Source organism: Malaya genurostris, chromosome 3, assembly GCF_030247185.1.
Source record: "Malaya genurostris strain Urasoe2022 chromosome 3, Malgen_1.1, whole genome shotgun sequence".
Classification (NCBI taxonomy): Eukaryota; Metazoa; Arthropoda; class Insecta; order Diptera; family Culicidae; genus Malaya; species Malaya genurostris.
Window position 1 is genome coordinate 95,516,822 of NC_080572.1, and position 288,358 is coordinate 95,805,179.

Sequence of the window (288,358 nt, forward strand, 5' to 3'; positions counted from 1 at the left end):
ATTCGACCACAACTGTATGTAGATGAGGAGCTACAATTATTATTGGACTAAAATGATACAAAAATAAAATAAATTATGGCCGAACATTTCAATTTAATTTCTGATAGTCTAAAAGCCTTGGGAAAAATTTAAAATGGTTTGTAAATGGGTTTCACACAAACAGAATGAACATGCGAAAAACCCAGTGCGAATTGTAACTGTCGATGAAAAATAAGTATACTTGGGAACCCTAAACGCAGAAGTTAATCGTTTTTGAAAAACTCGATTATTTCTTGAAGAAAAAGACATTTTCAATTTCCGCAACTTAGTAATTAAATCAAATTTAGTTCTTTGGTTACGAAACTTTTATCTCATCTCTATTACTGAATCTTTAATTATGGCTTAGGCCAAATAAAAACTAAGAACTTTTTAAAAAATCTGCATAAATCTGTATTAAACATACGAAATCTGTACAAAATCTGTATTCTGTATAAAATCTGTATGTGCATGTAAAAATCTGTATAATACAGATAAATCTGTATAAATGGCATCTCTGATGGCAACCCTTGTAATGTCATTGTCATCTGATTAATGCCCGTCGTCATCATATTGGGAACCGAAAAATTGGAGTGTGTATTTCAAAACAATACTTTTTGAAAATTCCGTATTTTTCGACTTCCCTTTTCTGTTACATACCTACAATCATTCTATTAATAAAGTTTCATGTATCATCAAGTTTGTCGGAGAATCTCATGGAGCGTGCGTGAGAGAAGTTCATTCAATATATCTAGGTATGGAAATTGCAATGTAATATTTTCAATTCTTGCTTGGGGTCACGAAATTTGACTGTACATGCTCGAACTAAATGTGCCAAATATGCAATAAAAATTCTTACTTCGGTTACATGTTATCGACAAATATTATATCAATTATCAATTTCACCAGCTGTGTACATTTGCAAACTAAAAAGAATCAATATACTAGAACTTTTGGTACCTTGTAATAATTTAAATGTATATTTTCCTACAATTTCAGGAGCTCAATACTCATTCGACTATCAAATAGATTTGTGCATAGTTCTAGTGCTGGTAGAGCTAGTAGCAATCATAAATCCGCAAACGTCATGGAGACTGGATTAGCACTTAATGTACTGTTACCAAAGGTAGCCACATCAACGGTGTCGGTTGATGTTGGGAAGCTGACTCGGTTCGACAATATTACCAAATCACAACAGGACAATCGAAACTATCGTGGTTTGCAACTGGAAAATGGATTGAAGGTCCTGCTGATTTCGGATCCTATCACCGATAAATCTGCTGCTGCGTTATCGGTTGAAGTGGGACATTTAAGTGATCCGGACGAAATACCGGGATTGGCCCATTTCTGCGAGCACATGTTATTCCTTGGAACGAAAAAGTATACCAACGAAAATGATTACATGTCGTTCTTGTCCAACAACGGGGGCACATCGAACGCTGCCACTTACGCCGACACCACCAAGTATTATTTTGACGTTGTTCCGGAGAAATTACAGGAAGCTTTGGATCGATTTTCGCAATTTTTCATAGCTCCACTATTCACTGAGTCTGCCACGGAAAGAGAAATTAACGCTGTTCATTCCGAGCACGAGAAAAATCTCTCGATGGATGTATGGCGGATACGACAGGTAAACAAGTCATTGTGTGATCCAAAACATCCGTATAACAAATTTGGAACCGGTAATAAAAAAACCCTGCTCGAAGATCCCAAGCTGAGTAATATCAATATTAGAGAAGAGCTCATGAAATTTCATTCGAAGTGGTATTCGGCAAATATCATGAGTTTAGCGGTTTTTGGTAGGGAATCCTTGGACGAGCTAGAAGCCATGGTTGTCCAGATGTTCTCCGATATTGAGAATAAGAACGTGACCTCTCCCCGATGGAATGAGCTGCCGTTCGGTGAGGATCAACTAGCCACTAGAACACTAGTTGTGCCAGTTAAAGATTCTCGCTCTTTGACGATAACTTTTCAAACAGAAGACCTTGAACGGTTCTATAAATCTGGACCGGAACATTATGTTAGTCATTTAATTGGTCACGAGGGTGCTGGGAGCATCTTGTCTGAGTTGAAAGCTAAAGGTTGGTGTAATAATCTTGTCGGTGGGTACAGCACGATTGGACGAGGATTTGGATTTTTCGAAGTCATGGTTGATCTGACCCAGGATGGATTTGAGCACATCGATGATATAGTGAAGATTATTTTCCAATACATTAATATGCTGAAACAGGCCGGTCCGCAGAAGTGGATTTTCGAAGAATACTGCAATCTGTGTGAGATGCAATTCCGTTTCAAGGATAAGGAAAATCCTCTTACGCTGGTGTCTAATGTGGTACACTCGATGCAAAGCTATCCTTTGGAGGAAGTATTAGCGGCACCCTATCTGATCTCCGAGTGGAAACCAGAACTGATTGTCGATTTATGGAATAAGTTCTATCCACAAAATGCAAGGGTCACAATAGTCGGACAGAAATGTGAGGATGGAGCAAAGCAGGAGGAAGAGTGGTACGGTACCAAATATTCAACCGAAAAGTTATCCAAAAGTGTCATGGAGGTGAGTTTTCAAATCACGAAAGATTTGTTCTCAGTAGCTCGGACAAAAAATAATATGATTTTATTTTCAGAGCTGGGCAAAACCCGACCTTAACGATAACCTACATCTTCCAGAGCGCAATCCGTTCATTCCAACCGATTTCACATTGGTACCGGTGGACGACGATATTCAGAACATCCCGATAATAATTCACAACACACCGATGATTCGTGTTTGGTTTAAGCAGGACGTCGAGTTTTTGAAGCCGAAAACGTTGATGAATTTGGACTTTTGCAGCCCGATCGTTTATTCGGATCCGCTGAACTGCAATCTGACGCATATGTTTGTGCAGTTATTCAGAGATCACCTGAACGAGTATCTGTATGCGGCTGATCTGGCCGGATTGCGTTTAATGGTAGCTAACACCACTTACGGGATCAGTGTAAGGAAGCAGTTTGAACTGAAAACAATCAGTTGCTTTAAACATCTTTCTTTTTGTTTTGGTTTGGCAGGTGTCGATCGGAGGATATAATCATAAACAGCATATATTGGTGGAAAAGGTCTTGAATGATATGTACAATTTCAAAATCGACGAGAAGCGATTTGAAATTTTGAAAGAGCAGTACGTGCGCAACTTAAAGAACTACAATGCTGAGCAACCATACCAGCATGCTGTATACTATTTGGCTCTTCTACTAAGCGAACAAGCCTGGTCTAAGCAAGAGTTAATTGATGCTACGGAATGTATGATTCGGTGGTTTCATACTGAGATAAAGTTGTCTAAATTTTCCAGTTTGTTTCAGTGCTCACTGTGGATAAGCTCCGGTTATTCATCGACGAACTGCTTTCACGCATGCACGTTGAATGTTTCATACATGGAAATATTAACAAGGAAAAAGCACTGGAAATGGCCAAAAAGGTCGAGGATAAGTTGAAAAATACCAATGCCAGCGTGTTGCCACTGCTAGCACGGCAGTTGATGCACAAGCGGGAATATAAATTAAATAATGGTCGGTACTGTCGCGTATCTAAAGCATGAGTTGGATTGACTCCTTTCTAATTTTCTAGACGAAAAATGTTTGTTCGAAACTAACAACGACTACCACAAGAGTTCCTGCGCTGAACTCTATCTTCAGTGTGGCACACAGGATGACCAATCGAACGTTTACATCGATCTGGTGGCTCAAATTCTCAGCGAACCGTGTTACAATCAGCTTCGTACTAAAGAGCAACTGGGTTATATTGTGTTCTGCGGTGCTCGGAAGTCGAATGGTGTCCAAGGTATACGAGTGATTGTACAATCGGCAAAACATCCAGCGTTCGTCGAGGAAAGGATAGAGAACTTCTTGAATGGAATGATAGTATGTCCTTTCTTTTCTCATACTCATTGTTTTTAAAATTTAGACTACTGTTTCATTATCAGGATCAACTGGAAAATATGTCGGAAGACGAGTTTAAACGTCATAAAGATGCGTTGGCTGCTCAAAAACTTGAAAAGCCGAAGAAATTGTCGGCTCAATTCACACGGTTTTTGAACGAAATCTCTCTTCAGCAGTACCATTTCAATCGAGCACAGGTGGAGGTCGCGTTTTTGCAGACACTGACAAAACAACAGATAATCGAATATTATAAGGTAAGACAAAACCAAAGTAACGATATGAACTGCTTTAGGTACTGATGAGCCGAAGGCGAAACGCGAAGAAAATGAAAATAGATATGTGCTTTTCCAGAACCAGAAACTCCTACTTGTTCGGCGGTGACAAATCATTTGTCCTTTTTTTTCGTTCAAGCCATGGATTCCACGGTGCGATATCTGAAAAGTATTACATGAATAGTGTAAACTTTGCATCTGCTTAGCGGTTTAAATTTAACTGCTAGATGGCAATGACAGTTTTGAGCTGCTTTAAGCACTGATGAGTCAAAGGTAAAACGCAATGAGATTCAAAGTAATGCGTCGGTCAAAATGTCCCCAAAATGTGACAGAGAAATCAACACTTTTCTCCTAAATTTCGATTTTATTAATTGCAATTACAAATTTCTACACCACTTTTATACCGCGATTTCTCCTTATACTCGAAAAATGCTTCAGTCTCAGTGATGATCTAAGGACAACAAATCAAAGTCTAAGCATTACTTTCCTTTTATGGAATTTGGCCTTTCAGTGGCAACAGAATTTGCAGCCAATTAATAGCGTACAGAATCATGGCATTTCTGGTACTATGATCCTACTAACACTAAGGATGCTTCCAGGTCGGATGCACGAACATATGACAACTGTCTTGTTAGACCAGCCCCCTATGCATTGAACCGCCAACCTGGACACTAAGAACAGACGGGAACTAAAACGCGTCACTCATTTTGTAAACATTTTTTTTCATATTCAAGTGCTCATGCATAATTATGAATAAACTTCTTTTTGATATCTTCACGAGATAGCTGACAATCTCCTGCTACGTCTTTTTTCGATTTTCCATAACGATGGAATTAACTTTTTAGTAGATTTTCGTAACAACTACCTCATTTGGAACAACGCTGTCATTTCAAACGAACAGCTGTCGTCACTCTAGTGTATAGTGTGCATAATCTAGACAGAACCTTTTAAAATGTTAAAAATGAAAAGAGCCCCTTTTTTGTATCTGTAATAGTGGAGGTCATTTGATCAATGGGGTCATGCATAAGCCATGTAGAATGTCTGGATGGAGGGGGGAGTTTAATGAAAGTTTGCGGTTGTCTACGAGGGGGGAGGTGGGTGTTTTGTGCAAAGTCTACGTAGTCTCAGATTTTTTTTATTTTCAAATAAAAATAACTACGAAGTCAGTCAACCAAGCCAGAATAATGTTTCATCAGCTTAACTTTACCTGAAACAAGACAGATTCGAAAAAAGTAAGTGTCTAGCATTGCGGAAGTGCAAATTTCCGAAAAATACACCTCAGAGGCAGAACTAGAGCCTTTCTAGCAGTAAAACTGTTCCTTTAATTCTCTTCACAAAAAAAACCCATTTTGTTTCCTATTGTTCATCTCGTAAAGACGTTTGAGAATCATTGTATCTCATTGCCCCTTATGTATCTGTAATAACTGAGAATTGGTGACACCACCAGTGAACGACATTCGAAGTTAAAAACCATATAACTAAACTAACTTTCAAAAAAACAAAAAGTTCCAAATTTTGGTCTACGTGGTTTATGAAAGGTCCCAATAATGGATTCTGAGTGAATTGTCAATAAATGGCTTTGTATGCCCTAAATGAATCTTGTTCATTTTCCAAAATCGGCTGAAAAATGGCGGAGTTATTTTACATCTAAACAGGTCCTGTCCAGATGGCGCACCCTGTACATGAAGAAAAAGTTGTGTTGAGCTCCAATGGTTGCGTAATTTGTGTATAATAAAACTCAAGATTTCTCCAAATTACTATAATCATTCACGTTCTAAGCAGTTGTATAATCAATCCGAGAATTATTTAACCAACTGAAGTGAGATCTGTGATCTGTATTTGTACCCGAAACCCAACCCGATCCCGTACCCTACGGGTTTTTGATCGGGTACGGGTAAAATTTTTCATTTTTTTGCACCCGAGTTTGTGAAAATCGATGTGGCCATCTTGGAGGAAAGCGAGTGAGACCCTTTTGCAGTTTTTAATCACCATTTCCAATTCTTCCGAAACCGGATTCAGATGACCGGAATAGCCGAAGTTGGTTCGTTTGCCAGCAACAAATATGACCTACACATTGGAACCGTTTTGAACCTAATTAAATCTAGACTTACTATCTCATGTTCTATTGCGATTAAACCAATTAAACGAAATCTAACAAACGAATATTATTATTATTATTATTATTATTATTATTTTTATTACTATTATTAATATTATTATTATTCTTATTCTTATTATTATTATTATTGGCGGTATTACAGCACTACCGGCTGTGAAAGTCTATTTTTTCAAATAAACTTCAATTCATTCACTTATTTTTTCGGTCGCACTTATCATAAAATTGCTAAAAATTTTATGAACAGCAGCACCGTCTTTTATTAATTGCACACACTAGTAGCAGACATGCACGCATCGTTCGTTTTGTGTTTTCTTCTTCCACCGTTCCACCGCGTACCGATGTTGTACATATTGTCATTCTATATGGCGATTTGAAAATTTTGACACTCATCACCCTGTAACTGCGGAACCGGAGGTCGGATCTGGATAAAATTTGACAGTAGGTTTAGAGATAATATGCGCTTTAATTCAAATCAAGATTTGTGGAAATCTTGACATCGCAGAGAAATCGAAGTGAATTCTATTTTTGGAGTTTTTATTAACCACTTTTGGTGCTTCCGGGACAGGAAAAGGGGGGAAACAGTAGTGCCGAATTAAGTTTTCATACCCACAAACTAACAGTTTTATGGAATTTGTACCTATTTTTGACCATCGTTTGTGAAAAATACTAATGAAATTGGTAATTTTCCACTTATCACATTTTAGTTCCGGAGCCGGATGTCGGATCCGGATAAAATGTTTTAGAAAGTTTTAGGAAACAATAAGACCTTTCATTTGAATCTTAGTTCGTGAAAATCGGTTGAGCCGTTTCAGAGAAATTAAGTGCACACTTTTTATCTAATTTTCACATATTACCATGTAACTCCGGAAGTCGGATCCAAATGAAACTCAATAGCAGGTTATGGGACCATTAGACCTTTTATTTGAATCTTAACTTGTGAAAATCGGCTCAGCCATCTCTGAAAAAAATGAGAGCATATTTTTGTTACATACACATACACACACAGACATTTACTCAGATCGTCGACCTGAGTCGAATGGTATACGACATTTGGCCCTCCGGGGCTCGGTTAAAAAGTCGGGTTTCACAGTGATTGCATAGCCTTTCTATATGAGAAAGGCAAAAATGATCACATCATAGTTAGGGGCAGTCCATAAAAGACGTCACGCCGCAAGGGGGAGGGGGTGTTTCATAAAATGTGACCTTTTGTGACAGGGGGAAGGGGGGGGGGGAGGTTTTTGGAATGTGACGTCCAATATTTTCATTTAGCGCATTTTTGAAATACCTAATTATATAACTGATTTGCCCTATTTCCTGAAAAAATCTCCACAATAAACGATTACATTCTATAGGAAAACGTGTATTTGTTGAAGTAAAAGCTTCTTCTTGTAAATTCGGGAATGAATGATGCAGGAAATCATTTCTGTTGTGATCAGCAAAAGTGCACGGAGGAGCGAGTAAATTAGCGAAATCAATAAATTTAGCCTAATATGAGTAAAAAAGAAAAAGATGCCTTCAAATGATTTAACTTAAGTTATGCACTGACAATTTTTTCAGTAATTTAATTTTCTAGCATTGATAATAGTATATCATAAAAATTTCTCTTATCTGTTTCTGATGCAGTTTATTTAATTGTACTCCATTTGAAAAAGGGCGAGAGATCAACGATTTCAGACGTTGATCATGTCGTGTCTTATCTTGATCATATGTGATTTTCCTCCACCAACATCAATGCTTATTTAATCATCCAATGATTGAACTTACATAAATCAAGAATCATTTTGGCTCAAAATCACTACCCATTGTGTGACGGAAGATCAGTACCGATATTGATCGATGTGATTCAAAATTCACTGATCAACTGATCTTGAAAAGATTCTTCGGCAGTGATCTCGTTTTGATGAGGTTTTGGTCTTTATTTTCTCACCCCTGTACGCTACACTAAGGAAATATTATTCTTTACCTAAAACAACAATATATCTGTGTACCCCTAGGAGGAATAAAACAGATGATTTAAATGTTTCATCAATTCCAACCAAATACTTTTGTTAATTTATATAATTGATATTAATTAAATAATTCCGATGATTTTGTAGTTTTAGTTATATTTTTTAATCTAATGACAGCATGTAATAAATCGATTTTCCCTCATATTGGTATGGTTTGTCATACATATTGAGAATGTATTGAGATGAATTTTATTTATTTTGAATTCGTGACATGTGACATAGGGGGGGGGGATCTTTGCTTCTGTGACAATTTGTGACAAAGGGGGGATGGGGAGTCAAAAATCGTCAGAAAAAGCGTGACGTCTTTTATGGACAGCCCCTTATGTGAATATTTTCCATCCTACTATATTTTAAATAATATATTTAATACGGTACACAACCTTAGCTCTAAGATGTTGAAGTCAGACCCTATTTAATGCAACTGTTTAATGCATAATCCAGTAAAAGTTACGTGATTTATAGATAAAATGTAGTGCAGTACTCATATCACACTTAGACGCCAGAAAACTGTTATTTTAAATATTGGTTGGAGATTTTCTTAAACTTTAGGATTCTTACCATGAAAAAATGAATATTTATTTCAGAAAAAAATGCATAGAAGTTCAGTGGTTGTAAAAACCACCAGCTACCGATAACATCGTGGGTGTGGGTTTGTGAGGCTGATTGACTGACTGATGAATTTTTATTTGAGTGCAGTCAGTGTCAAGATAATTTCATTACTATTTCTGCTCGAAAGTGCAAAACCAGAGCAATCCACGCCACCAGTGTTTTTCAATGAAAAACGTCATTTATTTTCTCCATTCTGAATTTTGACTCAGTGATAGTTTTAAATTCCACATTTTTGACAACTGTTCTCAGTTGTTGGAGAAGAGTAGTTTTGGTTCACTCACTGAGTACCCGCTTTTAAACCTGTGTTCTAGTAAGCGTTATAGAAATGGTCGGGTTACGGGTATTTGTACCCGAAACTTGAACCGAACCCATACCCGACGGGTTTTGATTGGGTACGAGCTAAATTTTTACTGCTAATTCGATTTCAGGTCGGGTACAGATTTTCATTTTTCATCGGGAGTGGAGGTGCGGAAAGTTCCTGAATTTTCTTTTGTACTATGTTAGATCGGTGACACACTTTATTGACAATGAAGCGTAATGCGGCTTCAAGAACCTGCATCTGTTTATATAGCAGAGTTAGCAGCAGCTCATTATAGTTTGAGTGTAATCGTCACATTATCTCCAAACCATTATTTTCTCTTCACAGATAGTCTGAGTGCAATTGAAGCCATTCGCTCAAACGCTGCTCGCAAAAATGAACCGTTTTTCTTGGGCAAAATAGAACAATACCTGAGCGACATATTAAATAATCATCAAATCACAATAGCTTGGGTCCCGGCTCATTGTTCCATTCCAGGCAATGAAAGAGCCGATATTTTAGCCAAACGTGGTGCTATTGAGAGTGAAACTTATGAGAGACCGATTGCTTTCAACGAATTCTATAGCGCGTTTTGCCAAAGAACACTTGCCAGCTGGCAAACATCTGGGTCGGTGGATTCACTCAATTATTCCTAAAATATCGACAAAGGCATGGTTCAGGGGACTGGATGTGAGTATCGTGGGATGTCCAGACTCATGTCCAATCACTACACGTTAGATGCACATCTCCTTCGAATTGGACTTTCCGAGACTAATCATTGTGCTTGTGCTATCGCGACATTGATCATGTCGTTTGGAAATGCGCGGAGTATCGTGATGTCAGATCTCAACTAATAAATTCTTTGCGTACTCAAGGTAGACTATCCAATGTCCCAGTTCGCGACATTCTTGCTTGTCGCGACCTTCCTTACATGGAACTTCTTTATCATTTCATTAAGTCCATAGGAGTTCCAATTTAAATTTTATTTTATGTTAGGCTGTTTTCTCTTCCATGAGTTCAACCAATAGCCAGCTATATAATATTGAATAAAAGTGATGATCTGATACAAACAAACCTGAAATAGTTATAAGATCACAATCGCTTGATAAAAACAGTCAACTAATGAATACCAAAATACTAATATGATATTCGAAATGTATTAGGTTTAAAGTACTATGTATTGTGGATACCACGGCGAAGAAAAACTTATATATATATATTGCCTATGAAACAAACGTATTTATGAAAAAAAATGAAGCGTAAAGCATTATCTCAAATAAGGTTTCAATACTCAGAATGTATAGACGAATGGTTCATGAACATTTTACTCCGTCGATTTTTAATTAATGATCGGGCCAAACTATTTGAAGCACCATGAATTGTCCATTTTTTCGGTCTGCTCTAATTGGTTTGGACTTTGCGAAAATTTAAGGAAAAATTAAAATTACCTCACGTTTATGTTGGAAAATCCAATTTGGAAAGAATATTTAAGTAAAAGGAAATAAAAACTTTTTATTATTAATAATCGATGTAGTGACAATCACACCATCAGTAGTCAGTGTTAATTTTATTCAGTTTGTAGATACCAACTGATGTTATAATGTTTGTTTTTTTTTTTGCAGGAATTCATCATCATGGGAGCCCCATCGAGGCGATCGCTGTCTATTCATGTAGTGTCCACTGCCGAAGGTGGTGCCGGCCATAAAGATGCTCCGCCGGAGGTAACCGAGCGTAGTACAAACGATAACACAAGTTCCAAGGACTATGTGAAAGTGGGTGACTTAGCGAGCTTCAAATCGTCCCGAGCACTGTACCCAATGGTGCAACCGTACATCGACATCAAACCGAAGGGTAGTAAATGTAAGCTGTAATTATGATTTCTTATGGAAACTTTCGGTATTCGAATCATAATTACGCTTAAGCAATGTTTGGAATGAAGTTAACTCTCTTGCTGTAGATATTTTGTTGAGTATTTTTATTTTTTTGTGATGCTATTGTTTATTTACAAGAAATTTATCAGTACTTGGTCAACGAATAATATTCTAATTCACTATTTTCACACCAATGTGAAGTTTAACGATAAAATACAAACCAGAAAAAATGAATTGTATAGTGGTTTAGTCAAGTTATACCTAATAAAATAAAAGACGTACCAGTATAAGTTTTTATTTTTCAAGCGCACGTAAACGTAAAGAACAACCTCACACTTAAATTCACGACATTTTCGCAGGTCTAATGTTATTCAACCAGAAAACTCACAATGTTCTTACAGATAAATGACGACTTCAACAAGTATTTTGTCTTGCTTTAAGTAAGAATTCGTTAAGAGAGCCCGGTATGGGATGGTAAAGCCTGTGTTGGTATTCCAAAAATCACGAGAGTTGAGATCGCTGAATGGCACACCCTGGAATAATAAATCTTTAGAATATTCTAACTGATACTGTTTTGTAATAATCCGAAACGCGCCTGATTCAGAAGAACGATCTTATGCCGCAGGAATTTTTTGGTTTCTACACCTCCGTAGAGCGAACCCTCTTGTAGGATAACATTCGGTTTCTTCCGAAGTTCATCGTCCATCGCTGAGAGTTGCTCTAGCTGCATGTACACATTATCTTTTCCCTCGTGATTCAGGGTAGCCTTTAGTCGTAGATTGAGCCCTGATATCACAAACACAGGACTGGATAAGGTGCTCACATTTGATTGTAGACGTTCAGTAAAATGTTCAATTTTCCAAAAATATTTATACACTTTGGCGTCACCGCTGGAGACTACGGTGTTGTTGAATCTATACACCTCGTAATCGCGAAGTCCTCCTCTGAAATTAGAATGAATATAGTGTCATCAGTACTAGACTACCTATCCGATGTGTACTCACGTCAGGAATCTTGTCTGTATTGGCTTATCAATCGGTTTAAAGTCCAACACGTGTGAATTGGCTGATGACTGTTTAATTGAAACATCTTCCTGATCGTTTCCTACTCTAACAAGTGGAGATACCGGTTTACGATTTGACTGTGGCATTTCTTTAACCATGTCTCTGTTGAACTTTTGTCCGGAATCATCATGATCTTCGTCCGGGAAGTAAACATCACCGCCTGCTGACTTCGGTGTCGTGCTGGATGTTGTCGACAGTCGAGGTGCTTCGTGAGAACTTAATTTCGTGCCGGTGCTAGTACCAAGCTGGTTATTAACCCGTTTGATGGACTTATATTCGGAAGCCTGTAGCGGTGGTGGATTAAAATTTGGATCACGTATCATTACTCGGAGATTCGACAATTCCAGTAAAAGTTTTGCTTCTAAGGTGCGGAACGCAGTTAACATTTCATCCGTACCGCACACACCAACTAACGTTTTACTGATTGTTGCTTGAGCACTAGCTTCTACCTCTCCGGAAGTGATCGTACATTGAGCAGTTTGTGTTTCGTAAGGAGACTCTGGTGTTCCGTCATCTATCTTTGTTGCGTTGGTGACTGTGAAACAGTAGAGTTGGGGTCATTAGGTTTAGGTTAATGCAAGATCATCATTGAATTCACTATCGAAATGTATTTTTTTGTTTTTAAAAGGTTATAACCGCCCCCTCCCCCTCTTTCGATTAATCTAAGTGATGTAATTTTTTTCTCCAAGAGAATTGCTCTCCGGATACCTTAGAAATGGGTGGCATGTTTCTTTTCACTCGGGTGCACAGTGGTTTGAATCGACAAAAACGTGAACTTAATTCTCTAGCTGCTAAACCGTTGATCCGATATACATAGTTCCTTTGGAGAACTCATTCACAAAAATATACCTCGTGATTTGATCACAATAAAAAATGTGCAAAGCCTACTACGATGAAAGTTTGTTTCAACAACTTTATTCCCCTAAGAGATAGAAAAATGATGTCTTCTACAAAGTCTTAGAACTTCTAACGAGAAAAAACTTTGTCGAAGAAGCTAAAGGTCTAACGCATGTAGTTTCGGATATATGAAGCATTTTCTTTTGAAACCACTTAAAATCAATTTTTTGTACATAACTGTTTTCGCAATTACTTTCAGTGTCTACTATGTTCTAGACAATTACTAAAAACGTAAAATTACACATTTTTGTTGAAGACTGTGCACGGTTTGGCTTTTTCCCTAAAAAGTTATTTAACATTTAAACTTTTATATACACTAACTTTAACTACTAATAGAAAGCAGGGTCGCAGACCAAATGGCACATACATATACTTTTTGAAAAGTTTAAACCAAGTAATATAAAGTTACGAAGTGTGTAGTGTGGCCTTCTTAAATTGGGTGAATGAGAGAACAAAATATAGAGTGCTTTTTTGACCATTTTCTTAGGAAAAACCTACATTAATAAAATTGTTTATCTTCATATCACGCGTTATTGGTGATATCGACCGAGTTACCTTTATGCAAAAACTTTTGCAAGAAATTGCAGTTTAGGTGTAAACGAACTAAATGGGAGCTCGTAAATGGAGGTAGTTCGTAAAAAAAGTTTTGTGTAATGAATGTGGATAAGTGCAAGAAAATGATGTTTGGGGTCGGTCCAAGATGCCGACTTCCGGTTTGTCGATATTCCTTAAAAACCTTTACAATGTGGGTATTTTCGGGAAAGGATTGATGAGTAGATAACGGAAAAAGATGTTTGAAGTGGTTAGTTACGGTTGCAAATTTCAACATTCTAAAAATTAATATTGAGTTGAAAAGGTTCCTTTATCAGGAAGAAGAGATTTCCATAATAAAGAGGTGTACAATGTTTCATCCGATTCGGAGAAAGTCGATTCTGCCAGTTTATCTGCTATTTATTTCTGGAATTGCTCATAAATGTTGGAAATTCAGTGTCATGTGGTTGTCTAACTGACTCTTACCACTTGAGCCAAATAATATCTCTTTTTCTCGATGGCTTACAAAATGTTAAATCATATTCCGACGGGCCAGTTGACATGGGATTTTGACAAGTTTAAATAAAAACAAATATGTCGTGATGAGAGTAACAGTACTTTTTTCGAATTTATCACGTACACTAAAACAACTGAAATTATAAGTTTAACACTGATAATAAAAAAAATTGGAGAACACGGTCATTGATTTGAAACCAAATTTTAATGTATGTGGTTGCTTCCAAATATAAGAATAAGACTTCCAGTTGTTCAATAAAATATTGAAAGCATACAATATAACTAACAATATAAAATTATTATAGCTGTTCAGACGTGTATGGCTTAATTCATTAGAACGTATTTCGTAGAACGACATGATTTTACAAAATTTCAGCCTTTCAAGCAGGCTACACTTACACATTTCAACACACAAAAATTAATCTCAGAAGACTTAAATTTAAACGATGTTTTTGGGCGTACTGGTAATAGTGTAAGATGTCATCCTTTAAATAAATTGGATTGGAATTAAATGAACGGATAAGGAATATTCTATTTAAAGAATAAGTAAAACTTGTCGAAATTGAATGAGCACGTTAACATGCTTCTTTAGTTTGATCAATTGCATACAAGAATGCATCATGAAATTATATTCAATCATTACACCATTGCACCAAAGCTACACTAACGACCGATTCCAATGTTTTAACATTTCCTGCAAAGCTCTTTTTGATAAACCAAAAATAGTCGTTTTAGTAAAAAAAAGTGTTAAAACGAATGCTCTATTTTTTATACCTGAACTGCAATTTCTTGCAAAAGTTTTTGCATAAAGGTAACTCGGACGATATCACCAATAACGCGTGGTATGAAGATAAACAATTTTATTAATGTAGGTTTTTCCTAAGAAAATGGTCAAAAAAGTACTCTATATTTTGTTCTCTCATTCACAAAATTTTAAAAAGCCACGCTACACACTTCGTAACTTTATATTACTTGATTTAAACTTTCCAAAAAGTATATGTATGTGCCATTTGGTCTGCGACCCTGCTTCCTATTAGTAGTTAAAGTTAGTGTATATAAAAGTTTAAATGTTAAATAACTTTTTAGGGAAAAAGCCAAACCGTGCACAGTCTTCAACAAAAATGTGTAATTTTACGTTTTTAGTAATTGTCTAGAACATAGTAGACACTGAAAGTAATTGCGAAAACAGTTATGTACAAAAAATTGATTTTAAGTGGTTTCAAAAGAAAATGCTTCATATATCCGAAACTACATGCGTTAGACCTTTAGCTTCTTCGACAAAGTTTTTTCTCGTTAGAAGTTCTAAGACTTTGTAGAAGACATCATTTTTCTATCTCTTAGGGGAATAAAGTTGTTGAAATGAACTTTCATCGTAGAAGGCTTTGCATATTTTTTATTGTGATCAAATCACGAGGTATATTTTTGTGAATGAGTTCTCCAAAGGAACTATGTATATCGGATCAACGGTTTAGCAGCTAGAGAATTAAGTTCACGTTTTTTCGATTCAAACCACTGTGGGGTGCTGTCAGTTCAATCGAAGTTGTACGGTTTTACGAAATGCGTGGAAAAAAGTTTACGGCAGACCACTTTCGAGACGGAAACGTGCCCGTGAGTACAGTTCACCAGATCCTGGCATCCCTGAGCTAGGAGCGGAAGGCGAATAGCAGCCGTCCGGCGGAGATAATGACGAAGAAGCAGAAGAAGAATGACGCGTTGAAGAAGCTGTTCGATAACAAAGTCGGAACGAGTTTCTTGATTCATTGAACCCTCAAGATGGAGGACATCATTTGTCGGAAGAAGACTTGGTCCCCCCCGAATACAGGAACGAGCAGATAGCGACCGTGAAATCGCAGTGCCGGTGGATGACGAAGAACTACCGCGGGACATTGCTGGATGACTGAAGTTACTTTCCGGACGACTAAAGTTACTCGAAAAACCGACATTCCAGGAAATGACACCTACTATTTCTAGTGACAAGTTGTCAGTCAGTTCAACATAAACTGTTATCTACTGACGAGTCGAAGACGAAACATAAAGTTTACAAAACGGTTATGTGTCCTATGCACAAAAAAGGTTAGCCCCTAAATGACCAACACCTGAATCGGCCAGCATATGCCGAAGTACGTTTACGTTCGGCACGTCAGCTATTTGAGCATGTAAATAAAAGCTTATTGAGTGTGTAAATAAAATTGGTGACTTTTTAAATGTCCATTTCTTTAGTGCATAGATCATTCGTGAGTAGCACGCAAAGAATTAGTTTGAATTAGCTCCTATACTCCTATTCGTGGAGAACGGAAAACATCTTCTGAATTTGTAGGTCAGATTAGTTGATGGCCAAACAAACTTACTTTGGCTATACTGGTTTCGGTTTCAGGTTCCGGAAGTAGCGGTCTAAAATTCCAAAACGAAATTTTCATTGGATTCTCAGCGATGACTAAAGGTTTGGAAACATTCGATAGTTCGAAGAAGCCAAATCAAGAACAAAATAAAATAACTTAAGTAAAATTTACGTCCAACATGTTATTTTTTTAAATATGTACGTTTATTTCATAGGCAATCCACAATACATAGTACTTTAAACTTAATACATTCCGAATATCATATTAGTAGTTAATCTAAACATTATTTTTATCAAGCGATTCGCTATTAAAAATTATATTAAATAAAAAACCTTTATTTTGTACATGATCTTATAACTATTTTAGGTTTGTTTGTATTAGTTCAACACTATTATTCAATATTATATAGCTGGCTATTGGTTGAGCTCATGGAAGAGAAAGAAGTCTAACATAAAATAAAATTGAAATTGGAACTCCTATGGACTTAATTAAATAATAAAGAAGGTTCATGTAAGGAAGGTCACGACAAGCAAGAATGTCGCGAACTGGGACATTTAATAGTCTAGCTCGGATACGCAAGGAATTTATTAGTTGAGATCTGACATCACGATACTCCACGCATGTCCAAACGACATGATCAATAACCTCGCGATAACCTTCGACACAAGCACAATGATTAGTCTCGGAAAGTCCAATTCGAAGGATTTGATTGGACATGAGTCTGGACATCACACGAATGAAATCCATACTCACATTCAGTCCCATGAACCATACCTTTGTCGATATTTTAGGAATAATTGAGTGCATCCACCGACCCAGGTCATCTTTACCCCACGAAGCTTGCCAGCTGGCAAGTGTTCTTTGGCGAGACGCGCTATAGAATTCGTTGAAAGCAATCGATCTCTCAAAAATTTCACCCTCAATAGCACCATGATTGGCTAAAGTATCGGAAGCCAAACTGAGTTGAAGAATTCTAACAAACGTCTTTTTGCGACATCGGCTGATTCTTCACCAAGTTGAATTTAATTCTGTCCAACTCAGGAGCGTTATTGTTACAAGACAAGAGTGCTATGAAAAATTCCATCATTGAAAAGAGGCGTAGGAACATAATCTGGACAAATTTTCCTAGCAAATATCATCGGTTCGAGTATTCCTCACTCTCATTTCCTACGTTACGATTGCTCATTCGTCTGGCCGTGTTCCAAAGATTGCTCATTGAGGTTTCTCTTGACAAACCTTCGACAAAATGTCTCCAATAGCTGCATTTCTTGGCCCGAAGTATGTTCTTGTACTTGATTTCTAAAACCAAGAATTTTTCAAAATTCTGAGGAGTTCCTCCTCCTCGTTTTAAAAACGTCTTGAAAGCATTTTGTTTCGCGTGTTTAAAATCTGAGCACTATTTGTCCCTTCAAGGGTTTGGAGGCCTTCTGTTAGACGATGGACCAAGAAATCGTTTGGTTTGGGCTTGTTCTGCTGCCTCCAGAATCGAACAAACGAGGAAGTCAGATTCTTCAAGTGGGGGGAGCTCTTTCATTGAATTGAATATACTTGACATATTACTTTGGAATTTAATCCAGTCAATATTGTTTGTCAAATCATATGGAATATTAACTGAATTAGCAATGCCTTTGTTACTGCTAATTGAGACGATGATTGGTAAATCGCCACCGTGTAAATCAGGAAATACTTTCCAGGTGCAATCTAGTCGAATTGAAGTCGAGCAAAGAGATAAATCTAATGTACTTGGACTCGCAGGAGGTCTTGGAATCCGTGTCATGCTACCCATATTCAATACTGTCATGTTGAAATTGTCGCAAATATTATATATTAAGAATGATCTGTTATCATTGTAAACGGAATCCCACACCATTCCGTACGAATTGAAATCTCCCAAAATCAATCGTGGAGCAGGAAGAGCTTCGACCATTTCATTAAGCTGTTTTTGTCCAACCGAAGCAATGGAAATGTCCTCTTTACTAGAAATTGAAGTAATGTTTAATCTATAAAAGGAATAACATTTCTTAATTTCTAAAAACACTCCGCCGTACGGAGAGTCTCTATCGAGACGTATAATGTTAAAGTCATTAAAATTTAAGGCTATGTTTGATGTAAGCCATGTTTCGCACAAAGCAAATACATCACATTTTTGACTATGCAACAAAACTTTAAAAGAATCAAGTTTTGGCATGATGCTTCGATAATTCCACTGCAGGACAGTGATTGAATAATTTGCGGCGGATGATAAATTATCCATCAAATGATTTAAAACCTGAGGGAATTGGCCATTGAGCTGATAACTGCTTCAAAAAAACTCTAGCTATTGGGAGGAATGCCGTTATGATGGCCTTTAGAGGTTCAGAAATACTGAATGCTGCGAAAATCTATTCTACAATTTCTGAAAACTTCAGTAATCCTGTTGTGGAATGTGAAACGGAGCTCACTGGATTATTGTCTTTTCTTGTGCTAGTTCCTGGAATGGTTTGTGAATTTGACAAACCAGGAGGCAAAGTTTTTAGTTTTAAATTTGGCTTTTTAGATTTAGGATCTTTTTTTGAAGGTGTAATTTTAGGTGTCTCTTTTGGTAATTTGGAGGGGGACTTCTTCCTCATAACAGAGCCTTGAGGAATCACAAACGATGTACCTCCACTATTTTCATCAGAGTCAGATTCCTCTGGCTCTAGATTTGATGTTTCGATTGGGGGGCATCAAGATTTTCTGTTTCGATTGGGGGGCATCAAAAATTGTTTTAAGCATTTCTGCCGTGCTTTTAAAGAAATCTTAATTTTGTCTTTATGCAACTTAAATGCAGCGCAAATTGAGAGATTATGAGGACTCTCCCCACAATAAACACATTTTTCAATATCTTTATTGCAAAGATTATCTTTATGGGGACCTTGACATTTGATACATTTAGACTTACAATAAGTAACTGTATGCCCGATTTTTTTACAGTTGGTGCAATTCATAGCATGCGGTACAAAAAGCCAGGAAGACGAATTTTATCGATATAGACATGACTAGGCAACGGAGATCCGGCAAATGTTACTCGAAACGAATCTGAGGGACGATAAGACTTATTTCCACCAACAATAAATGCTGAGTACAATTGCTTGCACTCGAGTACCTTAACTCTCTCAAGCATGAAGTTTTTGAAACGATCAACTCCATTTTTAAGTAAATCATCGGCTGTCAGACTTGCTTCAGTGACCACACCGTAAATTTCCACTTCCTTCGATGGAATGTAAACTCGATATTCAATAACGAATAATTTACAGGTTACTATTTCGTTTGCCTGTTTCAAATCGTTAACTGCAACTCGAATTTAATGTCTATTGATTTTAGAGATTTCTACAACTTCAGAGAAATATGATGTCAAATCCTTTGTACTTTGCATCAAATTTAATGCCTTTTCTTTGGGTCGAAAATAGACTATCCATGGCCCAGTGGTACCCTCTGGATAATGTTTAGCCCTTGGAGTATTGAAGCTCTTACTAGTATCCAGAATCGGATTCGGATGATCTTCCATGAGATCATCCATTACATAACTGTTTGTTTTTGTAAATTAATAGCATCAAAATGAAAACTTATGTATAGTAAAATTTATAGTTATATGAGAAATAAAAAAATTAAATTAAATTAATTGTTGCTGTTGTCTCTGTTCCTCTGTCGTAAAGAACGACGTAAAGCTCACCCAACGATTTCCAATTGGCAGTCTTTTGGTATCGTTTTCTGCTATATCCGTTGCTCTGCTGTCGTTGTGTTCACCACAGAACTTGGTGTGCTGCCTGTACCTGACCCCAGGTACAGTGCTATTGCTCTTGGTGGCGATCAAATGTGATGCTTGCAGTGTAGTACCACGCGATATGTATCGTCTCTTTCGATCCTAAACTCAGAAAAATAAGATGGTAACAGCTACTATATGGGAGGTTAGTTGACCCATACGAGTATAGTGGTTTTCAGCACACAATAAAATCAGATGATGTTAACAATATGCAAGCTCACTTTTACTATGAATGGTTTTGGCTCTAGAATAGTAATATTGAACTGTATATGGTATGAATAACTACTACAATTGGAATGTTTAGCATAACCGTGAAAGCATCTTATTTTTACATTGTACTTATTGTTTGAACTAGTGCTATGGTATTTTTGACATATCACTTCTAGTTCGTTCGAAACACAAAATTATGGTTAATTTGACAATGGTGAAGATCATTCGACCATGCGAAAATGTTCAAAAGTTATATTAATGGAAATTACGATGCAAGAATTAAAAGAATACATTAAAACCTGCTTTATTTTCCTAATACATTTTTACACTGATTCAACATTATATAAAAACAGTTTCTCGCGCCAACTCTGCCTTATATGACACTAAAAAATCAGAATCGTTAATTGACAATTTATATAGTCGCACTAAGAAAATACATAGTCGGTTGAAAAACACCATACGACGATGATCTTTCTACATAAATTATGTTGATATGAACAATCTGTATAGTGCTTTCAAACTTGACTTTTTCATGGTAACATTATTATATTCTGAAGAAGAACTTACTCTTATGGTAGTCATAACTATATCACTTCTCAACGTTATGGTGACCGAAAGCTCAATTTCACCTTACTTGTAATTGTCATTGGGACTTTTTCGTTCCTATTTTAATGATTGTCAGAATTACCACGCCTGAAATGTCATAAAGACAAATAGTATAGTCAAGTAGTAGATTTTTTATTCTAGTGGTTATTACAATACAGATGGTAAATAATCTGATATCATGGTCATTACTATTATTTGAGTGCATAGTTGAATTGACTATGAGGAATAAGTTGCAGTTACTATAATATTTTTCTGAGTGTACGCAGCGTACAAATTCTGGTAATGGTAGATCAGCACTGGGTTGCCTTAGCACATTTGTCCCTTTGCACTCCTTCGTCTTTTCACCTTTATGCGATGGCATCTCTGTGACTCGACACTTCTATGCGTTCGCACCTCTGTGTCTCTACACCTCTGTGCGTATGAACGGGATGGCCTTCGTTGCTAGCTTTCCAGTTGGGCAACGCTCCGAATATTGCCTTTGCGAATAGCACCAGCAGTGAAATGTAAGAGTAAGTGCATGCAAGAACGGTAATAAAGGCCACCGTTTCAGCTCAGGACTAACGATCGACCAATATAAGAGATAGAAATTAGGTAAAGGTACCCCCATTAATTTCAAATCCATTAGTCATTTCATATACAAAAACCATTAGTGATAGATTAACTTCAAGAGTAACATGAAATTTTGAGCATTTTGCGTCGCTAAAACAGCAGTATTGAACAATTTCCGAACTACTTTTATGCTCTATTGTTTCTTAGAGACGAGGAAAAGATTTTGTATTCGATTTTATAGCAATTCATTTATCGAAAGTCGAGTAATCGGTAAAATAACATGGTGCCTCTGCTAATGAGATGACTATTGGCACACTAATTTTAGTTAGAAACTATTAGAATAGAAATGGTAACTCAATGTTATGATACTTGCTTGTGGAATATATGCAGGTGTATATGTATGTGTGTATGTATATGGGCCTGTGTGTATGCATGTACATGAAAATGACTGTGTATATGAAAAAGATATGCACTTGATTTTCTCGGAAATAGTAAAACCGGCTTTCACAAAGATTCAAATGAACGGCATCGTAATAACTTAGCCTGCTATTGAATGCTATCTTGAAATTTCAGGGTGATATTCGCAAAGAAACGTCATAAAAAGGTACACTTACTTTCCTCAGAGATGGCTACTTTCCCATAGCATTCTTCATAATTTTATTCAGGTTCAACTTCCGGTCCCGGAATCATAAGTTAGTTATTATCCATATCAAAATGAAAATTATTTGTACTTGATTAACCAATTTTCACAAACTTATATTCAAATGATAGATCTTATAGCATCATAGGCTGCTATTGAATTTTGTACGAATTTGACATCCGGCTCCGAAATTGTTGAGTAACGAGTGAAATAATATTCAATATTTAAGGGGCGTGTTTGTGTAAGTGTCGGTTTAAAATGGAGTTAATTCATTGGATTTAGTCATTAAATTCTCGTTTGCAGATCACAAAATTAATCAAACAATCTCACTTCGGCAGTACTGGTCCTGAGTTTTCATTTGTGGAAGCACCAAGAGTGGTAGTCAAAAACTTCAAGAAACTGCACAAAATTTTATGGTAGAAAAAAAGTCGAATCAGAAGAAAACTTAAAATGGATTTAAGTTTATTAAAATCGGTTCAGCTATCACCCTGTAATTCCGTAACAGATCGGCTGAAAAGTTCGTATCGTTTCTATGAGAGGGCGACACTAGAATTAAATCCATACCATTTTCAGTTAGTACCAACCTTCAAAAGATACGTGTATAATTTTGACAGCTGTCTGATTATTAGTTTGTGAGATATTGCATTTTGAGTGAAGCTACTTTTGTTATTGTGAAAAAAATGGAAAAAAGGAATTTCGTGTGTTGATGAAACACTACTTTTTGATGAAAAAAAGTGCCGCCGATACCAAAAAAATGGCTTGATGAGTGTTATCCAGACTCTGCATCGGGCGAAGCAACAATTTGGTTTGCAAAATTTCGTACTGGTCATATGAGCACCGAAGACGATGAACGCAGTGGACGTCCAAAAGAGGCTGTTACCGATGAAAACGTGAAAAAAATCCACAAAATGATTTTTAATGACCGTAAAGTGAAGTTGATCGAGATAGCTGACACCCTAAAGATATCAAAGGAACGTGTTGGACATATTATTCACGAATATTTGGATATGAGCTTTGTGCAAAATGGGTGCCGCGTGAGGTCACAATCGATCGAAAACAACAACGAATTGATGATTCTGAGCAGTGTTTGGAGCTGTTATATCGAAATAAAACCGATTTTTTTCGTTGATATATAACAATGGACAAAACATGGCTCCATCACTTCACTCCGGAGTCCAATCGACAGTCAGCTGAGTGGACTGCACGCGATGAATCGAACCCAAAGCGTGGAAAGACTCAACAATCGGCCGGTAAGGTTATGGCGTCTGTATTTTGGTATTCGCATGGTATAATTTTCATCGACTACCTTGAAAAGGGAAAAACCATCAACAGTGACTATTATATAGCGTTATTAGAGCGTTTGAAGAACGAAATTTAAAAAAAACGGCGTGATTTGAAGAAGAAAAAAGTTTTGTTTCATCCAGACAATGCACCGTGTCACAAGTCGATGAAAACCATGCTGAAATTGAACGAATTGGGCTTCGAATTGCTCCCTAATCCACCGTATTCTCCAGATTTGGCCCCCAGTGACTTTTTCCTGTTCTCAGACCTCAAGAGAATCCTCGCTGGTAAAAAATTTAGAAGCAATGAAGAGGTAATCGCTGAAACTGAGGCCTATTTTGAGGCAAAGGACAAATCGTACTACAAAAATGGTATCGAAAAGTTGGAAGATCGCTATAATCGCTGTATCGCCTCTGATGGCAATTATGTTGAATAATAAAAACGAATTTTGGCAAAAAAAATGTGCGTTTCTATTAAACGATACGAACTTTTCAGCCGAACTGTTAAAGTGCATCCGCATGAAATTCATTTCATTTGAGCCTATGTTTGTGAAAATCGGTTCAGCCATCTTCGAGATAATTGAGTGACATTTTTTGTCATTTACTCACATACATTTGCTCAGTTCATCGAGCTGAATCAAATGGTATATGTAACTCGGTTGGAAAGTTTTATTTCACAGTGATTGCATAGCCTTTCTATACGAGAAAGGCAAAAAGTCGGAATAAAATGTTTATCTTGTTTTGTTTTTCTTTTATTCGAAATTTGAATCGCGCGCCAAAACTCAGTGGAATAACTTCGTCCATTCAAAAGTACACTAAACAGCTTAGTTTGTTTCAGATTATCATATTCTGGGGTTTCATGTAAATCTAAGATGCACGGGTACACAATACTATGTCGACGATTAATGGACTAGCCCATTTATTTTGACAGAAATGTTTTTATCTTGACTTTTTGTTTTTTTTTGCAAATTTATTACAATATCAGAATTTCGAAATTTGTTCTACCAATAGTAAACTCAACCACAAATATTGCCATATGAAAAATTAATTAACACGCGCACTAAGTTCTATCGGTTTACTAATTGGATAAAAAATTTCAACGCGTTCGATATAAAAAATGATCAGTTCAAAACCATGAAGTGTGCATCAATTTCACTTTCCTTCTTCAATCTAAAAATATCAACGAGTAACTTGATACAAACATATGTTTACTAGTGGGGCCAATTCTAAGTGCCGACATCATATTTTTGCAATTCTCATAATAATCATTTATATTTCGGAGTCTTTATTGAATGCGGTTGCGCAATTAAATTACATACTCAATATAATAAACCGGTTTCATTTTCGCGGAATTATTCACGCGGTTCTTCCCTACCTTGAAGGTCTGCACCGGAAACACAGGTGAGTGCAAACAAAAACAGCAGAACAAATGACACTATTTGGGTTTTCACGATGGTCATGATCTTGACCCCTGCCTGGGTATGTGCGTTTGATTTGCGTTTTGAACAAGCTTTATGCAATTCTCCTGCTAATGGAGCTAGAAACACGATAAGTATTCAAATTACGAAATGACTTAAAGCTTTCTTCGTGAAGTGATTTACGTTGAACTTTGTAATTGAATGAAAACACGATTCTTTCTTTCCCGTTGTGTGCGATTTGAAACCGACCTCCTCACTGTTGGGTAGTAGAACTAGAACTGAGCTCAGAAATTTATTTTTGGGTTCAATTGTATCTTCAAGCGATGTCGATTGTTTCAAGCATGGTGTTAGTTTAGATTAAATTTCGACACTTGAAGTGTTCATAATTACAGCAAAAATTTCAATTTTATTCACTAGCGATACTAATTATTAAAAATTATAGAACAATTATTTAGTTTTTATTTTACTACATAAATCAATTAGTAATTCATATCCCATTAGAAAAAGTCAAATATGTTATATGACTTGAGCGTACTAGTTTTAACATAATTATAGTATAAATTCAAACTTTGAATAGATATATGAAATCAATCCATGAAGTACCATTTATTTGACCAAATGCGTCTTAGAAATCAATTCAAGGAATCGAAAAATTATGCGTTTGATGAATTCTAAGATTCCATATAATTATTATGAATAATATCACACAAATTTTATGTTATGTTTTGGTTGTTATGAACCTGAGGAAACTAAACTGTTTTCAATCAAATCGTAACATCAAATAAGTACTATAATAACATTATACGAGTATAGTTTTGTTTTAAATAGCACTAAATAATTATTTACTGGTAATTTTTGCACATTTTAAATAACTGCTATATAACTATATCAGGCTAACTATGATGCTACGTAACTGGAATGCTTTTATGCATTTAAATTCCAATTATGGAAGCATTTTTCATTTCATAGTTATATCAAATACAAATTATAATACGGAGTACTTCGACAAATTTTCAAGGACACATTTTGCATCGTGCGGTACACTGTCATGATACACTGTCAGAGTGACAATGTACTTTAACGAGTTTTCTATAAAACTAGCAACACTGAAGGGTAAGAACAAGTTCACCATAGTTACTGTTTATTGTAGAGAAAAATAAACTTGAACTATGTTGTTGTGTATGAGATATGGTTATTCCATATTGGATTTTGTTTTTTGTCCTCCTTGGCTTTTCAGAAATTTGCTCCTTGGCTTTTCGGAAATTGCTCGGTATTATATGTTAAAATGTCTCGGAACTGTTCACCGAATCGTTATGGTAGCCATCCGTTCTTCACATTGCAAATCACTCCCGTCAGAGGAGTAGGAATTTTTCCAACATCTGCTAAATGCGGGGAACCTTTACGTCATAATACTAATAGAAAATAATTCAATTAATAAGTTTATCCATCATGAAAGAAAAACTGTTGTGTCTGCCACCGTTCGGGCTATAATCAATTTGTCTGGGTCACGCATATACGAGTGACTATTGGGAAAACGCATACACAGCTTGCATTTGTTTCTCTTTTAACTTTTATTTTATCGTGTAGAGCGCTAATCGCTGTTTCCGTGGTACGTATACGAATCGTACCCATGTTCCACACCAAGGCCCGTCTATGAAATAAAGTCCCATCGCGGCCAAAAAATATCGCAATTCTTCATTCATCGATTAGCTGGAGTGTATCTTTGAATTTGTTGCAATACAACAACGGAAAACATAAACAAACAAACTTGTTTTGCGCCGTAGCAACTAGCATAAAGCGTTGCCAGAAACGATCTCCTTTCACATTTTCAAACTATCGCAACGAAAGGGAGTAATTTGCTGGGCTTACTTGTTCAGGCTGTGAACCAAACATTGGCGGTTCGTTTGTATGGGACTTAGGGGTATTATTATTTGTATTTGGTTATATTCGCCAATCTTTTTCTTTTAATCGATTTTTTTTTCTTCTTTAGATACTAATGAAAGCCTAAAATCTGCTCAAGGCTCTACGTCTTAAGACTAAAACAAATCGTCCAACATTAATTTTCGGTTCGTGACTTCCATCAGGTATAACTTCTTTTCAACAACAACAAAACGTGGCAAAGTTTTCAGCACTGCGGAAGAGAAAACTGAAAGCGGAAACATGGCGGCAACTTCCCGTTCCTGAGAAATAATACAACAAAGCGTATTTCTCTCTATCCGGACAATTCACTCGATGATAGCTCTTCCGATTCAGACTACCTTGGGCTCGTTTTCCCACTTGTACGCGGCGGGCAGATTTCCCCCAGACGGCTGGCTATGTCTGCCAGCCATTTTTGCCGGAATTATGCCAGAATTCCGGCAAAAGTCTGGCAACAATGCAACAACCGTTTCCGGCGGAGAATTTCGCCTAGCGGTTATTAACGGTTCTGTTTCTGTCAGATTCTTGCCATACAAGATTGGCAGAACCGTTTTGAATCGGTTCTACATTTTTAGCGTCTTGGTTTCATATTTTTATTAAAAAGTCATTTGAAAGGCAATAAATTATTGCCCTTCATAATAATAATTATGAAAAATATTATTGCCAATAACAGTGCTTTCTCACTACCAAACATACCAATATTCCAATCTCATTTAACTCGTCTCAAGATTCGTTTTTTGTATGCACATGCGGGATTGACGAATATCAAATGAAGTCGAATGAAAAAAAAAAAGAAAAAAGAAGGAAGAGAGAAATAAACAAGACACATACGGCGAGATAATAACGCAATTTCGCCTGTACAATTTTGACAGCTACCGGAACGCAGCCAGCCTTCTGAGGGTTGCCAGAATTCCTCACAAGCGGGTTTAAGCTACATTGTTGCCTTGGATTATGTTGTTGTTTATAGGGGAATGTCGTCTAGGCTGGACCATTTTTGAATTTGCCCTGTATCTTTTGTTTTTATTGGATTTGTATCAAAGATAAATAATGAAGACATGTACGTGCTTATAAATATTTTAAAAAAATGTGGTTCGTTCACGGTACCTTCTGAAATGACCGCACTCACCGCTTGGTGGAGCGCGAGAATAATTGCATTGTTATCATTTCAACCAAAGTGTGCCTCAAAATCTCAATGTATACAAATGAGCTACCGAATCGAAAGGGTTCTCACGGTTTGACATTTGCATTATGAATGTATGATGGGAACTCAGCAGTGCAACCAATTTATTACCATTGCTGCCCGTGTCACGGAGGACCGTACATGTGCGCCAAAAAAAGATCGTGACGTCTGGAAACTCGTTTGTGTTTGTATTCTCAATATTGATGTCTTAAGTAAAAGTTTGTATCGTCATAAGAAACTTCTAATTAGGGTGAATTGCTGCGCAATATATAAAAAAAATTATCACCAAAACGAAAAAATAAGTCTAGTCTACGTTGGGCCATTTCAGTCTAGGTTGGGCCACTAGTGATTACATATGAACGAAATATGTACTAAAATAAATTCAAATGAACAAACATGGAACTATTTATTGTTATTTTAATTGAACAACAATCAGTTTTAATATACTATCAATAAGAATTTTAAGATTATTTGTTCCAAACAAATGATACAGAAGTTTTGATCCTATTTCTCGGTTAATTTTTCTAAAGGGCGTATAAGCAAGTGACAGTTTCGCTTTGTTTACTTTCTCTTCTATTAATTACTAAGCGGTTTCAACGATTATCACTCAACTCTTTGCATGAAATAATACCCGAAACTTTCGACTTTCAAACAGAATAGTAATATCAAAGAAAATCTTTTTATTCACATCACAATAATCGAAAGAGAGAGTGATTAAAAAGAAACTGTCACTTGCTTATACGGCTTTTTGAAAAATTAACCGAGAAATATCATCAGAAGAGGTTTGTTTTTTTTCGGTATTCGTATCGGATTTTCTCTCGTCTGATATTCGATGTTTTTGATGCGTCTTCGAAGCGTCGCGCTTTTGTTGTTTTTCACGCAACTCTTCGCGGCTCTCTGGAGAAGTTAAAACAGTGCTTTCATTGGGCGGCGTCCCCGATTAGATTTAACCGTTGGCTCGGTCGCTTGCAAGGGTCCGACCAATGACATAATCGTAGAAAAAGGTACAATCATGAGACGAAGACTTCGAAGGCAGAGAAGAACCCACATTATCGAAATGACGGAATGCGCAATGAATTCTTACTCGACTGCATGATTTTTCAGTGCTCGATCGGTTCAGTGCTAGAATTTTTGCCTGAATTGGCTTTTCGATCAACCCGATTGACAGTGACATTATAAATGTCATTGAATATTCGCTCATTTTATGAATGTGTTAGTGTGAATTTTAGGCGACTTAAGCCATTTCACTACACTTCAGCTAGAGGAATGGATGATGCTGACTAAGGTAGGCCGTTTTATTAATTTCCAGCGAATTTCAACAGGTTATGTCTAAGAAGAACTGGTCACTTCTAGGAAGAACTGGTTATTTACTAGTTCTGTATATTCGAAAAACATGAAGATTTAAATGTGTATATTCAGTTATGTAATGTTTTCATTTAAAAATAAACTGAAAATCAGCACGAAAACATGCAAAATCGGGAAAGAAGAAGACAAATTGACAATTCAGTCCGCATCTTCTCGCTCAATTCTGACAGATTTCCGAATCAACCGGTTGTAGGCGAAATTCATTCGGAATCGGTTGTTGCACTGGAGTTGGAATTGATTCGGAATTCCACATGATTTCCACATGGAATTGCGAATGAAAATTTCTCGCCGATTCGGAATTGATTCGGGATCGATTCGAATCTTATAATGTGGGAACTTGCTACTTCTGCGCTCTCAGTTACCCGATAAGATTTTTTTTAGGTTGCCACATCATTAGGGCGTATAAGCAAGTGACAGTTTACCTTGTTTACTTTCTTTTCTATTAATTACCAAGCGGTTTCCACGTTTATCACTCAACTCTTTGCATAAAATTATACCCAAAACTTTCGATTTTCAAACAGAGTAGTGAACTCAAAGAAAATATTTTCAATCACATTACAGTAATCGAAAGAGAGAGTGATTAAAGTGAAACTGTCACTTGCTTATTAGGCTCTCTGACAGCTCACTTACAACCACAAATGCAAATGAGATTAGTTTGTTTTCATCAGGAAACGAATGCGTTAAACACAGTTCAGACGATCAATCAACTTCGGTCGACGTCCAGATTGGTTTATTAATTTTATTTAGCCGAATATTGCTCACGTATCCGACGTTGAAAAGTTCCGTGAGCTTGACGTAGTGTCCTTGCATATTAATTGCTTACAATTAATGTTGTTGTTCCGTAATCGTTCCATTCAGGTGATAGCCGCTTGATGCTGCGTGTGAATCGCTTTTACATATTGTTTTGTTTTCATCAGGAAACGTGTTGGCCACCAATTTTTCAGTAGGGCCACCGTTCATTTTTCACCGGGCATAGAAACCTCAATATGCCCTAATGAAAAATCAACCGAGATTTGTAAAAGTTACCCCGCATAGCGTTTTGGCTACCTGGGCAGCCATGGCCACCAGACGGCTACCAAAATTGATTCAGTGTCGGTTGTCAAATCCAATTTGACAAAACAAAGTCGCCTGTATCTAAGTTAGCCGAGCGTTTTCATCTTCTCACCTTTACTGAATATGTCAAATATTTCAATGTGGAAAAATCCTGGTGGATACGGTTGTATCGTTTGAGTTGTATATCTGGCAGCGGTGAGGCAGTCGGTCACCAGAATGTCTGCCAGCCATATTTTTCCAGCTGGCAGCGTTTAGTCAGCCATCTGGCAGCCATGCGTATGCGGGACGCTGTATTGAGTCAAAGACCTCATATTAACAAGATAGCCAGCTCTCACATTTCCCGAACAAATCATTGGCAACTTCCTTTTTTGCGAACTTGGTGCCCTCAGGCGAGTCCGCATCGAATCTCGTACATAGAAGCAGGGGAGAGGAATTTCAAATTCGTGCGCGCCAAAATAGCAGCACTGCGCACCCATACAATTGACATGATATATTGAATGTGATGCCGTGCGATGGCGTTGCTGAACTGAAGATTGATTTCGCTCCAAGTTGACAGGGTCCGATTGAGTAGAACTGCTATTGTACGTGTCCTCGATTTTGTATAATTTTCAAAAGGGAATTGAATTTGCAACAACAAGTTTGCATTATATTTTGCGGTTTCAATGGTGCGACGACAATGCAATTGTTAGAAGAGTGTTTCTGCAACGATACTCTGAAGAAAATAGCCGTTTATCAGTGGCACGAACGCTTCAGAAGTGGCCGAGAGTCTGTGAATGATGATAAGAGAAGCGGCCTCTTCTGTAACAGTTCGCTTATTTTTTCCACTATAAAGAGCTTCGATAAAGTCAGAATCCGTGAAAATATCAGGATTGTATGGGCAAATCCCCGTAGTAAGAAATCCTGATTTCGCATTGTACCGCCCGGTATGTGTTTATGTAACGTTTTTTTGCACTAACTTTTCTCGGAGATGGCTGAACCGATTTTCACAAACTTAGATTCAAATAAACGGTCTTGTGGTCCCATATAAAATTCATGAATATTATTTGGATCCGACTTCCGGTTCCGGAATTATGGGGTAAAATGTGCAAAAAATTATAAAAATAAGTGCACCAACTTTTTTCGGAGATGGCTGAATCGATTTTCACAAACTTAGGTTCAAATGAAAGGTTCTGTGGTTCCATACGTAATTCCTGAATTTCATATAGGGTAAAGTGTGTTAAAAATTTTATATATGATAGTATGACTGATATGAGAAAGGCATCATTACACCACTAGGTGGATTGAAACAGGTTTTTGAAATGTATAAACGGTTACGTTCCACTAGGACGATTTTAGAACCGAAGCATAGTGTTCGAAGCAAATTTCCCAAATAATACGGGAATGCAACTCAAGTTATGAAACTACCGTTTCGATGGACAGAATCTCTGTGACATAGTTTTGCGAATATAACCAACTGATGAACTTGAAAACGCGTGATCCCACGTAATTAGAAATGACAACTGGTATAATTTAAATTATATAAAAACCGCAAGTGTGTGGTAACCTCATTTGTTAGGGTATGTGTTTGACCAACGCTACGCAACGAACGGTCGTTGTTCAACTATTGTCTCTGCAGCACTATCCTGCAATTCGCTGGACAGTCCAGCGCAGCGACGATTCCGAGCGACGTCAGTTGAACTGTCATTTGCTATTCATCAACTGATAGAATCATGTTACATCATGTATATTTTGTTGTCTTGATTATGAACCACGTGCTTTAACATAAATGAATAAATTTTCTTGCCTCCACTAACGGAGCACATAACATAGAAGTATCACTTTCACAATGTTTAGGAATCAAATGGTTTGAGCGACGACACGACCAGGCACTCCGAATAAAAATTTGCATTAAAATTGTCTGTTAACGATTTACCGCCAGTTACCAAAAATATAGCGACCCCCTGATAAAGATATAATTAATTTTCTCGAGCAACACTGCTTAAGTTGCTATGAACTAGTTACCAAGGATCTCCAGGATAAATAAACAAACATTTTGAGAAAGTTGTGAAATCGTTCCATAAGTTTTTAATTTGGTTCCCTCTGCGTTCAGTGTATTCCTGAGAACAACTCGAGAATGTAGATCAATGAAATGATACAGCCATCATCAGTACGATTAAAGTGAGTGCCTCAATTTTGTTTCTGTATTTTGAGAACATTAATTCTTTTGTATGTAAACATACTATCATAACACTCCAAACATTATCTTGAACAACCTGTTTATTGCATATTTTTTTATTCAGATTAATTTCTATTCATTGCAGTGCTCCTGAAGTAGGACAGTAACAGTCATTACAGAGGCAAAGCTCAGGAGACGGATTTATAATATCAATATTTTTATGACAAAGAAAGTAAAATAAATAAAAAGGAAACATAAGCAACTTTTAAATTCCACGTTATGTTTTTTTTTCTATAAAAATCTTTCGTATTCAAAGCAACTGTACTAATCATCACCTAATTCGTTGTGTCACAATCGATGCATGGCTAAAAAACAAAACCAATACTTTTGATAGCACCTTCAATCACAAGATGAGAGTTACGTAAGAAAAATAGTATAATTAATAAAATTCGAAAAAGATAGTTCTTTTAAGTTACCAGATATTTTTTGTTTTATGCATATATTTGCTTGAAGAAAATGTTTCTCCCTCACTTGGTTTCTTCTGACAATAAATGCAATACACGGATTTTATAATAATAATGAGTAATTCTTATAAGTATAATTAGGAAATTCTTTTCGCTTCTCTATCAGCAATTGTTCGACTTTCAAGCTTTCTAAAGTTTTTTGCGTCGTCTTACGATCACTGATTATCGCTTGCAAATAGAAAGTACACTCACAGCTCACATTATTTTTAACCCAATTATTTTATCGATGGGCTGACTGTAAATGTTAGCATATCAATACAATTCATGAAAATAAATCCATAACTCAGACTTGAATGTAGGATTTTAAATCCGTAGAAAACTTCGATCGTTCAATTGCGAGTGTTTCACAACAGAAAAATTCTTTTATCAAATCCGAATGACTAGTCGATCCACTACTCTGACGCTGAAGCAGTTTCCACGGAAAAAGGATTTTCCACTCGGAAAATCCATTTTAATTATTCGCTTTAAAATATCCGATTTGCAGTTTGTTTTGTTTACATTTCTCACGTCTTCAAAACGCAGTAACCAAGGTTACGGTAACTGTTAATTAAAATCAATAATTTATCAACATGTGTTGCCAGTTTTAACATTTTTTCAACGGATTACGTTTTGACATTACCAGTTACTGAGGGGTAGTTAAATTTACGATACAGTTTTAATAGACGAGTGGCAGGTCGTGTCGTCGGTTTGAGACTGAATGTTACGAGGTAGTGAAATTTCGAACAAATATAAATGATTAATGTATTGCATGGCAGTCTACATAGCATTGGTGTACAGTGAACTTCGCTGGGGGGATATAATCAGGCGAGAGAGACGTCGCTTCTGATTTTTTTCTGCAAGCACAATACAAGGTATTGTACACAGATGATATGATTTGTTGTTGCAATACAGTATAGATAATTTTATGATATGATGTAGTAACAAAAAAAGGGGGCGGCCCGTTTGGCATAAGGTCGTTTGGCATAACGCCGTTTAGCATAATGGTTAATTCAACTGAATTATTCTAATCCATCTGTAGAGCAGCTCTATCTTTTATGCAATAAAACATCTATTTTCCTATCAAATATAGCAGCAAACGCAACAAAAACATTTACAATGTGGGAATATTTCACTTAGCGAGAGTAATGCTAAAATGAATTATAAACGAGCCATTTCTTTTGTCATTTTCGCTAAAAATTGTATGCGAAAATTGCCATTTTTTATGGTAACGTTTGTTAACAGCTTCTGCCGGTACACAGATAACAGATATACAGGCTCGAACAAAATTTTTCAAAATCCTGTGTAAATTTCAAATTTGCTATACGTTGGAAACACTTCTGCCACCTACTCGACTGTTCGCCGCGATCTTTCAAAACGTTCCACTACGTTCCGGAACGATAACAAAATCCTCCTGCCTGTTATAGGAATATTCCAACTACAACAATTTTTACACTCACCACACGATTTTTCTAAGTGTTAAAGACAACCTAATTTCCATAGCGCATAAATCGATCGGAATAAAACAAAAATAAACTTGTCATTTTAACCAACAGTAAAACAAAAATCTAGCGTGAGTGAATGTTGCACCAAAAAATTGTGGCTCATGTGAAAGCTGCACCCAAATCGTGGTTGCACCTTGTGTTGATCGTGGTGACATCTGTAAGTGTTCGCCACGTGCTTGAGCAAATTTTACACACAGTTCATATGCGAGCCTGTATATCTGTTTTCTGTGGCCGGTATATTGTAAAATCGAACCTGACCATAAAAGAATGAGGTCAATGAGATTAGTCGATATATCGTTTTCTAAACAATAAGAGAAAATGGAACGAAATTATAATTTATCCTCGAAAGATATGGTTTCGATTTATCTGGAATTTCATTTGAATTCAATGCGGTATTCACCTCGGGCGGATTTTGTGGGGTTTGCGTGTACTGCTACCACTCTTTGACAACTTCTGCGCTACCAATGTCTGGTGGTCGCAGCTCTTGGTAAGACCTTTCAATTTTGACACTTTGTCACAGTGGTTGTGTTATGTTTTTTGCCTCTTTCGTCCGTCAAGTTTCCAGCGCTTTGTGTGTGCGAGAACTGCCTGTATTTGAGATGCTGACGAGATTACCACGACGGGTTGCTGCTGCTTGCGGACGGACGGAACACACATTTCGGAACGTGAGGAGAATCGCAGTAACCTTGGTTTGTTCGGGTGTGCTCAAAATTCATTTTTTCGGTCGCATTTCCGCGTGCTGACAAACCGGAAGTTATTGCTTGTGTGCACAAATGATGCGGTAGTGTTTCTTTTTTGTTTACGACTGTTTGAGAAAGAATAATGTTATGAATTAGTACGGTGTCACGGATTTTTCATCGACGACGTTGTCACGATAGAGAAGCAACGATTAAGCAACATTTTTTTTCGTGGAGCAGAACAAGGGAAGGGGATCTAAACAAAGAAGAAGAAAGGTGGTTCAGCTCTGTGACGACGGATATTTTTTTTGCGAAAATTACGGTTCGAGTGCGACTACGTAATGAATGAAATCGAGGTGAAGCAGGAAAATGTGGACGTGGATATGCAGCATCAGGGCGGGACTGCTGTCAACGATGAAAATGGTGGTTCTGACCAGGAAATTGTGGTCGGAATCGATGAGGATCACATAAATTTTCTGACCAGCATGGCGTCCGATGATGATTCACTGGATTGCCCACCGGATATAGGTGGATGTGATAGAATGAGTTACGCAGATCCAGGTGAAGAAGAGGATGAAGATATTATGGCTGCTGCAGAGTCAATTTTATCAAGAACAGCAGAACGGACAAACCAGCCAATATATCACTGCGAGTACTGCAATAAAGCCTTTACTTGGCTCAAATCCCTCACGGTACATCTTCGCACTCATACAAACGTAAAGCCATATAAATGCGAACTGTGCGATAGGTCGTTCGTACGATCCGATTATCTTAAATACCATATTATAAAGTCCCATGAAACCAACGAACAAGTTTTCACCTGTACTGCATGTTCCGGAGTTTTTGCAACTAACCGAGGTTTACTGAGACACATTCGAACAGAGCATGATGGCCAAGCCGAACGGAGAGAAGTTAGTACTACGACTGCAGAATGTCCTTCGGATAATGAATCCTACGGTGAAGTCGATGAGCATGGAAAGTTTGCCTGTACTTACTGCGACGAATCATTTGATACTCGCGACGCATTGGTTAGTCACATGAAACGTCACTTGGGCGTTAAACCATTCCGCTGTGATCTTTGTTCCAAGTCTTTCATACGGCAAGATTTCTTACAATGTCACCGTTCTAATCATTTGAAAACAATGGACTTCAAACACAACGGATTTTCGACGGAATCCTCCAAACGACCACGAATCAGCCTGAAGAAAATGGAGGACCTGGTTCAATCCAATTCCGTTTCAAGGGCGGAGTCTAGTGAGGAGGAGGCGGACGATGCAGGTGCGAGTTCTTCCGATAGCGAGAACCGGAACACAGAAGTAAGCGAAGAACAGAGAAGTTTGCTAGCGGCGTTGTTGAAACAGGTCTCCAAAGCAGACAACGATCAGCTTCAGTGTCCGCGGTGCGAGCACACGTTTCCAGATATGTCGTCTTTGAAGATACATCTGCGAACGCATACCGGTAAGTAACAATCCTTTGAAGGATGTGTTGGCTGAATGATCAAAGTTATTACAGTTTAGAAATGCATCTAGCAACAGGTAGCAAGGTAAAGTACTACAGATACTAACTAGTTTTACTTTTGATGGAAAAATAAGCTATGTATTATTTTCAGTGGCACATTGAAGTGGTATTTATCCGCGTCACTGGTTTCGCAAGACCGTTTTGAATTGTTAGGGATAAACGTCTGCCGTCTGGGAACATTACTTCCCTGGATTCACTGGTAAATCAAAATGATCTAGGGGAAACGGACACGTTCACGGTTAGAAGGTCATGCTTGCTCTGTTTACTGCAGCGAACGATATTCAATCAATTTCATCGACAATTATGTTTTGAGGAGAAATGCTCAAGTATGCAGTCGGCACATTAGTAGGGAATTTTTGAATTTTTTTTTTTTGTTCCGACTGTCAGACTTCTTTAAAAACACTAGGTTCAAATGATTCGCGATCAATTGTAGTGATTGCATGTCAAACTCAAATCTAGTATTCGGAATTCTATTTAGCTAATTATAGATACTCAGCGATTGCTGGAAATGCGCTTATATTTTCATCAGATTTGAAACAAAAAAATTAGTTGCATGACTGAGGTATTCTTGCCAGAGCTTATTTATTCATTGTAAAATCGATTGCAATCACTTTTAGTTGTGCTGCGTATTATCTGAAACTTTATATCATCGAATATGCAGTGAACATACATTAATGCAACTGCGTCTCCAAGGTTTTGTTTAAATCTAATTAGAGATTATTCATACGCCGCGTAGGTTGGTTGGGAAAAGAAAAAAGTTTCTTGGAAGTCTGCTTGTTTCCTAGGGAAACGTCACTCTCAGCTCCGCTTGCAAATTATAAGAACGAGATCCATGTCCAGTCAACGATATAAGCGGAATAGTAGTTTCAAAATTGTGTTCTTTTTTTCCATTTACCCTTGCAGCACCCTGTCAGCTTGGAGCGAAATCAATCTTCAGTTCAGCAACGCCATCGCACGGCATCACATTCAACATATCATATCAATTGTATTGGTGCGCAGCCCTGCTATTTTGGCGCGCACGAATTTGACATTTCTTTTCTCTACTTGTATGTATGAGATTCGAAGCGGACTCGCCTGAGGGCGACATGCTCGCAAAAAGAATGTTGCCAATAATTTGTTCGGGAAATGTGAGAGCTGAATATCTTGCTAATATAATGTCTTTGCTTTCAGTCATTTTCGGTTTTCAGTGAAATCCATATACTGTGCAGTATCGATATTCAAACAAAGCTTAGAGAATCGTAAATGGCAGAAAACGATTCATAATGAATTTCTGTTGGTGCTCGAATCCTTAGTAGTTTTGGTTTTCAAAGAGGCTGCGTAAAATGCATCGACTAGCTCATAACGCTATAGCCGTTCCCCATAATAGAAGAAGTTTTAAAACACTATTTAAATAAACAAAATATTTCTCTTATTCAAATTCTGCTCTAACACTATGAGTTAACTTGATCAAAGAGCCATATCGAATACGAATTTTTGCGGGCGAATTCCACCAATGATAAATTTTTGTTAAAAACTGTAGATTTATGAATACTAACAATATCGGTGGAAATTTTGTAAATGTTCCGGACAGTTATACAATGCTTGTTTTGCTGTTATTATTATCATCAAAATAATACAAAGCCAAAAATAATAACATAAGATAAAAAAACTTTTTTAATCCACCTAGTGGTGTGATGAAGTTTTCCTTATATTACAGCTATTCTCAGAAATTTTATTGTGGCGTTCTTTAAAAAAACTGCGGAACAATAAGGTTCAACCGTAAACTACCAATTATTATTAATATCATTTATTTTACCTCGGCTTTAACCTTTAACTTTGAGCCAAAATTAGAAACATTTCTTCTGATAATTGCATTGGTCAAAATGGCGGTTTGAAATTTTAAACACACTTAACCCCGGAAGCTCCGGAATATCTCTTATTTATGCCTTTTGTTTGTGAAAACAGGTTGAGCCATCTCGGTGAAATGTGAGTGTGTTTCACTTAGAAGATTTCGATCCCCATTTCCGATATTTCACGAACCGCATTTCGAGGATAGGTATAGCCAAGGTCGATTTGTATAAACAGCAACTTACATAACCTATACAATATAACAGTTTTGAGCCCAATTTAGAAGAATTTCATCGCTCTCTACGACGGCTTGAAATCTTAATCACTCATCACTCTGAAATGTATTCGTTTGTAACAAAATTTAAACAATTCACATTACAATCAAAACTCGTCAGTTGATAGGTTCAATGTTTGCCATGGTTTTGTCAAAGTAATGTTTTGTGTGAATCGATTTCTATTTTAAGACTAATCTAGTATGGAAATAAGTAATACCAATCTTTTACACAGATGTTGCGTTTTCGGATGAGCAAGATTTCGGATCGTGGTCGAATGAAAGCTATTTAATATCAGCATGAATTTTACTCTACAATCTCTACAGGTTCAAGCAGCTTTTTGTCAGTTTTCTATTTACGTTTCCTCAAAATTTGGGTTTGGATGAAGAACCTTGCATATGGAAAAAATCACCATCGATTTCTCTTTTTCTTGTGTTTACCGGATCAGATTCAAGAACCATTTTCACTGGGTTTATAATGAAAAATGACAGCACTGTTCACGAATCAAGCTCACCCCATCCACTATACCAACGTTCGTTTTATAGCTGAAACTTGGTGCAATCAAACTATACCACAGTCGTATCGGTAGCTTTAAGCGAATCCTAGATCTCATATCTACTCAAATCTTCAATTCCGCGACACCTTTGGAAGAAAATGATGAGTCCTCGTCTTTCTGGAGAGTAGGTAATCTACCCCACGAGAGCGTTCTGAAAAGGTAGCCAAAACACCTTCTTTTGAAGCTGTAATTTTTTTACTTTTGACAAGTAGAAATTACGCCATTAATGAATCTTTACTAATAGGGCCCTTGAAAATAATCCGGAATCATATGAAATGATGAGGTCAATTTCCATCTTAGTGACTACGACAACAAGCGTAATTGTCGCATCTAGGGCTCAGGAAACCCAACATTTATCCTTCCTCAATGTGCAACCGTTTGGTGCGGCTTATGGTCCGACGGCGTCATAGGAGTTAACTTTTTCGAAAATGAGTCTGAAGCAATAGTTACGGTGAGGGATGATTCATAACTTTTTATGGCCGGAATTGGATGTGATTGATCTGAGCAATGCTTACTTTCAACAAGACGTGCCCCTCAAGCAATGGAACCACCGATCTTCTACTGGAAAAGTTTGCGGATCGTATTATCTCTCGAAGAGGTGATAACAATTCGCCATCGAGATTTTGTGATTCAACACCTTTTTTCTTTGGGGCCACGTTAAAGATAAAGTGTACGCCTAAACAATCCAGCGAATAATTAAACCATCCAATGACTAAGCTGGAGTGACACTTTTCTGATCTGTTTCCATGATGGGAAAGCCGGAGACTGTTCAACATCGTCATTTTCCATTTGCTTTTTTGTACCTCGAGGCATTCACTTTGAACCAATTATATTTTTATGTTATATCAACGATCTGGTAATTTTTTTTTCAAAGGTTATGTAAGATTTTGGGAATAGTTTTAAAATCTGTGTTGCCGTTATGAGTAGTATGAGTATGAGTCGTTGGACACTAGCCACTTATTGTTTGCGCCATGATATGAATGGCTACGAAATCCATTGAAACAGTCAAGGTCAAGGTCCGTTTTGTCATTCAGGGTAAAATGCTTAGTTGATTTTGAACGGCTCGGTGCTAGAGAGTAGAAGAAAAACCGAAGACGAAGTATAAAAGTGAAATAAGCTTACTCTTAATCTTTCAGTCGTTAAATACGCGGACCTCTACTGTATACAGGAAGCGTCTCCATTCAACTCGATTCACGACTATTCACCGCCAGCCTCGGGCCTCTTCTTCTTATACCGGTCGGATCATGGTCGAGTGTGGAAGTGGAATAAAATAATAATTACATAAGAAAAATGTTTAGTTCAAATCGATTCGCTGTTATCAAGTCCTGTTATTTTCATATAACAATTGGGCATTGAATTCTAATAAAATCTCCAAACAGATATCTGTAAATAAAATCGCCATTAATAAGATGTTTTCTATTGTTTTTTTTTTTTTTAGCAATCACTCCGTTCAAATGTCCGCTGTGCAGTTTAGCATTCATTCGATCCGACTATCTGAAGAATCACCTAAAAAAGCACATCGAAGACAACGGCGAAGATCCCGGAGCGCCCGGTGCTATTGATACCTCGACGTTAGCTTTCAGTATGTCTTCGTTCGCCAGCACGTCATCGATACCAGCCGCAACGTCATCGCAATCGTTGCTCAAACCGATCGGTGCTCGGCCACAGTCGACGGGAATATCACTGCTCAAACCGCCTGAGGAAAGAAAGCCTCCCGATCAGCAGGAATACTGCATTCGCACCGATGACGGCAAGTTCATGTGTACGGTATGCGAGCGGGTGTTCTCTCATCAGCAGACCGTACGTATCCATTTTCGGATACACACCAACGAAAAACCGTACAAATGTAGTCACTGTTCCGAATCGTTTATTCGATCAGACTATCTGGAGCGGCATATGAAGGTGCACTGGAAGGACGGTCCAGGAATACTTCCCGCGATAGTAGGGCGGAGTTCACTGGTTCCCTTTGGAACATCCGATAGTAGCGATTCAACGAGCCCCCAGAAACTAACCATCGGTCGAGCTGGTTTACTACCGGAGAACTATCACTTCGTCGAAGCTGGTGATGGTCAGTACGCGTGTAAAATTTGCGAACAAGTATTCACCCATAGTGATTCATTGCGGAAACATGCACTAACCCACACAGAAGAAAAACCCTTTTTCTGTGATATTTGTGATCGTTCTTTCAATAGAGTTGACTATCTGAAGGAACATTTCAAGTCAAAAAGACATCGACAAGCGCTGGCTGAAACAAACGGAGAAACGATAGAGGACGATGATGATTCCACTACCGATACGAGTCTTACAGGGCGAATGGCCAAAACGAAGTCTCCTATCAGCCCGATGACTAATGCTTTGGCAGAGCGAATAGAATTTCAGCGAACGGATGATGGTCGCTACAAGTGTTCGGAGTGTGACAAAACATTCGTGACTGCAGTGACACTTAAAATGCATTTGCGATTGCACACAGGTGAGAAACCGTACAAGTGCAGCATGTGCAGTATGGCATTCATTCGATCGGATTATTTGAAAACGCACGAAAAAATTCATCGACAGGAAGCATACATGAGTCACCGGCAGATGAGGGTTAAGGAGGATGATGACGATGACGATGACGATGGTGGCAATAGGAGCTCTGGCGATGAGTCAGGAGACGAGACACGGATGCGTCCTGTTCATACGACGGGAGATTATAATGGTAGGCTGGATATCAAGCAAGATGCAGGCATGCGAATAGATAATAATGCTACCGTGGACAACGAGGAAGAAGCCGAAGAAGAGGAAGAGGAGGACGACAGCGAAGATGAACAGGTGAGCGGTGGTGGTAATGTAAAATTCCCAGAAAGCCTCATTCAACAGCATTACTACTTGTTGCTAGTCCGACAGCATTATTAATATTATCGATCAATTACAGGTCATTGAAGTGATGGTTAAGGAGGAGGATTCCGATGATGACGAAACTGAAGAGGAAGACGATGAAGGGTATATTAATTATATCTGATTTTCTAATTATGGTCATTCGAAACGTCGTTTCGCAGGGAGGAAAACCAGGACCAACATCAAGAGGACGATGAGGAAAATGATAACAATAATAGCTATGAGAACGACGATAGCGCATCGAGGGCGAGTGGTGGTGCAGGTTCCGAACCAGCAGGACCCAAATTGAAACACCGCTGTCATGTTTGCAGAAAGGAGTTTGCCTGGCCGAAATCGTTGAAAATTCACCTTCGAACGCACACCGGAGAGCGACCGTACGAATGTGAAGTTTGCGGAAAAAGTTTTACCCGTTCTGACAGTTTGAAGGCACATCGCAATACGCATGGCGATGTGCGAGTGCTTCAGTGCCATTTGTGTGAAGCGAGCTTTACGAACGAGAGCGGTCTGATACGACATCAAAAATCGGAACATGGCATAGAACCGTTGGATGTGTGAGAGAAGATTCTAGCGTTAGCGTACTGTACCTCAAAACGAATTGTTGCCACCATGTTCGTCCATTCACTTTGTCACAAAGTTACAAACAAAGATGACAATACCATTGGGGAAGCACCACCACTTAAAATTTGAAACACGATATTTGTCAACACTGCACGTAATATTAACAAGTCGACTCATGGGCCTAGTCGCAAACACACATACCCTCCTCCCTTTTAGCAGTTAGTTACAAGCTCTGCGGTTTTAGAATCACATCTTGTTAATAGATTACGATATGTATGTATAGTAGTATATGAAGAAATTTGAATTTCTTACTTTTCATGGTTTTATGATTATTAATATGGACACTTGGTTGATAGTAACGCAGAGGCGTTGAAGTCGTTGGAGTGAAATCCTGCGTGAATGTTCAAATCAAATGCTGTGCACATTTCTCTGGTGTCCACAAGAAAGATTGAATTTTAATATACATAAAAAATTGTTTGTGTCAAGAAAAAATCACTAGCATTTGTTTTTCGTCTCTGACATTTTCCAGTGTATAATAAAATAGAATCGAAACAAAAAATGATTGCATAAATTTTATATGCAAATGATTCCGGAGAATGTTAGATTTTCCACGAAGTATGTATATTTGTATTAATTGAAAATTAAATTGTGTATTACCAAAATATCAAACCTATCGGTCTATCCATCATTCAGAGTGCAATCCGAACACTCCGAAAACTTGTTCTTGATAACACCATAAAAGGTATGTTCGCACTTGGTCGATCAGACCGTTGGCAAAGATATTTCCTCCTCGACTTTTTGCATCGTATCGACGGTTGCTTAATAATAGCGACAAAATTGCGTGGGAAGTCATTTCAAATAAATTTGCCAAAGGTATTGTTGCCGTAACTCAAGTAGAGTTCGTGGTATGAAGTATTTTCTGGAAAGGATCTAATACCATTTTTGATAAGAAAACTTATACTTTTTAATATCAATGATGTGTTCATTTTATACAAAGTTATTTATTATTCAAAACCAGGGCCGCCAAGAGAAAATACGGGCCCGGGAGGATTGCAATATTACGGGCTCGTAATCATGAGAATAAACTCTCCGTGTATTTCCCACACCAACTCTCGCACCTCTCGCATGAATTGCATCTTAGGACATATCCACACTCGGGTTGGTAAACGACTGGACAATGCGGAATTCAGGCCCCAATGTGGTTCATAGCCTCATGTCCAGTAACTCCTATCCCTACCTCCCCGCGGTGCTGGCTGGGGTGCGAGTAACCATAGGAAAGATCGGGTAACCAACCCCGGTGGGACCTTGGTCGTATGCTGGCAGGGAAGGGGGGCATGCTTTCTCTTCACAGAGAGCAAGCCTACCCGAGCGTCTGTTCCCCATGTTGGGGCGGCTCGAAACAGCGTCTGTTCTCCATGTTAGGAGCGGCTGATTACCGTCCTTGTGTCAGTGTGGGACTCTAAACAGTGCTGACACGATGGCCCTCCGGCGAGACAGCAGGCCTAACAAGCCGCCCGGAAAACACTTGTTACGAATAATCAGGATATAAATACGACTCGGAATAATCGGCAAAGACCTACGCGACGAAATAAGGACTACGATTAGAAGCTTGGCACATGGAACTGCAAATCGCTTGGCTTCCCAGGATACGACCTAATGCTGCATGATGAGCTTCTAATCCGCGGCTTCAATGTCGTAGCATTCAACCGTACTAGGTACGAGGTTATCAAATCGCGGAAATGACTGGTTTGTCGGCGAATGTCAGCAGTTGGTCGAAGAGAAGAATGCAGCAAGGGCGAGGATGCTGCAACACCGCACAGGAACGATACAGACAGGCACGGAACAGACAGAACACGGTTTTCCGGAGGAAAAAGCGCCACCAGGAAGACTAAGATCGCGAAGCGATGGAACTGCTGTACCGCGCAAATGATACACGGAAATTCTATGAGAAGTTGAACCGCTCACGTAGAGGCTTCACGCCACGGGCCGAAATGTGCAGAGACACCAGTGGTAACCTTCTCACGAACGAACGTGAGGTGATCGACAGGTGGAAGTAGTACTATGACGAGCATCTGAATGGCGAAGCACAGGATACAGAGAACGACACAGGAATCAATCTGGGTGCACGCTTAGCCGACGACAGATTCCTAGCACCTGATCTAACGGAGACAAGTGAGGAGATCGGCAGGCCAGCTGCTCAAACATGGAGGAGAGGCACTGGCTAGAGCGCTGCACTGGATGATTTCTAAGATTTGGGAGGAGGAGATTCTACCGCAGGCAGGGCCGGTGAAAAAGGTGGATACGGTGGGTAGTACTACCCACCCGAAAATTCTGAAGGTGGGTAATTACCTATCTGAAATTTCCAGCGAAAAATAATGATAATAATAGTATTATTTATACCAATAAGATTATTTTTATTGTAACTAGGAATAATAAATAAAATCAAAATTATAGACTGCTAGTACTCAAGGTAGAGTAAGGATGTGAAGATATGCAACAGTAAGGTGAGACGTGGCAAGGTTCATTTGAGCAAGTAGAAGTCTGAACATATCAGTATCTCAATATTCACCTTCTAGTAGAGAAGTCGAGCTTAAGTAACTGATTTTCGATATCGTTACATATACTGCATGGAAATGCATTGATATATCTAACTTGTAAAACAACATTTCTTGTGCAGAGGTTTTTTTATTCAACATAATCACCTGTAAATGCAACGCAACCGATCTAGCACTTTTCGATTCCTCACTTATTAGTTGAATTGTCTATGGCCTCAAAATAGACTTCAGTTGCGACGATGACACTCTCATTCGAGTGAGGTAACAGATCGGAACCCAATTTGATCTTGATTAAAGATATTTTTTTCTTCTTCATATGAGACTGTTTGTTCGATTTTGCTCTTCAAACGCATCAATAACTCAAGGTAATGATCACTTTTGATGGTACTATCCTTTTTAAATTAATTTAATTTAAATTAAGTTAATTATGCTTGACCATCTAAAATTTGACGCCATGATTGTTCCAGCTACCTGTTGTGATTTCGAATGGCTTTCTCCGTCTGAACACGGATATGACCCCGGAGAAAAATGGTGGATCCATGTTTCGTCCATTGTTTCATACCAACGCAAGAAATCTTTTTATAGCGACTAAACAGTGCCGAACAGCTGTCTGGATCGTTGATTCGTTGTTGCTTTTGTTTTATTGTAAATGAACATGGAAAAGACCATTTTCATGCCCAGATTTTCGCGTAAGATCGTAAAAGTATATCCAGTTGATGTGGTAACCATTCTCACGAGCTTTGATTTTGCGTTCATCCAACACGTTAATGGAAACTTGACTATTTTTCCGGATGACAGTATATCAACCGTTCACAATGTATTAATTATAAGACTTTATTTATAAATTTAATGTGTGATCTGTGCTGGTTCGACTGTGCAGGTTTTTTTAGGATTGTGGAGAACATTCCCGGGTAAGACGCTGGTCTTATAAGCCAGTTGTCATATGTTTGAGCCCCAACCTGGAAGAATTCTTAGTGTCAGTAAGATCGTAGCACCAGCCATGCAATGGTTCTGTGCGCTATGAGTCGGGTGCGAAGTTTGTTGCAAAAGAACGTCCAATTCTCCCAAAGGAATGTAATACCAAGGCATTGCTTTTCGATCATGGGGAACTGGATGAACATTTTCAGCACCTTCCACTCGTGATTTTGAAACCAATTAGTAGTGTTATGTCGTATTCGACCTTTAAATGTTCACACCTTGTTTTTATTCAATAATATAATTGGTTTTAAGGCACACTGCTTAAGTTATAAGATGCCAAGGGCATTTTCTAATTTTAATTAACGACTAACTTCAAACTAGGATAGTATCATTAGAACTGTGCACATTTGTTTCAAGACAAAATACCGAAAATGTTTCAGATTTCGAATTTACGCGTCCCATGCAAATATCGAAACAAAATTTTATTAAAAAATCGACCTTTCTCTTTTAAGGGATAAGTACCATTTCTACTTATACATTTATACTTCGAAATGGTGGGTCGTTCCCTTCGTACGAAAAATTACCCACCTGGGCTTAACATGTTTCTCCGGCCCTGACCGCAGGAATAGATGGATGGAGTGGTATGTCCCGTCTACAAAAAGGGCGATAAGCTAGATTGTTGCAATTACCGCGCACATTGCTCAACGCCGCCTACAAGGTACTCTCCCAAATCCTTTGCCGTCGTCTATCACCAATAGCTAAGGAATTCGTAGGGCCGTACCAAGCGGGATTTACTGGAGCCCACGCCACTACGGATCACATATTCGCGATGGGACAAGTACTCCAGAAGTGTCGTGAATACAACATACCTACGCCCTACTCATTGACTACAAATCGGCATACGACGCAATTTATCGAAAACAGCTATGCCAGATCATGCGGTTTTCCGGATAAACTGACGCGATTGGTCAAAGCAACGATGGATAGAGTGATGTGCTACGTCCGAGTATCTGAGACGCTCTCGAGTCCTTTCGAATCTCGGAGAGGGCTACGGCAAGGTGATGGACTTGTATCTTGTTCAATATTGCCTTGGAAGGTGTGATTCGAGGAGCGAGGATCGACACGAGTGGCACGATCTTCCAAAAGTCCGTACAACTTTTTGGCTTCGCTGACGATTTTGATATTGTAACACGTAACCTTGAGAAGATGACGGAAACTTACATAGGACTGAAAGCTGAAGCTAGGCGTATCGGACTGGCTATGAATGCGTCGAAAACAAAATACATGAGAGGAAGAGGCTCTAGAGAAGAAACACTACGCCTCTCATCACGAATATTGATAGACGGTGACGATATCGAGGTGGTTGACGAGTTTGTGTATTTGGGCTCACTGGTGACCGCCGACAATGACACCAGCAGAGAAATACAGAGACGTATTTTGGCAGGGAATCGTGCGTACTTTGGACTCAGAAAAACCCTTCGATCGAGAAAAAAACGCCACCGCACGAAATTGACCATCTACAAAACGCTTATTAGACCGGTTGTTCTCTATGGCCACGAGACCTGAACTATGTTGGAAGAGGACCAACGCGCCCTCAGTGTTTTCGAAAGAAAGGTACTGAGGACCATCTATGGCTTGTGTTGCTTGTGTATTGCTTACCTTGATTGAACCTTGTAGTATCCAAAGTGAAGACAAATATTGTTATACCGTGCTTACTGTTTGGTTTCCAAAGTAATAATAATCTATTCGTATTATTTATATCAAGGACTACTTGATCAGAAAACATTTAAGAATTGTATGCGGCTATGTGTTATATAATGATGTTACGATACTACATTATTTCCTTTTTTTATATATATATAGATATTTGTTTTTTTATTATTATTATTATTTTTTTTTATTTCAGTGAATCTTTATTTGTATCTCCGTCGACAGTTTGTACATAGTCCTGCATGTAGATTGGTTGTTGGACAGCTCGTTTTATTCTAGAATTCACAGTTGACTCTTCGACTGATTCTTTAACTTTTCTGTTTGTTGTATCATTGGAATTATCTGCTACTTGTAGTGATTTAGAAACATCCTGTAGATGAGTGATATGTCGACGATATTTTGCTCCCGATTCTGAAGCAATGACTACATCTCCGCCTTTCCTTTTGATAACTTTGCACGATTCGGAACCAAAAGTGGGAGTCAGCTTATTTGATTTTATCATATTCTTCACCAAAACGTTATCACCTTCCGACATATGATTCACTTTGGCATGGCGTCGTTTGTCTGCATATAGCTTTCCTTTTTCTTTCATTTCTTTGTCACGCTCGATGACCTCTTCATCTACTTCTTTGGGTTGGTAAATACATGGAAGCTTGTCTCTTATATAATATCCAAGTAACATTTCCGAAGGAGTCTTTTCCGTCGTTGAGTGAGGAGTTGAACGGTACATGAGCAAATACTTATTGAGATCTTCAATCCAATTAGAATTGATTCCTTGACTGATGGTCAATCTTTTCAAAATAGAACGATTCTGGCGTTCTACCTCACCATTTTGCTGTGGCCAGTAAGGAATGGTGTTGATCAACTTGATGTTATTTGATTCACAATACACTCGAAACTCCACACTTGAAAACTGAGGACCATTATCAGCTGTAATGGATAGCGGCAAACCAAACCGAGCAAAAATTATTTCCAATCTGTTGATGGTTTCTTTGGTATCAATCTTCGTCATTATCTCGATTTCTAAGTAGCGACTGAAGTAGTCAACCACCACGAATAGGTAGTGGCTCGATGGGAGGGGTCCCAGAAAGTCAACAGCCAAATGTTGCCATGGACCTGAAGGTAATTCTCTGCGCTTCATTGGTTCTGGTGCAGAGGGTGCTGCTACCAACATGCATCCTCGGCAGTTTTTAATGTGCTGCTCAACTTGCAAATCCATTTTCGGCCACCAAACCTTTGCTCTTAATCTTTGCTTCATAATTGTCATACCAGGGTGCCCTTCGTGAGCCAATTCTAATGTCTGCTTTCTCAGACTTTCTGGAATCACCATTCTATTACCTCGTAGTAGGATCTTGCCAGCAAAACAGAGTTCCGTAGCAAATAATTTGAAAGGCTGCGCTTCCTCTGACCAGATTCCTTGATCCAGAGCAACCCGAACTGATTGAATAGACTTGTCAATATTCGATGATTGTTCAATTTCTGTTAACTTCAAGGCTATTGGCATTGCATTAGAAGCTATCCAGTGTACATAATACTCAGAAAATTCGTCAAACGTTATTCCAGTAGTGTTTGATGTGATTGCCAGTCGTGAAAGAGGGTCAGCAACGTTTGATTTACCAGGCTTGTAGATAACTTTCGCTTTATATGCTTGTAAACGAACTACCCACCTTTCAATTCTTGCACACGGTTTAGATCGAGGACCAAATATCGTTTGTAAAGGCTTGTGATCTGTGATAAGCTCAAATGTCCGGCCATACAAATAAAAATGAAATCGTTCTACCGCCCATACTAGCGCTAAGGCCTCCTTTTCAATTTGTGCATACCGTTTTTCCACCTCGGAAAGGCTCTTGCTTGCGTAAGCAATAATTCTAGGCCCCTGATTATTTATTTGGATTAGCACTGCTCCTAGACCAACTGGACTAGCGTCAGCCACTAGTTGTGTACGATCTTCATCATTGAAATACCCCAGTGTTTTTGGATTCATCATGTGTTCCTTTAATTTGTCAAACGCAATTTGTTGCTCAAATCTCCAAACATATTTCTGTCCCAGGTTTGTGAGTCGCCTTAATGGAAACGTTAATGTAGCTAGATCAGGAATAAATCTTCCCACATAATTGACCAGGCCAAGAAAACTTCTGACTTCTTCAGTGGTTCTCGGTTCTCGGAAATTGCGAATAGATTCTAACTTATCTATACCAGGATTGATTCCATTTTTTGATAGCACGTGACCAAGAAAACCTATCTCAGAAACACCAAACATGCACTTACTTTTGTTCAGTAATACATTTCTGTTCTTTAATCTGACAAGAACCTTCTCTAACCGCAAGTCATGTTCATTTTGGTCTAATCCAAACACTAGAATATCATCAATAAAATTTATACATCCTTCACATCCGCTCAAAACTTGTTCCATTGACTTTTGAAATAGTTCTGGCGCACAATTTATTGCGAACATAAGCCGGGTATATCGAAATAATCCTTTCCGTGTAATAAATGTTGTAATTTCTCGTGATTTTTCAGATATTTCAACCTAAAACAAAATAATACTTATCTAGCGTTTCTCAGCAATTCTAATTTATTTATTAATTCTGTAAAGCATCTATTTTTATTTCATTTTATTTTTTTTTTATTCATTTTTTTTTCAATTAAACTTAATATCATCGTTCAAAGTAGTGGTAGTACTCAGATTCTGAATCATAATGAAGGATAATAGATAATAGAGTTTCACTCTACCTGATGAAAAGCAGATTTCACATCTAGCCGGGAGAAAACGCTTGCCTTTGTCAATTGTGGTAAAAAATCCTCAATAGTCGGTAGGGGATGATTCTCTCTTTCTACCGCTTCGTTAGCCCGCCTCATGTCGATACAAATACGAACATCGTCTCCTTTTGGTACAACAACCACTGGAGAAATCCACTTGGCTGGTTCGTTCACTGGTTCGATAACTCCTTGACTTAGCAACTCATCGATTTTCTTATCGACTTTCTTTTCCAATGCAACTGGTATACGCCGGTATGGTTGAACGACTGGTGCAATATCCGACTTGATCGGGATGTCAACTTTAATGCCTTTGATGGTTCCCAGTTTGCTGCCTTCCGTACTGACTTCGTTAACTGGAATGTCGATTTTTAGTACTCCCATAGACGTAGCTGTATCACGACCGATTAGGATTTTCCCATTTCCATTTATTACGTAAAATTCAGCCAATTCACTAACATTGCCGATCTTCACCTTTGCAGTAAATACACCAAGCAACGGCAAAGGTATTCCGCCGTAAGCTTTAAAAACTTTCGTTGATTCTTTTCTTTGGTTTGTTACGATCACCCTGCTACTTTTCAAATATTCCCAATCCGTTTTACCCAATAAGTTGTATTTAGAACCGGAATCAATTACTGCTGTTACGACGATTCCGCCAATTTCGCAGCATAGCTCGCTATTCCTGTCTGGTGTAGTTACGTGAAAAACATATTCTGTGTCTTCGTTGACAATATTTTTAACAGTATTTGAATCGGTATAGATAGTGTCGTGTTTTGAAGAGAAGTTTTCTCGATTGTCGATCCTTTGATTTTCAACCGATCGATTATTATTCGATCTTGTCACTTGTTTGTTTTTTCGACATTTCTTGGCAAAGTGGTCTTTTCCTCCACATTTATTACATGACTTGCCTTTCGCAGGACATATGGAATCTTTCGCCAAATGCCCGCTGTATCCGCAACGATGACATTCAAACTGTGTCATTTCGCCGTATCGCTTCCGTTTGGGTGCGTAAGAATTCGCATCAATTTTATTAACATCATTTATTGGTTTTGAAACCTCTCCGACGGCCGAACCTATGGTAAAAGATTTCTCTTGTTGAGCCACCGTTTCGAATATCTTCGCTACACTTAATATCTCCTCCAAACTCGCATCACCTCTTTTCAGTAAATCTCTTCGCAGTGCCGCTGATTGACAGTTTTGAATAATTTGATCCTTAATGTTCTCTTCCATACGATCTCCGAATCCGCATCGTTCTGCTTGGACTCGTAGTCTGATCGTGAAAGCATCAATGCTTTCGCTAACACGCTGCTTCATTTGGCGTAGTAAATGACGTTCATATGTAGAGTTTTCTTTTGGTAGGAAAAATTCGTTCAACCTAGCACAAGCCTCCTCATAGCTGGTCATGTTAGGAGTGTAATTGTCGACATTAAGTAACGGTCCGCGCATTTCAACTTTGGCTAATTCTGGAAGTGTGTCAAATAGTAGTTGAACACTTGGTCCGGCATAATGAAGCAACAAATCTTTTTTCCAATCTTCGTCATCAATTCGGCTAGCTCGAATCATTGTTTCGAATGATCTCAGCCACTTTCGCCATTCAACACCGACGTTATCTATATGGGTTGCATAATCGAATACCTGCAGTTGCAGTCCTAGCGACCGAATCATGTCTGCAAATAGTCAATTCACAAGAATTACTTCAGCCAACAAAATTTCAAATTATTTTCGAAGAAATTTTACAGGAAACTAGCTTGCAAAGTATCTTCCCAAGCTAATGCCATGCTGTTTTTTTTCTTCGAAAATGAAAAAAACTATATGTATACTTTTTTTTTTTCTAAATACGTTCCACGAGGTATTTTTTTTATAGGTTATCTTTTTCAAATAAATGCAGTAGCGTATCGAGAAAAACAGTCTCCATGAATACTTTACTATGCGCAGTTTTCTTTACGCTTCAAACTATTTGAATTAACATATTCTTATTCCGCATTGAAGCGAGTACAGCATTTTGATTTTTTCTCTTTTTCCTGCTCTTGCGCAGAATGGAATCAGACTTGTACAAACCGCATCCAAGCGACTGATCCATTTCAAAGCAATTTTCATCACCTGCTCTATGGCAGAGTGGTACCAGACTATATAATACAGCATTTAAGCGACTGATATCCACCTCTCATATAAATTGTTTTAGTAGTTTCCATCTTTAATACTGAATACTTACCGAACTGATTCGCCATTTTTCTTCTCGTCGCCAAAATGTAGTATCCAAAGTGAAGACACATATTGTTATACCGTGCTTACTGTTTGGTTTCCAAAGTAATAATAATCTATTCGTATTATTTATATCAAGGACTACTTGATCAGAAAACATTTAAGAATTGTATGCGGCTATGTGTTATATAATGATGTTACGATACTACAAACCTGAGGTTGTATTTCCATGGATAAAAACAACGTGTAACCATGGATACCACTTTATGTTATCCGTCGTGTTATATGGTAATTCCTAGTGCTACTGGCCGTTCTTAATGTCGTTTTCGCTTGATAACAAACCTAACCCAGTTTCCGCCCCAACTGCTGTCAAACCTTTTCTTTGAAGCAAGTTTCAACGTTATTGAACTGAAAATCTAGTCGGCTTCAAACCTTTTTTATTTTTATATCAAACCCCCGTTGCTAAGTGCGAAGCCAAGAGTTTCGTGAAAAGTGTTTGTTTGATGAAACTACCCTGGGGCAGTTAAAAGTTTTCTCAAGCGAATACGACATAAGATTGTCTAGATAAGTGGGGGCAGGTATTTATATGCATACGATCAGGGCCGCCGAGAGGGAAGGGGGAAAGGAAGAATCCCCCCGAGCCCGGATTTTTTCAGGGGGCCCGGAAATTCAAAATTGTTTTCTTCATTCTTCATAGTAAAACAAAATATCAAAAATCGAAACAAGTTCACCTTACGAATTATTGTGTTATAATAATGTATTTAAAAATCTCTTGATACGATGGTATTCTTATACTCAAAATGTTTTTTTTTTTAATTTTCAAGTTTAGGGGCCCGTAATATTGCAGTCCCCCCGGGCCCAAATTTTCTCTCGACGGCCCTTCATACGATAACAGCAAACTATGAATGAATAAGGTAGATCATGCGAAATAATTAAACATATTTTCCACATCTTCCTTCTTTTCTTTTATTTTGTATAACGCTTATAAAACATTCTTATCCATTACAAAAATCTCAGACATAATACGAAACATAAATAAATTTTTATTTTATTCATTTATTGTACATTATTATATTTGCATATCAGAAAAATCTTGTTTTCTTACATTTCCAAATGCCTAACTAAAATTTTTGAGATGCTGTGGTATTCTCTTTTCTTTTTCTGATCACCAAGTTTTCTCAGATACGTTATCCTCCCACCCAGTGCTGAAAACGATTCCTTCACGCGACAGTTTAAAATGAAATTCCTAAGTTAGTTCCTAGGGCTGTAGATGTTTGCTATGAATGTCGTGTTGATGAAAACTATCACGTTGTCTGCTATCCAGGCAGTCATATATGAATGTCGCGCGGTTCGCGCAGATGAAGGTCGCATGTGAATGTCAGCGCAACGTGAATGTAGTGGGAACAGTCTTACTCGTATTGGGCAATGAATGTAACGAAAGAATGATAGTCATCAATAGAATCGGCTGCATTTTGTTTTCGGTTCGAATTTCATAGCTGGTCATAAACATTCATGAAGAAATTCAGAATTGCGTCACTAGTGACGGTTTTCATGTCGAAACCTACTCTGATATTGTTTAGTACTTAAGAACTAATAACATTTGTCATTTTAGATTTTTTTAATTTGATAACATTTGTAACTACAACAGCCACCAAAAAAGCATGGAAATGGTCGAATACTCTGATTTGGAAGCCTTGACGTTGATGATCGATACAAGGTTGTCCAATTTCCCAATACATCAAATTTTAATCTGGATGTAAAAAAAGAGACTCATACATTTATTTGTCATTGAAGTCGACATGTAATTCTAGGCCCATCTAGATCACACTTCCAAGCGAATAGTGGAGACTAATCTGGAAAAACTGAAGATTAAGAGTTAAAGAATATTGTACTGACGGTGAAGTGGGGAATAGATGAATATACCGGAAACACCGAAAACAACCAGGTTTTTGAAAATGACAACGAAATCCTGACGAATGTTAGGGTATTTATTATGTCCATGGTATCAATAAAAGCAAGACCAAAGAAGAAAGTGTTTTTTTAATCCACAAAATTATGCACACTTATAAGTATTCAGTTTAATGCTATAATATCTGAATGTATCTTTCGGGAAAGATAGATTCCTTGAATATTTTCTTCATATTGCGTGCAGACTTGATTTTAAGAAGTGGCAAATCCGAGGAGAGCTCAAAATAAAAATTATCGATTGTAAAAAGGTGGGTGGGTAATATCAGAGACATAATTGCATGCCGTGAATACGTACAAAACTGAAATGATGTTGCCACACTTCCGAACATCGATAATCGTAAGTTCTAGTTGATTAATTCAATGCTTTACTTGCATGATTGTATGCGGTATAAGGCGTACCTCACGAGGGCAATAAATTACAGGGTTGCGTAGATGACAAGACCGATTACGATGACATTGAATATGCAATGTTAATATTCATTTAAATTAGAAAAATCCACAAAAAGTCGTTTGTGACAATCTAGGACTTTTAAATTTGGGTCAACATGACATTCATTTTAATAATCTACTCGGCAAACCCGCCTCGAAAATACAAACTATATAGCTATTTGAAAGAATATCCACAAACTGAAAGCCTCCAACTTGGATTTTAAGAATTTTACAACAGCAAATTATTGACATACACTCATCAAGCGTGAACAAAATGAAACAAATCAATAATATATTCCACCCCAGTTTTTCTAAACCATAAACCTTATCTCAAATTATTCTTTTTTGTTAATGTGTGTATGTATGTATGTGTGAAGCCACCATCAGTTCAAGGCATTACCAGTGTATGCGGGTAGACTTACAGTAGATCCGAATTTGATTATCAGATAGCTTTCATATAATTGCTGTTAAGAAGGCCAAAATGGGGTTTTAGGACCCGCCGCCTTCCAGCAAGAACATCCGGCCATATAATAAAGAATTTTGCTGCTCCAGCTTAAACCCGCCTGATGGTTTATTTGTTAGAAAGGTGCGTCTTACTCATTTCAGACCTTCAGGGAGAAACACAAAGCTTCCCCCACGTGACTCAGGTTGGCAATCCTGAATTAGAATCATTTTACTATTGCCGCTTATTCTAACTATGTGCATATAACCTTTGTATAAGTTGTGTCTATGAAAATGTCTGTGAATGCTCCACACAACGGTTTTGAAATATTGCAACCTAGTATGAGAATCATCAAGTTGAATCATCGATTCGATTTTCTGCGATAGTTGTCAACTTGCGATTCTCTCTTTTGGTAAATTCCACACAGCAACGATCATCTGATCTGATCATCATCAGACTGTATATTTTTTTAATGGCGTGAAATACTCAGAGTATGAAGTGGAGCGAAGAAATATAATAGCAAAATTCTCTCACGGTTCATGTATTGAGACACGAGTTCTTATAGCATCTTCTACCGGATTGAAAATGTTATATACAATATAGATAGCAATATAGCAGCTTCTGTCAAATTTTCGGCAATCACCAACACTGATAATATTTCAACAACAACAAATTTGGCTCTGTTCACCCAATGTTTTTTTGAAACATTTATTCAAAACAATCACGCTCTATTTTACAGTAAGAATGCTTTAGTCTAAGAATTTTCGGTCTAAACCAACTATTTTTATGGTTTGATAGACAACTGATCTTTTCGTTGGTTTAAACAATCGAGATTTATTTTGCATGTACACAAACTGCTTCGAAAAACGGTATATGTGCCCCCAAACGGTATATGTGAGTAGAGGTAAAAATTTGCACAAGCTTCTTGTTGTTTTGGCTTTGTACCAGGCTGATACCACAAAATATTTTTCTGGTGTAAACACCGCTAATTGCTAAAATTGATCTTTTTTCTCAGTGTGCAACTGCTTTCAATGCAGAGAAGCCAGATCTGCAGATTTGTCTGTAAATTTGCAGATTTCGTACATTAGGCTCTCTGACAGCTCACTTACAACCACAAATGCAAATGAGATTGGTTTGTTTTCATCAGGAAACGCATGCATTAAACACGATTCAGACGATCAATCAACTTCCGTTGACGTCCAGATTATTTTTATTAATTTTTTTAGTCGAATATTGCTCACGTATCCGACGTTAAAATTTTTCGAGAACTTGACGTAGTGTCCTTTCATATGAATTGCTTACAATTAATGTTGTTTTTCCTTAATCGTTCCATGCAGGCGATAGTCGCTTGATGCTGCGTGTGAATCGATTTTACATATTGTTTTGTTTTCATCAGGAAACGTGTAGGCCACCCATTTTTCAGTAGGCCCGCCGTTCATTTTTCACCGGGCATAGAAACCTTAATAGTGCTGCAGACATTTTTTGTTGTGCAGGCTTTTGCATACTTTAGAAATCTAGATTTTCGCAGACTTTCGTCAAAATTTACAGACTTTTGAAATTGTCGCGACCTTTCTTTTTTTTTTGATCGCCAAATCAGTTTAGCGTATCATAGGGTAACAGAGGTATTTTGGCCCACTTTAGGATTGATTTTATTTTGGCCCACTTTGTAAAAATATCCACCAAATGTAATATCTTTGAAAAACTCTTCCGCAATAGGTAGTTTAATGTGATAAGCTTCAAATTAATGCAACATGGGTTACTTAACATCGATAAAATCCGAGAAAACCGATAAAGTTTTTCAGGTGGGCCAAAATATATGAAGTGGCCAAAATACCTCTGTTACCCTACTCTATAAAGAAATGGCTACAAGCAAAACACAGTTGCTGACTGCCGATTTTTTTTCGGATATACAGACTTTTTAAACCTGAACTGTTTCAATGAAAGAGAGTCTTTCAAATTACGAGTAGAGTTGCCAGGATATTTTTTCAAAAACCCCTCAAAACTCAAAAATTTATCTGGATTTGTCTGGGTCTACTATATACAAGGAAATTTTTGTCGGGTTTCATTTTCAGTGAGCAAAAAATGAAAAAAAGGTCTTCCCACCAGAGGCCAAATCTGGCAAAAGATCTGGGTAGTTTGAGTATTCGGCGAAGCGATAAAAATCTGACATTTGCCAGACAAATCTGGCAACCTGGCATCGCTGATTACGAGTGCAATCTCTACACAGTAGGCGCATTTGAAAAACTCTCCAGATACAGCTGGGTTGTCAGTCACCAATGCGCGTTTCATTGTTATATTAGAAATTAACGACTTATAATTTTATATTTAAACTTAGTTAATAAATGAAGCAATTCAATTTCAAGATAATATATCTCTCTTGGGTGTATCGGCTTCCAATCAAGCTTTTTCAATTTGAAGACTGATAGAAGTTCTAACGTAAAATTACTGGTAAGTTGTGCGCTTCTCAATGTTTCAAGCATCTAGGATTTTATTCCTATTGTTTCAGTGATAACAATTCAACATCAGCGTGCCTTTTGTAATTGAATTCATCAAATCAAAATGGTTCGTACTAAACACTCTCGGAACGGTAACACCAAACGCAATAGGACCAGCTTCCAGGAAGAAAAATTAAATGCAAAACTTAGAGACTTCGATATTTATGGTGAATTTAATTGCAAAGATTGCAATTAATATTGCGTTCAAATCATTGTTAATGCTTTTTTGTTTTAAGCTAACAGCATGTTTGTTTCACTGGAATCTATTATGACGGAGGAACTCGATGAACTTAGCAGAATGTTCAAAACTGAGAAAAATCGAATGCCAAAAAGAATACTTCAGATGCGGATGAGTGATTTGAAGTTGATGGGTGTTCAAACATTCGCAGATCTCGATAAGCTGGCAGTAGATTCGTGTGACACGTTAAGTGCGATGAATTCCAACGAGCTTTTACATATTTCTCAGAACGGAGCTCAAGACAAAGGCGCGAAGCTGTCGAAATCTGATGAAGGTAAGATTTTTTACGTTGAATCCTTTCTGTAACGATTTATGCCATATGTCTGGTATCACTTCATTCTTATAATTCACACTATTGCATTCATTGTTCCATGTAGGTTACCTAACCGAGGACAGTGCCATCAGCAGTATCCCATCAGATGTCCTATCTTCTGCCAAAGCCCGTCCCTATGGGCCTCTTGCCTCGGCAATGCAAAACCGTCGCCGCAGCAAATCTGTGTCAAATCATACTACTCCTGCAAAAGGCCACTCGTCTCTACTTCTTGGTATTAAATCAAAGAAAACATTCGGCGGAAGTCAGTCGCTGTTTGGAGATAACGCACGCCATTCTCGGCCTAAGTTCCGCACACCTTGCGCCGGTAATCGGACACAGGCCGTGAGTGCAGACCGCGGAATGAGTTTAATTACCCCTAAAGTACAACCAAACACCCCGATGGCTCTCATGCGCCACGCTCGAATCGGTGAGTGTATTTATTCTGTCACTGGTAGCCCTGTTATTACGGCGGCGATGATGGAGGAAACGGCTAATGTTAATATTCCGGTTGCCAATGGGGTGCTTTCAATTCGTCCGACGGAAATGGATAGTTTCGATCCGGGCCTGTTGCAGAAGATTGATTCGGGTACGCTGGAAAATCTGAAGAAGTTGCAAATGAACCTGAACAAAATCATGCAAATCGCAGAAGAGCATAATTTTAAGAAATCGTGAGAAAAAGCGTCCTGTGTTCGTATCATTTGTATGGTTTAGGTATAGTTTAATTTAATTTCATTGATGTCATACTTTTTAATTTTTTTCAAATACAATGCATTTTTTCGTGATTGTCACGTTTTACGCTTTAATAGAGCTGCGACATTTTGCATCGTGTTGATATTCACCCCGATTCTGTATTTCGTTCGAACCGGATTGTTTTGATTGAATACGAAATTTACAAGGGTTTTTTGGTTTCATTAAACGCATAACTGCGCGATCTCAATAAAATGTTGCATTTTAACACTATTTTGTCCATATGTGACCTAAAAAGAAACTTGCTATCCATGGTCAGTCCTAGATAAACTGCCTCATTCAATCAGACGGGCAAATTCAGTAGTGTTCTAGTTCTAGATGCATAATTTATGTCAGTTTTAAAATTTAAATCTAGAAATTATAACAAAATAAACTGGCAGCCCCAGCAGCGTTTTATCTGTGTTTCAAATTCAGAAAAAATAACGGCAATGTATACCAGTTTTAAATTTGACAGTAGAACAGGTCGAATAAATAAAACTAAAACGGATTGCTTGGGATACGTTTGTTTCAGTTTCATTTACATTATAGACCACCCATATGAATCTTGCAGCTGCTGAATTTGCTCTTATCTAGCTTACTGGATAATAAACGAACCGAGCACTTGAATCTGCTCAATTTTTGTCTTGCAACCACGGAGCGCAGAGCTCATGTCGACGAAAATTTTCATCAACTCCACAGAGGTAAATAGCGGAGTACAGTTTACAGTTGGGCCATCATCAGTAGTTTTGAAACCAGGTGGCGGGAGCATTGGTTTCGGTAGATTATTCAGCCTGGGGAAATTCACTGGGTCCAATGGCGGTACAGGTGGTACAGGTGGAACCTTTTTCTTCGATGGTTGTCGTTGAGGTGTAGCTTGTTTCCTTATTTTCAGGAACTCAGCACGTTTCGGGTAAGCTCGTTCGGTTGCTTCGTGGGGCCCAGCACAGTTTGCATAGAGGAGGGTAGATTCTTCTTCCATTGCGCACTTGTTAGTACCCTCCCTCTCAGCAGGCGGTTCTTTTTTGTTGGTCGTTGAGCGTATATTGAACGGCATACTGCACGAAATATTCGTTCAGTTTGCTGGAACGGTTTGTTGTTGTTTTGCCTTTCTCATATAGAAAGGTTATGCAATCACTGTGAAAACCGACTTTTGAACCGAGGCCCGGAGGGCCGAGTGTCATATACCATTCGACTCAGTTCGTCGAGTACGCAAAATGTCTGTGTGTGTGTATGTGTGTGTATGTGTCTGTGTGTATGTGTGTATGTAACGTTTTTTTGCACTAACTTTTCTCGGAGATGGCTGAACCGATTTTCACAAACTTAGATTCAAAAGAAAGGTCTTGTGGTCCCATACAAAATTCCTGAATATTATTTCGATCCGACTTCCGGTTCCGGAATTATGGGGTAAAATGTGCAAAAAATTGTGAAAATAAGTGCACTAACTTTTCTCAGAGATGGCTGATCCGATTTTCACAAACTTAGATTCAAATGAAACGTCTTGAGGTCCCATACAAAATTCCTGAATATTATTTAGATCCGACTTCCGGTTCGAGAGTTATGGGGTAAAATGTGCAAAAAAAAGAAAATATGTGTTTTATCTTTTCTCATAGATGGCGCGACCGATTTTCACAAACTTAGATTCAAATGACAGGTCCTGTGGTCCCATGCGTTATTCCTGAATTTCATGCGGATCCGACTTCCGGATCCGGAAATATAGGGTAAAGTGTGTTAAAAATTGTACACCATCACTGAAAATGGGGAAAAACCTTAAAAAAATTTCTAAATCGACCTCAAATCTTTTCCAATTTGATGGTTTTTATCAGTAGACGGTCAAACAAACCGATTTCGGTTATTCTTTTAAGAATCGAAGAAAATTTTTTTTTCGCCTTTCTCATTTAGAAAGGTTATGCAATCACTGTGAAAACCGTTTGAACGTTTGAACCGAGGCCCGGAGGGCCGAGTGTCATATACCATTCGACTCAGTTCGTCGAGTACGCAAAATGTCTGTGTGTGTGTGTGTGTGTGTGTGTGTGTGTGTGTGTGTGTGTGTGTGTATGTGCGTATTTGTGTATGTAACGTTTTTTGCACTAGCTTTATGGGGTAAAATGTGCAAAAAAATGAAAATATGTGTTTTAACTTTTCTCATAGATGGCGCGACCGATTTCCACAAACTTAGGTTCAAATGAAAGGTCCTGTGGTCCCATACGTAATTCCTGAATTTCATCCGGATCCGACTTCCGGATCCGGAAATATAGGGTAAAGTGTGTTAAAAATTTTATACCATCACTGAAAAGAGCGAGAAACCGTAAAAAGTTTTCTAAATCGACCTCAAATCTTTTCCAATTGATAGTTTTTATCAGTAGACGGTCAAACAAATCTATTTCGATTATTCTTTTAAGAATCGAAGAAAAATAATTTTGAAGAATACCACAGTATTATATATGATAGTTTGATTGATATGAGAAAGGCATCATTACACCACTAGGTGGATTAAAACAGGTTTTTTTCTCTTGCATAAATAGTGTGAAATCTAGGTGTTACCTTCATATAGAGAGAAGATTAGTTGTTATTCTACGTAAAGTAGAGGTACTGTACAGGTATGTAGTATTAGTTTAAAAAACTAAGTGGAAAAAACCTCGGAAACTGTCCAGTAAAACTAGTTCAACGGGGCTTCTACTCCTCATATTAAAAATTGCTCAACAATGGACCTCTGTCGGCCAGGTTTGTTGAACGAAAAAAATTGCATTCGGTTCAATGGTCTGTTTCAAAATCGGCAAACGAAGGTTCCGCGTTGGCCTCCCGTTGAACGATTGATTGGACGTTCATTGGACCAATGATCCAACGTATTAGACCAATGAAGGACCACCGTTGAACGTTTTTTTCTAAGAGGGCTTATGTGTGCTCGGTCGTATCTTGCATACAACCTTGTAGTTTTTTACCCTTGAAATTATCAAAAACTGTACGGCTAGCTAGCCGAAACTTGCTTCGTTCGAGACGTCACTATAGACATTAAAGACTGTCCCAGAAAGTATGGACGCAACCAAAAACCGCTGCCATTTCGCAACGGCTTAGAATCTGTCAATTTTTATGGCTGCGTTTTGTTGTTTAGACTCTTCTCTAACCACTTGTGCAGTTGTTTAATTGTTTTCATTAGTTTGTTTCGAAATGCGTGGACTTTCAGCAGAACAACGTCGAAAAATTGTGTACAAATGGTGCACAGAACGCGGACTGTCACTGAGAAAGATAGCAAAAATGGAAGGAGTAAGTAAAAAAGCCGTGCGAAATGCAATCAGGAAGTTCGGTGAGGATAACACTTTTGAGGATAAACCGAAAACGGGTCGAAAAAAAGGTCCTGCTAACCCTCAGTTGGATGAACGTATACTGAAGGCGTTCGAGCAAAAGAAGTAGGTTTCAGTTCGAGATGTGACCTAAAAAGTGGGCACTTCGAAGTCAAATGTTCTTCGTGCTAAAGAACGTTTGAATCTTTGAACCTAGAAGAAGCAGAAACAACCAAAACGTAGTCCGAAACAAGAAGCATCGATCAGGCCGAGCTGAAAGGAAAGCTGTATAATACGATTCTTGCTGGAAATTTGAACTGCATAATCATGGACGAAGAAACCTACGTGAAACTCGATTACAAATCCTTGCTGGGACCACAATATTATACGGTGCGAGAAGGGCAAGTGTTAAACCAGTCCGAGACATCGATTGAAGTCGAAAAATTTGGTAAGAAAGCTCTGGTCTGGCAAGCAATTTGTAGCTGCGGTACGATTTCGAAACCCTTCATCACCACTGATTCAATGAACAGCGAAATATACATCAAGGAATGTTTACAAAAACGACTTCTACCCATGATTCAAAGCCCAAGGATCCTGTTGTATTCTGGCCAGATCTTGCTTCTTGCCACTACTCGAAATCAACGGTAAAATGGTATACTACCAAAAATGTCACTTTCGTCCCAAAAGACATGAATCCACCAAATTGCCAACAACTTCGACCAATTGAGGAATTTTCGGCATTAACCAAGGCACATCTTAGGAAACATGTCTCGGGGGCCGAAACCATTCAACAGTTCGAAAAAGCTTGGAAAAAAGTGTCAAAACTTGTCGCCAAGAAGTCTGTACGGGATTTAATGAGGAACGTTCGCACCAGCTAGTCTACAATGGCTAAGTAGCAAATGTTGAGAATAATATTCTGTAGTTTAATATTATCAGTATATCGAATAAAATTTGAATGTCTAACACTTGTGAATTATTTACAGCGAAATCAAAGTGCGTCCATACTTTCTGGGACAGTCTTTACACATCTGTGTGATAGCAAAAGTGTTTTGTAAATAGCATAACTTTACGTCTGCCTAGCGGTTTATGTTGAGCCGCCAGGTCGCACTAGCAATTCAACATAAACTGTAACTGCATTGTAACTGTTGTCTGTAGTCTATATTTGTTGGAGAAAAATTCCCTTTCCAGGTTTTTGAAATAGCCATCGGCCAAAGCGAAACTGTTATGTCCGCAAAGTTACGTACAGGGTCCGCCATCTAACATTTTTAACTAGCGGTTATTTCGACATTGGTAACCTTAATGTCACTTCTGATTTTACAGAAACTTAGTTTTATCCTTCCGCTGAACGAAAATGGTTGTGTATACGCTTGAGGAACGCGTGAACGCTTGCGATCAGCTTGAAGAAGACGCCGATTTTTGCCAAAAAATAACCCGCACGTTATCATGGACAAGCCGATGAATCCTCAGAGAGTGGCGGTTTGGTGCGGATTTTCTTCGAAAATGAGGCAGGAGCCGCCACGGTCGAGGGCGAGCGCTACCGCGCCATGATTAGTAATTGGTTCTTCCCGTTACTTGAAGAGGAAGACTTGGACACCATTTGGTTCCAACAAGACGGCGCTCCGTGCCATACAGCCAACGCTACGATCAATATTCTGCGCATAGTCCTCGAAGATCGAATTATCAGTCGAAATTCGGATGTCGTTGGGCCGCCTCGGAGCTGTGATTTGACGCCGTTAGACTATTATCTTTGGGGGGCTGTCAACGATAAGCGTTATGTGGACAAGCCAGAGACAATTCAAACCTTGAAGGACAACATTCGTGCAGCCATAGCTGAAATAAAGCTGCATATAATCGAAAATGTACTAAAAAACTGGACCGACCGTATGGCGTACTGCAAGGCCAGCCGAGGCAGTCGTTTGAGTGAAATTATATTCCAAAATTACCCGGAAGGATTGTACTTTAACATGAAAAAAAATTGAAATCGGATGAACCGTTTGTGTTTTTGTTGGCCACTAACATAGCAAGTGACGACAATTGCTGTTGTTAAGACAACCCTTGGAGTTACCATAGCTAACCCTAGCAACGGTAGCAAACAGGAGTTTAAAAATTTTCACTTTGTACTTTGAATTGAATGAATAAAGACCTATTTTTTGGTATACGAATTTTTCTTCATTTATAATAAAGTACAACATTTGGCGACGAGGAAATTAAGAATTCATCGCATTGAGAGAAAGTTCCCGTTATCGAATACAATGGCACACGGTGGCGAAGACAGTTTTTCGGACAATAATTTGATGCAGCAGATCGTTCGACAAAACCAGCAGATGGCAGAGGAGAACTCACGATTGATGATCCTCCTGGAGCGATTCGGCATTCAAGAAGGCTCCGAATCCGTTCGTTCGTCACGTAACCCGGAATTCATCATCGAATCACTGGCTTCCAACATCCATGAGTTCACGTACGATCCAGATAATGGATTAGTCTTCGACCGGTGGTATCGGAAATACGAAGATCTTTTTCTCAAGGACGGTGCAAAATTGGACGATGCAGCGAAAGTACGATTACTCCTGAGAAGTCTCAGTGTCAACGTTTTCGATCGATACGTCAATTTCGTGCTTCCACAACATCCCCGTGAGTTCTCCTTTGAAGAAACTGTGAAGAAACTCAAGGGTCTGTTCAGCATTCGCATTTCACTGTTCAGCAAACGCTATCATTGTTTTCAGTTGACAAAAAACGATGCTGATGACTTTGTGACATACGCTGGAACAGTTAACAAGCACTGTGAAGATTTTGAGTTGAACAAACTAACCGCCGATCAATTCAAAAGTTTGGTTTTCATCTGTGGACTTCGTTCATCGAAGGACGCGGATATTCGAACAAGACTATTGTCAAAGCTCGAAACGAACGCTGAAGAAGATTGTAAACTAGAATCGCTTATCACGGAATGTCAACGTCTTCACAATCTCAATCATGATACCGCTATGGTGGAACAGAAGCAGAAAACGGTAAGCTCTGTCTGTACAGTCAAGCAGAAGAAGACTCATCCGAATCCATCTGGCCCGAAAACCACCACAAACGTTAAATTAAGCACCCCGAAGACACCCTGTTGGCAATGCGGTGAAATGCATTTTGTTCGCGACTGTTCGTTTACAAAGCATTTGTGCAGAGACTGTAAGCAAACCGGACATAAGGAAGGTTACTGTGGCTGCTACACTGCGAAGACATCAAGCAAGAAAAAGCATCACAAGGTAAATGGAGTTTATGCTATCAATCAAACTAGCAGAGAGTGCAGACGAAAGTTCCTGACTGTAAAGATTAATGATGCAGAAGTGACTCTGCAGTTTGACACCGCTTCAGACATCACAATCATTTCTCGGAAGCAGTGGAGCAAAAACCTTGGATCACCTCCTTTACTCCCAACCACACGAGTAGCGACAACAGCATCTGGTAAGGCTCTCCAATTTCTTGGTGAACTTTCAAGTACAGTTACACTTGGAAGCATTACCAAAATCGGAAAACTCTACGTGGCCCATAACAATCTCAACCTGTTTGGGCTCGAGTGGATTGATTTGTTCGATCTATGGCACAAACCATTGTCAGCAATTTGCAACAAAGTACAAGCTGATATTCCCAGCGTAGTCGAACACTATAAATCAAGATTCCCCGATGTATTCCTGAAAGGTCTTGGGCACTGCAAGAAAACTCAGGTACGTCTATTTTTGAAACCAGGAGTGATTCCAGTATACAAACCAAAGCGTCCTGTTCCATTCACGGCTATCGGAAAAGTTGATGCTGAGTTGCAACGTCTTCCAAGAACTGGGTATTATCACTCCGGTTGATTTTTCGCAATGGGATGCACCAATTGTCGTGGTAAAAAAACCAGGATGGAAGATACGAATCTGTGCCGATTATTCAACAGGACTCAACGCCGCTCTGGAGTCAAACAATTATCCACTACCAGTTCCCGAAGACATTTTCAGCAAGCTCAACGGCTGTAATTATTTCAGCATAATCGATCTCAGCGACGCCTACCTGCAAGTAGAAGTGGATGACGACTCGAAAAATTTGCTGACCATAAACACCCATCGAGGACTGTTTCAACCGGCTCGCGCCTGGGGTGAAATCCGCACCTGGAGCTTTCCAACAGCTGATGAACACGATGATTGCAGATAGCGAGGGTGTCGAATCGTTCCTGGATGATTTAATGGTTTACAGTAAAACAGTTGAAGAACATCATGTGCAGCGCCCTTAGCAAATTTTCCTTCGAATTTGCTAGTATTGTAGAAAAAGTAGGAAAATGTGAAGGAAACTCTCATATCAGCGTAGCTGCAACCTTCAAGTATAAAATTTGTTATTGAAGCGTGCACATTTTTGAGCATTAGTCATCGCAACGATGTTTAAAAGATATTGTTATAAAACCATAGACAGTTCCGGGCATTAATCAGCGCAGCAATGTTGTAAAACAAAAGCTATTGTTATAGAATCATAGACAGTTCCGGGCATTAGTCAGCGCGGCAATGTTGTAAAAACAAAGTTATATTTTTTTACGGACACTGCCTCTGGCCTAGCGACAGTGGTTTCGGTTTTCGGTAGAACTTCGGGAGAAAATCGGATGAACTTCCTACTTGAAATCACAAGCTCGGCTTGTACTAAAATCTTCGGGTTTCACCCGAAAGAAAATGCTAGGAGCTTAAAAACCCATAGTTGGGAAGAGTCAGTTAGTCAGTTAAGTTTCAAAAAGTGCGCGATAAATAGCCGTTGGTCTCGGGCGTCGGCCCGTAGACAAATTAGCGAGTAGTTCAGTTTTACAGAGTGCGGTAACTAGGCGCTAGTCTCGGGAGTCGACCCGTAGACAAATTAAGTAGTTTTTGCTTCGAGTATTCGGGTTAGTTCAGTTCGGAGTATAATACAGTAGCTATAGGAACATGTGTACATGGTGAGGCTTGAGTATCAAGTGACCTCAAAATCAAGTAAGAAATATTGTTTATAATGGGATATAATATATTTCGGAAGGCACCTAAAGAATTGAGTGAAAGATTGCTGTAATGAATGAAGATTTAATAGTTTCATGTGCAGGTTTGATATTCACATCCAAAAGAAAAATAGTTAGACACAACCATTGCTCGTGTCAGGGTAGTGTTGATAATATACGACAGCAAAAGTATGTGTTGAAGAATAACTTCTTTTATTAATGTAAACAAGTAAATGTGAAGACATATATCCGACGAGTTCACCATGAAGTGTTGTGAATAGATTTACTAACTCAGGGAGTATACACTAGACTTACTGTAGTAGGGTGTACGTTCATATGTGCATACACCTAATGATATGCCGAGCTTAGTGAGACTGCGTGAAGTGTTAGCCTTATTAACAATCGTTAGTGACTTTTGTTAGATTGTGGGAAAGAATTCCCAAAAACAGCCTAATCCTTCACTATTGAGAATAAGTAGCTGTCAAGTGAAAAGCACAAAAGAACAAGTTGAAACTCAGAAAAGGTGAATTTCGTGATATTAAACTCAAATACGTGGATGAATCAATACAATGACATAAAAGAGAAACCGAATTGGAGAGTGTTACTCCGTATAGAACTGAAAGAAACATCCTCTTCGTTATTCCTCTCCCGCCACCGCTCGGCCGGGAGCTTGCACATGCAATTCTCACTGTTCTTTTTAACCGAATGCAGCAGTACGGTTTCAGCCTTCGTGAAGAAAAGTGTAGTCTTCTTCAGCAGCAAATCAAATACCTTGCACATATCGTTGATAAAACTGGTATACGACCAGATCCTTCGAAAATTGAAGCTATAGTTAATATGCCTCCTCCAACGGATATAACCAGTTTACGTTCATTTCTCGGTGCAGTAAACTTCTACGCCAAGTTTGTCGCGGAAATGCACCAGCTTCGGAAACCGCTTGATGCTCTTCTCAAGAAGGATGCCAAGTTCGTGTGGAACAACGATTGCCAGAGGTCTTTTAGAAGATTCAAGGAAATTCTGCAATCTGACCTCCTGCTAACCCATTACGACCCGGTTATGGAAATCATCGTTGCAGCAGATGCATCTCAATCGGAAATTGGTGCCTGCATAATGCATAAGTTTCCAGATGGTGCTATCAAAGTCGTTTCACATGCATCCCGCTCCCTCACCGCTGCTGAAAGAGGATACGGACAAGTAGAGAAGGAAGGTCTAGCTTTGGTGTTTGCTATCACGAAGTTTCACCGAATGCTACTTGGTCGCAAATTCATTCTTCAAACAGACCATCAGCCACTCTTGAGGATTTTTGGATCCAAAAAGGGAATTCCGCTCCACACAGCAAACCGTCTTCAACGATGGGCATTGACGCTATTGTGCTACGATTTCGACATTCAGTATGTATCTACCAGCCAGTTTGGAAATGCCGATGTATTATCTCGCCTGATCAGTCATCACTCAAAAACGGAAGAAGATTTTGTCATCGCTTCAATCCAACTGGAAAACGACATCGAGGTTTCACTTCAAGAAGCTGTTAGTATACTACCTGTGACATTCAACATGGTACGAGCTGCTACAGTCAAGTGCCCCATACTACAGCAAGTTATCAAATTCATCAATGAAGGATGGCCTTGTAACATTAAAGAAATAGTAAATTCCGATGTACAACCGTTTTACATTCATCGTGATGCCCTGGAAATAGTGAAAGGGTGCGTTATGTTTTCGAACCGTTTGGTGATTCCTGAGACATATCGCAAACCAATCCTTAAACAACTTCATAAGGGGCATCCTGGGATGGAAAGAATGAAAGCTCTTGCTAGAAGCCATGTATACTGGCCCCGAATCGATGATGATGTTGCCGATCACGTCAAGCGATGTGACAGCTGTGCTACTCACTCGAAGACACCTCCAAAGGTTCCTCTGCAATCATGGCCACTGTCACAGTTTCCTTGGGAACGCATCCACGTCGATTTTGCTGGACCTATCAACGGTCTTCACTTTTTAGTTGTTGATTCGTTTTCCAAATGGCCCGAAATTACCGTCGTACATGCTCCGACTACATCAACTGTCATCAAGTTTCTGGATGAATTATTCGCCCGTTTTGGAGTTCCGACCAATATCGTTTCGGACAATGGTTCACTGTTTTCATCGGCGCATTTCACAGCATTCTGTTACCAAAATTGGTGTTCAACATTTGCGGATTTCCCCGTATCACCCACAGTCAAACGGACAAGCGGAACGCTTCGTAGATACATTGAAGACAGCGTTACGCAAGATCAATGAGGGGGAAGGTATCTCAGAATCACTGCAAATCTTTCTGCAAGCTTACAGGTCAACTCCAAGTCGTGTACTGAATGGTAAAACACCATCTCAACTGATGATCGGAAGAAACATACGGACAGTTCTAAGTCTTCTCCGACCACGACAATCGATGCCGCTAGCTATCAACCAGCAACAGAACGACCAGTTTAACCGCAAGCATGGTGCTGTACTTCGGACCTTACAAGCAGGTCATAAAGTTTATGCGAAGGTCTACCAAAGTAACTCAAAATGGAAATGGGCTCCTGGAGTTATCATTGAAGCTATCGGTGAAGTAAACTTTAACGTTCTCCTGAATGACTGGCATGGGAGAAGGAAACTCATCAGATCACATGCAAATCAAGTCAAGTATCGCTATAGTGAGCAAGAAGATGAATCTAAAAAAAAACTCTCCACTCAACATTTTCGTCGATGAGTTTGGATTGCAAGTTACCCCGATTCCAGTACATCAAGAACCTGAAGAGAATCCTGAATCCAAAGACGAACCAAATCCTGATGATTCAGTTCAGCCTGAATTAGGAGCTTCTGGTTCCGATCTGATCGAAACACCACGGCCGCCACAGCCGATTTTTCAGTCGGATATTAATCAAGAACCACCTACAAGCCGGCCGAAACGTATGATCCAGATGCCATCAAGACTTGAACCTTTTTTGGTATTCTGGAAATAACAAAGGAGGAATGTTGGCCACTAACATAGCAAGTGACGACAATTGCTGTTGTTAAGACAACCCTTGGAGTTACCATAGCTAACCCTAGCAACGGTAGCAAACAGGAGTTTAAAAATTTTCACTTTGTACTTTGAATTGAATAAATAAAGACCTGTTTTTTGGTATACGAAGTTTTCTTCATTTATAATGAAGTACAACAGTTTTATTGCATTGCATTTAATTGCATTGTTTAAAAAAAGTTACATGGCGGACCCTGTATGCGTGGACTGAAAAATGACGCTAATCCCAGGGAACTGCAAAAATCTGATAATGTAACATAGTTGGGCTCCTAAATCTTTCGATGCTTTCACCTTTTCTCTATCGACATTGAAACCATGTACATCCAATTCGGGCCTAAGAAATTTTATATGTGTTTAATTGAATTAGCACCCCCCCCCCCCCCTTTGTATACGCGCCTGTTGCTGATAAATTTTTCATAAATTGCTGATCTTATTTCCTATGGCAACAGGTAAAAATGAAGCGGTTACGCTAATTTTTGAAAAGCGCCTAAGTTAAGGTAGATGTCAAAGAAGTTGAAAATGATTTGATATTTGTCCCAATGAGTATAGTTACTTATATTTCTGTTTATGCGTTACTCTATAGATTAGTCGACGTAGTATTAATGCTCATATGTTTAAATTCATATTGATTAGTTTCTATCAAGTAGGTTCAACTAGTACAACCGAACGGAATTTATCGAAGCTGTGCGAGCTCACAACAGCGATTGTGTTTCCAACAGAATAAAAAATTTCAAATGATCAGAATAGTAAGTGCTGCTGACATTTAGCGCAACGGAATGCAATGATTTCTACGCTGTAATATGGTAAATTTTTCGCTGGGGCACTTGTACCTATCCTCTAGTCTCCCACTTTATTTTGCTGGCTACTGGACTCAAATTAGCAAATTGCGATTAATTCCTTGCAAATAATAGTAATATATCACAAAAATCAGTATGAAACATGTTTGATAATTGTGCAATAACGATGCAAAGATTCGAAGCGCTTGCGAAAATTTGAGCAAATATTCTGCACCAATGCACTGAATTGAAATAGCAAGTATCATTCTAATGTCGTTTTCGCATGAGAAAACTGAAACTGACCCAGGGTAGTTTCATCAAACAAACACATTTCACGAAACTGTGTTGATTTCGTACTTAGCAACGGGGGTTAGAGCAAACCTGATATAACAACCAGGTTCGAAAATGACTCGATTTTCAGTTCAACAACGTTAAAACTAGGTTCGAAACTAGCTTCAAACAAACGGTTTGACAGCAGTTAGGGTGGAAACTGGGTTGGGTTTCAAGCGAAAACGACATAACAAATGGTTATAATAGATGAGATGAATAAAGGTACGGTTACCCTACGTGCAAGTCGAATGGATGCTTTGTAAATATTGACTAACTAGCGTTATTTGTCAGTTAGGTGATTTATTGTATTGTATTATGTATTATCAGACGTTCACTCGTGAAACTAATTATGTCAGGAAAATATAGTTATTTTTTACAGTCCTAAACATACATACCAACGAATTATTATTGCTTGGCATCAGTCTCTTGTTTGCTAAAACTCATTCTAATCATCGGTGGTCTTCTTTCCCGTGTACGCATGTTTATGTATCTTTCATTGCGATAGCAACATTCTTTTCTTTTTTGCTACCACATGGACAACGCGCTCTTCAACTTCTTGTTTGGCACTATTTTGATTTTAATGGCAGGTGGTTGGTAGCCGGCCGGTTTTTGCGGTTCGCTGCCAGCCGTAAGTGAATGACTGGCTGATATTCGCTGTATAGTTATACAAACCGCCTAAAATGGGCTCGCCTCATAAACCGTCCGTAAGTAGCTGTCATAACAACAACAATAACAATAACAAGAACTACAGGTGCCTGTCATGCAGTGATTGAAACCGGTGGAGATCTCGCGGATTCATTAGCTGCCAATCAGGAAGCCCCACAGGGAACTGTCGTCGTTGATTGTGGAGCGGAAAGGATGGAGAAGCCGCACAGTGTCTAATAAAGTATAGGTATGAAACGAAACTGAGGTCTCAAAGCCATCATTATCACATCGATAACAGCATAATCAATGAACGGATCGAGCAAAAGAAGTTTATGTTGTTCTACCTGTGCAGAGGTTTGCTGCTCACATTTTTCACCGGGATCATCGAAGTATTTTGTTTCATGCGCAAATTGATTCAAACATTTTGGAGCTTGGTGACGGGGTGAACGTTTTTTCTTATTGAGACATTTGCCTGCTGATGAACCGAAACCGTGGTCGGGTTTCGCGTATTCAAACGTAAAATAAAAAGCCAGACCATCCAAGCTAGTACATATTGTTTTGAAAAGGCTGTGTAAAGCGTACAAGAGTTACCATTTTATGCAAACTCTAACGCAATAGTCCGTAAGCAATGGCTTGGCTGCTTGAAACGCCTCTACAGGCAAATTGCTAGGGCTATTGTAGCAATAGAATAGTCATCTCATTAGTAGAGTCGCCATGCTGTTTCGCCGATTACTTGACATGCTATTTTGCCGATTACTCGATTAGTTTACCTAGTTTCCTTTGCTTCGTAGGACACAAGGAATGGCTGCGCTTTCGGAGACAATCTTCTTTATATATTAGGTCCTTGATGGCGAACTGAACTTGCCTCATCCAAAGATCGCCTGCCATATCAAGTACTTACATGATAAATTTTTCGACTTTTTTCTTCCGGAACTTTCCCGGAATATGCAGAGTGGCTTTACCGACGAAAATTCCACGCTTGGCGTTCACTAGACGTACGTACGTCTAGTCGCCCATTACAATGCCTTTAGTCTGTACCAGCCACTCGCGGTACAGCTTTCCGGCACCAAATTATATATTCGCTTTTTATGCGTATATAAGGCAGTTTTGCAACTCTATCATCCTAAGTCTGCTCTATATGCACAAACAAAGCATATATTAGAACTGGTGGTCACTTGAATGGTTACGTCCTGAATTATGATAAAAGGTTATTCGGTTTGTGGGACTGGCCTGGATTTTCCAAGACTTCGTCCATTATTTGTGGAAGCTTTTCTTGTTCGGAAGCCATCTCGATAACAATTGAATAGAATGATTGGAAACTTTGCTCATTCAAACATTACATTGTAAAATCATTCAAAATCACCGTTGCGCACGATTATGCAAGCTCGAACGCAAGTGTTCACAAGTGATTACTGGGCTGCTTAAAGTGCCTACATTGGTAAATAGTCACATTGAGTCGTTACTTGAATTTCTGTTCTCTGTGGTGGAACTAAGAATCGGGAGCTGCATTTGAAGGTGTTGGAAACAATTAGGGCAAATCCAGGGCTGTCGAATTACCGACAGAAAAATTCATCTGCGAGGAGTATCTCGTTTTTTTTCGGATCAATAAATTACAGGACACTTAAACATAATATAGACGGGCTCGTAAGTTGTGCAGTGAGATCTTTACGAAATACGAAGTATTCATCCTCATAGATGACGGAATTACGTGAAGATTGATTCTGGGCAGCTTCCCGGGCAAAAGCTTTGTATAGACATTGGGCGAGGTGGTGTCCCATGTTCAAATATGTTCTTGCCGAATAAACTCACAAGAGTGCTTAGGATCTGACAAGGTATTTGCAGCTACGGTAAAAAAAGCTAGAAGTATGGACAACGGGTCTATTGATCCCCCAACATGCACTCGAATTCCCAAATTTACAAAGAACGTATTTTTACGTAACAGTAGAGCTGTAAAGTTTCGGCCTGATTTTTTAAGCTGTCACTATAGTGGTATCGATACAACAAGGTGGTTTTACTGGAAAAGGACATTGATAGTAAGTTGAAGAATACTGGAAAGGTGACTTGAGATGCGACGACGAAGAAGAAGAAGAAGAAGAAGAAAGGGTGCCGTGTCCAAATTATTATGAGTATTCGTAAAAAGTTAGAGAAAACTAAATCGGAATAATTTTTATGTGATATTTTTCCTTCAAAGTACAATAAAGGACTTCCATTTTAGTACTCAAAGTTGTCATTGCATTAGCATTGTTTCAAGATAAAATAATTTTTGCTTCTAGATATCAAATAACACATCACTCGAAGAGTCGTGTGACTGACACATTGTCAAATACATATGACGTTTATGAAGTACCTACTACTACTTTTATCATTTTCAAAACAATGGATTCAGAACAGTTTCGTGTGTCAATTTATCATTGCTTCTTGATGGAAAAAAATACCGTGCAAGCTCAACTATGGTTTCTAAAGTGTTCTCCGAACTCTGCTCCGTCGAAAAGAACCATTTGTTATTCGCTTGCTGAACCGATGATGGTGAACGGTTGTCCAATTGGAGTGGTTACTGCTCAATTAAAAAAAATTAAAGGGTTGTATGCAAGACACGACCGAGCCCGATTACATGAAAAATGAAATATTTCTAAGGTATCCATAGTAAATACAAAAATAATGATGATGGTGGATGCACTAAACAGCGACAAATTACAAACATACTCTATTTTTACTGTTTAGATTTTTTGGGAATGATCAAATTGACAGTTAGATTCTTTCAAAACATTTGATTCTACTCTATTTTGATGCCTTTCACAAATTTTAACATTTCAATATTTTTGAAAAATATCCTTTAAATAAAAGTCAATTATGATGATTTCAAAGTTACTTAGAAGATCAAACTTGGATACGAACAACCTCTAGATATAAATCTGGACAAATAAAACGATTTCGTTATCATAATAACTTTCAAGACAGAGAACGTACAAACTCAATCATTTTATAAACAGCGATTAGAGAAGATTTTAAATATTTTGATCGAAAAATGTGAAAAACTTGAATAACCGTCAACCAATAAACTCAGTAATAGTGTAATTTTATTGATCCTTCGTTAAAAAGCGTCAATAATCTTTGGAAAGTGTCTGAAAATGGAATGGCAGCAATACAAGAAAGAAAATATGTGACACAGTCCACAGAACATTTTGATCCCGTCTATGATATTCTTAGAAGCAAGATTAGACCAAAATATTATGCTTTGTAAAACTAAATCAATTTCTAACTATTCGATTAGGTTACACGATTATTGTTTGGTTCAAAATTAGGGTCTGAGGGATTATGTTGAGAGATAGTTCTTTGCATTTAGCCACATTTAATAAAAAAGAAGTATCTATGATTATCATCATAACACAACTTTATATTGAATCTATTTGCACGTCACGAGACTTCAGTATGCACAGTACCCGTTGACAAATTAAACCAGTTTTTACTTTTTCGAATTAAGTTGAATGAGCAAAATCTATCTATAAATCACAGGTATACAAGCGCTTTAAATTAGCTTCGAAAAATCTATCGCCATAGTTCTAAATTGGTCTGCTAGTAACCGTAGAATCAAAATAAACAGCTAACTTGTATTCAATACCAGTAATTACGATATCAACGCACCGCACACATACAAAAGCAACTATCCAGCGAGCGAATGAATGCTTTGTCGTCCGCTCACCTTTCCTCAATGGCAACCATATTTAAACTAAAGCCGAAATGTATTAGGGCATATATTTATAGATTCCCTTTTTTGCTATATAATTCTAGTTCATACTGCACAAATCGGACGAGATTATGACATCATTCACTGCGACTGTCATTGGCTCGTAAAAACATAGGTCAATTCGAACCAATTTTTCAATGGTATGCAATTGAAATACTTGAACGACGTTACCTCATAAGTTTAAGTTAAATGTTTTCGAATCGATTGGTAGTTAAATTATATAAATCCATCAACAAATGGTTGAACTACAAGCGTTCAAAATTATGAGAGGAAAAAGGTTACGCGGTTAGTTTTACATTTTTTAAATTGACACCCAGCCTCGTACAGTGTAGAGTAAGCAAAAGCGACAATCCAACGAGCGAACGCATATACAATCCAGTCATCACCTCACTGGACGAGGTACTTGTTTCATTCACAGTCAAACATCAACTAGGCAAAGAAATATTTTGCAGCATAAATTTATAGATTCCTCTTCATACTACGCAGAACGATGCGGTGTTTTTATACATGACGCAAAGCGTCCTATGCCAAACAAGAAAATGAGGTCATTTTGTACAACTGGGATTGGTGGATGAAAACATAGGTCGTTTCTAACCATTTTTTAAATAGTATGCTATTGAAACACTAAAACGACGTTGTCATACATGTTTAGGTTAAAAGTTTCCGAATCGATTGGTTGTTAAATTAAATCAATCCATCAACAAATGACTAAGTTATTAACGTTCAAAATATGACACAAAAAGGTTACGCGGCTATTTTTGAAACTTATAGTTGATCCCCGGCCTCGTATAATGAAGAGTAAGGCATTTTTAATGCCAAAAGTTCACAACGTATTGATGATTGAGAGCAATGTTTGGCCAAATCCGGAATCAAAACGATCATCGTTTGAGTGGACTGTAGTTGGTGAATATCGCTCGAATAGTCCAAAGGCACATTAGCCAGATGGGAAGGTTATGGTTATAATTCATTGACTATCTTGAGAAAGGAGAAATAATAAGATTGTTTGAATGTCGAAATCAAGGAAAAACTAACGCATATACCGAAGGAAATCTACTAGTTTCATGTCAGCGATGATAAAATTGAACGTATTGTACTTTGAATTTCTTCCGTTATCCACTGTATAGTCTAGACCTGGCCCCCAGTGACTACTGGTTATTCGCTGATCTCAAAAAAGTACTTGCTGGCAAGAAGCTCAACTCAAATAAAGAAACAATTGTTGACCGTGAAGCCTATCTTGAGGAAAAAGACCAATCCTTCTACGAGCACTGCTTTGAGAAGCGTTGGAATTATTGAATTACTCAATGGTGTTAACTCAGGCTTCCGATTGTTTGTAGTTATCGTAACAATTGTTGACATTGCCTGTTTTGATTTTCTTCGAATATTTGTATAATGAATTATGGATAAGTCAAATAACGTAATTCTTTCAAGAGATACCACTATCATAAAGGCGTCCTGCGCTACCAACTTTAAGAAAATCTCTCCAAAATATGAGCTTGTAATGATTTCTTGAGGCTTTCGAGAGATCTATTATGGAACAATAAAAATAATTTTAAAGAATTTGCAAGAATACAAATAATTGGGTATGGCAAGCAATTTGCGAGTGAAGCCGTTTTCTACACTGAACATGAAAATCTTCGTGCTACCGAAAGGTTCGTCGCTTTTCTTTCGGCTCGATTCGATTCAGGCCATTAGGCCAGTCGATGATTGTTTAATATTGTCTCTACCGGGAAGCTCTAAGGCATGGTTTTTTTTATTCAAGTAATATTCCATACTAATTAATTTCTATTTGTCGTTTCAAAGGTTCTTATATTCTCAGTGACAATGAGATAACAACCAGAAAATACTTCTTGATTTTTGTTAAATTTCAGTCGTTTTTTCTACTAAAGCGTCCTTTGTTTGGATGAAACCAACTTCTGCGCAGCTTACTTTGTAATCATTACCCGAAGTGCAGCCGTTTTAAGCTTCCCGTAACAAATTTTACTTTTTATGTTGTGCCAAACTTCCCGAATGAGAAATTTTTCACTGTGGTCATTCTTCATATCTGTCCTCTTTACGTTCAGCTCAGGTCATTTTAATTGTCCATTTCCGATTCGCTTTCAATGCAAAACTTTATTTCATTAATTCTCTTTGATTAATTTGACACATTAAGGCCTTCGTTCAGCATTTTTGTAGCATTCGGCATGCTTTCTTCGGTTCCTGGAAGCGCACCGCCTGCTGAGTTTGACCTTCTTCCTATATTTCTCTTCGGTCATTCTCGAGAATTTGTTTTTCGATCAAGTGCATTGAATCGTAAATATTTCTTGCGACATCATCGTATATTTGGAAGTAACTGTAATTCGAACGATACGTTATGACGTATTGGGACAGTTTCAACGCCGCCAATGTTCACTCGTGATCTAGGCAACCTGTGCCCTTCCTCCTCGGTGCCACCCAAACTAGCAATCGTATTCGAACAGCGCACGTTTTTCTTTGTGTTTTTCTCTCATTCCATACCGAGTAATGATCTTGTCCGATTTCTCTGTTTTATGTTATATGCGCATCCAACACGCGCCAACAGCTGCGCAGTGGATGAGTTGGGGCTCCCCTGTTAAGGAAGAAGGCTCCAAAGATAGAACTTCACTTGCTGCTGCCTGTTCGGCCTTCGAGGCTTGGAGCTCAAGTTAACTTGAAGGTATGGTCATGGCCAGTGGTAGTGATGATGATAATGATCACTATCATCATCATCATCGGTGTGTTGTTAACCGCCGTCATCGCATCACATCAGATCGTTTGGTGGTTGTTGTTCCAGAGCCAAGATTTTAGTTCGTTTTGATCAGTTCTGGTGTGTGGAAGTGAAGTTCTCTAGTTTTGTTCGTTTGCAGTCCGGTAAATTGTGATTGAGTGATGTTGCATTACAAATGCCTAATTAGCTTAACTGAATTGTGCAATTAGTGGGAATCGTTTGTTGTTGTTCGTTGTATACTGAGGCCGGTCACAGTTTTGTGTTTCTCGTATTGAAACTATTGACTAATTTTGGTTACTCCTAATAAACGTTTAGTCTTTTCCATTGTTGATTTAGCAAAGTATAGCATATACCGGAATTACCGATTTTGAATACAATAATGCTTATATTACTGAATTAATTCAAAATATCAAACTTTATTTTTAAAATAGTATAATGTTTATACAATAATTTATTTTGCTTATAATAAAAGCTAATAAGACAACAATAAAAAAATCCTCAAAGAGAAATTTTGCTCAAACCGAAACAATGTTTCGTAATAAGTAACAGTTTTGTCAAAATTTCCCCGCAAAATGACAAGTTCCACAAGTTTTCATAGTTAGTACCTTAACTTTAACCAGTAATGCATTGCTAAAAGATATGATTGCCTGCTTAATAAATGATCCAAATATCTGAGTGCTTGTTTTCTATTTCTATTCTTTGTCTATAAGCCACAAGATTTGCACGATGGCTGAAGATGTCTTTCACGCTGTTTGCTAGCGTTCAGTTCCTCACTCAGAAGGTTTTTTTTGGAAAGTCGTAATATTTAATGAAAGAACTAAAAAATGTTCAGCTCGCTCGTAACTTTGGTCAAACATTTTTCCGTTTCAAAACTAAGCATATTAATAAAATCATTGCTTGATTTTATAACTTCAAGATTCATATGATTCTGAAATTATGGAAATAGTCGCTCAAATATAGTGTAGTAAACTGTAATGGATGATGGATAGTAGAAAATATGAATATAACTAAATACTGCTGTGTATGAAAAATACCCGGAGTTTAGTTACAAAATGTGACCCGTCTCACAAACCAGCTGTCGTATGTTCGAGTTCCAACCTGGAAGTATTCTAAGTGTCAATAGGATCGTAGTACATGCAATGCAATGGTTCTGTATGCTAAGAATCGGCTGCGAAGTCTGCTGAAACAGAAAGGCGAAGTAATCTCTTCACGAAAAAATGCACTTATGCCAACGTTTCATTCTGTCCTTGAAGCATGCCAAAGAGTCCTGCTCCGGCCTTCAGCACTTTCTACGATTTGGCACTTATCTCTTCAATCGACTCGAACCACGACTTCGAAGTGGCCTTTTGAGTTTGGAGAACAGCACGAAGTAACACGGAGCAAAATCAGGTGAATACGGTGGTTGTGGAACGATATTTGTTGAATTATTAAAATTATTATTATTCGCGTAGAAACAATGCAGTGTGAGATGCATGATCGTTGTTAGGGATGTCTGATTTTTTGTATTACTCGAACATTCGATAATGGAGTAAAATTTTCAAATCATTCGTTAAAATTTCTATTCGATTATCTGGGTTTTTAATCCATTACTTAATTATTTATTCAATATTTTTTTTAATTTTTTTAATAACTGTTTATTGGAATATGAGTTAAAGTTAAATTATTAAGATTTAAATTGGGTGTTCAGCCACAAGTGGTGACTTTTCAGCCCTATGATTATTTATTTTTTTAATTGAAAATTCGATCCCCATAACGATTTTCAGATGGTTCTAATAAGTCGGCAATTCAATTTCCCCTCTGTCAAAAACAAACTTTTTTTAATAATTATTTATTGAAATACCAGTTAAAATTAAATTATTAGGATTTATTCAATAATTGTTATAGAATTTTTCGAAGTATTCGATTAGCTTAATAATTGAATATTAGTTATTATCTGGGTTATTAATTGATTACTCGAAGATTCGATCGATATTACGACATCTCTAATTGTGGTTCAAAAACCAGTCGTTGGCTAACAATTCTGGCTTCTTGAGAGGTATAGACATGATGCCTGAGAGACACACTTTTTGCCTTTCTCTATAGAAAGGTATTAGAATTGCTGGGAAAACCGACTTTCGAACGGAGCCTCGGAGACCCATAGTGTTATATACCATTCGACTCAGCTCGACGAGATCGGAAAGTCTCTCTCTCTCTCTCTCTCTCTCTCTCTCTCTCTCTGTGTGTGTGTGCGTGTGTGTGTGCCGATTTTAACAAACTTAGGCTCGTTTGAAAGCTACTGTCGGGCCATTGATCATGTTCTAAATGCTGTGATTTTTGTTCCCGGAGATGTGATGGTATAAGGGACGTAACCGACAAAACACGTTGATTTTTTTATTTTTTCATATATATGGGTGCCAATATTTTGGGATCACCCTTAATTTCGTAAAGCGCTAGCACTCAAAAGTTTAAACACCTCGAAAAAAGTCCTCATGCAAAATTTGAGCTGAATCGGACATGGGTAGGGGGTGCTTCCCGGCGGTTAAGGTTTCAAAATTTTCGATCTTGAAAAAGCACCATAGGGGGAAGCAGAGATGGCATTTCACCAGAGTGATAAACGCTAGAGTCAGATTTCTGCCACACCGAGGATGAAAAAAACGAAGCACCGCACAAAGAGGAAAGCGCACTTCTTCTCAGTGTCGAATAGACAGCATTTGAGTGTGTGCTTGTGGTTAAAGCAACTGGCGCGAGTGAAACACATTCTCTTCGCATGAATCGCTCACACGCGCTCTCGTCTAAATACACCCAAGTGACCACTGGCGCGTGATTGTGAGCGAACACTTCTGTGAACTTCAATTAATAGAGAGTAGATCTGGCCTTGCTATGAAAAATTTGCAAGGAAAACCGAAAATTTTACGATAAATTGTTTTATTTTGCTGATTTTGCGTGTCCACGCTTCATCTACGAAAACCATACAGCAGAGTGCTCACCGGCGTGTACACCTCTGTGAAAGTATCTGCATCCACCTCAGAGAATTTATTAGCTAATGCTCTAGCACTTTGGTGCGATTCAGTGGAAGAGGTAAAAGGAAATAAACAAACGCACTCATGATGCGTGCACACTTACACAACGGTGGTGTATAAATGTGAAAGAGAAGAGCTCTCGTTGAAGTTGTCAGTGTGAGGGGAGAAATTTTGCTTGCTCTTCGTCACACAGAGGAGATAGACATCTCTGGGGGGAAGTACATGAAATTTACGAAATCCGAATCCGCCCAAACAGTACACTAGCATAACCTTTTCAATTTTTAATAGTTTTAACGCAAGTTGAAAAAAAAAATCGTCGTAGGCTCTAAATGGCAGTTTAAAATTTTAAACATCTCACTTTGTTGTTCCGGAACCGGAAGTTAGATCCGAACGAAAATCAACTAACTAATTATACGGCTATGTGGATGTATTTGGTTTGATTTTTCAGTCTTATGTATAAAAACCACACTTATCAGTCTGTAATTCCGAAACCGGAAGCCGTATCCGAATGAAATTTGGGCTATATGTGATTGTAAGACCTTTGAACCTTAGCTTGTGAAAACTGGACAAATGGTCTCTGAGAAAATCGAGTGCACTTTTTTAATTCATTTTGCACATTTTTCCCCGTAACTCCGAAACCGGAAGTCAGATCCAGATGAAATTCACTATAGGGCCTTTAATTTGACTCTGAGTGAAAGAAAATCGGTTAGGCGGTCTCTGAGAAAATCGAGTGCACTTTTTCGATTTGGAACACATTTTTATTTTCTATATAGGGGTGCAAATCAGAAATTCAAGGGTAAATACAAGTAAAAATGTGGTCAGCTTTTGAACACTTACAGCTAAGACAGTTTAGTTTTAATCAGTAATGTTCATAGCCATGTATTTTTAATTGTATATCATTGAAATGTTAATTAATAGCTGGCAGTGTCCTATATTCCTAAATCTCCGGTATACCAGATTTCCCTGCCATAGACGACGGCTTTAAAGGAGTAAGCGATATATCAATGGGAAAGCATCGCTTTGATTGGTCAATCGATGCAAAAGCGAAGCTGTAGGGTTGCACTCGAATCTATAAATATGAGCGAAACTGTAGCTAACGTTTCATTCCTACGTGTAGCATTTTAGAGGAAGGTTGTTGCTAGTCAGCAAGACATGAAACGATTTGAAGCTTCAATTGATATGCTCTGATCATGTGTCATGCGAGTTCAGATGATTTGTTAGGTCGATTTCGCCTGAAAAATTTGCAACCGCCCCACGGTAAATTTTGAGTGCTTAAGATTAATTTCTAATTTATATAAGACGAACTCGATTAATAATGCGAAAAAGTTTATCGTTCCAACCGAAATCGCAGAATGGTAGTAATGGCAGAGAAACTTAAGATGAAATGTAGCGGAAAGCGCGAATCACGTTTTTGATTAATTATTCAAAAACTGGACCGTCTTACGAAAAACCAAAAACACTTAAGTTTTCGAAATCAAATTTATCACAACTAAGTATTCTTAGAATTTTGAAATTTTGCTTTGCCGAGCCGTAATTGGTTTTTGAAATGTATAAACGGTTACTGTTTCGTTCCACGGGTATGGTTTTAGAACAGAAAAATAGTGTTTGTAGCAGAATTTCACAAAGAATCTGAAAATGCAACACAAAATTATAAAATTTTAGCCAAAACAACCGAAATGTGAAAAAGTTTACATAAACTTTTTCGCATTTTTTTAATTGTTTGCACGCTGCTGTTTCGTATTGAGGTGGTATGAGAAATGCACGGTGGACTCGGTGGCATTATATCGTGAGCAAAAATTACATATCAAATAATGACGAATTTATGCAGCATTGGGTTTTGTGTTGAAATGAAAACGGTTTGAATACAATAAGATGGGTATTGTATAAAATCGTTTATTTTCTAAGTAACTGTCATTTATATTGCTAAAAATGTCCAACTCTGTTGAGCTCAATGCATTGATGTTGCTGAAGCAATAATGCTTGGCTGTGTAATATCATATAATTGATATAATTTTAGATTTGAGCAATTTTTATAGTAAAACTAAAACTTTAACCTTGACAGGCTACTGAATGAAATGAATACAAGTCAAGTATTATCGTCCATGTAGAATATTTGAAAGTATAACTTTTGTATAACCTGTGATACAAACAATGTGGCCTGGTGAACTACTGGCAAATATATCGAAAATACTTGAATGTTCTCTTGTCTTAAATCGTTCTTTTGAAGAAAAATCCATGCTTGTTACTAAACTCAGGCATATACATGGTTAGCAAGTTAGTCAATAAATATATACATATGTTAGTCATTCATAATTACTCATGATTCATAGCTCTAGTGTAAGAGTAATCACTAACAATAACGATTGAACTAGCATATATTCAAAGTGTGAAGGATTTAAAAATCCATTACGTCCAGTCTTTTATACAAGCCAACATAATGAGAGGTAAGCCCACTGCGCTCAATCACAGAAAAAAGTTCTGGTTTCTATGTGTCGGTTTTTCTTGTTATGCTTTGTGCGACGGTTATGACGCTACATTCCACCTTAACGCTATAAAAATAATTGCGTGCAAACAAAACTTGAACATAAGCTTGGCGAAAAGAAGCTTAAATTTCGAAATCCGTATCGCAAGTATGTACAAAAATATAATTGCATACATTTGGGATATTGATGTAATTTCGTTGGCTACAAAACAAATACAAATCAAAACAAACAGAGTCCATATTCTGGGTTCGCGTGTTCGGTGTTAATTCCTAATATTGATTAATCTAAGTAGACTCTCCTGCAATTGCGGATTCAGAAGTGTGACGATTGATTGAACTGTTTGATTGTCGATCATTAGAAATTTTGGTTGCCTTGTTCCACATCAATGGTTCGAGTAACCCCATGGGGCTGATCCTTGTAGTTTTTTTTAATTATTTTGCACATTTTGTTCCGTTACTTCCGATGCTGAAGTTCGATTCGGATAAAATTCAATAGTGTGCTAGCTATGAGACCAAGATACCCTTCGTTTGAATTAAAGTTTGTGAAAATCAGTCCAGCCATCTCCAAACATACACACACAGCCATGCGTACTCGACTCGAGCTGATTCGAATTGAATATGACACTTCTGGGCCTCGGTTTAAAAGTCGGTTTTCACAGTGAGTGCATAGCGTTTCTATATCAACTGCAAATGAAAGCAATAACTAATTTTCCTAGTAAGCGAAACAAAGAGTAATGATTCTGCGAATTCTGGCGAATGTATTCATTGTATTCATTTTATAACCTTTGATAAAATCACTCTGTGTCATTACTATTCGCCACAGCAAAACATGTGAACATATTTTCAATCGAAGTTTTGCCTTTCTCATTTTGCAATCACCTAGTTTGGAAACCTATTTTTTAACCGAGACTCGGAGGGCCTGATTCAGCTCTACGAACTGAACGAATGTCTGCGTGTGTGAATGTGTGTGCATGTGACAAAAATATGCACTCAAAGTCCTTTACAATGTTTCTGAACTTGGTGTAAAATAGAGAAATATTCTTCTAAATTGAATTCAATACTATTTCAATGCTCTCCATACGAACCGGTTAGCTTTGGCATCGAGTGAAAACGACATGAGTAAGGTTGGGCATCAATATTGCATAACATTTCACACTACTGTGAACGTACACAAAATCGGCTACTTTTTTCCACCCAGTGCTTGATTGTTGCTCTAATTGGTTAAAATTTTAAATTGATACGTTTTGAAATAAATTAAAATATTATTTTTAACAACATTTAAAACGTGTTTCCGCATAACAGTCATTTCATATTCTAACATTCATTGCCTCACATTTGAAAAAAGTCGTTAACATACAAAATGTTTGTGACAATTTGCACTTGATATTTTGAATGATTTCTTTACGATCAAAATTCAAACGATTAAATGAGGCAATTGAATTTGCTCTCAACACGAACAAACAGGGCGCTAGATTCTAGATTCCCATTTTTGTGTCCTCCAATGAACTGATTTTTCATCAGCACTAGTTCCATGTTATCCTATTGCGCAATCAGTGTGATAATAAAGTTTAAAATCAACAAGCCAGTGAACGAGTGACAGCAGAACAAAAAAAACGGAAATCGCTTTCTCCATCAAGAATTCAAATGAGATGCAAATTTTACTAGTGATAATGCGATTATTAGTGATTTTAAGCGCTTCGTTGTTCGTCGTTCGCGCGTCGGGGACCTTTGTGAACTACTCCGTCGTTGCTGCAACGGTGATTCCTAGTGGTGCCACCATGACTACTGCTAACCGCACTGGACAGGACTCCGGTGGTGATACATTGCTGGTATTGAGCCATCCGAATAGTGGCTCGGTGCCGGTGGTCGCTTCCAACGGTGCTGTGCAGCCAAAGCAAAGGTCAATACAGAGCATAGATCTGCCGAGTGCCCAGTCCACGAACATCGGGCAGTCGGTGCTGCCAAAGAATGTCTATCGAACTAAGTTATCCAAATTGAAGCTGATTCTACTGGCCGATATGCTGAATGAAATGGTAAGTATGAGCATTATAATTCACATTATGCTTTCTAGTGCATAATTTTCAAGTTTCATAAGTGTAATAGAATGTCACTAATTGACAACTGAGGGATCGACAACGAAGCATAGCTGACTCCCAAACTCACTATTTCCTACTAACGACAGGAATCGAAAAATACATTGAACTTGTTAAAAGATAATTAAATTTCCTTGCGCTTAAGAACAAAACTACCGATGCTAATGATGTCATAAAGAACTGGAATTCAGTGACATAAAGTCTGCCTTGTCTCATCTTTTAACGGCAGTACTCGCGGTGCTTTGGGAAACTTGACTTCCTCAAAAATGTTCAGCGAAATAAAACTAAGCGGATTCGGATTCATGTCCAAATAAGTGCATCTAAATAAATATATATTTGGTGGTTTTGATTGCTAAAGCTGTTTGGGAGCCTTCATAAAAATTATGTTTTTTTTATTTTAAATTAAATTTTATATTCATTCATAAAAATTCTTCTCTTCTGAATCCTTAGCTATTTGACATGTTTTTCTTTATTTGAGTGATTAATGAACATGATAAATATGATCAGTAATACCTTCACGAGGTTCTTCATCTGAGCGTAGCAATGATCTGTTGTTCAATTGCTTTTAATCCTTCCACTATGTCGAGTGTACAGTCACAGAGATAGACATCTCGGAAACATACGGAAATTGTATCCGCTGTCGAATTGCCTTCGTGTGACTTATGGTGAGTATTGCTAGTTATTTCTTGTCGTTAAGTGACGTAAGTGCCGTCTAGCAAGTCACGCTCCGGTATATGTTTGGGAAATAATATTCAATAAATATCAAATCTATGACGACATCAGCTGATTTGATCTGCGTTTGTTCTATGTCCGAATATATTTACACTTTTTACCTGTAATCATAAATGAAATACATCTAGATTCTCCAGTGTAATACTAACGAAATTGAACATCCCGAAAATGTATGTGGGACATTCCATGCAAAATCAGCCACCTAAAATTTTTTTTCCATGAAACTAGTATTTTCGGTAAAGAACTCGAAAATATTCGAGATATGATTTTTTGAAACTTCGCGTTTACAAAAAAGAGCCTTAAACAAATAAAAACCTGTTTAAATCCACCTAGTGGTGTAATGATGCCTTTCTCATATACTCATTACATCATAAATATTACCGTGAAAATCGCAAAAACAATTGTTCATTGAAAAAAATAGGAAAATTTGTTCGGACCTAATCTACCCTGTAGTTCCGGAAATAGTATCCACAACAAATTTAGGAATTCCGTATGACACTGTAAGATTTTTTCTTTGAACATATAAGTTTGTAAAAATCGATTTGGCCTTCTTGAAGGAAATTTGGTACAGTTTTCAATCACCATTTCAAATTCTTTCGAAACTGGATTCAGTTGACCGGAATAGCCGAAGTTGATTCGTTTGCCAGCAAAAAATATGATCTTCAAATTGGAACAGTTTTGAACCTAGTTAAACCTAGACTTACTATCTCATGCTCTATTTCGATAGAATCAATTAAACGAAATCTAATCAACGAAGCGAACCTGCGTTTCTGTTACTTCTGCATAGGTAAGTCAAGTTAAACAGCATGAATCAACATTATTATTATTATTATTATTATTGTTATTATTATTATTATTATTATTATTATTATTATTATTATTATTATTATTATTATTATATTTTTATTATTATTATTTTTATTATTATTATTATTATTATTATTGTTATTGACATCACTACACCACCGGTAGTACTGCACTACCGGCTGTGAAAATTGCATTTTTTTTTCAAACGAACTTCAATTTATTGACATTCTTTTATATTTTTATACCATTTATTTTACCCCGGCTTTACAATCTTTTTTTTCTTTCGATTCCACTTATAAAAAAGCAAAATTTTTATCAACCGCAGCACCGTCTTTTACCAATATCACATACTGGTAGCAGACATCCGTAATCATTTCTTATGGCATCACCACTTTCGGTGCTTCAGGAGCTGGAAAAGGGGGGACCAGTAGTGCCGAATTAAGTTTTTATGCCCACAAAATAACAAGCTTTGCAAACCAGAAAAATTTATTAGACAGTTTCATGGGATTTGTACCTGTTTTTGACCATCGTTCGTGAAAAACAACTAATGAAATTGATAATTTTCCACTTATCAGATAAAATGTTCTACCAATTTTTAGGAATCTATAAGACATTTCATTTGAATCTTAGTTTGCGAAAATCGGTTGAGCGGTTCCAGAGATAATTGAGTACAAACTTTTTCTCAAATTTTCGCATATTACCATATAACTTCGGAACCGGAAGTCGGATCCAAATGAAATTCAATAGCAGACTATGGGACCACTTTCATTAGAGTCTTAGTTTGTGAAAATCGGTTCAGCCACCTCTGAAAAAGGTGAGTGCATATTTTTGTTACACACGCACACACACACATTTTCTCAGTTTGTCGAGCTGAGTCGAATGGTATATGACATTCGGCCCTTCGGGTCTCGGTTAAAAAGTCGGTTTTCACAGAGATTGCATAGCCTTTCTATATGAGAAAGGCGAAAAATTCAACCTTGGGCAAATTTTTTGTTTCTTTTGTTTAGATCAAAAAAGAAGGCTTAGGGGTTTAACTCAAACTTGGGAAAGTTTTAGAGTGGAAAGATTAATACTTTCGGAGCAGTGGATTTTTCAATCAAGTGTACCGCAGCGCAACTCGCTCGGATACAGGCTTAACTTGTCGACACATGTCGCCCCACTGCACAGTGGTTTGAATCGACAAAAACGTGAACTTAATTCTCTAGCTGCTAAACCGTTGATCCAATATGCATAGTTCCTTTGGAGAACTCATTCACACAAACATACCTCGTGATTTGATCGCAATAAAAAATGTACAAAGCCTACTACGATAAAAGTTCATTTCACCACCTTTTTTCCCTTAAGAGATAAAGAAACGATGTCTTCTACAAAGTTTTAGAGTTTCTAACGAGAAAAAACATTGCCGAAGAAGCTAACGGTCTAACGCATATAGTTTCTGATATATGAAGCATTTTCGTTTGAAACCACTTAAAATCAATTTTTTGTGCATAACTTTTTTCGCAATTATTTTCAGTGTCTACTATGTTCGAGACAATGACTAAAAACGTAAAATTACACATTTTTGTTGAAGACTGTGCACAGTTTGACTTTTTCCCTAAAAAGTTATTTAACATTTAAATTTTTATATACACTAACTTTAACTACTAATAGGAAGCAGGGTCGCAGACAAAAAAGCTCATACATATACTTTTTGGAAAGCTTAAATCAAGTAATATAAAGTTACGAAGTGCGTAGCGTGGCCTTTTTAAATTGTGTGAATGAGACTACAAAATATAGAGTGCTTTTTTGACCATTTTCTTAGAAAAAACGTACATTAACCGTTGTGCACTCGAAAAAAAAAACACCTTTAACCACCCGAATGGGTACCCGGGTACCCATTTTTTTAAATCGCTGTAAGTTGAGCATTTTTCAACCGATTGAAGTAATTTTAGCACTGTTGGATTCAGGAACTTAAGCTCTTTGGGATTGGTACCCATAAAGATGGACATGGTGCTCCTGGTTCCCAGGAACCCGGATATCCTAAATGAGTTCCGACATCGAGGCATTTATACACGGATTTCACGTATTTTTGTAATCTTATCTAAGAATTGCTATATGAAATCAAGTGCTATGCTGAGTTGTTATGTTTATATATTTCAGGGGGCATCCGTTATGTACGTAACATAAAATTTTGAATTTTTCTACCACTCCTTTCCCCCTTTGTCGAGCATTTCTCAATCTTTTCACCATGTATTGTCACGTATTTTTGAAACCTCTCCCCCCTAAACGCGTGACGTACTTTATGTATGTTCCCTTATATACTTCACTTTCTTATCTTCAGTTTGAAAATTATTATGTACTTCAGGCCTATTGCGAGGAGCACGCAATACCAAATTTTGTGTTATGTATGCAATGTAATTAAATGCAATCAAAATTAGTGAAAGCAGTAGTAAATTTCAGGTAATAAAAATATAAGGAGTGTAATGAAAATGTAACAAAAACAATAAATTTTGAAATTGAACATGTAATCAATTCGGTCTGCGTGCCCCTCGGCCTCAGGCGATGTAAATATGTATAAGTGAGATGTCCTGCAACAGTTGGCAGCGTTGTGTATTCTACATATGTTTCATTTTGGTACGGCCTTTCTCAAATAGCTGGTTTGGAAAAGTTTCAAATTAGTAAATGACATTTATGGTGGAAAACACAAGTGTCGGAACATTCTACGGAAATCCGGATTAACGGGAACCAGAAGAACCTACTACAGCAATATACACGGCCATCGAAAAGTGGATAAATTTCTGAATTTACCCGTACTGAAAAAATTCAAATCGGATGGAATTTGCCTTAGTTACAAGCATTTTTATTTGTGGGTACCCGGGTACCCATTCGGGTGTTTACGTAATAAAAAAAATTTGAGCCGCCCCGTTCGACCCCCCTTACTGTAAAATGAAAAGTCAAAGCATGAGAAGTTATGGTCCAACTAGTTCTTGGAATTGACCGAATTGCAGAATCTTAGTTTAAACCTAACTCAGAAATTTCTTATTTTGAAATTCGAAAAGGTACCCGGGTACCCATTCGAGTGCATAAGGGTTTAATAAAATTGTTTATCTTCATATCACGCGTTCTTTGTGATATCGACCGATAAGTTACCTCTAGGCAAAAACTTGTGCAAGAAATTGCAGTCGAAGTATAAAAAAATAGAGCATTAGTTTTAACACCAGACGAAAGAGAAGACTTTTCACTATAGGTTATTATTATGACTTACTCTCAGCGAGTACCGAGTCTGTCGGAATTCCTCTTCAAAGTGAATGTTGATAGGTGTCTTATTGAACGTTATCACAAAAAAATCGCGAGATATAACCGACTTCAGTAGAAAATGTAATAGAATTGCAGTGAGGCAACCGATTAGTTATAAATTTCCTAAAACCAAACAAACCTTTTTTTGGTAATTATTATTCTTTATTCTTAGTCTGTGCACGTTTTTATACTCGAGTTCAGGCATTTCTCTTTTAAAAAAATGTATAGACTCATAATTTACATAATTTGATTTGATACTTTACCGTGTACGCCTGTATGTAACGTTATATTATCATTGACCAAATGCTCCAGCATTTGTATTATCAACCAACTCTTTTGTGTTCTTAAAAATAATATGCAGTGCTGCTCTCACCAACACCAACAGTGCATATTTGGAGCAGGAAATTTAATATAAAGCTACTTCACTGTGCTTCATTTTTCAATATACTTTAAAAGTAAAACTATGCGTCAATATAAATAAACGGTCATATTCATTGAAATTAATGTATTCCAATTTAGTTTTACATCGAGGATGGTTTTGAATCGAATTTTTTATTCAACTGATGTCCGTTTCATAATACTATTTATTTAAAAATCGTGTGAATTTCATTTTTTTTCAGTGTATGGCTTAATTCATAAGAACATATTTCGTAGAATGATATGATTTTACAAAAAAGATTCAACCTTTCAAGCAGGCTACACTTACACATTTCAACACATAAAAATTAATCTCAGAAGACTTAAATTTAAAATATGTTTTTGGGCGTACTGGTAATGGTGTAAGATATCAAATTATATTCAATCATAACACCATTGCAACAAAGCTACACTAACGACCGATTTCAATTTTTGAACATTTCCTACAAAGCTCTTTTTAATAAACCTAAAACAGTCGTGTTAGTAAATGTTTTTGCTAAGAAAATGATCAAAAAAGCATTCTATGTTTCGTTGTCTTATTTACACAATTTAAAAAGGCCACGTTACTCACTTCGTATCTGTGTATTACTTGATTTAAGCTGTCCAAAAAGTATATGTATGTGCCTTTTTGTCTGCGACCCTGCTTCCTATTAGTAGTAAAAATTAGTGTATATAAAAGTTTTAATGTTAAATACCTTTTTAAGGAAATGTCTAAAACGTGCACAGTTTTCAACAAAAATGTGTAATTTTACGGTTTAAGTAATTGTCTTGAACATAGTAGAAACTGAAAATAATTGCGAAAAAAGTTATGTACAAAAAATTGATTTTAAGTGGTTTCAGACGAAAATGCTTCATATATCCGAAACTATATGCGTTAGACCTATAGCTTCTTCGGCAAAAATTTTTCTCGTTAGAAGTTCTAAAACTTCGTAGAAGACATTATTTTTTTATCTCTTAAGGGAAAAAAGTTGTTGAAATGAACTTTTATCGTAGTAGGCTTTGCACATTTTTTATTGTGATCAAATCACGAGGTATGTTTTTGTGAATGAGTTCTCCAAAGGACCTATGTATGTCGGATCAACGGTTTAGCAGCTAGAGAATTAAGTTCACGTTTTTGTCGATTCAAACCACTGTGCACTGATCGCATTCTAACTTTGACAGTTTATTGTTAGATACGTTTTAGTTAGGATTGCGGTGTAAAAATGAATTCAAAAATCAAAATCGTTGCTACAATCCATTTAACTTTGAGACAGTTAGCAAAAATCAAAAACATTCGTTTCGTCGGGTTTCTACTTTCCTTCTTTAGATATTCGATATTTTGCAAGCAAATGATGTTTTGTGTGTACCGTGTGTTTTCTGTAAAATGATGATTTCATTATACAGACATCAGAAGTTTGATAAAAATTAGTTTTTACTATTTTTTCCCTGAATCACAGTCCTTTTTTTCCACGAGAATCACTACTTTGGAACAAAATATTTTGATGTATATGTCTTACGAATACTCCAGTTTATTTTGCAAAACAGTGCAATTCGGTAAGATATCCGTAAGGCAAATAAGGTTCATTCTAGAAAGGCAATCGATATTTCAAAGTTTGAAAAATGCAATGTTACAATGTAAGTAAATGTAAAAATTACTTCTGTATAGACACATTGTCATCAGTCTCAGAGGATTCAGAATCTGTGATCACCATTGCATCAGCAGAATTTTCCCTCACAGTTGAATAGTGAAAATTGCATCATTTCGCAACTTTTCCAAAACTGTATCACTATTTTAACTATCGCCCCAATTTGACTCGCTTTCTGTCTACACGGTGCATACAAAACGTCATCTGCTTGTAAAAAAAATCGAATTTCTCAAGAAGGAAAGAAGAAACCCGACGAAACGAATGTTTTTGATATTTGCTAACATGAGTCTTAAACTAAAATGGATTGCAGCAGCGATTTTAATTTTTGAATTCATTTTTACACCGTGATCTTAACTGAAACGTTGCTAACAATAAACTGTCAAAGTTAGAATTCGATCAGTGGCGCGACATGTGTCGACAAGTTAAGCCCGTATCCGAGCGAGTTGCGCTGCGGCACACTCTGCGCGTGCGGATCTTGATTGAAAAATTCACTGCTCCGAAAGTATTCATCTTTCCGCTCTAAAACTTTGCCAAGTTTGAGTTAAACCCCTAAGGCTTCTTTTTTCAACTAAAAAGAGAAAAAAAATAGGCCCAAGTTTGAATTTTTTTTTATTTGTTTATTAATTTTTAACTTTTTTCATTAAATAATTTATATAGAGCTAAGCTAAGTAAAAGACGCATATTTCATGTCTTGGATGAATTTTTGTATCTTTATTAGATTTTACAGTAAAGCTGTTGAAAAAAGCCTTTTTTTTAAAAGCGAAATTTCAAAAAATCATATCTCGAAAATTTCATGTACCATATTGAAATAAAAAAAAACCCTTCTTAATCCACCTAGTGGTGTGATAATGCCTTTTTCTTCTTTCATAATAGTCTCATGAAAATGTATTTCATAATTTTATTAAATAATTTCGGATACTAATTTCGAAACTGATTGATCCAGATTGATTCGAGTAGTTCACAAAAGCATGCTTCAGTGTTTATGTCACACAGTCAGCATCATTTTTCCAAATTAGTGCTTGACATTTGCGTTGCCTATTTGTAATCAGTGATGCTAATCTAAAAAAAAGCCTTCTTAGTCCACTTAGTGGAATTTCCATATATCTTGAAAAATCACCATAGGGGGAAGCACATGAAATTTTCGAAATCGAAAAAAATTTTTGATGCTAAACGGCTTAGAATTGCATGAAACGTCGAGACTTAGTGTCATCTCGAAAAAAAATTTTTTTGAAAAAGTCAACTTTTTGGGACTTAGAAAAAATATGAAAATTTCATAAGAAAGTCCCAGAAAGTTGATTTTTTCATAAAATTTTTTTTGAGATGACACTAAATTTCGATGTTTCATGCAGTTTTAAGAGTTTCGGCATCAAAAAAAATTTTCGATTTTGGAAATTTCATGTACTCCCCCCTATGGTGCTTTTTCAAGGTCGAAAATTGTCAAACCTTTACCACCGGGCAGCACCCCTTACGCATGTCCGATTTAGGTCAAATTTTGCATGAAGACTTTTTCCGAGGTGCTTAAACTTTTGAGCACTAGAACTTAACGAAAATAGAGGTGATCCTAAAATTTTGGCACCCATATATATATATAAAAGCGGTAAAAATCAATGTGTTTTGTTGGTTACGTCACTTATACCATCATATATCTGGAACCAAAAGTCACAACCATTTGATCTTCGAACTTGATCAATGGTTCGACAGAAGCTTTCAAACGAGCCTAAGTTTGTTAAAATCGGTTTAGCCATCTCTGAGAAAATTGAGCGCGTTCAAATATCTTCTAAAAGTGCGCACACACACACACAGACATTTTCCGATCTCGTCGAACTGAGTCGAATGGTATATAACATTATGGGTCTCCGAGGCTCCGTTCGAAAGTCGGTTTTTCCAGCAATTCTAATACCTTTCTATAGAGAAAGGCAAAAACCCTTCTTAGTCCACTTAGTGGAATTTTCATATATCTTGAAAAATCACCATAGGGGGGAGTACATGAAATTTTCGAAATCGAAAAAAAATTTTTGATGCCAAAAGGCTTAGAATTGCATGAAACGTCGAGATTTAGTGTCATCTCAAAAAAAAAATTTTTGAAAAAGTCGACTTTTTGGGACTTAGAAAAAATATGAAAATTTTTCCAAGTCCCAGAAAGTTGATTTTTTCAAAAAAATTTTTTTTTGAGATGACACTAAATTTCGATGTTTCATGCAGTTTTAAGAGTTTCGGCATCAAAAAAAATTTCGATTTTGGAAATTTCATGTACTCCCCCCTATGGTGCTTTTTCAAGGTCGAAAATTGTCAAACCTTTACCACCGGGCAGCACCCCTTACGCATGTCCGATTTAGGTCAAATTTTGCATGAAGGCTTTTTTCGAGGTGCTTAAACTTTTGAGCACTAAAACTTAACGAAAATAGAGGTGATCCTAAAATTTTGGCACCCATATATATATATATATATATATATATATATATATATATATATATATATATATATATATATATATATATATATATATATATATATATATATATATATATATATATATATATATATATATATATATATATATATATATATATATATATATATATATATATATATATATATATATATATAAAAGCGGTAAAAATCAATGTGTTTTGTCGGTTACGTCACTTATACAATCATATCTCCGGAACCAAAAGTCACAGCCATTTGATCTTTGAACTTAATCAATGGCCCGATAGTACCTTTCAAACGAGCCCAAGTTTGTTAAAATCGGTTCAGCTATCTCTGAGACAACTGAGCGCGTTCAAATTCAACGCCTTTTGTTGGTTACGTCACTTATACAATCATATCTCCGAAACCAAAAGTCACAGCCATTTGATCTTCGAACTTGATCAATGGCCCGACAGTAGCTTTCAAACGAGCCCAAGTTTGTTAAAATCGGTTCAGCCATCTCTGAGAAAATTGAGCGCGTTCAAATATCTTCTAAAAGTGCACACACACACATACACACACACACATACACACAGACATTTTCCGATCTCGTCGAACTGAGTCGAATGGTATATAACACTATGGGTCTCCGAGGCTCCGTTCGAAAGTCGGTTTTTCCAGCAATTCTAATACCTTTCTATAGAGAAAGGCAAAAAGTGTCGAATATTTTCGAGTTCTTTACCGAAAAAAAGTTAGATGAAAAAAACAAATTTGGGTAGCTGATTTTGCGTGGAATGCCCATGTATAAAGTTACCTGCGCATTTCACACAATCAACCAGCAGTTATTGGAAAAAAGTACACCCGTTTCTCACTACAAGCGTTGTCAGTGTCTCCGTACATTGGGAAATCTAGGTTTACTTGATTTATGGTGTGATCCATTCAATAAATTAAAGCAAACGTTGGTGTACTAGTTTGAATTGGAAAGAAAAATTAAATCATATCAGAAATGATACGTTTTTCAAATATAAATCGTGAAGTTGTGGTTGTATGCTAAATTTGTTTTGTTCTGTTTAGCAAAAGTAAAGTACTACATTCCGATGCGGAACTCGACCGTCTAGTTCATTCGCAGTCGACTCGTAAGTGTACACGCCGTGATCCTACGAGCACTAGGAATCCTTACAAGTAGATCAGTTTATAGAATATTCTCGGCTCGCGCCTGATCATATTCAATATTTTCCTTTTAGTTTTTCAACATATTACACAAGCAGTAAAGTATATTTGTCTACATTATTAATATAGTAATTCTAATGGATTTTCGCGAGAGATGATTCAATTCATCAAATTGTAGTCTTGAAGATTAGAAACAATAGGAAAAAAGAAAACGAACATAGTCATATAAAACTACTCTTGAAAGCTAAAAGAAATTGATAAGCAAGAGTTCTCTTGCAAAATTAAGAATAAAAAGTTTCAAATATGTATGTAGAAAGAAGAGATAGAGATTATTAATAATATTAAAATGAGAAATAGCTGAAATTTTCGAAAAATTTTGACGAAAGCGAAGACGTTACGTTAGACGTGCAAGCTTACTGCGATCGTTCAATTTCGGAACATTTGGAATGATTTATTATTGAGTTTATCAGGTGGAACACGCGAAAATATGGTGGGTAATTTTTGTTGCTGAATCTCTAGTTTTTCCTGAAAAAGTGAAGTATTGAAGATCTTACTGTCTTATTCTAGTGAAATCGGTAGTAGAATATAAATCCAGCCTTAAATTTTCAAAGGTTACTAATTAATACGAGAATAACGGCAAGGTGTACTGTAAAGAGGAGTGATGTACGACGAGATTGCTTTGTTTCCATCGAAATGAAAACCGTAAATTTGCGCTCGGGTAGCTTGTTTGAAAATTAATCTACTTGTCAACCAACCTGTTTAGTGTTGTACTAATAATACTGCACAAGTCGTACATCTTGTCGCCTTCTTCTCTTTTTCATACACATTCAAAAGTCAGTGGCAGAGATAACTTGGAGAACTGCTACCTGGCGATGGCGTAAATGTCGCGGAATGCAATTCGCACAACGGTTCCGCATAAAGCACTACTTCACCGGTACGAATACGGTCATAGCGGCAGAGGGAAAATGCTGTTACTTGGTAATACGAATACCGTAAACCACAAAAGTTGAATTGAGTCGAAAAAAGTGCAAGACAACGGTTTGAGACTTGAGTGTTCCAATGGAAGAAGGAAGGATAGGACAAAGTTTTATTTCTTTTTAAAACTAAGTTATTGCTGATGACTTGTTTAATTCTCACTTCTTGCTGCCGCCACGGGGTATAGCATTTCGGTGCTGATTGTGATGTTGCTCTACGGTAAAAAAAGGGAAGGTGCGAAAATTGCAATTTCAAGTTGACAAGTTTTGCGTAAATTGAAAAAGATGGGTATGAATGCAGCCTATGGTTTGTCAATGTGTACCCGAATAATTGGACTGCGAAATAAAGGGTGATTTCTTGCTTGTATCTCTTTGGCAACACTGTTTTTGTCAGTGTCTTGTGTCATTGTCAAACTTGTTCAGTTTGGTCTATAATTTAATCAGGAATGGGCGTTAGCAAAATTGGAGGAAGATTCACTTTTTTATCAAAAAATTAATTAGCGAAATGCTGCATCTAGAGTGAAAACCAGCCAACAGCATCGCGAGAGCTACAAATGCATCCCAAAAAAGTCACTGTTTGGCCAATATTTGCATGAAATAATCTTCAAAAAATAAGTTATATTGATCGTTCTTTCGATTCCAATAAAGATTTAGTCAATATCCAAGGAAGAAAGTTGAATATACTTGAAGTTGAATATAATATAAATTGAGTTGAATATAATGTAAAATATACTCTGATTTAAATGAAACTTTGCACTCCTTTGTATTTTTTCGTTACCATTTTTGTTCACTTAACAATTTCCGAGCTACGATGATTAGAAGAAAGAATTCAACAAGAAAATTTATGTCCATATACCAATTTATTGTTTTTGACCTGTAAAATCATTTTCTAGTATTTGAGTGACTATTTTAACTAACAACTTGATTTTTTGAAAATAATCAAAACTGTAGCAACAACTACATATTTTTTTAATAGACCCGTCAATATATTTATTTTAATAACAGAGTTAATATGAAAATTATGAAAGCAAACTTAGAATTAGAGAAAATGGATAAACGTTTATTCAGTGTATAGATTTTTGAGAGTCGCCAATCGATTCCCTACATTTTTCTATCAATAACAGTTTGCGAGTTTCAGCGAAATCGATTAAACTTTTTTACCAAAAATTCAAACGTCAAATGTTATTTGCTACATACCACTCCTTGCCCTTTTTATCTTATGGCAAGATGCCAAATCTAGCAAAAAATTACCGGAACAATTGCGTTGCTTAAGGAACGGTAATAAACCTTTTCCCAGTCTCTTTGGAATATAAATTTTCGTAGTTAATGATTCCAGTTAGGATATAAAAACCACCCTTCAAGGTACAGGAAGAGATGACCTTCCACTCGAGATATTTTTTTTTGCGAACTTTGACTGTTTGAAATATTTGAGAAATCTCTGCTACCTCTCCTCCGTGTGCGTCGTCGGATAATAGTCACCATCATAAGTTGTCAGCTCGGTTCATTGATTAGCTCGAGGCATTTTTGAAAACGACATTCCTTGCTTCCCGATCGTCAAACCGTAACAAGTTTACAACAAAAAAACTGTTTTCGTAATTTACTTACTTACTTACTTACATTAATGGTGCAAATCCAGGCTCCGGAACATGACCGAACGAATTGTAGATTTCCAGGATACTCGATCTTGAGTCGCCGTTCTCGAGTCGCTCTGGACTCCCGCCGCTGCGCGTATCTTCTTCGATTGCGCACACCCAGCGAGAACGAGGTCGAACCCGCAGTCGACGACCTCTCCCAGGTTCTCTGCTGAGCATCGCGTAGGTCATTGTCTCTTCCGGCATTCTTGCTACATGTCCAGCTCACTGTATTCTGCCGTGTTTTATGAGCCTTCCAATGTCGGCATGTTTGTATACTTGGTACTTCATTCTCTTCTTTATCACCGAGTATTGAGCGCAGATTTTTTCTCTCAAAGACACCGAATGCTCAAATATCCGTTTTCTTCAACAAGCATGCCTCGTGACCGAATAGGGCAGCAGGTAGTATCAATGACTTGTGTAGAGCAAGTTTTGTGCGTGTCTGCAAGCTACGGGACTTCAGCTGGTTACGGAGTGCATAGAAAGCCTTATTAGCAGCTGCAGCACACCTTTTTACCTCGCGGCTAATATCATTATCGCATGTCACTAGTGTGCCAAGTCAACAGCTCTACGATCCAAACCAATAATATCAATGTCGTCCGCAGAACCAAAGAGCATGTGAGGCTTATTGATGATGATTCCGTTTCGCTGCACGCCGGATCTTCGTATCGCACTTTCGAGCGCTATATTGAACAACAAATTTGAGAGTGCGTTGCCCTGCTTCAATCCATCTAACGTCACGAAACCATCGAATGTCGTATCAGCTATCTTTCGATTTCGATTTCGATAACTAGCTTTGTCATGTTCCAACATTATCGGCCACATCACTGAGTCGTACGCTGCTTTGAAAACTACAAACAGATGATGAGTCTGCAAGTTATTTTCCCGAAACTTATCGAGAATTTGTGCTCTTTTGGTCCGTTGTAGAACGTCCTACTTGAAAACCGCATTAGTATTCGCCGACAAAGGATTCAGTCAATGGACGCAGTCTGCTGAACCAAACTCTACAATGTACCTTGTAACCGTATAGTCTTTATAAGTTCACAGTGGATAGTAACTGAATCGTTATTTTTTCAAACTTTGACTTGACCGTAAAAAAACCACGAGCCATGCCAAAGTAGCCATGACAACACTTTGGGCACTTTTACATTTACCTGAACATTGAGGTCATCGCTCGTTAGTCTGGTTTATATAAAAAATGCATCAAGTGAAAGTTCACTATGTTTTTACTGTCAGAAATCGTTAAAGGCAAAATATCGCTTCACGAAGCATGCTTTACTGGTGAAGTGTGAATTTGCCGCCCAAAATTAAATGACATCAACCGATCGAAGCGCCTTCTTCATATCAGTGTCAGTGTTATCAGATTTATATGAAATGTGTAAAAATTTAGATTATATTTCCTTAGAGATATTTCACATTCATAATCTTATTATGTTTTTCCTCACTAAAAATCGGGCTAGTCTCAACTCCCTCGATTATTCGGGGATCGTTTTATCTATTTTCTTTCGGGTTGAACGCAAAAGTTAAGACGCGCGCGTGAAGCTTATAAACTTGCAGATATTTTTTTGTGACCGTGTTTAACTAGGGCATATGTAAATATAGTTTAGACTGCAAGGAGGATCCGTTTACTATTTCATTATTTTGGTAGATAGATATCGACATTACTTCGTACCGCGTAGGTCGTTGTTGTTCGATTGATGATAATCGAGTGATATTTAACTCGATTGATGATAATCGAGTGATAATTGATATCGAAACTCCCAACAGCCTGCTGTCCGGAGTTTTACGAGTTTCGAAAAAAAAATTCGTATTTTAGTAGGAAGCAAATATTAATACAAAACGCGATAAACTTGTTGCTTATTCTCGGTGGCCGGCTAACTAGAGCAATAACTTACCTTACCTAACAGCTATAGTCCTGGGGTGTCCTTTGATGTACCAAGCTTACGTCTCCATATAACTCGGTACATGGCTGCTCGTCTCCAGCCACCCAAGGCAAGGATACTTCGTAGATCACCCTCCAGTTGATCTTGCTCGCTGCGCTCCTCTTCTTCTTGTCCCAGGCGGACTAGATTCAAGAACCATTTTTACTGGGCTCTCGTTCAACATACTTATGACATGATTTTAGCTGTCCGTACGATGGGTGATTCTCCTAGCAGCTGTTGCAATTCGTGATTCATACGCCGTCTCCACGTTCCAGCTGCACTCCGCCATAGATGGTCCTCAGCACATTTCTTTCGAAAACACTAAGGCCGAATTGGTCCTCTGCTAACATAGTCCAGGTCTCGTGGCCATAGAGAACAACCGGTCTAATGAGCGTTTTGTAGCCCAATTCCTTGCGGAGGTGTACTTTACTTGATCAAAGGGTTTTTCTGAGTCCAATGTACGCCAAAATAAGCCTCTTTATTTCTCTGCTGGTATCATTATCGGCGATCACCAGTGAGCCCAATTATACGAACTCGTCAACCACCTCGATAACATGACCGTCTATCAGTATTCGTGATGAGGGGTGTAGTGTTTCTTCACTAGAGCCTCGTCCTCTCATGTATTCTGTTTTTGGTGCAGCTTCAGATTTCACTTCGATGTATGTTTGCATCATCTTCTCAAGGTTACTTGTCACAATATCAAAATCGTCAGCGAAGCCAAAAAGTTGTACGGACTTTCGGAAGATCTGGTCACTTGTGTCGATCATCGCTATTCGAATCATACCTTCCAGAGCAATATTGAACAAGATACAAGAGAGTCAAGATTTGAAGGGACTCGAGAGGATCCCAGATACTCAGACGTAGCACATCACTCTATCCATCGTTTCTTTGACCAATCGCGTCAGTTTATCCGGAAAACCGTATTCGCGCATGATCTGGCATAGCTGTTCTCGATCGATTGTGTCGTATGTCGCTTTAAAGTCAATGAATAGGTGGTTGAAGTCAATGAATAGGTGTTGTATTCACGACACTTCTGGAGTACTTGTCTTATCGCGAATATGTGATACGTCTGGTAACTGGTCATTGTCCGCGGGTTTGTTGTTCCTCAGCTTACCGATCTCCTACAGATCAGGTGCTGGGAATCTGTCGTCGGCTGAGTGTGCACCCAGATTGATTCCTGTGTCGTTCTCCTTCAATCCTTCGTTCTCAAGTAGGTCTGCATTCAGACGTGGCTGGCGTCGGTATTGATCAGCATGCACAATGTGAAACTATGTGCTACCCCCCAATCGGTGTTGAACAGTCGTTCGCACCGCATGCGTATAGCTCTTGGCTCCTGGAATTTTTTTCTGGCTATCTAGAGTTTCATTGATTCAAGGCTTCAGTCTTTTTCAAGGCTACCTAGTGATTCAGGTAGCCTTGAAAAAGACTGAAGCCTTGAATCAATGAAACTCTAGATGGCCAGAAAAAAAAGAAAAAAGTCTTTTTAAAGACTAATAATTAGTCAGCCTTTCTCAAGGCTATACAAAGAGTGATATTCTAATATAATCAGTCTTTTTCAAGACTAAGAAATTAATCAGCCTATTTTAAGGGTAGCTATTCAAAGAACTATTCTTCGAACCAATCAGTCTTTATTAAGACTACCACAAAATCAGTCTTTATCAAGACCAGAGATGCCAGATATTTTCAGAGAAAATCTGTATTACCCTGTATAAAAAATCTGTATTTATCTGTATTCACTAATAAAATGAAATTTCTACAATGAAATGATGTTGAACGCTATCTCAACAGATTATGGTTAAAGAATGAGATTTTCAATGAGCATTTATTTTTCATATCTTCGTAGTTCACAAAAATATGTAAAGACGAAATTTAATATTAATGTTTTTTCAACCACAATCAAATTTCAATTCCATATACTTTTCTAGATTTACAAAGTTACATAAAATGCAACTTCAAGTCTGGTCATACAACTCTCAGGCCGCAGACAGAATAAACACGAAAAGCTCGTGCTCACTCTGTCTAAATGTTTTTTTTGTGTTGTTCATCAAATATCTGCACAACAAATTTTTACTTCATATTGTGATTTAACCATTGATTAATAAACTTTCATCTCGTCACTGCAATCAAATACTAAAATATAGCTCAGACGAAAACAGTTTAATTTATCTTATAACTTCTTGTGAAATCTGTATAAATCTGTATTAAATGTAGGGAATCTGTATAAAATCTGTATTCTGTATTAGATCTGTATGAGGTTGTAAAAATCTGTATAATACAGATAAATCTATATAAATGGCATCTCTGATCAAGGACCAAACCAGGAGTCTATTTGAAGACTAGTTTAGCCTAGTTAATTTAATTTCAAATTTCATTTTTTTCAAAAATGCGTCCAACCGGAAAGGCAACAAGCCTAAGGCTAAAAATAATTCAATACGGAATAAATCACAATCCGTTATTCAACATTTTTCTAATAACATTCACGATCTTATAGAATCTGAATGTAAAAATAAAAGACAACGGATGGACTTCCCTTCCGTTGATTCTATACCGACTAACAATATTTACGAGATTCTTCCTGAATCCGATTGTAGCGACATAGAAGAAAATTCTTCTAAAATTCCCAAAATGGACGCTTGTCGTTCTGGGAAGAAACAGCAATCTATGCCACCAGTGACGGTGATGATTTCCGAGTCAAAGCATTCCGTACTGAGCTTCCTACTTTTCTCCCGGAAGTAAAAGTCTCATTTCAAATCGGACGAAGAGGAGAATGTCGAGTCTTGGTTGATGGATTGGAAGATTATGAACGTCTTATCCGATATTTGTCCGAGAAACTTCATAAATTTTATTCATATGATATAAAATCAGACAGACCCTTCAAGGCTGTCTTGAAAGGTTTATCAAATGATCAAAGTACTGATGTAATTAAAAATGAACTAATAGAATTGCTTGGGTTTGTCCCTTCCCAAGTAATACTTATGAAGAAAAACGAAGGGTACTTCTAAACCACGCTCAGGAATTTCCCATAAACTTTACCTAATACACTTCAATCGAAGTGACGTAAACAATTTGAAAACTTTAGAAATAGCACGTTTCATTTCCCACATTAAAATTCATTGGGAACATTACGCCTGCCAATTCGTCTTCTAACGAAAACAATTTATTGACAGGTAGATCGACCTCGTCATCATCTTCTTCTAATGTCAGTTATGCTAGTATAACAGGTAGAAATCTATCACTTAATTCTTCTAATGTAAATAATCATAACACAGGACCGCAAAAAGCGAACGAAAACAATTTATTAATAGGTGGATCGACCAAATAATCTTCTTCTAATGGCAGTTCTAATGACAGTCTACCTACCAATATTCCTTCAATGCCATTCGCTTCTTTAAATGAAATAGATTTAGGCGATATAACTGAAAATAATATGATCTACCTACAAGATCAACTTTTTCAAATGATCATCTGAATGAATTCGACTTCATCACTTTTTGAAGCATTTCAAATCGGAAGGCAATTTTCAAATAATATTGTACTGAATTTAAAATTTACCAGTGATGTTAAATAATTATTTGAATATTTTAAATTGGAATGCTCAATCTTTAAAATCGAGTGAAGATGAATTTTATAATTTTCTCAAAGTTCACAGAATTCATATTGCTATTGTGACAGAAACTTTTCTTAAACCAAATGTCAAATTGAAAAGCAATCCACATTATGTGGTTCATCGATTTGACAGGTTTACTGGAATGGGTGGTGGAGTTGCCATTTTTGTACAACGGCAAATTAACACTATATCGATTTTGATTGCTTCTTTTCGGCAAGCACTAACTGAGAGAGACGAAAGATATGAAATGAAAAGACGGATAGGTATTCTAGATTGAATCAGTTATAAATTTAGAATGGAAAAGCTAGCCTAGGCAGGCTCATATAGGCATGATCAGAAGAAAGAAATGAATTCTATTTTAACTTCTACTTGAGGGGGTCGAACACTAAATTCGAGTCTCCAAGTATGGTCGTATAACAAGTGTAGTTCTTCACCACACTATGCTACTGACACCGGCAAAATAGAACTCAAATCTTCCCGCCTAGATGAGCCTGACTAGGCTAGCTTTTCGATTCTAAATTTATAACTGATTCAATCTAGAATACCTATCCGTCTTTTCATTTCATATCTTTCGTCTCTCTCAGTTAATGCTTGCCGAAAAGAACCAATCAAAATCGATATAGTAGACATTATGCGGCAATTAAAACCATATAACAACGGCAAATTAAACATCGAATTTTGCCTACTAAAGTTATTGAAAGCTTGGGAATCGAAGTTGAAACCATTCATGGAATTTATTTCATCGCTGGAGCATATTTGCCATTCCAATGCACCGGCGAAGAATTAAATTTCTTTAAAGGCGATTTGCAAAAACTCACAAGATATCGACCGAAATTTTTCGTAATACGGGACTTAAATGCAAAGCATGTCCAGTGGAATTGTAGGCAAAATAACAGTAATGGTAAAATACTTCATAATCAACTCTCATCTGGTTACTTCACAGTTCTTCATCCCAGTAATCCTACTTGTTTCTCTTCCGTGAAAAACCCGTCTACAATTGATCTGGTTCTAACAGATCAAAGTCACATTTGTGGTGAACCGTTTACACATGCTGACTTTGACTCAGATCATCTTCCTGTAACATTCAGACTTTCCAACGAAGCTATAATTAATCCAATTAGTTCTATATTCAGCTATTGACGACGATCAGTGAGAGCAGCGATAACAGGAACAGCTGAAGCGGACTTCGTGACGTACGAGATGTACGTGGTGGATTTCGGCGCCGTGAAAAAGTTGTACTGGGTTTCAATTCACAACACTTTTATTCTACTTCAATCTTAACTTTTCTAAACTTTACATAATAAAATATATAACTGACACTGACGTCTAGAAACACAGTCGGACTAAGAAAAAACTCTCTCTTTTGCTGCACAGTCCCTTTTATAGTTGCTCAATCGGAAACAAGTAGTCCCGGAAACAACATTCAATCCAAAATTGCGTATCGACGAAACTGGATCGATGAAAGACTCGTTTATTCGCGAGTCGAAGCTGCGATGACATCTAGAAGGCGCTAGTTTCGTCATCGTTTACGAACATCCTGACCCCTTCAGAAATCACACTTTGAACATCCCGAACCTCATCGTACTGATAGTCGACTAAACAGCTGGTTTGTCCCTTGGTTTGATATCGATGATCATCTGACGTTGTGATGTTTACATTCGACTGTCAATGGCTGCTGGGAAACCGATTGTTGCTGCTGGTGATAATCGTGACAATATCTGGCAAATAAAAAAGACCCGGTAGCGGGTTCAAAGAAATTAAGAAGTATTGGACAGGTGCTCACCGCGTCCCTTTTTAACAGGGCGTTGTATGTTTATTTCAGGTACGTTCTCAGCTGCGGCAAAGTCATCCGATGACACGACAGGGAGTAAACAAAGTTTTGCTACTGGCCGGGTGAATTTTCCTTGTGGCGTTTGAAGAGTGACCACTCTGGTTATACCATCAGGACCAGGATGCAGTTCAATTATCCTTGCAGTAGGCCATCGCATGGGAGCTAAATTGTCTTCTTTGATGACCACTAACTGGTTTTCCGAAAGCTGCACTGGTGGTTTACACCACTTGGTTCTTGCTTGAAGGGTTGAAAGATATTCAATGTGCCATCGTTTCCAGATATCTTGAAGTATTTTTTGTGTCTGCTGCCACTGGCGTAATCGGTTCAATGGTACTGCAGAGAAGTCATAATCAGGAACTGATTTTAGTGCTGACCCCGTCAAGAAATGCCCTGGTGTTAACGGGTTGTTGTCTGATGGGTCGTCAGTAAGAGGGACGATTGGTCTCGAGTTCAGACAGGATTCTATTTGTGTCAACAATGTTTCCATGTCGTCGTGAGCTAGTATGTGGTTTCCTAAAACTCGGATGAAGTGTTTCTGTGCCGATTGTATAGCGGCCTCCCACAAGCCACCGAAGTGTGACGCCTTAGGTGGATTGAAGTGCCACTTGATACCGTTTTCGTTGCACTCCTCGGCGATGGCCTGTTGATGATGCTTGCTACGAATAAGTGCCTTAAGTTCATTAGCAGCGTCTACGAAATTTCTTCCGTTGTCGCTAAATATGTTTGAACACAGTCCTCTGCGTGCAACAAATCGTCTCAATGCCTGTATAAACTTCGCAGTGCTGAGGTCTGCTACTAATTCCAGGTGTACTGCCTTTGTGCAAAAACATACAAAGACCGCTACATAAGCTTTTCGTGGGCCGGCTCGTCGATGAGTTGATTTCAGTAGTATTGGACCCCAATAGTCAACACCAGTTGTTGAGAAAGGTCTATTGGCAATGACACGTGAGGAAGGTAACTCTGCCATGAACTGTTCGAGGAGCTTTGGGCGAGCTCTGACGCAAACGATACAATTGTGAACGATTGTACGGGCTAAGTTTCTGCCACCTATGATCCAATATCGTAGACGAAGGGTACTAAGAAGCAACTGAGGGGCAGCATGAAGATGTTTTTCGTGGTAGCTTCTCACTAACAGGCTAGATAAAGCATGGGAGGATGGCAAGATGATTTGATGTTTCGCGTCGTAGGATTGATGAGATTGATTTAGTCTTCCTCCAATTCGTATCAGGCCTTCAGGCGATAACATCGGATGAAACCATTTGATTCGAGATTTCGCAGAAACAGGCTTCATTTGCTCGAGCGATTTCCATTCGTCTACAAATGTTTGCTTCTGGACGAGTTTTATCAATCTGGTTTCCGCTTCTCTTGCTTCGTCTACAGATATGCCAATGAAATTCGAATGAGCCGTTGTGTTATGCTGACAGTTTCGAGCAAATCTGAGACAAAATGCAATTACCCTCAACATACGCTGGTAATTTGAAAATTTGCCGACTAGTTCATCGATGAATGATGACTCGCTTGCCATTGGTGTTGCCGCACAATTGACCCTTCGTGATTCACGTAATACATCAGGGTTTTCGATGACAAATGAAGTTTGCGCGGGCCAATCGGTTTCTTTGCGAAGCAGCCATGCAGGTCCATGCCACCAAAGGTCACATTGTAGCAGCATATCCGCGGACATGCCTCGTGAAATGTGGTCTGCGGGATTTTCCTTCCCTGCTACGTGTCGCCAGGTACAATTGGAAGTCGTTTGTTGGATTTTGGACACTCGATTAGCTACAAAAGTGGTCCACGTTGCTGTAGGGATTAAGAGAAAGAGAAGAGAGAGAGAGAGAGAGAAAGAGAAGAGAGAGAGAAAGAGGGAGAGATATACATATATAGGTCATATGCACAAATAAATTAATAAAACAGCAGTCTAGTGATTGATCGCGCCTAGAACAGTCGTCTATTTCTCGTGCTCCGAAATCCAAAAAAAAAAGAAATAATAATTGTGTGAAAATCTTACGATGGAGGATGAATTGGAAAATCACGACAATGGCGCAAGTCGGTGAGTTCAAGTGGATTTATAATTACAACAGTAAAGTGATAATTACAACAGTAAGTGATGATTGTACATCTTGAATTTTGTGGATTTGCTTACTTAGGATTACGTAATACATAAACTGTTCTAAAAAGAAAAATCCCCTGGGAGGGTAAAGTATGTATTCCTCGAGAGGAAAAGTAAGAATTCCCCTGAGAGGGTAGTGTCGAATATTTCAATAATCGCAATAGTTTTTTTTAGAGGAATAGTTGAAACTCCCCTGAGAGGGTACTTTTTAATTGAAAGCAGTGGATTATTTTCCAATAATCATTCCCTGAGAGGAGAGTTTTGATACCCCTGAGAGGGTTATTCGCGTTTGATATTTCTGTATTTAAGTATCCAAGATATGTAAGCATTCCATTACACACTCGTACGCAAAAAAAAAAAAACCAATTTGAGAAATAACATAAAGAGCGAGGTTATCTTACTCGGTAAGAAAATTTTCATGTTGTTTACATGTTGCTTAGCAACACAAAAAAAAATACAATAATAACTGCTTGATTCCATGGTGTGCTTTGTTATCAGTATAGCAAAATCAAATGCAGCGGTGTATAAGAAGCAATATATGCTATGATATATGATACTTATTCAAGTTTTATTACAATTCTCTGACTGGAAGTTCATATGATGATTTATGTTAATTTTTCGATCAATTTTTTTTAGGAAACTAAAAGCAGCGAAGGTGAACGTTAATCAATTAGCTAAAGCTCTCGAGAATGAAAAGCGTCGAAATGCGTTATTGTCAGCCAAAATTAAGCATATACTAAATGAAACTAATCGATTTAATGAATGGACCGAAGAGCCAATAAATTGCGAAGATCAAAGGAGGGAAGTAGTACTACGAAATTCTACGATGAACGAGTTTTCATGTTCAGCTGAAACTGGTCCATTTATGACGTCTATGTCATTTGCTTCAATGCAGATACCCGAATGTAAGCCGAGAGAAGGGGAGGAAGAAATTGATAAAAAAACTTTCGAGCAATGGAAGAATCAATTTGAAGCTGCCATGCAATTCGCTGGGATCAACGATGAAATGATGAAAATAAGCGCTTTTAGGATGAAAGCTGGGCCGAACTTGATCGAGGTTTTAGATAGTACAGTTTCTGACAATGCTGCTCTAAACGAACAGGTGTGCTCATACTCCAATGTTATGCAACGATTAAATGATCATTACAATTCGCGCGATTATGTAATTCTGCAGCGACAAAAACTCCGTTCGATGGCTCAAAACACAAGTGAAACTGATCTGAAGTATGTAAAGCGTGTCATTGCAGTGGCTAAACTCTGTAATTACAACAATGAACAAATGTTGGAAATGATTTCTGATGTCGTCCAATCCCATGCAGTTAACATTAAAGTAAGGGAAGCAAGCAGAAAAATTATGAGGAAAGGAGGTACAATCACAGAACTACTGGATAAAGTACGTGCATGCGAAATTGAAGTAATAAATGAAGAGATATTTGCTAAAAATCACCCGCAGAACAAGTCTATTGCGGAGATAGCCGCTATAAATCGAAGTCAAGTGTCAAGCAGCGGACTCCGTTTCCGTTATGGTGGTGAACGCAGACAATCAGGTCGCGTATATAGTGCAGGTAATCAACAAATCTTTTGGGGTACATATCGAGGACGAGGAGGATCTTCAAGAGGAGGTTCTGTTCGCAATATTCACAATTCGTGTTGGAGATGTACTGGAAATTTTCATATGCCTCACGAATGCCATGCAATTGACAAGGTTTGTCGACGATGTCAGGTTAAAGGACATATTGAGCGCGCCTGCCGTCAGATGCTTCCTGATTCAATGAAACGAGCACGTTCTGGTGAAATCGAGTCATTTCCGGAATCCAAAAGACGAAGTATTGCAGCAGTAACCACCGATGAAAAATTACAGGAAGATGATAAATTCGAAGATAAGGTATCAGTGAGTGATATTGTCTTACAGGAAAATAATTGCTAGTTTTTTTTTTAAGCTGAGCCTTACAACACATTGACTTCACAGTCATCCATACTCAAATACAAAGCAAACAATAAATTACATTATAATAAACAAACATGACAACTTAAAAAAAAAATCTAAAACAAAATATAGAGATGCAAATATTATTGTACGGCTCACCTTAAATACTTTTGAACATAATGAATTCAATTTGAAATACTGAAGAAATGTTTTTTTATGATTGCAGTATGATACACAAACCGTTCTTGAACCAGTCAACCTCGTTGTCCCAATCGATATTTCAAAAAATACAGTTGGCAAGGGTACCGTGCTGGGTTATGTGTCCGGAGTTGCCGTACAGTTTTTAATTGATTCGGGAGCAGACGTAAACACAGTGGATGAAAATACCTTTAATCATTTGATGAATAATGATTCATTAGAAAGTCAAATTTATAGTTTAAAAAAAGAAGCGGACTTGTCTTTGAAAGCATATGCTTCTTCAAACGATATACCAGTAATTGCTTCGTTTATAGCTGAATTGTACATTACGGATGATCGTCCAAATTTTCTGGAAAAGTTTTACGTTATAAGAAATGCAAGAGCTTTGCTGAGTAGAAGCACTGCATTACGATATAGCGTACTTCAGCTAGGATTAGAAGTTCCTGTCGAACCATTCGTAGACAACTGTGGACCGCATCTGTTACCAGGTGAAATTTTTGTTTTATCAAAACGAGAGTTTCCGAAATTTCATGTACCTCCTGTCATGCTAACTTTTGATAAAACAATGCCTCCTTCAAGAAACGTCTTTACTAGTATTCCACCAGCTTTCAAGCGGGAAACTAAAAGAAGAATTGATGACCTGCTTTCTTCTGGAATCATTGAGCGAGTTACGGAACACATGGACAAGTCTTTTTGTTCGTCTCTTCTAGTTGTTCCAAAAGGTAAAGACGATATACGGTTAGTCGTTGATTTGAGAGGCCCAAACAGATGCATAACTAGATCACCATTCAAAATGCCAACTTTAGAAGCAATTCTTTCAACTCTTAACGGAGCATCATGGTTTTCCACGATTGATCTGACAAGCGCATTTTTTCATATTGTTCTTCATGAAGACTGCAGACACCTGACAAATTTTTTCAGTGGAGATGGAATATATAGATTCAGAAGACTTCCGTTCGGCCTTTGCAATTCACCCGACATTTTTCAAGAGATACTACAAACGATCATTTTAGCAGATTGTGCTGGTGCAGTAAATTATTTAGACGACATTTTGGTTCATGGAAAATCAAAGAAGGAACATGACATAAATTTAGAAAAGGTACTTAAGCGACTTCTTGAACACAATGTACTTTTGAATATGGCTAAATGCGTGTTTTGTAAGCAATCGGTTAAATTTATTGGTATAAACTTATCTTATGATGGGTGGAGAGTAGAGGAAGATAAGTTAAGAGCGATTCAAAACTTTCGTAGACCAGATTCGTTATCGGAAGTGAAAAGTTTTCTTGGACTTATGAATTTCACGGAACGCTTCATACTTAAAAGAGCTGATAAAACCGAAAAGCTTAGATTACTGTCGAAATCAGAAAAATTTTATTGGACGAATGAAGAGGAATGCGAATTTGTTTTTCTAAAACAGGAAGCACTAAAATCTATTACAAAATTAGGCTATTTTGATCATAAAGACAAGACAGAATTATATGTGGATGCTTCTCCAATTGGACTCGGCGCAGTTCTGATACAATTTAATTCGACAAATGTTCCCCGTATAATCGCTTGCGCGTCCAAAGCTCTTACTCTCGCAGAACAAAAGTACCCTCAAACTCAAAAAGAGGCACTTGCGATTGTTTGGGGTGTTGAAAGATATGCTTATTATTTAACTAGCAAAGAATTCACTATACGGACTGATTCAGAGGCAAATAAGTTCATATTTGGAGGACTACATCGGACAAGTAAACGAGCAATAACACGGGCCGAAGCTTGGGCCTTACGTCTTTTGCCTTACCATTTTCACATCAAAAGAATACCTGGTGAACTCAACATTGCTGATGCTCTTTCCAGATTAATAAGTAGATCACAAAATGATGAACCATTCGACGAAACCAATGACAAACATTTGCTTTATACCTTGGATGCTAGAAGTATGAGTATTTCGTGGATGGACATTCAAATTGCTTCAGAATCGGAAAAAGAGCTGAAGGAAGTACGATTAGGAATACAGACGGGTGTCTGGCCAGATAATCTTCGACGATATGAATCACAAGCGAAAAGTTTAAAGGTGCTGGGTCCACTAGTGTTCAAGGATGACTTGATAGTTCTGCCTAAAGACCTTCGGAAAAGAGCATTGGAGACAGCCCATCAGGGGCATGTTGGTTGTGGAACAACAAAGCGCATTTTACGAGAATTTTTCTGGTGGCCTAACATGGCTAAAGAAGCAGTGGAGTTCGTAAACAAATGTGAAACTTGTATAAGTATTTCAAGAAAAAATCCTCCCATTCCGCTTTCTAATCGTGTACTTCCAAACGGTCCGTGGGAAATACTTCAAATTGATTTCCTGTCTATACACGGTTGCGGTTCTGGTCAGTTTCTTGTTAGTGTTGATATATATTCTCGCTATCTGCACGTCATTGAGATGAAACATACGGACACCCAAAGTACAAATGCTGCGTTGTGTAAAATTTTCATTATTTGGGGACTGCCGTTGATTATTCAGAGCGACAACGGTCCACCGTTTCAAAGTAAAGAGTTTGTAAATTATTGGGAAGTGAAAGGCGTAAGAGTTCGCAAATCAATTCCACTAAGCGCACAATCAAATGGAGCAATCGAACGTCAAAACCAAGGTGTGATCAAGGCTATTGCGGCGGCAAAAAGTGATAATAAAAATTGGAAGGAAGCTTTGGAAACTTACATTCAAATTCATAACACAAGAAAACATCACTCGCGGTTGGGTGTAACTCCGTTTGAGCTGCTAGTAGGGTGGCGTTATCGTGGAACATTTCCTATTTTATGGAGTACAGAGAATAAGTTGGACAGGATGGAGGTTCAAGAAAACGATGCGTTTGCGAAGTTAGTGAGCAAAAAGTTTGCTGATAAACATAGAGGAGCAAAAGAATCAAATATTGTACCAGGCGATATAGTTGTAGTTTCAATAGCTCAACGCAATAAGATTGATCCCACTTTCTCTAAGGAGAAGTTTACAGTTTTAACAAGAGAAGGTGCGAAAGTTGTTATCTGTGGAGAGAGCGGTGTTAAACTAACTCGGAACGTACAAGACGTAAAGAAAACTCCGGCACAAACCTTCTCAGAATACGGAGACAACCCAGCTAATCAGGATAAGAGCTTGCTGCGTAGTCCAAGTAAAACACATTTTCATTATTTCAATGTAATGAATATCTTAATCGAATTTTTATTCTTTTTCAGTTCTTTCGCCTGATGTCGGTTCAAGATCTTCCGAGGTTCATCCAATCGCTTCAACATCAGTGTCAGATACTCATGCAATCAAATCTTCTTCGGATAGACCAACGAGAGAACATCGAAAACCAGAAAAATTTAAAGATATGATTATGTATCAAGTTAATCAGTAAAGAGTAGTAAAGGTGAAGAATGTAGGGATTAAGAGAAAGAGAAGAGAGAGAGAGAGAGAGAAAGAGAAGAGAGAGAGAAAGAGGGAGAGATATACATATATAGGTCATATGCACAAATAAATTAATAAAACAGCAGTCTAGTGATTGATCGCGCCTAGAACAGTCGTCTATTTCTCGTGCTCCGAAATCCAAAAAAAAAGAAATAATAATTGTGTGAAAATCTTACGATGGAGGATGAATTGGAAAATCACGACAGTTGCGGGTGGTGATTTAAGCCAACAAAGTACTGTCGTGGAATCTACCCAGAAATGGGTTTGAACAGGAAGCTGTAATGACGAGTTAACCTTTTCATACAGCTGAGTCGCTAGTAATGCTCCGCACAGTTCGAGCCGAGGAATAGTTTGCTGTTTTAGTGGAGCTATCTTGGATTTTGTTGTTAGCAATGCCACCTTGACTGCGTTTTCTTTGTTGGTAGAGCGCACATATACGCATGCTCCATAAGCATGCTCCGATGCATCACTGAAGAAATGTAGTTGTATTGTAGTTGGATTTGCACACAACACACAGCGCTCGATGTACAGTTCGTTTAAGCGAGGCAGCTGAGAATGATAGTTGGTCCAACGTTCAATCTCCGAAGTCGGAAGCACTTGATCCCAACCCCAAAGACTTCCGTCATCGTTTTTCATCATCCATAAAGATTGCATGAAAAGTTTTGCTGTTGTGACGACCGGACCTAGTAAACCGAGGGGATCGAAGAGTTGAGCGATTTGAGATAGTGCAACACGTTTGGTGAGTGGGGTAGCCGGCATCGCTAGATTAATTCGGTACCGCAGAACGTCTGATGCTGGTTCCCAGTGAATGCCAAGTGTTTTGATACACTGATTCAAATTTAGGTCGACGGATGCTTGCAATGCACGATTTTCTTCGGGGATTCCTTCCAGAACAGTTTCTTCATTGGAAGCCCATTTACGTAGTTCGAAACCGCCTTTGGCTAATAAACCTTCCAGTTGCCTTTGCAACGTTTTCGCGTCATCGATATTCGACGCGCCTGTGAATAAATCGTCGACATAAAAATCTTTACCAAGCGTTTCAGCGGCTTCGGGAAAGTTGGTTCTTTCATCATTAGCCAATTGTTTTAACACTCGTGTGGCTAAGAACGGCGCACACGCAGTACCGTACGTAACGGTTTTCAGTTCGAAGGTGTTGAGAGGAGCGTCGCTGGAATCTCTCCAAATGATACGTTGAAGTGGGGTATCCCTTTCATGAAGTAATATCTGCCGATACATTTGCTTAATGTCTGCGATAAGCATCACAGGATGTTTCGCGAGAGCGCAAAATAATTGACCTCAAATCCTCCTGCACGATAGGGCCTACCAAAAGAGCGTCGTTCAAGGACGGCCCGTTAGCTGATTTGCACGAGGCATCAAACACGACTCGTACTTTTGTTGTTGAACTACTATCCCGAACAACAGCGTGGTGGGGAAGATGAAAACATGGCACGGTTATCTCATGTGGATTTGCAACGCGTTGCATGTGATGAAGAGCATAATACTCATCCAAAAAACACTTGTACTGTTCACCCAACTCTCTATCCAAGTTTAATCGTCGCTCCAATGCATAGAAGCGTCTGATAGCCGTATTACGATTATCACTCAAGTTGGCTAAAATGTTCTGTTTGATAGGAAGTCTTACGATGTACCGCCCTTCAGACGTACGAGCCACGGTTTGGCGAAAATGTTCCTCGCAAGCAGATTCTTCTGCAGAATAGCATGGTGATTTGTAACCTTCTTCTAATGTCCAAAATTTTTCCATTAGATTATGTAAATCGACATTGGTTGCAACATTAGCAATGACTGGTGTAATACGCTGACAGGTTGTAGTCCTTCCTGAAACTACCCAACCTAGCTCGGAGTTTATAAGAACAGGCATACCGTTGCCTAGCGAAATTTGTCCTGTTACTTTAAATAAATCGAAGAAGACTTCGGCACCTAAGATTAGATCGACAGGATTAGATCTACAAAAATTAGGATCAGCCAGCTGTATGTCCGGAGGAAATTGCCACGACGTACTGTCTACCGAAACGGTTGGCAGGTCTACAGTTAGTTTAGGTAAGACTAGAAGCTCTACGTTGGCACTATAGTCGCTAATGCGTGATCGTATAGTAGTTAAAAATTTCTGACGAACATTGGTAGACGACTGACCGATTCCTGCGACCGGAACGAATGTCCGTTTGCGCTGCACTCGAAGTGATTGAGCAAGACGATCAGTTACAAAGCAGCATTCGCTGCCAGAATCCAATAATGCTCTAGCAGGATGACGATTGCCCTTTTCATCAACTAAAATGACAACTGCAGTGGCTAAAATTATACAATGGCTCTTGTGACTTGACGAAGCGTGGCTCACTAAGTCGGTGAGCGTGGCAGACACTGACGGTAATCTTGATTGCTCGGTTGCTTGAGAAAAAGTAGCTTGGGACGTAGGTGAGTTCGATAACTTCTCGTCGCACGCGACACTTGAGCACAGTTGAGTGTGATGATGACCTTGGCATTTACGACATGTGCTGGATGATAAACATTCCTTGACCATATGACCCCGACGTAAGCAGTTGCGGCATAACTGAAGACGACGTACTTCCTTTTCCTTGTCCTCCAAGCGTAGTTTTGAGAATTTGGAGCACTGATATATAGCATGATTTTCGTTGCACATGATACATTTCCGAGAATTAAAATAATTTGCTCCATGACTGGCTACAGGGCGAATGTTTCCTTTTTTCACATTGGAAGCTAATACAATGTCAGCGGAATTAGATTGCATATTTTGGAGCACAGTCACGCGACGTTGAATGAAGGCTGTAAGATCAGGAAAAGAAATTGCGTCTCTGGTCGATGCATATTCTTCCCAATCTCTCCGCGTCGTTGGGTCTAATCGAATACTTAACATTCGAATAAGTAAAATGTCCCAACACTGTGTTTGCTCGCCGAGCTGTTGTAGCACTCTAACGTTTGCCTCAAATTTTTCCACCAGCGAATGCAGTTCCGATGCGGATTCACGTTTAATAGTTGAGAATTCGAAAAGAGCATCCACATAAGTATGCTTTAACCTTGCAGGATTCTGATAGTGATCTTCCAGTAGGTTCCAAGCGACAACATAATTGTTGGCACTAATGGGGATGGTTTGAATCAATTTTAATGCGTCCCCAGATAGCGAAGAGCGTAAGTAGTAGAATTTCTGAATGTTGGAAAGTTCGGCGGATGAATGAACCAGCGATAGATACAAATCGTGAAAATTTAGCCAGTTATCTAGATTCCCGCTGAACACTGGGAGTTTGACATCGGGCAAGCGCACGTGCGAAGCCGATGGAGGGAAATGACCAGCATAAGGAGAACCAGAAGCACACGGTGTAACAGGAGTTTTATTAAGGGTTAGTAAAAAACCCTTCACTTTATAATAAGCAGATTCGAAGCTGGATCGATGTTTGAATTGTTGCTCGATGCCGGTTTCGTCGAGTGATTCGAGTTCTGCCTGCACTTTATTGAAATCGGACCAGAGCGATGCAAGGTGCTCTAGTCTCACCGGTACTTGACAAGCATCAGTATCATCCTCATAATTGTCGACAAACGCCTTGATGAGGTCGAAAGACGTTTGGATGCTGCGCTGTCGCAGCTTCAAAGACTTTATTCGTCGTTCCGTCGCCATATGAACAGGAACTGCAAACGGAAGACCGCGTAGATCGAACGGGACAAGAAAACGTTAATGGAATGCTAATTACCTTCTGAAGGCAAATATGTGCCTTGTATAAATTTGTCCTCAAGTATCGTTGATCGAACGCTCACAACTCTGGTTGATTCCAGTCCGAAACTCCGGCTTCACGAGGTGGTGACCGTAAGATGGTGGGTAAGATGGTGTCACAGATGTAACAGCTAGCACGTTGGCGTCAGCGGACAAGTGGAGTCTCGACACTTATCCGGCTCGAAGGACCAGATGACGACGATCAGTGAGAGCAGCGATAACAGGAACAGCTGGAGCGGACTTCGTGACGTACGAGATGTACGTGGTGGATTTCGGCGCCGTGAAAAAGTTGTACTGGGTTTCAATTCACAACACTTTTACTCTACGTTAATCTTAACTTTTCTAAACTTTACATAATAAAATATATAACTGACACTGACGTCTAGCAACACAGTCGGACTAAGAAAAAACTCTCTCTTTTGCTGCACAGTCCCTTTTATAGTTGCTCAATCGGAAACAAGTAGTCCCGGAAACAACATTCAATCCAAAATTGCGTATCGACGAAACTGGATCGATGAAAGACTCGTTTATTCGCGAGTCGAAGCTGCGATGACATCTAGAAGGCGCTAGTTTCTTCTTCGTTTACGAACAGCTATCATAGAGCTAATTGGTTGTATTACAGATCTCACATTGAAAATCATGTGGATGAAACTATTTTAGAAAATTCTGCGGACATCGACACAGCAATTGATAATTTGAATCATTACATTATCGAAGCTAGAAATCTTTCAGTTTCCAAAGCTCAAATTAAATTAAATTCTCCTATCATCGATGAGAATCTTCAACTGCTCATTCGGTTGAAGAATGTTCGTCGATGACAATATAAATGTTCTCGTGATCCTACTATGAAAAACGTGTTTAATCCACCTAGCAGTGAGATGATACCTTTTTTTTATCAATCCGCATGTGTTTTTGCATGAATATTCTTCGGTGTTTTAGTTTTCATGACATTATTTTAATGACCGTCGTTTTAAGCGACAATTTGAGATTTTAATCACTCATTACTCTGTAATGTCGAAACTGCAAATCGGATCGAATTTGAATCTAAAAGTGTGATAATCGATTAAACATTCCATGATATGTCGAAGAATGTTCCACTTTGAAGTTTACGGTTATTTAAGGTACTTCCAGAGCCGGTATTCAGGAACCAGCATAACCCAAACCGATTCGTATGGCCATATGACGAATAAATTACAACAGTTTTGAGTCCAACTTTGAAGCTTTTCGGGATTGTCATCTTCTATATCGGTTTAATTTTAAAATTTCATAATCATGTAATTCTAGAACCGGAAGTCATAATTGGATAAATTAATTAATTTGGTATATAAGTTTATTTTAATTTGAATTTTTGTTTCTGAAATTTGATTAGGCTTTTTTTGAGAAAACGATTGAGCTTTGAGAAACGATTGTATACTGGAACCGGAAGTTAGATAAATTCACCTGAGTAGCTGTATAGTTTACATTTGTTTCAAAATATTTGAAAATCAGTGAAGACATCTTTGAGAAATCATAGCACGAATTAAATTTTTAGGTGCTTTCTGAATCGAAAACTGAATACCACTAAAACTGAAAAAAGTTATTTTTTTATCGGCTATCCAAACCTGCTAACCCGATAAACCTGATTAATTTATGTGGAATAGACATTTTTATACCAATCACCCTGTATCTCCGAAACCGGAAGTTGGATCTGACTGAAGAGCAAGATGTTTTATAGAATCTTGAAACTTTTCATTTGAATTTTAGATCGGTTCAGCCATCTACGAGAAGAATGAGTTACACAATTTTAATTCCGTTTCACATATCATCCTGTAGCTCCGGAACCAGAGGTCGGAACCAAACATAATTCAGGAACTTTGTTTAGGAGCATACGACTTTTCGTATGCGTATTTCCGAGAAAATTGAGTGAAATTATTTGTCACACACGCATTTGCTGATCTCGACGAACTGATCCGAATGGTATATGGATGTTATGTTCTTCCAGCATTTATTGCTGTAAGTAGTTTAAAACAATATATTAAAAAAAAATTCTGCCATCATCTGGTTCGAATATGACATATGTCATATTCGAACGATTATGTTGCCAAAAACGAGCCGTGCTAAAATCGGTCCGAGGCTAAATGTCGTGAAAAGGATGCTGTACACTGTCTTTTTGGTACTTAGAATAAATTGTATGTAACAGTATAAAAAATCGTGTTTTCCGTTGCTCCCAAGCATTTCTTTGCCAGACAGCGCTCAAAACTTCTACTGCTGGAATAGGGGAAAAGTCGTTTACACAAAAATTTCTATATCTCCGTTAAAAATGGACGGATTTTAACAATCTATGGCTTGTTGGATAGCTATTACCGTGCCGAATCTAAGTCTGAAAACATATTCTGTTTTCAAGGTCAAATGTGACAGATACTGTCAAAAAACTGAAAATTTTGTCATAAAACTTCGTATAACTCAAAAAGTAAACATCCGATCTCAAAGACATTCAATAGCGTTCTGGGTGACGGGGAGCCCTTTCATTTGCGACTAGTTTGATCAAAATCGGTCCAGCCATCTCTGAGATCTTGACCTCTTAGTTGACAACACACGTACAGACACACACACACACGGACATTTGTTCAGTTCGTCGAGCTGAATCGATTGGTATATAACATTCGGCCCTCCGGGCCTCGGAAAATTTTTCTAAAGTTTGAGCGAATCCTATACCTATTTTTTATATATATATAAAAAAGGGTAAAACATGATTAAGGATTTACAAAAAGAAATTAAACATAGATTTACTCTTTTGCGAAATGAAAATTTCGCTAAAGAAGTTGAACAAATTAAACCTTATTCTAAACCTTTCTGGAAATTTTCTAAGGTTCTTAAGAAACCTCAGAAACCAATTCCTGCTCTCAAGGAAGGAAATCAAATACTTCTTACAAATGGCGAAAAAGCTCAAAAACTTGCTCGGCAGTTCGAGAGTGTCTACAATTTTAATTTGAAAATGAAGTCTCACTGAAATATGATCATATTTCAACTCAAGTGTTGTTACAAGATGACATTACTGAGACGAATTTTGATGAAATTAAGTCAATCATTAGGAAACTCAAAAACATGAAGGCTCCTGGTAATGATGGAATTTTTAATATTCTTATTAAAAATCTTCCCGATGTTGCCTTGAGACTCCTGGTTAAAATTTTCAACAAGTGTTTTTCATTAGCTTACTTCCCAAAAAGATGGAAAAACGCCAAAGTAATTCCTATCCTCAAACCTGATAAAAACCCAGCAGAAACATCAAGTTATCAACCAATTAGCTTACTTTTTTCTATCAGTAAACTTTTTGAAAAAATTATCTTGTTGAGAATGATGTCTCATATAAATGAGAATTCAATTTTTTATACCAGAGCAGTTTGGATTTCGTCATGAACATTCAACTACTCATCAACTTGTCAGAGCAACGAACATGATAAAAGCAAGTAAATCTTCTGGGTTATTCACTGGAGTTGCTCTTCTAGACATAGAAAAAGCATTCGACAGCGTTTGGCACAAAGGTTTAATAGAAAAAATGTTTGATTTCCAGTTTATTTGATCAAATCCTATTTATTTGATCAAAATGATTCAAAATTATTTAATTGATCGTACTCTTCAGGTTAGCTATCAGAATTGTAAATCTGAATTGCTACCCGTACGAGCCGGTGTTCCGCCGGGTTCGAGCGTAGCTCCAATATTGTATAATATTTTCACTTCTGATCTTCCAAATCTACCCGTTGGTTGTCAGAAATCGCTATTCTGTGACGACACAAGTCTGTTAGCCACAAGTAGAAATCTAAGAGTGATCTGCAGTCGCCTACAAAGAAGTTTAAATATTTTCAGTGATTATCTGTCAAAATGGAAAATTAAACCAAATGCAGCAAAAACGCAATTAATTATCTTTCCTCATAAGCCAAGAGCTTCTTTTCTTAAACCAAACAATAATCACATTCTCAAATTGAATGGCTAGGAATTGACATGGTCTGATCAAGCTAAATACTTAGGTTTAACGTATGACAAAAAACTCACTTTCAAGGATCACAATGAAGGAATCCAGGCAAAGTGTAACAGAAATTCTAAGCTCTGTCTAAAAACAAATTATTAATTTATAAACAAATTTTCGGACCAGCCATGCTTTATGCAGTACCAATTTGGTCAAGTTGTTGTTCCACCAGGAAGAAATCGCTTCGAAGGATTCAGAATAAAATGCTGAAAATGGTTTTGCAGCGTCCTCCCTGGTTTGAACAAATGAGTTACACAGACACACAAATATAGAACCATTAGATGTAATGTCACATCTATTGTTATATAAAATAATAGCGAAAAAAGTGTTGTTGCTAATGTTCTCTGGTATGCGTGGACCGATCTGCAAATGATTTTTTTTTCGAAAGGTGACGTTTATGCGGAGATTTTAGGCTATGTACATAAGGAAAATCCTTCGGAAAAGTGGAGAAAATCTTGAAAAATGTTTTGTATGGACTTGGAAATTTTCCACTCAATGCATGCTAGATCTTCTATTGGCGTTTTCGTTTTTAATTTACACTACACCGGTGCAGTGCTACACTGAGGCATGAATAAACGAACAAAAATGACGAAAACATAAGCAATAACCATTGACTACAATAAACGATTCCATTGCGCAGAGCTACACCAAACTTTTGATGAGTGCTACACCAGTGGTATCGGTGCAGAAAAAGTGTAGCACTGGTGTAGTGCAATTGGTAAAAACGAACGGTTTCAGTGCAGATTTCGCAACACCGGTGTAGTGCAATTTAAAAACGAAAACGACATATGATTGTTTGGCGCGTATTGAGTTGTGTAATGCTTGCCCACTGGAGAGCAAAATATGAATACTAGATTATTGATAAAATCGTTTATGCCCCGTTTACACTTCTGCTGGCTGCCAGCATGCTGGTGTCAGTGTACTGCCCTCTTAGGAAAAAACGTTCAACTGTGGTCCAATGATCCAAAGTATTAGACCAACGAAGAACCACCGTTGAACGTTTTTTTCCTAAGAGGGCAGTACACTGACACCAGCATGCTGGCAGCCAGCAGAAGTGTAAACGGGGCATTAACGCCAAACGAGCTGGTTTGTGTTCAAATTTTATTGAGCCTACTTGATTCACGTGTTTATTTATTTCGAACTACATGTTCAATCAGGTATGGGCGCCAAATGAACAGCATAAAGTTTTCCATTTTTCGCCGTCAATGCCGTCAATTCAAATTAAAGAACGACATGAAAAAGAAAGTGTTTTCTTAAAAGTTCAGAAATGTGAATCTCTATCTTCACGATGCATGTAATTATTGTTGTCACAATGCACTGAACTTTCATCCAAAAACAACAAGATTAAAGTGTGCAATGGAACAATTCCATTTGAATCCAAAGAATGTTTTATGTTTTTTCGGCTTAAATTATACATTAACATTACAAATGCCCAAAAGGTAAAATTAACATCACCAGTTGGGGCCAGTTGTAGTCATACTTCTTAAATTTCAGTAGATTAACCAAAATAAAACTGTTACAAAAAGTACATTTAATTGATAAATGGAATAAATTTGGAGTGAAATGCGAATATAATTTGGAAGGGTAACGACTTCCCCGTTCATCGCAACTCCAGTAGTCATTTTATATGCGAAAACTAATTGTCAGAGTGAGATCTGCTATCTCTGTTCGATAGATTGACTTTCAGAGTAAGTTGAAAATAGGTTTTTGCGTCGCTATAACAGTAGTACTGGAAAAAATTTCAACTATTTCTGTCAAATCCATTCACCTTCAGTACCAATAATGGCTTGATACCTTGAGAGATTTTGTGCGAATTTTTCGCAAAATTCGTCCAAATATTGGAGAATGTTGGACATCATGGATAGAACGGCGTTTGGGAATCATCACCATGACATTCTACACCTCTTTGAAACGATACATCGACTTTCTCACACACTGAAAAATTGCTGAGACTCATTTTATCATTCAACTTCATTGATCGCGAACAATCATGATCACATTCCTCTGAAACCGAATTTCGCTCAGGTCGTTTGATTATTCTGATTTTGTGAGTGTTCGAAATAATTTCCATCCAAAGATAATTTTTCAGCGGTGCGAAGTTCGCCTGGAGAGCTGTAGGTACAGAAATAAGGAGAACAAGTTCAGAACGCACAGGAACAAGTGTGGGAGGTACAGGAACAGGTACAAAAAGTGAAAAAAAACACTTAAAGTAAAGGAACAAGTAGTGAAACAAATTCTGAAAATACTGGAACAAGTGCAGAGAGGACAGGAACATGTAGAGAAAGCACAGGGAAAACAGAGTACTGAAACAGGTACAGAAACTGATATATAAAATTCAGAAACAAGAACAAAAAGAACAGAAATAGGTTCAGAAAGTACAACAATAAGTACAGAAAGTACAGGAGCAAGTGCAGAAAAAAGTTCAAAGTTAAAAGGTTAATGGCAAATGTTATCGAGAGAACGATTCCTGACACTGTCATGTCATTCAAATTTAAACGTCATTTTCCTATCCGTTTGGCTTTCATATTACCGACAATAAAGCACAAGAGTAATCGCAAATGATGTCTTCATGGTAATAACCAAAGCTTAATTGGTTCTGATCAATAACAGAGTAGCAACACACGGGCGGTCTGTAATGCTAATGCTAATTTCACGCTTTTTATATATCAATTTTACCTACAATGCATTCTTGAAGTTACAGGATATTTTTAAATGAAATTTCAATGACAACATTTAGCACATTCTTTGTTTTGCAATTGATCGTAATTCTACAGATCGATCTTGAAGCAAAAAGCTTTCGTTCCGTTCTCTTTTTTGTTGAATAGTTTGAAAGCCATATTTCAGAATTCTGATAAATAAGTTGAAAATCGTTTTGGTTATGAATATGAATAACAACACCTACGAACCTTCAAACCTACCATATTACCGTTCCGGAATTTTGCTAACCAAATCTGGATTCCTGATATAAACAAGATTGCACTGTTTATTATATCACTCATAAATACCAGACACAATTTAATGGGCTATGAATCGGAAAAATATTTTTTTAGTGTTTCGGTAACAATGTCGAATAGATTCGGATCTGACCTGGAAGGCAAACGTTTATGCGAGCCAGCGGGTACGGTTTGTCAGCAGTTTTCAGGTTTTGTCATTTAGTGCCACATACATGTAAAATAAATTAGAATGGCGTATATTTAAATGGATGGAATTCAAAAGTTACGCTTCAGTCTCGTTCGGAATCTAGGCTAACGGACTGCAGAGAATTAGAATCCATCTAGCTGAAGCACCGAAAACTGCTATTATTATCATTTTTATTCCCATCCAATTCCAAATTCTTTATGTTTTATTCACCATAAATCAAAGCTGAGCTGTATTTGTCGTTTCGCGAGTAAGCAAAGTCCAACCAGTTTCGGGTCCAGCATCGATGCATGTTTCTAAATGAAATTGGAATTGACTGGCTGGGCCGCAGGATCTGATTCGGTTGGCTGGCCTATCTCTGGTTGTTGTGTCCGGTTGTTTGCTTATTCGGAGAAAATTCGCGACTATGCCGGGTGTGTGTGTTTGTCACGTTTGACTGCCAGCTTTGGCTAGTCTGGCTCCGTTTTGCGAACATTATTTCTATTCGGTGAATTGTTCAATGTTCACAGTGATGCACGGCATGGACCAGTGAGCTGCAGCATTTTTTTCTGACAAGCCTTTCTCATCCCAAAACGCTCCCAGACTGACCGTGTCCAAACGGCCGGAATGTCTCGACGAATGAACTGGCCACATGTTCTGTTTAAAGCGGCCGACAAACAGTGGGGTGCATGGGTACGAACAATACACGGAACACACCGAAGGGACGAGAACCTCCCTAAACGGAACCGTTATTCACAATTGCTGCCGGATTGCGTTGCCAGTTGTGTACTGTCAACAAACTGGTCGTTCCTCGGAAAGGGTTGTATCAGAACGGTTGGTTTTAAAAATATTTGTTAGTTGTTAAAATTCATTGGACGGAAGAATCGAGAGTTGCTCGATTCATGTGCTAGGATACCCTGGAAATGCATTGTTTGGGTAGGCCACTCGAGTAGTCTGGAATGTAATGCTAGATTGGATGAAGCGCAATTCTCGAACCTGATATCCTGAAAATTGATAGAATCGCAAAACAATTAAAATTCCCTAAATATTCCAGTATTCATCAAGAAATGTTTTCAAATCAGAGATTTAGCTTTCATTGTTAATTACTGGATAGATCATGGAAATGGCTCTAAATTAGTAATGTAAACTAAGTATATTTTATATTCTATTATCAGAAAAAAGGAATTCAACCTATTCGCTGCTTCAATCTGGATTCATCCCGTTCCATGTTTGTTGAATTTGCCACGAACCGACAATCAGCCATGGCAGCAGCAGTAGCAACTCTGAAACAATGATTTGCGGATGAACTGAATAGTATGTGCGAACAGTGTTTCGAAGAAGGTTCTACGTAGTAAACATCTCCCAACCATTTGGGCTGTTGTGGAGGTTCTTCGCGAAGCGAATCGTATGAGTGAGTGAGGATGTTTAATTTTATTATGAGCGTATTTTCCATTTTTAATTCCAGTTTAGTGAGCTAGGATACGAAAATGGCTTGGCACTTTGCCTACACATATCTAACAGGGAGAATGATGGGGACTGCGTTTGATTGGTTGCGGTCCTGTTAGGCGCCTAGGAAATGTTGTGCTCGCTTCTGTCATAGGCAGTATCTGCTATCGACGGTAGAGTTTCGGTGGACAACCAAGGAAGACGACTGGCAAACGAATAGAGAAATTGTAAATTATTTATTCATGAGTTTGCTCTAGCTGTTTGGCATAATGAAGCGGTATCTGATGTTACCGGTTTTTAATCCATTTGAAAAGCGCCCCTGTTTGGCAGTGATCAATTAGGTATGCTAAATCTCCCAGAACGACATCTGGATAGATTTCCATTCTATCGCTGTTATATTCCAAATATTTCCCCCATACGTGCCACTAAAATGTGTATGGAGCGTTGAAAATAAACTTTTACGAAATCAATGCGACCATACTCCGATTGATGGAACTGATATTTCTAAGTCATTGACATCGCTCAATTTACAGTTAACATGTTTGGTTAGCTTTTCATCTTATTAATTTTTTATTTAAAAGATATTTTATTCAGGCCTATTTGCGTACAAGCTTTACGCGGCCGATTTAGCTGAGTTTTTAGATAATTTTTTTTTGTATTGGATCTCGTTGTCACCCTTTTTCTAGGGGGAGAGGAGCTTCCATTTTCCTTCTGCGAGGATTTAGCGACACTTTGTTCGTGGTTCGTCTCGTCATCCATTGCCGTGGTATTGTTGTTGATTTCGTTGCTAGTTGCTGTAGATGCGCCTTGATGTACATTGTTTGCAGTTGCTGGTTGGTTAGATGGAAAGCTGTTAATTGCAGCTGGTGTACTTTGTTCTATAGGGGATACGTTGGATGGTTTCGTTGAAGGGGATGCTTCACTGTTGTTGGTGACTGTCACAGGTGTACTGGGTACTTGGGGTTGGGGTTGGTGTGAAGAAATCCTTTGGTATAGTTGTCTCCTTGTCCGGTTTATCACATGGCTTACCGTAGTGAACAGCTTTTTGGCAATATTGACATGTGGCCATCTGATTGGTATAAGTAACAAGTGATTTGCACGGGATTCTTGTATCCTGACCGAATGTCACATAAGAAGGTATAGGCCTCCTCAAGCGCATGCGTAACAAACGTACGTCATTTAAAATACCGGGGAAAAAATTCTTCCACTATTCTTTTTCGATAGAGAGAATCTCTCCGTATTGGGACATGGTTTTGCGAATATAAGGATCGATGACGCTTTGAGGGAAGATCATGCACACGCACTTCTATAGCACTATCTTCCATATATACTGGAATGTTGTACTTGATATTCTTATGCTCCACACAGTGCACATTATTATCGTCTTTAGCGAATTAAATTGCATCCAACTCTTTATAGAACTGGATATAAACAACATTATTGGTCTTATTGCGTTGAAGTAAATGCACACGTTTAATGTCAAGATGCATTTGCTCCTTAAGCAAACCTTCAAGTTCTCGTATCGAAGGTCGAATTTAGCATTGTCTGAAGTCAACAATAATTGTATTCTTTCGTGCCGGCGGTAGCTTTCGTTCGTTTGGTTCACTCATTTCGAGATCGTTCTATTGTTCACTACACAATACTGTACTTGGTTCCTTCTGTCCCGAACGTAAGCGGTTTTGGTTTATCGACTGACTTGGATGAGATGTGAAACCGAACTGATCCTATTAATATTAATGATCGATTATGATACCCAGAATTACCGTTCGAAATGATTTTTACCCGACCATGTTCGATGTACGCTAACCAAATCTCAGTCGTGTGCTAGAGCCGTGTCTATCACACAGCTTAGGGTGGCGAAATGGTAACTCGTATGCACGGAATACATAAGAACGCAGGTTCGAGTCCTGTTTCTGAACGTATCTTTTTTTCAAAAAATCATCTTTGCAGTGAGTTTATCATTCATTTGGTTTCTCCAATATATGTTTCCACTCAGTCATTGCAAAAACTGTTCGAAATGGTGAAGAGAAAATTAAGAAAAAAAACCCTTCGTAATCCACCTAGTGGTGTGATATGCCTTTTTCTTTCTTCAAAACAGTCTCATAAAAACATTTTTTATCTTTTTATTGAATAATTTGTGACACTAGTTTGGGGTCATTTTTGACACCAACGGATTCAGATTGAATCGAGTAGTTCACAAAAGCATGCTTCACTGTTTATATCACATGGTAGGCATCATTTTTCCAACCAAGCGCTTGACATTTGCGTTGCCTATTTGTATGGGAAGAGTGATGCTAATCTAAAAAAACCCTTCTTAGTTCACTTAGTGGAATTTTCATAGATCTTGAAAAATCACATGAAGTTTTCGAAATCGAAAAAAAAATTTTGAATCCAAAAGTCTCAGAATTGCATGAAACGTCGAGATTTAGTGTCATCTCGAAAAAAAATTTTTTTTTTCAATCTACTTTCTGGGACTGGGAATCCCGACTACATCTCGACGTTTTATGCAATTTTAAGATTGTTGGCATCGAAAAAAATGTTCGATTTCGGAAATTTCATATAACATACACCCTCCTATGGTGCTTTTTAAAGATTAAAAATTTTCAAACTTTAACCGCTGGGCAGCACCCAGTCTGATTCAGCTCAAATTATGCATAAGGACTTTTTTCGAGGTGCTTAAACTTTTGAGCACTAGAGCTTTACGAAATTAGAGGTGATCCCAAACTATTGGCACCCTTATATATATTAGAGCGGTAAAAATCAACGTGTTTTGTCGGTTACGTCACTTCTGGAACCAAAAGTCACAGCCTTTTGATCTTTGAACTTGATCAATGGCCCGACAGTAGCTTTCAAACGAGCCCAAGTTTGTAAAAATCGGTTCAGCCATCTCTGAGAATTGATAAAGACGCGTTAATGGAAGGCTCCAAATTTAATTTCAACGGCAGCACCGTAGTTTTTTCAAATTGATTTTTACGAATTAACTCATTCAGCGAAATGACTTATTTAGTGAAATAACCATTTCGATGAAAAAACCCTTTCGAGCAGTTACATGGTGAGGGTTTTGATAGGTTTAATATTTGTATAAACAGTAGCTAGACAGTAACTTTAATAAATCCAGAATATTGCGATATAATGCATGATAGTTGTAAGCGCATATCTTATGCATTTTATCACCATTAATCTGATGCATGGAAAATGATCAGCGTAACAGAGGAGAATTGATTTAATTGGAACATTAAATTTAGTTGATTCCTTTCACTCCGATCAGAACAAAGCTATCGTCAATCATGATCATAATAATCAATCAGGATCACAAAAGATACAACGGACTGAAAATTGCAACTTGATTGTTGAATCAATTGCAATGGATGAGCATAATCACTGTGCGGGAGCTGCACCGATGTGCGACCAGGAAATTTCCAATAAATCTATTGTTGCAAAAAGTGCACCGCTGTCCCACAATGTAGTTTCGAATCGTTTTCCATTCTTCGGTTTGATGAAATGACACAATCGTGGAGTAAATTTTTCGCTGACAGTCAGTGAATCGGAAGCGGAAAATGACCTTCGTTGCAACAATTATCCCTAGTACGAACAAATTATTTACAGCCATCATTATTTGTAACGACTTTGCGTGGACAAGGGTTTGCATCCGTTCTGCTGCAGCAACATTTTATGCGATACCATAGGTTGAATGGAAACGGTGCAATGTGGGGCGCGGAACCCTGCGGGATTTCAATATTGTGGCAGACTGGGGAATGTGTTTCAGGGAGGACTGGGGAATGTGTTTCAATCAGCTTCCTGTCATGCACGTCGTTTTGGGGTCTCATTGTGGTTGACTGTTTTACCAGATGATGGTGATGAGAGATTGAAATGTAAAATAAATTGTCCGCTTTATTATCGGATCTAGCCTTTCTCTGGGTACAATGTACATACGCAAACATTCTTTCATAGGGTGAGAACCGACATGACCCGGGGAAGAATATACTGCTCCAAATGAGCATAAATAATGATCAATGTCGAACGAGGAATACATAATTGATTGCTGATGATTTTTTCTTCTCTTGTTCTGTTTTCTGGTTTTGTTGCATGATGCGCCTCTTCCCGTTCAATGGTATCTTATGTAATCGGATTTGGACGACGAACGATTTTCGCCCATTTGCGAACCTGGCTGCCATGACAACACCGTGCTCCAACGCTATTATGTCGCTATCCATCGTATCACAAACCGATTCCAATTTGGCTTGCTGGGATGGTCGTGACGCGTGACAGCCATCGCCAATGGAATTAATCACCTGTCTGTCCAACTCATCAAGCCTGAATGTTACCACAAAGCACTGCGACTGCGAGAGCTACTCCTGCAAAGATCTGCTGACATCATCGTCGGGTTCGTCACCTTTCAACTTGGTAAACCAACGGTAAGTGTTTTATTACTACAATCATCGGTTATTTGTTCCGAAATAGTTTTTTTACATCCAGGCAGCTTACACGATCTTAGTAGGGCCCCGAAAGTAATATTGATTGGTGCGTATGTGTGTGTGTTTACCGTATTCCAAGCCCGACTGTCTAGTAGAGGTCTACAGAAAAAAGACCAGGACTCTGGTAGGTATTAGCTCAATCGAACTCCTATGAGCCGTCTCGTGTTCTGAGATCATCATTCAATCCAGCAGCCTTTCCGCAATGCAAAGCTGGTATCAAATGGATTCGAACATTACAGAAAGTCTTCTGATCTTTAGTAAATGATAAGCAATCCACGCATATTTAGTTTATGTTCTTCGGTTTTATATATACAGTGTGTACCATTTCTTATGTCGATATAGTAACGTCATGTGATTTTAACATTTGACAACTGATTGACTTGACTTCTGCTGGTTTGGAAACGTCAATTCAGTACCTACATGAGGCACTAATTATAAGAATAGAGAGCTTATTCATACCGAAACAGATACACTCACTCACTAGACATATTAACTTGGCAATTTCAAATAAACTTCCACAATCAAATCGATTCGCTCTCTCTCATTCTTTTAAAAACGCAGACAGCAATAGCACCCAGCACATTTCGTTCAATTGTCAAAATATCATCATACTTATACACATGAAGATTGTGCACCAATACTTTGATGGTTTTAAGCACGTTAACAAAACCAAAAAAACCTGTTTTAATCCACCTAGTGGTGTAATGATGCCTTTCTCATATATAATACTGTGGTATTCTATTCAAAATGTTTCTTTTAGATTTTTGAAAGAAACCAAGAGATTGTTTGTGCATTACCAGTATAACATAGAAAATGAAACAGTTCTCTGATCGGTTAGGCCATCCTTAAGAAAACGAACTGGTTTTACTATTATATGCACTTCCGGCACCGGAACCTGAAAACCGCTATATATGGCCACCAACTAACATGACGTACAAACTCTACTAGTTTTTATTCAAATTTTGAAGATTTTATACAATTTTGCCATCGCATTCTAAATAACGATTTATATGTTTGTTGTATCCGAAAATATGCGGTAATTTTTGGTAGGACCATAAGACCTTTCATTTGACCCTATGATTGACAGTTTACATCATTTTTACGGTTTTTGTTTCGCCAGTTCAAGTGACGGTGTACAATATTTAACACATTTTACCCTACAACTTAGGAAGTGGAAGTCGGATCCGTATTAAATTCAGGAATTCCGTATGGGACCGTGAGACCTTTCATTTGAATCTAAGTTTGTGGAAATTGGTCAAACCATCGCTGAGAAAAGTGAATGAGATCCATTTTGGTATATATGGCCACTATTTCCGGTGCTTCCGGAACCGGATACCGGGAACCAGGATAGCCGGAATCGGTTTGTTTAGTTGCCTACTGATAATTACTATCGATCTGTGTAGTTTTGAGACCAGTTTAGTCGAATGGTATATGACACAATTCTTGCTATTCGGTTTTTCAAGTGATTGCATAACCTTTCTCAATGGAAAGGCGAAAACATTAATTGGTCGCATCATTTTTCTAATAACATTCACGATCTTATAGAATCTGGATGTAAAAATAAAAGACAACGGACGGATTTCCCTTCCGCTGATCCTATGCCGTCTAACAATATTTACGAGATTCTTCCTGAATCCGATTGTAGCGACATAGAAGAAAATTCTTCCAAAATTCCCAAAATGGACGCTTGGCGCTCTGGGAAGAAACAACAATATAGTGAGTCTCATTTCAAATCGGACGAAGAGGAGAATGTCGAGTCTTGGTTGATGGATTGGAAGATTTCGAACGTCTTATTCGATATTTGTCCAAGAAACTTCGTAAATTTTATTCATATGATATAAAATCAGACAGACCCTTCAAGGCTTATCAAATGATCAAAGTACTGATGAAATTAAAAATTAACTAAAAGAATTGCTTGGTTTTGCCCCTTCCCAAGTAATATTTATGAAAAAAGAGCGAATGGTACTTCTAAACCACGCTCTGGAATTTCCCATGAACTTTACCTAATACACTTCAATCGAAGTGATGTAAACAATTTGAAAACTTTAGAAAAAGTACGTTTCATTTCCCACATTAAAATTCATTGGGAACATTATAAACGGCATAACCGTATTGCAAACTTAACGCAATGTCGTCGTTGCCAAGGCTTCGGCCATGGAACCAAAAATTGTCATATGGATATACGGTGTTTGAATTGTGGTAAATCGCATTCGAAAGACGTTTGTCCAATGAATGAAACCACTGACAAATTTTCATGTTCAAATTGCAATGGAAATCATAAATCCAATTATTTGAAATGTCCTGTCAGGGAAAAAATTTTAAACGTTCGTTCGCTTAGACAACAAGTCAAATCAGCGACCTTAAATTTACAGAACATACCTGAAAATCAAAAAACCGTTACAAATGCCACGCCTAATTCTTCCAAGGCACTTATTTCTTCGAACGAAAAAAATTTATTGACAGGTATATCGACCTCGTCATCATCTTCTTCTAATATCACTTATGCTAGTATAACAGGTAGAAATCTACCACTTAATTCTTCTAATGTAAATAATCAAAACTCACGACCGTCTTGCAGTTCATCTTCCACCGAAAACAATTTATTAATAGGTAGATCGGCCATATCATCTTCTTCTAGTGGCAGTTCTAATGGCAGTCTACCTACAAATATTCCTTCAATGCCATTTGCTTCTTTAAATGAAGTTGATTTAGGCGATATAACTAAAAATAAAATGATCTACCTACAAGATCAACTTTTTCAAATGATCATCCGAATGAATTCGACTTCATCACTTTTTGAAGCTTTTCAAATCGGATGGGAATTCGCAAATAATATTATAATGAATTTAAAATTTAACAGTGATGGTAAATAATTATCTGAATATTTTAAATTGGAATGCTCGATCTTTGAAATCGAGTGAAGATGAATTTTATAATTTTCTCAAAGTTCACAAAATTCATATTGCCATTGTGACAGAAACTTTTCTTAAACCAAATGTAAAATTGAAAAGTAATCCACATTATGTGGTTCATTGATTTGACAGGTTTACTGGAATTGGTGGTGGAGTTGCCATTTTTGTCCAACGGCAAATTAAACATCGAATTTTACCTTCTTTCAATACTAAAGTTATTGAAAGCTTGGGAATCGAAGTTGAAACCATTCATGGAATTTATTTCATCGCTGGAGCATATTTGCCATTCCAATGCACCGGCGAACAATTGAATTTCTTTAAAGGCGATTTGCAAAAACTTACAAGATATCGATCGAAATTTTTCGTAATAGGGGACTTAAATGCTAAGCATGTCCAGTGGAATTGTAGACAAAATAACAGTAATGGTAAAATACTTCATAATCAACTCTCAGCTGGTTACTTTACAGTTCTTCATCCCAGTAATCCTACTTGTTTCTCTTCCGTGAAAAATCCGTCTACAATTGATCTGGTTCTAACAGATCAAAGTCACATTTGTAGTGAACCGATTACACATGCTGACTTTGACTCAGATCATTCAGACTTTCTAACTATAATTAATCCAATTAGTTCTATATTCAACTATCATAGAGCTAATTGGTTGAATTACAGATCTCACATTGAAAATCATGTGGATCATGAAACTATTTTAGAAAATTCTGCGGACATCGACACAGCAATTGATAATTTGGATCATTACATTACCGAAGCTAGAAATCATTCAGTTCCCAAAGCTCCAACTAAATTAAATTCTCCTATCATCGATGACAATCTTCAAATGCTCATTCGGTTGAAGAATGTTCGTCGACGACAATATCAACGTTCTCGTGATCCTGCTATGAAAAACATAGTTAAGGATTTACAAAAAGAAATTAAACATAGATTTACTCTTTTGCGAAATGAAAATTTCGCTAAAGAAGTTGAACAAATTAAACCATATTCTAAACCTTTCTGGAAACGTTCTAAGGTTCTTAAGAAACCTCAGAAACCAATTCCTGCTCTCAAGGAAGGAAATCAAATACTTCTTACAAATGGCGAAAAAGCTCAAAAACTTGCTCAGCAGTTCGAGAGTGTACACAATTTTAATTTGAACGTTGTGAGTCCTATTGAAAATGAAGTCCCACTGAAATATGATCATATTTCAACCCAAGTGTTATCACATTATTGAGACGAATTTTGATGAAATTAAATCAATTATTAGGGAACTTAAAACATGAAGGCTCCTGGTAATGATGGAATTTTTAATATTCTTATGAAAAATCTTCCCGATGTTGCCTTGAGACTCCTGGTTAAAATTTTCAACAAGTGTTTTTCATTAGCTTACTTCCCAAAAAGATGGAAAAAGGCTAAAGTAATTCCTATCCTCAAACCTGTTAAAAACCCAGCAGAAACATCAAGTTATCGACCAATTAGTTTACTATCTTCTATCAGTAAATTTTTTGAAAAATTATCTTGTTGAGAATGACGTCTCATATAAATGATAATTCAATTTTGTACCAGAGCAGTTTGGATTTCGTCATGAACATTCAACTACTCATCAACTTGTCAGAGTAACGAGCATGATAAAAGCAAATAAATCTTCTGGGCTATCCACTGGAGTTGCTCTTCTAGACATAGAAAAAGCATTCGACAATGTTTGGCACAAAGGTTTAATAGCAAAAATGTCTGATTTCCAGTTTCCCATTTATTTGATCAAAATGATTCAAAATTATTTAATTGATCGTACTCTTCAGGTTAGCTATCAGAATTGTAAATCTGAATTGCTACCCGTACGAGCAGGTGTTCCGCAGGGTTCGAGCGTAGCTCCAATCTTGTATAATATTTTCACTTCTGATCTTCCAAATCTACCCGTTGGTTGTCAGAAATCGCTATTCTGTGACGACACAAGTCTGTTAGCCACAGGTAGAAATCTAAGAGTGATCTGCACTCGCCTACAAAGAAGTTTAAATATTTTCAGTGATTATCTGTCAAAATGGAAAATTGAACCAAATGCAGAAAAAACGCAATTAATTATCTTTCCTCATAAGCCAAGAGCTTCGTTTCTCAAACCAAACAATAATCACATTCTCAAATTGAATGGCTTGGAATTGACATGGTCTGATCAAGCTAAATACTTAGGTTTAACGTATGACAAAAAACTCACTTTCAAAGATCACATTGAAGGAATACAGGCAAAGTGTAATAAATATATTAAATGTTTATATCCTCTTATAAACAGAAATTCTAAGCTCAGTCTAAAAAACAAATTGTTAATTTATAAACAAATTTTCAGACCAGCAATGCTTTATACAGTACCAATTTGGTCAAGTTGTTCTTCCACCAGGAAGAAAACGCTTCAAAGGATTCAGAATAAAATTCTGAAAATGATTTTGAAGCGTCCTCCTTGGTTTAGTACAAATGAGTTACACAGAATAACAAATATAGAACCATTAGATGTAATGTCACATAATATTATAAGTAAATTCCGACAAAAATCGATGCAATCTTCAATTGAATCGATTCGCTCTCTGTATTAGTTAGTAAGTTAGTATATGCGTTCCTTTTCCCCATTACACAAATCAAGTAGGTTTAGAATTTTCCCTACACAAAAATCTCAGAATTGCGGAAGCAAATGATGTCCTCATGGTAATAACCAAATCATATAAAGGGTGATTTTTTAAGAGCTTGAGAACTTTTTTAAACAATAAAACGCATAAAATTTGCAAAATCTCATCGGTTCTTTATTTTAAACGTTAGATTGGTACATGACATTTACTTTTTGAAGATAATTTCATTTAAATGTTGACCGCGGCTGCGTCTTAGGTGGTCCATTCGGAAAATCCGCTTTTTTATCGACAAATTTTGTTCAGCGATGAGGCTCATTTCTGGTTGAATGGCTACGTAAATAAGCAAAATTGCCGCATTTGGAGTGAAGAGCAACCAGAAGCCGTTCAAGAACTGCCCATGCATCCCGAAAAATGCACTGTTTGGTGTGGTTTGTACGCTGGTGGAATCATTGGACCGTATTTTTTCAAAGATGCTGTTGGACGCAACGTTACAGTGAATGGCGATCGCTATCGTTCGATGCTAACAAACTTTTTGTTGCCAAAAATGGAAGAACTGAACTTGGTTGACATGTGGTTTCAACAAGATGGCGCTACATGCCACACAGCTCGCGATTCTATGGCCATTTTGAGGGAAAACTTCGGAGAACAATTCATCTCAAGAAATGGACCGGTAAGTTGGCCACCAAGATCATGCGATTTGACGCCTTTAGACTATTTTTTGTGGGGCTACGTCAAGTCTAAAGTCTACAGAAATAAGCCAGTAACTATTCCAGCTTTGGAAGACAACATTTCCGAAGAAATTCGGGCTATTCCGGCCGAAATGCTCGAAAAAGTTGCCCAAAATTGGACTTTCCGAATGGACCACCTAAGACGCAGCCGCGGTCAACATTTAAATGAAATTATCTTCAAAAAGTAAATGTCATGTACCAATCTAACGTTTAAAATAAAGAACCGATGAGATTTTGCAAATTTTATGCGTTTTATTGTTTAAAAAAGTTCTCAAGCTCTTAAAAAATCACCCTTTATATATATATAATAGGGCTGAAAAGTAACCACTTGAGGCTGAACACCCAATTTAAATCTTAATAATTTAATTTAAACTCATATTCCAATAAATAGTTATTAAAAAAAATTTTATTGATCGCATCCGCATCAAATTAGTATAAAAACTGTTATGGTGCTAGAATGTTTTGCAATCTGGTCTAAACTTTTTGCAACCTTCTGAAATAATTAAGTACGAAATATGGCCATTTTTTAAGTCGAATGGTACATAGCACTATTGTTTTCCGGGGCTCCGATAAGAAAACGGTTTTACCCGCAATTTCTTTCTATTCTTTCTATAGAGAAAGACGAAACGCTCATCCAATTTACATGCTGTTTCATCACCTATGTTACTTTGTCACCCACATTGAGTCGGGTTTTAGAAAGACTGTATTGACCTGAAATGTTGATTCAAAAGCATAAAAAATGACAGACGAAAGTGTACTTAAAACTCAAACTTTCGATGAATATTCATCTGATAGTCAGTTAAATATACCAGAAGTAATAGAATCAACAAAATACGTATACGTAGGTGAAATGTATAGAAAAGCTTCTCTCAAGTTTTGGGGTGGAAATAATATAATATTATATATTATTGATATATTGATTATATATATATATATATATATATATATATATATATATATATATATATATATATATATATATATATATATATATATATATATATATATATATATATATATATATATATATATATATATATATATATATATATATATATATATATATATATATATATATATATATATATATATATATATATATATATATATGTATTATTAGTAGAAAAACGTAGCCTAATTTGGATTGGAACTGAATTTAGGAACTGATTTCTGAACCACCTGAATTTGAAGCTTAATTTGAGTTAAAGAATTTAGTTTCAGAGTTTAGTTTTCAAATACAGGTTCAAAAGTTCTCTGGAACTGAATCCTAATTCTAGATTTCGAAAATGTATATTTGGAACTGGTTTCTTGCCTAGATTTTGGAACTGAATTTAGTGCAATAAACATAAGTTTGGAATTCGAATAAGGAATTCTGATTCAGGAGCTTGGCAATTCAGGATTAAAATTCAAGGTATAAATTCTAGACCTGGAACAAAGTTTTAGATCTCAACTCCAAACCAGACTTTTGGAACTGACTTCTGATCCATAGCTCAATTTCTGAATTCATAATTCATATTCTGAATTTAGTTTCAGGATTTAGTTCTTTATTTCAGTTTCAGAATTTATTTCCAGAAATCTCTTGGGCTCTGTAACTGAATTCAGTTCTTTAATTCAAGTTCAAAATTCAGCTCTGCAATTAAATTCGGAAAATAAGTTCAGTTTCAGAATTCTAGAACTAAATTCAGGAGCTGATTTCTTGATCTAGAACCTGAAAGTTACAACTGAATTCAAAGTCAGTCCATTAACCGTTATTCATCATCGAAAGTGTAAAAGATGCAAATCAGTTTTATTCGTATTCACGTCCTTCAGTTATGTCTCTGACATTACCCACCCGCCTTTTCATTTTGCCGAAAACTTCTGACAAAGAAATAGTTGATTACCATTCAATGTTAACGATTTTATGTTTGTCTAATGAAATGGTGGTGATTTGTCTGGTTTGAATTTTCTCAACATGTCTGTTGATCAAACGTCTCAAGCCTATTTATTGATCCTTTGTGAAAGTATGCACAATCTAACGTAAAAAATTGTTTGACAGCCAGCAGTTCATGATTGAATTTGGAAACCATTGAAATACGGTGGCCCGCGATACGAAAGAACTCGGGATAGTTCCAATATACGCCGAACCGAATTTTGCAACACACTTTAAATAGCACATGCAGACTCGAATCAGGGCCGATGAAAGAGGTGTGTATGGTGGGTAATACTACCCACCTGAAAATTCCAAAGGTAGGTAATTAACCACCTGAAATTTCTAACGAAAAACAATGGTAATATAAGTATTATTCATGAATCGAAGGTTTAAGAATAAGTATTATTTATAACAATAAGAATATTTTTAATGTAACTCGGAATAATAAATAAAATCAAAATTATAGAACCCTAGTTCTCCGGTGAACGACCGCAACTGGGTTAAAACCGGGTATAAATAAACGATATAATAATAACAATAACCCTAGTTCTCAGCTAGTAGAGTAATGGTGTGAAGATATACAGCAGAAAGGTAAGATGTGAAAAGGATCATTTGAGTAAGCAGAAATCTTTTAGTAACTTAACTTTTACTTTTTTCCAACCAGAGGAGACGACCTTAAGCATCTGATCAATGAATCACTCGTGTATTGGAAAGTACCGATAAAAAAAATAAAATTACTCAAAATCTTTTGACGTAGGGCTACGTCCTTGTTTGCTACACCGAGGTGCAAGTTCAAAATACAGGAAATGAAACTGTACAAACAGTGGTTTGAACATTTACATCTCAACTATTTTTCAACTGATTTTCGATATCATTACACATACTGCTTGAATATATTTTTACGCAACGATTCGAGTAGATGAATCTATATATTTTAGATAATTGGTGATTCAAACTTCAATGTGTAACGAACCATGTCTAATTTTTCTTGTTTCCCAAAACATTTTATCAGGATTTCTTTGGTTTTCATAAGATTTCTGCTCTTCAATGAGTACGTTCCTCTTCCGTAACATCATCATCACCGCCCACGGAAGACCGCTCCAGTCGATGACCAACATGCGGACCACCCGCCGGGCCTACGTAAAACAAGTAGTCGCTGGGGCTAGGTTATTGAGAATATGGTGGGTGAGGAAACAGAACGAAGACCAATCCGTTCAATTTGGCCATTATTTTCATTGACTTGTGGCACGGAGCACTGTCTTGGTTAAAAATGTTTTTTTCGATGTCGCATTACAAACGCATCAATAATTCAATGTAATAATCACTTTAGATGGTGCTTTCTTTTTCAATATAGATAATGTTTATTATTGTTCCAACTACCTGTTACATTTTCGGACGACTTTCTCCGTATGAATGCTAATAAGACTCCGGAGAAAAATGGTGGATCCAAGTTTCGTTCACTGTTTCATACAAACGAAAGAAATCCTTTTTATTGCGGCTTAACAGAGCCAAACAGCTCTCTGGATTGTTAATGTGTTGTTGATTTTGTTCCATTGGAAACAAACCTGTTATATGCCCAGTTTTTCGCGTAAGATCATAAAAGCGCTTCCAGTTAATATCCTAACCATTTCAGCATATTTAATTTTATGAACTTCAATTTTGCGTTCATTCATCGCGATTATCTAAACTTGGTTGACTTTTTTTGACGATGGCATCGTTTGGTCCCGTTTGAAATCAGAATACACACAAATCTTTATTTTCAATGGATGCGAGTGCGGGTAACACCTCTCAAACCGTTGCTTTATCAGCCTACAGAACTTGTTATTTCCATTTTTTCATAAGTGAACAAGTAACGCCACAGTGAGATCAAGGTGAAAATTTGACATCTGAAGGTTGGTTCTTTTGAAAAATGAGGTAAGTTTTACATTTGGGTCAGTCTTGGGACTTTTTGAGCAATGTGTTATGCACATCAGCGACTGGACTGTTTATGGATTTGTTTTATGCGCCGTTCGCTTCGCACGAGACATATTTTGATCGAACACGATCGCACGAGTTATACGAGGTCTGTTCAAAAAGTACCCGGAATTCTCATTTTTCTAAATAAATATTTATTTATTCGTCTACATCTATATGGTCCCCTTCAAAGTAATCCCCCCTAGATATAATACACTTATGCCAGCGTTTTTTCCAGTCTTCGAAACACCCCTAATAGTCACTTTTTGTAATGCTCTGTAGCACTCTCAGCGATTCTGCCTTTATCTCTTCAATCGATGAAAAACGCTGTCCTTTCATGGGTCTCTTCAACTTTGGGAACAGGAAAAAATCACACGGAGCGATATCTGGTGAATAAGGAGGTTGGGGCATGATTAAAGTCTTGTTTTTAGCCAAAAAATCACGAATAAGCAACGATGAATGAGCAGGTGCGTTATCGTGGTGCAAAACCCATGAATTGTTTTTCCATAAATCGGGGCGTTTTTTTTCGAATTGCTTCACGCAAATGTCGCATTACTTTAAGGTAATACTCTTTATTGACGGTTTGACCTTTTGGCAAGAATTCTTTATGCACTATGCCATTATAATCGAAGGAAACAGTAACAAAACCTTGACATTTGATCGAACTTCGCGGCCATCTTGGAAACGCTTATACCACTCGTAAACACTTGTTTTTTTCATAGCAGACTCACCGTAGGCTCTCTGTAACATTTCGCACACTTGGTTACACTTTATTTCATTTTTCACGCAAAATTTAAAACTAACAAAAATCGCCGAGCTCAAAAAAACACGTCTACACCAGCCGCTACAAGACAGAATGTAAACAATGAATACAGCTGAAAATTTCACCATACATTAGGGACATATGTACCAACACAATAAAAAAAAAATTGACCACCGGACTCTCCAGACGCGCGCAATTAAAAAATTCCGGGAACTTTCTGAACAGACCTCGTATATGCGCGAATTCAGCACCTTCCATCATCAGCCCCAACGAACCTAACTAAAATTCTCAAAGAATTAATTTCGAAAATTCGCACACACAAATAAGTTTATACTGAACAAGACAAGGCCACTGCCCTAATACTTAAAACAAATATTGGCAGTGATTTTGAATCTAGTTGGGGAGTCCTATGTCAACAGTTCGAATAACCCCACAGTAATTTCATGGCGTATTTAATCCTTAAATGTGCAATTCCGTTTTAAAACGAAATACCGAAAACGCTTCAAACTTCGTATTTACACGTTTCAGGCAAATTAATAACGAAACAAAATATTGTTAAAAAATCGAAAAATTGCCCACCTGGGCTTAATATGTTTCACCGGCCCTGACTCGAATGACCTGGGTTGGTGGTTCAATGCATAGGGTGCTGGTCTTACAAGCCAGTTGTAGTATGTTCGAGCCCTGACCTAGAAGGATTCTTAGTGTCAGTAGCAGAGATGATCGGGTTTCGGGTATTTCTATCCCAAACCCGACTCGAACCCGAACCCGATTGGTATTGGTCGGGGTCAGAAAAATAAAATTATCGCGTTCGGGTCGGGTACGGGTGACTCATTTTTTTGATTTTTAACGGATGCAGGTCGGGTTCGAGTTCAAAAATTTGGACGAGTTTATGGTATTAGAACGCGAATACCCGTTTTTTTCTGGTTCGGATCGGGTCCGGGTAGTGATTTTTATTTTTATCCGGTCGGGTTCGGTTTTAAGAAATTGCTTACCCGACTATCTCTAGCCAGTAGGATCGTAGTACTAAACATGCAATGATTCTGTATGCTATGCGTCAGCTGCGAAGTCTGTTGAAACAGAAAGGCCAAACTCCACAAAACGGAATGTAATGAGAAGACTTTGCTTTACTAGACTTGAATGACAAAGTGTTCTGAGGACGCTGAGGACGCTGAGGACACTCCATTCAAAACACTCAATCGTACGATGGTGATGTCAGATTTGATGTAATGGGATAAGTGTTGCCATATATCGCAACTTATAGAGCAACCCACGTGTTACCCCAATTTTGCCTAACGTTTCGGTGAAATTATTCATTAGGTAAGGAAAATGTAAAATATAAATTAATTCTTATTAAATGAATAATGGTCGGTAGAATATTAGGCAAGTTGTCCTTCCTGATTGAAATTAGAAAAATCACATTTTCAGCCTGTTCAATGTACTATAGCTCTTCAATCAGAGCTGATGGTCTAAAACACGAAGCTCTCTCGAAGCATTTAGCTTCAATTAGTTCCAACTCATTAATTTGTTAATCTGTATAGATTTACACAAAAGTGATGTTAATGGCTCGTTTGCGTTCTACAGAATGGGGCCAGAAACACTTGCTAGAACCTCATACTAGCTTCGGACAATTTCTGGTTTGCCAATTCAAATGTGGTAGGTATAATCCTGCAAGACTCAGGAGTGATGTTTGCTCTCGGATTTACTTCTAACAGTCCCGATATTGCGCACCTTGTTGAGTTGTGCTCCAATGCGGTACGGAGCTCATGTCTAATCCAGGGCTATAATTCACTCAAAAGCCTTTTGCTTCGTGATAGATTGCCGACGACTTACTGACGATTCCTTTCGCTTTTTAGTCGTCCTAAATGTTGATATTCAGGACTGTATTTGGGATGATTTTGGAAAGGTTTCCAACGTGCGTGTGTGTATATGGATATTTGTGGTGGTCGTTCAAGTTCAGTATGAGCGTATTAGCATTACCATAAATCACTTAAAAAGGACTACCATCTATTGCACGTCTGCTGGATGTACCTCCAACAAGCCACCGGTAATAGAGGTCGAAAACGTGGTTTGCATGCCCGTTCACCGTCACTGTGCGCCAGCCATTACCGGGTCCAGATCCATCACCAGCGTCATCGTTAGCAATCGCTCGTCCTCTCCCTGTGGAGCTAAATCATTCATTTATTCATCAAACATCAGAGAAAAACTTCACCAACAGGTACCGGCAGATAGTGTTGAAAAGGAACTCACACTGTCCCTGCCGTCCGACTGGACACTCGACCCATTGACGTTAACGGCAAGGAATATGCGTGTCAAATCAAATCCGGTCACAGCACCTGAATCATCATCATTTTATCTTCCCGTCCAGTCCATGCTCCTCGTAATGCGGAGGTATGCTGGCGTGGGATGGTTTTGTGCAGGATATGACCGGAAACTCTAGCAGCTAATATACTAGCACTCTACCTTGAATCGAAATTTCAAAGCTGATCAGTAGGGATTTTCCAGGACGTAACCACGTTAGCAGAACTGTTTAACCGGATATAATTTGTACTTTGGCATTTAGAATCAGGCATAATTAGTTTGGATATAGAAGTTTTCTTCGTTATGGAGTTTTGAAATAATGTTTTGATTTGCAATTATTCTGATACTCCCAGTCACATTCGATTGATCAACTGAATTCCGGACTCTTAGAAGCTATTCTGGAATGAACGGTTCACTGTTCAACAGAAAATAAAACTATATTAATGAATTACAATTTATCAATTCACATACTCTAACCAATTCCACCAAAGCTACTGACTGAATCAAACGAGTGGATGCTTCTGGATGATTGGTGGAATGATATTCTATGAAGTGGGTCGAATCCTGTGTGCGAGCTCTCACAAGCATAATTCACATCTATTGGATTAAAGCTCATCGTCTGCTCCTACTAACTATCACCACTAAGCCCACTAGCACATTTCATCTGGTGTATGGCAACCTGTGGTAGAAAGTGCAAGGGAATTGCTTCCATGTCCTATTGAATTCCTCTTCCGGTCGGACATGGTACGTGATTCCGCTCGAATATCAATTTAATTAATTTATAAATAATAAATCAGTCTCGTTCATTGCGTTCGGTCATAGCCCGAAAGCCTGCTTTCATTAGGCGAAATGCACTTTCCATCTCGATGGATCTTTTATGTTAGTATGTATAGTTGACAGAATACTAGGCGAATGGGAATCCATTTATTAGGTGACACAAACGCACAGTTCCATGTTTGTTATTTAGTGAAATTGCATGCAGCAAAGCTAAATACATACTTCCGTCGACAACTAACACCGACTTTGATTGCAAGTCATGTTTCGATCGGCGCAAAAACAAAACATCTGCGGTGCTGGCACAGTGTTATGCCTACTGTTTAATTTAGATATCTGCCCTTCATTTGTTAAATTAGCATTAAAGCAAAAGGAGCAACTAGTCGAAATTACGCTCTTGCATCGAAAAAATCCGAGCTACTCGTACTCCAAGACGGTGTAATTGTTCACACTTAGATTTTTTTCCCGAATCTCGGCAAAACTTTGAACAGCCGAGTGCTCGGCAAACATTAAAACAACTGAAATTCTCGGTATTTTGCTTCTACCGAGATTTTCGGTTTCGAGAAAACTATAAATTACCGAGATCTTGTCGATTTTGGAAACAAATTACCGAAATTATCGGTGTTCAAGCATGTGAGCTAATGCCGAGATATTAAGCAATTAATTAAAAATAAAATTTTAAATATGAAATGAACATTCCAGTTATCATTGATTCATTTATTTCAACATTAAGGAGTGTATCGAAAATAAGCTATCCACATACATTTGTGTTGTACGCATGTATTAGTAATGGTTTTTATGCTCAGATCACAGCATGATGTGCGTTTGGCTGTTGGCATTCGTTTGTTTACTTGTTTGTGCTGTTGAAATTCTGCATTTTCAAAATGTCGCGTATTGAAAAGGAAGTGAAAATTAAAGTTCTGGACACATGGCTAAGTGAGAAGGGTATAACTATGCGAAAATTGGCGAAGAGGTTTGGAATTCATCATGCCAGTATTAAAACCATCATTAATAAGTTTCAGATCACAGCATGATGTGCGTTTGGCTGTTGGCATTCGTTTGTTTACTTGTTTGTGCTGTTGAAATTCTGCATTTTCAAAATGTCGCGTATTGAAAAGGAAGTGAAAATTAAAGTTCTGGACACATGGCTAAGTGAGAAGGGTATAACTATGCGAAAATTGGCGAAGAGGTTTGGAATTCATCATGCCAGTATTAAAACCATCATTAATAAGTTTGGGGAACACTATTCTTTGGATGAAACTACCAGGAAGAGGCAGAAAACCCGGTTTTTTCAACAAGGACAAGAAAGTGGTATCTCTAACTATGAAGAACAAATCAATGTCAATACGTGATTTGGCCAACAAAACAGGAACGAGTGTCGGAATGATCTAGCGTATCAAGAGGCGAAATCACCAGAAGACCTAAAAGAAGCAGAAAATCTCGAAACAAAGTGTTGAACAGAAGAAGCGAGCTGCAACAAGGGCCCGGAAATTGTAATCGCGTCTTTTGCAGTGTCCGGATGCATGCGTTTTGATGGACGATGAGACTTATGTAAAGGAGGACTCAAACCCCTTCCAGGTCCACAATACTTTACTGTCGTCGTTGGGGAGGATGTGAGCGATGCGGACGGGTCGATTCAAGTGGAGAAATTCGGTCGAAAGGTACTGGTATGGCAAGCAATATGTTCCTGTGGTTTGAAGTCAACCATTTTTTGCACTACCGGAACTATAAATGCAGAAATCTATCGATCTGAGTGTCTCCAGAAGAGATTGCTACCTTTGTATAAGAAGCATAGTACACCTCCACTGTTTTGGCCGGATTTAGCGTTGCCTCACTATGCCAAAACCACTCTTCATTGGCTTGCGGAAAAGGGTATAAATTTCGTTGAGAAAAATATCAATCCACCGAATTGCCCTCAGCTTCGAACCTTCGAACGTTACTGGGCAATCGTGAAGAGGGTCTTCAAGAAGACTGATAAAACATTTGGGAACATGCAGGAGTTCAAAAAAAAATTGGGCTCAAGCGCCCAAAAATGCGATGCAACACTTGTCCGGAACTTGATGAAGAGCGTTCGATCAAAAGTTCGAAAATTCGTGAAGGAATAACTTCGGTCATTCAGTTTTCATTATGCTCAAGTTTAACCTTGTACAATAAAGGATCAATTTTTAGTTTGAAAAAAATATCGTTTTTTATAATAATTTGAAAGATAAATTTGTGGATAGCTTTTTTTCGATACACTCCTTATGTTGGCTGTTGAACTAATAGGCTAGGAAATGTAAAATAAGAAACAAATATGTACCATGAAGAAAATATTGCCAAACATATACGCCGTAGAACGGATGCACTTCCATGTTAACTTCGATTTTTCGCAGAAAATCAGATTCCGGCTAGAACGAAAGTAATGGCTCAATAAAACATTGAATATTTTAACAAATATCTCATACCGGAGTCCGATCAATTTGATGCAGTAGATTAGCGTTGCAAGGATCTTTATCCTGTAAGAGTGCTCTCAGGGGATTCCTTGTAACGAATAATCGTCGAACATTTAACAAATTTTGATCTTAATATCACGAAACATAACCACTAATTCCACATATGAACACATGCACTTATTAACATCACCCAGTTTTGCACTGAAGAAAAATGGCTACTTTGATGAATCACTTAATTTCGGTTGTCTAAAAGTTGTTTACCGAGATTTCGGTAAGTTTTTTTTATTATATAAAAGATATTTTATATTCAGGCCTATTTGCGTACAAGCTTTACGTGGCCGATTGAGCCGATTTTTTAAATAATTTTTTTTTGAGTTGGATCTCGTTGTCACCCTTTTTCTAGGGGGAGAGGAGCTTCCATTTTCCTCCTGGGAGGATTGAGGGGCACTTCGTTCGTGGTTCGTCTCGTCATCCATTGCCACATCGATGGTATTGTTGTTGGTTTCATTGCTAGTTGCTGGAGATGAGCCTTGTTGTACATTGTTTGCAGTTGCTGGTTGGTTGGATGGTAAATTGTTCACTGCAGCTAATGCACTTTGTTCTATAGGGGATACGTTGGATGGTTTCGTTGAAGGGGATGCTTCACTGTTGTTGGTGACTGTTACAGGTGAACTGGGGTTGCTTGGGGTTGGTGTGAAGGAAGCACCGTTGTCCTTTGGTGTAGTTGTCTCCTTGTCCAGTTTATCACATGGCTTACCGTAGTGAACAGCTTTTTGACAATATTGACATGTGGCCATCTGATTGTCATAGGTAACAAGTGATTTGCACGGAATTCTCGTATCTTGACCGAAAATCACATAAGAAGGTATGGGCCTCTTCAAGTGTATGCGTAATAAACGTACGCCATTTAGAATACCGGGAAAAAAATTCTTCCACTTTTCTTTTTCGATAGAAAGAATCTCTCCGTATTGGGACATAGTTTTGCGAATATAATAATCGGTGACGCTTGAGTGAAGATCATGCACAAGCACTTCTATGTGCTCATCCATATATACTGGAATGTTGTACCTAATGTTCTCGTGTTCCACATAGTGCACATTGTTATTGTCTTTTGCGAAATGAATTGCATCCAACTCTTTATAAAACTGGATGTAAACAACATTATTCGTCTTATTACATTGAAGTAAATGCACACTTTTAATGTTCAGCTGCATTTGTTCCTTAAGCAAACCTTCAAGTTCTCGTATCGAAGGTCGAATTTTGCACTGCCTGAAGTCAACAACAATTGTATTCTTTCGTGTCGGCGGTAGCTTTTGTACGTTTGGTTCACTCATTTTCGAGGTCTATTGTTCACTACACAATACTGTACTTGGTTTCTTCTGTTTCTAACGTAAGCGGTTTCGTTTTATCGACTGACTTGGATGAGATGTAAAACCGAACTGATTTCGGTAAGTTGATATCATCAATTTGCTGATTTCGGCAAAATGACCAATTGCTGATAAACGCGGTAATTTACAAAACCCAATATCAGTATAAGATTGCCGAAAAATCGAAAATAATAAACCGAGAATTTTGGAAAAAGCTATCTTAGCCGAAATTTCAGTGAACTATCGATATCAGTTTTAAGTGTGTTGAATGTAGACAAATCTATTGTCATTAGAGTTATAAAAGTGTTTTAACAACGTTTGTTGACACTCAGGAAGGGGGAATATCGATAGCCCGAGACAGCAAAACTACCAAAAAATGTGCTTAAACCACCTAGCAGTGAGATGATACCATTTTTATCAATCCGCATGTATTTTTGCATGAATATTCTTCGGTGTTTTAGTTCTCATGTCGTCGTTTTAAGACGCAGTTTGAGATTTTAATCACTCATTACTCTGTAATGTCGAAACTGCAAATCGGAACGAATTTGAATCTAAAAGTGTGACAATCGATTAAACATTCCATGATATGTCGAATTAGGTTCCACTTTAGAGTTTACGGTTTTTTTATGGTACTTCCAGAGCCGGTATTCAGGAACCAGCATAACCCAAACCGATTTGTATGGCCATATGACGAATAAATTGCAATGATTTGAGTCCAACAAGCTTTTCTGGATTGTCATCTTCTATATCGGTTTGAGCTTTAAAAACTCATCACCCCGTAATTTCAGAATCGGATGTCAGGATCGGTTAAAATTAATTAATTTTGTATGGGACCATAAATCCTTTAATTTGAATTTTTGTTTTTGAAATTTGATTTGGCCTTCTTCTAAGAAAACGATTGAGCTTCGGGAAACGATTCGATACTGGAACCGGAATTCGAAAGTCGGTTTAACCGAAGTCAGTTAAATTCACCTGAATAGCTGTAACAGTTCGGCTGAAAAGTTCGTATCGTTTAATAGAAACACACATTTTTTTGCCAAAATTCGTTTTTATTATTCAACATAATTGCCATCAGAGGAGATACAGCGATTATAGCGATCTTCCAACTTTTCGATACCATTTTTGTAGTACGATTTGTCCTTTGCCTCAAAATAGGCCTCAGTTTCAGCGATTACCTCTTCATTGCTTCTAAATTTTTTATCAGCGAGCATTCTCTTGAGGTCTGAGAACAGGAAAAAGTCACTGGGGGCCAAATCTGGAGAATACGGTGGATGAGGGAGCAATTCGAAGCCCAATTCGTTCAATTTCAGCATGGTTTTCATCGACTTGTGACACGGTGCATTGTCTTGATGAAACAAAACTTTATTCTTCTTCAAATGAGGCCGTTTTTTTTTAAATTTCGTCTTTCAAACGCTATATAATAGTAACTGTTGATGGTTTTTCCCTTTTCAAGGTAGTCGATGAAAATTATACCATGCGAATCCCAAAATACAGACGCCATAACCTTACCGGCTGACTGTTGAGTCTTTCCACGCTTTGGGTTCGGTTCATCGCGTGCAGTCCACTCAGCTGACTGTCGATTGGACTCCGGAGTGAAGTGATGGAGCCATGTTTCGTCCATTGTTATATATCGACGAAAAAATCGATTTTATTTCGATATAACAGCTCCAAACACTGCTCAGAATCATCAATTTGTTGTTGTTTTTGATCGATTGTGAGCTCACGCGGCACCCATTTTGCACAAAGCTTTCTCATATCCAAATATTCGTGAATAATATGTCCAACACGTTCCTTTGATATCTTTAGGGTGTCAGCTATCTCGATCAACTTCACTTTACTTTCATTGAAAATCATTTTGTGGATTTTTTTCACGTTTTCATCGGTAACAGCCTCTTTTGGACGTCCACTGCGTTCATCGTCTTCGGTGCTCATATGACCAGTACGAAATTTTGCTTCGTCCGGTGCAGATTGTAGATAACACTCATCAAGCCATTTTTTGGTATCGGCGGCACTTTTTTTCATCAAAAAGTAGTGTTTCATCAACACACGAAATTACTTTTTTTCCATTTTTTTCACAATAACAAAAGTAGCTTCACTCAAAATGCAATATCTCACATACTAATAATCAGACAGCTGTCAAATTTATACACGTATCTTTTGAAGGTTGGTACTAACTGAAAATGGTATGGATTTAATTCTAGTGGCGCCCTCTCATAGAAACGATACGAACTTTTCAGCCGATCTGTTATAGCTCACATTTGATTCAAACTGTTTGAAAATCATTGTAGACATCTTTGAGAAATTTTAGTGCGAGTTAAATTTTTGGGTGCCTTTCGGATCGAAAATTGGATATCGCTAAAACTGAAATAAGTTTATTTGGTTGTCGACTATTCAAATCAGCAACCATATCAACCATATCAACTAATCGGAATCGAATCGCTGTTACGTCGCCGTAAAAGACAACATGCAGTAGTTATTGCAAAATTGATCAACGGAGAAATTGATGCACCGGAATTGCGATCCGAAATTAATTTTCGAGTACCGAACAGAACCCTCCTGCGGAATGGCACTCTACTTCAGCAAAGATTTCATAGAACTAGTTTTGGATGTAATAAACCGATAACCGCTGCCATTCGATCATTCACTGCTGTAGAAGATCTTTTTGAGTTTGGAGAATCATCCAGCCGCTTCGCTAGTAAAGTCAAACGATCTGCTGTGTTTTGATATTTTTTCTAGTCTTTAGTTTTGTTTTTAATTAAATTATGTGTTTTATGTTTTTAATAATGTCATGTGACTATTAGTTTTAGATGTATTGTGATGATTATTTTGTGTTGTTTTTTTTTAAAGATGGTGGTTTTTGCGCCCGTTTGAGAATGACATATATTATGTTAAACTTAAATGGGTTTTTCTCCACCAATATCCATGAAAATTTCGTATCCGATGAATATTACAATAATAAATAAATAAAGAAATAATAAATAAATAAATAAACAAAAACAGCAGACCCAATAACTCTGATTGATTAATGTGAAATGGACCTATTTATACTAATCACTTAAACCGGAAGTTGGATCTGACTGAAAAGCAAGATGTGTTATATGAGTTTAAAACTTTTCATTCGATTCTTAGATGATTCCTAGATTTCATTTGAATCTTAGATCGGTTTAGCCATCTACTAGAAAAATGATCAAATGCAAATGCGTGTGTGGCAATAGTTTCACACAATTTTCTCGGATATGGTTCAACCGTTTCCTACAAACTCAGATTCATATGAAAAATCGTATGCTCCCAAACAAGGTCCCTGAATTATGTTTGGATCCGACTTCTGGTTCCGGAATGACAGGATGATATGTGAAACGAAATTAAAATAGTGTTACTCATTTTGATGGCGAACGAACTGATTCGAATGGTATATGGGTGTTATGTTCTTCTAGTTCTGTGTTTTTTGGGCATCTCTTATGGATCAGCCGAACACATTTTAACTGATGTTATGGGTTTGAAACGTGTCACTTCAGCCAGAAAAGCTGAATTTCATTCAAAAACAGCATCGTGTTGATGTGGCCAAAGAGATGATTTCCAACGCAGATAGTGACCCCACATTCATAGAATGCATCATAACTGGTGATCAGGTGTGGATCTATGAATATGACGTCGAAACCGCACAACAATCGACCGAATGGCGCTTCGAAGGCGAGCCGTTGTTCTAAATTTTCATCCATTATAAAAATCGCCACACGAAAATTTTTCAACTTCTTTGTATAGACGCCAAATAAAAGCTAATCGCTGTCAAAATTTGACAGAATGTGTATAAAAGTGTTGCCAACGTTGAGAGAATAAAAGTTTACCGATTGGACAAGCGCGGAAATTTTAAAATGAAAATTCCGGTTCTTTTTTGATCATAAGGTATACCAATGGACAACGGTGCTTCACACCAACCCCAAGCAACCCCAGTACACCTGTGACAGCCACCAACAACAATGAAGCACCTTCAACGAATCCATCATCATCCCCTATAGAACAAAGTACACCAGCTGCAGTTAACAACTTACCCTCCAACCAACCAGCAATTGCAACCAATGTACAACAAGGTGCATCTACAGCAACTAGCAACGAAAAGAAGACGGAAATCGACAAGAATACCATCGATGCGGCAATGTATGACGAGACGAACCACGAACGAAGTGCCCCTCAATCCTCGCAGAAGGGAAATGGAAGCTCCTCTCCCCCTAGAAAAAGGGTGACAATGAGATTCAACTAAAAAAAAATATTTAAAAAATTGGCTCAATAGGTCACGTAAAGCTTGTACGCAAATAGACCTGAATAAAAATATCTTTTAAATATAAAATGCACAAAACTCCTACTGCTTGAACAGGAAAAAAAAGTCGCTCACCCAAAAAGGTCGTTATCTTCGTTAAAAATGGACGGATTTTAACAATCTATGGCTTGTTGAATCTGGAAACATATTCTGTTTTCAAGGTCAAGTGTTTCAGATACTGTCAAAAAACTGAAAATTTTGACATAAAACTTCGTATAACTCAAAAAGTAAACATCCGATCTCAAAACCATTCAATAGCGTTCTGGGTGACGGAGAGATTTTTCATTTGCGACTAGTTTGATCAAAATCGGTCCAGCCATCTTTGAGATCTTGACCTCTTAGTTGACAACACACATACACATACACGGACTTCCTCTCAGTTTGTCGAGCTGAATCGATTGGTATATGACCAACGGCCCTCCGGGCCTCGGAAAATTTTTCTAAAGTTTGAGCGAATTCTATACCTATATTTTATAGATATAAAAAAAGGTAAAAACGACTCTTAATGCTTCAAGTGGTGTGACAATGCCTTTCTCTTGCTATTCTGTCTCATTGAATCTTGTTTCTTTTCATTGAGATCATTTTTGACACGAATTTCGAAAGTCTGTTGACATAAATTCATTCAAATTCGGGTCGATCAAATCTGAAAAAATTGTGCGAATTGAAAACAAAGCTCTATTTGTCGGTTACGTCTCCTATATGATTATATCTTCAAACCCAGAAGTGTTAGCCATATAATCTTCGAAGTATATCAATGATCTAAAGTAGCTTAAAAATGAGCCTGTTGAAAGCGGTTCTGCTATCACCAAAAAATAGGCGTGTAGAAAAAAGTGCGGTATGTCGATTACGTCACTTCTACGATTCTATCTCCGGAATTGAAAACGTCAGACATGTCAGGAAGCTTTAGCCTAAACCCAGTAGATTTGAGACGAGTTTAAGTTTGATAAATTGGTTTAGCTATTTCTCGGAGATGATCGGATAGGAGGTTTAACAGCTACAAAATGGCGGATTTTTTCGTGAAAAATCGTAGTTTTGACTTTGAACAACCACCAAAAATTCAAAAAAAATCTAACAGAAACGTTGGGGTCTAGAAAAACTTTTACTCTAACTATGCTGCGTTCGTTTGTTTACTTCTGATTAGTCTGTGTTGAGATACAGTGGACACCGCAAATCGTGATTTTTAAGAAGCGTTCTCGAAAATACCTCTTCACCGACTTATTTCTCAATATTTTTCCACGAAAAAAATACAAAATGTAGTTCGAATGATGCTTTTTATCATGCAAAATATTTGAATTTATTTTGTTGAACGATAATTTTGGAAAAATCGCAAAAATGATGTTTTTTTTTCATCGTTTAGACCCCCCCAAGACAGTGTTGCCAAAAAGAGACAAGCTTTTGCACACTCTTTTTTCAAAACTTTTTTAAATATTTTATTGTGACTTCTTCGCGGAAAAAAGGTGGCCGAGTTTGTGTTTTCTTAAACTAGATATCGTTGCTGCCCTCTTCCTTGGGAGAGAGAGACTCTTGTTACTATCTAACGTATTGGCAATTTAAGTCCAAGATCGCCTGTGAAAATGTCAGTTGTTTTTTTTCAAGCAGTACAATTGTTTTGTTCCGTTTGGGTCGGATTTGGAATTTTGCTGGGCGTTGGCCTTGGAATGATATGCCGCGAACAACGATTAGGCGGTGCACAGGAACATGAATCCTCCAAACATGCTAAGACTCCGTCCAATAGAGATATATTGAGCTAGCGTCTAGTGCAGGGGTCGCGAGCCACATGCGACTTTTTGGATGTAAGGTTACGACAAAAGACAGCTCCATTCCGTATGATTTTATTTATTTTAGTAAGTGAATTAAAATGAGAAGAGACAAGGAAATATCTCTCCACTTTAAGGAGAATGTTAATGCCACACTCTACTCTTAATTGGGACTTCATATTTGGTTTTATCCACTTCTGCAATCACTCAATTTTCATTGTAGTCCTTGGACAAGTCCTCAACCGACATCAGGAGTCTACGGTGGTAAATTTTTAATAATCTTGTTGATGTTGAGATTTAGGCTGAACATGTATTTCTACCGAGGGTTTGACGGCACGCTGGATGAAACGTTTACTACTGGAGAATCAAGAACAGAGGAATCCATGTTTGAAATATAGCAACATCAGAAAAAACTTGACTTCTTGTTCAGTTTCTCATGAGGCTTGTCGTTGTGAACAGGTTTTTGGCAATATTGACAAGTGGCTAGTTGATTGTTGTAGGGACTCAGTGATTTCATTGGATAACGTTGATTGAAAGTCACATAAGAAGATCTTTGAAGGCATGTGTAACAACCGCTCGTCGTTGAGAATACCGGGAAAGGATTGTTCCACACTTTCCTCTCAATGGGGAGAAGTTCTCCTTACTAGAGCTTTGCTTTGCTTCAAAGAAAGCACATAGAACTGCTGAAAACTCAACTTTTGATTAGAGCCAATGAGACCTCTATTTTTATATATCATTCGGCTCAGCTGGACGTCATCGGTAAATGTATTTTTCTAATTGCTCAATTACCTCAAAGATGGCTGAACCGAATTAAACAAACTTAGGTTACTCCCGAGTTATTGATCATGTTCGAAGTTCAAATTGATGTCACTTCTTTTAATATGGATAGTGTGGTAAAAGTGACGTTTTGCACCGTTGTTTTGATTGATGTTGACCCTTTGTATAAGATCATCCTGTCTCTTCGAAACAAAGAGAGAGTATAATTGCCAACGTCACTCTTTCCTCTGCGACAAGACGAAATCAAACTAACGTCTTCAGGGAGCATCAGCAGAATTTCAATTGTCATTCTTTCATCGATGTATTGAAAATCTGTGACGCTGGGATATAAAAAGTGACTAAAATATGACAAATCGAAGTAATTACCCCCCAGAACCTCTTTGGAAACCAAAACTACTACAAATTCGAGCACCAACAGGTAAAAGTCACTGTGAAACCTTTTTCTGTCATTTGCGATTCTCACAGCTTCGGTTGAATATCGACACTGCATACTATGAGATTTTCACTGAAAACTGCAAATGACTGAAAGGGCAAATGAAAGAAAAAACAAAATTTTGAAACTACTGTCCCGCTTATGTCATTGACTGGACATGGATTTCGTTATCATAGTTTGCAAGCGAAGCCGAGAGTGATAGTAATTTCTTGTCATTTTCGTCTATTTTATGTCAATGAAAATGACTTTTATTAACTCTGCTCATGACTTTGCGAAATTTAGATTGTAAGTGTTTCATGTTTTCCATGATTGGGCGTTTCGTCCCACATGTACTCAAATGAAACATATTAAAGGGTTTTGAAAGTATTTTATATATTTTTCATGTCATGCAAGAAACTCTCCTCTAAGTAATAAAATTGTTTGATAACAACAGATTTTGATAGGTGTTGTGTTTTCTGTGAGGCTACTTTTGAAAAATGAGATTTTTGTGTGTTGATAAAACACTGGTTTATAGTAACAAATCTGTGCCAGCGAAGAAATGGCTTGGTAAAATTACTTGGTATTTGTGCTAAGCAAATCAACCATTATTGACTGGTTCATCTGTCAAAATTTTACTTACAGATTTCATCTGTCAAAACTTCATGATATTCAATTGTCTTCAATTCTGTTAGTTATTGTGCTTTCTGTGAGGCTACTTTTCGGAAATTAGAAACAATACATAAAAAAACCCTTCTTAATCCACCTAGTGGTGTGATAATGCCTTTCTCTTCTTTCATAACAGTCTCATGAAAATGTATTTCATAATTTTATTAAATAATTTCGGATACTAATTTCGAAACTAATTGATTCAGATTGATTCGAGTAGTTCACAGAAGCATGCTTCAGTGTTTATGTCACACAGTCAGCATCATTTTTCCAAATTAGTGCTTGACATTTGCGTTGCCTATTTGTAATCAGTGATGCTAATCTAAAAAAAAAGCCTTCTTAGTCCACTTAGTGGAATTTTCATATATCTTGAAAAATCACCATAGGGGGGAGTACATGAAATTTTCGAAATCGAAAAAAAATGTTTGATGCCAAAAGGCTTAGAATTGCATGAAACGTCGAGATTTAGTGTCATCTCGAAAAAAATTTTTTTTGAAAAAATCGACTTTTTGGGACTTAGAAAAAATATGAAAATTTTTCTAAGTCCCAGAAAGTTATTTTTTCAAAAAAAAATTTTTTTGAGATGACACTAAATTTCGATGTTTTATGCAGTTTTAAGAGTTTTGGCATCAAAAAAAAATTTCGATTTTGGAAATTTCATGTACTCCCCCCTATGGTGCTTTTTCAAGATCGAAAATTGTCAAACCTTTACCACCGGGCAGCACCCCTTAAGCATGTCCGATTTAGGTCAAATTTTGCATGAAGGCTTTTTTCGAGGTGCTTGAACTTTTGAGCACTAGAACTTTACGAAAATAGAGTTGATCCCAAAATTTTGGCACCCTTATATATATAAGAGCGGTAAAAATCAACGTGTTTTGTCGGTTACGTCACTTATACCATCATATATCTGGAACCAAAAGTCACAACCATTTGATCTTCGAACTTGATCAACGGCCCGACAGTAGCTTTCAAACGAGCCCAAGTTTGTTAAAATCGGATCAGCCATCTCTGAGAAAATTTAGCGCGTTCAAATACAACGCTTTTTGTCGGTTACGTCACTTATACAATCATATCTCCGGAACCAAAACTCACAACCATTTGATCTTCGAACTTGATCAATGGCCCGACAGTAGCTTTCAAACGAGCCCAAGTTTGTTCAAATCGGTTCAGCCATCTCTGAGAAAATTCAGCGCGTTCAAATACAACGCTTTTTGTCGGTTACGTCACTTATACAATCATATCTCCGGAACCAAAACTCACAACCATTTGATCTTCGAACTTGATCAACGGCCCGACAGTAGCTTTCAAACGAGCCCATGTTTGTTAAAATCGGATCAGCCATCTCTGAGAAAATTGAGCGCGTTCAAATACAACGCTTTTTGTCGGTTACGTCACTTATACAATCATATCTCCGGAACCAAAACTCACAACCATTTGATCTTCGAACTTGATCAACGGCCCGATAGTAGCTTTCGAACGAGCCCAAGTTTGTTAAAATCGGTTCAGCCATCTCTGAGAAAATTGAGCGCGTTCAAATATCTTCGAAAAGTGCACATACATACACACACATACATACACACACACATACACACAGACATTTTCCGATCTCGACGAACTGAGTCGAATGGTATATAACACTATGGGTCTCCGAGGCACCGTTCGAAAGTCGGTTTTTCCAGCAATTCTAATACCTTTCTATAGAGAAAGGCAAAAAGAATTCGTTCGTTGATAATACATTGTTTTCAAGTAAAAAACAAATCCGTACAAGCCAAAAATTGCGGATAATGCTAAGCAAATTAATTATTATTGACTACTGAATTAAAACGTGATCGTGCAATCATTGATGATGCACCTCGCTCTAGTCGTCCAATTGGAGCTGTTCTTCCGAAAATTGTCTCGTAAGATCATTGCATCGTTATAGAAAGTCGAAAAACGAAGTTGCAGGAGATAGGAACATTTGAATACGAGACAATGCCTTGCAAAGTTGATTCAGCGTTTTCTCATAATTGATAAAAAAACAACACGTATTGTTGGGTCACAAGAGTGTTTTGGGTTCATACGTTACATTGGATGAAGCATGGATCCATTATTGTACATATCAGTTAAATCTTCAGTTCACCGAAAGGATAGCAGTTGGTGAAATTCAACCAAAGAGGTCTGTGAAAAATCTATGAAAACGCTTTCCTTAGAACCAAAAACGATTGAACAATTGACAAGTAGTATAAAATCAATTTCATACCTATAAAGCAAATACAATCCTAGGTGCTAATAGTGTCAGACAATATATGTCCCACAACTATAAGTCGACTATTTTTATTAAAATACTAGAGTGCCATTGCAGGGATTCTGCGGTTCATTATAGCAAATTGAATACCGTGTTCTATGCAGAATATAAATTCACAATGTCCATGAATCGGGTTGTGTTCGGTGCCAATTATAGAGTCGTTGGACGGCTAAATGCTATACTATAATTACCATCCGATTATCTTTTTCAATGATACACCACAGAAATAAAACCATCCATTAATTTATTTATACGTTTCGCCCCAACCGCAGTTCTAGTACATAACTGATTCTTCGTCTCTCCTTGCATTTCGATCCATTGCAGAAAAATCCATGCGACATGTCGTGACCATTGCTGTCGGAAGAAAAAATTCAACCGCTCCATCGAGCCTACGTTTCAGAATGCCGTTGCCGCGGTGTTCCGTCACAGTTCCATCGCGTCTATCCGAACGAAATCAGCCTCCGGCGAAGCACATCTCGAGCCGGCTGGCAGGATATCCTCAACACCACTGCAACTGATGACACCTGTCAGCGCTAGCGGCGGCAGCTCTTCGTCACAAACTCATCCGACGTCGGCACGCGTTCACTCGAGCCGGGATTGCACCGCCGATGTACGTAAATCTAGCTACAATACGGACTGGTACTGACCATGAAGTTTACAGGTTCATGACTACACTAGCAAACGATACGGTGTCGGGTTGCGTATGGTATGGAACGAACAATAAAATAGTTGAAACAATTTCCATTAAAAACGTTAACGGTTCCGTGCTGAGATAAACGCAAACGAGGCATTTAGTTGCAGCCGTTGGTACCAGTTCAAGATGATTTGAGGAATGGAATTGCAATGCCGAATCCGTCTGGTTCTAGTATTGCATTTAAACTAGTTTATGATGTTATACAAGGGATATGGTATGACATGTGTCATTTTTTTAATTCGATGCACATTATAATAATAGTTTAGGAAACTACTTATTATTTAGAGTACTAATTGTATAGTTGATCCACATCTTACATTTCATACTACTGACTTCATAGTAGCTGAGCAATTTCGGAAATTAACAGGCAGAAAATGTGATAACATTAGAATTGATTTGCTCCGATTTGGATAAAGTTTCACACACAACTTCAGTATGACAGGCACTGCACAGTGGTTCAAAAGCGCAATTTCACGCTCTTAATCGATAACTGATAGAACCGAGGTTTTTGAGGTAGAGTATCTTAAGTAAAATTGCTCAGAATGATAGACGCCATCTTTTGGCTAATTTTATTTATGTGATTAATCCCCCTAAAAGTGAGATAAATATATTATTTTAGTTCAGAGCCAACATAGGAGCTAAGTTACCTCGACAAAATTATTCAGAAAGTTATTTCAAACAAATTTGCTGAAGATACTATTCCAGTAACTTGAGTGTAATTCATGATATAATGTATTTTCTGAAAAAGGTGTTCTAAAACCAATTTTTGTAAGAAAACACATATATTTTCAATTTATATGAGTTTTTCATGTTATACAAAGTTTTTCATCATTAAAAACTACACAACTTTCTCACACATACTAACAGTTCGGCTGAAAAGTTCGTATCGTTTAATAGAAACACACATTTTTTTGCCAAAATTCTTCATTATTATTTAACATAATTGCCATCAGATGCGATACAGTGATTATAGCGATCTTCCAACTTTTCGATACCATTTTTGTAGTACGATTTGTCCTTTGCCTCAAAATAGGCCTCAGTTTCAGCGATTACCTCTTCATTGCTTCTAAATTTTTTACCAGCGAGCATTCTCTTGAGGTCTGAGAACAGGAAAAAGTCGCTGGGGGCCAAATCTGGAGAATACGGTGGATGAGGGAGCAATTCGAAGCCCAATTCGTTCAATTTCAGCATGGTTTTCATCGACTTGTGACACGGTGCATTGTGTTGATTGTGAGCTCACGCGGCACCCATTTTGCACAAAGCTTTCTCATATCCAAATATTCGTGAATAATATGTCCAACACGTTTCTTTGATATCTTTAGGGTGTCAGCTATCTCGATCAACTTCACTTTACGGTCATTGAAAATCATTTTGTGGATTTTTTCACGTTTTCATCGGTAACAGCCTCTTTTGGGCGTCCACTGCGTTCATCGTCTTCGGTGCTCATATGACCAGTACGAAATTTTGCAAACCACTTACGAATTGTTGCTTCGCCCGGTGCAGAGTCTGGATAACACTCATCAAGCCATTTTTTGGTATCGGCGGCACTTTTTTTCATCAAAAAGTAGTGTTTCATCAACACACGAAATTCCTTTTTTTTCATTTTTTTCACAATAACAAAAGTAGCTTCATTCAAAATGCAATATCTCACAAACTAATAATCAGACAGCTGTCAAATTAATACACGTATCTTTTGAAGGTTGGTGCTAACTGAAAATGGTATGGATTTAATTCTAGTGGCGCCCTCTCATAGAAACGATACGGACTTTTCAGCCGATCTGTTATGCTGCTATCATTTCAGTTTGATGAAATAGAGCAGGTTTTCGTGTTTTTTAAATAAAATTCTAACTTGTCTATTATCAAAAGGCGCAGGAAGGTGCAGATGAGACTACCTACATATTAAACTACTTCAAAAGAGCTTTCATACCGTGGTTGAGTTACTCGTCTGCGGTCGTCTGCAGGCGAGATATGTTCTTTTCAAATACCCTTGCCCTTGATATTTGCAATGATAAGGTTCATTGTATATCAGTAATTCAACCAGAGAGAGCTCTTTCAAAGTAGTTTAATATGTAGGTAGTCTCATCTGCACTTTTCTGCGCCTTTTGATGATAGATATGTTTTGTCAAAAAACATGGAAAATGGTTCTATTTCATTAAACTGAAAAGATAGCAGCATAGTATGTTTGAGAAAGTTGTGTAATTTTTAATGATGAAAAACTTTGTATGAAATGAAATACTCATATAAATTGAAAATATATGTGTTTTCTTACAAAAACTGGTTTTAGAACACCCTTGTCAGAAAATATATTATATCATGAATCACACTCAAGTTACGGGAATAGTATCTTCAGCAAATTTGTTTGAAATACTTTTTGAAGAACTTTGTCGAAGTAACTTAGCCTCTATGTTGGCTCTGAACTAAAATAATATTTTTATCTCACTTTAGGGGGATTAATCACATAAATAAAATTAGCCAAAAGATGGCGTCTATCATTCTGAGCAACTTTGCTGAAAATACTGTACCTCAAAAACCTCGTTCCTATCAGTTATCAATTAAGAGCGTGAAATCGCGCGTTTGAATCACTGTGCAGTGCGGTAAAACTTCATTTCAATCGAATATTATTAGACGAGAACGAAATTTATGGCCATTGACTGTCAGCATATCCATTTGACTTTTGTTGCGATAGGCTAATGAAGCTCCCAGAATAGTTCGTCAATTGAATAACCGTATACCTATAGTCACTTGAAGTTTTCCTTGCTCTGTTTCAACTGCCAAGTTGAAGTTCTATGTGTTTCATTGTCACAGTCTGCCTCTGGCGCCCGAGGCAGACTCAAAAATAATTGCCCCCTCCAATTTTTTAACAAGGACCATGAAGACGAACACACATTATTTCGTTTTGCTGTAATGTTATTTCAAGTAACATTTTCAATTTTAGTTAATACTTAGTAGTTCTATTGAGTGTTACATCATAAATCCCGCATTGGAACTGTAAACGCCACAACGCCATTTTGAAAACCATTTTAAGATCATATTGCAGCCAAGTGGGCAGTTCCCACAGGAACAAAAAAATACGACTACCATCGACAAGTACTCACGTCATCTGGACATTGTCCATTGTCCCTATGTAAGATTCATCCTATAAGCCACTACCGACTAAAACTGAAGACTGGATCCCTCAGAGTTTCGATTGTTAGCATACGACAATGTGAACCAAAAACAACAACGTTACAATTCATGAAATTATCCTAGTCTTAAGGGGCGGGTAGGGTCTAACACTAATCATTTACTATTTTCTTTATATTTTCATATAGTAAAACATTTCAAGAATATTCTGTGAAATTTTCAAGTCTATCGGAACCAAACTCAGCAAGTTATGGGCATTCATCTTTACTTATCTCATACTGCGAAGAAATAAGAGCTTTGCACACAGACCCAAGATTTCTGCTTCGATTGACTTAAAAACTAGACGAAACATTCTTAAATTGTTTCATCATAACAGATTCTGAAAGAAAATATATGATTTTTTGAAAATGTTAGACCCTACGGGCTCCCTGGAGTAATAAATTGTTTCAATTGATTTTATAGACAAAAAACTTTGGACGCGTTTTTCTAGACAGCAGGTTTTGAAAGTCCGTGTCCATCATTTACCAAACCAAATTTTTCAAATTTTGCACACACTTTCTACACATAAAAAACCACACCCCAACGATTTCCTTTTTGTTGTTTGTTACTTTGGGGAGGTTTTACAGCTACAAAATGGCGGATTTTTTTCGTGAAAAATCGTAGTTTTCACTTTGAACAGCCACCGAAAATTCAAAAACCCTTCTTAATCCACCTAGTGGTGTGATAATGCCTTTCTCTTCTTTCATAACAGTCTCATGAAAATATGTTTCATACTTTTATTAAATAATTTTGGATACTAATTTTGACACCAATTGATTCAGATTGATTCGAGTAGTTCACAAAAGCATGCTTCAGTGTTTATGTCACACAGTCAGCATCATTTTTCCAAACTAGTGCTTGACATTTGCGTTGCCTATTTGTATGAGAACAGTGATGCTAATCTAAAATAAAAAAAGCCTTCTTAGTCCACTTAGTGAAATTTTCATATATCTTGAAAAATCACCATAGGGGGGAGTACATGAAATTTTCGAAATCGAAAAAAAATTTTTGATGCCAAAAGGCTTAGAATTGCATGAAACGTCGAGATTTAGTGTCATCTCGAAAAAAAATTTTTTTGAAAAAGTCGACTTTTTGGGACTTAGAAAAAATATGAAAATTTTTCTAAGTCCCAGAAAGTTGATTTTTTCAAAAAAAAATTTTTTCGGGATAACACTAAATTTCGATGTTTTATGCAGTTTTAAGAGTTTTGGCATCAAAAAAAATTTTTTATTTTGGAAATTTCATGTACTCCCCCCTATGGTGCTTTTTCAAGATCGATAATTGTCAAACCTTTACCACCGGGCAGCACCCCTTAAGCATGTCCAATTTAGGTCAAATTTTGCATGAAGGCTTTTTTCGAGGTGCTTGAACTTTTGAGCACTAGAACTTTACGAAAATAGAGTTGATCCCAAAATTTTGGCACCCTTATATATACAAGAGCGGTAAAAATCAACGTGTTTTGTCGGTTACGTCACTTATACAATCATATTTCTGGAACCAAAAGTCACAGCCATTTGATCTTCGAACTTGATCAATGGCTCGCCAGTAGCTTTCAAACGAGTCCAAGTTTGTTAAAATCGGATCAGCCATCTCTGAGAAAATTGAGCGCGTTCAAATACAACGCTTTTTGTCGGTTACGTCACTTATACAATCATATCTCCGGAACCAAAAGTCACAGCCATTTGATCTTCGAACTTGATCAATGGTCCGACAGTAGCTTTCAAACGAGCCCAAGTTTGTTAAAATCGGTTCAGCCATCTCTGAGAAAATTGAGCGCGTTCAAATAGCACGATTTTTGTCGGTTACGTCACTTATACAATCATATCTCATACAATTTTGGGACTTAGAAAAAATATGAAAAGTCCCAGAAAGTTGATTTTTTCAAAAAAAAATTTTTTCGGGATAACACTAAATTTCGATGTTTTATGCAGTTTTAAGAGTTTTGGCATCAAAAAAAATTTTTTATTTTGGAAATTTCATGTACTCCCCCCTATGGTGCTTTTTCAAGATCGATAATTGTCAAACCTTTACCACCGGGCAGCACCCCTTAAGCATGTCCGATTTAGGTCAAATTTTGCATGAAGGCTTTTTTCGAGGTGCTTAAACTTTTGAGCACTAGAACTTTACGAAAATAGAGTTGATCCCAAAATTTTGGCACCCTTATATATACAAGAGCGGTAAAAATCAACGTGTTTTGTCGGTTACGTCACTTATACAATCATATTTCTGGAACCAAAAGTCACAACCATTTGATCTTCGAACTTGATCAATGGCACGACAGTAGCTTTCAAACGAGTCCAAGTTTGTTCAAATCGGTTCAGCCATCTCTGAGAAAATTGAGCGCGTTCAAATACAACGCTTTTTGTCGGTTACGTCACTTATAGAATCATATCTCCTGAACCAAAAATCACAGCCATTTGATCTTCGAACTTGATCAATGGCCCGACAGTAGCTTTCAAACGAGCCCAAGTTTGTTCAAATCGGTTCAGCCATCTCTGAGAAAATTGAGCGCGTTCAAATATCTTCGAAAAGTGCACACACATACACACACACACACATACACACACACACACATACACACACACACACACACAGACATTTTCCGATCTCGACGAACTGAGTCGAATGGTATATAACACTATGGGTCTCCGAGGCTCCGTTCGAAAGTCGGTTTTTCCAGCAATTCTAATACCTTTCTATAGAGAAAGGCAAAAACCCTTCTTAGTCCACTTAGTGGAATTTTCATATATCTTGAAAAATCACCATAGGAGGGAGTACATGAAATTTTCGAAATCGAAAAAAAATTTTTGATGCCAAAAGGCTTAGAATTGCATGAAACGTCGAGATTTAGTGTCATCTCGAAAAAAAATTTTTTTGAAAAAGTCGACTTTTTGGGACTTAGAAAAAATATGAAAATTTTTCTAAGTCCCAGAAAGTTGATTTTTTCAAAAAAAAATTTTTTCGGGATAACACTAAATTTCGATGTTTTATGCAGTTTTAAGAGTTTTGGCATCAAAAAAAATTTTTTATTTTGGAAATTTCATGTACTCCCCCCTATGGTGCTTTTTCAAGATCGATAATTGTCAAACCTTTACCACCGGGCAGCACCCCTTAAGCATGTCCGATTTAGGTCAAATTTTGCATGAAGGCTTTTTTCGAGGTGCTTAAACTTTTGAGCACTAGAACTTTACGAAAATAGAGTTGATCCCAAAATTTTGGCACCCTTATATATACAAGAGCGGTAAAAATCAACGTGTTTTGTCGGTTACGTCACTTATACAATCATATTTCTGGAACCAAAAGTCACAACCATTTGATCTTCGAACTTGATCAATGGCACGACAGTAGCTTTCAAACGAGCCCAAGTTTGTTGAAATCGGATCAGCCATCTCTGAGAAAATTGAGCGCGTTCAAATACAACGCTTTTTGTCGGTTACGTCACTTATAGAATCATATCTCCGGAACCAAAAATCACAGCCATTTGATCTTCGAACTTGATCAATGGCCCGACAGTAGCTTTCAAACGAGCCCAAGTTTGTTCAAATCGGTTCAGCCATCTCTGAGAAAATTGAGCGCGTTCAAATACAACGCTTTTTGTCGGTTACGTCACTTATAGAATCATATCTCCTGAACCAAAAATCACAGCCATTTGATCTTCGAACTTGATCAATGGCCCGACAGTAGCTTTCAAACGAGCCCAAGTTTGTTCAAATCGGTTCAGCCATCTCTGAGAAAATTGAGCGCGTTCAAATATCTTCGAAAAGTGCACACACATACACACACACACACATACACACACACACACATACACACACACACACACACACAGACATTTTCCGATCTCGACGAACTGAGTCGAATGGTATATAACACTATGGGTCTCCGAGGCTCCGTTCGAAAGTCGGTTTTTCCAGCAATTCTAATACCTTTCTATAGAGAAAGGCAAAAACCCTTCTTAGTCCACTTAGTGGAATTTTCATATATCTTGAAAAATCACCATAGGAGGGAGTACATGAAATTTTCGAAATCGAAAAAAAATTTTTGATGCCAAAAGGCTTAGAATTGCATGAAACGTCGAGATTTAGTGTCATCTCGAAAAAAAATTTTTTTGAAAAAGTCGACTTTTTGGGACTTAGAAAAAATATGAAAATTTTTCTAAGTCCCAGAAAGTTGATTTTTTCAAAAAAAAATTTTTTCGGGATAACACTAAATTTCGATGTTTTATGCAGTTTTAAGAGTTTTGGCATCAAAAAAAATTTTTTATTTTGGAAATTTCATGTACTCCCCCCTATGGTGCTTTTTCAAGATCGATAATTGTCAAACCTTTACCACCGGGCAGCACCCCTTAAGCATGTCCGATTTAGGTCAAATTTTGCATGAAGGCTTTTTTCGAGGTGCTTAAACTTTTGAGCACTAGAACTTTACGAAAATAGAGTTGATCCCAAAATTTTGGCACCCTTATATATACAAGAGCGGTAAAAATCAACGTGTTTTGTCGGTTACGTCACTTATACAATCATATTTCTGGAACCAAAAGTCACAACCATTTGATCTTCGAACTTGATCAATGGCACGACAGTAGCTTTCAAACGAGCCCAAGTTTGTTGAAATCGGATCAGCCATCTCTGAGAAAATTGAGCGCGTTCAAATACAACGCTTTTTGTCGGTTACGTCACTTATAGAATCATATCTCCGGAACCAAAAATCACAGCCATTTGATCTTCGAACTTGATCAATGGCCCGACAGTAGCTTTCAAACGAGCCCAAGTTTGTTCAAATCGGTTCAGCCATCTCTGAGAAAATTGAGCGCGTTCAAATACAACGCTTTTTGTCGGTTACGTCACTTATAGAATCATATCTCCTGAACCAAAAATCACAGCCATTTGATCTTCGAACTTGATCAATGGCCCGACAGTAGCTTTCAAACGAGCCCAAGTTTGTTCAAATCGGTTCAGCCATCTCTGAGAAAATTGAGCGCGTTCAAATATCTTCGAAAAGTGCACACACATACACACACACACACATACACACACACACACATACACACACACACACACACACACAGACATTTTCCGATCTCGACGAACTGAGTCGAATGGTATATAACACTATGGGTCTCCGAGGCTCCGTTCGAAAGTCGGTTTTTCCAGCAATTCTAATACCTTTCTATAGAGAAAGGCAAAAACATTTAAAAAATCAAACAGAAACGTTGGGGTCTAGAAAAACTTCTACTCTTACTATGCTGCTTTGATTTGTTCAATTTTGATTAATCTGCGCTGATATACAGTGGACACCACAAGTCATGATTTTAAAGAAGTGTCCTCAAAGATACCTCTCTTCCAACTTCTTTCTCAATATTTAGCACGAAAAAAAAAATGCAAAATGTTGTTCAAATGATGCTTTTTATCAGCAAAGCATTTGAATTTATTTTGTTGAACGATAATTCTGAAAAAATGTTTGCACCAATGATTATTTTTTCCATCGTTTAGATCATACACTCCCCTTAAATACAGTTAAGAAATACTCTTGGCATCTTAGAGCTAAGGCAGTTTGCTTCAACAAAAATATTCTGCATCAATAAAAAATTCTGAATTTGGATTTGGGGCCTGGATTCTGGAAATGTATTCTAGATCTGAATTCAGGAGCTGAGCTGGATTCTGGAAATGAGTTCTGGAATTGAATTGTCGGTCTGAATTTTGAAAGCGGAATTCTGGAAATGAATTATGAACCTGAGCCTTAATTTTGAACACTCGACTGACTCCTGGATTCTGGACTTGGATTTTGGGCTTGGATCCTGGATTTGAATTTTAAACTGAACTTCGAAACAGAATTCTGGACCTAAATTATAAAATCTTTATTCTGGCAATGAGGTTTTGACCTAAATTTTAGATTTCGCACTAGAATTACAGAATTTGATTCTGTATCTGAATTATAAATTTGTATTCTTTTTCTGGGAATGAATTCTGGATCCTAGTTCTGAGTTTTTTTTCCAGGACCTGATTTCTGGACTTGAATTATGGACAAGAATCGGGAGTCTGTATCTGATTCAGCAGTGTTCTAGTTCTAGATGCATAATTTATGTCAGTTTTAAAATTTGAATCTAGATTTTATAACAAAAAAAAAACTGGCAGCCCCAGCAGTGTTTTACTTGTGTTTCAAATATACAAAAAATAGAGCGGCATCGTATATCAGTTTTAAATTTGACAGAAGAACTGGTCGAATAAATAAAACTAGAACGGCTTGCTGGGGATACGTTTGTTCCAGTTTCAGTTCGATTATAGATCTTCAATATAAAACTTCTAGCTGCTGAATTTGCTCTAAATGTGCAAATTTTAACTTGTGATCTATCAAGGATGACTAGAACCTTTTTGCCTTTCTCTATAGAAAGGTATTAGAATTGCTGGAAAAACCGACTTTCGAACGGAGCCTCGGAGACCCATAGTGTTATATACCATTCGACTCAGCTCGACGAGATCGGAAAATGTCTGTGTGTGTGTGTGTGTGTGTGTGTGTGTGTGTATGTGTGTGTGTGTGTATGTGTGTGTGTGTGTGTATGTGTGTGCACTTTTCGAAGATATTTGAACGCGCTCAATTTTCTCAGAGATGGCTCAACCGATTTTAACAAACTTAGGCTCGTTTGAAAGCTACTATCGGGGCATTGATCAAGTTCGAAGATAAAATGGCTGTGACTTTTGGTTCCGGAGATATGATTGTATAAGTGACGTAACCGACAAAAAGCGTTGTATTTGAACGCGCTCAATTTTCTCAGAGATGGCTGAACCGATTTGAACAAACTTGGACTCGTTTGAAAGCTACTGGCGGGCCATTGATCAAGTTCGAAGATCAAATGGCTGTGACTTTTGGTTCCGGAGATATGATTGTATAAGTGACGTAATCGACAAAAAGCGTTGTATTTGAACGCGCTCAATTTTCTCAGAGATGGCTGATCCGATTTTAACAAACTTGGGCTCGTTTGAAAGCTACTGTCGGGCCGTTGATCAAGTTCGAAGATCAAATGGTTGTGACTTTTGGTTCCAGATATATGATGGTATAAGTGACGTAACCGACAAAACACGTTGATTTTTACCGCTCTTGTATATATAAGGGTGCCAAAATTTTGGGATCAACTCTATTTTCGTAAAGTTCTAGTGCTCAAAAGTTTAAGCACCTCGAAAAAAGCCTTCATGCAAAATTTGACCTAAATCGGACATGCTTAAGGGGTGCTGCCCGGTGGTAAAGGTTTGACAATTATCGATCTTGAAAAAGCACCATAGGGGGGAGTACATGAAATTTCCAAAATCGAAAATTTTTTTTGATGCCAAAACTCTTAAAACTGCATAAAACATCGAAATTTAGTGTCATCTCAAAAAAAAATTTTTTTGAAAAAATCAACTTTCTGGGACTTAGAAAAATTTTCATATTTTTTCTAAGTCCCAAAAAGTCGATTTTTTCCAAACAATTTTTTTTCGAGATGACACTAAATCTCGACGTTTCATGCAATTCTAAGCCTTTTGGCATCAAAATTTTTTTTTCGATTTTGAAAATTTCATGTACTCCCCCCTATGGTGATTTTTCAAGATATATGAAAATTTCACTAAGTGGACTAAGAAGGCTTTTTTTAGATTAGCATCATTGTTCTCATACAAATAGGCAACGCAAATGTCAAGCACTAGTTTGGAAAAATGATGCTGACTGTGTGACATAAACACTGAAGCATGCTTTTGTGAACTACTCGAGTCAATCTGAATCAATTGGCGTCTAAAATTATTTAATAAATGTATGAAACATATTTTCATGAGACTGTTATGAAAGAAGAGAAAGGCATTATCACACCACTAGGTGGATTAAGAAGGGTTTTGTAACTTCAGGCTGGTGTTTAGATTTCAGTTATTATTATGAAGTAACAGTCACATTTTAACAAAAACAAAATCAAATAATAAATAATAAATCAAACAAAAACCGAATCAAATAACAGTTCGGCTGAAAAGTTCGTATCGTTTAATAGAAACACACATTTTTTTGCCAAAATTCGTTTTTATTATTCAACATAATTGCCATCAGAGGCGATACAGCGATTATAGCGATCTTCCAACTTTTCGATACCATTTTTGTAGTACGATTTGTCCTTTGCCTCAAAATAGGCCTCAGTTTCAGCGATTACCTCTTCATTGCTTCTAAATTTATTACCAGCGAGCATTCTCTTGAGGTCTGAGAACAGGAAAAAGTCACTGGGGGCCAAATCTGGAGAATACGGTGGATGAGGGAGCAATTCGAAGCCCAATTCGTTCAATTTCAGCATGGTTTTCATCGACTTGTGACACGGTGCATTGTCTTGATGAAACAAAACTTGTTTCTTCTTCAAATGAGGCCGTTTTTTGAAATTTCGTCCTTCAAACGCTCTAATAACGCTATATAATAGTCACTGTTGATGGTTTTTCCCTTTTCAAGGTAGTCGATGAAAATTATACCATGCGAATCCCAAAATACAGACGCCATAACCTTACCGGCCGATTGTTGAGTCTTTCCACGCTTTGGGTTCGGTTCATCGCGTGCAGTCCACTCAGCTGACTGTCGATTGGACTCCGCAGTGAAGTGATGGAGCCATGTTTCGTCCATTGTTATATATCGACGAAAAAAATCGGTTTAATTTCGATATAACAGCTCCAAACACTGCTCAGAATCATCAATTCGTTGTTGTTTTTGATCGATTGTGAGCTCACGCGGCACCCATTTTGCACAAAGCTTTCTCATATCCAAATATTCGTGAATAATATGTCCAACACGTTCCTTTGATATCTTTAGGGTGTCAGCTATCTCGATCAACTTCACTTTACGGTCATTGAAAATCATTTTGTGGATTTTTTTCACGTTTTCATCGGTAACAGCCTCTTTTGAACGTCCACTGCGTTCATCGTCTTCGGTGCTCATATGACCAGTACGAAATTTTGCAAACCACTTACGAATTGTTGCTTCGCCCGGTGCAGAGTCTGGATAACACTCATCAAGCCATTTTTTGGTATCGGCGGCACTTTTTTCATCAAAAAGTAGTGTTTCATCAACACACGAAATTCCTTTTTTTCCATTTTTTTCACAATAACAAAAGTAGCTTCACTCAAAATGCAATATCTCACAAACTATTAATTAGACAGCTGTCAAATTTATACACGTATCTTTTGAAGGTTGGTACAAACTGAAAATGGTATGGATTTAATTCTAGTGGCGCCCTCTCATAGAAACGATACGAACTTTTCAGCCGATCTGCTAATCAATAATTAAATCTACGATTTTTGGAATTATTACGTCCAATTTTCCACCCGGTTTTTGTTTAGCACGGTTTACGCAATTATCACGGTTTTGTTTAACACAGATTTTTTCAACACGATACGTAACCCCCATGTAAAAAGGTACCTTAGTGTAAACTGTTGATGTCGAAGGTTTGTTTGTAACATCTTACTGGTCATTGTTTAATTTGTAAAAAGGAATTTATTTTTATTTTAATTAAAATAAGTAATGCTAGGCTTACTTAGGGAAGTAGTCTAACATAAATTTCAAATAGTAATGTTCATTTTTTTTCATTTTATATTAAACAGCCAATCATCGCAACGAACCTTGACAGGTTGGGTCAAGGGGGATCGCTGCCACATCATCTCCCGTGGCTTTACCGAATAGTGTTAATTGAAAAAGCACAGACAATTTGCGTTGGAACGTTGGTACATCCCAATGTGCTGTTGACCACTGCAGTTTGTGTTATCAAGTAAGTATACATTTGTTTCCTAGGATTGTTATTTGGTAGTTTTTAATTGGGAAACTTGTTTCGAGGCTAGTTTCAATGAAATATTGTATAGATTAAATTAAAAGTTCGCACTGAAATTGGTTTTCTGTAGAATGAATCAGGTGTTGAGACGATTATCGCATACTGAAATGAAAATTTATTGCCGAAACTGTAACAATGTGGTGTGAGCATAGTGAAAGAAATTAAAAACTTGGAATTGCTGTCGAAACATGAAACTTATAACCATGTTTCAGTATGCCTGGTAGAATCCAAAAATTCCTTGGATAGTGAAATTGTTGTTGACAACTTCAGGCGCTTCGAATACATCGGGGCAGACAAACAGAACACGGGAGCAGCCGTTAGTAAGGGGGTGGGAGCGAAGTCCTTTTTGTTGCCTGCGCTGCTGCAAAGCCAACATTGCTACGTATGAATACATTAATTTAAATTTCAAAATAAATGGGACTTTCGGTCTTTTCCGAGGTTAAGGTGCAAATGGGAAAAAGATCGTTATAGGAGAAAAATGAGTTCCGTCGCTTTAGCCAGAATTGCTACCGGGAGAGGTAGACGAAGCCATTATTACTTTCTGGTTCGGAACTTTTTCCACTAGCATCGAAAGCCGATCCCATCACATTCCCGTTTTGTTTCAAGGGGGCTTGCCATTTTCCCCGGAGGCAGAAAAGGTGATGACACAAACGAGTCCCTGGAATGGATCCGCTTTCATTACATGTGCATTAATGGAAAGCCACAAAGTCAAACTGTCTGTGCTGCACTGCTGTCGGTAGGATCCCAAACAATGCAATCATATAGTAGTCAAATCCCTCGGTAGCGAAAATTCTTGGAGTCAGGAACTCTTCCCGCCAAACTTCTGAAAGCTGTGAAATGGTAACATATGACCAGACCTTTTCATCGATGGTGAGGGTGCTACTGGTTTTCCACTTTTGGTCGGCACTCGGGAAATTCACCCAAAACGAGATTTCCGTCCGTTTGTTGCTTTGTTGTTTCAAGTGTCAGACCTTCTCTGGCGTTTAGCAGTACCTGCAGTGAAGGGATGGTATGGGAAATTGAAATTTAACTTCTTTGGGCGTTTTGGCTAGCTTATTTACAGTAAGCTTCGGTTTTATCTATACTATGTAATAAGCAACTGGTTTAAGATTCAATTATCAAGTAATAAAAATTTGGAAAATTTTGCTGAAACGAAGACTAAATTTTTCAATTGGTTTATGTTCCTTCGCGGGGATCGGGATGGGTTATTATGGTTGCAAAACAAAATTTTTTGCTTGACTTGTGTAAGTCAGTTTCGTCGCATATCAAACATACATTAAACAGACAAACTTTACATTTAATAAATTTTTAGTGTATATCTTGATGGTAGGCCATCTTTCCAGATGTACTAAGCCTTTTGAACTTTGCTTTGTAATGTGCATTCTTGCTGTCATGTTGTGCTTTCTAAAAGTAAGTTTTACGTTCTTTTTCGACTGACAACGGACAATTAACAGTTGTTAATCATTTATGCAAATTTGTTAGGACTTATTAACATTTTTTTAAAAGGTGTTTTTTATTCAGGCCTATTTACGTACAAGCTTTACGTGGCCGATTGAGCTTAGTTTTTAGATAAATTAAAATAAAATTTTTTTTTGCATTGGATTGTCACCCTTTTTTTAGAGGGAGAGCAGCTTCCATTTCACTCCTGCGAGGATTGAGGGGCAGTTTGTTCGTGGTTCGTCTCGTCATCCATTGCCGCATCGGTGGTATTGTTGTTGATTTCGTTGCTAGTTGCTGTAGATGCGCCTTGATGTGCATTGTTTGCAGTTGCTGGTTGGTTGGATGGTAAGTTGTTAACTGCAGCTGGTGTACTTTGTTCTATAGGGGATACGTTGGATGGTTTCGTTGAAGGGGATACTTCACTGTTGTTGGTGACTATTACAGGTGTACTGGGGTTGCTTGGGGTTGGTGTGAAGGAAGCACCGTTGTCCTTTGGTGTAGTTGTCTCCTTGTCCAGTTTATCACATGGTTTACCGTAGTGAACAGCTTTTTGACAATATTGACATGTGGCCATCTGATTGTCATAGGTAACAAGTGATTTTCCCGGGATTCTTGTATCCTGACCGGAAGTTACATAAGAAGGTATAGGCCTCTTCAACAAACGTACGCCATTTAGAATACCGTGGAAAAATATATACTGGAATGTTGTACTTAATGTTTTCGTGCTCCACATAGTGCACATTGTTATTGTCTTTAGCTAACTGAATTACATCCAACTCTTTATAAAACTTGATGTAAACAACATTATTTGTCTTATTGCGCACGTTTAATGTCAAGATGCATTTGCTTCTTAAGCAAGCCTTCAAGTTCTCGTATCGAAGGTCCAATTTTGCACTGCTTGAAGTCAACAATAATTGTATTCTTTCGTGTCGGTGGTAGCTTTTGTTCGTTTGGTTAACTCATTTCGAGGTCGTTCTATTGTTCACTACACTATGCTGAACTTGGTTTCTTCCGTCCCGAACGTAAGCGGTTTTGTTTTATCGACTGACTTGGATGACATGTGAAAGCGAACTGACTTATTAACTTAACATCGGTTGCTGCGGTTAAATTAAAAGTATTAATATAATTGGTATTTTTGATAACATAGAAGCCGGTTCCTGAGGCCCCAGTATTGCGGGTTGAAAACTCAGAAAAAAAGTTACACTAATTATTGATACAATTTTGACCATTGAATTTGTTAAAGTCAATAACAATATACTTTATAAGGAGCATGCCCCCTTAATTTACATGATAACCGTCCCACCAAGGAAAAGGGGAAAAACGAGATCCAGTTATGAAAATTTTAATTGTTCAGCTATATTCTCTCAGGAGATAATCCTTCTACATTTGTATTTACCTTACCCAATATTATGGATAGTTACTGGCAAATTGATTGGTTTTTTATTGATTTATCGCAGCTTTTGAAATAATTTGAGCTACTTGAATTTTCTTTACGTGGAGTCGCGTGGAATAAATCTTACATTCTCTTATCTATTCCCAACCAGTCATTTTCTCTAACTTGTGTTTTATTTTCTGTCGGTAATATGTTTATATTTTTTCGATATAGAGTATAAATATATTTCCTGCGCACTAACTCAACTTCAAACGTGGGGATCCACGGAGAACTACTATGCTCCCAAAGGGGTTTGGGATATTAAAAGATTTGGAACCACTGCTTAATCGTTCAGGAGTCCCTCAAGGTAGTATCCTAGGGCCGTTAGTGTTCTCTATTTACAGAAATGCTGTTACCGTCGGCATGCCGTTGCCATCTCATAGGCTTCTACATTCGCAGAGAAAAAACGTCCTGATATGTGTCGGTGGCAAAGTATAAAAGGAAAAAATAGACTTGTGGTCAGTGTGTGTGTGTTCGGTTGAGTTTGTTTCCGTAGATATAGGACTGCAAGTGAATGCCGTGGTGACCAAGTACAGCAAAGCATGCTTGGTTCTTCTAATTAATTGGGCTTTCTCCTCATGTGTTTTCATATGCAGGATAGTTTAATGGGTAAAACAATTTTCCAGATTATGAGTTAGCTACAGGTTCGAATCCCGTTTCGGCGGTAACATTTTCGCGGTTTTTATTACATAATTGCATTTACATGTCAAGTTTCAATTTGTTTTCCCCGTTAGATACTGATCATATTTGAAAAACCAGTTTTAAATAAAAAAAAACCTGTTTTAATTCACCTAGTGGTATAATGATGCCTTTCTCATCTCAATCATATTCTCATATATAATACTGTGATATTCTAACCAAAATGTTCCTCGTCGATTCTTGAAAGAATCCAAGGGATTGTTTGTGCATTAACTAGTATAACCTTCATAATGGAAGAAGAAAGAGAAGTGAATTTCACTATTGTAGGTACTTCTGGCAGCGGAAATCGAGAACTGGTATAATCAATGTCGGTTCGTATGGTCATCATCAAATACGACTGGTACAAGAAGAAGAGGAACCCAGCGAGCAAGGTGGATCGATCAAGTGGAGGGTGATCTCCGAAACATCCGTGTCTTGAGTGGCTGGCGACGAGCAGCCATGGACCGAGTTACGTGGAGACGTATTCTTGATACAGCAAAGGACACCCAAGGACTATAGCTGTTATGAAAGGTAAGTAAGTCGTATGGCATCAACTAACATGACGTACAAACTCTACTAACTTTTATTAAAATTTTGAAGATTTTATACGATTTTATTAATCAGATCCTACTTCTGGTTCCGAACATACAGGGTGATTAGTGTATAAATCTGAATTTCTCATAAATTAATCAGGTTTATCAGGTTTGCACATTTTAATAGTCGATGACCAAATAAACTTATTTATGTTTTACCAGTGTTCCCCACCGTTTATCATAGAAGACTACATCAAATTTCATTAACAAAATATCCAATAAAAAGATTAATGACCCCATACAAAATTGATGAATTATATCCAATTCCAACTGCCACTTCTGGAATTACAATGTGATAAGGTTTTTTTTTTAAACTTAAAAAATCATTCAACTTAAAACTATTTCAATTTAGTCGACATGTTAATTCATGGTCTCACTGCGGCATCTCATGGAATTCTTAATCGATTTTCACACGTTTAGATTCACTGAATTAATTTTATGGTTTCATGCAATTTTTCTTTTCGATCGGACTTGCAGTACCAAAATTACAGAGTGATGAGTGATTTAAATTTTAAACTGTTATTTGAAACAACGATCATAATAAATAATTTCATGAAACCTAAACACTCCGAAGAATATTCATGCAAAAAACATATGAGATTAATAAAAACAAGGTATCATCTCACTGCGTGGTGGATTAGGCTCATTTTTTTCAATGTTTTTCATCTGGTTAATCTATTTTACCAAACTATTCGTTCAACAAACATTCTTATTTTAAATACATATTTTTGATTTTTGTATACTATTCATTCATTTATGGTACTGGGGTCTAATAGGTGCTTGTTAGTTCCTATTATCTCTCTAAGGACAGGACCAGCTTAGAGGCCGAATGGAATCCGATGGCAAATAAAATGTAGCCTAGAGTAGATCCACTGTGTTCCTGCTTCCATGTTGTGAACGGCCGCTTTGTTCGACAGTGTTTTTATATATTATTAACTTTTCGAGAGGTTTTTTTCTTATCTATTCTTTCGAGCTTTTAAAAATAGTCTAACCGAATTGCCGAGCTTTAAAGGCGAATTGGATGCATATTGCACTATAACTTTTGTTCAGTTGAATCTTAATCACCTACCTTAGTTCGATGTGCATTCTGTCCTTCTGCAAATTTTCAAGACATCTTTTGTAGTTTGCTGGAGCCTGCTAGTGCAATTTTCGGAGACTAAAATTGTCTTTATTATAGCTACAATGCAACGATCAGAATATTCCATTTTTCTATGTTTGGTAATCTTTTTACAATTTCATTTAACATTGGGCTGAATGTTCCACAAATTATTCTTCGTGTTAACGCGCAAAACTGGTTCAACTGGACATTAGGGTAGCAATATTTAAGGGTCATCTCTAATTTCGTTATACGATAGTGCTCAGAAGGTTAAGCACCTCATAAAAAGTCCCTCTGCAAAATTTAAGCTAAATCGATTAGGAGGGAGGGCATAAAATTTCCGAAATTGAAAAATTGTTTATAATGCCAAGTCTTAGAAAAAAAAAAGTCGAGATGATACTGAATCTCGACGTATTATGTAATTCTAAGATTTTTGGCATAAAAAAAATTTTCGATTTCGGAGATTTCCCATATTTTTGTTGAAGGTAGTGCATAGGTTTGTTGTTTCCTGGCAAAGTTATACAACATTTTACCTTTTTTTTTACCCATGATAAAACCTTACACCGAAGCGAAATATGCAACTTTATCAGCTGATTTTTACAATTATTATAGGAAAAGATATGCCCAATACTATAAAAAAAAATTTAGGCCATTCCAAAGTTAGTTTTAGATATTGAATTATGACAACCCCCTTAAAATTAGTTTTCTAATCATAACTTGTTTCAAGTTATTTTTTTACATATTTTGTTTGGAATAATTGCAGAAAATATAAAATTCCATAATTTTGTAGAAGGTAATGCATAAGTTTATTCTTTTCTGAAAAAGTTATACATCATTTTACCTATTTTTACCTAGGAAACCTTATACCGAAGCGAAATATGCAACTTAATGCAGCAAACTTTTACAATACGTTTAGAAAATTATGTTTCTAATCCAATTTATTTTATAATAAGAATATCCTGAGTACTATTCGTGTGACTCATTTTCACTATGGCCGTGCTGAAATCACAGCTCTTTTTAAAAGAACCGCAGCTCATCAGTTCACCGCACGGGTAAGCAGGGATGCCAGGTTCACAGATTAATCTGTATTCCACAGATTTTCAACCTTTTGCACAGATTTAAAAAATTTCACAGATTTTCACAGATTCCTGAAAATGGTCGCAGATTTACACAGATTCTGAAATCGATCACAGATTTTTTAAATTGAACAATTTTAAACAGTTTAGTACCAAAAATTACAGAGCGGTAGGAAATAGTGAGACCTTTTTTTTGCTTACCAAAATGATTCCGATTAGTTATTATGGAAACGGGGAAACGTGCACAGATTTTGTACAGACAGGTTTTTGGCTTGATCACAGATTTTTTAAAAAATGACCTCGCATCCCTGCCGGTAAGGTGGAAACATGCTACAAGCTGAACGGGTTTTCGGCTCTTGCAGAGCGAGTTATAAATGAGAAGAAATGTGTGCATGAGCTTTTGTTCGTTCTTTCAAATGTGTATTTATCCTTCTTTAACAGATTGAATGAGCCGCTGTCAATAAGAAATCTTATCTCTCACTCAGTAGGCTAAGGTACATTCAGGGATGCCACTTTTGCAGATATTCTCAAATATGTTAGTTCGCATAGCATTGTTCTTTGTGCATCAATGATTTCGATCATGCATATGAAAGAAAAACGGCGCTCAAAACAAACATTCAGTTCAATTTAAATGATCTGATGAGCTGATACATTGAATTGATTCCCTTTAGTGAGCTGATCGGTTCGGAGCTGCTCACCGGTGATAATTTTTCGGTTTTTCAATATTTAAAACCCACTTTGAAAAGGCCTAAAAAAACTGCATCGAGTTCCACTTAGATTTTTTATAATATTGTTAATTGTCAAAAAGTAAACAAAATAAAAATCCCAGCAATTTGCTTAAGTTGCGCGTGCAAGCATGAGCATGTTTATGCGTGTTTACGCGCACTTTGTAGTAGATACTTAACATACGTAATAGAGGTAGATTCTATGTAGAAAAATAAAAAAAATGTTTTTAAAATAAAGTGAACAAATCTCAAAAAATGATTTTTTTACACTATGTATATCTTCAGCAAAAGTACTTGAGATGTTTTTTTCTTCAAAATGAGATAGAAAAAAAAAATTTTTTTTGTGAAAAAAAAATTTATTGTTATTTGAAATTAGTGCTACCCCCTTAACAAAAATTAAGGTGCCACTTTCAAAAGAAGCGTAATATAATCTTCTTCGAAGACATGTTAGCTCTTAAAAATCAGTGAAAGTCAGTACAGAACTTTGGCCGTCTTTTTCCAGTTTTGGACCACTGTGCGCCGGGAGGCACCACTTATTATATGAAAATTTTTCAAGATTAAATTAATTGGAGCGAGAGCAACTAGACATCGGGCCATCTGGTGTGTGTGACACTGTAAGTAATTATGTTATTGTATATTGAATTGTTTTATATTATATTACATTATATTGTTTTATGTTATTTTATGTTATATTATATTGTATTATATTATATTATGTTATATTATACCATATACTTATATTGAATTGTTTCAAAAACATTTGTTATGGCTACGTAAGGGGAGGAAGCATCAGGGCATCAGACAAATTGATGACTAGGGATGTCGTAATATCGATCGATTAATCGAGTAATCGATTAATAACCCAGATAATCGAATAATATTTAATCGATTAGCTTAAAACTAATATTCGATTATTGAGCTAATCGAATAATTTAAAAAATCCCATAGTAATAAGCGAATGAATAATCGAGTAATCGAATAATAACCCAGATAATCGAATAAATTTCAATCGATTAGTTTCAAAATTATACTCGATTACTAAATAATCGAGTAATTCGAAATTTCCGACATCCCTATTGATGACTGGATTAGAAAATCACTATACTTTTTTGTTCGTACTGAGCTCTGCTCGATGCTTTCAGGTAGAAGGATATTTGCTGTTACCATATACTCAGGTCGAATCGAATCGAAGTTTTACTGACGGCGAGTCATTCGTTGTGAAGTTCATTATGAGTAGTACCATGTACCACTGCTCAACATAGAAAATTGTTTTCCTTATAAGTCATCTCTTTTAAAGTAATCTTTTAACTAAACATCAAGGTCGTCACAAGGTGAGCTTGGTCCTCACAGGTTCCTGACTCATGCCTACACGTGTGTCTGTGGTGACAATTGGTCGAGGGAATGCGTTGATGGCAGAATGAGAGAATGAGAAATGACATATAAATTCAAGTAATATAATATCATAGCATATCGCAACATATCATTTTATTCATTCTATTAATTATTATATATTTCATTGCACTATATTATATTGTTTTTTATTATTATTTTCATTATTATATTTAGTGTTATTATTATTAATTTGTCATCAATAATAATAACATATATTATTTTTATAGATGTGGATATTATCATTGTTATTAGAAGAGAAATATTCTACTTCCTGCAGTATTGCGAAGATAGAAGAGCATAACTGACACTCTACATTAACTGTTATTTTATATATTGTTTTAATATATATTTTATTATATTGTATGACATTGTATTATATTATATTATATTACGTTATATTATATTATTTTGTAATCTATCATCTATCATTTTATGTTATATTAATTTCATTACACTATGTTCCATTGTATTTATCAATATAAAACATTTATCACGGGGACGTAAAAGGGAGGGAGCATCAGGGCATCGGACGAATTGATGACTGGACGAGGGATTGTGGATAGCCAGCCCAAGTCACTTGAAGGAAACTTGTTTCCTTCTGAAGGTTTGAAATGAGTCTGACGCGCCCTTCTCAAACAAACCATCAGGCGGGTTCAAGCATGTAAAGCGATATGCTTCATCCATGCATTGGATATTATGGTTGGAAGAGCATCTTTTATTCCCGCGGAATACGAGTAAGTGACTCTACATACATATCCGCCCAACCCTTTTTGTTCGCTTTTCGGTAACAGCTATAGTAAGAAGGTGAATGGATGAGTCATATCGGAGCTACTGTAAGTCTACCCGCATCCACTGGCAAGTCCTTGAACTGATGGTGGCTTCACTTCACATCACATCACATCATCACAATGCAACGATCAGAATATCATAGTATAATCAGTGTACAAAAAGTGAGTTTTACGTTGTATTTTGAATCAAAAAATTGAATTGAATACTCCAATTTCCATCCTGTCCTTCCAGCACAGGCATCTGACAGGCAGATCTTACTTCATTCGGAGGATTCACTCGAGATACGAGTAATTTAGAATAGCATTAGACATTTTCTATGCTCCGCTAGAGATGTGGCAGATTAGTAAACCATTTTGTCAAAACAGCCTACAATTAGGTACAGAGAAAGAAAAAATCATCTACCGTTCAAGCAAACAAGTGAAAAAAAAATCACGAAAACTAGCTGACAACCCAAAGGCAGCAGACCAGCAGCAACCTTGGTGCCATATTTGATTTTTCTCTGCGCTCTGCGCTTCGGTCCCAAAGTCCCAGCAATGATTTCCCGTTTCAACACCGCCAAAAACCAAGCCAAAATGTCCACATTATCCCAGACCTAGCAGCGAACTGTTGTGTGCATAGCTCTTCAACTGCGAAGCCAATTTGGAAGTGAAAATAATGAAAAGCAAAGCCAATCGTTGTGTGCTGTTGCTGCAGTTGGAAATTTTCCTCTTGATTTTCGCTTCTCCGGTTTTCTCGCGAAAAAACGTCGTCGTGGGAAAGTTGGTTTGTGGCACTCGAGACTATCACACGATCCCCAGCCCTTCCAGCGTCGGTATTTCTGTTCGGGACCGCGCTGCGAGTGCACGAGAGAAGTGCAGAGGGAAAACAATTTCGTATGCAATTTAGCAGTACAATTCACAGGTTGAGTGAAAGTAAATATAATTTTAGGGGAACCTTTTTTTTCCTGTCGGAAAAACAAGCAGCAGTACCAGTAGTCAGTGCATTTTTATTCCTTGTTTTTTAATGGCCTTTTACCCGGTTTCGTACTACGGGTGCAGTGGATTGGTATTGCTAGGCAACTCAGCAGAACAATTCAAACTTTTTTAATTATAACTATTGGGAGAAATGAGAAAATCACTAGTGCAGTTTATGTTTTGTGTTAGTTAGGGTAACGGCTCCCTATTTCATTTGAACTCCTATTTCCATCTCATCCCTTCACCTCATTACTTTGAACATGAATAATATCTTACAACGTACCTGAACCAAACTGTGGAATGTTTTAAAATGATTGTTTAAGCTATTGTCACACTTTCTCATTGGAAGAAATGGTTTTAAATTCTCCGGCGATCGTTTTTTTCATTTAAAACAAATCATTTTTCAATTTAGGGTACATTTTCGTCTCAAGATTTACAGTTCGTCATGTTTCTGAATACCTACTAATCGATTCTTCTCAAAACATGATCACTATTTCGCACAATTACACTACTACTGAATGCTGGATGACTTCATAATTTGTAATGTTCATTTGCCACTTGCTTAATAAACGATTAAAAACTTCAAAAAATACCCGACAAGCAATAAAAGCCTTCAAAATTGTGAGATGAAAGTTTTTCACTTAGTTCATTTGATTGCGCTTTGTTTTCATCTCATTTGGTTTCGCAAAGTTGCCAAGTTTTCTCATAATGTTACAAAAAAAATATTTTTCTTCTTCAAATTATCATCAACAAGTATTTTTTTGGTATCCGTGACATTAGTTTAATTATATTGTTGATATTTATATTTCAATAAAACTGTTTCGGCTTCGAATATTACCAGAAAGAGCGTGTTAAATACTAATGAAATAACCATTGTGCAAATCTGGTCGCACTGGTTTCTTTCTGCTATATGTCAACATAACGCTGTTAAGTGTGTGTGAAATGAAATGAATCAGTTAAAATTGGATAAAAATTTCAATATAAATGTTTATCAGTGTTCTTCTTCAAAAAATTTGCACTGATTAATAAACTTCTAAAGAGAGAAAAGTTCAACTTTTCACTTCTCACTTTTTATGAAGCCTCACAAATCTGTATTAAATTTAGAAAATTTGTACTCTGATTTAAATCAGTATGCGAACGCAAAAATCTATACAATACAGATACATCTGTATAAATGGCATCTCTGGTTTTGCATTTTGTTGTTAGAAGGGCTAATGTCTAAATAGTAATAATTCTTTTTTTTGTTTTTTTTATAGTTTTCCAAATTAACTGTACAGTAAAATTTTAAATTTAAAACGAAAGATAACGAAAACGATCCAAAAAATGTTAAACGTCGAAATGATTCCAAACTGTTTCTAAAAATATCGTGTGTTGTCTCATAGTTGGCATTAGGCCCTTTTTAAGAAGAATTCTGACATTTTGAACCTGAGAGTGTAGCAGTGCAATCTAATAAAAAACCTTTGAGATGAAAATTAAGAGCACTGTACTGAACAGATCAGAAGTGTTTTAGCTGATTTTTGAGTATTATTTTAATTTCCAAGGAATATGAATCAATTACCAATGTGGAGCAAGACGAATTAAGCAGACATATGAAATTATTTTTATTACAAGTGAGATGAAATGGGGAGCCCTTACTCTATTTATTTGCTTACGAGGTTTGCTTTGATTGACCGATCTACTGCTAATAAGCCGCCTAGAGAATGCACTGATGAGTGTGGTTCGGTATGTCAATAGGCTGCATTGTCTTATGTCTACAATTCAAAGCCTTCGTAACAGTTCGGCTGAAAAGTTCGTATCGTTTAATAGAAACACACATTTTTTTGCCAAATTTCGTTTTTATTATTCAACATAATTGCCATCAGAGGCGATACAGCGATTATAGCGATCTTCCAACTTTTCGATACCATTTTTGTAGTACGATTTGTCCTTTGCCTCAAAATAGGCCTCAGTTTCAGCGATTACCTCTTCATTGCTTCTAAAATTTTTACCAGCGAGCATTCTCTTGAGGTCTGAGAACAGGAAAAAGTCACTGGGGGCCAAATCTGGAGAATACGGTGGATGAGGGAGCAATTCAACAGCTCCAAACACTGCTCAGAATCATCAATTCGTTGTTGTTTTTGATCGATTGTGAGCTCACGCGGCACCCATTTTGCACAAAGCTTTCTCATATCCAAATATTCGTGAATAATATGTCCAATACGTTCCTTTGATATCTTTAGGGTGTCAGCTATCTCGATCAACTTCACTTTACGGTCATTGAACATCATTTTGTGGATTTTTTTCACGTTTTCATCGGTAACAGCCTCTTTTGGACGTCCACTGCGCTCATCGTCTTCGGTGCTCATATGACCAGTACGAAATTTTGCAAACCACTTACGAATTGTTGCTTCGCCCGGTTCAGAGTCTGGATAACACTCATCAAGCCATTTTTTGGTATCGGCGGCACTTTTTTTCATCAAAAAGTAGTGTTTCATCAACACACGAAATTCCTTTTTTTCCATTTTTTTCACAATAACAAAAGTAGCTTCACTCAAAATGCAATATCTCACAAACTAATAATCAGACAGCTGTCAATTTTATACACGTATCTTTTGAAGGTTGGTACTAACTGAAAATGGTATGGATTCAATTCTTGTGGCGCCCTCTCATAGAAACGATACGAACTTTTCAGCCGATCTGTTAAGGACGTGATGTATGTTTTTATGTTTTGAGAACTGGTGTTGAAATATTACCTACAGTAACTGAATTGTACTTCCAAAAGGTCAGAATGTTATTTTATCTTTATCAATACCGAACAGCAAAATACTGCTTCCGCAATGCTTTTTAAATGAAACCTAAAATCCCTCAAAACAACTGGCAAACAAGCATATTTTGTCATCACTTTCCCATCCAAATGCAGACATTTTAAGGGGTATATTACTTTTAATCAATCATTGCTGAAAGCTTCTTTCATTCGAGAATTCTTCCCACCTCAACGCGCTCTGTCATCCCCTGCAAGAATCCCTATGATTCACGCTCCTTCCGTATCTAAGCGAAATGTTTTATCTTCTGGCAGACTTTTACTTTTCTTCATTTGTGTTTCTATTTATCTTTTTGCTGGTACTACACTGTATTACAATACGCTTTACATGTTATAAGAAGCAGACGAACTCGGAGTGGGAGTGCAGTCAGAACTCCTTCCTCTTGAAACTGGACGAAGAAAAAGTGGAAGAAATAAATTTCCCTCTCAGCGAAGCGTTGTAGACAATGCAATGAAAATAAAAATTTCGGTGGAGGATAGATATTCACGAGCATATGATTTGGTTTTGCTGTTCCTTCACTCTGATACGATGGCACCATAACCTTACTGTGAAGATGAAGATTACACTGTTGTCTTCACAACAGTGGATTTGATTCAGTGACGAAAATGATTAAGCTTTCTAATCAATTACAGTGGGTCTTTGTGGTTCCGTTCGAATACGAGTGTATTCTGAGATTATTGGATTGTTATTTTTACTATTGGATTGAAGCAGAAATGTTTTTTTGTTCTACAAACCCAAACATCAAGATTATGTATCGGGAAAGCCGTCATGGGTAATAGATTATTTGAAAAACATGGAATCAGAATGATTATAGGGTCTCAAATTATTAAAATGTAACATTCAAATTAAATAATATTTTACAATATTCAAAATACGCAATTATGGTCAAAATCACCAATAATTCTTGTTTTGAATATTTGGGCAGTAGTGTTCCAGATAACGCATTCCAACGGTTCTCTAAGTTTTCGATGTAAAAGGATTTATTTTTTGCCTCAAAATAGGCTTCACATTCCGCAATTGCTTTTTCATTTTAGTAACGTTTCTTATCCGTGAACATATTTTTCTGGTTAGTGAATAGCCAGTAGTAACTGGGGTCAGATCTGGATTATATGGTGGATGAGGAAGCAATTCAAAATGTAATTAGCTTGGTGAAATAGTGGTTTTTCATTCAACATATGAGGTTGTTTCATTTAAAAAAAAAAAATTAGTCAGGACTATTCGCGTACAAGCTTTACGTGGCTGATTGAGCCATGTTTTTGTTAGATATTTTTTTTTACTATTGAATCTCGTTGTCATTCTTGGGGGAGAGACGCTTTTATTTCCATCTAGTGAAGATTGAGGGGCACTTTGTCCGTGACTCATCTTATGTTATCATATATTGCTTTTTTTAAATAACTATTTATTGGAATAAAATTAAATTATTAAGATTTTAATTGGGTGTTCAGCCACAAGTGGTGACGTTTCATCCCTATTATATACATGATTTGGTTATTACCATTAAGACATTATTTGCTTCCGCAATTCTGTGATTTTTTTGTAGAGAAAATTGTACACCTACTTGTATTGTGTAATGGGGAAAAGGAACTTATATACTAACTTACTAACTAACACAGAGAGCGAATCGATTCAATTGAAGATTGCATCGATTTTTGTCGGAATTTGCTTATAATATTATGTGACATTACATCTAATGGTTCTATATTTGTGAGTCTGTGTAACTCATTTGTACTAAACCAGGGAGGACGCTTCAAAATCATTTTCAGAATTTTATTCTGAATCCTTTGAAGCGTTTTCTTCCTGGTGGAACAACAACTTGACCAAATTGGTACTGCAAAAAGCATTGCTGGTCTGAAAATTTGTTTATAAATTAACAATTTGTTTTTTAGACAGAGCTTAGAATTTCTGTTTATAAGAGGATATAAACATTTAATATATTTATTACACTTTGCCTGGATTCCTTCAATGTGATCTTTGAAAGTGAGTTTTTTTGTCATACGTTAAACCTAAGTATTTTGCTTGATCAGACCATGTCAATTCCAAGCCATTTAATTTGAGAATGTGATTATTGTTTGGTTTAAGAAAAGAAGCTCTTGGCTTATGAGGAAAGATAATTAATTGCGTTTTTGCTGCATTTGGTTTAATTTTCCATTTTGACAGATAATCACTGAAAATATTTAAACTTCTTTGTAGGCGACTGCAGATCACTCTTAGATTTCCACCTGTGGCTAACAGACTTGTGTCGTCACAGAATAGCGATTTCTGACAACCAACGGGTAGATTTGGAAGATCAGAAGTGAAAATATTATACAAGATTGGAGCTACGTTCGAACCCTGCGGAACACCTGCTCGTACGGGTAGCAATTCAGATTTACAATTCTGATTGCTTACCTGAAGAGTACGATCAATTGAATAATTTTGAATCATTTTGATCAAATAAATAGGAAACTGGAAATCAGACATTTTTGCTATTAAACCTTTGTGCCAAACACTGTCGAATGCTTTTTCTATGTCTAGAAGAGCAACTCCAGTGGATAACCCAGAAGATTTATTTGCTTTTATCATGTTCGTTACTCTGACAAGTTGATGAGTAGTTGAATGTTCATGACGAAATTCAAACTGCTCTGGTAAAAAAATTGAATTCTCATTTATATGAGACATCATTCTCAACAAGATATTTTTTTCAAAAAGTTTACTGGTAGAAGAAAGTAAGCTAATTGGTCGATAACTTGATGTTTCTGCTAGGTTTTTATCAGGTTTAAGGATAGGAATTCCTTAAGCGTTTTTCCATTTCTTTGGGAAGTAAGCTAAAGAAAAACACTTGTTGCAAAATTTAACCAAGAGTGAGACTCGTCAACAACATCTGGAAGATTTTTAATAATAATATTAAAAATTCCATCGTTGCCCAATGATTGACTTAATTTCATCAAAATTCGTCTCAATAATGTCATTTGGTAATAACACTTGAGTTGAAATATGATCATATTTCAGCGGGACTTCATTTTCAATAGGACTCACAACGTTCAAATTAAAATTGTGGACACTCTCGAACAGCTGAGCAAGTTTTTGAGGTTTTTCGCCATTTGTAAGAAGTATTTGATTTCCTTCCTTGAGAGCAGGAATTGGTCTCTGAGGTTTCTTAAGAACCTTAAAAAGTTTCCAGAAAAAATGGAACATGATTTAATTTGTTCAACTTCTTTTGCCGAATTTTCATTTCGCAAAAGAGTAAATCTATGTTTAATTTCTTTTTCTAAATCCCTCACTATGTTTTTCATAGCAGGATCACGAGAACGTTGATATTGTCGTCGACGAACATTCTTCAACCGAATGAGCAGTTCAAGATTGTCATCGATGATAGGAGAAGATATCTTGTGAGTTTTTGCAAATCGCCTTTAAAGAATTTTAATTGTTCGCCGGTGCATTGGAATGGCAAATATGCTCCAGCGATGAAATAAATTCCATGAATGGTTTCAACTTCGATTCCCAAGTTTTCCATAACTTTAGTATTGAAAGAAGGTAAAATTCGATGTTTAATTTGCCGTTGGACAAAAATGGCAACTCCACCACCCATTCCAGTAAACCTGTCAAATCGATGAACCACATAATGTGGATTGCTTTTCAATTTTACATTTGGTTTAAGAAAAGTTTTTGTCACAATGGCAATATGAATTTTGTGAACTTTGAGAAAATTATAAAATACATCGTCACTCGATTCTAAAGATCGAGCATTCCAATTCAAAATATTCAAATAATTATTTAACATCACTGCTAAATTTCAAATTCATTAAAATATAATTCACGAATTGCCATCCCACTTGAAATGCTTCAAAAAGTGATGAAGTCGAATTCATTCGGATGATCATTTGAAAAAGTTGATCTTGTAGGTAGTTAATTTGGTCGTGAATACGACTTACGCTTTTTCAAAATTTACCCTCTGAGAGAGTGATAAGTTTTTGATCGTGAATATCTCCTGTTGTAATCTAATGAATAAACATAATTCGTGCGACATGCCATTGGAAATATGATCACAATTTTATGATAAAATTTTCAGTTGCGTGACATAATCTCAAATAGTTCAAAATTAAACTTTTCTTAAATGTTTGGTACAAACGAGTGTCAAAGAAGATAATTCATAAGGCGCGTTTGCCTTTCTCGTATTTTGAAAGCTCATAGCTCAGTGATCTGTAGAAGGATTTATACAATCTAACTACCAATAGAAACGAAAATTTTCAACTTGAACGTGTATTGTAACAACATTGAAGTTTTTCAATAGTACATTATTGAAAAACCTGTTTGATTTAACCCATGACAGCACCAGCCAATCAGAACGCGAGATGTCTGCTTCTGTACAAGAGCATCCATATAAAAGTTGAGTGGTTCATTTTTCCTACCATTTGCTGAGTATCTGTTTCCGAAACAAGACACACGAGAACAACATCGAGGACCTGTCGTCTCACTGTTTCCCGTTCTGCGTAAAGGAAAGGAATTCTAGCAGAGGGGCTGTCCATACACCGCTGCCAGTAGTAGGTATAAAATGAAATGTGATGTGAGAAATAGCGTCATTTAAGTTAAAGCAGCTACTCTGAACGTACGAGACACCGTCAGCACGATGGCACAGAAAACCGGTAGAAAGGCAGCCAAAAAGTCCAGCAAGGCCCATTCAAAAGCACTTTTTAGTGCTAAAGATAATCATAAAGAACTAGTTGAATTTTGTCGTTTTCTTACCATTTTTCGAGCAACTGTTGCCGAAACAAGACACACACGAGAAGTTTAAATAATTTGAACCGTCACATTCAATTACGAACGGCAATGCGAAAGTGGAAGTGATGATTTTGAACACATCTTTATACTAGTATAGGGTCTTGTGGAAATATGCCATGCGAAACAGGGTTGCCATATATACAGATTAATCTGTATTTTATTTACACACACACACACACATATATATATATATATATATATATATATATATATATATATATATATATATATATATATATAGATTTTCTGTATTATTATTATTATTATTATTATTATTATTATTATTATTATCATCATTATCAGTATTAAAATTACTTTTGCATACCGAAGATCGTCGATAAATTTCGGATCAGGCCATTGCAATTGTCTCGTACTGAAATTTCGAGAAGAATCTGATATCTTCGAACTTCATAGCTTCAATAAAAATAAACTACAGCAAATTAAAAAGGAATTGTTTCAAGTTTGGAATATATTTGTATATTTGTATATTTGTATATTTGTATAACTTCATCTGACATATGTTGTCTTAATGAATAAAAACAAACAATTAAAATTTAAAAACTAAACCTAACTATCGCTATTTATATGTGGAAATTGTCAAGTAAACGTTTATAAAACACGGTTGACGACACATTAAAATCGAATGTTGTAGAATAGTAGCTATTTAATGTAACTAATCTGTATTTTAATGTAGGTGCATCGCTTCAAACTCTATTAGTGAAAAAGGAGAAAGCTTGCACAATTCATACAATCAACCAACTAACTGAAATTCGGAAAAGTGATGGGAGCGTGTCAGTTTTTTCGTATTCACGACATCCAGTTATGTCTCTGACATACCCACCCGCCTTTTATTTTCCGTTATATCGCCTAAATCGACTTCGTTTAAAGAAGCGAATGGCATTGAAGGAATATTGGTAGGTAGATGTCTACCTGTTATGATAGTGTAACTGCCATTATAAGAAGATGATTTGGCCGATCTACCTATTAATAAATTGTTTTTGTTAGAAGACGAACTGGAAGGCGTTTCTGTTTTTTGTTTGTTTACCTTAGAAGAATTAAGTTGTAGTAGTTTACCTGTCATAAAGCATAACTGTCATTAGAAGATGATGATGACGAAGTCGATCTACCTGTCAATAAATTGTTTTCGTTAGAAGACGAATTGGAAGGCGTACCTGTTTTTTGTTTTAAATTCGAAGAAATAAGTGCCTTGGAAGAATTAGGCGCGGCATTTGTAACGTTTTTTTGATTTTCAGGTATGTTCTGTAAATTTAGGTTCGTTGATTTGACTTGTTGTCTAAGCGAACGAGCGTTTCAATTTTTTCCCTGACAGGACATTTCAAATAGTTGGATTTATGATTTCCATAGCAATTTGAACATGAAAATTTATCAGTGGTTTTATTCATTGGACTAACGTCTTTCGTATGCGATTTACCACAATTCAAACACCGTATATCCATATGACAATTTTTGGTTCCATGACCGAAGCCTTGGCAACGACGGCATTGCGCTAAGTTTTAAATACCATTATGCCGTTTATAATGTTCCCAATGAATGTTAATGTAGGAAATGAAACGTACTGTTTCTAAAGTTTTCAAATTGTTTACATCACTTCGATTAAAGTGTAATAAGTAAAGTTCATGGGAAATTCCAGAGTGTGGTTCGGAAGTACCATTCGCTCTTTTTTTCATAAGTATTACTTAGGAAGGGGCAAAACCAAGCAATTCTTTTAGTTCATTTTTAATTTCATCAGTTTTTTTATCATTTGATAAACCTTTCAAGACAGCCTTGAAGGGTCTGTGATTTTATATCATATGAATAAAATTTATGAAGTTTCTCGGACAAATCTCCGATAAGACGTTCATAATTTCCAATCCATCAACCAAGACTCGACATTCTCTTTCTTCGTCCGATTTGAAATGAGACTTTTACTTCCGGGAGTAAAGTAGAAAGCTCAGTGCGGAATGTTTTGATACTCATCGCGACTCTCAAATTGTGAAAACTATCTTCACTTAGTGTCCCAATACACTGTCTGCTGTATTTTAGGTAAACCGACAAGTTATTGTGAGAGAGTCGACACAAAATTCACTAATTTTCGTGCACGAAACAAGGTAAACGCGTTAAACAAATGCATTACTGTTTGTTTGTTTACGTTGCAATCAGCTGATTTTGAAGTTCCGATTTTGATCTCATCAAGATGGCGTCGTGGCAGGGGGCCGATGTATTCCTTTTGTGGAAGTCGACTTTCTGTTCGTTGATTCAGGGCATTTCATACAGGAATCGCAGTTTTCACTTTTGTTTCAGTTTTGAGAAAGATCAATTTTTTCATGTTGTTTTGTAATCGATAGTAAATTTCTAACATTTTAAGTTCTGTTTTATTTTCTGTTTCCTCGAAAACTGTTCAATTTGAGAAAAATAGTGAAATGTTCAATTTGGGATGGAATGGTATCAATTCCAAAATACTATTTTATATACAACACTTAATTGTTAATCAGCAGATCGGACTTCATATTTGAACTCATAGTTTGGGTCTATAAATAAAATAGTTCGAAAGTCGTAGTTCATAACGAACCCACTAATTTCATCTTGGTTCTGTATTTATTTACGTGCAACTATTATTTCTGGAACATCAAGTTTCGAGTCAGATTTGTATCAAGGGCATGATTCGTCCGGGTTGAAAATTTTCCTTTGTTTTCTTTGTGGCTCCCGGCAGGAAAATTAAATCAACAAGAAAATTTCCTGCTTTGATTGAGATTGCTCTCCGCTGAACTCCGCCGTAATGTTCCTATCTTCATTGTCTTCGGTTAGATTTGCATGCTCCGCAAACCGCCCGGAATCACGCTAAGGGAATGCTCTAGGCCCGACGGCTCCTTATGATAAAATGAAGAACAATTTCCCAACCAGCTTAATTTCTGTTAATTATTTAGCGGGAAACCAAATTACGCATCTAGACTCTCGGTTTTCCAACCGATTCTCTCAGCTCGTTCCGAATCGTCGGCGGATCATTTGTGGATGCTTTGTTTTATTTCATTGATGAGAGCTCTCCGTTTCGATGGTTGTGCTTTTTCGGTGCGATCCCGACAAACGAAGCGACTATTTATTTATATTGGCAGTCGCTTGGGAATCAGAGCACTAAATGATAATAGGAAATATAAACATCTTCGGTTGGAATAATGACAGTGCCATCGTTTGTTGGGATGATCAAATAGTATAAGGAGTCTCCTCACTAGTGATAGTTGGGATAAACTGTTTTTTTTGTATTAAATTTACACAGCAGAAAATTTTACATGCGATCGATGATGCAAATCATCGACGTCTTCGAAATTATGCAAATGTAAAATTACAATTTTCAACAGAAATATATCAAAATAACTGAACCATACGATAACCAAGCTCTAAAATATGTAATTTGTAGCACTACAGATATCAGACTAATTAGATGTAAAAATATCTGCTCTATCTGCGAATTCATACACGACATAAACTCAAAATTCTTAAGGTAATGTAGGTTAGTACATGACGAAATCATAGAAAAGTAATACACAAATGACTGAATATTAAAAGAGTTTTTAGAAGCTTTTGCAAATGAAACGAGTCTTCCAGAAAATAAAAATAAACACTACTTCTATGAAATTGTTGTATAGATTTGAAAAACATGTTTAATGAGATATCACAGAGTGACTTTTCCTAATGAATCTGACGTGGGTTATATGATAATAAGATCATCCCTAGCGTTAGTCGAGCCCTAGTCTAGAACTAATTTGCTTTTCTTATTTTTTTTTTGCCGGTGCCTCTTGCCTCCAATTTGCCATTGTTAGCAAAAATCCGAACGAGTTAATTGCGCGACGCCAGTCAGCCGAATCAGACCGAAACTTCACCACTTCCGACAGCGGCGAGGAGCTGTCGCGTGCCGTTCGAAGGATCCTGCTACCGGGCTTGTTTGCGAAGACGTTCGAGCGACTGGAGAACAATGTTGTAGGTATAGATAACGAAATTCTACCAATTAATGTTTATGATTTTTTGGCTAATGATGTTGCACACAACTGGTCACTGGTGTTGGGGCCGCTTTTATCCTGAATGAAATATTTTGATAACGATGCTTAGTTTAATGGTTGGTTTAAAAAGGCTTCCAAAAATATATCTATCAAATTTTTATATTTTTTAATAAGGTTCCTTTTTCTATTATCGATCACCTGATTCATTTAGTGTTTGGCATCTGGTTTTTTAAGATTAAGATTTTTATACTTAATTTATCTAGTTATTTTGAGTGTGTATATATTTCGTCGAGCTTTAAAGAATAGTTTCATTTCTGTATTGGGGGCAGCAATTTCAATGAGTATTGAAAACAAAATGTATTGCAATGCTCTATGATAAATAATATTTTTGTTTTTTTTTCATTTTCGGTGAGAATATAAAATTAGCTGGAAATGCCGAACGAATGGAAAATTGAAGACGTGTAAATTTTAATGGCATACCAGTGGGTATTATTGGGATACGCGTAATAAAAACTTCTTCACCTATGATTTTTCCAGTCAAAATTGTTGTCTCGATAACATTTGCCATTATTAACTTTAAACTTTTTTATCTGAACTTCTATTATCAACAGAAAAGCACTAAACACTAACCAACCAAACACATTCAAACTTACGCATAAACGTAACCAAAATAAACATATTCAAGAAGGAAATATATATAAAAATTCCTGTTTTCATCCACCTAGTGGTGTATGATTTCAAAAGAATAAATATTTAAAGTGTGAATAAAAGCTAGAAACTTTATTCGAGTGTAGACTAACATACCCATTTGAATTTGTAAACCGAGTCATGTTATGTCAAATTAAGAAGAATTTTCCCGTTTTTTGCAGCTTCACTCTAAATGAACCAGTAGTCAGATTCGGACAAAATTAAGCAGCAGTTTATGGGACCGATTTTTTTTAGTAAACATCTATCCTAACCTACAAATTGAAACAGTTTTGAATCGAATTTAGAAGATTTTTCCCCTATTTTGCATCATCGCTTTTATTGACTGTATGAAATTTTAAACACATTTTACCCTGTACCTCCGGAATAGGAAGTCAGATCCGAATAAAATAATAACATTCTATGTGACCATAAGTCGTTTCATTCAAGTGCGTATTTTTTCACATTCACACACACGCACACATTTATACACACATACATTTTGCGATCTCGACGAACTGATTCGAATGGTATATGGTATACTTGGTCTTGCGGGTCTCGGTTCAATAGCCGGTTTTCACAAATATCGCATAGCCTTCCTGTGTAGGTAAAGATAGTAATGCTTATGCAAAATTTGAGTCGAAAAAAATATAAAAAAAAACATAGGGGAGACCGGGACTGAGCCGGATACATTTTGGAAATTGAAAAAAGCGTTCATTACAACTAGGTTTTTACCCAAGTTATCTATACAGTTGAATAACTGAAACTTTTAGCTACAATTACAAATTTGTGACTGGGCAAAATATGCATTAGTTTTTGTTTCAAGTCACGATGAGGTGACTAACCAAAAATCCAATATTTAGGATCGCTTAACCGCGAAGAACGAATAGTAGGGCACCAAATATTAGGATAATTTAATGAGCGGAAAATAAATGAAACCGTGTTTGAATGGATTGTCTGTTGGTTTCAACATTCCGTGAGACATAATCCTGTTCACTGACAATATATGTATTGTTTCTAAATTTCTCGCCCTGCAGTACCAAATAAATGTTGCTGAAACTGACATTAGATAGCATCATTACGTATAATTTAAGTTTCGCTTAAATTTATAGTAAATCTAGCTTTAACAAATTATATAAAATACACTCTTAGAAAAAACGAAATTTAAGCTTGACGTAGTTTCTTCGGTGATGACACAATATTACATCTATTAACATGTAAAATTTGCGTCTGTATCGATGTAAGCTTCAGCTCGATGAACTGTGAAGTTAATGATATTATTTATCTTTACATGCTTTGAATTGTGAAAGTAAGTGAATCGCGACGCTCCTGTTATGTGCATCTATAAGGATGTAAATTTTTCTATGCATTTAGAATAGTAATATAGATATACATATTTAGGCATATTTCAAGAACCCGTTAAAAACTTGAACTGATTTTATTATGTGTCCGGGTCAGCCCAACTTTATAACAGTTTTTACGTTTTTTGTTTCGCCGGTTTAAGTGACGGTGTACAATATTGAACACACTTTACCCCATAACTCCGGAACCGGAAGTCGGATCCGGATGAAATTCAGGAATTCTGTGTGGGACCTGAAGACCTTTCATTTGAATCTAAGGAATTGTGGAAATCGATCAAACCGTCGCTGAGAAAAGTGAGTGAGATCCATTTTGGTATATATGACCACTATTTCCGGTGCTTCCGGAACCGGATGTCGGGAACCAGGATAGCCGGAATCGGTTTGTTTACTTGCCTGATAATGACTATCGATTCCTGTAGTTTTGAGATCAGTTTAGAAATTTTTTACGTGTTTTGTTTTCGGTTTAAGTGACGGTGTACAATATTGAACACACTTTACCCTGTAACTCCGGAACCGGAAGTCGGATCCGGATGAAATTCAGGAAATTCGTACCACGACACTTTTCATTTGAATCTAAGTTTGTCGAAATCGGTTCAGCCATCTCCGAGAAAACCTAGTGAGATTATTTGACACATACACACACACAGACAGACATTGTTCAGCTCGATGAACTGAGTCGAATGGTATATGACACTTGGTCCTCCGGGCCAATTTTTACTAGTCGGTTTTTCAAGTGATTGTATAACCTTTCTATATGAGAAAGGCAAAAAATACAACAAATTTGATAAAACTTTTGAAATCTTTTTTGGAATCGATAGAACGATAAATATAATTCAATTTTTAAGATGATTTCATACAAATGTTGACAGCGGCTCCGCCTTTGATGAAACATGCGCAAGGTGCAATTTTGGCACACTCTCTCCAGCATATTGGACCGGCCCATAATCTACACCAAACAGTGACTTTTTTTGGGATTCATTGGTAGCTCATGCAATGCTTCTGGCTGGTCTCCACTCAGTTGCGCCAATAACATTCCGACACTGTCCACAACGTTCCGAAATCTCTCGATACAAGGCTAGGAGTGGAACAAAAATGGATCTCGGGACGCAAATAATGCAGAAGAAACCAGATCTTTCGGTACGTACAGTGGCTAGAAAAATGGACATATCTCCAACTTTCGTGCATACTTGCAAGGTATGAAGTCGTTCAAGGTGAAAACTGTACTGAACCACAATGATATACAGAAAAAGGTTAAAACCCTGACTCATATTAAAACCCTGACTCGTATGTTGTATCGTGAATATTTGATGAAATTTTACTGAGTGATAATTGACATTAGCTTCATAATGTGCTCGAAGACTTTAAGCAGCTTCCCGGAATGTTTTTTTTTATATTGTCATGAAGTAGTATTTCAGAATAAAGAAAAAGACCAAGTTTCTCAAGAAGTTTCAGATTGGTTTGGCAGGCAATATGCTGCTGTAGTCGTGCAAGCTGAAGCTTAATCACTACCCGAAACGGTAAACAAGAAAATATACGGTGAAGAATGCGTAAAGAAGCGATTGTCACCTTTCCCATGCAACCATGACGCTTTCTCGTTATTCTGATCTGATTTGGCATCTTATCGCTATGTCAAACATGTATATGGTATAAAGCGAATGGAGTCTGGAAGAGGCGAATCCACCTAACTTCCTGGAGTTGCGACCTCTCGACCGGTCGCTGAATCGGTTACTGAGAAGTCTGCACAGACTCGAATGGCCGGAGTAAACTTAAAAGTTCGTAGTTTCTTCTTGCAGTCTAATTAAGCAACTGTAATTAATTTCAAGATGATCAATAATTCACAATTAAATGAATAAAAAATACATTTTGAATGGACCAGCAAATTTTTTTTATTTCAAATTTAATCAGATTTGATTATGTCGCGAACAAACCTTAATATTTCAATATTATTAGGTGAAAAAATAAACCATTGTCATGAACTCCCGAAAAAGAGTGAGTCAAGAGTCTGCATGTTGAAGACATGCTACTGAACTAATTGTGAATCGAACTTTGTTTTTCACACCATCAAATGCACGACCTGGTGACGTTCTGCTAGTTTGGATAATAAAATTTGCTAATTAATGTCAACAGTTCAATACCTTCTTTGATTGGTTCATTGATCCGTAATATTTTCCCATCACAAAAAATGCAAAGCCTTGGTATTACAATTCCTGTAGTAGAATTTGACCTTCTATTTCAATAGACTTTACAGCCAGTCTGTACAGAACCATTGTATGGCTGGTGCTACGATTCTACTGACACTACGAATCCTTCCAGGTCGGGGCTCGAACATACGACAACTGGTTTGTAAGACCAGTTCCCTATGCATTGAACCGCCAGCTCCATCACAAGCCCTCGTGAAATGACATGACCGTTATCATTTTGTATAATCCTTGGTTGCTATCTTTACGCTGGAATATCTGTGAGTTTTGCATGAATTATATGAATGGCTTAAAATGTCTTCATGTGTCACAATTATAGGAGATAACAACACTCAAGAATCAGATCGTTCAACAAATATCTCTTACCACAAGCACTTACCTGAACAGTAGATTAATATCTTATTGTTCGAACATTTTCTTAGCAATATTTATGTGTTCACAATCCTTCTCGTATGGTGAACGAAATTTATGCAGTACCACAGCCAAACAAATCCTCAACGAACACTGTAGTAATAATCGAAACGTGCCGAAGCCCGAATGCGTACATTATTAATTGCCATCACTCTCATATTGCAGGCTCTGCTCGTGCTGCAACAGGACGAAGACAAACAACAGCAGAAACCGCAGCAGCCTTCCGATGATAGGCTTGGCACTGTTCGGGAGAAACAAGTTCGACAGGGTAGTGGCACTGGTGCCGCCTGGCCACCGCTGCAAGCTGAACAGAACCCACCCATCGTCCCAAACGAATGGTCTACGGTTGTACGAAGTATGGCACCGGGACATCTTCCCGACCCGGTTGTGGAAAACAAACGAAACTTTCCAGAACCGTCGTATATTTGTCTATCATCAATTATAAATCATCCCTCGGTGGGGTCCAATATTTGTCGAACCTATTCCTGGAGAAAACTACGAGGAACTGCTGTGTAGGTATTTTCAATTTTAGGTTTGTAGATATCGGAACAGTAATCCTACACGATTGCAACACAGACAAACAGGCATAACTGTTGTAGTACTAGCTCTTGTTGTTTTATGAATTAGAGCAAATTCAGCAGCTGAAAGTTTTATATGGGCGATCTAAAATAGACCTAAAACTAGAACAAACGTATCTCCAGCAAGCCGTTCTAGTTTTATTTATTCGAACAGTTCTTCTGTCAAAATTAAAACTGGCATACGATGCCTTTCTATTTTCACGACTAAAACACTACTCGGGCTGACAAGTATCAAATCCAGATGTAAATTTTAAAACTGACATGAATTATGCATCTAGAACCAGAACACTACTGAATATGCCCTTAATTTATTAAGCACTATCTAGTGATATCTTTGTTGAACATGAAAAAAATTGTGTTCCTTGACAGCTGTTATATTAGCCTTTTGATCCTAGTAGGCATTCAAATTACCAAATTACCAGATGTAGTTATTTATGACTAACATGTTTCGTCTAAGAATTGTTCTTCCTATAAATATTGATTTAGAGTGTATATAATCAGATATCGATGTTCTGTATAGCAAACGAATGGGTTACTGAAATTGAATTAGTTTCCTCCGACATACGTGTTGTCGTAAGAGCCACTGATCAAAACCATGAGATGTGTTGTGCTACCAGTTTTATTTCAATTAGAGGAGCCTTCGAATTCACACTTTTTACCTGGGTGTTTTTAAAACTGACACTAGTGGAATCAAAATCCATTAGGGAAACTTTCCCGATAAGTCGTCGGATTTCAATTCTTACAGAAAAAACACTTTTTGTTGCAGTGACAGCTAAGGACTCAAACGTGAATGTCAGCTGCTCTCTGTTTATTCAACTCATCCAATCCAATTTCTATCAATTATAACACTATCGAAAGGAAGCATCGAATAAAGAGCGTATTCGTTAAAAATGGCTTACACTTTTTAGTCATAAAATGGATTGTCTGATTTTCTAGAAAATTTCAGGAAGTGGAAAACTATTAGTGAGTTATGATCTAAGAAATTTTGGTTTATTCAATGTAGTCTCCCATCCCGAATGCTCGCCCCTTCCTTCCTACTCATCTTTTAACTATCGATTTTGTCTGACCGATTTTCCTAATGTTTGGCTGTTTTCACCAGAAATTTTTCCAAGTTCAACTCTGCTTCAATAATTTTGGGCAAGCAAACAGCGTCTTATTCGACTGCTACATGTTTAATACGCTAAGCTGGCTTTCTTCTTCAAACCGGATTCAGCTCCCAGCGATAAAAAGTTGAATCAAATTTGACAACATTACTCACGAAATTTTCTACACTGAAGGCCATCGGTAATCATAACCGAAATAAGCTTATTGTCAAAATCAAAATTCAGCGAGCGTACTGATGGATTGTCTTCAACTAAAAAAGTCTCCGTTTTCGTGTTTTTGGTACTAAAAGGGTGGTGTACGGTATCCAGTTGCATTGCATCAAATCGAGTTAACTATTTTCTATGGAAAGTTCAAGTGACAGTTACAATCGTGGCGTGGATGTAGTCGGAAGAACATCTGATCCTGATCCTGAAGTTCGAGCTTACTACGGTTACCATCAACTTTTTTCGCTCCTAATAAAACCTAAACAACCAATGAAACTGTTGACGATTAGAAACGTCTGAATGCTCAACACGGAAATTCGAATTGTGCTTGAATTACATAATATTTTTGGATTGTCACTTGTCAAACTGTTTTAAAATATACGTGCGGCCCGGCAGAAAATCGCTAGGCCCGGTACTGCCGGGCGAGGCCCGTTGTTGTGGTAACCCTAGAGCTTGCGTTCTATTTACACCCAAAAGTTGACAAATTCGCATTGCCGTAATCTGGATCACGAGATGTACGTGAGAGCAGACTTCCAGCAACTTCAGGAACTCGTGTTTTTTCACTGCTTACATAAGTTAGGTAGTGGATGGAGATGGAGAAAAATGGGTTTCCTCATGTAAACATGTTGGTCCAGACGTTGTACTAGACCTTACCTTATGATCAAAAAGGAACCGGAATTTTATTAAAAAAACGCAAAATTTCAAATTTTTAATAAATTACTTTATTATCGCCTTCAAAGTACTCTCCTCCTGCGGCAATACATGTATGCCAACGCTTGATCTAATTTTCCATACAAGTTTTATAGACCGCCGAAGGTATGGCCTTTAGTTCACGCAGCGAATGCTCTTTTATGGTCTCTATGGTCTCAAAACGCGTTCCCCGCAATGGCAATTTGAGTCTGGGGAAGAGGAAAAAGTCACACGGGGCCATATCTGGAGAGTACGGTGCTTGGTTGATGATATTGGTTGAGTTTTTGGCCAAAAACTGCGACACAACCAACGCTGTGTGAGCCGGCGCATAATCGTGAAATTCAGCTTTTTTGGCACCAGTCGAGAAGCGACGCGTTTCAAACCCAAAACATCAGTTAAAATGTATTCGGCTGATCCATAAGAGATGCCCAACAACACAGCAATCTCTCTAATCGGTACAGAACGATTTTGCAACACGATTTGCTTCGCCGATTCAATGTTTTCTTCAGTAACAGATGTTGTTGGGCGGCCAGGGATCTCATCATGATCCAAGCTTGTACGACCACATTTGAAGCGTTTATACCACTCGTATGCCCGTGGTTTTCCTACACAGGATTCACCAAAGGCCTTTTCTAACATTTTCAACGTTTCGGAACACTTAAATCCATTTGCAACACAAAATTTGATGCACGCACGTTGTTCTAAATTTTCATCCATTATAAAAATCGCCACACGAAAATTTTTCAACTTCTTTGTATAGACGCCAAACAAAAACTAATCGTACGATATGCGTCAAAATTTGACAAAATGTGTATAAAAGTGTTGCCAACGTTGAGAAAATAAAAGTTTGTCGATTGAACAAGCGCGGGAATTTTAAAATGAAAATTCCGTTTCTTTTTTTTATCATAAGGTATGCGTAGTGTTAATAGGATATGGTATTGAAAAATGGATATGGAAAAAGTTAAATAGTATACAACCTTGATCAAAAAGTTTCCGGAATCACCAACGTGTGACGCTCTCAGCCACCCGATTAGATGTTTTATTTCTTCAAAGTCGCCACATCTGTCATTGATATTCTATCAAATTTTCAGCTTGAGCTTGTAAAAGTTACACTGTGTTGAGTACATCTGCGATTGTACGTGTCCTCGATTTTGTGCTGATTGATAAAATTTAGCGATAAAAACGGTTATTGCAAATGTTAGAAGAGTGTTTCGGTAACGATACTCGGAAGAAAACAGTCGTTTATCAGTGGCACGAACGTTTCAAAAGTGGCTGTGAGTCTGTGAATGATGATGAGAGAAGCGGTAGGCCATCGACATCGAAAACCGCGAAAACATCAACAAAATCAAAGAATGGGTGACCGTAGACCGCAAATTGACTATTGGAAATATGACAGAGAAGTTTTGAGATGTTTGCGTGAAGCAATTTGCCGAAAAAGACAGGATTTGTGGGCAAGCCACTTGTGGATCCACCACGATAACGCACCGTCACACAATGCCACCACTATCCGCGAACATTTGGCTAAAAATGAAACGAATACCATTCAGCAACCACCGAATTCACCTGATTTGGCTCCCTGTGACTTTTTCCTATTCGGTCGACTCAGGAAACTGTGGTATTCTATTCAAAATTTGTCTCTTATATTTTGGAAAGAAACCAAGAGATTGTTTGTGCATTAACTAGTATAACATACAGAATGAAAAAGTGCTTTGCTCGCGTAGGTCATCCTTAAGAAAACGAAGTGGGTTCACTATTATATGCACTATGAACCCGAGAACCAGTATAATCGAAGTCGATTCGTACAGCCACCAACTAACATGACGTACAAACTCTACCAGTTTTTATTCAAATTTGGAAGATTTTATACAATTTTGCCCTAAGATTGGGAATAACGGTTTTGAGTCCAGTTTACCTCATTTTGTACGGTTTTTGTTTCGCTAGTTTAAATGACGGTGTGCAATATTTAACACACTTTACCCTATAACTTCTCAACCAGAAGTCGGATCCAGATGAAATTCAGGAATTCCGTATGGGACCGTGAGACGTTTTATTTGAATCTAAGTTTGTAGTAATCGGTCAAAACATCGCTGAGAAGAGTCTGTGAGATCCATTTTGGAATATATGACCACTATTTCCGGTGTTTCCGGAACAGGAGACCGGGAACCAGGATAGCCGGAATCGGTTTGTTTAGTAGCCTACTGATAATGGCTATCGATTTGTGTAGTTTTGAGACCAGTTTAGAAAATCTTTATCCTATAACTCCGGAACTGGAAGACGGATCTGGATGACGTTCAGGAATTCCGTATGGGACCTTTTATTTGAAACTAAGATTGTGAAAATCGGTCAAACCATCGCTGAGAAAAGTGTGTGAGATCCATTTTGGAATATATGACCACTATTTCCGGTGCTTCCGGAACCCGAAACCGGGAGCCAGGATAGCCGGAATCGATTGGTTTAGTTGCCTACTGATAATATTGAGCACACTTCACCCTATAACTCCGGAACCGGAAGTCGGATCCGGATGAAATTCAGGAATTTCGTATGGGTCTATTACTATGGGACCATGAGACCTTTGAAGACTAAGTTTGTCAAAATCCTAGTGAGATTATTTGACACATACACAAACACACACAGACATTGCTCAGCTCGATTAACTGAGTCGAATGGCATATGACACTTGGCCCTCTGGGCCAATTTTTGCTAGTCGGTTTTTCAAGTGATTGCATAACCTTTCTATATGAGAAAGGCAAAACGTTTCGAGGATTGGATCAAGCGCTAACATAAGCGTGTTACAGTCGATGGGCAGTACTTTGAAGGGGACAACATCAATTTGGATGAATAATCTTGTATTTTTAATTTAATGAATAAATTCCGGAAACTTTTTGTTGTAGGTACTATTTGATTCGATTTCCTGAAGGTTTGAAGATGATCGGATGAATGGTTGATTTTTTTCAAATATTTTCTATTGATGCAATTTGATGCACCCTTTACATCGGCGTTGGATACAAAAGCATCTCTTCACTAGTATTAATTTCGAGTATGCTAAATAGCTAAAATATGCTAAAGTACCCACTAACAAATTCAAACACTAACAATCCATTCTATGCTTCAACAGTTTTTGAATCGAATCGATTTTACCTGAAATAAATTCACTCTCTAAAATCTTCTTCCGAAGTAAAGAGACATAGTAGCATGCACCAAGTCTTACCCTACCGATTAACTGTTTAACTTTGCTACCTATTTTCAGTTGTTCTTCGGATGAAGTTTTGTGCAATGGAGCTCTTTTTTTAGAAACTTTTTGGAAAGTTAGAATGGAAAAGTTTAATTTTCTTTCGTTTTCTCACTTGAGCTGAACATTAATTACCTCTGTCGAGCAGGGTATAAGAAGGCGAAATTTGCATTTCATTTACATGTTCCAAAGAACAATTTGAAGAGCTTATTATACCAGAAGGATGCATGTCTGTAGTTGTCAGTAGAGAAATTATGTTTGGAAATTATTCGCTTGCTTTTTGGGTTCTATCTAACTGAAAAAGATATTTCGATAACTCGATATTTCATTGTATATTATATCGTGTTGAGTGCAGTTCACTTATTGGGTTTAAATTTGATTTTATTCAGTTATTTTGTAGAATAATCAATTCCGAAACTAGTTTCTAGTCAGTCGATATTTTCACCTACAAAGACCTTTTTATACTTTGCTTCTTTTTATTTCTACTGTCATTTTTATCACTCTAGCTATTACTTTACTATGTTAATAATTTAGCATTAGCATTAGAGACAGTCCTGGGTTGGCGGTTCAATGCATAGGGCGCTGTTCTTACAAACCAGTTGCCGTATGTTCGAGCCCCGACTTGGAAGGATTCGTAGTGTCAGTAGAATCGTAGCACTAGCCATGCAATGGTTCTGTACACTCTGAATCAGCTGCGAAGTCTGTTGAAACAGAAGGTTAAATTCCACTACAAGAATGTAACACTAAGGCTTTGCTATTAGAGACAGCCCATGGGTAGCTACTTCGTTATTGATCAGAAGCAATTGAGCTTGCAAAATGTTTTCCTAAAATACCGTGATTGGGAAAAGTAAGTAGTTTCACATTTTGTAAAGTCACGTCCGAATGCAGACCTATTTGGGAAGGAAGGTTTGCTAGTTTAGTACATGTTGCATTCCCACATACATCACAGGAAGGGGTGATAATACTATCATATGTTCATTGCTCTGGGCTATCGAGAATACGTTGAATACGTCAGAATCACAGAATTGACTTTCGAACTATCACACATTACATATGTACTACATGATTGCAAGAATCCAAACTTTCGATTGAATCATTTTCTGATTCAGAACAGTCTTGGCACAACGACCACGATATATTTTCGTTATGCTTGAATCTGATAATGCCGAAAAGCTATGCAGATGGCGCTTCGATCGGTTAAAGTCATTCAATTTTGGGCGTTAAATTAGCAGTGTCCGTCTCTTGAGCATTTTTTAGTTTCGCGAATCAGCATAATGTTAGAAACATAATAACACTTTTTACTAATCAACATACATACTTATCTTCGTTGTTCGAGACACACTGAAATTTGACATTTTGAGAGCAACACTGCATCATGCTCTCAGTGATGTCAACCCTCCTCCGAATCGTGACGTACCTAATTTGACAGATAATGTGGCTAGTTTCAAGATAGGTAGCATATGGAATCAAAATATAGAAGATATCAAATTGAAATTTTGTGGTCGAAGACATTTTGAGACTTTGTCCCAAAATGTCACATTGCATACTTTGTTTTTTCAACATTGATCTAGACTGTCTTTTGAAAAGGGTTAAGCTTTTTTAACCATTTTTTTTTAAAATAGTTATTGTTGATTAATGATAAAGCATACAAAAAAGTATTATACTAGAGATTTTTACAAAATCAATGAAATTTTGGAATAAAAATACTGGAAATTTCCATATCGAGTCCAATACTTAGAAAAAATGGCTTAAAACATTTAAAATCGATCTACAAAAAATAAAAACATTTTTAATTTTGATAAAATTTTGTCCCAAGTTAGGTGAATATGTTCCCCACAATCCGTTCAATAATTGCACTCTTAAGAAAACAAAAAACAGTTTACTTGTCCATATTGATTTTTTTCAGTGTCTTTTTATCGTAAACTAAGCTAAACTGAAAGTCATTACCGTCCAAGTATTCAATAAAACGCAATTTGTGAGGAAATTTTACAGAATATTATATCGCTAGTTGTCCGATATTTGCAAAAAGTGTCAGTAATGGACAACAAAAAGTTTTAGTTAGAAACACTTTTTGTCGTGAATACGACTTACTTTACTATGGGGCGCCTTTTCGAAATTTACCCTCTGAGAGAGTGATAAGTTTTTGATAGTGAATATTTCTTGTTGTATTTAGCGTATCAACATAATTTTGATACATGCCATCGGAAATATGATCACCAATTCATGATAACATTTTCAGTTGTATGGCATAATCACAACTAATTCAAAATTCAAGTTTTCTGAAAGGTATCAAAGAAAACAAACTCATGACGCCTATCTCGTACTTGGGTATGTATAAAAGGTTAACACTAGATATATTTCGTTTAATCTAGTCTGCGCAGTTGATTGAACAGGAAGTAAAGAAAGTGCATCATTTTGGTTGGTGTAGGTCCAGAGCTTAGTTCCAGTTCTAGTATTAAGAATTCAGTTTAGTATTGAATCAATTGCGGGACGTTTGCAGAACCACTTTGTCTTCAAAGAAGATCGATTGCGTCATCCTGCTACTGGTCGTTTGCATTAAAGTAAAATACAACAAAAAGTGAACAACGATGGGGAAAATTATGCAAAATCAGCTCTTCCAAATGGCTCTAAATGTTATCTAAAAAACTATAAAGATGGAAAATCGAAGATAAAAATTATTAATTTCGTGCACTTTTTGCAGTGTAAAGTTCGCACCAAACGAGTGCGAATAAAGCCAGCATTTGACTGCTTCGCGTTGTAGAAAACTGCTCCAAACAGTGTTTAATATCGAATGCCATGAATAAATCCGAAATGGAATAATCGACATCAAAATTCTGTATTCTGTATACTGCTATTTTTATACTCTCATTTGTTCCGCGTTATTTAATTGTGTGGTAGAAAATATTTTTTCGCCGATAAGTCAATCTTCAGTTTAATTGCACCGTTACAATTTATAAAGTTGCGAAATTCACGCAATGAACTAATACGAATGATTAACGGGTGGCAACTAAAATTTTGGAATTTTTTCGAGGACTGTATGCTTAGCAACAAACGAGCTAAGAGAAAAATAAGAGTGTGTATGTGTTAGCTCTCTCTCTCCTCTTTCTGCTAGTATTTTCTGGTTTGTTCATGCTTGCTCAGTTTTGCTCAAAATGCCGTCGAAACAAGAAGTATTTCGCGAGCGCATTGTACAGTTCTACGAACTGCAGAGAAATCTCGGTAAATAGTATACGGTACAACATTTTAAAAGCGAAAATGTTGCGGCTTCGACTCTTTCTCATATCCTAAATACCCCAACAACTGCTCGCAAGCAAGGTAGTGGAAGACCAGCCAAAATTATGGACGCAAAAGGACTTCGTTCTCTTTCTCGTGCCTTCAACATCAAGGATTCGCTGAGCCAACGGGATGCCACAAAAAAATTCAACTTTTCTCACCAGAACATCTGAAAAACGTTGAAAAGAGTCGGAATAAAGTGCCGAAAGAAGACACGAGCCCCGGAATATACTGACGCACATAACTCAACGCTGAAGTCCAAATGCCGCTGGTTGATTAAAAATTATTTCGGAAAAACTTTTGTTTGGACGACGAAAGTTATTTTCCTCTTTCGAAGACGCAGATTCCCGCAAACGATCGATACTATTCAACGAATAGTTCTACTGTACATCCGAACATAAAATATTAGTTTAAACATAAGTTTGAACAGAAAGTGATGCTGTACATTGTCATTTCCGAGAAAGGCATTTCTAAGCCATGGTTCAAGCCATCTGGGTTGGCAATCAATCAGGATGTGTACCAGAACGAATGTTTGTAGAAAGTTTTGATCCCGTTTTTTCAAAAACATCATGCTGATGGACAATACGTGTTTTGGCAGGATAAAGCGTTATCGCATTGCGCCAAAAAACACAATCGTTCCTGAATACTCATTCGATCCCATTTGTACCCAAAAACCACAACCCGATAAATCTACCTCAGACTCAAGAGATGCATTCGCAAAGTTGACAAGAAGGTCGTACAACGCTCCTGTTCCGACATCAAACGGAAGCTTTGCCGAACAACCGATTACGGACCGTTTTCAAATGTTCACTAATTTTTTTTCAACAATGGATAATGTATGTTTAATTTCAATCAATCAGATCATATTCAAGTATGTTTGTCTTTTTTGACAGCTTGAGAAAGAAATTCCAAAATTTTAGTTGCCACCCGTTATTATTTTTATTCGTATTCACGCCCTCCAGTTAGGTCTGTGACGTTAAACACCCGCTTTTTTCTTCTAAAAATGTCCCTCTTCCAATGCGTGGATGGCTGGCGTGTTTGTTGCAAATAATTATGGGATTCATTTCAGCTCCAGTAGTCATAAGTTAGAGTAAGATCTGCTGTCTCTGTTAGATAGATTGACTTTAAGGGTGAGATGAAAATAGGTGCATTCGTTTCGAGGCTTCGCGTCATTTTAAAAGTTGTATTGCACAGTTTTCAAACATTTTTTTTCTGCGATATTGCCTCTTATAGCCGAAGCAAAGATATAGTATTCGATTTTATCACAATTCGTTGATTGATAGTCGAGTAATTTATTTATTTATTGACCAAATATCATGGTGATTATTGGTACAATAGCCCTAGTAGAAAAAATGCCGAATTCTAAAATGAAAAGCTTGATCTTAAGAATTTGAATTCAAATTACAAAAAAATATTTATTTGAATGAAAATTTTTCATATCATAGACAATTACGTTCCCTGTCCTTACCTTCCTTAATTTTTCTAATAAAAACTTCTTGCAATCCAACACTGATACTTTCTGCTAATATCGGGTAACTAAAGGGTGTGTTTTGAAGAGCTTGCTAATTTCAAATTTAACTAAAACACATGCCAACATATGAAATGGCCAATTTTTTAATTTGGTAGATAATTTCTTGGCATTTAACATTTATATATGATTTCGGACATATGGCCGCCACAAAGGGTCATTATGGAGATCCGATTTTCAACCACTTTTTCAAGCATTTAAGATCAATGACACGTTAAATATTCATTTCAAATGTATCGGTCGTTGCTGGTTGATCACACGAACGCGGAGGCCAATTCAGCGGTCCATTTGTTCGAAATAATGCTGTCGTTGAAATGTTCTTTCAATAAGGAGTGTATCGAAAAGTAGTTAGCAACATTGATTATTGAATAAAAAAGCGAAAACATTCTTCCTCGTACACCTTGGCGTTAATTGTGCCCTTCGTGAAGAAAATCGAAGACCGCAAACCACAGGTACAAATTGCTTGCCAGATCAACACCTTCTGCCCAAACTTTTCAATCGCCACCGTGGTGTCAGCGTTGTCCAGGTCCTGGTACACCGATTTCGTATAATATTGCGGTCCGGGCAGCGCTCGAGAGTCTTCCTTGGCGTAGGTTTCGTCGTCGATCAGGATGCATCCGTCTTTATTCTGTAGAATCCGGTTATACAGTTTTCGCGCTCTTGTTTTGGCCTGAGCTTGCTGTACCAGGGATTTTTTCGGCACCTTCTGTTTCTAGTACGTTTTCAGGGAGTTCCAAACTTTGATCCGTTCCATCATCCCGATGCAGGTGTTGAACTGCTTGGCCAAATCCCGCGTCGAAGCCGATGGGTGTTTCCTGATGTACTCAACCACTTTTAAGTCCCGGCCGGGCTGGCTGGGACCCGCTTTTCTACCGGATCGGGGCAAATCCTTCATGGAAAGGGTCTTACCGAACTTCTCGATAATATTTTTGACACTGGTGTGGTGCGCTTTCACCCGTTTTGCAATTTCGTTGTACGTGACACAACTTTCTGAGCACCAAGTGTGCAGAATTTTCTTTCGCGTTTCCGGATCAATTCGACTCATCATTGAAACGATAAACCATACCGAAACCAATCGATTGCGCAGCTGTTATTGACATTTAAACAACATGTCATCGTAAAACACGCTGCAAAAAATTAAGCCATTTCAGAGTAATAACTGTTTGAATGTTGCTTATCGATACATTTCTTAAGTTGATTGCTTCGGCCGCAGTATGACAAATGGCACCATCCTGTTGAACCCACATTTCGTCCGCATCCATATCTTGAAGATTTGACAAAAAAAGTCATTGATCATGTTTCTGTATCCGATTTCCATTCACAGTAATGCGTCGTCCTTCCTTTTTTTAAAGAAATAAGGACCGATGATTCCACCAGTCCACAGACCGCACCAAACAGTACATTTATCGGCATGCATAGGAAATTATTAAAAGGCGTTCGGAATATCTTTTCTCGAAATATGGCAATTTTGCTTGTTGATGTATCCATCCAACCAAAAGTGCGACTCATCACTGAAAATAATTTTGCGCTATTAAAAAAAATTTAACTGAACATTGATTTTGAAAATAAATTTCCACGATTTGGAAGCGTTGTTTTGAAGTTAATCTATTTATGATGATTTGCCAAACAATACTGAGTAGAGACGTCACTTCGCACTGTCAAAACAACTTTCAGAGTAATCCTTATTGAAGAAACAAACCTTTTAAAAACGCCCGATCAACATATCGAAACAAATCGAAATCGATTAAAAAATTGATTTCAAAATATTTTTTTTCAGTGTAGGACTCAATTAAGAATTATTTCATTATTTTTCGATGAAAATTTGACTGATTCTGTGAAAATCATTAGTATAACACTGTCATTTTTCGACTATAGCTTATTTTTATTTTACTAAATTGGTTGAAAAAGTTTTGCTTTTTTTTTTTTTTCAAAAGACAGTCTATGTCAATCATGGAAAAAACAAAGTATGCCAGCTGCCGTAAAAAAAATTGAGTTTTGAAACACCCTGTTCCAGGACGTATGCACAAGTTTTAACGCCACGAAATAGTTTTATACAAAAATGACGATGAATCACAGAAAATAATGTTAATAAATTATGGAGACTTTCGCAAAAACCGCATTTATTTCAAGGCGATTAGTTATAATTCATATTTTTATCCATACATTCACGATAAAAATAAAAGCGCATGAAATTTCTACGTTCGGAAAAAGCCTCAAACTCGTAAATAAAATCTAATAAATTCTTACTGATTCCATTCAAAGCAGACATGACAAACACATAGTCAAGAAAAATATGACCAAAACGACAGTTTATTCATAGCGGAATTCATTCCATCCGAATAAATTTAATGTTGATCGTTAAGCTGGTTTCAAAATTTTCTTGAATTTGGAGTTTTAACGCAGGTTTATGCTGATTCTTCACTTTGCTTTATAAACCTTATGAAGAATGGTCCACTTAACAGGAACATGCTCTTATAGAGGTTTTCAGTAGGCTTTCGTGGAGTTTAAAGTTTTAATGCAAGATTTATTATGTAGCATTGAAGACAGCTACAAGTATTTATTAATATTAAAAATGTTACTTGGGATATTGCGTCCAGATATTAAATGAATCAAGCTTTGGTATGAATCGACATTACGAATAGTAACTACAAATTCGATTCCGTAACTAAATCAATCCGAAAAACTTCAATTTGATTAAATTGATGGGTAATCTGTTATAAACAAATAAATACAATCGAAATTGTAAAGAAATAGCACCTCGTATTCAAGGACCAAACTAGATAATTCCCGTTCAGTAAATTGGAATTTGTTTTACGGATCACGTGAAAATTAACTTCTTGTTCGATATCGATTACTGTAACTTATGAAAAAAGTATTTTACTAGTACTCTCATAATGATACTTTTGTATTGTAAACTTCGGGTTTGCCTCATTATGAACGCAGTTTCATGCGCCTTGTCATCAGAATAACAACTAGCGGAAGGAATGCAACCATAAGTTGCAAATTGTTAACAATAGATAATGCTGTTAACACAATGTCCGAGTCAAAGACGAATTTAATAGCAACAAAGTTGCAGTGCTCTACTATTTCTAACTATCAAGTGCCAAAGTTTTAAAACTAATTTTCGGTTCTATCCGGAAGTGTTAGCTTCAGTGTGTTTTCGCTAGCAAACACGTCGGATACAATACTTGAGTAGTAGTTGTAGTCTTTGCCATGTATCCAACACAGACAGTTCTGTTAGTTTTAGATTCGTAACAGTCTTTTAGAGTTCCGTTATCCTTGAAGAAACCAAAATGAGTTGAGTCTTGGTAGTATCGTACCTCTCTGCAAATAAATTTATCTTTTCTCGTTTTCGGTTTCGCACGCCAGCCTCAATGATATTTGCTAAAGTGCAAATTAAATAGTTTTAACGAAAGATAATTATTTATTCAATTATCACATCTTTCTTTTCCGGCGGTCGGGACGATGCGATTCCTCACATCCACACACTGTATGGTGTAGCAGTTTCCTCCCTGGAATCGGCCACCAACGAGATGCTGGTGACGCAGGTGGTGGCACTGTCGGAAAAAATCTACGGAGAAACCAGCGACCACGACACCGAGCGCGATATCAGAGTCCACCACAGCAGCGGCAGATTTGGAGCGACGATGGCACTAATTACGTAACGGCAAATATTAGCATTTTTCCGGCCAATGGGAACGAGTGTCGACGGGAACATCGGGACTATCTTCAGCACCAGGGCAATCTGTGTGCCGGACCGGTAGACAGAAGTCAGACGCTGGATGTGGTAAGCTTTGTTGAGTTTTGTGTCCGGGCGATGTTAGTTTTGTGGGAGGTTTTTGGTTATGGTGGTGGTGGTGGAAGAATTCCGAATGCATTTGGAAAGGGTTGAAATACAAAGTTTGGCTGGGGTGGATTTGTTTGTTTTGTTAATTCTGAAATTAGTTTCGGCATAATTTGCTAATAACTTATTTGATTTGTAAGACGCGTAGTCCGATCCTTTCTTTCGTTCTGTCAAGGATTTCTGTTTTTGAACTATGAGTAGCATGCCATGCAGTGATGTATAGTTTGAGAGTCTCTAATATCTACTTCAAGATAAAACGACAGAAAGCTCAATCTTTTATTTCATTTTAAATTTAGAATTTTAAACGGTTGTCATTTAGTTGTTTAGTAAATTAGAAAATTTTAGCCGAATTCTAAACAGTGGAGACACTCATTCATTGTCTACTTTCGTCTATAACAAAAAAACTGTTTTAATCCATCTAGTGGTGTAATGACGCCTTTCTCATATATAATACTGGGGTATTCTATTCAAAACGTTTCTCTTATATTTTCAAAAGAAACTAAGAGATTGTTTGTGTATTAACTAGTACAACATAGAGAATGAAACAGTTCTTTGATCGGCCATCCATTTGAAAACCAAGTGGGTTCACTATTATATGTACTTCCAGCACCGAAATCCGAGAACTGGTATAATCGAAGTCGGTTCGTACGACTACCAATTAACATGACGTAAAAACTCTACAAGTTTTTATTCGAAACGACGATATAAATTTTTGTTGTATCCGAAAATATGCAGTAGTTTTTAGTAGACCTTTCATTTGACCCTAAGATTGGGAATAACGGTTATGAGTCAAGTTTAGAACAACTCCGGAATCAAAAGTCGGATCCAGATAAAATTCAGGAATTTCGTATGGGACCGTGAGACCTTTTATTTGAATCTAAGTTTGTGGAAATTGGTCAAACTATCGCAGAGAAAAGTGAGTGAGATCCATTGTGGCATATATGACTACTATTTCCGGTGCTTCCGGAACCGAAGACCGCGAACCAGTATAGCCGAAACCGGTTTGTTTGGTTGCTAACTGATAATGACTATCGATTTGTGTAGCTTAGAATTTTTTTACGTCTTTTTTTTCGCCGGTTTAAGTGACGGTGTACAATATTGAACACACTTTACCCTATAATTCCGGAACCGGAAGTCGGATCCGGATAAAGGTCAGGAATTTCGTATGGGACCGTAAGACCTTTCATTTGAATCTAAGTTTGTCAAAATCGGTTAAGCCATATCCGAGAAAATTGAGTGTACATTTTTACTCACTGCAGAAAAGTTCAGTACTGATTTTTTGCAAACGCGGTTCTCATTGAAACTATATAAATTTCAATGAGAATCACGTTTGCAAAAATGGTAAAAAATCAGTTCACTAGCGAACATTCTGCTCGATGATATTCAAGAAAAAATTTGAATATATCTGATACGATTCTCGACCAGCAAATATTTGGGAAAATAATTTTTATAGTCTCAACCCTTTACAGAATACATGATGAATGAATTCGCCGATGAACAAAAAATGGATCTTCCTGAAAATGTTCAGTGTGCATTCGGTGCTACCGTGGTGGTAAAAAAATATCATCAATAAAAGCAGCAAGTGTTGTGATTAATAACAATTATAATGACAGTAAAAACAATCACAATGACAGTAAAAACAATCAAAGGCGCAACGTTTAAATGTTTCAGACATTCTGACAATGCTGCGCTCCTGTTACTTCTATGAATAAAATTCATGCTAGAAAGCATTTTATTGAGTTTTAGGGGTTACACCACTGTAGAATTTTAAAAAAATCGGAAATTTTTTATTCATTGCAAAAGGTCATGTATGATCTTAAAAATAATATTCCAAAAAATGAAAAGCGGGTAAAATTTCTAGACGTCTTAATTTCGAGTTTTACCGTGAGACTCCGACTATTAAGGAGTGTATCGAAAATAAGCTATCCACATACATTTGTGTTGTACGCATGTATTTGTGATGGTTTTTTATGCTCAGATCACAGCATGCTGTGCGTTTGGCTGTCAGCTTTCGTTTGTTTACTTGTTTGTGCGGTTGAAATTCTGCGTTTTCAAAATTACGCGTATTGAAAAGGAAGTGAAAATTAATGTTCTGGACACATGGCTAAGTGATAAGGCTATTACTATGCGATAATTGGCGAAGCGATTTGGAGTTCATCATGCCAGTGTTAAAACCATCATTAATAAGTTTGGGGAACACTATTCTTTGGATGAAACTACCAGGAAGAGGCAGAAAACCCGGTTCTTTCAACCCGAAACTGGACCAGAAAGTGGTATCTCTTATCATGAAGAACAAATCAATGTCAATACGCGATTTGACCAAAAAAGCAGGAACGAGTGTCGGAATGATCCAGCGTATCAAGAGGCGAAACCACCTGAAAACCTACAAGAAGCAGAAAATCTTGAACCAAAGTGTAGAACAGAAGAAGTGAGCAGCAACAAGGGCTCGAAAATTGAATTCGCTTCTTTTGCAGTGTCCGGATGCATGCGTTTTGATGGACGATGAGACTTATGTAAAGGAGGACTCGGTTTTTGAGTACAATACTTTACTGTCGTCGTTGGGGAGGATGTGAGCGATGCGAACAGGTCGATTCAAGTGGAGAAATTTGGTCAAAAGGTACTGGTATGGCACGCAATATGTTCCTGTGGTTTGAAGTCAACCATTTTGTACACTACCGAAACTATAAATGCAGTAATCTATCGATCTGAGTGGCTCCAGAAGAGATTGCTGCCTTTATATAAGAAGCATAGTACACCTTCACTGTTTTGGTAGGATTTAGCGTCGGCTCACTATGCCAAAACCACTCTCAATTTCCTTGCAGAAAAATATCAATCCACCAAATTGCCCTCAGCTTCGACCCATCGAACGTTACTGGGCAATCGTGAAGAGGGTCTTCGAGAAGACTGGTAAGGCAGCTGAGAACATGAAGGAGTTTGAAAAATTTTGGGTTCAAGCGTCCAAAAAATGCAATACTTGTTCGGAACTTGATGAAGAGCGTTCGATCAAAAGCTTGGAAATTCGTGAAGTAATAACTTAAATTTCATCCGTTTTTCATTTTGCTCAAGTTTAACCTCGTACAATAAAGGATCAATTTATAGTTTGAATAAAATATCGTTTTTTATCATAATTTGAAAGAAAAATTTGTGGATAGCTTATTTTCGATACACTCCTTATACTCCGAGCGCCTTTTGTGTTCAGAACCACGTTTTTTGAGCTGACCGGAAACATAAGAAAAGTAAATCTTGACCGATCGATTCAAAAATTTTACAGAATATTCTCGATAGCTATTTCCACAGAGGTACGTAGGGGTTTTTGAAAATTGTGAATTTTTTTTTATAAACAATTTTGTGATAAAAAAATGCGGTTTTATTTCCAAACGGCTGCCATTTTACAGAAAATCAATTAATTAAAAAACACCTCTATGCACAGTGTAATATGAAATTAGAAAATGTTTTTTTTTTGTTCTAGATCGACAATTGCGGGAGCTGAATTTCCGGTCGTCAAGATGCAGCACTTTCGCGGAAATGCCGCCAAGCCGCCATTTTGTTTTTCAATTTTTAAAATTGATTATTTTTTACCTTTATCATATAGAAAGGTTATGCAATCACTGTGAAAACCGACTTTTGAACCGCGTCCCGGAGGGCCGAGTGTCATATGCCATTCGACTCAGTTCGTCGAGTACGCAAAATGTCTGTGTGTGTATGTGTGTATGTAACGTTTGTTTGCACTAACTTTTCTTGGAAATGGCTGAACCGATTTTCACAAACCTAGATTCAAATGAAAGGTCTTGTGGTCCTATACATAATTCCTGAATATTATTCGGATCCGATTTCCGTTCCGGAGTTATGGGGTATAATGTGCAAAAAATGAAAATATGTGTTCTAACTTTTCTCATAGATGGCTGAACCGATTTTCACAAACTTATGTTTAAATGGGAGGTCCTGTGGTCCTATACGTAATTCCTGAATTGCATCCGGATCCGGAAATATAGGGTAAAGTAATGGTAATAATTGTATACTATCACTGAAAAGGGCGAAAAACCATGAAAAGTTTTCTAAATCGACCTCAAATCTTCTCTAATTGATAGTTTTTATCAGTAGACGGTCAAACAAACCGGTTTTGTTTATTCTTTCAAGAATCGAAAAAAATTATTTTGAAGAATACCACAGTATTATATATGATAGTATGATTGATATGAGAAAGGCATCATTACACCACTAGGAGGATTAAAACAGATTTTTGTACTTAAATATACATATTAAAAAGTTCTTTTTACAAAATTCGGATTACTCCATTTTTTGGATCCCTAAATAATTCCCCAAAAAAGTCTTTAGTGTCTTAGGATCGTCTTACTAGTCATGCAATCATCATTATAATCACTGTTTGGAATGTGGAAAAAATATTGTTGTTCATATTGACCACCCTACGTGCATCGAAAATATTGCAGTCATTATTTATCAGTTGCGAATTTATTCAGTAGAGATTTTATTATTGCTGAAAATATAATAATTAAATCTTGCACGAATCACTTCGGTGTCGAACTGAAGCGTAGTGGATTTCGATTATCTCTTTAGCGATATTTCTGTGGGTGAAAATTCGCATTACGTTTCGCTGCCATGAAAAATTACCTGTGAACTTCGAGGTTCGGAGTTTTGTGGATGCTGGTTTCATAAATGAGAATCTCGGGAGTTTTTTTTAAACAATCTCTTGAACTGATTTTTTCACGGGTGATACTGAAATGATTTTTTTCTTATCATGATCATGTTGGATTGGGCACAGGTACAGGCACAGTTTTAAGCATTGTTTTTTTAACCCACCACACACTAAAGAGCTTCAATTTGTGGAGGCTAACAAAAATTTATACAAAAATGAATTACTGTTGACAGTTTGTGGAACAATAAAATAATGATGGGTTAGTCGATGCCTTTCACGCAGCCCACCTGGGTTCGATTCCCAACAGGCAAATAGGGTCAGTAAGTTTTCCTGGCTCGAAGAGCGAATGACCTTATGGTTAAAACCTGTATATTCGAAACAAAAAAAAACGGCTGATGAATGAAACTGCAGAAAAGTAGGTTTGAGATTAACATACCACGGGAAGGGACAGGGACTCAAGCGCAACTTTTTTTCCTCTGAGAAATTGTTTTGCCAATTAAACTACTCTGAATGTAAAACACAACTCAGAGTGCAATATTTAACACACAATCACCAATTCCTGACCCTTCTTGTGAATTTGTGTGCAGTTCAGTTTGCAGAGATGGAAACAGACGATATATAAACATTCAATTCTCTGCTTCGCCCCTGCGGCATCATTCCGGCGAGAGAACAGTTCACACAACAATTTATCAATTTGTATTTGGTTTGACGTAAAGTCGCACTAACTAAGTACAGATGATCCTACAAACAGATTAATAAAGTTAGATGAATTAGTATTTACAAAAATTTACTTCTAGGAAAATAAGATGCATCCAGATGCGGGACTCGAACCTATGTTCTTCAATCACCTAGTGAAAATTGAATCACCCAGCGGTTATGTGAAATCTGAACATGAGCGGAAGCGCTGTTCAATTGGGTTGGGTACAGATAGTAATTCTAAAGAAACCATGAAAAAGGAAAATCAAAAATCCTACGGATGAGGGATGGAAATCAGTCTCAGATGAGGCACGTTATGTAACTAGTGATTGATTCTCTAATTTGAAGCAAAATGCATCAGAAAACCTCCTCCAATTATTACCAATATACTTGAAAAAAAAATTTCTAATGTTCTTTCTTTACTCATTGCAGGATTTTAGTGGATCGCCCCTGATTTGCATGGAAAGGGGTCTCGACGGCCAGGTACGCGTTCAGGTGCGAGGCATTCTGACGTGGTCAACCGACATCAACCGGGCTCCGCATCTATTTACCAACGTCACAACGTACCGGAGTTGGATTGAAGATGAGCTGTACAAACTAGAACCGTAGCTAAGCGGACTGTAGTTGTAACCGGAGGGGTGTAGAATGACACATCCGTTGGATGAGTCTAGATTGAGCAATGGGTGATATGCGATAAGTGGAAGTTAGGGCAATAAAATTGCATTTACTATTTTAATAGAAGTTTTGTGAATTTCAGATTTAGTAGCGATATACATATTATTTAAGTTGATCGAATTTATTCAGGTATTTACACAAATCTGTAAACAGTAGATGGCGAGACAGCAAGAATGTATCGTATTTGATTGATGAATAAACAACATTTTAAACGAAGAAATCACTTTTGCTAGACATCAATGATCGTTTGACATTTAAACAATAGTGTATGCTGTTTGTAAAAAAAGCTGCTGTTTGAATTACTTAGACCAGTGGTTCTCAACCTTTTTATCTAGTGGACCCATCTTGAAGCATCGTTACTCGCGGCGATCAATCACATGTCGAATTCATTTTCTGCTGAGAATATCATATTTTTACTTTATTTTCAAAATTACATTGTATATTTCGAATAGCATAAAAGGAAAAATACAAACAAGTTGGAAAATATCCCCAAGTAGCAATTGAAACTTGTTAAAGTTAGCAAGTCTAACATGTTGGAATGTTTTACAAGTTTTTTGAAGAACGGTTATTTTTGTTGGATATATTAGAAAATTGATTTCACACGGCTTTGTAACAAATGTGAAAGTCATTCACGTTACTGCTTCGAAAACCTGAGTTCCAGAACGGTTTTTTTAACTGAGTGTAGAATAAGTTTATTTGAGCAGTTCCAATTCCGGTTTCAACTTAACAAACATTACTGCTGTGAACCATATCAAACAAGAAACTTGTTGCACATCATACAAGCAAAGATGATCTTCGCTGCAAGAAGAGTTAAGAAACACAATACAATAACAATGTTTGCTACTTGGGACGACAGTACAGTACGTCTTTTCATCTATCAACTGAAAATCGAACCATGAAATCTAGTTGCAAACATGTTTTGTCTCGAAATTTCATTGGTTCGTTATTTACCCTGTATAAAAAAATGGTAGAACTTAATCGTGAATATCTCTTGTTGTATTTAACACAGCAACATAACTTTTTCTCTATAAAATTGGAAATATGATCAGCAATTTATGATACATTGTTTAGTAGTATGAAATAACTACAAATGGCACAAAATTAAAGTTTTCTAAAATGTTTGGTATGAACGAGCATTATGGTGAAATTCAGTGCTAAAACAAGCCATGTAAAATTACAACCGCATGAATGGAACGAACCGTCGCACAAAGCGTAGCGTACAAAACCGAAATTTTCGAAATCGAAAAAAAAATTTTGATGCCAAAAGTCTTAGAATTGCATGAAACGTCGAGATTTAGTGTCATCTCGAAAAAATTTTTTTTAAAATATCGACTTTCTGGGACTTAGTAAAAATATCACTCCCCCCTATGGTGCTTTTTCAAGATCGAAAATTTTCAAAACTCATCCACCGTGCAGCACCCCTTACGCATTTACGATTTAGCTCAAACTGTGCATGATGACATTTTTCGAGGTGCTTAAACTTTTGAACAATAGCGCTTTACGAAATTAGAGGTGATCCCAAAATAAGAGTAGTAAAAATCAACGTGTTTTGTCGGTTACGTTACTTATACCATCATATCTATGGAACCAAAAGTAATAGCCATTTGATCTTTGAACTTGATCAATGGCCCGATAGTAGCTTTCAAACGAGCCCAAGTTTGTTAAAATCGGTTCAGCCATCTCTGAGAAAATTGGGCGCGTTCAAATACAACGCTTTTTGTCGGTTACGTCACTTATACAATCATATCTCCGGAACCCAAAGTAACAGCCATTTGATATTTGAACTTGATCAATGGCCCGACAGTAGCTTTCTAACGAGCATAAGTTTGTTAAAATCGGTTCAGCAATCCCTGAGAAAATTGAGCGCGTTCAAATATCTTCGAAAAGTGCACACACATACATTTTCCGATCTCGTCGAACTGAGTCGAATGGTATATAACATTATGGGTCTCCGATGCTCCGTTCGAAAGTTTCCAGCAATTCTTATACCTTTCTGTGGAGAAAGGCAAAACCCTTCTTAATCTACATAGTGGTGTGATAATGCCTTTCTCCTCTTTCATAACAGTCTCATGAAAACATATCACATACTTTTATTAAATAATTTCGGATACTAATTTTGACATCAATTGATTCAAATTGAAATTTTTTTTTTGAAAATATCGACTTTCTGGGACTTAGCAAAATTATCAAAATTTTTCCCAGTCCCAGAAAGTCGATTTTTCCAAAAAAATTTTTTATTAGATGACACTAAATCTTGACGTTTCATGCAATTCTTAGACGTTTGACATCAAAAAAAAATTTTCGATTTCGGAAATGGTGATTTTTCAAGATCGAAAATTTTCAAACCTTAACCGTCGGGCAGCACCTCTTACCCATACCTGATTCAGCTCAAATTTTCTATGGGATCTTTTTTCGAAGTGCTCAAACTTTTGAGTACCACCGCCTTACGAAATTAGAGGGGATTCCAAAATATTCGCATCCTTATAAAGGGTGATTTTTTAAGAGCTTGAGAACTTTTTTAAACAATAAAACGCATAAAATTTGCAAAATCTCATCGGTTCTTTATTTTAAACGTTAGATTGGTACATGACATTTACTTTTTGAAGATAATTTCATTTGAATGTTGACCGCGGCTGCGTCTTAGGTGGTCCATTCGGAAAGTCCAATTTTGGGCAACTTTTTCGAGCATTTCGGCCGGAATAGCCCGAATTTCTTCGGAAATGTTGTCTTCCAAAGCTGGAATAGTTACTGGCTTATTTCTGTAGACTTTAGACTTGACGTAGCCCCAAAAAAAATAGTCTAAAGGCGTCAAATCGCATGATCTTGGTGGCCAACTTACCGGTCCATTTCTTGAGATGAATTGTTCTCCGAAGTTTTCCCTCAAAATGGCCATAGAATCGCGAGCTGTGTGGCATGTAGCGCCATCTTGTTGAAACCACATGTCAACCAAGTTCAGTTCTTCCATTTTTGGCAACAAAAAGTTTGTTAGCATCGAACGATAGCGATCGCCATTCACTGTAACGTTGCGTCCAACAGCATCTTTGAAAAAATACGGTCCAATGATTCCACCAGCGTACAAACCACACCAAACAGTGCATTTTTCGGGATGCATGGGCAGTTCTTGAACGGCTTCTGGTTGCTCTTCACTCCAAATGCGGCAATTTTGCTTATTTACGTAGCCATTCAACCAGAAATGAGCCTCATCGCTGAACAAAATTTGTCGATAAAAAAGCGGATTTTCTGCCAACTTTTCTAGGGCCCATTCACTGAAAATTCGACGTTGTGGCAGATGAAATTATCTTCAAAAAGTAAATGTCATGTACCAATCTAACGTTTAAAATAAAGAACCGATGAGATTTTGCAAATTTTATGCGTTTTATTGTTTAAAAAAGTTCTCAAGCTCTTAAAAAATCACCCTTTATATATACTAGCTGAATTACCCGGCGTTGCTCGGAAATGTTTCGTGAAGGGAAGGCCGATAAAAATTCTCGAAGTTGTCCTGCTTAGTGAAATACTCTGATTGTAGTGAAACATAACTTAGACGACAACCCGGTTGAACAATACTCCGTCCATGTTCAGACTGCGAATGATCAGTGTCCCATCTCAGATCTCACAATAATCATAATTTTCATGGTGTTCTCGACAAATTGGGTCAGTTTTATATTTGAACCCTTTTGTTAGGAACATTTAAAACACCTTTCTCTCTATATATACCTTCTTAGTAACCTCCGAGTTTCATATGTATCACAATTTTCGTCACAAGCGTTCTACAATACCTTTGGCTTCCATGGATATAATCACTTGCTACTCCCTCCTCTTCATAAAAATTTTATGACATCATGAATTGTTCAAAATTTTCCATCTGATAATGATTATTTTATAACGAAAGGATGTTTAACATCATAACTACATTCGTACTATAGAATAACATTTTTATATAATTCATTTTACCAAGGCTTTAACCATTTTGGCCGTTCATCGGGGAGGAAAACTTATGGAATAACGATTCAGTTAATACAAATGTTGTTGTAAACTTATTTCCATTACCTTGAGTCGACAGTTTTTTCAATTTACATGATAAAATGAACATTGACTTAATGATTTCGTCAATTCAGATCAATGTTGAGAATACTTATTCCCCCTCACTCTTGTGAATATTTTTGTGAACCTCACTTAGTTGCTAGAAATATATTGCCGATCAATTTTCCCTTACACTTTCCATGTTCGGGGCACTTACTCCACTCTCTCACCCTCAAAATAACCTTATAATCTATTTTGATTTAACTTCCTTTTTGTCAGTAAACTTACTACAGATCTCCTCCACGATTACCCTTAGTAGTGTAGTGTATCTGTGCTTTGAAAAAATATCGATTCCCACCTTTGGTACATGTACCAAACTTGGTGGCGATTCGTTTAGCTGTTTCGTAGTTATGCTGAGACTTAATTACACTTACGTTCATAGGCAGATAAAGATTATTTTCCTTTAGCTTTTTTTAATTCCCCGGCAAAATAGAACCAGATCTTTTGAAATTATTTAAAGAAAAATACGACCTTGAAATTCTTGCCACTCTCTTATTTTATAAAAAATGGGAGATTAAAATTTATTTTCAAAAACCCCTCCTTCTAGTCTAAATTCTCTTCAAATTTCGTTATTGACTCTCTCCCCCCATGTTAAGGACACTTCCTGCACACCTTCCCCCCTGAAATTGTCCTAATGATCATTTCTGATGAGTTTCTTTGTGCCAAATTTGATAGCAATCCGTTCAGTGATTCCGGAGTTGAGCCGTTACAAACATTATATCTCCTTCTTAGAGGGACGTACTACATCCACCCCACACGAATACCCTAAATTGCGCAAAAAGTATCTCGTCAAATTAAATAAATTTTTGAAGACCCCTGTTAAGGATAGTTGCTACGCTCTCTCCCTCATAAAAATATCCTTACAACTATCTCTGAACAGCACCTTTATGACTATTTCTGAATACCAAGATATAACTCTACCAAATTTTGTAGCAATTCGTGCAATAGTTCCGCAGTTATGCCGTTACAAACATTACACCCCTTTTTTAGAGGCACTTACTACACCCTCTCTCCACAGAATATCCTTATAATCTTATCTAAGTTGTGCAAAAAGTGTCTTCAAAAAGTACCGATTCTCGTCAAATTAGATAATATTTTTAATGATCACCTTTGTTAAGGACGCTTGCTATGCTTCCTCCCCCCATGGAAATATTCTTATAACCATCTCTGAAGAGCAAGAAGTATATGTACAAAGTTTGATAGCAATCCATTGAGTAGTTTTGAAGTTATGCCATTACAAACATTACACCCCGCTTGCTGCATCCTTCCCCCATTGAATTATATGTAAGGTATGCAAAATGTTTCTAAGATCTTCAAAAAATATCTGTTTTCATCAAGTTATATGAAATTTTTCATGACCCCTCCTTGGTTATGACACTTGCTACGCTACCCCCCCCCCCCCCCCCCCCCACACACACACACACACAAAAATACGACCATAAACATATGACCATCTCTGAAAAGCAAGAAGTACATGTGCCAAGTTTGATAGCAATCCGTTCAGTAATTATGGAGTTATGCCATTATAAACATTACACCCCCTCTTTTTAAAGGCACTTGCTACATCTACCCCCCATATAATCATATCTAATATATGCAAAATGTTTCTATGGTCTTAAAAATTCTTAAAAATTTTCGATTCTCGTCAAATTAGACAAATTTTTTCATGAGCTTCCCCCTGTTAAGAACACTTACTACGCTCCCTCCCCCAATAAAAATACGCTTATGACCATCTCAGAAGAGCAAGAAGTATCTGTGCCAAGTTTGGTGGCAATCCGTTCAGTGGTTTCGGAATTATGCCGTTTTAAACATTACGCCCCTCTATTTAAAGGCACTTGCTACATCCACCCCCCATATAGTCATATCTAAGGTATGCAAAATGGTTCTACGGTCTTCAAAACGTATCGATTCTTGTCAAGTTATATGAATTTTTCCATGACCCCTCCTTGTTTATGACACTTGCTACGCTCCCTCCCAAATAAATATAAAATACCTAAACCATCTCGGAAATACAAGAAGTACCTGTGCCAAGTTTGGTGGCAATCCGTTCAGTAGTTCCGAAGTTATCGCGTTACAAGCATACAAACTTACATCCATTTTTATATATATACCTAGATAGATAGATAGATTAGAGCGGTAAAAAACAACGTTTTTTGTCGGTTACGTCATTTATACCATCATAAAGCGTTTTGTCGGTTACGTCACTTATACAATCATACAAATCTCCGGAACCAAAAGTCACAGCTATTTGATCTTTGAATTTGATCAATGGCCTGGCAGTAGCTTTCAAACGAGCATAAGTTTGTTAAAATCGGTTCAGCCATCTTTGAGAAAATTGAACGCGTTAAAATAGCTTCGAAAAGTGCACACACACAACTTTTCTCATAGATGGCTGAACGATTTTCACGAATCAAATGAAAGGTCTTGTGATCTCATACAAAATTCCTGACTTACGGTTCCGAAGTTATGGGGTATAATGTGCAAAAAAAATGAAAATATGTGTTCTAACTTTTCTCATAGATGGCTGAACCGATTTTCACAAACTTATGTTCAAATGGAAGGTCCTGTGGTCCTATACGTTATTCCTGAGTTGCATCCGAGTCCGAAAATATAGGGTTGAGTGTGTTAAAAATTTTATACCTTCACTGAAAAGGGCGAAAACCCGTAAAAAGTTTTCTAAATGGACCTCAAATCTTGTCCAATTGAAATTTTCGGAGGCCCGGAGGACCGAGTGTCATATACCAATCGATTCAGCTCGACAAACTGAGCAAATTTCTGTCTCTCTCTCTCTCTCTCTCTCTCTCTCTCTCTCTCTGTGTGTGTGTGTGTGTCTGTATGTGTGTTGTCAACAAAGAATTCGAGATCTCAGAGATGACTGAACCGATTTTGATCAAACTAGTCACAAATGAAAGGTCTCCTCGTCACCATGAACGCTATCGAATGGTTTTGAGATCGGATGTTTCAGTTTTTTGACTATAAGTACGGTAATAGCTATTCAACAAGTAATATATTGCTAAAATCCGTCCATTTTCAATTGAAATATCGATATTTTTATGTAAACGACTTTTTACCCCATTCCAGCAATAGGAGTTTTGAGCGCTGTATGACAAAGCAATGCTTGGGAGCAACGTGAAACACGATTTTTTATACTATAGCATACAATTGTTTCTAAGTACCAAAAAGACTGTGTACAGCATCTTTTTTCATGCTTTTTGCCTCGGACCGATTTGAGCATGGTTCATTTTTGGTAACATAATCGTTCAAATATGACATGTAAACCAGATGATGGCAGCATTTTCAAGTTGAAAGTAATTCCATAATAATATTTATTTAAACTACTTACAGCAATAAATGCTGGAAGAACATAACACCCATATACCATTCGAGTCAGTTCGTCGAGATCAGTAAATGCGTGTATGGCAAATAATTTCACTAAATTTTCTCGGAGATGGTTGATCTGTTTTCTACAAACTCAGACTCATATGAAAAGTCGTATGCTCCCAAACAAGGTTCCTGAATTACGTTTGAATTTCACTTCTGATTGCGGAACCACAGAATTAAAATAATGCAACTCATTTTTCTCGTAGATGGCTGAGCCGATCTAGGATTCAAATCAAATCAAAGAACTACCTAAGATTTCAATTAAAGGTCTTGGTAGAACATCTTGCTTTTTAGTCATATCCGATTTCCGTTTTAGAAGATACAAAATGATTAGTATTAAAATGTCTATTTCACATTTATTAATCAGGTTTATCGTGTTTGCAGATTTGGATAATCGATAACCAAACAAACTTATTTCAGTTTTAGCGGTATTCAGTTTTAGATTCGGAAGGTATTCAAAAATTTAATTCGCGCTACTATTTCTCAGAGATGTCTACACTGATTTTTAAACATTTCGAATCAAATGTAAACTATACAGCTTCCCAGGTGAATTTAACTGACTTCGGCTACACCAATTTTCGAATTTCGGTTTCGGAATCGTTTCTCAAAGCTTAATCATTTTCCCAAAAAAACCAAATCGAAATTCAAAAACAAAGTACAACGCATACGAAATTAATTAATTTTATCTAATTCTGACTTCCGATTCTGGAATTACAGAGTGATGATGTTTTAAAATTCCAACCGATATAGAAGATGACAATCCCATAAAGCTTCAAAGTTGGACTCAAAACTATTACAATTTATTCGTCATATTAATTTATGGCCATACGAACCGTTTTGGGTTATGCTGGGTCCTGAATACCGGCTCAGGAAGTACCGTAAATAACCGTAAACTCGAAAGTGGAACTTACTTCGACATCTCATGGAATGTTCAATCGATTGTCACACGTTTAGATTCAAATTCGATTCGATTTGCAGTTTTGGCATTCCACGGTAATGTCGGAATGACTGAAATCTCAAACTGTTTTTTAAAACGACGGTCATTAAAACAATGTCAAGAGAACTAAAACACCGAAGAATATTCATGCAAAAAACACATGCGGATGAATAAAAAAAGTATCATCTCACTGCTAGGTGGATTAAGTACATTTCATAATTACAGTTACATTAGTTTTAATGTTCGGCCGAAACGCATCGCACTCATTTACATTGTAAGTGCACATAGTACGAGGCTTGTTACTTATGTATTTAGCCTAAAAATGAAAACAAGATTATATTTGATCGGAAATGGTTTTATAGTTTTTTTCAAAATATTCCCCTAGATTATCAATCCACTTTTGCATACGCTCGAACCAATTTTCATAACATATTTTCCATTCTGCTTGGGATACCCCCAAAACATGGTTTTTGAACGCTTCAACAGCTTCTTTGTAAGTATTGAATCGCTCTCCACACAGTTTATTCTTCACGGAAGGGAACAAATAAAAGTCGTTAGGTGCACAGTCAGGACTATACGGCGGGTGTCCTATCAAATCGACGTTTTGGGTGCTCAAATATTCGGTTGTTCAAGCCGATATTTTGAAAGCTTACATTCTCGTAATAAAGAATGATTTTGCGTCTTGCGTTTGTTTTCCTTACTTCACGAAAAACTTCTGGCAAACAAATGGTGATATACCAATCAGAATAGAGGTTTATACCGAAATATTCCGACCGACACGAGTCTTCTTTTGTGCGATTGTCAAATTATGTGGGATCCAACGGGAACAAATTTTTTTCACGACAAAATGTTCATGCAAAATAACATACCAGCTTTCAACACTAAGAGCAAATTCAGCAGCTGCAAGATTCATATGGGTGGTCTATAATGTAAATGAAACTGAAACAAACGTATCCCCAGCAATCAGTTTTAGTTTTATTTATTCGACCAGTTCTACTGTCAAATTTAAAACTGGTATACACTGCCGTTCTATTTTTTCTATATTTGAAACACAGATAAAACGCTACTGGGGCTGCCAGTTTATTTCGTTATAATTTCTAGATTTAAATTTTAAAACTGACATAAATTATGCATCTAGAACTAGAACACTCCTGAATATGCCCTAATGCTCAAAGCTAACTCCATTTCACGATACGTCAAATGACGATCTACTAATCAATCTAGTCTTCGGTGTTTTTTTCCCGAGAGAGGCGCTTCGCGCATTGATCCATTGCATTCACACATGTCTGCTGCATGCAGCACTCGTTTTGATGGTTTGCATTTTCACGGTTTTAGTCAGATTAACAATGTACTCAACAGAAATAACCGCTTACTGGATCTCGTTTTTGCAAACGAATCTGCCACACCGTTAACTACTATCTCTTTGCCAATTGAACCTCTAACGAATCTCGATGCTGACAACCCAGCAATTAAAGTCATATTCAGATTGCCAATTGCAGTGGTTTATGAAGAGCCCACCATTTCACATGATCCCGATTTTCGTCGAGCTGATTACAATGCACTGAACGAGCTACTTTTTTGGACTAACTGGAATGCTATCGATTCCTCTACCAACGTTAATGAAACTGTTAAATATTTCTGTACGCTGTTTCCCATACTGTTCCTGCCAGACGACCTCCGTACAAAAACCTCCCTGGTCAAATCTTCGTTTACGAGCATTAAAACGTGTTTGTTCAGCTGCTCTCAGGAAATACTGCAACTGTCGGGCTTCGTATTTCAAACACCAGTTCAACATTAGAAGCAAAAGATATCGTCACTACAATCTATTCCTTTATTCTCAGTACGTTAAACGAATCGAGCAAAGCCTTCGTCGTAAACCCAAACTGTTTTGGTCGTTTGTTAATTCCAAAGAAAAGAAACTGGTCTTCCTCGTTCAATGTTCTTGGAAAATGAGACAGCCAACAATGAAATCGAAAAGTGCTATCTGTTTGCTCATCATTTCAGGTATGCATTTCATGAACGTTGCGCCACAACGATTCAGATTGATGAAGCAACAGCTGGATTATCGCGAGACGTATTTAGTTTCGAGTTGCCTTACATAACGCAGGATATGGTTATTGCAGCCTTGAACAAACTAAAGCTATCATTTGCTGCTGGTCCCGATGGAATTCCTTCGTCTGTGCTTAAGCGCTATTCATTCGTCTTGAGTTACCCGTTAGCAATGCTATTCAATCTTTCGGTTCAACAAAGTGAGTTTCCTACGTGTTGGAAGTCGTCCTTTATGTTTCTGGTTCACAAAAAAGGCGACAAGTGCAATGTTGCTAACTATCGAGGAATTACTTGCTTGTGCGCATGTCCAAAACTGTTTGAGATCATCGTTAACGACATCTTGTTCGTCTTCTGCAGAAATCTTATTGACACCCAGCAGCACGGATTTTTCCCAAATCGTTCCGTGTCGACGAATCTCTTGCAGTTCACTTCGAATTGTATACGGAACATGGACCATGGCCTGCAGCTTGATGCGGTTTATATTGACCTTAAAATTAGAGGTACTTCTAATCTCTACACGAGGAGTTGCATGGTTTAAGTCTTACTTGACGAATCGCTTTGTTCGGATTAAAATTGGATCTTCGACATCGAAGACCTTCACGAATCTTTCGGGAGTGCCTCAAAGTAGTATCCTTGGTCCGTTACTGTTCTCTATCTTCATTAATAATGTATCAACGTTGTTACCGCCGGAATGCCGTTTGTTCTATGCTGATGACACGAAACTTTTCAAAATTATTGAAAGTCTGTTAAATTGCCTGGAGTTGCAAAAAATGCTTGATACATTTCAAATATGGTGTACCAAGAATTTTTTGAAATTGAGTATCGAAAAATGCAGTGTTATATCTTTTCATCGAAAAAGTGCACCAATAGTATTCGATTACAAAATCGCAGGACACACGCTAACGTGAACAGAACATATGAAAGATCTCGGTGTGATTCTTGATCGCGAAATAACCTTCAAACTTCACTATAAAAATATTATTATTTTTTTTTATTTTATTAGTCATTTGTTCAGTATAACTTAAATTTTATGATTTGTCAAACATTGATTTGAAAATGGAAATTTAAACTATTTACATCTAACCTATGATTTGAATTTTCATGAATAAATGTGATGTATTGATAGAATTATTTCAAAACTTTTATTCTTGTTGACGAGTTGAACTGTTCCAGAGAGGGTCTCAGTAGATCATCACGATGAAGATGATGTCCTTCTGTTGATATCAAGAGTTTCTGTTGTAGTATTGCGTAGACATCTCTAACTCTGCGACAGTCGAAATATTTATGACCGATGGTTTCGGTTTGTTCGGGACAGTACATACAGTTTTCTCCATCTGCTCTTCCTATAATATGCATCAGTCGTCTGTGTGGAACTTTTTCGTTTACCCACATATACAGTTCACTTCGTAGTGATGGAAGTAACTCCCGTGTGGCTAAATTTTTCCAAATTATTTTCCACGTGACTGCTTGGTATTGCCGTTCGACTCTTGGTATCTCGGTTTGCTGGATATAATAGCGATGAATGAGATCAGCGGAGGGGTTTTGGCGAATTTGGAAAGGAAGATATGGAAAGGTTTCTAGGATTAATTTTAGGCAAGGAAGATTTGTCAAAGAGTTTATACGACGAGAATTTGATTGCTGGAGATAGTAGTAGTAAAATGGAAGATATCTGATCTCTTGAATATGTCTACTAATTAGTAGTACCTTACATTTCAAGCCTGGTAGTTGCAGTTTCAGGCCACCTTCCTCTATTCGTCGTGTAAGTTGTTGCATTGGAACCGTTGCACACGTTCCTCGAAAAAGGTAGGAACGTATGGTGGCTGTTAGTTTGGCCACATGTGCTGTTGTCAGATGTAAGTTTGCTGCCATGTACCATATTTTCGATGAGATGAAAGTATTTAGCAGGGTCACTTTTTGGTGTAAAGATATGTTGCGTAGAGAGTGCATCCACACCAGCCGGGCGAAATTGGTCACAATATTGTCCCAATTTAAAGACATCATTGTCCGAATCGAGTTCGCGAAGATAACACCAAGAATTTTCGTGTTGGGTTCAGTTCGGAGCCACGGTATTGTAATGGGATTCACCGTGATTCCCACATCCACCCCCGTTGTTTTGCTCTCGTTTAAACGAGCACCAGCTACAAGCTCAAAACGCCTGAATAAACCTCTGATTTCATCCAGCTGTTGTGCACTGCTCACAATAGCACTGATGTCGTCGGCATAAGCAATGATCAAGTCCATCCCGCATGTTCTTTTCAAGTGTCGCAAGAGTGGATCTAAATATATAATAAATAGGAGCATTGCTAGTGGATCTCCTTGGCGGACCGATCGTTGAATGGGAAAGGGCGCAGAGAGGTGACCATTTATCAGAAGCCTGGATGAAGATGCTGCTGATATTCGAGAGAGCAAAGAAATCAGATCTGAGTTGAATCCAATCGCACGCATGGTGTTGAACAAGAAATTATGGTTCACTCTGTCGAATGCATGATCAAGGTCAAAAGATACAAGTTTGCCCCTTCTTTTGTTCACTTTCAACTCAGCTATTTTATTTTTTCGAGCCAGCGTGGCTTGAAATATATTTCTTTGATAATTGAAGCACTTTTGCACATCGCTCAACACATTGTGGGTACAGATAACTTTCTCTATCCTCTGCTTCAGAATTCTTGATAGAATCTTGTAATCGTAATTGATTAGACTGATTGGTCTGTAAGAACGAGCATTTTCACCTGCACTGTGTTTCTTTACAAGCACGATTACCCCGTCGACGAATTGTGATGGGAAGTTTGAACTAATGGCCTCGTTCAGAATTAAATTCAGCTCGCGGTGGATGATGTTAAATGTGCGCAAATAAAACTCCTTCGGCAAACCGTCTGAACCAGGCGATTTCTTGGATGCGCTGGTACGAATTGCAGTGAATATTTCAGCAGTTTGAATTTCATTCATGATGGCGGCGTTGACGGGATCTTGATTTGGAATTGCCCGTTCGCTTCGAAAGGGATCGCCTTCTTCTTGTTCTTCCACTCGACTTCGTGTGTATAATTTGGTGAAGTATTGGGTCATGTAATTTCGAATGCCAGTCGGATCTTCGATGAGTTCATCTCTTTCATCCCGTAGTGAATTAATAGAGGTTCTTCGTCTCACTCGTTCGCCTATTTGGTAAGTAGAGAGAGGCTCACCTGCCACAAGAGTTTCGTTGATACGCACAAACATTTCGGAAAAGCGTCGTTGGTGAGAAAGCATTTCTGCCTTTAATCGGTTAATGGTGAAGAGTAGGGTGTTGTTGTTTTGGTAGCTATCGTACGCCTGCCGTAGTAATCCATATAGTCGTTGCTGTTCGAAATTGAAAACATTGTACGCTAGCTTTGATTTCCATCGGAAGAAGGATTTTATTTTTGGTTTCACATATGATAACCACCACTCCATCCATGATCCGTAGTTTCGGCGTTGTCGAGTCCAATATTGCCACTTAATTTCGAACTCGCTGATGTTTTCAGCAGTAAAGAGATGGGGACGGAGGGACCAAAAACCACGACCATGTGGTCTATCAAGAAGTGGAAGACATATTCTTGGTGTGACGGCTTTATGGTCTGAGAAGCAGCACACATGGGTGGCAATTGTTCTTAGCTGATCTCTAAGACCTGCACTAACATAGAGGCGATCAAGTCTGGAGGAAGAGTTGTGTGCGACAAACGTGTATTCGATCTCTCTCGGTCGAAGGCACTGCCAAACATTCCGAAGCTGTAATTGTTGAATTGTAGCTTGAAGAACGGGGCTGAAGTTTTGACCCGTCGCATCGCTTATCCGCACCACGCAGTTAAAATCGCCTCCTAGAATTGTTTGTGTGATTCGGTGACGAAGGTAGAAAGCAAGAGTTGTGTTGAAAAAACGTTTACGTTCGGCACGGCGAGCGCTACCCGACGCTACGTTGCAAAACGTAATATCATTCACACGCAGTGTGAGTATCCTTCCATCCAGACTTTTTTCAACATATGAAAAATTGATGTGTTCTTTAAGTGCTATTGCCGTACCTCTCCTGCTATAATCCACGTTGCATACGACGTTGTATCCGGGTAAAGTAAGTTGTTCATTTTCAACTTCTTGCAGGAAAACTATGTCTAGATCCATCGAGCGTACGAATGAGCTAAGAGCGAATGTATTCTTCCGCATTACGGAGAAATACTACGCGGCAAGTAAGGCACGATGATTAACAAAGCGGCAAATGAAATTTTATACTGTATGTCAGTAAACTTTCTAACGGTACGAGAGAAATCGACTGTAACTGGTAACTGATGCAAAGCAAATCGGCAATTGGAATTCATATTTAAAATTTCCTCCGAGTTTCGCGATCCTTTGTGCATACGATCATTATACTGCTCGCTGGTACGGTCAGTGCTTGAATCGAACGCGATTGTTTGGTGTCCATATCATTCAAATTGGATATTGAGGATTAAAGCAGTGCAACGCAATTTTGTGAGAATCCGGTTCCGGAGATATAGATGATATGTACCAAAAAAGTGAAAAAAATATGCACTCACTTTTTCAGAGATGGCTTAACCGATTTTTACAAACTAAGATTCAAATAAAAGGTATTATGGTTCCATAGCTTGCTATTGAATTTCATTTGAATGTGACTTCCGGTTCCGGAGTTATATGGTAATATGTGAACATTTGAGAAAAAGTTTACACTCAATTATCTCTGGAACAACTCAACCGATTTTGGCAAACTAAGATTCAAATGAAAGGTCTTATAATATCCTAAAAATTTGTGGAACATTTTATCAGGATCCGACTTCCGGTTTCGGATCTAAAGCGTGATAAGTGTGAAATTACCAATTTTATTAGTATTTTTCCACGAACGATGGTTAAAAACAGGTACAAATCCCATAAAACTGTCCGATAAATTCTTCTAGTTTTCAGAGCTTGTTAGTTTGTGGGCATGAAAACTTAATTCGGCACTACTGGTCCCCTCTTTTCCTGTTCCAAGAGCACCGAAAGTGGAGAAGAAAAATTCCCGAAACTAAATTCACTTTGATTTCTCTGCGATGCTTGAACCGATTTTCACAAATTTTGATTTGAATTAAAGATCATACTGGCTTTAAAACTACTGTGAAATTTCATCCGGATCCGACTTCCGGGCGATGAGTGTCAAAGTTATCAAATCGCCATATAGAGTGACAATATGTATAACACCGAAAGAAGAAGAAAACACAAAACGAACAAGGCGTGCTTTGTTCTATTTCGTAGACGTTGTGTAGTGATGTCAATAATAATAATAATAATAATAATAATAATAATAATAATAATAATAATAATAATAATAATAATAATAATAATAATAATAATAATAATAATAATAATAATAATAATAATAATAATAATAATAATAATAATAATAATAATAATAATAATAATAAAAATAATAATCCTATTACATGTTTTATGCTGTTTAGCTTGACTTACATATGCAGAAGTAACAGAAACGCAAGTTCGTTTCGTTTGTTAGATTTCGTTTAATTGGTTTAATCGAAATAGAGCATGAGATAGTAAGTATAGGTTTAACTACGTTCAAAACTGTTCCAATTTGTAGGTCATATTTGTTGGTAGTAAATGAACCAACTTCGGCTATTCCGTTTATCTGAATCCGGTTTCGGAAGAATTGGAAATAGTGATCGAAAACTGCAAAAGGGATCTCACTTACTTTTCTTGGAGATGGCCAAATCTATTTTCACAAACTTATAGGTACAAAAGAAAAGTCTCACAGTTTCATACGGAATTCCTTAATTTGTTGTGGATACTACTTTCGGCTCCGGAACTACAGGGTAAACAGTATTTATAGAATCTGTGAGAATAGATCCGAACAAATTATCCTATTTCTATTCAATAAACAGTTGTTTTTGCGAATTTCACGATTATATTTATGATGTAATGAGTAATATGAGAAAGGCATCATTACACCACTAGGTGGATTAAAATAGGTTTTTTGATTTTAATTTGTCGTCCAATTTGTTTTATCGTAAGCTACTTGACCTTTTCCGTGTTGTGTTTCATGATAATTTAGCCTAAGTTGAATGATTTTTAGTTTAGTTTAGTTTTTTTACAGGCTCATAGGATGATGCTATACTGCCAAAAGTCGAACTAAGTTGATTGAAGCACTCTTGCCTTCACAATCCACAAAGAAAATCGTAATAAATCAATTGCGCGGAAATATTAACGATTCAATTCCATTTTTTTCACTGAGGTAAAATTTTCAACACACTGTAAACAAAACAAATAGCGCTCAAATGACACAATGTTCTGAACATGGCAATGGTTAAAGATGTTAAAACTTTATGATGAAAACGTCAAATACACTCTTCTCGGTTCTCATGGTAATGTTTTGGTCTTTTTAACGTGGGAATAATGAAACGCGAAAATGAACGACATGCAAATTCCGTCATTGAAATACATCGTAGAAAACTTCGTAATCACTTTAACAGTGACAGCAAATGCGTCTTTTCCATGGTAGAACATCAACGTGAGCAAAATTGCTATCAAACATCCACTGCTGCACACTGATACCACCTACAAAATTGATTAATTTTAGGTGAAAGTGCACCCTGGCGTCTAACAGACTAAATTTGGTAGGAATAGCAGCAGAAAATGCAATTTTCAACATTCTTAACCGTAGCGTCGCGTGCAGTCTGAACGAATTAATTCTAAAGATTCTTGTTATTTTGGACGAAACAAAACACGTGACACACATGCCATGCTTTGTGTTCGATATTGAAAATTTCCCACATTTTCCCGGTAACAGAACAGCGAAGGAGAACAATTTTCAACAAGACTTCGTTCGGTATCCGGCGTGACTGCAGTGGCATGCGTTGCCTACCGAAGTTCTTTGGTGGAAAAGCATGGCACTTGGTAATCATCAGTACGCTGTAACCTCTCGCTTGGTGATTCTTCTGCCTGGCATCAGAAGACGAACCGAAGAGACGATATAGAAATTTGCATAATTTACTGCTCAACGGTTTGTGTCTTCTTCCCCTGTCCCCTGACGATCAAACGGGTAGGGGTGCTACCGTACGGTAAAGTTTCGCTGTGAACAACGACGGCTATCAAACAACACAGCGTCGGGTAGCGCTACTCCGAGTGGCGTCGGCAGTTCTGTACGAGTGCGAGACAATCACGTTAATTTATAGTCTTTATTGTTTTATAATTTTTGTTCTTCTCGCCGATGTGCCATGTTTGAGAGTGGTATGAGAAAATCAGTTCCGAGAATAATGAGGATATAGATAACACTTAGTCGTAGAGAGGAGGGTGAGTGCATTTAGTTATTAGAAAAATGGAGTGAAAATTTATGTTTTTCCAGCATTTCCAATCGCAGTCGACTATTTTAGTTTATTTTTAGTTGCTAAGCTGTCAAGTTTATCGTTCGATTATTGTTGAAAAAATCATCAAGTCTTGAAAAAAAAAACAATTCATCAACAATCTTACCCAACTATTTCAACATATACTTCAAACTATTCATTAACTACGTATTAAACTATCCGTCGAAGGTAACTAAACAATAACCGGCTTTCCGGCCTATTTAACGTACCGGAGAAAATGTGAACTCGGCTCTCTGGAAATCTATTGACATTCTTCGGGAAAAGCTGACTGGTAAACTAGCACTGACAATGCATTGTGGTACGACGACGACGGCCCTCGTGAACTGCTTCCTCTCGAAAAGCAACCAAGTGGAAAACAATAGAAATTAAATATTGAAAATGTCTGCCTAAGACACATTGTCTCCGTCATAGCTCCAGTACATGGCAGACGTTCAAAGGGTGGAAAAACTAAGGAAAACTCGTTAAAAATGTTCACCGTTCTTCTGTTGTCAGTGTTGCCTCTTCTTTGGCTCGCATGCTTTAGGACTAAAGCGTCAACAACGGGAAAGAGTTGTCAGAGTGAAAGTCTTTCGGAAAAACGAAAAAAAAAGCCTTTTCACGATATCTATGCAAATTTATTAATTAAAATTCTAATTAACTTCATAAATAATTATACCACCACTTCATCAAAGTTGTAATTAAATTAAATATATTCTCGCCTGCTTTCTCTCGAACCCGTACATTTTCCGCATGGCCGTCCGTAGTCTATTGGAACTTTTCCTTGTGTAGACAGGATCTGAGATGCATTATGGACCGGGAAACTTTCTTTTCCCGTTGAGTATCATGGGCGCATTGTTTTGGAGACTGACGATGCTGTTGGCGAAGCAAAAAAAGCCTTAACTACCTACGGTCCACTCGACTAGGGAAGGTTAAATCCTTATCTTCCGAAACAACACAACACTAGAGCAACAGGGCAGCTGGCTGGCGATGGCTTCTCCTCTCGAGAAGTGGCACGTCCTCAGAACCTGAGGCAGTGTTCTTTTGTTGTCGAAGAGTTTACCTTGGCAGGCGATAAAGGTAAGGAAAAGTTTTAACAGTTTTTTTTTGTTTCGCTACCATTGAAGCGGTAATTAAATTAAGCCGGGATTATCAGGATATAAAAGTGGAAAAGCCAAGTGCATAATAAGTGGGCGGTTGCGAAAGGGAGCACAAGGTGCTCAGCAGTTCGTAGGCCAAAGCAAGGATAAACGAAAAGATTATTGTTTTTGCTGAATTTGTCTACGGCGGAATGAGGTGCTGATAGTTAGTAGAGCAATCGAAAAATTCTTACTTATGGACGAGAAGTGACAACATTGCCAGTAACGTAACTACCGGAGGAATTAGAGTTCTCGGACCTAGTCATTTAAAAAAATTTTATCATCCGATATCAAACTGAAGAGACCTATTTGTTCAGACGGTGTTCTAGAGACGATGCATTAAACGCGATCGTTTTTAAAAGCGTCAATTTTTTACAAGCGCGGCCCGAGCTAATTCTTGTTAGTACAAATTAAAATGATCAAAATTAAAGTAAAATTCTTATACCTACAAATACGGTGTCAAAACTGTTACAAAATCGGAATGTGACAAGTTCTCTTCTTCTTTGAGCGATCTACAGTGCTCAGTGCTAAATTGTCTATTGCTCAATATGAAGCAGGGAAAAGCCCACTAGAGCTACATACTTAACAAAATTTGTTGTAAATTTACGTCTCTATGGATGCACATAAAAGAAGTGTCGCAATACACTTGAATTGATAAAATAAATATGTAAAAATGAATCATATCAGTAACTTCACAGTAGGGTGAGACAAAACTAGAAACTAAAGACTAGAGATGGGCAATCCGGGCAAACGGTCGTAGTAAAAATCACTCATACAACACTTTTTGTGGGATGGTGATGAATGGTAAGAAAAGTTTGGCCCTTTTTAAAGTACAGTCCAAATCATTTTTCGAAAAACAAAGTATGCAAAGTGTTTTTTTTTGTGACAAAGTCTTCATGTACAGCAAGTTTCATTAAAATCTGATAGGGTGCTGTCAACTTTTTTCGTTCGAGTTAGCGCGAAATTCGTCAGCAAGAGTCCTGGGTTCACTAGTTACCGTTGCTGAACGGGTTTCCTTGTATTTGGTTGAAGTTTTTTTTTGTAGTTTCAGTGCAAGGTTTACCGTAGTAAGCAGGTTGTTCACAAAACTGCCATGTAATTAGCTGATTCTCGTAAGCTACCAGCGATTAACAAGGATGTCACCCGCCCTGTCCAAAAATCAAGTAAGATGGATTGGTATTAAAGACTGTCCCAGAAAGTATGGACGCAACCAAAAACCGCTGCCATTTCGCAATGGTTCAGAATCTGTCAATTTTTATGGCTGCGTCCTGTTGTTTACACTCTTCTCTAACCACTTATGCAGTTGTTTATTCGTTTTCATTAGATTGTTTCGAAATGCGTGGACTTTCAGCAGAACAACGTCGAAAAATTGTGTATGGTGCACAGAACGCGGACTGTCACTGAGAAAGATAGCAAAAATTAAAGGAGTAAGTGAAAAAGCCGTGCGAAATGCAATCAGGAAGTTCGGTGTGGATAACACCTTTAAATCGAAAACGGGTCGAAAAAAGGTCCTGCTAACCCTCAGTTGGATAAACGTATACTAAAGGCGTTCGAGCAAAACAAGGAGGTTTCAGTTCGGGATGTGGCCAAAAAAGTGGGCACTTCGAAGTCAAATGTTTTTCGTGCTAAAGAACGTTTGAATCTTCGAACCTATAAGAAGCAGAAACAAAGAAAACGTAGTCCGAAACAAGAAGCATCGATCAGGCAGAGGGTTCGAAAGCTGTACTATACGATTCTTGCTGGAAATTTGAGCTGCATAATCGTGGACGACGAAACCTACGTGAAACTCGATTACAAATCCTTGCCAATATTATACGGTGCGAGAAGGGCAAGTGTTAAACCAGTCCGAGACATCGATTGAAGTCGAAAAATTTGGTATGAAAGCTATGGTCTGCAAGCAATTTGTAGCTGCGGTAAGATTTCGAAACCCTTCATCACTACTGCTTCAATAAACAGCAATAAATATACATCATGGAATGTTTACAAAAACGACTTCTACCCATGATTCGAAACCACGAATCCTGTTATCTTCTGGCCAGATCTTGCTTCTTGCCACTACTCGAAATCAACGGTAGAATGGTATACTACCAAAAATGTCACTTTCGTCCCAAAAGACATGAATCCACCAAATTGCCCACAACTTCGACTAATTGAGGAATTTTGGGCATTAACGAAGGAATATCTTAGGAAACCTGTCTCGGCAGCCATTCAACAGTTCGAAAAAGATTGGAAAAAAGTGTCAAAACTTGTCGCCAAGAAGTCTGTACGGAATTTAATGAGGAACGTTCGCAAGAAGGTGCGCCAGCTAGTCTACAAAGACTAAGTAGCAAATGTTGAGAATAATATTCTGTTGTTGTAGTCTAATATTATCAGTATATTGAATAAAATTTGTATATCTAACACTTGTGAATTATTTACAGCGAAATCAAAGTGCGTCCATACTTTCTGTGACAGTCTTTATGTAGTCGCATACGTAACATTTGCATGCCATTCCGGATACCGAAGAAAAAATTTCACCACACCTCCCTTTCGATAGAAAAAACTTCTCCGCACTGCGACAGATTCTCGAAAGTAATAGTCAGTGACCTGCGTGGGAAGGACATGTCCACGCACTGCTATGGCACCGTACACAGTGATTTTGAATTTAACGTTGTCATACTCCACACTGTGCACCTCATTGTTAACCGAAGCAAATGCAATTGCATCTCGTTTACGTCGAAACATAAACATAACATACACTAAGCTACGAGCCTGGTTTTTTCGACTACAGATCATTAATTTAATCATCATTTATGTCTAGATGCATCCATTCTTCTAGTAAGATTTTAATTTCGTTTTCTGTTGGTCTAATTTTGCAGCGCATGAAATCAATACAAATTGAATTTGGTCGCGAATACCAAGTTCCACGCTTCTGTAGATCGTTTTTGTTCATTTTGAATACACTACTAGTTTTTTTTATTTAAACGGTTTTTTGACTCAGGCCTATTTGCGCACAAGCTTTACGTGACCGATTTTTCAAAAAAAATTTTTTTCGTTTTGGATCTCGTTGTCACCCTTTTTCTAGGCGGAGAGCTTCCATTTCTATCCTGCGAGGATTGAGGGCCACTTAGTTCGTGGCTCATCTCGTCATCCATTGCCGCATCGGTGGTATTGTTGTTGGTTTCTATTTTCTTTTCGTTTTCCTTGTTATTCTCAGTCTTGGGCTCGTTGCTAGTTGCTGTAGAAGCGCCTGATTGCAGTTGCTGGTTGGTTAGATGGTGAAACAGGAGTGCTGCGCTCATTAGTTTCCGTTGTTGAACGGTTGATCTAGTCTTTGGTTGAAGATGTTCCTTTGAGTTTCAGTGCAAGGTTGACCGTAATGTGCAGGTTGATCACAAAATTGTCATGTAATTAGCTGATTTTCATAGGTTATCTGCGTTTTACACGGATGTATCCTACATTGACCACAAATAAAGTAAGATGGGATTGCCTTACGTAGTTGCATACGTACCACTTGCACGCTGGCCTGCGGGGAAAGGTCATGCATGCGTACTTCTATGGCATTGTCGACCATGTACACGGAGAACCCTTCGATCATAAAATTGCAATATCGCAGTTTTTGATTTTTACGATAGTTGATTTAACTAATTTTTTCAACCAATATGGTTTTTGATTTGCATATATTCAAGGAGTTGAAAAATATGTTGTTTTGAATGCTGTCAAATCCCGGAGACAATTGAAAGCAAAACAATAATCGCAATGCAAAATCAACAACTTTTTAGTTGAAATCTGTTCGCGTCGCTTCAAAATGTCAATGAAAACAACATCGATGGTTAAAGCGTTTGGTGAAATTGTGTTCATTCGATTTGAGAAATTTATGACAAGTGTTTATCTAACAGCGGGGTTGTGATAAAGTTAACCTTGTTTAAGATGAAAAAGATTTGGTGAGAAATTAGAAAATGATCATCTTGTAATCTTTCAGGTATGCGCAAAAATTTTATGCTTCAAATTCGATCATTGGTTTACTTCCAGCAGACTATTTTACTTCCAGCTGTTTGATACCGATGATGATGTTCATGCATTAGCAATAAAACGTTTTTTGACATGAATTTAGTTTATAAAAGTAACAGGAACGAAGGCTTTCAAACACACAGAACGCGCTGCGATTGAATGGCGCGTTTGAATTGCCGCTGCAAAATTTCAATTCTCAGCGGTTGATGCACCCAAGCTTATATAAATTGACTAAAATTATCAGTGCATAACTTTAGTTCAACCGTTTGAAGGCATCGTCTTTCAATACTCATTTTAGGTAAATTTAATAATTTCGCTAATTTACTCGCCCCTCCGGGCACTTTTGCGGATCAAAATGTTTTTCTACATCAATCATTTCCGATCGAATCAGAAGTATTATTTTAGAATTTAGATCTTTACTGATCTCAACTAGACATGATCATGATCATACAAAAATCAAAATCACTTAGAGATCAGATCAGTTCTGATTTCGTAATGATAATTTATATACTGTTTATATTTTAACAACGATATTTATTTCATGAATCTCAACATACCGAACTTATTTCAAATAGATTATGACGTGTATCAGTAAGTATATTTAGATTATTTTCCCAAATCAATAACATTGTTCGCGTTTTTTTTTTATTCAATAATATAATATAATATTAAGGCACACTGCTTAAGCTCTAAGATGCCAAGGGTATTTACTAATCTTAATTATCGTCTAACTTAAAACTAGAGTAGTATCATTATGTAATATAGTATCTGGCGATCGGTAGTGGCCGGTGAATTGAATTTAGGATGAGATGATTCCAGATGGCGATGGTAATTTTCTATGTTGGCCGCATTCTTCGGTCCGTGAGGGTCCGCGGGAAACACCCCCAGGCTACGAAGGCCCGGCGGGTGGCCCGCATGCTGGTCATTGACTGGAGCGGTCTTCCGGTGATGGTGATGTTACGGAAGAGAATGAAAAAAAGAAGTAAATATTGTGGGAAACGGGGTAAAAAAGGGGTGTGGGAACAAAATGTTTGAAAACGACAGAGATCTAATTAGTTGCCATCGAGATGGTGAAAAAACAGGGAAAGGGGAACGAAAAAGTTAGTGACAAAAAAAAAAGATCTTGTTAATTCCAATGAAGATGGTGAACAGGGACGGGGATCGAGAGAATCGGGCGGATGTTAGTGTCGAACCTGTAGGTGGAGATTATATTTTCTGAGCGAGAATAACACATTACACTTGTATATCAATGTGTTTAAGGTACTGGTATATGAGAAGCATATATGAACTATCCCGACTCGCCAACACATCCCGAACCGGAACCTCAGGTGGTCTACCTCGGGCCCTAAGGGATTCCAGTAGCTTCGACCTGGCGTCACGATACTCTACGCACGACCACACGACATGCTCGATGTCCTGATAACCGTCGCCACAGGTGCAGAGCCCGTTCTCCACGATCCCGATACGCCGGAGATGTGCGTTGAATGTATAGTGATTTGACATGAGCCGTGACATAACGCGAATGAAATCACGACTCATGTTCATCCCCTTGAACCAAGGTTTCGTCGATACCTTAGGGATAATGGAGTGTAGCCATCGTCCCAGTTCGCCATTCGTCCATGAAGTTTGCCAACTTTCGAGAGTTTTCTGACGAGAAATACTGAAAAATTCATTGAAGCAGATTGGTCTTTCATAAATATCACCTTCCAATGCGCCCACTTTAGCCAATAAGTCTGCCTTTTCATTGCCCGGAATGGAACAATGCGAAGGGACCCAGACTAACGATATTAAATAAGACCGTTCAGATAAAGTTCTCAAATGTTCCCGTATTTTCCCCAGGAAATATGGGGGATACATTCCTGGCTTCATTGCCCGGAGAGCTTCTATTGAACTTAGACTGTCCGTGACAATGAAGTAATGGTCTTTGGGCATGGTTTCAATGATCTCGAGGGTGTACTGAATAGCAGCTAATTCTGCGACGTAAACTGAAGCCGGATCACTGAGTTTGTAAGAAGCGGTGATGTTTTGATTGAAGATGCCGAAGCCTGTGGACTCGTTGATGTTTGATCCGTCAGTGTAAAACACCTTTTCACAGTTGACTGTTCTAAATTTATTATAAAAAATATTTGGGGCCACTTGAGGGCGCACGTGATCCGGAATTCCACGAATTTCTTCTCTCATGGATGTGTCGAAAAACACAGTAGAATCAGAAGTATCCAAGAAATGAGCACGGTTGGAAACAAACGAAGAAGGATTAATATTCTGAGCCATGTAATCAAAATACAAGGACATAAAACGGGTTTGAGAGTTAAGCTCAACTAACCTTTCGAAGTTTTCAATCACCAGAGGATTCAAAATGTCGCATCGAATGAGCAAACGATATGAGAGATCCCAGAACCGGTTTTTCAGTGGAAGAACGCCCGCCAGCACTTCGAGGCTCATCGTATGAGTCGATTGCATGCAACCCAAGGCAATACGCAAACAACGATACTGAATTCTTTCCAGCTTGATGAAATGAGTGTTCGCCACTGATCGGAAGCAGAAGCATCCATATTCCATAACGGACAATATCGTTGTTTGGTACAACCTGATCAGGTCTCCTGGGTGAGCACCCCACCAAGTTCCGGTTATTGTACGAAGAAAGTTGATTCTCTGCTGGCATTTTTGTTTCAGATACCTAATGTGACATCCCCAGGTGCCTTTGGAGTCGAACCAGACCCCGAGATATTTAAATGTGAAGGCCTGAGCTATGGTTTCACCCCCTAGTTGAAGCTGTAATTGTGCTGGTTCTCGCTTCCTCGAAAATACAACCAGCTCAGTTTTCTCCGTAGAGAACTCGATACCCATTTGAAGAGCCCATGATGATAAGTTGTCGAGAGTATCTTGTAATGGTCCTTGGAGATCGGCAGCTTTGGGTCCTATAATAGACACAACGCTGTCGTCGGCAAGTTGTCTTAGCGTGCAAGATGTGTTGATACATTCATCGATATTACTTACGTAAAAATTGTATAAAAGGGGGCTTAAGCATGAGCCCTGAGGAAGACCCATGTAGCTGAATCGTATTGTCGACAAATCACCATGCGCAAAGTACATGTGTTTCTCAGACAATAGATTATGTAAAAAGTTGTTCAAAACTGGCGAAAGACCATGCTGATGCAACTTCTCAGATAGGATATTTATAGAAACTGAGTCAGAAGCCCCCTTAATGTCTAGGAAAACTGATGCCATTTGTTCTTTACGAGCAAATGCCATTTGAATTTCTGTTGAGAGCAACGCAAGACAATCGTTCGTTCCTTTGCCCCTGCGGAAACCAAATTGTGTATCTGAAAGTAAACCATTAGTTTCGACCCAATTGTCTAGACGAAACAGAATCATTTTTTCGAACAATTTCCGGATACAGGAAAGCATAGCAATCGGCCGATACGAATTGTGATCGGAGGCTGGTTTCCCTGGTTTTTGAATGGCGATAACTCTGACTTGTCTCCAGTCGTGTGGGACAATATTACCCGTGAGGAACTTGTTGAATAAATTCAGCAAGCGCCTTTTGGCGGGGTCAGGCAGATTTTTCAACAAGTTGAATTTTATTCTGTCTAATCCCGGGGCTTTATTGTTACATGACAAAAGTGCAAGTGAGAGCTCTACCATCGAAAACGGTGATTCGTTTGTATTTGGTGTCGCGGCGCGGGTGATCTTCTGTTCCGGAACAGAGTCTGGGCATACTTTTTTAGCGAAATCGAATATCCAGCGGTTGGAGTATTCCTCGCTTTCATTCGTGGTGTTATGATTGCGCATTCGTCGGGCTGTGTTCCAAAGAGTGCTCATAGATGTTTCTTTCGTTAAGCCGTCTATAAACCGACGCCAGTAACCGCGTTTCTTGGCTCTAATCAAGTTCTTAGTTTTAACGTCTAACGCCGCGTAATTCCGGTAATTATCAGGTGTTCCATTTTTTCTGAATTTTTTATACGCGGAGGCTCTCTCCGCGTTTAAATTTGTGCACTCTTTGTCCCACCACGGGTTGGGAGGACGGATGTTAACATTGTTCGCGTTGATTCAACTATTTGCAATGTTTAAACCAAATAAAATCGATTTATTTTTCAACTAACAGAATTTTGTTTCAGTAACAACACCAGTTATTTCAACTAAAATATTTGTTGAAATTGAAAGGTATGTGTCCTCACTAATTGACAGCATTTTTTCCAAACAGTTAAATTCGGTGTTTCAACCATCGTTTCTGCTAATCGTAAAACAAAAATGACAGTTTAGTTAAAACAACAATCGATTAGTTGTACCAAATTTTAACCAATCGAATTCAGAAAATCAACTAATATTCTGGTTGAAATGGGATCGCAGGCGGTTCCGTGTACAAAGGGATTTTGTATGTATTACACAATACAAGTAGGTTTAGAATTTTCCCTACACAAAAATCTCAGAATTGCGGAAGCAAATGATGTCTTCATGGTAATAACCAAATCATATATATATATAACAGGGCTGAAAAGTCACCACTTGTGGCTGAACACCCAATTTAAATCTTAATAATTTAATTTTAACTCATATTCCAATAAATAGTTATTAAAAAAAAAAAAAAAAAAAAAAAGGGATTTTGTATTTATTGTTATCACACTCAACGCTGTGCCCCTCGTTGTTAACTGAAGCGAATGCGATTGCATCCCTTTCACGTTTAAACATAGTGTAAATACAGTTAGACGCCTTGTTGAATTGAATCTCAGTCACATTATTAGCGTATAGATGCATTTGTTCTTTAACTAAGATTTTAATTGCGTTTACTGCTGGTCTAACTTTACAGCACTTGAAATCTGTACAGACTGAATTTGGTCTTGTAGGCCAAGTTTCAGGTTTTGTTAAGGAGCAAGACTCTTTGCGAGCGTATGAGTAATGCCAACAATGTGTGCGTAAAAACAAATTCCGGCGGTTCTTTTCCTGATTTTACTCAATAAATCTTCCATATGGTTGAAAAATAAACCAAACGGTTCATACTGCTTAAAATTGCAATTCAAGAAAAGCGAAAATCTTAGTCTAAAACTCTTCCATTTTCCTTAAAACTGCTCGAGAAAAATTATTTCAGTTTCAGCTTACTTCCACTGACACATTTGTTTATCTACAAACACATTCCTATATGGATTTCCTCTTGCAGAAATTATTGCGATATAAAGATTTACGTACCTTCTATAAGTAAACCCGCAAAAAAGAAACCTTTATTTTAACACGCGAAAGGCAATGGGTATGGAATGTTGTCGTAAAACTATTTATTTTTCCGGCAAACTGCTTTTGTAACAGAAAATATTTAGTTTTGTTTATTTTGTGTAGCGCAATCTAATACGAATGCGTTAAAGCAGTGTTGCTAACTTTTTTTATTAGGGAATTAAAATCTACATTCATAAAATGTAAGCAATTTTCCATTAAACGTTGGTGAAAAATTTATCAAAACTGATATTTCATCCAAGATGTCAGGCTTACCATTCATTTGAGAATAAATTATTGTTAAAAAAGATTCTTTGAAACTCAATCGTGCAATCCACTTTGAAAAACTCGGTGCACTGCATATATGAATACACAGATCTATGGCATACGTACCAAATAAAATGTACGTAATACACAAATTACCAACACAAGTTAACTTGGTTTACTCTTGGTCCTTAAATCGTATTTGCCCATTTCGCACATTCTATTGTTCACTACACTGTATTGTCTGTGTATTTGTTTTATTATTTTGTATTTTATCTCATCTGCAAAATTCCTCGAGCCAATAATTCCGTGTGGTGCAGGGTCGGGTTACGCCACGATCGGAAATTGTTCATACCACAAGCCGTTTCGCACCGAAACCCTTTTTCAGGTCTTAATGATATAAGTGCCAACTTTTCGCCAGTATTGTATTTAAGGAATCAAATAAGACAAGAGTTTCTAATTAATGCGAAGTGACTTTCCCGGTTCATTCAAATATGCTGTTTGCTTTCATGCTGACAGCTGTTGTTCTTCATTTCGAAATAGGCCCGGTTAAACAACACCAGCACATTTCTTCGATTTCGGATTACATTACCTATTCAATACTTTCGGAAATTTCAACAGGCTTCTGAAATTGACTACCAGCGCTCCAGCTGCTACAAATAGGATCCGGAGTCAGCAACAATTGCGAAGGGTGAAATTTTAACCTCGTTAAACTTTAGAGGCAAAGTCATTATTACCCGGTACAAGTGCACAAACAAGAGTCTCCCAAAGAATAATAAAATGAATTGTGGCTTTTTCGATTTTCGAAAAGCTGCTGCATTTGGAATCTGCTCTCTTTGTGTTCAAAACGCCAGATGCTGGAGGGTGCTAGCTCAAGCATTTCGGAGGACACATCTTTGCAACTAAATAAATTTTGAGATGGAATAGGTGGTAGGTGGTGCGGGAAAAATGAGTCTTTCAGATAGGGTTAAAGAGAAAATTGTTCTGTTTATATTTATTGTTAAACTTTCACAATGATAGAACTTTACTGTGGTAGATGTTTGGTGCCTGTGCATGTGCACAATGTATCCAGCAGACATACAGATATAGCAATAGAGAACACCCGCGACTAACGAGCGTTTCCGTAGATCACCGACAAATTTTGGATTGCCAGTAGATAATATAGGAGAATGGTTATCTCGAACAAGAGTGAACTCTGAAATGCTGGTTAGCATAACAATGGGGTTCAACCTACTATGCTTACTCATGACTAAGAGGATTTGTTAAAGTTGTGATATATCGTAAGTCGGAGAGTTTTTTTTCTTGCTTGTGCACCTAAACCCACGCTAGACTTTGATTGCTACTAAATTAGTATCAGCTGTTGTTCGCCGGAAGGATAGCTACTGTACAGGGTCCGCATCAAACATTTTCTTTGAACTAGCGGTTATTTCGACATTGGTAACCTTAATGTCACTTCTGATTTGATAGAAATTTAGTTTTATCCTTCCGCTGAACGAAAATGGTTGTGTATACACTTGAGGAACGCGTGAAAACAGTGCAGTTGTACTTTGAAAATCATGGTAATGTTGCGGAATGTGTTCCAAAAAATCATCTTCTCGGATGAGGCACTTTTTTATCTCGGCGGGTATGTTAATAAGCAAAATTGTCGCATGTGGGGGACGGAAAATCCGCACGTTATAATGGAGAAGCCGATGCATCCTCAGAGAGTGACGGTTTGGTGCGGATTTTGGTCTGGCGGCATCATTTTGCCATTTTTCTTCGAGAATAAGGCAGGAGCCGCCGCTACCGCGCCATGATTAGCGATTGGTTCTTCCCGCTACTTAAAGAGGAAGACTTGAACACTATTTGGTTCCAACAATTCGGCACTCCGTGCCACACAGCCAACGCTACGATCGATGTTCTGCGCACAGTCTTCGAAGATCGAATTATCAGTCGAAATTCGGATGTCGTTGGGCCGCCTCTGAGCTGTGATTTGACGCCGTTAGACTATTATCTTTGGGGGGCTGTCAAAGATAAGTGTTATGTGTACAAGCCATTATCCAAGCCTTGAAGTACAACATTCGTGCAGCCATTGCTGAAATAAAGCTGCACACAAACGAAAATGTACTAAAAAACTGGACCGACTGTATGGCATACTGCAAGGCCAGCCGAGGCAGCCATTTGAAAGAAATTATATTTCACAATTAACCGGAAGCATTGTACTTTAATATGAAAAAATAAATTTTGAAATCGGATGTACCGTTTGTGTTTTATTGCATGTTTAAAATAAGTTACATGGCGGACCCTGTATATTGTTAAATCCGGCCATTTAGACATAAATTCGAAAGTTTTTATGTGTTTATGTGCTAATTGAAATAGCTGTTATGTGCTAATTGAAATAGCCGATAGTTCCGAAAAATAAAAAAAAATTAAAAATTAACGATTTTCTGAGAACATAATTGCTAAGATTCAAAGTCGAACTTCTAATACCTTCGTATAACACATGGGCTGAAAAGTTCCGGTCCTAACAAAGAGAACACGACTTTTTTGGCTCAAAATCAACTTTATTCATCAACGTAATCTCCATCAAGAGCAACGCAATCATTCCAGCGCCGCTCTAACATTTCAATACACCAAAACCTCAATTTATGTGCCTTATATATGTATCAGGTGTACAACTTTGCTTCCGCCGTTTTCCGATAGGTGGCTGTACCGGCTGAGGCTGGTTAAAATACATAGATGATAATGCCTTTAAAGTGAGTGTGTACAGTGCCTAACTAATTGTCATCGCCGTTTCAGTGACAGTTGTTCTTGTTTTTGTATTATTCACGCTCGAAAATGTCTGTTTATGTGCCCAATTCTCGCCATTTCACAGTGGTATGTATCGACGAAAACGTGAACTTAATTCTCTAGCTGCTAAACCGTTGATCCGATATACATAGTTCCTTTGGAGAACTCATTCACAAAAATATACCTCGTGATTTAATCACAATAAAACATGTGCAAAGCCTACTACGATAAAAGTTCATTTCAACAACTTTTTTCCCTTAAGAGATAGAAAAACGATGTCTTCTACAAAGTTTTAGAACTTCTAACGAGAAAAAACTTTGCCGAAGAAGTTATAGGTCTAAAGCAAAAAGTTTCGGATATATGAAGCAATTCCGTTTGAAATTGCTTAAAATCAATTTTTTGTACATAACTTTTTTCACAATTATTTTCAGTGTCTACTATGTTCGAGACAATTACTAAAAGCGTAAAATTACATATTTTTGTTGAAGACTGTGCACGGTTTGGCTTTTTCCTTAAAAAGTTTTTTAACATTTAAACTTTTATATACACTAACTTTAACTATTAATAGGAAGCAGGGTCGCAGACCAAAAGGCACATAGATATACTTTTTGGAAAGCTTAAATCAAGTAATATAAAGTTACGAAGTGTGTAGCGTGGCCCTTTTAAATTGTGTGAATGAGACAACAAAGTATAGAGTGCTTTTTTGTCCATTTTCTTAGCAAAAACATTGGTTAAACGACTATTTTTGGTTTATTAAAAGGAGCTTTGTAGGAAATGTTCAAAAAATGGAATCGGTCGTTAGTGTAGGTGCAATGGTGTAATGATTGAATATAATTTCATGATGCATTCTTGTATGCAATTGAACAAACTAAAGAAGCATGTTAACGTGCTCATTAAATTTCGAAAAGTTTTACTTATACTTTTAATAGAATATTCCTCATCCGTTCTTTTAATTCCAATCCAATTCATTTCAAGGATGGTATCTTACACCATTACCAGTACGCCTAAAAACAAATACGTTCTTATGAATAAAGCCATACACTGAAAAAAATAATGAAATTCACACGATTTCTAAATAAATAGTACTATGAAATGGATATCAGTTGAATAAAAAATTCGATTCAAAACCATCCTCGATGTAAAACTAAATTGGAATACATTAATTTCAATGAATACTCGCTGAGGGTAAGTCATAATAGTAAGCTATAGTGAAAAGTCTTCTCTTTCGTCCGGTGTTAAAACTAATGCTCTATTTTTTATACCTCGACTGCAGTTTCTTGCAAAAGTTGTTGCCTAAAGGTAACTTATCGATCGATATCACAAAAAACGGGTGATATGAATATAAACAATTTTATTAATGTACGTTTTTCCTAAGAAAATTGTCAAAAAAGCACTCTATATTTTGTTAACTTTATATTACTTGATTTGAGCTTTCCAAAAAGTATATGTATGTTAGTGGGTTAGTGTTAGTGTATATAAAATTTTAAATGTTAAATAACCTTTTAAGGAAAGGGCCAAACCGAGCACAGTCTTCAACAAAAATGTGTAATTTTACGTTTTTAGTAATTGTCTTGAACGGATCAGGGTCATTTCGCCGAAAGCCATTTCGCCGAAAGCCGTTTCGCCGAAAGTCATTTCGCCGAAAGGGTTATTTCGCCGAATGCCATTTCGCCGAATGCCATTTCGCCGAAAGGGTCATTTCGCCGAATCCTGAAATCGTCTTGAAATTGTAGTTATAATTGATTTAAATTAAGGACAAACGAAAGATGATAGCGTTAACGCTCGTTTTGTTAACCTTCCATTGTACTTCTTGAATAATGATTCATTGTTGTACTCTTGAATAAAGATTGATTCGTGAACCTCAGAAAGTAGTTCCCAAGAAAACTGGTTGACTAGTAAGCATCAAATCAATTGTATAGGTGTATCTACCAGGCAAATGTGAAAATGAAAAAATACTAATGCGGCTACGCCACATCGTTTTGGTTCCTGTGCTGTCTGACCTCGCTACCGCTCGTTCGGACCTAATTAAAGCAAAGAAACCTAGCTTTGAGTAGACCGGGCAAACGAGGCGGTTACAGGTTTGTATGCAAGAGGCCGCCGCTTCCGACGGCGGGTCGGCGGCCGACTCAGCTGGCGTCGGCTCGGCGGCTTTGTGCCGCCGAGCCATCTTGGCTTCGGTTATGTGGCTGCGCCACATCAGTTATACAGGAGACATAACAAGCAGGAGATATGACCCTTACGGCGAAATGACCCTTTCGGCGAAATGACCTATTCGGCGAAACGGCTTTCGGCGAAATGGCTTTCGGCGATATGACCCGCTCCCGTCTTGAACATAGTAGACACTGAAAATAATTGTGAAAAAAGTTATGTACAAAAAATTGATTTTAAGTGATTTCAAACGAAACCGCTTCATAATTTCTTTTATATGCACTTCGTAAATTAAACTGGACAGCATTTCCTCTACCATCATATGAATCACGCTGCATGCTCATCAATATACTAACACTTAAAGAACGCCGCGACCTTGCAATGCTTTATTTTATCAGCGACATTATTTCTCAACGCATTCAATCACCTTCTTTATTATCGCAACTAAATTTTTATACACCTAGCCGTCAATTACGAACCAGGAAATTATTTTTAGAAAGAAACACTAGAACAAATTATGCAAAATACAGTCCAGTCAATCGAATAATGCGCCATTACAATCAATACTGCGAACATCTTGACCTTACTATGTCAAAAAATCAAATCAAATCTCAGCTTTGTCGTAGAAATAATGCGTAGTATGTAAGTGAACATTGTAAACAATTTATATGTAGTCTACATTTGCTTGACGAAATAAATAAATAAATAAATATCCGAAACTTTTTGCTTTAGACCTATAACTTCTTCGGCAAAGTTTTTTCTAGTTAGAAGTTCTAAAACTTTATAGAAGACATCGTTTTTCTATCTCTTAAGGGAAAAAAGTTGTTGAAATGAACTTTTATCGTAGTAGGCTTTGCACATGTTTTATTGTGATTAAATCACGAGGTATATTTTTGTGAATGAGTTCTCCAAAGGAACTATGTATATCGGATCAACGGTTTAGCAGCTAGAGAATTAAGTTCACATTTTTGTCGATTCAAACCACTGTGCATTTGCGGGACGTTTTACTTTTCTGTTACAATTCGAAAAAAAATGCAACTGAAGCGCATCGAATCCTTTCAGAAACTTACGGTGATGCTGCTCTGAGTAAAAGAACGTGTCGGGAGTGGTTTCAACGTTTTGAAAATGGTAATTTCGATGATGGTGGAAGAGAAAAAACCTTCAAAGATGAATAACAATTTACTACGAGCTCTTAAAACCGGGTGAAACCATCACAGGAGCTGGCTACCGAACGCAACTGATACGCCTTAGTCGCGCGCTAAAAGAAAAGCGGCCACAGTATCAAGAGCGACATGACAAAGCCATCCTCCAACACGACAATGCTCGACCTCATGTCGCAAAAGTGGTCAAAAAGTACCTGGAAACGCTGAAATGGGAAGTCTTGCCTCACCCGCCGTATTCCCCAGATGTCACCCCTTCTGACTTCCACCTATTCCGTTCGATGGCACAGGGCCTGGCAGAATCCTTCGAAGAGTTGGAAAAATGGATTGCTTCATTGATAGCATTAAAAAAGGATTCCTTTTTTCGAGCCGGGATCCGAAAATTTCCGGAAAGATGGGAAAAAGTTGTCGCTAGCGACGAACAATACTTTGAATAATACATATGTAAGCACTTTTTCACAATAAAGCTTTAAATTTTGGAAAAAAACGGCGGAAGCAAAGTTGTACACCTAACATATCTGGGGCATTCCACGCAAAATCAGCCACCCAAAATTTTCAGTAAAGAACTCGAAAATATTCGACACGTGTTTTTTTATTTCAATATGGTACGTGAAATTTTCGAGATATAATTTTTTGAAATTTCGCGTTTTCGAAATGGAGCCTATTTTCAACAGCCTATACTGTAAAATCTAATAAAGATACAAAAATTCGTCCAACACATGAAATGTGCGTCTTTTCCTTAGCTTTCAAATATGCGATTCCATAAAACAACCTTTAAAGTTAATATAATGAAAAAAGTTAAAAATTAATAAACAAAAAAAAATTAACACTTGGCCCTTATTCTTTTTTTTTGTTGAATAGAGAAACTTTAGGGGTTTAACTCAATCTTGGCAAAGTTTCAGAGTGGCAAGATCAATAGTTTCGGAGCAGTGATTTTTACAATTACGACCCGTACGCGCGGATACGGATTTCATTCGAAGCTGTTAATGAAGATTACAAACAGTTATAAATGCTTTTCAATTCTCCTACCTTGATTCTGCGCCCTTTAAACATTCCTAAAGCATCCTTATAAATTAGACGTACAAGATTTTTTTTGCTTGAAAATAGATAGTGATTTGCGCCCTCAGTTCCAAATTATCTTTACAAGATGTTATTCATTCGGCGAGTAAACAAATAACAGTTCGGCGGAAAAGTTCGTATCGTTTAATAGAAAGACACATTTTTTGTCAAAATTCGTTTTTATTATTCAACATAATTGCCATCAGAGGCGACACAGCGATTATAGCGATCTTTCATCTTTTCGATACCATTTTTGTCCTTTGCCTCAAAATAGGCCTCAGTTTCAGCGATTACCTCTTCATTGCTTCTAAACTTTTTACCAGCGAGCATTCTCTTGAGGTCTGAGAACAGGAAAAAGTCACTGGGGGCCAAATCTGGAGAATACGGTGGATGAGGGAGCAATTCGATGCCCAATTCGTTCAATTTCAGCATGGTTTTTCGTTGTTGTTTTTGATCGATTGTGAGCTCACGCGGCACCCATTTTGCACAAAGCTTTCTCATATCCAAATATTCGTGAATAATATGTCCAACACGTTCCTTTGATATCTTTAGGGTGTCAGCTATCTCGATCAACTTCACTTTACGATCATTGAAAATCATTTTGTGGATTTTTTTCACGTTTTCATCGGTAACAGCCTCTTTTGGACGTCCACTGCGTTCATCGTTTTCGGTGCTCATATGACCAGTACGAAATTTTGCAAACCACTTACGAATTGTTGCTTCGCCCGGTGCAGAGTCTGGATAACACTCATCAAGCCATTTTTTGGTATCGGCGGCACTTTTTTTCATCAAAGAGTAGTGTTTCATCAACACACGAAATTCCTTTTTTCCATTTTTTTTACAATAACCCTTTTCCATGTTCCTTTCGTGATTCTGCGCCCTGGAACTATTCTTAAGGCGCCTTTCCAAATTATCCTTACAATATGTTATTTTTGTAGCTTGAAAATAAGTGACGATTTGCTTTCCCAGTAGGTATTATTGCTTCCGTATCCTTCTTGTTTAATTGAATCAGTCATTGATAAAATTTTGGAAATTTTTTTTTGTTTCCTGAGAAATTGCAGTTTCATGAGCTGGTTAGTCACTGACTAACTGTGACTAACCGCAACTACAGCACTGAATTTGAGGTACGCTAGAAGTTACACATGTTAGATCGAATCAGATAGTATGTATGTAAAGCAATTTCTTCAATTATGGTTCGAGCAATTTAGATTTACCTATTTTTGTCGTTCGTATAATAGCAATGGTAATTCGAAGGCTTTAATAAAGTCAGTGTGGAGAGTTTTTAGATATTATACAACTGCTAAGTTCGCAATTTCATTTATATTTGTGTCACTCTCAGAAATATGGCTTTGTACAAAAAATATGTTGGAAACTCTTATTGCGTATCAATCATAGTGCTCGGTTGTTGTGTAGGCGGAAGCAGTATTCCAGTTTGGTCTTAATTCCACTGTCGTACATAATTTGTCAACGACTTGTATGGTGCCTGCAATGGATTAAAGGAAAATAGTTGCCTAACTAATTACAGTACACTGACATACACACCAAAGAGCTCATTATCGTTGCTTTCCATTCAAACTAATCTCTAAAGTTTCATCAGCACAAATTTTACAGCAGACAATGCTTTGATCCACATACCGAAAGCTAATCAAGTCAATGATGACAAATGGTAACTGCTGGATAAAACTTACAAAGCAGATTCCAGCTCTGTCTTTGTCTTTTGCACATTATTGCAGTCAATTCATTACATCAGCACCGTTTCTGATTGCACGGAGCCAAACTTTACATCATCCTTTGATACCCACATGAAACAGTGCGCGCTGTATCACATCCTTAATTTAGTTTAATGAGACCACCAGAGACCAGGCGGAAATGAGAAACTAGGATCTACGGCACAGTGGAACGGATCCCGGAAAAAGTAGTTAAAATCAAAATAAACTGCACTGATGTACTCTTTCAAAGTCCCCAAGCTGACAAAGGTTTCTGCATTGTTTTGGATTCTTGGTTCGGGCAAACTTCTCTACTTGCATTTGACGATTTCTGTATGTCACTGGTCCCACGGTGGTCGTTTGAAAATTGGTGGGTGATGTTGGAAGAATTAAATCAACTCTCTGTACAGAGCTGAAATGAGGTTTGCTCTTGACTTTTTCAGCGGTGATGTAGTGTGTTCTCGTCACTTTTGATCCAGGATGCAATAGAGAATGGAATCCCGTTATTTATCCGGGACCGAGAATGAGCACTCGTCATTTGTGCCTGGGAGGGATAGACGACAACTTCCGATGCATCATTCGCTGGGACAGAGAGCTAGTGCTCGTTTGCAAACGTTTTTTTTTTTAAATACAGCTCACACAAATTTTATATGTCGAGCTACACTGATGAAATAGTCTGTTTCAATCGGGAACTTCTATGAGATATCTAACTATTTTGGTCATCTTTAATCCTTTTTTTTTTTCTTCTCGCCCTTTCCGAAATCAGAAACAGGAACCATGATGTAGAGGTTTTGAGAGTTTAGTGATGGAGGACAATATAAATGACAATAATCATAATACATAAAATTGAACTGAATTACCGGAAAGAGAAACTGCGCGAGCATGCCATAGTTGGGCAAGATTCTGCAGATGAGGTAGATATTCTGCCACTGGATCTCACACATACTTATTTAGGACTAAAAAGACGAACGCAAGCGCACTTCGAATACATGCTTGGCAAGATCCATTATCATACATTACAGAACAGAATGATTAATCGAAAATGGACTGAAATCGACATGAGTGCCTCTTAGGGAGGCCCAATGGGTCGGACAGATAGGTTTTCTGGGAAAGTCATAGTATAGTTTTAGAGGACGACCTTCAAATTAAAAAAAAAAAAAATTGTGGTTTAGTGGAGTGATTGGAGACCGAAATCGCTGTGAAATGGAGCACACGAACATCGCTATCATTGTTAAAATCAACGGTTTAGGATTCCAACTACTTGTCCATCCACCATGTTCACCTGATTTGGCTTCCTCGAACTATAAACTGTTTTAAAACTTCAAGTCATCTCATGAGAAATCGAAGTGAGTTTCGTTTTGGAATTTTAGACAGCTACTTCCGAAACCAGTATGGTCAAAGTAAGTGTGTATGGCAATCAACAAATATGACCTACAAGTTTAGAAGATTTTTTCCATTCTCCAATAAGTCACCAATTTTATTGAAATATTTAATAATGGCAGTTCCAGTGGCAAAGCTTAAAACGTCTGCTAAAAACACCGGTAAAAGGCGCACCGAGAATTAGGTACATAAGCTATCTTCAATAACATTGTTTTTTTTTGTCGTGAATACGACTTACTTTATTATGGGGTGCCTTTTCAAAATTAGCCATATGGAAGAATGGACAGAACTTAATCATGAATATCTCGACTTGTATTAACGGCAGCAACATAATTCTTTCACCATTTCATCAAAAATATGATCAGGAATTTAGGATAATATTTTGAACAGTGTGAGATAACCACAAACAACTCAAAAATTGAGTTTTCTCAAAATTTGAAAACAACGCGGAAAACTCTTTACTTTAGCTTGGGGTTTTCGCGCAAGGACGACGAACACCGTAATCGTAAATCAATCATTTCTTCTTGTGCGTTGGATGAAAGCAGACGTCGGATCGAGAAGACGCATTCAAATAGCGGCATCGGAGAGGGCACCATCTGTGTGGATAAAACCTCAAACGCTCAGGTCGTAGTTCTCATTTGCCTTCCGGTCGTGAAGGCGAGAAGACGCATTAAACCAGTTTCGAATCATTTGGCACTGCGAGCGGATGTGTTGCGGTTTGTACGCAAAGCTAGTTTCAACACAAACAAGAGCGATTGCATCATGCAACAGAGCTTCTGGTCGTTTGCATTGGAGAGAAAGAAAACGAAAAACGAAAAGTGAACAACATTATATAAAATCAGCCGTTCTAATGGCTCTAAATGTTATCTAAAGAACTATTAAGATTACTTCTTTGCACATCGAAGGTAAAGATCATCAGTTTAGTGAAAATCCAAAATAATTTGATTTGCTTCGGGCACTTTTCGCTGTGCGAAAATCATTCGAGAAAAATGTTCCGAACTGTGCTAAATATCGTAGCGAATTCCACAATTTGGTCCTTCCAAAAGGTAGAAATGAATCCTGCATCTTGATAGATTCTTTCAATGAAATATGTAAATCCGAAATGAGACAATCGACGTCAAAAGTTTCACAATTCAGACAATCGATCAGCTTTCTATACGAATTCGAAAGTATAAAGAAATCGTGGCAGTTTTATTCGTATTCACGACATCCAGTTATATCTCTGACATTACACACCCGTACTTTTGATCTAAGGGCCCGATTGGTTGGCATATTGCTCGTTGCAAAGCAAAGCCAAAGCAAAGCCAAAGCAAAGCCAAAGCAAAGCCAAAGCAAAGCCAAAGCAAAGCCAAAGCAAAGCCAAAGCAAAGCCAAAGCAAAGCCAAAGCAAAGCCAAAGCAAAGCCAAAGCAAAGCCAAAGCAAAGCCAAAGCAAAGCCAAAGCAAAGCCAAAGCAAAGCCAAAGCAAAGCCAAAGCAAAGCCAAAGCAAAGCCAAAGCAAAGCCAAAGCAAAGCCAAAGCAAAGCCTAAGCAAAGCCTAAGCAAAGCCTAAGCAAAGCCAAAGCAAAGCCAAAGCAAAGCCAAAGCAAAGCCAAAGCAAAGCCAAAGCAAAGCCAAAGCAAAGCCAAAGCAAAGCCAAAGCAAAGCCAAAGCAAAGCCAAAGCAAAGCCAAAGCAAAGCCAAAGCAAAGCCAAAGCAAAGCCAAAGCAAAGCCAAAGCAAAGCCAAAGCAAAGCCAAAGCAAAGCCAAAGCAAAGCCAAAGCAAAGCCAAAGCAAAGCCAAAGCAAAGCCAAAGCAAAGCCAAAGCAAAGCCAAAGCAAAGCCAAAGCAAAGCCAAAGCAAAGCCAAAGCAAAGCCAAAGCAAAGCCAAAGCAAAGCCAAAGCAAAGCCAAAGCAAAGCCAAAGCAAAGCCAAAGCAAAGCCAAAGCAAAGCCAAAGCAAAGCAAAGCCAAAGCAAAGCCAAAGCAAAGCCAAAGCAAAGCCAAAGCAAAGCCAAAGCAAAGCCAAAGCAAAGCCAAAGCAAAGCCAAAGCAAAGCCAAAGCAAAGCCAAAGCAAAGCCAAAGCAAAGCCAAAGCAAAGCCAAAGCAAAGCCAAAGCAAAGCCAAAGCAAAGCCAAAGCAAAGCCAAAGCAAAGCCAAAGCAAAGCCAAAGCAAAGCCAAAGCAAAGCCAAAGCAAAGCCAAAGCAAAGCCAAAGCAAAGCCAAAGCAAAGCCAAAGCAAAGCCAAAGCAAAGCCAAAGCAAAGCCAAAGCAAAGCCAAAGCAAAGCCAAAGCAAAGCCAAAGCAAAGCCAAAGCAAAGCCAAAGCAAAGCCAAAGCAAAGCCAAAGCAAAGCCAAAGCAAAGCCAAAGCAAAGCCAAAGCAAAGCCAAAGCAAAGCCAAAGCAAAGCCAAAGCAAAGCCAAAGCAAAGCCAAAGCAAAGCCAAAGCAAAGCCAAAGCAAAGCCAAAGCAAAGCCAAAGCAAAGCCAAAGCAAAGCCAAAGCAAAGCCAAAGCAAAGCCAAAGCAAAGCCAAAGCAAAGCCAAAGCAAAGCCAGAGCAAAGCCAAAGCAAAGCCAAAGCAAAGCCAAAGCAAAGCCAAAGCAAAGCCAAAGCAAAGCAAAACCAAAGCAAAGCCAAAGCAAAGCCAAGATGCTTTTCTTCAATAGGGATGCTATTTCGCTTAGTGATGGTCGTTTTGTAAGGTTAGAACTCGTGGTAGTAGGCTAATTTTCGAATACTCTGCGTGTTTAAGCGAAAAGCCCTTTTGCTCAATACTCGGCTATAAATAAGAGCAGGAAGAATGACGCAAATACGTGTACAATCACGTGTACATTGAAAGGAATTTAAAACACTGCACTGGGTTGGTCACACGACGTTCATGTGTACGGGGTATTAAAGAGAAACTTTTACAGCATTGTCATGTCAGTCATCCTTGGAATTTCCTTCGGTGTACTGTTTAGCTGCGTGTCAACATACATATTGTTCACTTTTTAAATCGAAGTTTTGAAAGAGGTGTCTCAACATCGGGAGCTGCCAAATCTTATTTTGGACATGAGATTAGAATCGCATCTGACGGGGTCGAATGACACCAACAAATACCCTTTAAGCAAAATGGTTCAGAGGAAGCCAACCAACCAAATGGTCGAAAAGGGGAAATACGCAACAAACTTGATGAGAAACAAAAGATGAAACTATACAAGATGTTGTCGGAATACTTAGTCTGCGCAAGACAATATAGTCAGATACTGTGTGCCCAAAATTAACCTTGCCAAAAGTCGAGCCCGAAAGCAATATAATTCATCGTTACCCATCATACTAGGGACAGAAGAAGCTAAGAGTCTAAGTTTCAAGAACAGAAAGATAAATTTATTTTCGACAAAGTAACTATTTGGCAAGCCATCTGTGCGTGCGTTAAAATCGGTCAATCATTCACCTCAACTGGAAATATTAACAGTGACATCTGTATCGAATAGTGCCTTCAAGAACGCTTATTGTCACTTCTGAAACAAACATCCTGAGATCTAGAATCTGGCTACTACTCAACAGTGACAGAGAAATGGTACGAGGAAAATGAAAAAAAATTTTTTACCAGGTGTCGCACATACAAAAGTAAATATTCTCTTGGGAACTGTTTATATATGACATTTCGTTATTGTTTTCGTAGCATATGCTGTGTAGTATCGATCATGTCGATGTTGTGCATGAAAATCGATTTTGCGGGAAATGTTACTTCATTACTTTTTTATTGAAATTTGACTTTTTGGTAAAGTGTTGCTTTGCAAAATATTTATTTTGCGTTAAAAGCCAATTACTTCATTACTTTAACATGAAGAATAGTGCCTCAAAAAGTCTTTTTATTTTAGTAGAAGTATTCGGTGAATTTTCTCGCTCTTAGCAAACATGTAGAAAGTGGTTTGTGAGAGTCGAAATCAGTTCCCAACTACAATAAGAAGTGAATAAAAACATACAAAACCAGAGGAGAGAAGCCAATCCAACTTTTGATGGTAGAAGTCAAGTCCAAGCTAAAAAAGCTTGGGCTCTGGGGAACATTCTTGAAGAAAATAAACGTAGAGAATGAGATATTTTTGAATTTATGTTAAACTTTCGAGTTATTGTACAAAATAGAGGACACGTTTTAGAACAGCGGCCGTGATCGAGTATCCTGGTAATTTATAATTCATTCAATCATGTTCCAAAAACGAGATGTGAACTATAAAAGTAAAGTGAATAAGACTGAATCGCTGAAGGCTTTTGACAAGCGTAAAGTCAAATGAGAGATCTCATGAACACAGTGCATGGTATTGAATTTAATCTGAATCGGACTACCGGAGCCGGAATTACAGGTTGGTTAGCGATAAATAAATTCAATTTCTGGAGCGTCTTCTTATAACTGACAATGTAGGAAAAAGGATATTCTTTTTAACTAATCAGTATATTTTCTCAGATTATGTTAGGTAATGACCGAAAAACCCTTCAGCTTAGTTGTGCTACATGCTGTTTAAATTTCATTCCTGTTAGCAGTGCAGAATTTTGTACATTCCATAGATGTTACACAAGTGCTGCTGTTGACGGTGCAGCCAACTGTGTAAAAATTGCAGCCCGAAGGACGAGAACGTGCTCACGCACCATGTGATTATATTTCCTAGCAGCAGATTCCAAATGAAAGTTCTCAACGAAAGCTATCAAGAGAACACTTCCGCGAAAGCATTGCTATTTAGATAATTCAAGCGAGTAAATTTAAATTTCCAGTGTGTCTCATCAGACTTTCGGTACAGAAACGGGATATGAGTGCCACTTCATCCTTTTCTCCATCGTACACCGGAAGCGCCCTACCGTAATAGCAAAGGGAAAGGATGGGTTTCATATCCTGAGCTGCTCGTAGAAAATGGCAAACACATCCACCAACTGCAGTTGCATTTGCTTGTCCCACATGCAATAGCTAGCGCCCCTTTACTGTAATGCAAGCTTGATTCAAGCTGTTGATTTTTGGATGGCGAAATCATTATTGCGCTAGCATTTAAGTTTTACAACACTATTTCGATTATGGGTCCCAGTAGTGAAATGGAAGATATGAAAATGAGATTTTTCGTTTTTCCTCTGTTTGCTATTGGGGCTGCTGCTGCAATCGGCGGAATTGTGATGTTTATTTCGAAAGGTAGTCCAACATTTAGCATTACGGTTTTAACTACATATGTTCTTTTGATATGGGTGAATAGAAAATATTTTTTTAAAATTAAAATACGCTTAGCAGTACGAATTTATATATACCATTTATATATATTATTATTATATATATCAGGTGTACAACTATGCTTCCGCCGTTTTCCGATAGAGGGCTGTACCGGCTGAGGCTGGTCAAAATACATAGATGATAATGCCTTTGAAGTGAGTGTGTACAGTACCTAACGAATTGTCAACGCCGTTTCAGTGACAGTTGTTCTTGTTTTCGTATTATTCACGCTAGAAAATGTCTGTTTATGTGCCCAATTCTCGCCATTTGCGGAAAGTTTTACTTTTCTGTTATAATTCGGAAAAAAATGCAGCTGAAGCGCATCGAATGCTCTCAGAAACTTACGGTGATGCTGCTCTGAGTAAAAGAACGTGTCGGGAGTGGTTTCAATGTTTTAAAAATGGTGATTTCGATGTCGAAGACAAACATGGTGGTGGAAGAGAAAAAGCCTTCAACGATGAACAACTAGAAGCATTGCTTGATGAAGATTCGTGCCAAACCCAAAAGAGCTTGCCGAATCGTTGGTAGTGAGTCAGCAAGCTATTTCAAAACGTCTCCAGGCCCAGGGTTTAATTCAGAAAGAAGGAAACTGGGTGCCGTACGAGTTGAAACCGAGGGACATCGAGTGCATGTGAGCAACTGCTTCAAAGACAAAATCGTAAGGGGTTTTTACATCGAATCGTAACCGGTGATGAAAAGTGGGTTCGATACGATAATCCTAAACGCAGAAAATCATGGGGAAACCCCGGGCATACTACTTCGTCGGAGGCAACACCGAATATTCACGGCCCCAAGGTTATGATTTGTATTTGGTGGGATCAGCTCGGTGTGATTTACTACGAGCTCTTAAAACCGGGTGAAACCATCACAGGAGATCGCTACCGAACGCAACTGATGCGCCTTAGTCACGCGCTAAAAGAAAAGCGGCCATAATATCAAGAGCGACATGACAAAGTCATCCTCCAACACGACAATGCTCGGCCTCACGTCGCAAAAGTGGTCAAAAAGTACCTGGAAACGCTGAAATGGGAAGTCTTGCCCCACACGCCGTATTCCCCAGATGTCGCCCCTTCTGACTTCCACCTATTCCGTTCGATGGCACACGGCCTGGCAGATCAACATTTTCAATCCTTCGAAAAGTTGGAAAAATGGATTGCTTCATGAATGGTGTAAAAAGAGGGCTCCTTTTTTCGTGCCGGGATCCGAAAATTGCCGGAAAGATGGGAGAAAGTTGTCGCCAACAACGGACAATACTTTTAATAATACATCTGTAAGCATATTTTCGCCATAAAGCTTTTGATTTTAGAAAAAACGGCGGAAGCAAAGTTGTACACCTGATACCATTTACCTGGCCAGCAGATATGTGCTTCTGTGGCTTATTGGTTCAAATCCGCTCACTCTTTTAACCATTGTAAAATTCTTTTATTTCTGATGGATGCCTTTTGTTACAGCTGTTTGAATGGAATTTTACAGCTTTTTTTCTAACTGTGTATGTTAAGTTGCTGGTCTGTGCTAATAAGCTCAATATTTCGGAAGCTTTGGATGACAATATTGAGCATGTTGTCAGTAAAACACAGCCAGATTTGTGCGAGAAAGTGGTTCAAAATTGAAACGACCAAACGTTCGTATAGAAGAGCCGAGGCAGCCGAAATCATATTCTAAATCTAATTGTCATGATATCTTTAAAATAAAACCAAATTTCGGGCCAAAATTGACATATTTGTGGGTTTGTTTGAAAAATCTATTTCAATCAACCTAGTGGTGTAGTGATGCCTTTATCATATCTCTCAAATTTTCATATAATTTTCAAATAATTCTCTTTGATTCTTGAAAAACATAAAACTACTTCCGAATCCGGAATCTGAGAACCGGTAGGATCGAAGTCGGTTTGAGAAAAATGAGTGCAATCCATTTTTGAGTATATGGCTAAAATCTCCGGTCGTTAATCGAAAACAGAGAACCAGGAAAGCCGAAATTAGTTTGTTTGGCTGTCTACTGACAATAACTACCAATTAAAAATGACTACCAATTTGAAGCAAGCTTAGATTTTTAACCTTTTTTTGTTTTGCTGCTTCACGAAACACACACAGACATTATTCAGCTCGACGAACTGTGTCGAATGGTATTGGACACTAGGGATGGTATTTCTACTAGTCGATTTTTCATGTTATTGCATAACCTTTTCATATGAGAAAGGCAAAAATATTCCAGTTCGACATATGTCTTTTAATCTATTGTGACGCATCCAAAAATCTGCTTTGCATCTGCCGTTGGCGGATTTCGTTTTCCTTACCGCGTGTATGACATTGAATGCACCCTCGTCTGCTTCGTTCGTAGAGGCGGTGCTGTGTTTTTTTATCTTCCGTACCAGCGCATATACGTAAAGGTGCGCTTTATATGAAGGTTTGAAATGTTTGACACTAATAATCCAGCAATTTTGGAACCGAAAGTCGGATCCGGATGAAATTAAGGAATTCCGTATGGAATCTTAAGACCTTTCATTTGAAACTAATTTTGCGAAAAAAATGGTTAAGCTATCGCTGAGCAAAGTGAGTTCGATTTTGTGAACAATAGTCCCGGTCCTTTCGGAAGCGGAAGCCGGGATCTGGTATAGCCGAAGTCGATTTGCTTGGCCGTAAACTGGAAAGGTACATCGATTGAAGTGAATTTCAGCCCAGTTTGGAAATATGTTTCCGTGTTTTGCATCACCGCTCTGCATAACTGTTTCAACTATGTTTGTTCAAATCGGTCAAGCCATCTTTGAGAAAAGTGAGGAAATAATTTGAAATTGACATTTTTCACTAATCACCCTGAAATTCTGGAACCGGAAGTCGGATCCAAATAATATTCAGGAACTTTTTGTATTTTTATACCTTGCATACAAACCTAAGTTTTTAAAAATCGGTTCAGCCATCTCCGAGAGAAGTGAGTGCAAAAAACAGTTACATACATACATTGTACGTTTTTTTTCAAAAATCTGTATCTGACGGAAAAATCTAACTAAACGATATCTATCTCAAAAAATCTAACATCGATGTAGTGAGGAAACTGATTTTGCGAGCAAAAACATAAATAAAAGGTCGCTGAACCTGGGTTGGTGGTTCAATGCATAGGGCACTGGTCTTACAAACCAGTTGTCGTATGTTCGAACCCCAACCTGGAAGGATTCGTAGTGTCAGTAGAGTCGTAGCACTAGCCATGCAATGGTTCTGTACACTCTGAATCGGTTGCAAAGTCTGTTGAAACAGAAGGTCAAATTCCACTACAGGAATGTAATACCAAGGCTTTGCTTTGAACCTGATTTGCCCCTATGGAACCAAACACAAAAACTGAAAATCGGTATTTATCTGTATGAAAATTGAAATATCGGTATTTTGAGAGAGCAAATCTATAATCCTATATCAAGTCCAAAAATCGGTATAGATATCTCGGTTCAAAGTTCGGTTTTCACAGTGATTGTATAACCTTTCTATAGGAGAAAGGCAAAAAGAGTTGTGATACTCAATAAACCACCCGTTATATGTATGGTTTAAAAGGAACATAATTACCTATATTGGTACAAAATTTCATGCAGATTGAAAATGGTGTTTTATTTAGAAAATCAACTTTAAATTTTAGAAATAAATTTTTTCAGTGAAGGATATGATTAGACGAATTTCGTGCTAAAGGTGGAAGCACGCTGTCAAATTTGTATGAAACTTTTGGAACATGTAGACTTTGTCACAGAAAGATACTCAGCATATTTCCAAAATGCATATTGACTGGGACAAAACCCTTTTAATTTTTTTCAAATGGCTATAGTCAAAGAATGACAAATCCTACATAAAAAATTTGTTTAAGTGATTTTCACAAAATTAGTCAATATTCAAAACTACCCATTCGACTTCTGCGCTGAAAAAATCGATCCTAAAAATTTAAAAGCGATCTACAAAAACACCATTAGTGATATGTTCCAGGATATGCATTGTAAGATGGACAGTTGGATTAGATTGAAATTGATAATTGGTTCTTTTCCTTATGTTTCGTCTTAGACTCGTCAAAGCAGAGCAGTTCGAATTGAACTGCTTATTGCAAACTTAAACAGTTCAACTTGAACCGCTAAGCAGACGTAGCGGATTGGAGTTTTGAACTGGCCAGCTAGTTCCCGTAGAACCAATACCAATTTGCTACTTAGCCATTGTAGACTAGCTGGCGCACCTTCTTGCGAACGTTCCTCATTAAATTCCGTACAGACTTATTGGCGACAAGTTTTGACACTTTTTTCCAATCTTTTTCGAACTGTTGAATGGTTTCGGCTGCCGAGACATGTTTCTTAAGATGTGCCTTCGTTAATGCCCAAAACTCCTCAATTGGTCGAAGTTGTGGGCAATTTGGTGGATTCATGTCTTTTGGGACGAAAGTGACATTTTTGGTAGTATACCATTCTACCGTTGATTTCGAGTAGTGGCTAGAAGCAAGATCTAGCCAGAAGACAACAGGGTCCTTGTGGCTTCGAATCATGGGTAGAAGTCGTTTTTGTAAATATTCCTTGATGTATATTTCGCTGTTCATTGAAGCAGTGGTGATGAAGGGGTTCGAAATCTTACCGCAGCTACAAATTGCTTGCCAGAACATAGCTTTCTTACCAAACTTTTCGACTTCAATCGATGTCTCGGACAGGTTTAAAACTTGTCCTTCTCGCACCGTATAATATTGTGGTCCCGGCAAGGATTTGTAATCGAGTTTCACGTAGGTTTCGTCGTCCATGATTATGTTCAAATTTCCTGCAAGAATCGTATTGTACAGCTTTCAAACCCTCGGCCTGATCGATGCTTCTTGTTTCGGACTACGTTTTGGTTGTTTCTGCTTCTTATAGGATCGAAGATTCAAACGTTCTTTAGCACGAAAAACATTTGACTTCGAAGTACCCATTTTTTCGGCCACATCCCGAACTGAAACCTCCTTCGTTTGCTCGAACGCCTTCAGTATACGTTTATCCAACTGAGGGTTAACAGGACCTTTTTATCCTCAAAGGTGTTATCCTCACCGAACTTCCTGATTGCATTTCGCACGGATTTTTCACTTACTCCTTCCATTTTTGCTATCTTTCTCAGTAACAGTCCGCGTTCTGTGCACCATTTGTACACAATTTTTCGACGTTGTTCTGCTGAAAGTCCACGCATTTCGAAACAAACTAATGAAAACGAATGATCAGCTGCACAAGTGGTTGGAGAAGAGTGTAAACAACAGGACGCAGCCATAAAAATTGACAGATTCTGAGCCATTGGGGATTGGCAGCGGTTTTTGGTTGCGTCCATACTTTCAGGGACAGTCTTTAATACATTCAATATACTCAAGTGACCACGACGACGCGCCACAAAAACTAAGCATCCAGTGAGCGAATGCAGACCAACGATCGAAACCATCGGCCGTGCACGAAAAATCTATAATATGACATTTGCTCTTCTGTGATTGGTGGATGAAAATATAGGTTGATTCTAACGATTCTAATCAATTTTTATTGATATGCTATTGAAATACTGAGACGATACATGTTGTCATACATGTATGTATATTTTTAATGCCAAAAGTGCAGATAGAAAAATGAGTTTTTGCTACGTTACTCATACCAATATATCTCCGTAATCGGAAGTCACTTGATCTTCGAACTTGATTCACAATCTAATAGTAGCTATCAAATGAGCCTAAACTTGCGGAAATCGGTTTAGTTGAATCGGAGAAAATTGAGTAGAGAGAAAACATGCGTTTTGTCGATTAAGTTACTTATACCACATCTCTGAACATAATTACCTATTTTGGGACAAAATTTTATCAAACTGAAAAATGGTGTTTGAAACTATAAATTTGAAATATGTTTTTATTTCATTGCAGAATTCGATTTGCTTTTTTCCAGAATTTTTATTTAAAAATTTGACTGATTTTGAAAAAAATACTAGTGCTTTACATTTTTATAGGATTTGTCATAACTTCAACCAACCATTTGAAAAATGGATAACAAAATTCGGCCCCTCTCAAAAGGTAGCCTAGATCAATTTTGGAAAAACAAAGTATGCAATGCGGCATTTCTTGACAAAGTGACAAAAATCACATATGTTTTTACTTAATTTTTAGTTGTTTCGAATCTTTTCTTTCATTCGTTCTCTCCATTGTTGTCGAAAGTCCAGGAGTAAAACCACCCGACATCAGGAGCTTCGTTTGATAAGTTATAAGTAAGTAAACCATATTCAACAAGAAATTGAGTCAATAGGACTAAACCGTTTAGTAAATATAACTTATGGCGTTTTCGTTTTTGATTTGCACTACACCGGTGCAGTGCTACACTCAGGCATGAATAAACGAATGAAAATGGCGAAAACATAAACAGTAACCATTGACTACAATTAACAATTCCATTGCACAGAGCTACACCAAACTTTTGATGAGTGCTACACCAGAGGTATCGGTGCAGAAAAAGTGTAGCACTGGTGTAGTGCAATTGGTAAAAACGAACGGTTTAGGTGCAGCTTTCGCTACACCGGTGTAGTGCAATTTAAAAACGAAAACGACATTAGTAGTGAGTATCTGAATATTTCGTCAAGTGCTTTATGGGAACCACTGAGAGCCAGTGTACCTAAGATTAAGTTATTTAACGGAACCAAGATTTGGTGAAAGGTTGTTAAAATTAGGTAGTTTTGCGGTTTCGTGTTCATGTTCAAAAAGATTCATTCAAATCTGAGAGGGTACTGTCTACTGCGAATACGATTTGGTGCGAAATTATTCAGTTAAAAAAAATCTTTTAAATTTAAGTACGTTTATCTTTCGTTGCAGTTTTTCCCGAGTTTGTTATTCGTTGAAGGCTCTTAAGCGTTTAATGATAGTTTTCATCAGCACCCAAACCTACTCTTAAAAGTTCTTAAAAGCAATTCATTAGGCATAGTGAAACCATTCTTCTTCCTTATATTGCTACTACCAGCAGTGTCAAATCCTCCGAAGCCTTTTTAAACTCGTACTAAAAGTACAGAACATGTTTCGAGATAGAACAGAAAGAATGGCTCGTGAGTTCAACACATTTGCATTTAACTTTTCGAGCGAATTTCAGATTCGTTTTATGTTGTCCAGGATTTGAGACTGAATTTGCAATCATGATTTTCTTCTAGCCTGCGCTTTGGATATTTGAAAATTTATGTTTCGTTTTGTTTTTCTTTATCAAGTAGTGGTGCGAGCTCAAATTGAATCCATCCTTGGATTAGACACACTGTGTGAAAGTGTGGAAGAGGACATTCAACTGTCCAGTTAAAAAAACGAAAACGGCGTCGATTTGGTCAGTCTTGCTTAGGTGGGGATTGAGTTGTGTAAATGAAGATGACTGCAGATACGATGCGTAGGATTATTTCGAGCTTAGGTCTGCTGGCTACTCTATTTCCAACAAGATACAGATTTTAGTCTAATTTATTCTAGTTCTTTCGGCTCTCGAAAGTGAAAAAATGGCACCGTAACCGTTTAGTTGGCTTCAACTGTATTCGAGCGAAGATTATCACTATTGAAAGTGGCGAGCGTGATTATATATTCGAGCTACCAACAAATTTCCTAGAACTGTTTGACCGATCAGTAGATGAAATTAACCTAATTGGATTACAAAATAAATGTACTTGGGCGAGTGGCACCAGTTTTGAAATAATGATCCATCCACGCGGATGCCATGAGAGAACAGGATATATTTTTATTACTCAATTTTGGCGGTTGGCCATTAAAGTTTTTAGCTCAGTCATCTCTCAATGATTGATTGATTGCAATTATGATTCTCCCTGAGCTGGCCCAAAATTACGAGCTCCAAAGGAAAAAAAAAGTTTTCACTTAATGGCGGTTACTTAAATCGATCGATTGGAAATTAATTTGTTTCAACGGCGGAATCCAATTTGTCAATTTGGCGGAATCCAATAAGCTTGAATTGGGGGAAAATTTGAATTAGTTTTTTTTCTCTGTTTTAAGAATCAGAGAGAAAGAAAAGGAATGGGCCGATTTTGTCATTTTCAATTGAATAAGATTAATTGCCGCTTGAGTTTGCTGGAAGAAAAAAAAAAGAATCGGTTGAGAATGAATTTTGAGATGAGTGTTTTCGGAGAACTGGTCTGGAAGATAAGAGTAATATGTTCTAAATCACTTCAAAGTTTTTTTATGCCGTAGTTTACGTATCATGTACATAAAGATAGAATAATATAGACACTTAAAAAATCGCGCAGAATTCGTTTTTTTTTAACTAAATTTCCAGCATTCGAAAGATCGATAGTCAATTTCGATGACATGTCAAAACCTCTTTTAACCCGCTTAACGGTGTGATAATGGCTTTCCCACATGATTTATACTGTCATACATATTACTGTAGTATTCTCCAAAAAACTGTTTAATGAATAGAAACAGGGAAGTTTGTTCGAATGTAAACTACTGAACCCCTTTGTCACAATTAGTCAGAAATTTAGAAACTCCTCCAAACAATTTTAATAAAGACTTTCATAATACCCATCCTCTCTAGCTAGGCTTTAGCAATAATATTTTTTTTTAATTTTTGTATTGGTACAATGATACCTTTCTTATAAATGTCTATAGGGCTATGAAGCACAACACATTTTGGAAAACTTGGCAGCTGTCAATTTAAAATAATCTACTAAATTTGTTAGAATCTGCTAACGTATTTATTTCTGAAACATTAATTGTTTAGTTATGTTCTCAATTTATGATCATGTAACCTTCATTGGTATCTAAAACTAAAGTGACCAAAAGCACTTTGGTTATTTAAGGAGTGTATCGAAAATAAGCTATTCACATACATTTGTGTTGTACGCATGTATTTGTGATGGTTTTTTTATGTTCAGATCACAGCATTCTGTGCGTTTGGCTGTCAGCTTTCGTTTGTTTACTTGTTTGTGCGGTTGAAATTCTGCGCTTTCACAATGTCGCGTATTGAAAAAGAAATGAAAATTAAGGTTCTGGACACATGGCTAAGTGAGAAGGGTATTACTATGCGAAAATTGGCGAAGCGGTTTGGAATTCATCATGCCAGTGTTAAAACCATCACTATTATGTTTGGGGAACAGCATTCTTTGGATGAGCTACCAGGGAGAGGCAGAAAACCCGGTTCTTCCAACCCGAAACTGGACCAGAAAGTGGTATCTCTAATCATGAAGAACAAATCAATGTCAATACGTGATTTGGCCAAAAAAGCAAGAACGAGTGTCGGAATGATCCAGCGTATCAAGAGGCGAAATCACCTGAAGACCTACAAGAAGCAGAAAATTTCGAACCAAAGTGTAGAACAGAGGATGCGACCAGCAATAAGGGCCGGGACATTGTATTCGCGTTTTTTTTAAGTATCCGGATGCATGCGTTTTGATGAACGATGAGACTTATGTAAAGGAGGACTCAAAAACCATTCGAGGTCCACAATAATTTACTGTCGTCGTTGGGAAAGATGTGAGCGATGCGGACAGGTCGATTCAGGTGGAGAAATTCGGTCGAAAGGTACTGGTATGGCTAGCAACATGTTCCTGTGGTTTGATGTCAACCATCAATTACACTACCGGAATTATCAATGCAGAAATCTATCGATTTGTATGTCTCCAGAAGATATTGTTGCCTTAATATAAAAGGCATAGTACACCTCCACTGTTTTGGCCGGATTTAGCTTCGGATCACTATGCCAAAACCACTCTCAATTGGCTTGCGGAAAAGGGTATACATTTCGTTGAGAAAACTATCAATCCACCAAATTACCCTCAGTTTCGACCCATCTAACGTTACTCGGCAATCGTGAAGAGGGTCTTTAAGAAGACTGGTAAGGCAGCTGGGAACATGCAGGAGTTCAAAAAAATTTGGGCTCAAGCGTCCAACAAATGCGATGCAACACTTGTCCGGAACTTGATGAAGAGCGTTCGATCAAAAGTTCGAAAATTGGTGAAGGAATAACTTAAACTTCATCCGGTTTTCATTATGCTCAAGTTAAACCTCGTACAATAAAGGATCAATTTTTAGTTTGAATAAAATATCGTTTTTTTATCATAATTTGAACGTAAAATTTGTGGATAGCTTATTTTCGATACACTCCTTATCAACGAAACGAGAAAAGTGCAGATTTTCATATATTCTCTTTATGCGTTATGCCTTGAATGGGAGTTATCTAGCTAATCGCACTCAACAATTTCGGATTTGGATGTTGAATCCAAACAAAACTTATTAGCCGTTATGACTAATTTCGTTTTTGGCGATTTTTCGGAAAAAGCGGATGTCTCAGTATTATAATACAAACAAATAGTGTTTACTTTTCAACGCAATCAGTCGTGTGTTGTACACAGACCCTTATTTTTTGCTCTATTTTGTTTCACCTAATTGTGTGGTGGAATATAACTGTCGTATTCAGAGTAGAATATAACTGTCGTATTCACGGCATCCAGTTATGTCTCTGCCATTACCCACCCGCCTTTTCATTTTTAATATTTTGGACGTGAATACGTCTTATTTTACTATGGGGCGCCTTTTGAGAATTCGTCCAGGGAAACTCATCACGCTTGCTTACCTTTTTTTGCATTCGGATGACGGTTTTGAGGTCCCGATGTTCAACTGGACGAACATGAATGGTGAACCATGGACAAAAATCTAGGATTAGAATATAGTTTAGTTCCAGAATTCATGTTTAAATGTTAAAACTAAGACTGGAACTGAATTATAATTCTAGATTCTGGAATTATGGTTCTAAATATAAAGGCACAGATCTGCAAATAACTAAGGGAACGTATCACTTGAGCCGATTAGTTATTATTCCCGATAGTACCTTAATTTAAGTTGGGAATTTGTAACAAGAATACTGATACAGGAACATTTCTGGAACAATATTTCAGATATGAATTCTAGATCTGGATTCCTTATCCAAACTCCGAACCAGAATTCTGGAATTGACTTTTGGGCCAGTGTTAAACTGTTGAATTTAGTTAAAGATTTTACTTCTTGAATTCAGTTTAAGAATTTAATGCCTGCATTCAGTTACAGGATTTAATTCCTGGATTCAGAACCTGCATGCTAGAATTGAATGCGGAATTTAGGCTCTGTGATTAGATTGTGGAACATTTCCTTTTATCTGCCTTTCAAGCCTGAATTTTGTAACAGAATTTCCAGCCAGTACTCTGAGTATTTCACGGCCCTTAAAAGAATTACAGTCAGATAATGATTGGTGCTGTGTGGAATTTCCCAAGAGAAAATCGCAAGTTGACAATTATCGCATAAAATCGAATCGATGATTCGACTTGATGATTCTCATACTACGTTGCAATTTTGCATAACCTTTATGTGGAGTATTCACATACATTTTCATAGACACAACTCATACAAAGGTTATATGAACACAGTTAGAATAAACGGCAATAGTAAAATGATTCTATCGCAATTATCCACTGCCCATACAGAATCGGATCGCGAAACGAGAATAAGCGACCGGTGGTTGCTTCCGAGTATCCTCACAGCAGCGAGCTAACATTTGATTCTCAGATAGGTCATCGAGAGAAATTCGCTCTCGCACTGGTGTCAATTCTATGTTAAATGAACAATGCCGGTTTTTTGTTGCTGCGATGATATCCGTCTCTCTTTGATGGCACTGATTCAATCGTGTGAAGAGCGTTCTTTGATACGATAAAAGCCATCCTTGCCTGAATATGCAGAATTTAAGTTCAAGTACATATGAATAAATGGTGTCAAAAAGTACTCTATATTGAAATATAAATATTCCCATGGAACTATACGAATTTCCCCTCAACTGAGTAAATTTACTCTCATTTGTTCAGCGTGGCAGTATATGTATGTTTCCAATATGTCGTACCTTAGTATAGAAGCAAGCGAAACCATAAAAGTTGTAAAATTCACAGTTAAATACTAATACGAACGTTTATTGATATTGAAAGTGTTGAAGAAGTATGTTAGTTTTATTATTTCATGTAGTTTTGCCATTGTTTTTAATTGACTTGTGAAACGGTGCGTTGCCTTGATGAAACAAATTTTTTTCTTTGGCATATGCGATCTTTTTTTCGTAATTTCAGCCTTCAAATGCTCCAATAACGCTATATAATATTCACTGTTAATGGTATTCCGTTTCTGAAAACAACGGATAAATATTTAGGTATAACACATGGGCTGAAAAGTTACGGGCCTAACACATAGGTGGCGCTAGTTTTATTGCAGTCACCTATTTTCAGTTAATGCTAACCTTTAAAAGATTGCTGTTACAATTTCATGATATTCTATTTATTAGTTTGTGTTTGCTAAGGGTAACTCTACCTTTATAATTTTCAGAACAATGGATCAAAAACAATTTCGTATTTCAGTTTTACACGGCTTTTCGAGGAAAAAATTACCGTTCAAGCGAAGCAATGGCTTGAAAAATGTTATGGAGCTTCGCTCCATCTGAAACAACAATAAAACGTTCAGTTCAAATACGATTTAACAAAGCCTTAAACTTGGCCTACAAGACCAAATTCAATTTGTATTGATTTCAAGCGCTGCAAAGTTAGAACAGCAGCAAACGAAATTGAAATCTTACTTAAAGAACAAATGCATCTAAACGCTAATAATGTAACTGATGCAATTGCATTCACTTCAGTTAACAACGAGGTGCACAGCGTTGAGTGTGATAACATTAAATACAAAATACCTGTGTACATGGTTGACAATGCCATAGAAATACGCGTGCATGACCTTCCCCGCAGGCCAGCGATAAGTTCGTTCGGGAAAATATGTCGCAGTACGGTGAAATCCTTTCCATCGAAAGGGAAGTATGGCGGATTTTTTCCCCGGCATCCGGAATGGCGTACGAGTTGTGCGTATGCAACTACGTAAGACAATTTCATCTTACATCATTTGTACTGGGACACATCCGTGTAAAACGCTGATTACCTATGAAAATCAGCTGGTTGCGTGTCAGCTTTGTGAACAACCTGCACACTATGGTAAATCTTGCACTGGAACAGTGAAAAGGACATCTTCAACCAAAGACAAGGACAACTGTTCAGCAACGGTAACTAGTGAACCCAATACTTCTGTTTCAAAAACGCTTCCAGCATCAAAGCAGCAATCAACTGCAATCAATGTACAAGGTGCAGTTACAGCAACTGGTAACGAGCATAAGACTACGAACAACAACGAGAAAAAAACGGAAACCATAAAAAATATGTTTGACAATACCAATACCGACGATGCGACTATAGACGAAAAGACGAGCCACGAACAAAGTGCTCCTCAATCCTCGTTGGATGAAAATGGAAACTCCTCTAACCCGAGAAAAAGGGTTACTACGAGATCCAGTATTAAAAATAACATTTGCATTCGGGTCAATTAGCCACATGAAGCTTGTAAGTAAAAAGTAAATTTTTATAAAAATAAAAATAAAAAACGTTTGCTGACTTCAAACGTGGTCGTAGAGACACCGATGAACGCAGTGGACGTCCAAATAAGGCGGTAACACCAGAAAACATTGAAAAAAATTCACAAAATCATTTTGAACGATCGAAAAGTGAAGTTGCGTGAGTTAACTGACATCGTAAAGATATCAAATTTTATATTGCATGAGCATTTGACTATGAGAAAGCTCTGTTCAAAGTGGTTGCTGCGTTTGCTCACTGTTGATCAAAAACGATAACGTGTTTGACCATGTTTAAACAAACTGAAATTTTTACGTCGATATGTGACAATGGATGAAACATGGATTCATCACTTCACTCCGGAATCAAAACGATAGTCATCTGAGTGGACACAATTGGTGGCCTCGGTATTTTTGGATTTGCGTGGTGTAATATTTATCGAATATCTTGATACCTAGTACCTTAATTTAAGTTGGGAACACCATACAGGAAACACCATGAAAGCAGAAAACTGCTTTGATGGCTGAAATGGCAAAGAAACGACCGCATATGGCAAAGCAAAAATTTTTGTTTCATCAAGACAACGCACCGTATCACAAGGCAATCAAAAGAAAAGCAAAACTACATGTATTGAAATCCGAATTTATCCCACATCCACCGTATTCGCCAGATTTGGCTCCCAGTGACTACTAGCTGTACGCAGAAAGATATTGAAATGTTAGAGCGGCGCTGAAATGATTGCGTTGTTCTTGACGGAGATTACGTTGATGAAAAAAGTTGATTTTGAACCAAAAAATCGTGTTCTCTTGGTTAGACCCGGGACTTTTCAACCCATGTGTTAGTTTGTAGACATCAGTCAACTTGGGTCACTACAATCATCCAATGTCAATTATTTCAAAGGGATAAAAAGTCGTAGCTATCCCAAAACGCATTAAAACTCAAACGCTTAGAGTCAACTTCAAAAATAGTTCATTTAAGTGCTTGAACTATGTATACTTTTTTTCGTTCTGCTTATGCGGAATCGCATTTCCAATACGGATTCCCCCATTCGAATAAACGGCAGAGAAGGAAAAAAAAAACAGATTTCGGAAACCGGACAAAGTTTTGTAGCCAATCAACACCAACTAGTGTGTGTGTTGCCGGCTGGTATGGCTGATGCCACCATTGAAAAGTTTTCCAAATGACCATTTTCCGTTTCATTGGCTTTTGATCAATTGGATTTTTCTTGTCTGACCGTTGCAAGTTGAACATAGTTAGTTATATGTGTTTGGGTGTTCGATTGAGGATGGTTCAACTTTTCCAATCATGTTGCGCACCATAGCAAATATTTTGAATTTCAATGCCACCCTACTGAATATGGCAAAGAAAAATCCTAAATCAAATCAGACACGTTTTAAGTTTCTTTTTTTATTCTTTGAGAACGCTAGTAACTCACCTCGATGTTGAATCGACTGAAGCAAAAGTTGCTCGGTGGTGATTTGAAAAGTGAGCAAAGACCTATAAATTTTCTACGATTCGTTTGACCGTTGGCGGCGGAAACTGGATTGGAAGGTCGGATAGGACTCGATAGGGCAGCGCAAAAAAAAAAGAAACTTTCCTTTAATAGATAAAAGCAGCAGAAACATTTACAGAGCTGGAATTGCGAAAAACGAATCGCTGAAAAAACTAGTGTCACCGAAACTTTTCCACTGTGACTTTAGATGTTTCACAAGTTTGAGGTTACCATGTGGCAGATCTGTACCTTTTTTCCCATTGGTACAGCGAGCATGTGTCTTTTTTCTTCTTCTTCGTATGTCAAAACCAATAAATTGCGGCCACATATCGATGGAAATCCCCCTGCAGTAGTGTTGAAATTTTTAGCTTCGATTCCCGGTTCATGAAACAGGAGGAGAAAGTGGGTTCCACTGGAGTGGTGTTGATATCTGCCGTTAGAATCCGTAATCACTGGGGATTCGACGAATAGGTAACAGAGGTTTTTTTTCTTTTTTCATATTTTAGGACGGTGAAAATAACTTTTGAAATTCAATTACAGTCAAGGATTGAGAAGAGGTTTTAACTACTATTTTGTTACAGATATTTATATTGATTGTAGTTTCGTAAGCCAGTTGTTATTCAATTAAAATTTATGTGTCTGTAAATTATAACTTCAATTTCGGTCACTTGCATTGTTGTTTCACATTAGAAAGAAAGTTAAAATCATAACAACTAAAGAAAAGCCTAGACCTTCAATGTTTCAGCAGTATTTAATGCACTGCTCCTGGTTTGTCTGCTGCTTTATGTTACTTACCTTACCTAACAGCTATAGGCCTGGGGTGTCCTTTGCTGTATGAAGCATACGTCTCCACATAACTCTGTCCATGGCTGCTCGTCGCCAGCCACTCAAGGCACGGACGCTTCTGAGATCACCCTCCACTTGATCGATCCACCTTGCTCGCTGCGCTCCTCTTCTTCTTGTACCAGTCGGATTAGATTTAAGAACCATTTTCACTGGGCTGTCGTCCGACATTCTTATGACATGCCCAGCCCATCGTAGACGTCCGATTTTAGCTGTCCGTACGATGGGTGGTTCTCCTAGCAGCTGTTGCAATTCGTGCCGTCTCCACGATCCGACTTCCACCGGCACTCCGTCATAGATGATCCTCAGTACCTTTCTTTCGAAAACACTGAGAGCGGGTTGGTCCTCTGCCAACATAGTTCAGGTCTCGTGGCCATAGAGAACAACCGGTCTAATCAGCGTTTTGTAGATGGTCAATTTCGTGCGGTGCCGTACTTTTCTCGATCGGAGGGTTTTTATGAGTCCATGGTACGCACGATTCCCTGCCAAAATACGTGTCTGCATTTCTTTGCTGGTGTCATTATCGGCGGTCATAAGTGAGCCCAAATACACGAACTCGTCAACCACCTCGATATCGTCACCGTCTATCAATATTCGTGGTGGGAGGCGTAGTGTTTCTTCTCTAGAGCCTCTTCCTCTCATGTATTTTGTTTTCGACGCATTTATGGCCAGTCGATACGCCTAGCTTCAGCTTTCAGTCCGATGTAGGTTTCCATCATCTTCTCAAGGTTACGTGTCACAATATCAATATCGTCAGCGAAGCCAAAAAGTTGTACGGACTTTCGGAAGATCGTGCCACTCGTGTCGATCCTCGCTCTTCGAATCACACCTTCCAAGGCAATATTGAACAAGATACAAGAAAGTCCATCACCTTGACGTAGCCCTCTCCGAGATTCTAAGGAACTCTAGAGCGTCCCAGATATTCGGACGTAGCATATCACTCTATTCATCGTTGCTTTGACCAATCGCGTCAGTTTATCCGGGAAACCGTGCATGATCTGCCATAGCTGTTCTCGAACGATTGTGTCGTATGCCGTTTTGAAGTCAATGAATAGGTGATGCGTGGGAACGTTGTATTAATGACACTTCTGGAGTACTTGTCTTATCGCGAATATGTGATCCGTAGTGGCGCGGGCTCCAGTAAATCCCGCTTGGTACGGCCCTACGAATTCCTTAGCTATTGGTGATAGACGACGGCAAAGGATTTGGGAGAGTACCTTGTAGGCGGCGTTCAGCAATGTTATTGCGCGGTAATTGCAACAGTCTAGCTTATCGCCCTTTTTGTAGACGGGACATACCACCCCATCCATCCATTCGTGCGGTAGAATCTCCTCCTCCTAAATCCTAGAAATCAGAGGCTGGGAATCTGTCGTCGGCTGAGCGTGCACCCAGATTGATTCCTGTACCGTTCTCTATATCTGTTGCTTTGTCATTCAGATGCTCGTCATAGTATTGCTTCCACCTGTCGATCACCTCACGTTCATTCGTGAGAAGGTTACCACTGGTAGCTCTGCACATTTCGGCCTGTGGCGTGTAGCCTCTACGTGAGCGGTTCACCTTCTCATAGCGCTTCCGTGTATCAGTTGTGCGGTACAGCTGTTCCATCGCTTCGCGATCTTGGTCTTCCTGGTGGCGCTTTTTCTTCCGGAAAACCGTGTTCTGTCTGTTCCGCGCCTGTCTGTATCGTTCCTCGTTCGCTCTAGTGTGGTGTTGCAGCATTCTCGCCCTTGCTGCATTCTTCTCTTCGACCAACTGCTGACATTCGCCGTCAAACCAGCCATTTCCTCGATTCGATAACCTCGTACCTAGAACGGTTGCAGCAGTGCTACTCATGGCGGATCTTATGTTCCTCCAGCCGTCTTCAAGAGTCGCCTCAAGCCAAGCTGCTCTTCCGTTGGTCGCACTAGCTCCAGTTGTTGCGCGTATTCCTCTGCAGTACGAATGCTACGTAGCTACTTGAGATTGAGTCCCGGCGTTCCTGTGCGACGAGTATTGTGCACCGTCGATAGTTTTGAGCGCATACCAACCGCGACAAGGTAGTGGTCAGAATCAATGTTGGCACTGTGGTAAGTGCGGACATTGATGACGTCGGGAAGAATCGCCCATCGATGAGAACGTGGTCGATTTGATTTTCCGTATGTTGATCAGTTGATCTCCAGGTGGCTTTGTGGATATCTTTGCGGGGGAAGAAGGTGCTTCGAACTACCATTCCTCGGGAGGCTGCAAAGTTTACGCATCGTTGACCGTTGAGCTGTACAGCCTCAGTCCGATCACGGGTCTATACATTGCCTCCCGGTCTTCCTGAGCAATCGTGTCGCCGATGACGAGTTTTACATTCCGCCGTGGGCAGCTGTCGTAGGTTTGTTCCAGCTGCGCGTAGAATGCTTCCTTCTCGTCATCGGGTCTCGTCTCATGTGGGCAGTGCACGTTGATGATGCTGTAATTGAAGAAACGGCCCTTGATCTTAAATACGCACATTCTATCATTGATTGGCTGCCACCCAATCACGCGCTGGCGCATCTTGCCCAACACTACAAATCCCGTTCCTAGAATGTTGGTTGTGCCACAGCTCTGGTAGAAGGTAGCCGCTCGATGCCCACTTTTCCACACTTTCTGTCCCGTCCATCAAAGTTCCTGCAGTGCTACGACATCGAAGCCGCGGATTTGAAGCTCACCATGCGGCATTCGGTCGTATCCTGGGAAGCCAAGCGATTTGCAGTTCCATTTGCCAAGCTGGGCCCTGGTCACTCCCGAAATTAAAAACATATAATTATTCAGAATGTCTTAGACATGTGTTACAGAAACAACAAGACAGTAAACGTTACGAAATGTAATACAATATCAGTACCAGTGGAAAAGTTCAAAGTGTATGTTAAAAACAGCCGTAAAAGGCACACCGAGAATCAGGTACATAAGCAATATTCAGTAACATTATTTTTTAATCTTTGGGCCCCTCCTGAAATGAAATCTTGGGTACGGGCCTGGTTAATTTAATTAAAATATGTTTTGCCTTTTTATTAGGATAATTTCTGACACAATTTTGGCTCTATTTTGACACAAATCTGTTCAGATTGGTTCGAGTAGTTCACAAAAGCATGCTTCAGCGTTTATGTCACATATTCAGCATCATTTCTCAAACCAAGCGCTAGACATTTGCGTTTGCATTTTTGTTTGAAAAGAGTGATGCTAATTTAAAAACTTGTTTTAATCCACCTAATGGAGTGATAATGCCATTTGACTGAAAGGACCATTTCGAAAATTTGTTGACATTATTAGGAACTAGGCATCAAAGCATTTGCATAGGTTGAAAAATATCTAATGCCACTTCGCCACATCGTTTTAGTTCATGTGCTGTCCGATCTAACCAAAACAAAGAAATCTAGCTTTGAGTAGACCGGGCAAACGAGTCAATAACAGGTTTGTATGCAAGAGGCCGGGTTGGCGGTTCAATGCATAGGACGCTGGTCTTACAAGCCAGCTGTCGTCTGTTCGAGCCCCGACCTGGAAGGATTCTTAGTGTCAGTAGGATCCATAGTACTAGCCATGCAATGATTCTGTACACTAAGAATCGGCTGCGAAGTCTGTTGAAACAGAAAGGCCAAATTCCACCACAGGAATGTAATGCCAAGACTTTGCTTTTTTTTGCAAGAGGCCGCCGCTTCCGATTCATTTGAATCAAAGTTTGTTGAAATCGGTCACGCCATCTCTGAGAAAAGCGAGTAAGTAATTTGGAATTAAAGTTTTAACACTAATCACCTTATAATTCCGGAACCGAAAGTCAGAACTAAATGAAATTCAGAAGTATTGTGAATGACCGTGACCATTCATTGGAATCTAAGTTTGTAAAAATCGGTCATGCAATTCCTGAGAAAAATCAGTACACATATTTCGATTTTGTTGCACATTTTACCTCGCAACTCCGAAACCGAAAGTCAGATCCAAACAAAAATCTGAAATTGTGTATGAAGCTTTTATTTGTTTCATGAATACTAGAACTTTTGGTTACGTTTTTGATCATAACTTTCATTAACAAAGTGTAATTAAAAAATTGTATGTTCCATTTATGTTGTGATAGACGTATCTGTCTAATGATAAACAAATTTTCAAAATCGGACTTCTAACAGCTGAGATATGGCCAGCCAAAGGAAGCGTTCCCATTTTTTTTAAATAAACTTTAGTGGGAACTTTTTATAATAACTTTGAATAGAATATTCGGTTTTCCATCTTTTCAAATGGATTTTATTTCGAATGAATTTATCTTTCTAATGGTGAAAAAAAATTTAAAATCGGTCCAAAAATGGCTAAGATATAGTCAGTCAAAATTAGCGTTCCCACTTTTGATGGTACACACTTTAAAAAATCCTGTGATTTTACATATTAATGCGTTGAACCCAGAAGAATAAGTAGGATTGCCAAACCCGGTAAACGACCGGAACTAGATTAATGACGGGTCGAATTAAACGATATAGAAAAAATAAAAAAGGGTTGCCAGTTTCCTTAACATGTTAAGTTCACTCACAGAGTTTATTTTTATGAAACGCTTCAACTCTGTAGTAAAGTAAATAAAATAACATTGAAAATTTTACCTATATTTTGCTAATAATAGAAAATGAAATGGTGTTATAAACCAAAATTCAGGATGGAAAAAAAGTGTTGCGAGCCGTATCAGGCTCTGGTTGGTAAGTAAAATACATTAAAATGCTTGTTTACATTTAAACATATAAATACACTGTGAAGCATGAATAGATTTCCAATGTCTTTGGTACTTAATACTCATTTACAAATGTCAACAAAAGGGAGTAATATCTACGCAAATTTTTCGAGAAGCATATTTACCCATAATGTCGTAATGCCCGTTGTATTCAATTTTGGGTAGTTATGGTTTTTACGAAACAGTGCGACTTTTGATTCAATTCTTTAGAACCACAAGTAAGCGTGCTCATTATCTTGACACACAAATAAAAATTCACATTCGAATTACTTGAATAATCACATAAATGGTTCTAAATGACAAATTGAATATTATACGTGACGAAAATGAATGTTATTCGAACATCCCCTAAAATGAATAGAGTATCATCGATTCGTTTACGTGAATTGACCAAACATCAAATAATGTACGTGTATTCTAGGTGTGAAAAATGTTATTTTGAAAATGGTGAACAGTGAGTCCTTCAAGTGTAAGTAGTTTGAACATTCGCGAGTATTTTTTTTTGTTTTCAATTTTTAATACAAAGCACAATGCATTATGATTTTGATTTAAATTAATCTGTCAAATATGCCCGTTTTGTAAGGCTCACAAACCCACACTCACGATGTTAACGGTAGTTGGTGGTTTTTACAGTAATTGAACTTCTGTGCCACCTTCGGTGGAACCCTCAACGAGTGAACACGCTGAAAATTTGAGTATTTCGCGAGAAAAGATTTTCACCCGTACTTTTGCGACTCCACGTTGTCACGCATCGAGATTTTCACTTGTAGTCCAGTGAAAAGAAACGAAAATTAACTGGCAGTATAGCCCAACTTGCTGTGCCATCAATCGGTGTCATTTCAAGTGAGGTGGCACCACCCAGTAGTGAAGAATAGGAAGAACTTCTATGCAGATTTTCTGAAATAAATGTTCATGTTTTTATGGTTAGAATCCTAATGATTTATATAAAAATTTTGAAAATCTTCAACCAATATTTAAAATAGAAGGTTTCTAGTATCATCTAGTGATATCTAGTGTCATATCACTACACTACATTTTATATGTGAATCAAATAATTTTTACTGGATTGTGCATTAAACAGATTTAAAATGACAGTCCATTAAAACCTACGTGGAAAGTAGGGTCTGACCGCAACATTTAGAGCTAATGCAGTGTGTCTTATTAAATATGTTATAAAAAAGTAAGGTGGCAAATATTTACATAACTTTTCACGTAACTATGATTGATCGGTTTTTTTTAATGAAGAAAAGAAATGTTTTTTTCCGGAGAAAGATGCCAGTTGTCAGGCCTGGTCCTAGGCGCGAATGTAAAAACCCCTTGAATCAAATTGTTTATTTTTCGGAAGAACTGTTTTGTAATAAAAAATTCTCGTCAACGTGTAAACATATTTATGTGAAGTACAAATGGTCGGGTAATCGATCTGAAAAAAAAATTACCCGTACCCGATCCGTACCCGAGTGAGAAAATAAAAATTTTTACCCGTACCCGAAAAAAACCCGTCGGGTACAGGTACGGGTCGGGTTTCGGGTAAAATACCCGAGACCCGACCATCTATAGTTCGAACATGACATATGTATTAGAAAGATGGCAGTATTTTCTAATTCAAAGCAATTTCATATTTATATTGATTGATAGTGCTTGGAACATTAATTACTGGATGAACACAATTTCTTACACCCTTATACCATTCGCAGAAGTTCATCGAGATAAGCAAATTTGTGTATGAAAAATAATTTCATTAATTGAAGATGGCTTAACTGATTTCTACAAACTTAGAGCCATATGAACAGTCCTATGCTTCCATATATGGTTTGTGAATTTTATTTGAATCCGACTTCTGGTTTCGGAACTATAGGATGATAATGTTATTGAAATAATGTCACTCATTTTACTAGTAGATGGCTGCATCGATTTCGTCAATCTAACATTAAAAAACGTGCTTAATCCACCTAGCAGTGAGATGATACCTTTTTTTATCAATCCGCATGTGTTTTTTGCATGAATATTCTTCGGTGTTTCAGTTTTCATGACATTATTCTAATGTCCGTGGCAATTTGAGATTGTAATCACTCATTACTCTGTAATGTCGAAACAGCAAATCGGATCGAATTTGAATCTAAAAGTGTAACAATCGATTAAACATTCCATGATATGTCGAAATAATTTCCACTTTAGAGTTTAGGGTAATTTAAGGTACTACCAGAGCCGGTATTCAGGAACCAGCATAACCCAAACCCAATCGTATGGCCATATGACGATTAAATTGCAATATTTTTGAGTCCAACTTTGAATCTTTTCGGGATTGTTATCTTCTATATCGCCTTGCATTTTAAAAATTCATCATCCTACAATTCCAGAATCGGAAGTCAGAATAGGATAAAATGGGATTTATTTTAATTTGAACTTTTGTTTCTGAAATTCGATTTGGCTTTTTTAGAAAACGATTGAGCTTTGAGAAACGATTCGATACTGGAACCGGAATTCAAAATTCGGTGTAGCCGAAGCCAGACAAATTTATTTGAATAGCTATGTAGTTTACATTTGATTTAAAATGTTTAAAAATCAGTGCAGACATCTTTGAGAAATCGTAGCGCAAATTAAATTTTTGAATACCTTCCTAATCGAAAACTGAGTACAACCAAAAATAAAATAAGTTTTTTTTCGTTATCGACTATACAAATCTGCTAACCCGATAAATCTGATTAATTTATTTTTATACTAATCACCATGTATCTCTCTAAACCGGAAGTTGGATGTAACTGAACAGCAAGATGTTTTATAGAATCTTAAAACTTTTCATTTGAATCTTAGATGATTCTTAGATTTCATTTCAATCTTAGATCGGCTCAGCCATCTACGAGTAAAATGAGTTACGCAGTTTTAATTTCGTTTCACATATCATCCTGTAGTTCCGGAACCAGAGGTCGGAACCAAACATAATTGAGGAGTCTTGTTTGGGAGTATACGATTTTTCATATGAATCTGAGTTTGTAGAACACGGTTGAGTCATCTCCGAAAAAAATTGAGTGAAATTATTGGTCACACACGGATTTGCTGATCTCGACGAACTGATTCGAATGGTATATGGCTGTTATTTTCTTCCAGCATTTATTTCTGTAAGTCGTTTAAATCAATATAATTAAGGAATTGCTTTCAACTCGAAAATTCGTCTGGTTTACATATGTCATATTCGAACGATTATGTTGCCAAAAACGAACCGTGCTAAAATCGGTCCGAGGCAAAATATCATGTTGTACACAGTCTTTTGGGTACTTAAAACCAAATGTATGTAACAGTATAAAAAATCGTGTTTTATGGTGTTCCCAAGCATTTCTTTGCCAGACAGCGCTCAAAACTTCTACTGCTGGAATAGGGGGAAAAGTCGTTTACACAAAAATTTCGATATCTCCGTTAAAAATGGATGGATTTTCACAATCTATGGCTTGTTGGATAGGTATTATCGTGCGGAATCTAAGTCTGAAAACATATTCTGTTTTCAAGTCAATTGTGACAGATACTATCAAAAAACTGAAAATTTTGACATAAAACTTCGTATAACTCAAAAAGTAAACATCCGATCTCAAAACCATTCAATAGCGTTTTGGGTGACGGGGAGACCTTTCATTTACGACTAGTTTGATCAAAATCGGTTCAGCCATCTCTGAGATCTCGACCTCTTAGTTGACAACACATATACAGACACACACACACACACACACACACACACACACACACACACACACACACACACACACACACACACACACACACACACACACACACAGACATTTGCTCAGTTCGTCGAGCTGAATCGATTGGTAAATGTCATTCGGCCCTCCGGGCCTCGGAAAAATTTTCGAAAGTTTGAGCGAATTCTATACCTATTTTTTATATATATAAAAAAAGGTAAAAAAGGTCTTTCGGTCCCATAAAAACCGCTTGTTTTTTCATCAGGGTGATTAGTGTAAAAATTTCACATAAATTTATCGGGTTCACAGGTTTTGAGAGTCGACGACTAAATAAACTTATTTCAGTTTACCGGGATCCAATTTTCGATCCCGGAAGGTATCCAATAATTTTATGTAGAACGCACT

General features: G+C 37.5%; 7 protein-coding genes and 1 pseudogene across 13 annotated transcripts; 5 read left to right on the plus strand and 3 right to left on the minus strand.

Moving 5' to 3' along the window:
* The first annotated feature begins 558 nt into the window (after positions 1–558).
* Positions 559–11,668, plus strand: LOC131438383 (insulin-degrading enzyme). The gene is made up of 8 exons (XM_058608388.1): positions 559–770; positions 1,015–2,569; positions 2,640–2,990; positions 3,061–3,292; positions 3,352–3,558; positions 3,617–3,909; positions 3,972–4,181; positions 10,857–11,668. The coding sequence occupies exons 1-8, from the start codon at positions 703–705 to the stop codon at positions 11,103–11,105; spliced, it is 3,165 nt and encodes a 1,054-aa protein (XP_058464371.1). The 5' UTR covers positions 559–702; the 3' UTR covers positions 11,106–11,668.
* Positions 11,501–25,204, minus strand: LOC131438391 (uncharacterized). Of its 2 annotated transcripts, XM_058608405.1 has the most exons (5): positions 25,120–25,204; positions 24,894–25,055; positions 12,110–12,704; positions 11,701–12,049; positions 11,501–11,638 (listed from the first exon to the last, which is right to left on the minus strand). In XM_058608405.1, exons 2-5 carry the CDS (start codon positions 24,976–24,978, stop codon positions 11,501–11,503), a joined length of 1,167 nt encoding a protein of 388 aa, XP_058464388.1. In that variant the 5' UTR covers positions 24,979–25,055; positions 25,120–25,204. The 2 variants fall into 2 exon arrangements, with proteins under 2 accessions (XP_058464388.1, XP_058464387.1); XM_058608404.1 differs by having other exon boundaries at positions 24,894–25,196.
* Positions 25,205–35,147: 9,943 nt separating this feature from the next.
* Positions 35,148–43,565, plus strand: LOC131438385 (zinc finger protein 271-like). The gene is made up of 4 exons (XM_058608392.1): positions 35,148–36,746; positions 40,900–42,272; positions 42,376–42,443; positions 42,500–43,565. Exons 1-4 carry the CDS (start codon positions 35,630–35,632, stop codon positions 42,891–42,893), a joined length of 2,952 nt encoding a protein of 983 aa, XP_058464375.1. The 5' UTR covers positions 35,148–35,629; the 3' UTR covers positions 42,894–43,565.
* Positions 43,566–48,266: 4,701 nt separating this feature from the next.
* On the minus strand, positions 48,267–49,298 carry LOC131433889 (uncharacterized protein K02A2.6-like). The gene has a single exon (XM_058600497.1). The coding sequence runs from the start codon at positions 49,296–49,298 to the stop codon at positions 48,267–48,269; it is 1,032 nt and encodes a 343-aa protein (XP_058456480.1).
* A 995-nt stretch (positions 49,299–50,293) lies between these two features.
* On the minus strand, positions 50,294–53,243 carry LOC131438388 (uncharacterized). Of its 2 annotated transcripts, none has more exons than XR_009230930.1 (2): positions 53,049–53,243; positions 50,294–50,609 (listed from the first exon to the last, which is right to left on the minus strand). XR_009230930.1 is itself a non-coding variant. In XM_058608400.1 (2 exons), the coding sequence occupies exons 1-2, from the start codon at positions 53,107–53,109 to the stop codon at positions 50,804–50,806; spliced, it is 1,761 nt and encodes a 586-aa protein (XP_058464383.1). In that variant the 5' UTR covers positions 53,110–53,243; the 3' UTR covers positions 50,748–50,803. The 2 variants fall into 2 exon arrangements, 1 of the variants encoding a protein (XP_058464383.1); XM_058608400.1 differs by lacking the exon at positions 50,294–50,609 and adding an exon at positions 50,748–52,503.
* Positions 53,244–58,129: 4,886 nt separating this feature from the next.
* LOC131438392 (borealin-like) lies at positions 58,130–60,218 on the plus strand. The gene is made up of 4 exons (XM_058608406.1): positions 58,130–58,325; positions 58,384–58,539; positions 58,609–58,884; positions 58,988–60,218. The coding sequence occupies exons 2-4, from the start codon at positions 58,437–58,439 to the stop codon at positions 59,593–59,595; spliced, it is 987 nt and encodes a 328-aa protein (XP_058464389.1). The 5' UTR covers positions 58,130–58,325; positions 58,384–58,436; the 3' UTR covers positions 59,596–60,218.
* A 4,961-nt stretch (positions 60,219–65,179) lies between these two features.
* LOC131433890 (uncharacterized protein K02A2.6-like) lies at positions 65,180–70,176 on the plus strand (annotated as a pseudogene).
* Positions 70,177–79,246: 9,070 nt separating this feature from the next.
* On the plus strand, positions 79,247–220,240 carry LOC131438387 (uncharacterized). Of its 5 annotated transcripts, none has more exons than XM_058608396.1 (9): positions 79,247–79,300; positions 86,193–86,671; positions 131,351–131,496; positions 159,831–160,116; positions 172,953–173,116; positions 194,725–194,881; positions 199,721–200,067; positions 213,662–213,947; positions 219,787–220,240. In XM_058608396.1, exons 2-9 carry the CDS (start codon positions 86,288–86,290, stop codon positions 219,961–219,963), a joined length of 1,947 nt encoding a protein of 648 aa, XP_058464379.1. In that variant the 5' UTR covers positions 79,247–79,300; positions 86,193–86,287; the 3' UTR covers positions 219,964–220,240. The 5 variants fall into 5 exon arrangements, with proteins under 5 accessions (XP_058464379.1, XP_058464377.1, XP_058464381.1 ...); XM_058608394.1 differs by having other exon boundaries at positions 79,249–79,300; positions 86,160–86,671; XM_058608398.1 differs by having other exon boundaries at positions 79,249–79,300; positions 86,160–86,671; positions 213,665–213,947.
* The last annotated feature ends 68,118 nt before the right edge of the window (positions 220,241–288,358 follow it).

Excerpts from the sequence above, each read along its gene's own strand:
- LOC131438385 (XM_058608392.1), top strand. The coding sequence starts at position 35,630 with ATGAATGAAATCGAGGTGAAGCAGGAAAATGTGGACGTGGATATGCAG. Across the intron at positions 36,747-40,899 it reads ACATCTGCGAACGCATACCG|CAATCACTCCGTTCAAATGT; the intron begins GTAAGTAACAAT and ends TTTTTTTTTTAG. Across the intron at positions 42,444-42,499 it reads GAAGAGGAAGACGATGAAGG|GGAGGAAAACCAGGACCAAC; the intron begins GTATATTAATTA and ends GTCGTTTCGCAG.
- LOC131438392 (XM_058608406.1), top strand. The coding sequence starts at position 58,437 with ATGGTTCGTACTAAACACTCTCGGAACGGTAACACCAAACGCAATAGG. Across the intron at positions 58,540-58,608 it reads TAGAGACTTCGATATTTATG|CTAACAGCATGTTTGTTTCA; the intron begins GTGAATTTAATT and ends TTTTGTTTTAAG. Across the intron at positions 58,885-58,987 it reads GCTGTCGAAATCTGATGAAG|GTTACCTAACCGAGGACAGT; the intron begins GTAAGATTTTTT and ends TGTTCCATGTAG.
- LOC131438383 (XM_058608388.1), top strand. The coding sequence starts at position 703 with ATGTATCATCAAGTTTGTCGGAGAATCTCATGGAGCGTGCGTGAGAGA. Across the intron at positions 771-1,014 it reads AGTTCATTCAATATATCTAG|GAGCTCAATACTCATTCGAC; the intron begins GTATGGAAATTG and ends CTACAATTTCAG. Across the intron at positions 4,182-10,856 it reads AGATAATCGAATATTATAAG|GAATTCATCATCATGGGAGC; the intron begins GTAAGACAAAAC and ends TTTTTTTTGCAG.
- LOC131438387 (XM_058608396.1), top strand. The coding sequence starts at position 86,288 with ATGCAAATTTTACTAGTGATAATGCGATTATTAGTGATTTTAAGCGCT. Across the intron at positions 131,497-159,830 it reads TTCAACTTGGTAAACCAACG|AAAAATCCATGCGACATGTC; the intron begins GTAAGTGTTTTA and ends GATCCATTGCAG. Across the intron at positions 213,948-219,786 it reads GAAGTCAGACGCTGGATGTG|GATTTTAGTGGATCGCCCCT; the intron begins GTAAGCTTTGTT and ends TACTCATTGCAG.
- LOC131433889 (XM_058600497.1), bottom strand. The coding sequence starts at position 49,298 with ATGGATTTGCAAGTTGAGCAGCACATTAAAAACTGCCGAGGATGCATG.
- LOC131438391 (XM_058608405.1), bottom strand. The coding sequence starts at position 24,978 with ATGACCATCGTGAAAACCCAAATAGTGTCATTTGTTCTGCTGTTTTTG. Across the intron at positions 12,705-24,893 it reads TTCCGGTGCAGACCTTCAAG|TCACCAACGCAACAAAGATA; the intron begins GTAGGGAAGAAC and ends ACTGTTTCACAG. Across the intron at positions 11,639-11,700 it reads AGATCGTTCTTCTGAATCAG|GGTGTGCCATTCAGCGATCT; the intron begins GCGCGTTTCGGA and ends TTATTATTCCAG.
- LOC131438388 (XM_058608400.1), bottom strand. The coding sequence starts at position 53,109 with ATGTGTCTTCACTTTGGATACTACATTTTGGCGACGAGAAGAAAAATG. Across the intron at positions 52,504-53,048 it reads AAAAATGGCGAATCAGTTCG|ACATGATTCGGTCGCTAGGA; the intron begins GTAAGTATTCAG and ends GACTATTTGCAG.